Source organism: Cupressus sempervirens, chromosome 4 (genome assembly GCF_028749045.1).
Source record: "Cupressus sempervirens isolate cs-2001-9-10 chromosome 4, ASM2874904v1, whole genome shotgun sequence".
Classification (NCBI taxonomy): Eukaryota; Viridiplantae; Streptophyta; class Pinopsida; order Cupressales; family Cupressaceae; genus Cupressus; species Cupressus sempervirens.
In genome coordinates this window covers 479,424,117-479,712,474 of record NC_143121.1, presented here as the reverse complement: position 1 = coordinate 479,712,474, position 288,358 = coordinate 479,424,117, and the positions used below count along the sequence as shown (strand labels likewise).

At 36.8% G+C, this 288,358-nt stretch overlaps 2 protein-coding genes across 6 annotated transcripts; both read left to right on the top strand.

The window, feature by feature from the left end:
* The first annotated feature begins 51,200 nt into the window (after positions 1-51,200).
* ATH9 (ABC2 homolog 9) lies at positions 51,201-280,810 on the top strand. 5 transcript variants are annotated; one of them, XR_016363885.1, is made up of 13 exons: positions 51,204-51,628; positions 91,749-91,903; positions 130,354-130,479; positions 130,647-130,742; positions 130,987-131,087; positions 131,281-131,317; positions 131,757-131,975; positions 132,145-132,256; positions 175,450-175,541; positions 175,672-175,851; positions 277,946-278,059; positions 278,411-278,524; positions 280,171-280,810. XR_016363885.1 is itself a non-coding variant. In XM_089825591.1 (12 exons), the coding sequence occupies exons 1-12, from the start codon at positions 51,322-51,324 to the stop codon at positions 280,387-280,389; spliced, it is 1,749 nt and encodes a 582-aa protein (XP_089681717.1). In that variant the 5' UTR covers positions 51,206-51,321; the 3' UTR covers positions 280,390-280,810. The 5 variants fall into 5 exon arrangements, 3 of the variants coding, with proteins under 3 accessions (XP_089681717.1, XP_089681716.1, XP_089681718.1); XR_016363886.1 differs by lacking the exons at positions 277,946-278,059; positions 278,411-278,524; positions 280,171-280,810 and adding exons at positions 260,008-260,240; positions 260,356-260,584 and having other exon boundaries at positions 51,201-51,628; XM_089825591.1 differs by lacking the exon at positions 278,411-278,524 and having other exon boundaries at positions 51,206-51,628; positions 132,145-132,247.
* LOC149562043 (uncharacterized) lies at positions 64,444-66,171 on the top strand. Its single transcript, XM_089823856.1, has 4 exons — positions 64,444-64,578; positions 64,717-65,013; positions 65,136-65,534; positions 65,661-66,171. The coding sequence occupies exons 1-4, from the start codon at positions 64,444-64,446 to the stop codon at positions 66,045-66,047; spliced, it is 1,218 nt and encodes a 405-aa protein (XP_089679982.1). The 3' UTR covers positions 66,048-66,171.
* Positions 280,811-288,358: the final 7,548 nt, after the last annotated feature.

Sequence of the window (288,358 nt, the reverse complement as noted above, 5' to 3'; positions counted from 1 at the left end):
AAATGTCCAACAGAGTTCTCATATGGAGTGCAAGGATACAACTAGATTAAGAAAGATGAGCATATTACAACCATTGCTAATTAGAATATGTGAACTTTTACTATGCCATAGGAAATCAAGCTATCCTAAATGAATCTAGTGTTGAGATTAAGGATGCAACAATGAGATCAGAAGACTAGAAATTCTCCCCAAGTGCTCCAAGAAACCTGCAGCATGATATTATAGCTCAAAACAAGGTCGTTAGAGAGAGAGAAAGAGCTCTTTTAAAGGTAGATAGAGGGTTGAGATCAAGATTTAGAAGTAGATGATCAAGGGTGGGGGTTTACTTTTTTCATTATCCATGTGCAAGATCAAGTCAACCAATGAAAAGGAGTTGACTTTTCATATGGGACAAAAGCCTTTTTCTTTTAATTTCTAAATAGGAAAAAGACTTTATGTGTGCACATTGAGTGGGTTAGAAGAATTGGGTCTTTTATTTAATTGAAAAGGGACATGTTATTTTAATCAAATATAGACTTAGGATATTATAGTCAAACTAAAGGTTAAGATCAGATAAATTGATTTTTGGCAATTTGGTCTAGATAAATAATTAATTAATTTAGCCAAAATGATGAGAAGGGGCTAATAGTCTAGATGACCATTTTTAGGTGATTATAGCTAGGAGCCAACCTTGTTAAAGGCTTACATACACATTGTTAATGTGACTTGGTTAGATGATTTACACCAAAATATCATCTAGACCTTATCACTCCTTGATCGTGTTTAAAGAGTGACCTTTTCTAAAGGACTTATAAACTTTGTCAATCGATGTTACCATAAATGGTTTCATATACTTTTTAGGTCCACTTGATTAAGAGATTTTTCTACTAATATGGTAAGAAAGAATTAGTACAAATTGATTTGTTAGGTTTAGGACTACCTTGCTTGTTCAAATATATGTTCTTGGTTTTCTTCATTCTAATATTTTCTCTGATCTCTTTAGTGGCTGATTCACTAATTATCACTTTCACTTTTCTTTAACTCTTTTTGGATCTCCTCTCTTCTCTTTACTCAATTCATGTTTCTCTTCTTTCTTCTTTAACTTCATACAATTGCCAACTTAATAATAATGACCAACAGCCAAAAACTTGTTCCTACTCCTTAAATAGTAATCTTTGTGCTTCTAGATTCTTCCAAATTTTTCTACTTAATCACAATCATCAATCTCGTATTCAATGCATTTAGTCACTTAGAAAATAGACCTTTCATAGAACTTTTTTCTCATCCTTATCCTTCTGCAATTGCCATCATCATATCTTCATTTTATTTTTTCAATCGTAGATCTTATAACAAACTTTGACTCACACCTTTGGACTTCTTGAATGTTCTTTATTTCCACCAAAAGTGGGCCTCAAATTCCATATTTATAAAATTTTTCTTTTTGTTGTTACTTGGTGAACATTACATTTCACTCGAGTCATACATCACTTAATCAAGGAATTTACTCAGTTAATACCAAACTTTTAAGTTTGCTTTGCCAACTGCTCAATGAACATTGTCTTCATTCTTTAACCTTGTCACTCAATATAGCTTGTATAACTCATTACATTAAAACATTACATGATAGTAAAATAATCAAACCAACATTACATTATCACTACCCAACTCATTCAAGTGCTCATTGAATACCATTATTATCAACTCAATCATCAACATACTTTCTTCAAATCCCCTTCATCAATCAAATGATATTGCACTCTACTTAATTAGAAAAATTTATAATCAACTAATACTTGACATCAATGACAACATAAAAATTGGTATGACTCTTTTACATAAATGAATAGTATTCTTAGTTACAACATCAATTGGGGATAACAATAGCAAGGTTCTTCAATGTTTGAATTAGCAGATTGTCCAAAAAAATCTTGAGAATGTTATTGTTTGAGGGATAGGGAAGAATTAATTTTGGAAGGACCTAATTGAGAGATTTTATTTGCAATTAGTAGGTTGGAAGAGTAAATGGTTTACATTAGCAAGGTGGTTACTCATGTTGAAGATAGTGATTTCAGCAATGCTTATATTTTCAATATCATGCTTTATGATTCCTAGAAGGTTATTGAGCTGATATAGTAGAGGATACTCAAATATTTTTGGAATGGATTGGAGGAGTAGAAAAGAATACCCCTTATGACTTGAATAGAATATGTAAACCTAAAGCAGGGTGCGGGTTTAAGGGACTAAAAAAAATTGTGCCAACTTATTTTGGCAAATATATGAGGGGTGAAAGTGATAAGGGGAAAATATTTGGATAGCCTAAAGGATGAAAGAATTTTGAAAATTGCTAATCCCATGAGGGGATTGACCTTACAAAATTTTCTCACTAGTTGCAGAAGTTTCATAAAATATCACGTATCAATGCAAGTAGGCAATGGTCAAAAAGTAGATTTCTAGATTGACTAATGGGATGGCCTTGAATTCATGGAAGATTGAAAGATATCATAGACATTGATGCACAAAGAATAGATAGGGAGATAAGGTGGATGACTTCTTGACCCTGTATCTCAAACAAGGGGTAGAGTTTTGAAGTGAAAAGATCCCAAACTCCTGGATATTTTAGTCACAAATCAAATTGCGCTAATTTTTTTTTGAATAAAAAGAGTTGTCATTGGATATGAAGAGCCAAATTCCCTATTTTGATGTGGGTTTAAGAATGGAAAATACTCTGTGAAGGTGGGTTGAACTTTTCTGGAGAACTTCCATACAAAAGTGGAATGAGAAAGTAGACTATGTTGACACAACTCATATCTTCCCAAGGTATGTGCCTTTACATGGCTACTAGGAAATGGATGATTCCTCACTAGAGATAGGTTGATGTGACTAGGTTTCACAGGCTTTTTAAGGTGTTCTTTGTGTCATTAGGTAGAAGAATAGTCAAATCACATTGTTCTAAATTGTGAATTTTCTTAGAAGGCTTGAAATTTCATTTTCCAAAGCTAAATTGGCACATGCCCATGCAAGCCACTCTTAAAAGCTGATTGGAATCTTGGTTAATTCCAAAATGTTTCTCCACTTTTGCAATAATCTAGCACATTATTCCATCCACAAATTTATGGGAAATCTATAAGTAGTGCAGGAGCATCTTGCATCACAAAATAAAACGGGGTGTAATAATTTAAAAAAATAAAAACTAGAGGAGAGAGAAAGTGATGAAAATAGAATTAAAAATATATTTTTTAATTAAAATGGAAAATGGAGAGAAAGGCTTTTTCATTTACCGAGGTGCATGGGTGACATAAAAAGAAAATTAAGAAAAATGGTTGGCATTTCATTATCGAGGTGTGTAATGGCATCATAGAATTTTGTGGAAAGTTCCTTAAATCATGCATTTAATATTTGTTGTGATCCAAAAAAGCAATGTAATTTTCTAATTGGCCACATGGTGGTGCTTAGTTGTATTTGGGTGGGAATTAATTATTTGTTATAAGTTAGTTGCATTTACCTTTTTATCCCACATTGGTTGTGTTTGTAACATCTTGAGTGGTAGGTTCCTATTTAAGCAAGACATATGAGCATTTAGTAACAAGCTCTCAAGGTGTGATCTCTTCTTGTATAGAAGCTTGGAGAGAAGGATAAAGAAGAGGAGTGAAGTTTGAGAAGACCTAGTAGTTGTGGCATGGGAAACAAGGAGATTTTTTGGTGGCTTGTGAGCACAAGTTTAGATTTTCCTTGGAGGTTTCTACCAGAGTGTAGATCTAGACTAGCTAGGGTTTGGATTAGATCTTGAGGATGTTGAAGAAATATTACTTACTTTGTATTTGGCTATCACTAGGAAGGCCTTACAACCTGACACATTGCATGTAATTAGTTATTTAATGAATAAAGAGTCATGTTTGGCATCACATCTTATTTCTTGTGTTGTGTTTTCATTGTGTAGCTATTTTTTTGGGGCTAGGACATCTCCTTTGGGGATTCTTCTACCTTGTACTACATTAGATGGTATCAAAGCTCAAGTTCCTCAATGTGTGGACAAATCGTCAAACATGAGGTAGTTTGTACTAGGACTTGGGGGTGAAGATTATCAAAGTGAGGATTTGGTTGATCTTGTGGATTTGTTGCAGAGGGTTTGCATAGACCTTGGAAGATGGATCTGAGAAGATAAGACCCTGGGATGATCACAAACCTCTATGATGCGGTGGAAAAGAAGATTTCAAAGATTTCTACTCAATTAGAAGCTAGTTTGACCAATTGAGTTAAGGAAGGGATAGTTAAGTTTCGCAGAGATTTATGGAGTTAGAGTCTACCAATCTAAAAGAGAGTGGTTTGTCTAGTTAAGAAGATTGTGTAGAGAAGAAGATGGTTTGATGTTGAGGAAGAGATAAAGGATGACTTTGTTGAAGTTTAAGAGGTATGTATGGTTGATTTTTTTTATTAGTGTTTGGAATCTAATATGAAACTTGTAGAGAAACTTGCAATTGTTGTTGAGATACCTGAGCTTATAGAAGGAATTCCTAACCTTGTTGAGACTAGAAAGGAGTTTTTTTCATGATCAATTGGTTGGATGTGACCTAAAAATTGCAGAGCATCTTATTGTGGATGATGAGATTGAAGATTATGGGGATTTAAATATGGATGAGGATTTGCATATGGTTGTTGATATGGATCTGTATTCATATGTTGTTATTGAGATGATTGAGGATGTACAAGTTACTACTGATATGGTTGATATGGATGTTGTTGATGTGGTTGTGGATCTACATGATACTATGGATCTATATGTTCCTAATTTTCCTAATTTATAGGAATTGTTGGAAAAGCATTATGTTTAATTTGTTCCTGGGAATGAGCATGTTGATTGGGTTGTTGAGATTCATTTGATTTAGATGTTTATATGGATGAAGTTGAGATGGTTGGTGTACAAATTTGTTCTTTTGTCTAGGATGGATCATAAACCTTTGGTGAAGATGAAGTTGGTTGGAGAAATTTCTTTTGACATCAAAGTACGGGACATACTTTTCTATTTACCTAGGGAGTTTGATATAGGAGCATCTTGCATCACGAAATAAAAGGAGGTGTGATAAATTTCAAAAATAAAAAACAAAACTAGAGGAGAGAGAAAGTGACAAAAATAAAAGGAAAAATAAGTTTTAAAAATAAATTAAAATGGAAATAGAGAGAGGCTTTTTCATTTACCAAGGTGCATGGGTGTCATAAAAAGAAAAAGAAAATGGTTGTAATTTCTTTTATCAAGGTGTGTAGGTGGCATCATAGAATTTTGTGTAAAGTTCCTTAAATCATGCATTTAATATTTATTGCAATCCATAATGGCAATGTAATTTTCTAATTGGCCATATGGTGGTTCTTAGTTGTATATAGGTGGGAATTAAATATTTGTTGTAAGGTAGTTGCATTTACCTCTTATCCCAAATTTGTTGTGTTTGTAACATCTTGGGTAGTAGGTGCCTATTTAAGCAAGGCATATGAGCATTTGTAATCAAGCTCTCAAGATGTGATCCCTTCTTATATAGACTCCTAGAGAGAAGGATGAAGTAGAGGAATGAAGTTTGAGAAGACCGAGTACTCACGACTTGGGAAACAAGGAGATTGTTTGGTGGCTTGCAAGCACAAGTTTAGATTTTCCTTGGAGGTTTCTACTAGAGTGTGGATTTGGACTAGTAGGAGTTTGGATTGGATCTTGACGATCTTGCAAAAATATTACTTGCTTTGTATTTGACCATAATCAGGAAGGCTTTACAGTCTGACACATTGTATGTAATCAGTTAATTTATGAATAAAGAGTTGTGTTTGGTATCACATATTATTTCTTGCATTGTGTTTCTATTGTGTGGTTATTTGTTTGGGGCTAAGACATCTCCTTTGGGGATTCTCTTGCCTTGTATTGAATCAAGAAGGTACAAAACAAGAGAGTGTTCCAAGACAAGATAGAGGAGATACCAAGGTTCTTAATCTAATTGGAAATGACAGTCTCTAAACTAGTACCAAGTGTAGTATCCAAGGTGAACCCAAGTAAGGTGTCTTTTAGTCAGAACAATGTCTTGATTCAACAAAGTTTTCCAATGATGAAATTTAGGCCCATTAATAGGACTAAGAGGCATAATAATCTTGAGTCTATGGAAGAGATTGCAAAAGAGAGTTGGGTTCCGCTAGATCTAGGATGGATCAAGATTAATTGTGATGGAGCATCAAAGGGGAACCTAGTCCTATCAAGAATCAATATTGTAGCAAGGAACACAGAGGGAAATATTTTAGCAATTGGGGCAAAGGATGTGTTAGATGGAACCAATAATTAGGTGGAATGTTTAGTGGTAGTTGAAGCAGTCCTACTGGGCATAAAAATTAGGGTCTAACATCTCCAACTAGAAGGTTATTCGTAGATTGTGATTAGCAAGATTCTTAAAGGTAAATAGACCCATGGTATCTAAACAAATACATTCAAAAAATTCATCCCATTTTGGAAGAAGTGGATAATTTTAAAATTTATCATATTTTCAGAGAGTCCAATTTCTTGGATGATTTATGTCAAAAAATATCTAACCTCAGGAGTATCTCAAGTTCATCTTATTTTTTAGTCTTTCTAAAGATCAATACAAAACACACATTATGTTTAGTCATATCCTTAACAAACTGGTTTCCTTTAAACAAATAGAATCTAGTTGTGGTAGAAAGATTATCTTCAAGTTTCTCTATCAAGGGTAACAATAATTATTTCTTCTCATTAGCCCAAATAGTGTATTGATTCAATATATCATCATGCAAAGCTTTTTTATCATACTATCAAGGTCTTCCCAAAAGAATAAGACAACAATCCATAGGCATAATATTACACAAATCTTCATCATAGTAATTCCCAATCTTGAATTTCACAAGGTATTGTTCACTTACTAGTAACTTGTGTTCATCCTTGATCCAAGCATTATGATAAGGATTAGGATGTTTCAATCTCTGCAACTCCAACTTAGATATCAACTATTTAGATGAAAAATTATTAAACTGTCATTGTCAATGATCACTTTGCAACATTTTCCTTTAATCTTACATTTGGTTTTGAAAGATTTTTCCTTAAAATAGGTTCTCCATTCAATTGTTCATTCCACAAGGTTCTTATGATCATGGGGTTTTCCCCATTTTTGGGTTCATTAGGAGGATCAATATCTTCCTCTTGACTCAAAAAATTTCTTCTACTACTCCATGGCTTCTTTCCAAAAAAGGGTGCATTCAAAGGGTCTATGTCCTTCTTCTGCACATTTAAAACAGGTGCCCTTAAACCAAGATCTATACTCTCTTTTGCTAATATTATAATTCTGAGAATAAGCAAAAGAATTCTACCTCTAGTGTAGTCACCTCTTCCCTTGCCAACATTATCCTCTATCCATTCTATTTTTCATTTTTCATGAGATGTAGTGTCAAATATGCTACTCTCTCCATAAGATCTACCTCTCCTTCACTAAAATCATCCACCTCTTGTCCTTTGTCTATGTTCTTCTTTCTTTGCCAATATTTTTTCATCTCTCAAGGCATACAAATATGCTTCTTCCACACTTTCCATCTTCACAAAATTGATCTCATCTTGAATTGAAGTTCTCAAACCATTTAGGTGCCTAGCAACCTTTTCAACCTCATCATCAACAAGTCCAGATATGATGTCCAACTTGTAGAATTCCTTAACTTAATCTTTCACAATCATATATTTATCCCACAAATTTTGCATTCATCTCAACAAATTAACTTGATAATCAGTAGGAAGGAATTTCTTTTTTTACTTACCAACCATTTTTACTCAAGTCTTGATCTTTTCCTTTTCTCTTCTTTGTCAATTAGTTTTCAGGTGTTCCCACCAAAGAGAAGCATGTCATCTCAATTTAGTAGCTTCTATCTTCACTTTCCTATCCTTGGCGGTACTTTTACAATCAAATTATTTGTATATATTAGAGATGCATTCCATAGTAATTGGAAAGTTCAAAAGGTGGTCTTGAATTCACTCTACTCAAGGCTCCTAAGAGCCTTTCTTCATCTTGTTCCACTTTAGATTCAAGATTAGTTGCAACTACTTCTTTATCACTAACATCATCATGATGTACTCTTCTTTGGGATGTCTCAACAACTTCAAGTCTAGTTGCAATTTGCCTCAACGTGTCTATAATAACATCATCTACATTTCCTCTACCTCAAACCATTTTGATAATAGTTCCTGCAAGATTTGTAACCCTCTATAGGTTATAGGCCAGAAACTCAGTCTACCACCCTACAACCACCTCAAATAGGATTCTCTATGATCCCAAGACTCCACAAGGAAGGAAACCTTTTCTCTGATACCACCTAACACAAGGGATAATCATGAAAATGGATCCAAAGGAAGCATTCACCAACCACCTGTTAGAAATACAATAGGGAAAGTAAAATTTAAGGGGGGCAAGGGGGGATGAATCAGTCGTTCAAAACTTAACAATAAAATCATTCACTACACATCCATCTCATAATTTGCATATAAATTGAAATAGCTTGCTAAACATATTCATTAATAGCATGAAAGCAAATAACACTCAACACATATATGAAACAAGATATTTGGTTACCCAAAAACCCTCCAATGAGAAGGTAAAACTAGGGTGGGGATGACACCCAAAAATATTCATTACTACAATTGTAAATTGTGTCCAATGAAGGTTACAATGTTTAATCATAAACTATGATCTACCCTATGCAAGGTCTATCCTATTAAAGGCTTACAAGATTGTTAAATCTTACCCTGTTAAAGGATTTCAACACCTTGTTAGAAGTGTGGCTGATAAAAGGACTTAAACTTACAATGAAGTAAGCACCCTATTCAAGGATTTACAACAGCTTGTTAGGACTACTCTATTAAGAGATTTAATTGATTGACCTGTTAGAATTTCTCAGCAATGATCCTATGGTTAGCACTTTGCTGCTAGATAATAGATCATCTCTTTGCATGTATCCTTGATCCTCTCTAATTAGATGTGTCACTTCTTTCCTCTAACTTCTTTCCTCTGTTCTCCTTTAACTAATTTTTTAATGTATAACTCAATTCAAAACTCCTTAGCCACCATGAATGTTCTATTTGCACATACAAACTTCTCTTTCCACAAATACAATATTTAGGGTTTGCCTTCCTTAAGAAGACCTAGGTGACTTAGGGTTAGGTATGAATCAACAATCGTGATTCACCCATTTTTCCACTAATCCATCCCTTTTACTGATTGGTTGCATGTCCTGCATAACGATCCTTAATATAGATTTGTTCTTATCATTTAGAATCACAAAAAAATCCTTAAGTCTGCTCAAAAATGGTTTAAATAGAAGTTTGTGCCATTACAAACAATTATGTCCAAAATTGTTTACTCAGCACTTGAAGTCTCTGATGCTTGGCACCTACTACATCTTCAATGTTGTAACTCATCCTATGAATGACTCAGCATCAACTATCTGCCTGACACTTGAGTGACTCTGCACATACTATATATCTAACTTGTCATATACTATCTGACAACTTATGCTCGACATAAATTACTTGTTTGGCATGAACTGAGTTTTATCTAATAAATGACTCAAGTGTATTGTCACTCATATGTCAAAACCAATATGAGATTAACACCACCTTGCTAGAGTTAGACATAAAAGACAACACAAATATGAAATAAACACCAGTTTATATTGAATTTGATGTAGATATGCTAAGACAATCTTCTTATAATGTGTCAGATATAAGGCCTACATAGTTGTAGTGATATGCAACTAAATTACAATTATTTTGCTTAAAAGATCAAGCTTATAGAGCCAAACTTGTATTATCTTTCTTCTACTTGCTTACTTCTTACTCCAATCCTAGATCTCAAATATATAGCCATCAAGACCACAAGTCAACTCGATAGATATAATTATTATTAAATATAGCTTATGCCCAAAAGGGGAAGTCAACGACCACACAATTAAGAAAAATAACATTTGTGAGAACAATAATAGGTCCACACGCAATCCAAGAAGAAATCTCTAAGGACACAAAAATCCTTGATAGCACAAAATCTTTGTAGAAGCAAATAGCCACATGTTACTCAACATGGCAAGAAATGAACACACTTTGAGCAAAGAGAAAGGATAACTCTTTAGAAAGATCAAATGAAGTGTTGCAAATACATGAGAGTGATGCATGATAGGTCCATATTACGTAAATAAATAAAACAAAAAATAAGGGCTATTTCTTGAAAAATAGACTAGAACAATAACTAGGAAATATTTTTTTGGTTGATGCAAGATTGCCAAAGAACCTAAGACGCTTCTGTATCACTCTAATCTTGCTAACCTTATTGATTCCTATAAAATTGGGCAAAGACTGGTGAAAAGTGGGGCAATTGATGAGCCAATTTCTCCTTGCATACAATAGGCCAGATCTTATCGTTCAAAGGGCCAATCACTGTAAAAAGATTTGGTATTATTTTTTGAATTGATGATGATGCTTTTTGAGAGGTTATTCTTTAGATATTTGGGGATGAATACTTGATTCATGATTGGCATCCTCAATCCAATCTAGACATTTCATCTCTCTTTCTTGCATTATCCTCGATGATTGGTGGGGGGAAGAAGAAGTCATTTGTTGCAAGGGATTGCCTTGAACATGAATGGATTGTAGGTTTAAAAGATGTAGTGAACATAGTTGAGGTTGGTATTGGTTTGCACATGGGTTAAGGGTCATAGAAACTAATTGGCGGTGGTGGTGATCTCCATCCTTTTCTATTTTGGCCATCATCTACTCCAACAGAGGTGCACCTATCTGTGGCAGAGAATGGATGGTTTCTTGATGTAGGAGCATCTTGGATAAATGGGAAATCTTGCATCAACCATGTTGCCCCACTTTTCATCTTGTACCCATTTTTCAAAGTGGAAAACTGTGTGTCTTAGTTTGGTCTAGGTATGTCTAGGTCTAGTCTTTCTTTCTTAGGTATGAAGTTTCTCCATCGGATTATCCATTTTTCCCTTCTCCTGCATCACATGGTCGGGTGGGTTTTCATCGATGTTGTGAGTTTTTGGGTAGTCTAGAACCTAATTCGATGGAGATTTTTGCAATTCACAAAGTTATTTTCAATGATGGACTTGTTCGTCGCTTATCATGATTTACACTTGAAAAAAAATGAAGCTTGCAAAGAATTAAACATTGCCTTCTCCTCGATGGGTTTTCAACTCATGAAGGTGGTTTTCTGCAAAGGTTAACAAATGTGGCTTGCAAACTAAAGCAAGAAGGGAATGAGTTATTCTATGGATAAGCCTTATTTTCATCACAGTATTCCACCTTGGACAACATCTAGGATTCATCATGGTGCCTAGTATCACCTTAAGCAGAAAACTCTAAAATGACTTCTCCATGGTAGGCTTTTGACCCATGAAGTCAATTTTTCACTAAAGACATTTGTAAAAGAGAAAAACAAGTAAGTGGGCCCCCCTTCAACTTTCGCAATCCCTTTTGGATTTTCTAAAACTAAAAGGTATACTATCTTGAAGGATAAAGTGAAAGTAAAAGCATAGGTAGAAAAAAAAAATTGCCTTCTCTTTGGCGGGTTTTCAACCCATGAAGGTGGTTTTCCACATTCATGAAGAAATCAACTTTGTAAGAAAATTGGGCATGCAAATTGCATGAAAGACACCTTAAGATGATAATGGAAACAAGCTAATTGTAGTTGGAAAAGTGTAGTGAGCAGAATCTAGCTGGGTTGATATTTCCTTATAGAGTACTCCATTCTTAATTCTCTAAAATTAGGTGAAAAACAGGTAGGTAAGTATGAAATAAAGGAAAGTTACTATTAGGCCAATAGAAATAGTGAAAAGACATGGAAATGTCCATTAGAAACTCTCGCATTTACTAATCTAACAGATTTATCCTTTAATTCATTTGTGTGGCGCAGATCTTGAAGACTAACAGGTGAATTAGGATCTCTATATAGAGAGAAAAATAATAGTTTTTCAAATTACTGCTTTTTCTTGAACTGTTATGCTATTGAATTGCACAACATTTTCAAATCTCTTATACTTGCAAAATTTATACTCTGGGCTTCCTTCAAGTTCAAAGTTTCGATTCACTTCTACCTCAAATAAAATGGCAACTAGATTTGTTAGGTTTGATGGACTTAATGGGATCAAATGCACATTTTAGAGTTTCACAAATACCTTGCTCCATTTCTATGACATGCAAGATTTTCAAAGGAGGTTGAGGTCGGAGCCAATTCACCCTATAGCCGAGAAGCTTCAAGGAAGTGGGTTAGTGGAAGCAACTCAATTTTCGGTGGCAGTTCAAGCTCCTAAATTAATTATTGAATGTATAAATCACTACAACTTGGATACCAGACAAATTATGTTGCCTGATCATATAGTTCTAAACTCTATTGATAGGCCAACTGTAGTAAATTGCTTCTGAGTTCCAGAATGAGAGAAGTTTTCTAAGTTGATAGTAGGAGGAGCAATGTCTGAGTTCTCTTTGAAGAAAATGGTGTAGAGAAAAGAAATTATGAGGTCCTAGTTCCAAAAGTCGTGGGGCACCAAGAGTAAGGTTCCTAAAACTCTATTCGGCACTGATCTCAAGCTTAAGATTGTAGAAACAGATTGAAAGGTGAGGTAGAAGCACTTAATTTTGTTGAACAATATTTCTTTCCGGTACAAATTATCTATTCAAATACACAGTATGTTGATTGGACCTATGAGGTAAGTGAGCATCTGTACAAAGCCCTTAGCACCGCAACATTTTATAACACCTTTTACATGTCTTCTTTCCTAATTTATATGTTAGCTTCTCTATAATTGTGGCCAAGCCTTCTGAGAATAGAGAACTTTCCTGATGATGTGAAAAGCTATGAGTTCTATCCATGTTTGCAATTGCAAAATAGTTATACAAAATATGTCAAGGTTAATGACGCATTTACGATGAGAATTTGCAAGGAACTCCAAGGATGCCTGGAGAGGAGGTTCAACCCGAAGGCAATGGCTTCTATTAGTCAATTTGGTAGCTATTTTATCCAGTTCTCATCCTTCTCATATTTGTGTCTTGTAGCTTTTGATGGATTTCCTTTGAAGTTGCCCAGGTATCCGAGTGATATGATCGTGTTGATAGAGATCATGAGGCAAGCGATCTAGGTGAACGTGCTGAGTACAAGCCTAAAGAAGAAAGGGTATGAATTCCTTATGAAGGTTGGAGCTTACAATTGTGAGTCTCGCTCTCATGCAAAAAATATGCTCAAAGCATTCAAGACTAAATATCAATTAGAGGTATATGAGGTCATGAGACTTATGTTTGACCCAAATGGGTATGCAAGAGATGTGTTGCAAATTGGGAGCATGATCAAACATGTTACCACCATTGAAGACTATTGGGTGGACTATAGAGATGAGCTCAAAAGCAAAGATCATGCTTTCGCTAGGCTCAGAGTGGAGCAAATCAAAACATATGGTATCAACTTTGATGTAGAAGGCTTGGAAAACAATGGCCAAAATATGTATAGTAATACATATTTAACTAAGTTAAGGGGGATTCCTATCAATTTAGAGCCGTATGTAGATTTTTAGGAGAATTTTGATATCATGATGGCCAGGATCATCGAGAGAATGGGGAAATGGGTTGAACAGACAACCAAGAGGAGCCAGAGTAAAGGTGCAGCCACGTAAGCTTCTGCAACAACTACAACACCTTCCTCATCTCAGAGTGCTACACCAAGCATAAGAATAGCTTCCACTCAAGGGCTAGCTCAACCATCAAGTGGAGGTGATAAACCTACAGATAAGAATATCCCTATAGCTAAGACCTGTCATGATGGTTCCCTCCCAGTCATTGGAACCTAGACTGGTACTGAAGAAAAGAAGATGGAGGAACCAAAGGATACCACAACCACCTTAATTCCATCCCCCCATATCACACCAGTTCCATCACCTCATTTTTCTCCAATTCCTTCTCCCCATACTACTCTAGTTCCCTCTCCTCATCATATTTCTGTTCTACTACCAAGCACTACACTTGTGCAACCAAGTGGCTCTTCAATACAGATAGTAGACTTAGGGAATGGAAAGAGCAGTAGTAGTGAGTCTACTAAGTATGATGAATCGGCAAAGAAGACTCTAGAAGTAGATAAAGGTCAGAGTTCTTCTAAGCTTATCTCTTGAGATCCAAAGAATCCTTTTTCTTCAACTGTTGTGATAGCCACTCCAGCTAAGAGGAAGCTATTTAGTATAAAATCACTTAGGATGGCCTCCAAGGTGATAGGTACTGACTCTTGGTTGGAGGATACTCTAGAGAGAAACAGGAAAAGGAAAGATGAGAGCACTTCTGCTAAAGATACCATGTCTCTTGCAATCCACTCTAGATCTGCACTAACAAAAGTAAAGAAGCAGAAAACCTTGTTCATACTTGGTCAAGATCGAGAAACATGACACCTTATGATGGAGATTGTCAAGACCAACAAAGGAGGGAGGATTGAGGACATGATTGCTGATGATTTTACCTTGCACTATGTGGATCTTGGAGAAGCTAGGCATGACACCAAAGTTGACTTATGGAAGTCAACCAACGAGGTGATCGAGGGGCAGCTAGAAAGTCTAAAGTTGTCTAAGACCAAGATGAAGACTGAGATAGAAGAATTGAATAAGTTCATCAGATAGCTAGTCACTCCATTGGCAACCATCTCTGGAGTATCAGTGACCAAAAATCCTTATGCTGCTGAAGTTCAAGCCCTCATCTCTCAACTCCAAGAAGATAGGCATTTTGATCAAATTGGTAAAGAATGGATTGAGAAGCTCAAATCAGAAGGAGCCGCTATAGTGGAGCAGATTGGTAATGTTATCTTAAGGTTGGAAATAGAAAAAGATAACAACATATCAAATAGCAATACTCTGGCTAGAGAAAGAGTGAAGTGTGATGATTGCATCTCCCTCTTGAAGATGATCATCCAAATGAAGGCCAAGGAAGCGGTTGAAGCAAAAATCTTGCCAAAGGGAGATGAACCTCTATTTGAGTGGCTTCAAAGCATGCAGTTTAAGACTGAGATGATCTAGTCTGTAGAGAAAGGGCTTAAAGAAATAGAGGATAAAGTGAAGAAGACACAAGACAAAGGATTTGAACTTATGAAGGGACTACATACAGATTCTTAGACTAGTGGCCAAGGAAAAGCACTTATTGGGATCAATGTCATGAAGGAGAACTTTTCCAAATTTCTAGATAGTTTGTCTAATATATCTTCACGTAGTCAAAACAGGGTTGCTAAATTCTAGGCACTTAGTGGATGCATACATGTGGCCACAGAGGAACTACCAAATCAACTAAATATTATAAAGGAGCTAGCCAAAGAATATTCCAAATGGCTCTTAAGGTATACCAATATCCACGTGCCTAAGCCTGAAGAGCTCATCCCAATAATAGTTGCCACCAAGACCTACAAATAAAAAGTAGAAAAGGGGAAGAAGTTGAAGTGATTCACATTCTACCTTTTCTTTTGTTTTCTTTTGTAATTATTGAAATGTAACAAACTAGTGCCTTGCCATTTGTCAATCTTAAGAAGATGAACCGATTAAACTTCCATTGTAATAGTCATCTCGAAATTGTATATGTATGAGATTGAAAGATTAATGAAAGGTCAGTGAATTTTTGGTGTGAAGTACTTTATGTTGCAAAGACAATTGAATGGTATTTTACATCAATTATTTTCTATTCCAGTTCTATTAAATTTAGTCATATATTTTCTCTTTTCTTTGAATTGAAGAAAGGAAAGAACAGAGTTTCATTCCCTTGTTTCAAAACAATGAATGAATGTGATAAGTAGTGTCATTGTTCATTCAAAGAGAGATCCCTTAAGCACTCTTCATTTCTTAATTGTAGTTCAAGTTCATATTAACCTAGCTCTAACTTAGCTTCATACTAGTTATTACTAAGTTAAGCTTTGTGAATTCATAAGATGTGTGGATTCATAAACTTCTTTAGATATTCAGGAATTTTTATTTTCCTGATTTAGATTTTATTTAGGTCTAGCTTGGTTCTACCTCTTATGTTCTCAGGTTAAGAACATACCCTGAATTAGCTTAGGAGAAAAACATAATTCATTGCAAATCAATTCTAGGGCATTGTACCTACCAATTCAGAGAAAAGCCAATTCATCCATAAGTGGCTTTTCAACTATTTGTAAGTAGATATTGTTCCAAGTTGGGACACTTAGGAGTTATAATTTAAAAGAACAAATCTATTTACTAACAAATCAAAAATATTGCTTTATTTTTTGTACCATTTTTCTATTTGAGAAGTAGTCATTATTGCTTTTAGTTTCAAGTTGTGTGCAATTGACATCTTAATATGGACCCATTGTTGATCCTTCTCCCAAGTGCACAAAATCTAATGTTATTTGTGCATGGATTTGTGTGCCTCTTTCTTCACTCATTATTCATTGCTTGGTTCATCTAGCATAGTGTGGATTCTTTTAGCATAATTTTATGTGATGACATGGCACCTTATACAGTTAAGGATTTTTTGTTGGATCATGTGCAAACCTATCCTTAAGAGTGCATGTCCTCTTTTGGTTATTTGTGGGTTCTTTTTTTGTCTCCTTCAAGGCAAGACCTATTTTGTAATTAATAACCTAACAGGATGACATGTGATCTTGCTAACTAGATAAGGACATGGATTAGATTTAGGTGGGTAAGTTCAGAGGTAGAGAAGTAGAAGAAAATCTCATGACAACTAGGTTGATGCTCTAATGTTGTAATTCATCATACCAGTTGTAACACAGAAGGCCTTACAGTCATTCAAGTTGGATATATATTTTATCATGTGAGTTGTCTAATCAATGACTATCTATTCATGAGTAAATTGATTCTTTGTTGCTAGATCTATGTTGCTTCTATGTGTACACTTGGTGAGGAGTTAGAAGACTGGAATTGGTTCCTTCCTCCTACCTACCTTGTGTTAAGTGGTATCAGAGAAAGGTGTTTTTTTCCTTGTGGATTTGGGATTGTGGAGAACCTTAATTGGATGGGTTGTAGGGTGGTAGATCTAAGTTTTGACCTATAACTTGCAAAAGGTTATGATCTTGTAGGAACTATTATCAAGATGACTCAAGGTAGATGAAATGTAGATATTGGCATTATGGATATGTTGAGATAGTTTTTAGCAAGACTTGAAGCTATTGAGGATGTTAGTGATGATGAAGAAGTGGTACCTAATCCTAATCCTGAACTTGAAATAGAACAAGATGAGGAGAGACTTCTGAGAGTTTTTTCTAGGGTAAACTCTAACCCTACTATTGAAGTTTCTTGTTATGATGGAAGGCTTGAGACTAATTGAAATGTCCCTTTTCTGATTTTATATTATATTTCAAGCCTCTAATCAGATCTTTAAGATCAAACAACCAATATTACAAAGATCCACCAATTTCTCAATAAACCCCAAGTCGGGTATGTCCGAAATAGTGTCAAAAACTTCACAACTTCACAAATTATTAATAAATCTGAAAATGGACATTTTTACAGAAATTTCAGCAGCATAACGGCCTACAAAATGAAATTTCCAGATCTGTACAGCATTTACACAATAGCTAACAAATGTAGGACAAAAACTATGCTCATCGAGCTCTCGAAAACAACACAAAATAGATGAAAATACCACAAAAGCACTAATAATCTATCACAAAAGTATAATCATTACCAAATACATATATTCAGCTCTATTTTAACATCTAAAATTCTGAAATACAACAGCAACCCAAACTGATATGAAATACTCAACTGGAAACACCAAACTCTTACAGAAAACACACCCGAAAACTCACAAATCTGCACTGTTCAGCACAAAGGCAAACTCTGCATGAGCATGCACATGGAATGGCTTCAAACTCTCATCCTTAGCCTTCCTAGAAACTTATAAACTCCCATTCTTAGGTCTCCTTCTCCACAGGTTTGGCTGCCTCTGAAGAACAACAAAGCAATGCGCAAAAATCAAGTTCTGGAATCAGCCCAAAATGCCTCCAAACTCTTTAAAAGAAGGCATAACCCTAACTCACATCCAAGAGGGGTTAATAAAACATATTTTAATAATAATTTTTATTTATTAGTCCATTAGCTTCCAAATATTATCCCCTTTTTCCAAAACTGCACCTTTTTGGGTCTGCCTGCCTAGAAAAGATTATTATTTTTAATTATTTGAAAAGGGAACATGACAAGTCCTCCCCTTCCAAATATTGCTTGTCCTCAAGCAATGGCTGAACAATAAACCAATCAATCCACCTAGATCCCAAATGTAGTCATGAACTATACTATTGTCAATTAACACAGGCTCCTGCAATATCCTCTGCAATATAACCAAGAGGAATCCATAATCAAACTGACAATTATTGCTCAACCAAACTCCAAAGTCACAACTTCCACAGTCAGAAACCCACAAGACACAAACTCTTACAACATCAAAATTCAAGTAAAAAGGACAAATCAAACTACCAACATAGTAAATACCATCAACGCATTCCACTGGCTTATACGGAATGTACAATCCAACTCTGCAACAATGGTGAATGCTCCCAAATGAAACTGTACCAAGTATGGAGAATCCACACACTGTACAACTCCTGCAGTCAACACAACTCTTTAGATCATCGACCACTATCTCATAACCATAACTCCCATGCACCTATGATGGTGAAAAGCCATCACAAGATAAACAGCAAGAATTGGAACCCAAACCCAATTTGCCTGCCATCAACTCCTCAACACAAGGATCAAATGCTAACTAATGTATATACCTTGCAATATAATGTTGATAAAAAAAAACAACCTCAGTCAACAATTCACCATGAACAAGTGATACAACCCACTGTGACTGATCACCAATTAAGTCAGGAGATATCATAGCCAAAGGAGTAGAATCAATAACAACACCTGCTGAAGCATCACTCCGAAACTCCTGCTCTAAGTCACATATTATCAAGCTATCAACTGCAGAACCTATTGCCATGTCATGCCCATCACAACTCTCATCCTGAGGCATCAAACTATCCCATAACTGATGATAAGCACTAGGAACCAAAGTACATCTCTGTATCATCATCTCATCAACATGGTCATCAAAGGTAAATTGATGAGCATACCTCATAATGTAATGCTGATAGAATGCGCCAATCTCAGTCAGTGGCTCAGACTGCAATCCAGATGTAACTAACTTCAATCGATCACTAACCAAGTTGGAACTGACTACTACCTCTAAAGACATCGCCAAGGGAGTAGTATTACTAGTAGGAACCATGCCAACTATCGGCTCACCAACATCACACATGGTCTTTGATACAGCATCTCTAGTCTTCATGCCATTAGTGCTAGAGGTCACCACCATATCAGGCATATCACAACAATCTTCTATAGCACCCAACTCAACTAAACCTGACTCTAGTGGGGATGAACCTAATATCCCAATGTTAGTATCAAGGATGGATGCATCCTCATCTCCACTATCTTTGACAATCTCCACCATGGACATCCTCAGATCATCAGACACCACAGCTTGTGACTGTACAGAATCTAGTAAAGACTGTAGTTGCTCTAACTCCATGGTCACCTTAGCCAAATGAAACTGTGACTCCTTGAAAGCCAACTGTGTACTCTCAAGAATCTCATAAGTCACCTCAAGCTGCTCAGTAAGCTCACTCACCTCATCTTCCTTGGCCAACAATGCATCATATGTTGTACTGCCCCACTCCATAAGATAATCTATGTCGGCTACCAACTGTATTTAATCCTGTCTCAAAATCTGGATAGCCTCCCATAAAGAGTGGAACTCTATCAAGGAAAGATAATTGCCTCCCTGCTCATCACTAGTAGGAGAACCCCATCTATAAACTGCTAACAATTGACGAGCAGCATCGAAATGTTGGCAAGCAATAGCAATGTCTCGCTCACTAACTCTCAACTGATTAGAAACATGATGGCACTGGCTTGATTTTCTCCTACAAACCTCCTCTGATGCACTGTCTAAAGGAGTATCCTCAAAGTTACTAGTCTCTAGAGTATTACCATCCATATCCTGTAAATCAACTCTAAAGCTCATATCAACATACGGAGTATCAAAAACTGTAGCACTGTTGTCCAACTCCTTTGTACCCAAGGAAACTAAGTCTTCAAAACTGCCCGCTGCATCCTCCTTGATGTCATCAATGCCAATATGATCTTGGGACTCATCTATACACACTGCCAAATATGAAAGACCATCAACACATTCCAGAAAGTATGGTCAACTGGATATATGAACAAAGCCCAACCTAATACCAACATCGGACAAGCTGCTGGCACAAGAAAAGACAACACCGTGCAATCTGCTAATCAAATCCATGATAGCACCCAAACAAACACTGCTACCAAAAAGTGTTAAAGATCTCCAGTCAACTGAATCCCAAACGCCAATGTAACAATCTCGAGTCCATATCTGTAAACTAGAATCAGCTGGTAACTCAAGAAAACTCCTCACCTAAGTAATATGACCGATACCAACTAACTCCACATACCTATCATGATGAGATAATGAAGTCACAATACTGTCTTTGTTCACTTTCAGCCGGCTGGACAAATCATGTCAAGTACTACCAGCCTCAACCTCGTGTGTCGAAGCATCTAACTGTGCCTGGTACTCTTTCTCAGCAAAGTCATGAATGTTCAATGTCTACTCATCTCTACCAGGTATGTCACCATCATGCACAACAACATCCTCATAATCATCATCTGAACCCACTACGCTGTAGTCACTACCTTTTGTAACTATACCATCCTGAATACCTGTGATATCACCCTTTAACAACCTGTATACAATTGTCTCAATTTGAGTATCAAGTTGACCATTACTATCAATCTGCGTAATATCCTTTCTCGCTACCTCCTGTGGCAGAGTATAATCTGAGACCTCTGCTTGGCTATAAGCTAGTTTCTCAAACTCCTCATGCAAGTTCTTGGTAATTGTGTCATCTGCCCTATGAGAAAATCTGCCAAATAGAAATCCAGTCAACGTATCCACCTTAGTTGGGTCAGACAACATGTCATTCATTATATGGTGGTGCTCAACCAACTGTTCAGACATGTCATGGCTTATTTTCCTAAGTTTATCTCGAATGTCTAAATAACCATCCTTTCTACTATTCTGACTTTGGATATCAATTGTCCAAGATCGTGTCCTCTGAGACTCTATACTATACCTTTCCATTCTGGATAAAGTAGAGTGTAACCCCAATAGGTTATAACTTCTTCAAACACCAAGAACTAACATGCAATTTATTAGAAGTAGCATGCAACCATAGATTTTCACATGCAGCTGATTAGAAGCAACATGCAACCACCAAATTCACCAAGAACTAACATGCAAATGATTAGAAGTAGCATGCAACCATAGATTTTGACATGCAGCTGATTAGAAACAACATGCAACCACCAAATTCACCAAGAACTAACATGCAAATGATTAGAAGTAGCATGCAACGATAAATTTTGACATGCAAGATTTGGGTAGTTGTCAAAACTGACATGCAAACTTCTACAAACCCTCAGGCTGGCAAGATCATAGCTCTGATACCACTAAAATGTCCCTTTTCTGATTTTATATGATATTTCAAGCCTCTAATCAGATCTTTAAGATCAAACAACCAATATTACAAAGATCCACCGATTTCTCAATAAACCCCAAATCGAGTATGTCTGAAATAGTGCCAAAAACTTCACAACTTCACAAATTATTAATAAATCTGAAAATGGAAATTTTTACAAAAATTTCAGCAGCATAACGGCCTAAAAAATGACATTTCCATATCTTTATAGAATTTACACAACAGCTCACAAACGTAGGACAAAAACTATGCTCATCGGGCTCTCGAAAACAACACAAAATAGTCGAAAATATCACAAAAGCACTAATAATCTATCACAGAAGTATAATCATGACCAAATGCATATATTCAGCTCTATTTTAAAATCTAAAATTCTGAAATACAACAGCAACCCAAACTGATATGAAATACTCAACTGGAAACACCAAACTCTTACAAAAAACACACCTGAAAACCCACAAATCTGCACTATTCAACACAAAGGCAAACTCTGCATGAGCATGCACATGGAATGGCTTCAAACTCTCATCCTTAGCCTTCTTGGAAACTTACAAAATCCCATTCTTGGGTCTCCTTCTCCACAAGTTTGGCAGCCTCTGAAGAACAACAAAGCAATGCGCAAAAATCAAGTTCTGGAATCAACCCAAAATGCCTCCAAACTCCTTAAAAGAGGGTATAACCCTAACTCACGTCCAAGAGGGGTTAATAAAACATATTTTAATAATAATTTTTATTTATTAGTCCATTATCTTCCAAAGATTATCCCCTTTTTTTGAAACTTCACCTTTTTGGGCCTGCCTGCCTAGAAAAGATTATTATTTTTAATTATTTGAAAAGGGGACATGACACTAATGCACTATTAAATTGGATCTCTGAAATGGAAAAAATCTATGAGTATGAAAGCACCCCTGAGAATAGAAACGTAAAGGTATTAGTCACCAAGTTGAATGGTCATGCTTCACTTTGGTGGGATCATTTGTAGATTGAAAGGAATAAAAGAGGAAAAGAAAATATTAAGACATGGGCAAAGATGATTGGAAAGTTGAAGTTCCTTTTTGTGGACTACCAGGCTAATTAGTTGAGAAGAATCCAAAATTTGAGACAAAATTATATGACTGTGAAAGAATATATTGAGGAATTTTATAGATTGGACACCAAATCTAGACATATGGATGATGAGGTTGAAAAAGTGGATAGATACCTAAATGGTTTGAGGACATCAATTCAGGATGAGATTAGCTTTGTTAAGTTTGATAGAGTAGAAGAAGGATATCAGTATGCCCTAAAATCTAAGGAGATATTGGCAAAGAAACATAATTAAATTCAAAGAGGAAGAGGTCACTGATTTAAAAAAAAGTAGAGGTAGAAGCTATGGAGAAAGTAGAAAATATGAAAATACAACGCAAGACAAGGGTAAAACATAATGGGAAGAAGAACATGCTAGTAAGGGAGATAATTATAGTAGAGGTAGTTATACTAGATACTCTAGGAATAATAATAATGGTAAGAGAGAAGAGAGATCTTTCAAGTGTGGAGAAGGACATAGAGCCTTTGAGTGTACTAATTTTGGAAAGAAGATTGGAAGTAGTAGCAGAAATGCTTTAGCATGTGAAGAATTTGTTGGATTAGCTAATGAACCTGAGAATGGTGAGAACTTGATGATAAAAAAAATCCTTTGGAATGAGAAAACAAATGGAGAACCTATTTTGAGAAAAAAATTATTCAAAACTAAATGTAAGATTAAAAGAAAATGTTGTAAGGTTATCATTGACAGTGGTAGTTCAGACAATTTGGCATCTAAGGAGCTAGTTAACAAATTGTAGTTGTAGAGATTGAGACATCCTAAACCTTATCATGTTGCTTGGATCCAAAAGGAGCATAAGTTACTAGTAAGTGAACAATTCCTTGTTAAATTCAAGATTTAAAATTACTATGATGAAGTTTTGTGTGATATTATGCCTATGGATTGTTGTCATGCTTTGTTTGGTAAACCTTGGTAGTATGATAGACAAGCTTTGCATGATGATAGATTGAATCAATATACTATTTGTATTGATGGGAAGATAGAAATATTGTTTCCTTTGGTAGAGAAACTTGATGAGATTCATTATACAAATCAATTTGCTAAGGATATAAAAGAACACAATATTTGTTTTGCTTTGATTCCCAGGAAGACTAAGAAACAAGATGAACTTGAGCATGCAATGGAGATTGAATCTTTGTTGACTAAATTTTAAGATATTATTTATGATTATGTACTTGATGGTTTGCCTCCTATAAGAAGTATTAGTCATTTTATGGACTTGATGTTGGAAATATGAGGTAGACAAGGTTACTGAGAGGGGAGGGGTGAATCAAGAACCAATAAAACATAATCTTATTTCACCAATTAATCCTTCATATAATATTATGATCTAATTGCATGCATGAAAGAATGAAAGCAAATAAAAATTCATAGAAAATTGACACAAGATATGGTAACCTAGAAACCTTTCAAATAGAAAGTAATATTGGGGTGGGGATGATACCTACAAGCTTTAGTACTATAGTATAAATTTAACTTGTTAAGGCTTACAATTGACCACTTCTGGTGATCTACCCTGTTAGGAACAATAAGGACTATGAGGTCCACCTTGTAAAAGGATTTACAAAACATACAATGAAGTATGCACTTGATAAAGAGATTTTACATAAGACTATTAAGCCTATCTTGTTAAATGATTTAATTGATACACCTATTAGGATAAACCAGTGGCTAATATTTGATCTACAACTCTGATTTGTTGGTTGAGATTTCTTGAATTGCAATGATCACCTTGTTGTGATTAATAAATCTTTGTTGTCCCTTATATTGCTTGTAGCCTTATTAAATCACACTTTTTCTTATTCCATGCTCATGCGATACTCATTTGGATAATGATACAATGCTTTACATATATATACCAATCCAAATCATAACTTAACGGAGTTGGCTACAATACAAGTTTCACCAAAATCCACAAAGTCTACCCAACTGCTATAACTCAGGTTTCAAAAACAAACTTGATGATGTTCTAATACTTGGCAACCACTGTCAACACTCAACATCATCTAGCACTTGATTGACAAAGAGGCTCGATTTATAATAATCACTTCCAAGTAGCTTGAACTTGGTCAGCACCATGTGACTCGGTGAACACTGTGAAACTCGGCATATACTAAATCACTCAGTTGACACTCTATGGCCCAGTCAACACTAGATTCACATCACTAACATTGCAAGCTTGGTAGACATTGGAGAACATGGTTAACATTGTGTAACTTGGTTGACACTATGGAGCTTGGTTAACACTAGAGTTTCCATCACTTTTACTGAACAACTCAGTAGACATGGTTGCACTTGGCATGAATTGTACATAGCTTATAAAGCTCAGTAGCAACTAAGAAACTTGGTAGCAACTATATATTGACTACTTGGCTTGGGAGTAACTAGAGCACTTGGTTAACACTACAATCTGAAAGGTGAGCTCGATAGCAATGTAACAAATTGACTAAGTGTGAGTCACTAATAGACAAATTAACCTTAATGTTAACATTTGATACATGGAGCCAACTTGTTTATTAAAGCACCACATGGGTTAATACTTGCTAAAAATGAAAAATTGAATAGAAAAGTGCAAGAATTTCTTGATAAGGGTTGGATCAAAGAAATTTTGAGTCCTTGTGTTGTACCTATTATATTGGCACCTAAAAGGAATGGAGAATGGAAAATGTGCACTTTCTAGAGCTATAAACAAGATAACAATGAAGTGTAGATTTCCGTTACCTAGGATTGATGACATAATGAATTATTTAAGTGGAGAAAGATATTTCACAAAGATTGATTTGAAAAGTGGGTATCATCATGTCAAAGTTAGAGAAGAAGATGAATGGAAGACTACTTTCAAGAAAAATGAATGTTTGTATGAATGGTTGGTTATGCCTTTTGGTTTAACTAATGCACCTAGTACTTTCATAAGGTTGATGAATAATGTTTTGAAAAAATTCTTGGGTAGGTTTGTAATTTTATGTTTTCATGACATTATGACATTCAGTAAGACTATAGAAGAACATCTCAAGCATATTAGACAAGTGTTACAAAGATTGAAAGAAGAGAAGTTGATTAACTTGAAGAATTGTTCATTCATGAAGGAAGAAAGTATGTACCTTGGCTTTGTGATTTTTCTAGAAGGTCTGGAGATGGATCTTGAAAAGGTAAAAGCTATCCTTCATTGGGATATCTTTAAAATGTTAGGGAAGTTAGATAATTTCATGGATTCACAGATTTCTATAGGAAGTTTGTCAAAAATTTTAGTTTAGTATGTAATGCCATGACAGAGACTATGTGAGGAGATTAAAAGGATTTCAAATGGACACATGGAGCACATAAGAGTTTTGAAACATTGAAACAAAAGGTGGCAAAATTACCTATACTTAATTTACTTGATTTCACCAAGGCTTTCAAGTTGATTATAATGCTAATGGAAGTGCCATTGGATTTGTTTGGATTTGCTTTCTTTAGTGAAAAGTTAATTAATGCTAAGAAAAGGTATTATGTTTATGATCAAGAATCATATGCTATTGTCCAAGCTTTGAAGAAATGGAGACATTATTTAATGTCTAAGGATTTTCTATTGTAGACTGATCATAAGGCTTTATGGTATTTGGGAAGTCAAAATAAGATGAATCAGAGATACATGAAGTAGATAGAGTATTTGTATAACTTTTGTTTTATGTCAAAACATAGAAGTGGATAGTCAAACAAAGCAATTATTGCTTTGAGTAGAAGAAGAAATTTTTGAACTAAAAATAGAGTTGAGGTACTTAGTTTTAATTATTTAAAAAAATTGTATGAAACTAATCTTGATTTCGCACAAGTGAATATGACATGAGGACTAGTGATTTCAATTAGGAAGACATGTTCTTTAAGGGAATTCAGTTTTGCATACCTAGAGGATCTATGGGGGATAACATCATGAAGGAGAAACATAGTGGTGGACTTGTAGGACATTTTGGGATTAACAAAACAATAAAGTTGATCTCTGACAGATATTACTAGCCTTTGATATATAAAGATGATAGGAAGATGGTTAAGATTTGTAGAATTTGTCAAACAACAAAAGGAACTAGTTAGAATTTTGGTTTTATATCAGTATGGACTTTGTGCTTGGCTTACCTAGAATTCAGAGAGGTATTGATTTTATAGTTCTACATTTCATCCATGGAAAAATAGACAAACTGAAATTGTGAATAGGAGTTTGGGTAGCTTGTCGAGATGTTTAATTAGAGATAAGCCCTCTAATTGGGACTTCATTTCAGCAGAATCAGAGTTTGCATTTAATAATTTTATAAATAAGAGTACTAAGAGGACACCTTTTGAGATAATGAATGGAATGCATCCCAAGCGAATAACTAAGTTGAGGGATTTGAGTACTGAAATGAAGAGGAGTTTTAAAGAAGAAGAATTTGTGAATTTCATGACGAATTTGCATGAAGAAGTGAAGAAGAATCTAGAAATTAGTAATCAAGAGTATAAATAGAGGGCAGATAAAGGAAGAAGGCATAAATATTTTGAGGTTGGAGATGAAGTTATGGTTCACTTGAACAAGAATAGATTTCCACTTGGTTTAGTTGTTCAAGTGAACCATAACTTCATCTAAACCCTTCTATCCAAACAATTCCATGAGTTTGGAATGCTTGGATGCCAACTTAGAGCTCCTTATCCATGGAGTGCAAGAGAGTGTATTTCAAGTTCAAGGGCTCTCAGTCGAGCCTTAGGAATACTCTTCCTGCTAGTAAATCATGCAATGGGAGGTTCAAAGACAAGATGCAAGAATGCAAATGTCTCAAGGAGTTCCTCAAGAATGCAATGCAAGTATGGAAACTAAGCTAAGATGAGAATGCAAAAAGCAGCTATGCTAAAAAATGTATGAGAGTGTTACAATCCAAATATTAAGCTATGTGAGATAGATTATTGTAAAATAGAAGCTAAACTAACATGCAACATGAATCTAAGCTAAAATGCTATGGTATGAGAGAATGTAGACAAGAAATAGAAATTCTCCACAAAGCTCCAAAGAAACCTGTTAGAAAACCTGTAGCATAACAATACTCAAAAGATGGATGCTTTGAGGGGGAAATCTCTCTCCCTTTTAAAGTCGTACGGACGGTAGAGATCAAGATGAAGATGGTGGATGATCAATGGTGGAATTTGAAAAGAGGAGTGATCCATGTGCACACACAAGTCAACCAATAGAATATAAGTTGACTTGTCATATAAGACAAAAGTCACAAAGCCTTTTCTTTTAATTGCAAAATAGAAAAAGGACTTTATGTGTGCACTTTAAGTGGGTTAGAAGAATGGGGTCTTTTATTTAATTAAAAGGGGACATGTTCTTTTAATCAAATAATGAACTTAGGATAGCATAGTCAAACTCTAGGTTATAATCAAATTGATTGATTATTAGCAATTTGGTCTAGGTAAATGATTTAATTAATTTAGCCAAAATGTTGAGAAGGGAGCTAATAGTCTAGATGACCATTTTTAGGTGATTACAATAGTAAGCCAAAGATGAAGAAGTTTGGTCCTTGTAAGATCTTGAGGAAATTTGACAATGGAAATGTTTTTGAAGATGAATTACCAAAAGACATGGATATTTTGCCTCTTTGAGCATTTTGAATCAGAAGATTAATTAAAAGATAACGTAGATTATCCCAAGGACCTAGATTATCCCAAAAGGAAGACTGAAAGTGTTGAAAAGGTTTGAGATTCTAGAGTAAGTAAGAGCACCAGAGGAAAAGACTACTTGGAGTACCTTGTTCAATACACAAACAAACCAATTGAAGATAATTTATGGATAACACAAAATGAGTTTGATCTTTATGATTGAGGAAAAAGAATTAGGGTTTCATAATGTGGACATCAGTTCTCTATTTATCCCAAGTGTTTGATGCAGGAGTGTCTTGGGTAAATGAGAAATCTTACATCAATAAAAAATATTGCTTTTCTTTTTGTACTAGTGTGTTGTTCGAGGAGTAGTTGTTGTTGCTTATAGTTTCAAGTTGTGCACGATTAGCATCTTAATGTGAACCCATTGTCAATCCTTATCCTAAGTGCACAAAATATAATGTTCTTTGTGCATGGAGTTTTGTACATCTTTCTCTGCTCACTTTTTATTGCTTGGTTCATCCATTGTAGCATGGAGTTTCTTTCAGCATGATTTCCTATGATCACGTGGCACCTTGTGCAATTGAGGAATGTCCCTTGGATCATGTGTGGACCTATCTTTAAGAGCACAAATCCTATTTTGGTCATTTTTTAGTTCTTTTGTTGTCCTTCAAGGAAAAACCTGTTTTGTAATTAATTTCCTGATAGAACGACTTGTGGTCTTACTAGATATATAAGAACTTGGATTAGATTTAGGTGGGTAAGTTCTATTGGGTGGATATTTGGAAACTGATAGTTTTGTTAAAATCTAGCTGAAAATAGTATGACCAGCCACAATGTACGAGACAAAGTTTCTTGTACCTTAAAGGGAAGGCTACCCCTTGTCACCGTTCCTTGGATCAACTCAAGGAAATAAGTTGATAGATTTTTTAAGAATATTACCAATATTCTTTCCTCTTAGCTCTCAAGAAAGGATCCACCTACCCACGAAGCGAGTAATAGGCAAGATTAAATCTCTAAACTACACTTCTATCTAATAGCTAGAAATAACAATACTGATAAACAAACACCAACTCAAAGGTTGATTAAAAGTTTATTGGTTTGGCTCTAAGTCTTGTATCTTTGTGATTGAGGAAAAAGAATTAGGGTTTCCTTATGAGGACATTAGTTCTCTATTTATCCCAAGTGTTTGATGTGGGAGCATCTTGGGTAAATGAGAAATCTTGCATCGATAAAAAAAATATTGATAAAAAAATATTGCTTTTCTTTCTGTACTAGTGTGTTATTTGAGGAGTAGTCATTACTGCTTATAGTTTCAAGTTGTGCATGATTAGCATCTTAATGTGGACCCATTCTCAATCCTTATCCTAAGTGCACAAAATATAATATTCTTTGTGCATCTTTCTCTACTCACTTTTTACTCTTTGGTTCATCCATTGTAGCATGGAGTTTCTTTTAGCATGACCTTTTGTGATCATGTGGCACCTTGTGCAATTGGGGAATGTCTCTTGGATCTTGTGTGGATCTATCTTAAAGAGAAAAAATCCTCTTTTGGTCATTCGTTAGTTCTTTTGTTGTCTCCTCCAAGGAAAAACCTATTTTGTAATTAATTGCTTGATAGAACGACTTGTCATCTTACTAGATATATAAGGACTTGGATTAGATAGGCGGGTAAGTTCTATTGGGTGGATATTTGGAAACTGACAGTTTTGTTAAAATCCAATTGCAAAAATAGTATGACCAACCATAATGTATGAGATAAATTTTCTCCTACCTTAAAGGGAAGGCTACCCCTTGTCACTATTCCTTGGATCGGCTCAAGGTAAGAAATAAGTTGAGAGATTTTTAAAGGATGTTACCAATATTCTTTCCTCTTAACTCTTGGGAAAGAATCCACTTACCCGTAGAGTGAGTAATGGGCAAGATTAAATCTCTAAACTACACTCTATCTAATAGCTAGAAATGATGACACCGATAAACCAACACCAACTCAAAGGTTGATTAAAAGTGTATCGGTTTGGCTCTAAGTCTTGTTTGTCTAATTTATAAGAAAAATTACTACCATTATGGTGTAAAGACTTCTAGAAGTAGACAATTTCTATTCTATAACCTATTTTTAGGTTTAATCTACTCTATAAGAAAAACCTCTACTATTACTACTATTAGGATGCAAAGAATTCTAGAAGTAGGGGAATTCTAACTATTTTTCATGAATTTGAGATGGTAATACAAGTTGCAGTCAAAGCTTCTAGTCTATGTATCACCACAATTACTCCTAGTCAAAGCTTCAACTTCGGTTGCTTCTTAATTCACTATGCTATATTATTGAACACACAATAATAACATAAATCAAAGACAATAGGCACAAATTATAATCAAAGCTTTTAATTTTCTCTATCACAATTACTTCTAGTCAAAGCTTCAAATCCAATTGCTTCTTTTATTCACTTGTCTCCCAAATTTGTACTACATGATCAAAGTCATGCTTGCACAAACCTGGCAGAGATTTCTTGCATACAACAAAAGATTATTTTTATAGTGAGAGAGAACTCCTTTGTATAGAAAAAGGAGTTCAGAAAAAAAGTGGAGGAAAAAGTGGGAGCAACTCAACCAACTTTGACCCAGTTAAACTAGGTGAGAGAAATTATTGGATTACATGTCATACAGATATTGCAGTCGAATTGCATGTAATTACATATTTTTATGCAATTCATTATCTCCAACTACAAACATGAAAAGTAAAGAAGGAAGAAGACAAAAGAGATTTGAATCAATCCTAAGGATTTCTCTAAAAGGCCTTGTACTTCTTGATGCTTGTGAGATCAAGGATTTATGTATTTTGCACCACTACATCCTCTTTGATGAGTTTCTAGTTGTTATTTGAAAACTTGATGTGATCAAGATTTTTCTTGTTTCAGTTTACATTAATTTTTTTTGTAGATTGGCACATTTTGGAGTTTCTAACACTTTGAAAACCTTCTTGATGGTGTTCAAACATTAACTCGAAATAAATTTCCATTAGCCCCTTTAACTTCTTTTTTTAAGCGGTGCATTCCCACACGAACTCAAGTTCTAGGCTAGCCACTAGGAAAGTGGAGACCAAATGAATTACTACTTCTTTAGATTTGAAGCATATTTTCTTGACATGATGTCTTTGTTCTTTGAATAATTTTTGACATATTTGGAACAGTGTGTCGTAACATGAAGATGAAAACATCTTCCAATGAGATTGGATCCATGAAAATTTTTGGATTTGAGTTACAATGATGAATTCATGAAGGATGAGTGTTCGAAGTATGGATTAGATACTTATTAAACACATTAATGGATGGAAATGAACCGAAAAGCATAATGATTTGGTCAAAAAGGGCCAAAATCATACTCTCAAGGGTGGATTACATGTGGGAAAAGATGGGCTTTTGTGGTTAAGAATGCAAGTTGGGATGCATATGGATGTGTGCAAATGGTGACTTTGATGTTTAAAGAGTTACCTTCTACCAAAGATGGATTCTCCTGTTGTAATTACATGTAATAGTTGTTTTAAAGTGAACATGTAATTAGGTTTAGAGGATGGAAATTTATGTATGTGGGAATGAAGAATGAAATTGCATGTAAATGTGGATGGAAAATGAGATGCAAAGTGTTTTGACATGTGTTTATGAACATGGAATGAAGTGATGTACTTGCATGAAATAGAGGAAAATGAAATGGAGCAAAAATGCTCTCATGTTCTTAGGGAAGAACTTGAAACCTCTCCAAAAAGAAGGAAAACAAAACAACAAGCAAAAGAAAACTAAACTAAACAAAAAACAAAAATATACCTTTGGTTTTTTACTCAAACATGTCAAAAAAACAAGTTTCTCTCTTATGCAATTTTGAATTTTGAATTTGGAAAAATTTCAAACACTAAAAAATGAAAGTTCTTTGTTGGAAACTACAATTGGAACAATAGTTATGTTGTCATTGATGTCTATTGGTAAGATAGATTGTCAAACCTATTGGAGAGACATTTACTAATATATTATATTGTCATATCATTTAATTAATGAACAGGATTTGAAAAGAAGAGATAGCAAGGTGATCTAGTGGTGTTGATGAGTAATGAGAAGTTAAGTATCAAGAAAATACAATGGGAACTTGATAAGTTAGTCCTTGACAAGATAATGTATTGTTTAATCAATACATGAAGTAAAGAAGATAGTTGGATTAAGTGAAAAAGTCAAAAGGATAAGCTTGACCAAGTATCAGCATTGGTCAATCAATGAAGGAGCTCAAATGGAAGATTAAGGAGCTTAAATAGAAGTTAAGTGATAGTTATTGCTGAGAAAATGTATGAAGAAGTTTTAGTAGCGACCAAGTATAGTAATGACTCAGTGAGATAGTTCAGTGTATGTTGAGCTACACAGTGATGACCGAGCAGAAGAATACAATGATTGTCAAGTGACAACAAAAGTTAGAGTTTTAGAAAGAATTAAATTTGAGGCATATATAGTTGGAATTTTCAATTAGTCAAAGTGCATTGAAGATAAGGATTGATGAGCTGGTGTATTTAATGCATGAGGAGACTTTATTAAGTGATCAAAGGAAATAATTTGATCAAAAGTTTCTAAAAGAAGAAGGATAACAAGATAATAGAAGGATTCGATGAATTTGACCTAATCTTAAGATCAATGGTGATGTTTAAGTGGAAAAAAGATAAACATTACCTATTTAAGGAAGTGTACAAGATGTTTTCTAAGGTTGGTTCATTGTTGATTGGTGATCATAAGGAGAAGCTATGAGACCAGAATAAAAGAAGCAAAGTTTGAAGAGTTTTGTGAAGAGTGATCACTTGAGGAGATGCCAAGTAGATGAGTGATGGAGATGTGAATAGAGACTAGTCAATGAACCAGTGGATGAGTGAATGGAGATCTAAATTTGCGAAGTGAGGTGTATTCTACAAATCAAACCTATTGTTACATTCTAACCATTGTGATAGACAAAATCCTTTAATCAAGATTGACCGAACAATCATTTTGTAAATCTTTTAATGAAGGTGACATTCTAATGGAATGATCCAAAGTCCTATAACAAACTTCTAATAGGGTGCTTCAATCCTTTACTAAGGTCACATTTAACAATGTGTTGTATAATCTTTAACAAGGTTGGCTCTTAATCGAGCTCACTTCAAAATAGTGAAAAATTGCTAGCATGTTACTTGGTGGTTTTTCCCAAATTAGGTTTCCACATTAAATCCTGGTGTCAAAGTATTTTTTTTACTACCAGTCAACACACATAGGAAATAGAGAGTTAAGAAATTTTATGAAAGGTTGAATTGATGATGATATGTCATATAGAAAGAGTTGTTTTTGATATTTATCAAGTTGTTTGAAGTTAGTAAAAGTTGAATCGATACATTTGGACCTAAGGATAACTAATTCACCCCCCTCTCAGTTAATCTAAATGATTATAACAATTTGTATTAGAGCATTGGTGCTTGTAAGGAAAGTTTAAAGGGCTCTAGTTAAAGATCAAGATGTACAAGAGCAAGATGCTTAAGTTGAACAAGGAGAACTTCCCAGCATGAAAAAGACTTATGAGATTGCACTTATTTGGTATTGGAGACTCTACATCATACTACCTAGACAATGAATACATTGAGGTTCCTAGACCTATGATAGTTGAACAAATGAAAGAGAAGTAGGAACATAACCAAATGATGATTGAACTAGCAACAACCCTAAGTTATATTGAATTTGATGATGTGAAGGACAAAAATATATTGAGGAAAAAAGTAGAAAGCTTGAAAAGAAAATTTGATAACATCAGAATGAAAGAAGGTAAGATTGTTACATAGTATTATTGTTGAACCAAAGAAGTGGTGAATGTTATCAAATGAGATGGAGGAGACATATCTGATGATATTGTGATAAGTAAGGTGTTGAGGAATTTACTCCCTATTTAGATGCAATTAGAGTGTCTACAATTTAAGAACTTAGATGTAACCTTAGTAATGATCTGACCTTAGATAGTCTAATTGGTAGACTTATTGGATTTGAATTATCAAATTTTGATAATTATTCCCCTGCTAGTGTTGAATCTACATCCAAAGCACAAATAACCCTTGATGGTTCTAAGAAAAAGAAGGGAAAGTATGTAGAAAGTGATAGTGGATCTGATGATGAGCTTGAAGAATTGTTGACTAGAAGACTACCTAGAGGAAAAGGAAAATACAAAGATAAACTTCCTATTATCTATTTTACATGTAACAAAATTGGTCACATTGCTGCTAGATGTCCTGCAAAGATGACAAGGATGAAAGGAAAGACTTCAAGTACAAAGGAAGGAGAGATGATAGAGACAAAAAAAGGTAACTAAGACTACAAAGACTACAAGGATAAAGGTAAGAAAATTTGCTATATTGCTGAAGAAGATGGTTTTCGTGCAGCAATTCTAATGGTCATGGTGAAGAAGTTGTTTATGTTGCAATGAAAGATGATTCTGATGAAGATGAGAAAAATGCATTGATTTCACATGTGAGTAAATAATAGATGGATAATTGATATTGGTTTCTCACATCATATGACTTATGATACAAGTAAATTTGAGAAGCTGGAACATTATAATGGGAATAACATTAAGTTTGGTAATGATGCACCATGTTATGTGAAAGGTAAAGGATCAATTAAACTAAATGATATGATCAAGTGTGACAATGCATATTGGGTTGATGTTTTGGAATATAACTTGTCGAGTATGGCATAGTAGATAAATTCAAGCTACAAAGTTGATATCCAAAATAAGAAGGAAAAGATCTATGATGCTACTGGTGAATTAGTTGGAAATGTCTAGAGAAAACAAGAGGTCACTTGTTGTATCCAGATCTATATGAAGATACTTGTCTATTTGCATAATTTGAAGATGTTTGGCTATGGCATAAGAGGCCATGTCATGTAAATTTTGATAATTTGGTCAACATTAGTAAGATGAAAAGAGTTAGAGGATTACCAAGACTAAGAAAACTTGATAAAGTGATGTGCAAACAATGTCAAATGGGTAAAATGACAAAGTCTAGTTTCAAGAGCATAGCCTATTCTTCTGATGATATTTTGGAGTTGGTTCATATTGACTTATGTGGTCCTATTGGAGAGAAAAGCTATTATGGTGACAAATATTTTATTTTAATTGACTTTTCTAGAATGATGATTGTGATGTTTCTTAAAGAAAATTTTGATGCATTTCAAGTGTTTAAGTGGTATTAGGTTAGAGTTGAAACAGAAATAGGAAAGTGTTTGAAGTGCTTGACATCAGATAGAGGAGGTGAATTCATATCAGATGAGTTCAACATATTTTGTAATGATAAAAGAATTAAAAGATAAATAAGTGCACTAAGAACTCCACCACATAATGGTATAACTAAAAGAAGGAATATATCAATTATGGATTGTGCAAGAACTTTGATGATGGAGAAGGATATTTCACAGAAGTATTGGGGAGAAGCTGTAAGTATTGCAGTCTATACTCTGAATTGAGTTCTAGTGAAGGAAGGTACAAACAAAACACCTTTTGAACTTTGGTATGGATATGCACCAAATGTGAATGCTTTTAAAGTTTTTGGAAGCAAGTGTTACATATTGAAAGATGCAAGAAAATGGAAACTTGATGCAAAAAGTGATGAAGGTATATTTATAGGTTATTCCACTAAGAGAAAACTTATAAGTGTTTGAATTCTAACACTAACAAAATTGTGAAAAGTGTACATGTTAGAGTTGATGAATTTGCAAAAAAGAATGAAGAAGAATGCAAGAAAAAACCTAAAGACTATAGAAAGTTTGTATATATCTATGAAGGTGAACGTAGCACCTTACCTAAACCAGAGAAGGTAGCTACTGAGCATCAGCAACTAGATACTGTCGAGTTTCTATAATAGATTTCTATTGAGCATTAGTAGATTGTTGAGCATTAGGCTATAGGATTCGAGTCAAAGACAATAATTCTCAACCATTAGATAAAGGAAGTTGAGTTGAAACCAAAGACAATAGAAGAAGTTGAACATGATGAATTTAATGAACAATAGTAAGAAGAAAGAAGACTTGAAACTATATTGGAAAAATATGTGAGAAGACATCATGCACTAGATCAAATCATTGGAGATAAAGATTCAGGAGTCATGAAAAGAAGAAGATTGAAGAATGATGCATGCTTATTATGTGAGTTTAAGCCTAAATCTATCAAAGATGCTTTGGAGAATGAAGATTAGATAAGGGAAATGAATGAATAAATTGAACAAATAGAGAAAACCAAGACATGGACATCGGTTCCCATACCAAAAGATAAGGATGTGATTGGAACTGAGTGGGTTTTTAGAAACAACCTAAATGAGAAAGGTAAAGTCACAATGAACAAGGAAAGACTAGTTTGTAAGGGATATGCACAAGAAGGAGTTAACTATGGTGAAAATTTTTCCCTAGTTGCAAGGTTGAAAGGAGTGAGATTTTTTTTCTTGCATATGATATTTACAAAGGATTCAAAGTGTACCAAATGGATGTAAAATTTGTATTTCTAAATGGAATTTTGGAGGGAGAAGTCTACATTGAACAACCTAAAGAATTTCTTGATCCAAACAAAAATATTATGGTATGTAAGTTACACAAAGCTTTATATGGTTTGAAGCGAGCCCCTAGAACATGTTATGAAAGGCTACACAATTATTTGGTAAAAAATGGTTTGGCAAGAACAAATGACCATAGCAATTTGTATTTGAAAATAAGATATTGCTAGCTAAAATTTTTGTTGATGATATCATTTTTGGACGAAAAGATTCATTGAGAATGTCATTTTCTGATCAAATGAAAAAGGAATTTGAGATGTTAATGTTTGGAGAGATTAAATTCTTTGTTGGATTTCAAGTGTATCAGATAAATAAAGGCATTTACATTACTCAATCTAAGTATGTCAAAGAGATTTTGAAGACTTTTGGTATGGAAGACTCAAGACAAGTTGGAACACCTATGGTGACTGGACATAAGTTATCAAAGAATGATGATTCATTTGAGGTGAATCAAACATTGCACAGGTCAATGATTGGAAAACTACAATGTGTTGTACATGGCAGACCTTACATTGCATCAGCAGTTGGAATTGTTTCCAGATTCTCTATTAATCCTCGAGAAATTCATATAATGATAGTAAAGAGGATATTGAGATTCTTAAAGGGAACAAAAGACTATGTATTATGGTACAAGAAAAGTGACAAATTTGAGCTGAAGGTTTATACAAATGTTGATAGGATAGGAAATGTTGACAACAAAAAAGTACAAGTGAATGAGATTTATTTTTGTGAAAAAGATTGATTTCATGGGAAAGCAAGACACATAACTATATTTCACAATCTATAGTAGAAGTTGAATATTTTGTTATAGCAATGAATTACTAAAATATTGTGTGGATCAATCAATTGTTGAAAGGTATGAAGGAAGAAATAACCAAACCTGTTGTGATATATTGTGATAACACAAGTGTTATAAACATATCAAAGAACCCTATGATGCATAAAAAGACTAAGCATATTAAGATCAAGTATCATTACTTGAGAGATCTGGTACAAGATAAAGAAGTGAAATTAAAATTTGTGAACATAGAGGAACAATTAGCTAGCATATTAAAAAAGACACTACCTAAGAATTTTGTTGAGTATCTAAAAGGTAAGTTAGGGATCATTCCCCTACCAGAAGAAAACTAAGTAGAGATGTTGCATTGCATCAAATGTTTTAATCATAATATCATATATATTGATGTAGGAGGTCACACTTTAGGAGTTGTCTAAAGGTGTAAAAAGAAAGACACTTAACTATGAGTAAAGGAAGCTACAAATAGTGAATTATGGAGTGATATTTTTATATCAATCATAATAGTGACATGATGATGTATGTGAATGGTTGATGTCTTTGGCATTGTTGTTAAAGAGGGAGATATTACTATGATTGAGCTATCATACTAATATAGATACAAAGAGGGAGATGTATGGTAGTTACCATTCATACATTGAGAGAGTGATGCAAGAGCATCATGGGTTGCCTTGTAATCATACTCTTTTTTGTTCATTCTGACAGTGTTAACCGAGCTTCAATGTTAACCAAGTATTAACCTATCTTGTTAATCGAGTATTAACCTATCATGTTAATTGAGTTGCAGTGTTAACCGAGTATGAATCTAACGTGTTAACCAAGTTGTAGTGTGTTAGTTAACAGTCTGTTCTCCGATTAGATTTTATAACTTGGCTCTTTTAAATGCCCAATGTTTGGAGAAACAAAAGGATGTCACCAACAAATGGGTCAGTGTATGTGTTATATCACTACCCTCTAAATTACAAGGTACAACTCCCTTTGGACTTGCAATGATGTGCAATGAATATATCTTTCTTAGATCAAAATTTCATGAAAAAATAAGCTCTTAACTTGAGAGCAGTAAAGGCTAACCAAATTGCTTGTATACACAAACAACTTAGGCAAAATGGATTTGGATAACTCACAACCCCCAATGAATTATCTTGTAGCACTTCTATCTAGCTTCTAACTACAATCTATCTCTACTTATGCAATCATGATTGTTAACCCTAACAAAGCAAAACAATAAGAGGGAGAGAAGAAACATAACCATATATGGATAGTAAATGGAATTACTTATACTGCAAACACCATGATGAAATGGAATTCAAAAGGAGATAACAGAGCCACATACAATTGTCTTTCAAATCTGCATGCAAAAACTACTTTAAAACTAAATGGAACAACAAAATCTTAACATCAAATGTAGGTAGATGGAACTACAAGACCAATTCACCATCAAGTTTGTTGACCTTTTCATTATCATTAGAAAATACATTTATAGTTTTCTATCATTTCTAACTTTTGGCAGGGCAACAATCACACAATAGAAAGAAATTATGAATAAAACATGAAAATATCTAATCTGAAACATGGTATGGATGCATGGTAGCTTTTCTAGCAATGATCTTGATCTAGCAACTTTAGAAACTCTGTGAAAATCTTCATTTCCTTCATATTCTCTTGTTGGCACCAAATCCGTGTAATTAATATCTCAACGGTCACAACAAGTTTGAATTCTGGTCGTCGATCTTGAACTAACGATCATAATTAAAACCTAGCAATCCTCCTTATTTTTCCCTTTATGACATCCTTCATGGGTCCATCTGTGCACACATGTCCAATGCTCACATTCTTGCTTTGGTTATTTCTTGTGCAATTTTATAAAGTGAGAAAGCAATGTTACAAGCTAGAGTTGTTATTGTGCCAAAAGATCGACCTATCAATGCTCGATACAACCACTATACTTATAGAACATAGGAGGCAATTAAGCCATGTCATGAATCCTGAAGGGGAATGTTGGTAGCTAGTCCAACATTCCCCCCCCCCCCCCCCCCCCGCCTAGTGTTACCTCAGGAGATTCAAACTGGTGACCAAGCTCTGATACCACTTGTTACAAGCTAGAGTTGTTGTTGAACCAAAAGATCAACCTGTCAATGCTTGATTCAACCACTAGACTTATAGAACACAAGAGGTGGTTAAGCCATGTCATGAATCATGAAGGGGAAAGTTGGCGATTAGTCCAACAAGAAGAGGCGTTGATCTTTTAAGATCTGACAACTATGAATATGAATCATTTGACATCACTTGAAAACTAAAGAGGGACCCATCTTCATTCCTAACATGCGACAATACATGGTGCCTTTTAGGGATATTTTCTAAAATTAGTTTGTACTTGTAGGAAAACTTCCCAAAATGAAGAAGTGTCGTTGATCTTGTGCTTTATCAATGGCTGAGATTTATCCTTCATATCGATGCTTGTGGGTCCACCTTATGCTTTCTCGACATGTAACACCCTTTTTGCACCCTCGCAACCTTCTTTAAGAGTTAACATTAAAACCTTGTGACTCTGCAATGATTGTATGGAAGACTGCTTCACCACCTTTGATTGTCATTTTATACTCTTTGCTCCATAAAAACTTAAATTTTAAAGTTAGCTTTAACATCTACGACATTATGATGACCATTTTGAGTTTTTTATTACCTCACTCACAAGCTTGCAACTTAAAACTCTAACTCATCATTTAACCCTATGAAGCTAGGAATACATGCTTTCATTCTTTCACAACCCTAACCTTAGATTAGTCTTAACCATGTGCAACTATATGATCCTCAACTTTTCGTTTCCTTAACTCATGGTTTACTTTATTTTCTTGCGATGTTGTGAAAAATTTTGATCTAACCGTAGTGGTTATTCCTCGCATCATCACAACTTAAAATACTTAAGGGCATGACTTTTCTATCAATCAGTGGCATGTGTTCCTTTTGTTGATTGACTTTTCCAAAAAGCTATGTAGCTATTAAGATCACATCTATACCATTCATGTTCCATATCAATGATGCATGTTTTCTCACCTTTATATTTTAGTATATCTGAGGATTTTAACTGGGTTTTCTACTAAAATAATTAGTTTCCCTTTATTTGCGATCTCGATCACTGGTGATATCTTCCATTGAAATGCAAACCACTATGGATCTTGGTCCTTAGAATCCTTCTCAATATTTAGATGATGAATCATAGGTATTTGTAGACCTTCTTCTCATCAAGGAAACACTTATAACTAACCCACTAAACCCTAAATCACCTTTCCCTTGATTAGTGCAATGTTCACATGATTTCCTACATAGGTTAGCTTGAAAGGTGGTGATGAGAAGAAAGGTCATCCTAGGGGCATTCTAGACACAAACTCAAAACATTGACACATTGACTTGACTTCAACCTAAAGAAAAATGAGATGAACTAAAAATTGGGCAACACAATGTTAACTGAGTATTAACTTGTTGTGTTAATTGAGTTGCAGTGTTAACCGAGTTTGCACTGCTAACCAAGTTTGCAGTGTTAACCAAGTTTGTAGTATTAACTGAGTGTTCCTTCATGTACCATACGAGCCTGATAGTTTTTGATACTCAGAAATGATTTTTTGATGCTCAGCCATGTCTTGGTTCCATCTTTTCCTAATTTCTCTATGTTTAGTTTCTAGTGTGAGCCGACATTGGCATTTAATTTGGTTATATTTAATTTTTATTGTAAGCCAACTTGTGGCTTAAATGTGCATTTAATGCAAGGGTTTTTAATTTGTAACATACTAGGTCAACATGTGGCTTAGTTGGGTATAAGTAAGAGTTCTTGTGGAGTCTTTAGTCATAATCATCTAGCTTGGAGAAGAGGATGTGGAAGAGGAGTAAACTTTGAGAAGGGCTAGTAGCTTAGGCTTGGGAAACAAGGAGATTCCTTGGTGGGATTGTGAGCACAAGTTTAGATCTTCCTTGGAGGTTTCTACTAGAGTGTGGATCTAGACTAGCTAGGTTTTGGGTTGGATCTTGAGAGATCTTGCAGAACTATTTTTGTAATTTTTATTTTATTTGGCCAAAACCTAGAAGGCCTTATAGTCGGGCACATTGCATGTAAACAATTATTTTATGAATAAAGTGTTGTGAATTAGTATTAGATTGTGCATTATTTTTGTGTTTCCATTGTGTGGTTATTTGTTAGGGTCTAGGACATCTCCTTTGGGGATTCTCCTACCTTGCACTACATTAGATGTTATTAAAGTGAAGATTTTCTTGAGTGTGTAGATAGATCACTGAAGTTGAGGTAGTTTGCACCAGGACTTGGGGTGAAGATTATCTAATCGAAGGTTGGATCTGGTTGATTTGTTATGGAGGGTTTGCAAAAATCTTGGAAGATGCCTCTGAGACAATTGGACACTAGGATGATTGAAGAGCTCCGTGATATTATGGAAGCGAGGATCTCAGAGAAGGCTAAAATAGAATTCAAATATGAGATGGATTTAATGAAGAGTGATATGATCATTGAGATCATAAGTTCTATACGTGGTGTACCTTGGCATGTGAGTACTTAGGATGGTTATGAGGAAGTTGTTGAAGACTTTGAGGTTGTTGGATCAAGTGGTGAGGATAGAAGTGATCATGTGGAGAGACCTTTGGGAGATAGTGCTAGTCATTTTGCTAGATTTGGATCTCAGTTGAAGCTAAAGCATAAGACAAAGGTTTATAATTTCTTAGGTACTTTGAATTTTGAAGACCTGATTGATTGGATTTGCAAACTGGAAGACTACTTTGAGCTAGAGGATATGGGAGATCTGCTCAGAGTGTGGTTGGCATAGACTAAGCTAAAGCGACATGTTTCTCTTTGGTGGAAGGAATTATAGAGAGATAGAGAAGAGGAAGGTGAAATGAAGATCACTACATGGAGATTGATGGTGACTAACTGAAGGCTAAGTTCATTCTTGCTGATTATGAACTTGAGTTGTTTAAGAAGTTGCAAAATCCAAAGCAAAAAAAATGAATGTGAAAGATTATATAGAGTAGTTCTACAAGTTGACTATTTGGTTTGGGCACATAGAGTTGTCTAAAGAAAAGGTGGCTAGATATATTAATGGTTTGAGATTCAATATTCAGGATGAGGTTAGTATGCTGAATATTTATTCAGTTTTGAGGATGCTTATCAGTATGCCCTGAAGACAGAAGAAAAGTTGAAGAGGAAGAATCAAGGTAGCTCCCAAGGGAAGGAGAAGCATGACTACTTGGAAAAGGCTAAATTGAGTGCAGAAGATGAACCAAAACCTGTTGATCAGAAGAGAAGGATAGATAGAGGTGAGTTAAGAGTATTTTTTTTTAGATGTCATAAAGAAGGACATAGAGCTTAGGAATGTCCTAAGGTTGGTCACATAAGAGTTGTTGTTGTGAATAAGGCAAAAAACTATATCAGTGAACTTGAGCAAGGAGAGAATTTACTGGCTTGACAAATATTGGTTGGTTAGAGGACATTGGAATCTTTTCAGAGGAGTAATTTTTTTAGGACTCATTGTAAGTATAGTGGTAAAGTCTACAATGTGATGGTGGATAGTGATAGTATTGACAACCTTGTTGCTGAGGAGATGGTTTAGAAACTTGGTTTGAGAAGAGTAAGACATTCTTGTCCTTATAAGATTGGTTGGTTGCAAGATGAAAATGTTTTAGAAGTGAGGTAAAATGTCTTGTTGATTTTTAGATCAAGTGTTGTGTGATATTGTAGACATGATTAGTTGTCATATATTGCTTGGTAGACCTTGGCAAAGTGATTTCAAGGCTATGCATGATTGTTTCAAGAATGTGATTACTATTGAGAAAGGTGGCAGGAAGCATTCCCTAATTCCTTTGCAAAATGAAGAACTTAGTAGGAGGAACTTGAGTATTGGTAGCCGAGTTGTGTTGAAGGATTCTGAGAGGCTTAGAGATTAGTGTGGAAAGCAAATTTGTAGCACATTGAGGATGGATGTGAAGAAGAAAAAGTGGAACAAGGGAAAGAGTGTGCAAGTTGAAGATTTAGAGAATATGTATGTGAAGAACTAGTTTTGGATTTGTGTGGTGAATCCTAGAAGACATTCTTCTAGCTATTAAGAACATCTTTTCATACCTAGGGTGTCTGATGTAGGAGCATCTTGGGTTGTGTTGTAATCTTACTCTTTTTTTGTTCATTCCAGTAGTTTTAACTGAGTTTCAGTGTTAACCAAGTATTAACATGTTGTGTTAACCAAGTATTAACCTATCATGTTAACCGAGTTGCAGTATTAATTGAGTTCACAGTATTAACCAAGTGTTCCTTCACGTGTTGTGTGAACCTGATAGTTGTTGATACTCGGAAGTGGTTTTCTAATGCTCAGTCATGTCTTGGTTCTAGCTTTGCCCAAGTTGTTTGTGTTCAATTTCTAGTGTGATCCGACCTTGACATTTAATTTGGTTGTATTTAATTTCAGTTATGAGTTGAGTTGACTTGTGGCTTAAATGTGCATTTAATACAAGGATTTATTTAATTTGTAACAAACTAGGTCAACTTGTGGCTTAGTTGGGTATGAGTAAGAGGTCTTGTGGAGTCTTTAGTCATAATCGTCTAGCTTGGAGAAGACAATGTGGAAGAGGAACGAACTTTGTGAAGGGCTAGTAGCTGAGGCTTGGGAAATAAGAAAATTGCTTGGTGGGCTTGAAAGCACAAGTTTAGATCTTCCTTGGAGGTTTCTACCAAAGTGTGGATCTTGACTAGCTAAGTTTTGGGTTGGATCTTGAGGGATCTTGCAGAACTATTTTTGTAATTGCTATTATATTTGGCCAAAACTCAGAAGGGCTTACAACTGGGAACATTGCATGTAAACATTTATTTATGAATAAAGTGTTGTGAATTGATATTAGATTGTGTATTGTTGTTGTGTTTCCACTATGCGGTTATTTGTTGGGGGCTAGAACATTTCCTTTGGGGATTCTCCTACCTTGCACTACATCAGAGAGAGAGAGAGAGAGAGAGAGAGAGAGAGAGAGAGAGAGAGAGAGAGAGAGAGAGAGAGAGAGAGAGAGAGAGAGAGAGAGTAATTATTGTCAAAGAGGGAGATATGATAGAGAATGTGCTAAATTAATAGAGGGAGCATCCTGAGATTGCATGGATGAGAATCAGAATGACACTAAGAAAGAGAGAACAAAAACACAGAGGTAGTTGACAGTACAAGTATTGAAGATTTTGGATTACATGGTAATTAGTGCAATGTGTGAGGAGTTGCTATAAATGCGAAAGAGGGAGATTGTTGGAAACTATAATTGGAACAACTGTTATGTTGTCATTGATGTGAAACCTATTGGTAAGACAGTGTTTCAAACCTACTGAAGAGACATTTACTAACAATGTAGAGTGCCATATCATTTGATTGATGAAGAGGATTTGAAAAGAAGAGATAACAAGGTGAGTTAGTTGTGTTGTTGAGTAATGAGAAGTTAATTAGCATGAAAGTACAATGGGAACTTGATAAGCCAGTCCTTGACAAGATAACGTGATGTTCAATCAATACATGAAGTAAAGAAGACAATTGGATGAAGCTTAGAGTTGGAACAAGTTAAAAGGAGAGCTTGACTGAGTATATGTATTGGTCAGTCAATAAAGGAGCTAAAACATAAGCTTAAGGAAATTAAGTAGAAGCTGACTGATAGTTATTGTCGAGCAAATGTATGAAGAAGTGTTAGTGATGATCGAGCATAGTAAAGGCCAAGTGAGGCAGTACATTGTATGTTGAGCTACATAATGATGACCGAGCAGAAGAACACAATGATTGGTGAATGATAACAAAAGTTACAGTTTGAGAAACAATTGAGTTTGAGGCTGACACAGTTGGAATTTTGAATTAGTCAAAGTGTGTGGAAGATAAGGATTGATGAGTTGATGTATTTTATGCATGAGGATAGTTTGTTAAGCAATCAAAGGCAAGGATTTGATCAAAAGTTTCTAGAAGAAGAAGAAAGAAAATGAGATAATGGAAGGATTCAATGAATCTGACCTAACCCTAAGATTAAGCTCATGTTTAAGAGGAAAAAGATCAAAATTACCTATTTAAGGAGGTATAAGAGATGTTTTCTAAGGTTGGTTCATTGTTGATAGGTGATCATAAGGAGAAGTTGTGAGAACATAACAATACAAGCAAAGTGTGAAGAGTTTGGTGAAGAGTGATTGCTCAAGGAGATGCCAAGTGGATTAATGATGGAGATGTGAATGGAGGCTAGCCAATGAACCAACATATGAACAAATGGATATCTAAATTTTCAAAGTGAGTTGTATTCTATAGATCAAACCTACTGTTACATTCTAACCACTGTGACAAAAAAAATCCTTTAATCAAGGTTGATCTAATAATCCTTTAATCAAGGTGACATTCTAATGGAATGATCCAAAGCCCTCTAACAAGGCCACTCCTTATAGGGTAATTAAATCCTTTAATAGGGTCACATTTAATAGTGTGTTATATAACCTTTAACAGGGTTGGCTCTTAACCAAACTCACTTTAGAAGAGCCAAAATTTGGTAGCTTACTACTTGGTGGTTTTTTCTAGAATTGGGTTTCCATGTCAAATCCTTGTGTCAAAGTGTCATTTACATGTGTGGATGTTATTGTTATCCATGCTATATTTCTACGGTAGTTTGTTTCACTGGCAGTCAACACATAGAGGAAACAAAGAGTTAAGAAATTGCATGTAAAGTTAGATTGTTTATGATATGTTGTATATACAGATTTGTTTTATGAGATTGATTAAGTTGTTTAAAGTTAGTAAAAGTTGAATTGGTACATCTGGACTTGAGGATAATTGATTCACCCCCCCTAGTTATTCTAAATCATTATAACAATTCTCATCATGTTTAAAGAAAAATTGCACTTTACAAGACATATCTTTGGACAAGTGTACAAGGATGAATGAAAATATGCAATGAAATAGCAAAGGATTAAAAACTTCAACTTACTTGGTGATCAAGGAGTCAAAAGTGGAAGATTAATAGGTTTGAAGAATGTTTCTCCTCCAAATTTGAATCTTCAACCAACTATATTGAGCTATTCAACACTTGAAAATGATGGACATTAATGAGCAATCAATGGGACATTTTTGGATATTATTGCCAAAAACGTGCTCAATAACTTCAAAGTATGCAAATATTTTTTGTAAAATACCAAGTATTTTAACTCATTTTAGTTACCATGACATGATTCATTTTTGACATTGGAGGGCAAAAACATGATCACCAACAACAATAGAAAGGATCCAAACTTCAAAACAATTTCTCCTCGAGCAAAAACGTGATCAAAATACTCCAAATATGGGCAATTTGTGATGAAAATGTGGCTTCAAAAAACCATTAAATATGACACTTTTTTGCAAGGAATTCAACTCTTAATGCATGAGAATGCATGAAGATGCAAAACTGACCCTACTCTCATGAAATTTGAGCCATAAAATGTGCAGATTTGGAGATGTTTTTGGCAAAAATGTGTTCTTCAAGGGCAAGAACATGGATCTTTTGCTCTTGGAGGCCAAACTTGTATTCTTAAGTTGTAATGACATACTTAGGGAAGTCCAAACACACTCTTCGAAAGGATTTACATGTTTTGAAAAGCATGAGAATTGGTCCTTTATGCAAATCACACCCTGAGTGCCTTTGCATGTTTTAAAATTGTAAAAACAATGCAAGCAGTGCATAATCACACTCTCAAAAAAAATACATTTTCATGTCTCAAAGCCTTTAGATGCAAATCACACTCTTGGAGACCCAATGCATATTTTAAAATACATGCATTTACATGTTCTAAGTATTTCAAAATGTCTCTCTAGTGCAAAATCACATTCTCTCAAGGCATTTACATGTAAACATGTAAATAGTTTAGAAAACATGTATTTACATAACTTAAGTGATCAATTAAACATATGTCTAATTGATTTTTGAGGAAATATCACTTAATTGAATCAAAATAATATTTACACTATATAGTTTAATATATTATGTGCAAAAATGATTCAAAAAGTAATATTAACTTAGATGTTTTGAATTAAAACATAAAGTAACTCAAAAAAATAAAATCAAACTATGTAGTTAATAAAGTCACTCAAGTGAAAAATTTAAAAATCGACTCAATATAAAAATATAACATAAAGCTCTATAGTCACTTAAGTGATAAATTTAAGTGATAAAGTAACTTAAAAACATATGTTATATTTTTTCAAAAAGTGAATGTCAACATTAAAATATGACATTATATTTTAAATTATGCAATTGCAATTAGAGTCCACCTTTTGGGCACTAAAATGATCATATCTTTTGACTGCCAAGTTTGATCAAGCCCTAAGATACATTGAATCGAAGATAAAACAAAAAAGTAAGGGATTGAAAAAAACTAAAAGACCAAAACTAACAAACACACACTCAAAAATTTGAAAAAGGACGTTAACGGCTTCAAAATTCAAGCATAGGCTTATTAAAACAAAAAATAAAAAGGACTTGATGAAAACCTTCAGTAAAAGAATTCTTTATACCAATTGGGGTTGATTGATCGATCAATGTTAGCAAATTAAATAATGAACTAATCTCAGATTAATGCAAAACTAAGTTGAAAAAGTTCTATGTTGTTACCTACAAATTTGTGGTGATAAAATGCAAGACAACAAGTTCAGAGGTAGAGAAGTAGAAGAAACTCTCAAGACAACGATCTTGATGCTCTGATGTTGTAATTCATTATACTAGTTGTAACCCAAAAGACCTTATACCCAGGCATATTAGATGTATATTTTATCATGTAGGTTGTCTAATCAGTCAATATCTATTAATGAGTAAATTGGTTCTTTGTTGCTAGATTTACGTTGCTTTCGTATGTACTCTTGGCGAGGTTTTAAGAGACTAGAATTGGTTCCTTCCTCCTACATACCTTGCGTTATTTCTATTGTTGGAATGCCTACAGACACATGAGCATAATCAAATGGTAGGGGTGGATGGTAAATGGCAAAGGAAGACTACTTCAATCCATTTGTAGGCCCCAATTGATGTTGATGGGCATCTAATGGTGCATCAATAGTTGCCCCCAAAAAGAGGCCAAATGTAGAGTGATGCAGGTTCTTAATGTGGTGGCAGAGGTGGTGTGGGTGTGGGGATCAAAATTTCCTTTATTGTGGGTAGTGGTGATGGCTCTGGTGGTGGGGCTGACTCAAGGCATAGTGTTGTAGAGTAGAACACGTGGTGAGGCGAAGATCCCCAATTTTACCAAGGAATAGGCCATGAGTTGGTTTCATTGATGGTTTGGTTTCTGTACTATTGTGTTCATGGGCATGTTTTTGCATGGGGTATGGGTGTCACATTTTTTATCATTCCAATGGATGTCAGTGTATGTAAGGGATAAATAGTATGGTTTAGCAATCTTTTGAGAGTCCATTTTGGTCATTATGTGACTTCTCCATCTTTATGTAACCTTTTTCATGCTTAATAAAATACTTTTGTCACTAATCAAAAAAACATCCAAGATTTTTTTAATCTCTCATGTCAAAACTCACCACCTAATGGTGTATAAAGACCCGTACATGTTTTAAAATAATTTATACACATTTTTTATTGTATTAAAATTCTAATGAAGTACTCATTAATTCAACTAACATGACCATTGCATACAACTTTAACTACAATTTGCAATTGACATGACTATTGCATTTCATCTCCACACAAGTGATAATTGATTAGTAGGACACATTTCTCACAACGAGTCAAATTATGATATTGCTATTTGGATCAATTATGTAGTTTACGAGTCAGAGTTGTTGACTCAATTTTTCTATGGCTCATAAGAACCCATCTCCCATGAGAATAAATGGTACACTTAACACTCATACCTTTAATGTGGCACTCACAAATGTGAAGCATCGGGCCTTCCTAGGAGGTCACCCATCCTAGTACTACTCTATATCAAGTGCGATTAACCCTAAAGTATCCTCCAAGGTTAAGCCCACTTAGCTTTCTACCCCTTTTGTAAAACTTTCAACAAGTATTGTGCCTTAGTAACCATTTATTAAAGAGCCCTTTTAGCTCATCAATTAATAAGTTAGAGATATTTTTCACAAGTCCAATTATGATACTTCTATCAAGATTCAATTGTGTAGTTTTCAAGTTAGCTCAGCAACCCATTTTTCATGAGCAATTATTCATAATAATCCATCTCTTGTGAGAATGAATGATAGACTTAACATTAATAATCTGGGTGATCTCACAAGCTGAAGCATTGGGTCTTCTTAAGAGTCCCCCCATCCTAGTACTATTGTAAATTAAGTATGCTTAACCATGGAGTTTCCTCAAAGTTTAAGTCCACTTATCTTGCTACCCTCTTTACAAAACCTTTAGCAAGTGTTGTACCTTTTGAACCATTCATTATAGAGCCCCTTTTGCTCATCGATGTATAACTAAGAGAAATTTTCCACTGAAAATCAAATTATGATATTGTGACCAAGATTCAACTATGCAATTTCTAAGTCAAACTCATTGACCCATATTTAATGAGTAATGGTTCCAAAGAGCCCATCCATCATGCGATTGACTGGTACTATTGACTAATTATAATGTCTAGGCGATGCTCATAGAGGTGAACCATTGAGTCTTCTTGGGAGGTCACTCATCCTAGTACCACTACAAATAAATTAGACCTAACTATAAAGTTTCCTCCAAGATTAAACCCATTTAGATTACTTCCCCATTTGCAAATCTTCAATTAGTGTTCTATCTTATGACCTATTCATTGTAGAACCCTTCAATTCATCAATTCACGAGTAGAAACCATTTTTCACATCAAATCAAATTATGATATTGCTATCAAGATTCAATTGTTCAGTTTTCAACTTAGACTTATTGGCCCATGTTTTGTGCATAGTGACTCATAAGAACCCATCTCTCATGAGAGCGCATGGTTCACTTTTTTAACGCATACTACATTCATGTGATATTCATACATGAGAAGTGTTGGGCCTTCCTGAGAAGACACTCATTCCAATACTACTTCAGATTAGGTGTGCTAAATCATGACAATCTGTTCAAGTTAAGTCCACTTAGCTTACTATCCAATTTGTAAAATCTTCAACAAGTACCTTATGAACCATTCGTTATAGAGCCTCTTTATTCCATCAATTGATAAGTAAGAGAGAATTTCCACAAGAAGTCAAATTATGATGTTACTAAGTGTTTCATAAAGCTCAATCTCTTATGAGAATGAGTGATACATTTAGCACTCATTGTATTTAGGTAAGACTCACCAAGATGAAGCAGTGAGCCTTTTCAAAAAACCATCTATACTCATACTCCTCCAAATCAAGCTCACTTATAGAGTTTCCACTAAGATTATATCCACTTAATTTGATAACCCATTTCCAAAACTTTCACCAACTATTATACCTTCCTAACCATTCATTATAGAATTCCTTTTAACTCAATAATAGTTATTTATGTAAATTTACATAATTAAGGCAAGACACCAAGCCCATGGCGGTACTGGTATGGAAATTAAAGTCGAGGGGGTGAAGAGGGGGAGTTCGCAAAACATAATAAATGATTTTAATTGGAAAATAATTGGGACAAGCTAGATGTTTGTGTCCGTGTAGGGTACAGAGAGACATACATGGCACAGGGATGGAGATTAAGACGTCTATTGGGGCGATCTCAAAGTGAAAACAATGAATTGTGGTCGTCACAATCATCCCTGCCATCAACAGCTGCAAGGAGGCTTCTCCGGCGAGTGGGAGGCGTTGTTGGGCTGGGACTGGGCCTAGGCTTAGGCCTGGGATGGATGGGCTTCAGCCCCAGCAACATCAGCAGCAAGAGCGCCAGTGGTGAGGAATACGATGTTCGGCGAAAGTTGCAAATTGCGGGTACAGTGCCCGTCCGCCTCTCTCGCAATGCTCTCACAGCCGCCATCATTGCCTTTGGTATTCCACCTTCATTATCATTTTCCTCTCATTCTAATTTTCTATTGCCTAATGAATCACGAAGAAGAAGAGATAAATTGAATTTCTGTTACAACGAGAAATCTGTAAGGTGAAAGTAATAATTGTCTCCAAGTTGCGGGGATGAGGCGCAAGCATGGTTTGAAAGGAAACTATTGTTTTCTTCATATTTTGAGATGGTTATTAAAATATTTTAAAAAAACATATATTTAAAACTTTAAAATTTAAATAAATAAAACCAATTGATATTTCCATAAAAGAAAGTTGACACCTTTGGAAGTATATACATTGCGCAGAATTTGCATGATATTCTATTGATTTAATAATCCATCATATAATCATTGAGTATGACATAACATGATTTTTATTTATTTTTTTCTTAAATTTTATTAATAAAAACTACGAAGTTCCAATGACAAACATTAAAATAGTAAATTCACAATGTTCAAAAAAGGATGCACATAGCTGGTTTGAGTAAGAAGTCTATAAAATTGGAGTCATCTCATCATTGAAAATCTCCAAAATATGCTAATTGCTGGAATTACAGGACTCAATTGGCATTCAATGTGACCCCAACCAATCCCGTGTGATAACTCTACTAAAATCCTTTGACAAACTTGTAATATTTCTGAATTTTCACTAGACATTTCGTCAAACACTTGGTAGGAAACTGTACGTGGAGGGTATTTTAACAAATGTTTAAGCTGTTTTGAAATGAAATGCACAAGACATGATAGATCAAAATAATACTAATTGATGCGACCAATTGGAGTAGTACATTCAACGATTTTTTATTTTTATTTTTTGGCCAAAATATCATGAAATATATTGTTCAATCTACTGTTCATTTACATAAGTCTGAATATTTATCTTTTGGGATTTCTTGTTACAAAATGAATATGAGTAGTCCTTCACCAGTTTCAGACCTGAAAGTGCCTGTTGGCAGTAATTGGAGATGATTCCGAGCTCCATAGATTGTGAACAACAATAACTCTAGGACAGTTATGAGCAAACAATTTCAGAACTCTATTGGCAGCAATTTCCTTTCACTCTTAGATGCTAGATCAGATATAAATGTCTGTTTATATTACTGGGACAGAACTTTAGATTTTCTTGCTTTGAGTTTGATGGAGCCCAAATTCTTTGCAAAATTTAGAGTCTCCATTAGAAAAATAATGTTGAAAGTTCATATTCAGGGTTGATTGGTGATATTGGTACTCTACAGACATGACTTGTTGCAACCAAATTATGAAACACATGAAAGAGAATGAAGATCCAGTCACTTCAGTGTTGGGACATAAGCAAGTGTGGACTCAGTTTTTGTACACTCAGATAGAGTGGAGTCTGGCACAAAGTGTGAAGGAATGATGGCGTTAATAGCATCATTATTATGTGCATGGGTTGGAAGTGGTACACTTACATGGTCAAGCAGAGGAGCTATAATGTTGTTGTTACACTCTTCATACTGCCTTACTAATGAAGATTGGTTGCAGCATGTTCTTCCTTATGTCATTGTAATGCTTTCTGATCCAGCTACTATTGTGTGGTGTGCTGCTTTGCAAAATGTCTGTGATGTACTTCTATTGGTCAATGAGATATGAAAAAGAGAAGATATCTGGAAAGGGAACAGTATGCAGGTCATAAAACTCAATACTGGTGTGTCAAGCTTAGTATGGATAATACAGACTATTGTGCAGAGAAATCAAATCAGAGTTGGTGCAGAACAAAGATAAACAAAGTTTGAGAATGTTATCTCGAATTTGACGTCTTCTGAAGCATACTTCGTATCTTAACCGAGACTTTAGCATGCTTTATATTGACCAAAGCATTGTCATATCAGAAATTGAATTGTTTCATATCTGTATACATTAAGTCACAGAATTGCATTTAATGCAGAGATGAAATTATCTTTCATTTGTTATATAACCGAGTTGATGCTCCTTCCGATTGAGTGGAATCAAAGGAAAATTCTTGTAAAAGAATAAGTAATTGTTGTGGAGTACGTACTGGATAAGCACACCAGAAGTATTGTAGACCATCTTGTGAAGGAAGAATTAACAGCAAGGAAGCATCAGTAACAGTCAATAGCGATGAATAGAGGATGATTCTAGTGAAGGTATATATAGTTACAGATCTGTAAAAAGCCTGGGATATGAAAAAACCAGTGAGTAGGAGGAAGACGACTTTGCAAATATAATCATTATTTGTACCAACACACTTGATGAATGAAACATTGAAAGTATGGAAATGTTGTATTTGGAGATTCCTCCTGCAAGAATAGAGTGCCCAAGTCAGCCGAGGTCAAGCATGTGCAGTATCAAGCGAATGAGACAAACATAACCTCCGTCCAATATAGAATCATCACTACATATATTGAGTTCCAACCACAAAATTTTAAAGGGATTGGAGCAAAGCTACGTCTATTGATGATATGTGGCAGAAATTCCTTTTACACATCAATGCACAATTTCTTCATAAACGGCAAGGCATCTATTGTTACAAGCAACATCGTCTGTAGTATGAAGTCGGTATTTGGCAGCAATATGATGTGTCATTCACACAATATCAGGTGCATACGAAGGAATACCGAAACTTGGGGATGCTGTGAAGTTTGATAGAATTAAGGTATTTCTTTTAAGAATGGTACGGTGTCATCCATTAACTCTAGTGTAATAACCCTGGCAGGCTCACACTACGGATTATATGAAGAACATCCCACTCACTTGAAATTAATCTTGCAATTTTGCAATTCCTTCAGATTATAATATAATTCATAGTTTGTAGTTTGCAAAAATGCCAATGAATAGCAAATGTAGAAATCACAGATGAGAGTTTCTAGCAAATAACTCAAATCAGAAATTTATTATTAATGCTGATAGGCATTCTACAATGGCAGAATGGGTGGAGTGGGATGGTGTGAGCGTGTTAATGTTAACTTTTATTCTTCTAGGTTAAATTTGACAACCATTTACATGTCAAAAGTTTAAATTTTATTATAAATAGAATATACTTTAAAAAATAATTTAATAAATACCACATCAATTTTTTGTTTAAATTATAATATTTGGAGATATAAATCATCCATTTTTTAAGAAATTGAAATAAAAAGTTCAATTTAGTTAAAAACTAAATAAATGGAGATAAAGAAAATATAAATATTTTTAGATGTAGCAAATTTAATTATAATTATTTTGTAGTGGATATCTATCGGCATTTTTTTAGATAGATTAATTTCAGATATCTATACTAGTTAATTCCCACTTACATATTAGTGACATACATGATGCAAATATAATTCAAATGCCAGTCTACTGGGAAATTCAGACATCTAAAATGCAGATTACAGACACCAATTTGCAGACCCAAACACCACTTAGTAGTAGAGGAAACTCACGCCCAACAGATGTAGAAAAATGGCTTTGCCGCAACATTGGAATATAGATGTCTATATGCAGAATTTCAAATCTCCTTGTGACAAATAAATCCACCATAAATTCACAACATGCAGTAACCTCCGAGCCACAATTAATACAGTAGGAAGAATGTTCAATTCGATACTATCATACTCAGATTCAAATCTGTTATACCTCAGAAGCAGATGAGATGCACAACTCAGAAATTCAAAACCCTCCTAGGAAATATCAAGCATTAAACAATATCTCCCAACCACAGTATATACAGCAAGATATTTTAATAATAATTTCAAAACTTTAATCCACAATACCTCAGCTATGAATTAAAGGCACAACCTAGCTTCGAAACCCTTATACTTCAGTAAGGGCAACAAAATTTAGAACCTCAGAAAAAGCTACAAAAGCATCAAAAGAAAATAAAATATCCAAGCTTGCTTTTCTCAACAAATGGGCTTGTATTTATAACCTCCAGATGCCCCTTTTTGTTGCCAAAATGTAACTTCATTCAAGAAGCTTCACCACACAACATTAATTAGAAGTTTCCATTAGATACTTTCACTTGACTTGGCTTACCTAATTAATAAATGACTCTTTCCAATGATAATTCAACTCTCAACTTAATTGAAATTAAAACTTTATAATAAGTCATTTAATAATTCATAATAATTGGGTCACTAAAAATATAATAACTCTCAAAATACTCATCATTTAAATATGCTGTTTGAAATAGAGTCATACCTATTATTTCTCCATGTGACCAAATGCACTTTCCAAAAATAAAAAGGGGCCATCTCAATCAACAATCAACACCCAATTTGCCAAAAATAGTAAGTACAGAAAACTAAGCCCAAACGAAGTCCAATCCAAGTCAAACAAAGACCAACCTGTAGCTTACTAAATTGTGGAGAAGACAAGATCCTCCCAAGCCAAGCCATTGCCTCAAAAGACCCTCTATCCAAAATAACTAGCCTACGAGGATCACAATAATAGGCTAATCCATGAAACTCTGATGTTGGCAAAAATGGGGACATTACATTTAGCTTTGATCAAAACCGTCAGGAATGCATATGGAACTGACGATGATGGTCAATCGTTGAGAGTTGAACTTTCGTATATTCCACGTCAAAACTATTGATGATACTGGTCCACTGCAATTAACTCGATACAAATCTAAGACAAATTTTCATTTTTCACAATACTTGAAACGAGATTGTTTGTCGAGGGAGAATTCTGCGCAACAAAAATAAATAAATTTGCCCTATTGATATGAATTATAATGTCTTTGTTCATTAGCTTTATCTATTAAAAATTTAAAAATAATAAATAAATAAAAAAGAATAGGTGAAGATGCACGATTAGCTAACAAAAAAAGGGTGTGATTTATTTTGAAGAGAAATGCCTTTTGAAATCGAAAGGTCACATTCCCTTGGTATAAATAAGGAGAGATATTCATTTGTAAACAAGAAAACATTCGAAGATAAGAAGTATTTATATTTATTTGTATGTTTGTACGGAAGAATAAGGAGCTTAAATATGACTTTGTAATATGAATTCAAATATTTTATTTTAATAATAAAATAAAAGGCCGTTTGTTTATTTTTATAAAGGTATGGAGATTTAAACTTCCGTTGATTCATCCTTTATAATCATTTTTTAATTCTATGAACAATTTTGGTTAGACAAGTGGATGAGGTCATATGTGACATTTTAAAACTCGATCATGTTGAGTAACATGGATCTTTTTTGCAAATGTACTAACATTGCCAATGTGATTGATATCTTCCAAATGCAGATTTGAAGACTCATAAATATGAGAAGAGACATGTCTCATGAAGAGACATGTCTCTATAGTTAATCATCATTAGTTAATATATTAATAATATAAAGAGCCATATGTATAACTCATCTTTAAGCATATATGTAATATGTTATTATATTATTATATAATAATATATAATATATTTATTATATTATTATATAATAATATATAACGTATAATATATATTATATTACATATAATATATATTATATATATAAGATATTTATCGTAAAGATGATTTACCATCAACAAGGTATCTCATGATAAAATCAATCCAATAGAAGCTACAACCTTAACAGAAGATGATAATGTGAAATGTTTAATTATTTTTTAATCTATGTCTAGTTTGTCTCCCCGACCTTGGGAGTTAAAGTGCAATCTAGACTAGTTGAGATTTGCATATATATATTTGATCCTTCACGTCTTGATTATTTATCTTTTTATAGTTTATGTGCATAGATCATTATAAAGGTGTACGTTATAATCTTCATTGTAGTTGACTTTGTTGCCCGAATAAGCCAAAGCATTGGTCTTTTGTCATTGAAGTATTGGATTTATATATGAAGTCAAAACATCTACAACTTCCTTCTTATAAACCTCAAATCCATTGTTAAAACCTTATACAATTCATTCAATTCAAACACTTAGCATTTAGTTTCATTTTGATTGAGTTTGAGGACCTTGCCAACCGAAGAAGTCACAAAGCTTAAATTCACTATAGAAAAGCCTTGAACTAGGTAGTCAACATTTGAGGTGAGGGTCTACCCGCCTGGGTGTAGCGGAGCCTAAAGTGCAAGGGAATCAAGGTGATTCTCATTCGTTGGCTAGAATTGATTGTGGAATCCTGTTGGAGAATCGGCAAGCTCTTGGATTTCCAATCTGCGGTTTTGGGAACCAACCGAGTTCTCACAAACAATAAATGTTTGAATCTTTCTAGTGACTACCTCAAGACTGTACTTTCTTCACTCGCCAAATCCTCCAGTTGGCATAAAAAACACATGCAACTCTTACAACAATACAGAAATCTAAATGTGAAAAAGTCTGAAACTGAATTTGATTATCTACACCTTCAACTGGAAAGTTCTTAGTAATCATTCCTATTCATGCTGCACTTAGCAATGAAATTTCCAATAACCCATATAACGAGCAGCTAGGATTTGGCATATAAATCTTTCAAGAAATGACTGCAACTCCAACTCCTTTTGAAAACCTAGAAATCTTCAGTGCAAGTCTGCACACCTTCCTCTATGGCTGCAATAAGCTAACAATGGTGATAAGTACTGCAGCGCCATTGTAGCCTGGTAGGAACATTGCAGTGGCTACTGTAGCTTGCGACCCTTGTGCCTGTTTTCTCCAAATACCCTCTATAGATTGAAGGAAATCATCAATCTGGAAATAAAAATGCAAGCTTGGAAATATCATTTCAACACAACTCTCCACAAAAACATAGGGCACAAATCTTCAAACTCAAACATTCAACTCCAATGTGAATCTTGCTTGATCCACTTGTACTGGCTAAGGAGGATTTTTCACCCCTGAAAACTAATCTTTGCTGTAAGGTTTCGTCCTAGGGCTGTATAGCAAAAAACCTCTACAATCGGTGTCTTGAGAAAAATATCAAATTCAAAGAATGAATCAAATGCGTTTCTTTCTGCCTCTTTTATCACACTCCATGGCACTGTCTGGAAACTATATTTTAAAATCACTTTTAAGTAATATGTGATGTCCCCTTTTGGTTCAAGATTTACTGATAAATAATAATAATTAAAGTATAAAAAATAAATAAGAACAAAGAAAAATATAATTATAAATTTAAAAATATAATATATTTATAATTTTATACAATATAATATAGTTATAATATACAAATTTAGTTTTGTCTAGTGAATGGTCAAAGGACATGAAAAAAAGAGTTATGACTATTGGAGAATTAAAGGTACAAAAGGAGTGAATCATCAACTTAGGGGGATAGGGAAGAAAATATAAGTGATCCGAGGAAATATAAAAAAAAAAATTACTTTAAATTTTAAAACACAGCAATTAAGGATGAATAGTTGTGACTTCATTCATATGGCAAGATAAAAAAGGGACAGGAATTCATTTGAAATGGACATCAAAAGTTGATCAAGGAAATAAAAGTAAAATAAGTGTTTGTTACGTAATCAGAAAAAGGAGGGATCAGAAGCACAGATCTGATTAAAATAAGAAGTGCAGATCTGATTGTGAAAGGTGTGTCCCTCTCAAAGGGCATAAATAATAGAGTTACACTCTTTCAAGGGTGCTAATGGTGAAAGATTGCATCTCTCACCATATGACATTTATGATAAAAAGGTGTGAGCTCTTCCTTAAATTGGGAAATATAAAGGGAAAATGGTTTATTTGAGGAAAGGGGCAGATGAGGATTAAAGAAGAAATGGAATACATGGCAGATTGAAATACACACATTGTGGTCTTAGAATATATGCATAACTGGAATTCAGATTTATATGATAGTCATGCTTAATTTCACATTTATAGATACTCAATTGTAATACATGAAAGACCAATATCATTAATGGCCTAGTTCTTAGTCTTTTGCTAATGCCTTCATAAGGATAGGAGGTTTTTGTAGGTGAAATGTCCCTTTACTGATTTTGTATGATATTTCAAGCCTCAAATCAGATCCTGAAGATCAAACAACCAATATTACAAAGATCCACCAATTTCTCAATAAAACCCAAATCGGATATGTCCGAAATAGTGCCAAAAAAACTTCACAACTTCACAAATTATTAATAAATTTGAGAATGGACATTTTTTACAGAAATTTCAGCAGCATAATAGCCTACGAAATGACATTTCCAGATCTGTACAGCCTTTACACAACAGTTCACAAATGTAGGACAAAAACTATGCTCATCGGGCTTCCGAAATTAACACAAAAATGTCCGGAAACACCACAAAAACACTAATAATCTATCTCAGAAGTTTAATCACGTCCCAATACATATATTCAGCTCTATTTTAACATCTTAAAGTTTGAAATACAGCAGCAACCCAACCTGATATGAAATACTCAATTGAAAACACCAAACTCATACAAAAAACACACCCGAAAAATTCACAAATCTGCATTGTTCAGCACAAAGGCAAACTCTGTATGAGCATGCACATGGAATGGCGTCAAACTCCCTTCCTTAGCCTTCTTGGAAACCTGCAAACTCCCGTTCTTGGGTCTCCTTCTCCACAGGTTTGGCAGCCTCTGAAGAACAACAAAGAAATGAGCAAAAAATCAAGTTCTGGAATTAGCCCAAAATGCTTCCAAACCCCTTAAAAGAGGGCATAACCCTAACTCACGTCCAAGAGGGGTTAATAAAACATATTTTAATAATAATCTTCATTTATTAGTCCATTAGCTTCCAAAGATTATCCCCCTTTTCCAAAACTTCACCTTTTTGGGCCTGCCTGCCTTAGCAAAGATTATTATTTTTAATTATTTGAAAAAGGGACATGACAAGTCCTCCCCTCCCAAATATTGCTTGTCCTCAAGCAATGGCTGAACAATAAACCAATCAATCCACTTGGATCCCAAATGTAGTCATGAACTATACTATTGCCAATTAACACAAGCTCCTGCAATATCCTCTGCAATATGACCAAGAGGAATCCATAATCAAATTGACAATTACAGCTCAACGAAACTCCAAAATCACCATTGCCACAGTCAGAAACCCATGAGACACAAACTCTTAGAACATCAAAACCCAAGTAAAGTGGACAAATCAAACTACCAACACAGTAAATACCATCAACGCATTCCACTGGCCTATACGGAATGTACAATCCAACTCTGCAACAATGGTGAATGCTCTCGAATGAAACTGTACCAAGTATGGAGAATCCACACACTATACAACTCCTGCAGTCAACACAACTCTGTAGATCACCGACCACTGTCTCATAACCATAACTCCCATGCACCCTTGATGGTGAAAAGCCATCACAAGATAAACAACAAGAATTGGAACCCAAACCAAATTTGCCTGCCATCAACTCCTCAACACAAGGATCAAATGGTAACTGATGTACATACCTTGCAATATAATGTTGATAAAAAAAACCAACCTCAGTCAACAACTCACCATGAACAAGTGATACAACCCACTGTGACTGATCACCAGCTAAGTCAGGAGATGTCATAGCCAAAGGAGTAGAATCAATAACAACACCCGCTAAAGCATCACTTCGAAACTCCTGCTCTAAGTCATGTATTATCAAGCTGTCAACTACAAAACCTATCGCCATGTCGTGCCCATCATAACTCTCATCCTGAGGCGTTAAACTATCCCATAACTGATGATAAGCACTAGGAACCAAAGTACATCTCTGTATCATCATCTCATCAACATGGTCATCAAAGGTAAATTGATGAGCATACCTCACAATGTAATGCTGATAGAATGCGCCAATCTCAGTCAGTGGCTCAGACTGCAATCCAGATGTAACTAACTGCAATTGATCACTAACCAAGTTGGAACTGACTACTACCTCTAAAGACATCGCCAAGGGAGTAGTATTACTAGCAGGAACCATGCCAACTATCGGCTCACCAACATCACACATGGTCTTTGATACAGCATCTCTAGTCTTCGTGCCATTAGTGCTAGAGGTCACCACCATGTCAGGCATACCACAACAATCTGCTGCAGCACCCAACTCAACTGAACCTGACTCTAGTGGGGATGAACCCAATATGCCAATGTTAGTATCAAGGATGGATGCATCCCCATCTCCACTATCTTTGACAATCTCGACCATGGATATCCTCGGATCATCAGACACCACAGCTTGTGACTGTACAGAATCTAGTAAAGATTGTAGTTGCTCTAACTCCATGGTCACCTTAGCCAAATGAAACCGTGACTCCTTGAAAGCCAACTGTGTACTCTCAAGAATCTCTGAAGTCACCTCAAGCTGCTCAGTAAGCTCACTCACCTCATCTTCCTTGCCCAACAATGTATCATATGCTGTATTGCCCACTCCATAAGATAATCTCTGTTGGCTACCAACTGCATATAATCCTGTCTCAAAATTTGGATAGCCTCCCATAAAGAGTGGAACTTTGTTAAGGAAAGATAACTGCCTCCTTGCTCATCACTAGTAGGAGAACCCCATCCATAAATTGCTAACAATTGACGAGCAGCATCGAAATGTTGGCAAGCGATAGCAATGTCTCGCTCACTAACTCTCAACTGATTAGACACATGATGGCACTGGCTTGACTGTCTCCTACAAACCTCCTTTGATGCACTGTCTAAAGGAGTATCCTCAAAGTTACTAGTCTCTAGATTATTACCATCCATATCCTGTGAATCAACTCTAAAGCTCATATCAACAAACGGAGTATCAAAAACTGTAGCACTGCTATCCAACTCCTTTGTACCCAAGGAAACTAAGTCTTCAAAACTGCCCACTGCATCCTCCTGGATGTCATCAATGCCAATATGATCCTGGGACTCATCTGTACACATTGCCAAATACGAAAGATCATCAACACATTCCAGCAAGTATGGTCGACTGGATATATGAACAAAGCCCAACACCGGTGTATAAAAACTAATACCAACATCGGACAAGCTGCTAGCACAAGAAAAGACAACACCGTGCAATCTGCTAATCAAATCCATGATAGCACCCAAACAAACACTGCTACCAAAAAGTGTTAAAGATCTCCAGTCAACTGAATCCCAAATGCCAATATAACAATCTCGAGTCCATATCCATAAACTATAATCAGCTGGTAACTCAAGCAAACTCCTCACCTGAGTAATATGACCAATACCAACTAATTCCACATACCTGTCTGACATTGTCCCTATATCCTGGATGTGAATACAAGATGAACTCGCAACATTATCAATTTCCACATATGATCTACCGTTCACAAAAAGCTGAGTATTAGGAGTGCAAGATGAAACTAAACTCAATCTAAGTTACCGGATTCGCACCCTGGAGCTCGGGTCCGGGTCCGGATTCATTCGGGTCCGGATCCGAGCCCGGGTCCGCGACCGGTCCGGGCAGGGTCCGCATTTTGGCCTGCGGGTCCTCTCGGGTCCGTGGGGACCCGGGAGGACCCGCAGGCCAAAATGCGGACCCTGCCCGGACCGGTCGCGGACCCGGGTGAATCCGGGCGGACCCGCGGCAGGTGGGGCCAAAAAGTGGCCCAAAAAAGCAATAAAATTATATTTTTTTATTATTTTTTTTGCCAACCCTAAAGTAAGGCCTATTAGATGCATTTCATTCATCTAATCTCTCATTTGCTTTGTCATTTTGCTCTCTCATTTTGGTGTGGCCATTTTGCAAGTTTGAAGAGAAGGTTGTAGAGATTGTTTGTGGAGTCTCAAATCCTTCAAATAATCAGTGTTGAATGTTCCAGGTATGCATTTGATCCTTCCTTTTGCTTTTTTCATAGTTTGTTTTTAGTTTTTTAAATTTTTTATATTTATTGTTCTAAATTTTTATAAAGTTTTGTATAAGTTTTGAAATATTTTTTTAAATTTGTTTTTATAGATTGCAAGAATCCAAGAATGAGCAGTCAGGGTTCAGTGGGTGGGGTGGGATCCCAAAGATTTAAAATTGATAAAGGCTCTCCTTTGTGGAAGTATACAACAAGAATTGAGCAATGTGCTAGTGGGGGATGGTATATATGGAAATGCAATTTTTGCCAAAACCAATATAGAAGCTCCTATTTTCGGGTTAAACATCATTTGATAGGTCCACCAGGTCAAGGGATTTCCATGTGTGAGGGGCCCCCAAAAGGAGATAAAAAAGGGTTGTCGGCTCCTCAAATAGCAGGCATGTTAAAAAAACAAGAAGAGGCTGATAGGTTAGTGTCAAAGGCAAAAAAAGATAAGTGAAAGCAAATACCACCAACACCACCCTCTCAAACAATTAGTAAACCACATCCCTTCCTACCTACCCCATCTATGGATGAAGATGAAATAGAAACACCCGCATCCCGCAAGAGAGGCCCATTAGATACGGCATTTGAAAATGACAAGAGAGAAATTGCTGACATAAAGGTTGGGCGTTGCCTCATTACAAATGGTGTTTCATTCAATCTAGTGAGATCCCCTTATTGGAGAGAGATGGTGAAAGCAATAAATGATGCACCTCATGGTTACCAATCCCTTGGATATGAAAAGTTGAGAACCACCATATTGCATAAGGAGAGAAAGAATGTAGAAAACCTCCTCAAGCCAATAAGAGATTCTTGGATCCAAACGGGGGTGAGCATTGTCTCTGATGGATGGAAAGATTGTAAAAATTGTCCATTAATAAATGTGATTGCTGTTTGCCCCAAGGGGGCAATGTTTTTGAAGGCGGTTGATTGTGAAGGGCAAGTAAAGGATGCAAATTTTATTGCCCAACTTCTCATTGAATCCATAGAGTCCATGGGAGTTGACAATGTTGTCCAAGTAATAACGGACAATGCTAAAGTTTGTAAGGCTGCAGGTGCTTTGGTAGAAGCATGATATGAGCATATCTTTTGGACACCATGCACTGTCCACACCTTGAACTTGGTGATGAAAACAATGGGCAGCCAAATTCAATGGATGAAAAATGTGTATGAGGAGGGTGAGCAGATCCAAATGTTTGTGACAAACCACCATATGTCACAAGCAATTTTCAGAACTTTCTCCCGCTTGGAATTATTGAAGGTAAATTTTAAACTTTATTTAGCTTCATTTATCATATTAATTTTTGTGTCATACTTTACAAAATTTAATACATATTCTTAAATTTTTGTGTTATCAACTTATCATATTAACTTACAATTTGAATTAACATGGTAATAGGTTGCTGAAACAAGGTTTGCTTCACACACAATCGTCCTTAGACGACTTGTGAGGGTGAAAGAGGCATTGGATCAAATGGTTATTAGCAACAAATGGGGTGGATGGAAGCAAGTTGATACAGAAAAAGCCAAAACTGTAAAGGATTTGATCTTGAGTGATAATTTTTGGAATAGGGTGGAATATGCATTAGAACTCACCGAACCCATCATGTCTATGCTTTGGTATGCTGACACGGATGAGCCTTGCTTGGGGAACATATATGATGCCATGGACTCTATGCTAGAAAGAGTGAAATCAGTAAGTTTAAATTTTTATACAATACTTTATCCTTGTTTATTGAGAGATTTTGGTTTTTGATTTTAATTAAGTTATTAACACTACATCAAGATAACTTACATGTACATCATTTGACATCCCAGGTCATTCAGAGGAGAGAGCAGGATCCTGATACCTTGTACACTAAGGTGGAGAAAATTGTTCTACATCGTTGGAACAAGATGACTACACCTTTACACCTCTTGGCATATGCACTTTCTCCTAGATATTATAGCAGTGAGATACTTGCTATTCCTGGTAGAGTGGCACCATATAGAGATCCTGAAGTTGCTGCTGGGTATAAGAGGGCACTTAACAGGCTCTTTAGTGATCCTGATGTGGCATCAAATGTTAGGAGAGAGTTTGTTGATTTTGTCTCAAGCAAAAATGTAGAGCCTGATGCAATCAATGACCAAAGTAAATTGGATGCCATTGGATGGTGGTACTTACATGGGGAAAGTTACATGTACCTCCAACCTCTTGCCATTAAGATCTTGTCACAAGTATGTATTTAAGTTTTTTTTCCTTTTCTTATGACCACTTAGCTTGTCGAATTAACACTCTTAAATTCCTATTGTATTGTAAAATTACTTAGCTAATTTTTTAAAATTTGTTGGTTGTCTCTCTAGGTTGCAAGCTCTTCTGCTGCTGAGCGGAATTGGAGTACATACTCCTTTATCCACTCAGTGAAGCGTAACCGGTTGGGTTCAAAGAAAGCAGAGGACTTGGTATTTATTCACAACAACTGGCGCCTCTTATCACGCAAGGATCCAGGATATAAGAAGGGACCAGAGAAGTTGTGGAATGTACTACTTGAGACTTCTAACTTGGATATGACTGTCCAAGATATATCTAGAATTGCCTTGCTAGATGTTGAGGAGGACGAGGAGGAGGATGTGGCTGCATCTGGGGCTAGTGGAACCGGTTTGGGTTCCAATGATGTGGAAAATGTCAATGATATAGATGAGGATAAAGCCATTGATCCCTCATATTTTGATGACCCATTTGACCCTTGAAGGGCATTTGCATCTTTGATAAACTATGTTTAAACATTTGTCATTGACTCATTGAGTCATTTATGATTTATCACTATGTTTCACAGTTTCAAACTTTATTAAGTCATAATTTATTATCTATCAATCTGATGAAGTAGTCTATGTTTTGAAATTCCATTTTGCATTTTAGTAATTCAATGTATGATTTTATTTACAACATTAGCATAGATTAATGAGTGAGTATTTAATGTTTATCTTTGACATTTGACATTGATCAATAATCAAATAACATTGATATATTCATACTATGGAATAACTTAGTTTTACTTTTACAACTATATGAGTTTATAATTTTTTTTGCATATATATATACTAACGAACCCACCCACGAACCCAAATGGGGAAAAAAAAATTGCCCGAACCCACGAACCGAACCCCGAACCCGAACCCGTCCCCGAACCCGAATTGGCAACTTAGAACTCAATTCCATGCCATGCTTATCCCCATGTCTCTCCCAGTCTTGTAATGCCAATGGAGTATTCACCAAAGAAGCTCGAGTGTCCTCAAGCTCGTAAGAAAGCCAGTCAACTTCCTCCTCCTTCCTCCTCAAGGCATCTGAATAGTCTTCGACAAGGCTAAGAAGATGGTCACGATCTGATAGAAGATGTAAATAACTCAACTTCCTGGTTCCCATTCCTTCCCTAATCGCTTGTAAGTCCACACAAGGAGACTTTGCCTAAACTCCCTTATGTCTACCTTGTAACTGAATCATCTGAATGTGATCCTCTATCATATTCCGCATCCTATCATGATGAGATAATGAAGTCACAATACTATCTTTGTTCACCTTCAGCTGGCTGGACAAATCATGTGAAGTACTACCTGCCTCAACCTCGTGTGATGAAGCATCTAATTGTGCCTGGTACTCTTTCTCAACAAAGTCATGAATGCTCAATGTCTGCACATCTCTACCAGGTATCTCACCATCATGCACAACAACATCCTCATAATCATCATCTAAACCCACTACCTCCTGTGGCAGAGTAGAATCTGAGACCTCTGCCTGGCTATAAGCTAGTTTCTCAAACTCCTCATGTAAGTTCTTGGTAATTGTGTCATCTGCCTTGTGAGAAAATCTGCCAAATAGAAATCCAGTCAACTTATCCACCTTAGCTGGGTAGGATAACATGTCATTCATCATACGGTGGTGCTCAACCAACTGTTCAGACATGTCATGGCTTATTTTCATAAGTTTATCTCGAATGTCTAAATAACCATCCTTTCTATTGTTCTGACTCTGGATATCAATTGTCCAAGATCGTGTTCTCTGAGACTCTGTACTATACTTGTTCATTCTGAATAAAGTAGAGTGTAACCCCAATAGGTTATAACTTCTTCAAACACCAAGAACTAACATGCAATTGATTAGAAGTAGCATGCAACCATAGATTTTGACATGTAGCTGATTAGAAGCAACATGCAACCACCAAATTCACCAAGAACTAACATGCAAATGATTAGAAGTAGCATGGAATCATAGATTTTGACATGCAGCTGATTAGAAGCAACATGCAACCATAAATTATGACATGCAAGATCTGGGTAGTTGTCAAAACTGACATGCAAACTTCTACAAACCCTCATGCTGGCAAGATCATAGCTCTGATACCACTGAAATGTCCCTTTACTGATTTTGTATGATATTTCAAGCCTCAAATCAGATCTTTAAAATCAAACAACCAATATTACAAAGATCCACCAATTTCTCAATAAAACCCAAATCGGGTATGTCCGAAATAGTACCAAAAAAATTTCACAACTTCACAAATTATTAATAAATCTGAAAATGGACATTTCTTATAGAAATTTCAGCAGCATAACGGCCTACGAAATGACATTTCCAGATCTGTATAGCCTTTACACAACAGTTCACAAATGTAGGACAAAAACTATGCTCATCGGGCTCCCGAAATTAACACAAAAATGCCTGGAAACACCACAAAAACACTAATAATCTATCTCAGAAGTTTAATCACGTCCCAATACATATATTCAGCTCTATTTTAACATCTTAAAGTCTGAAATACAGCAGCAACCCAAATTGATATGAAATACTCAACTGAAAACACCAAACTCATACAAAGAACACACCCGAAAAACCCACAAATCTGCACTGTTCAGCACAAAGGCAAACTCTGCATGAGCATGCACATGAAATGGCTTCAAACTCCCGTCCTTAGCCTTCTTGGAAACCTGCAAACTCCCGTTCTTGGGTCTCCTTCTCCACAGGTTTGGCAGCCTCTGAAGAACAACAAAGAAATGAGCAAAAAATCAAGTTCTGGAATTAGCCCAAAATGCCTCCAAACCCCTTAAAAGAGGGCATGACCCTAACTCACGTCCAAGAGGGGTTAATAAAACATATTTTAATAATAATCTTCATTTATTAGTCCATTAGCTTCCAAAGATTATCCCCCTTTTCCAAAACTTCACCTTTTTGGGCCTGCTTGCCTTAGCAAAGATTATTATTTTTAATTATTTGAAAAGGGGACATGACAGTAGGGAGAGCCAGAGTAATTCCTCACAAGATGGGTTAGTCCCAAGATGGGGCAAAGACATGTATGTATGAAGCCTTTAGGGAGAAGTCTCAAAATGGGTATGCACATGTGCTCTTGAAACCTTGAGAGAGCTTTCTTTTAGGTGGTTTCCAAGTGCCCTAACCTACTCTATCCACCATTCTTCATCAGGGTTAGGGAAGTGGTCTAATGTATATATTAGTAGCATTTTATATTATTTAATAATAGTGAAATTAGAATTATATTAGTTATTTCTGACATCCACAAATTCGTAGTACATGAGATTTTTAGTATACTCAATGTACCATCTTAAATTGGAAGTGCCTCAATTTAATGATGGTTTAGCACTCATTTAATGCGATTCTTTCACTCATTTGCATTCCTCACCCTTCTTCCCCTTTCTCTTAGGCGGAATCAAGGTAGGACCTAATAGATCCTTTTTAAAGCTCCTATTTTCATGGCATAAAGCTCGTAGAAGGATCGAACCACCTAGGTCCTCCCTTTCCTTCATCCAATCACTTAGAATTTGTTTTCTGCACCATGACAACTATATCTCAAGTTTTGCACCTGATTCCTGGGATTTGGGACCTGCTTCGGGACCCCGAGGGAATCTCGAAGGTTTTGTGTCCTAGTTGGCATGGATGTAGAGCGTTCCTGCCCAATCAGGGCCATAGAGGGATGTAGTGTGTCCCTGCTTGGGCCCATTTTGGGTACGTTTCCTGGGTCCTGTGTTTGGATTGTTCCGTGGTGTTAACTTTTAGGTGGGTCGGCCTACGGGAGAAAGTTGATTCCAAGCCCTTTATAGACCCATCCATTTGCTCCATTTTGCATATCTCATCTCATATACAAGCGTTCATGCACTCTAGTGTTTAAGCTCTCAAGTTTTCAAGCATCCTTCAAGCATCCAAGGTATTCAAGCAATTTCTCCATTGAAGATCAAGGATTCATGCGTTCAAGCTATTGAAGGAGGTTATGCAAGATCTAGCATTTTCAACACTCAACAACTGCCTTCATACATTTAAGATCCTTTTTTTCATCTTCTACATTCATCTTCTCAAGATCTACATTCATCTATATTCATTCCTAAGGCGGATTTCAAGCACATTCATTCATGAAGGTTTTGGTTTCACTTTGATTTCCTTTCCTAAGGTTTTTGAAGTCGAGTCAAGGCTATTGCATCTATATACTTGATTACATTATAATTCAAGAGCATGTTTAGAGATTTACATTGCTTCTTCTTAGTTTTATCATTGTTACTTGCTAGCATTCCATTTCTATTTCAATTCAATGTTAATTCCTAAACTAGGGTTTGACTGAGGCAAACCCTCCCCAAATAACAAGTAAAACCCATTATTTTGCAGGTTCCGAATCTTGGATAGGTGAACAAATTGTAGTTTTGGATACCCTTTTTGTCATCGTAATTGCAAAATTGGAATCAAGATCAGACAATTGATCAGGGATGTACTTTTCCCCTGCTTTAGGAGAAAGTTGACATCACGCAAAAGTTGACCTTGCTAGATTGCTGAACGATTTTTAGGTTTTGTCCACCTTATTATTTTTAGCTTAGATTTTGGGATTCAACTCTTTTGGAGGTCTTTTAGTAGTCCATTTTCAGGTTTGTATCTTGTAAGGCATAACATCTTTACTTTATCATCTTCTTTTTCAGCCGTATATTGTATATTTACTTGCTTAAAACCCTCTTAAGGTGGAGGTGAGAGGTAAGTGAATACAAGTGATTCATCCTTTTGCATTAGGTTATGCATTGACACTTTCTTTTGTGTTAATTGAATCTATCTTAAGAGGTGGATGTTGGTTTCCCCCCTTTATTAGGTGTTAGGGTGGATTGGTTCCATTTTCCCCCTATACATAATTAGTGAACTTGACTTGTGCCCTTTTCTTATTAGAGTTAAATTCTTTGCATTGGGTGTTCACCATAATTGGTGAACACAACTTTCTACATTTTTTTTTTGATATTGGAGTTTGATTATTGTGAGCTCTTGGTTAGCTTACATCTTGCATGATGAAGCTCTTATGGTTTATGGCTATCTTTCTCAATATTCTCTTTCTTGTATCTCTTTATAGTACTTATGAGGCATATGAAAGTTTCATGCATTTCATAGTGTTTATGTCTCTTCGTGCTCTTCTTGCTTATGCTATTATGAGAATAACAAATAAATATTTTCTTTCTTTCAAGTTCATGGTTAAGTCATTATGTGTTTGGCTTATTTCTTCTTTGGATAATGTGAGAATCTTAATTGATGATCCTCTAATCATCCTCCTGACCCTCCTAATCCTTTGCATAACCCTCCTATTCCTATTTCTCCTTCTTTATCTCCTAGCACTTGTCAAACATATGTTCAACCTCAATCTTAGCTCATGATGAGGATGTTAAAGAGTTCGTTGATGAACCTTCTCGTCCTCTTCCTACTCATGATGATATTAAGGGGAAATGCAAAGCTCCTTTTATTTCTCCTCTTATTATTATACCTTACACAACCATTGCTCATGAGTCCAGTGAAAAGTCTCCTCCTATTGAAGATTTGAAGAATAATTATACTAGAGGACATTACATGATTACTAAACAAGGTTACAAGGGCTTAGGACTTGGTATTAATGAACATGATCTTAAAAACCCTCTTTATATCCATGCTAAGGACTATAAACATGGTATAGGATATTCTCCTTCTAAGAAAGTAGTGCATCCTCCTAAGCGATCTCCTCTTCATCTTCCATTACCTACTCTTGATCTTGATTATCCGGATACTCATCAAGATGTGGCTTTAAAGGTCTATATTCAAGAAGTTGTTGCTCAATCATTTTTTTAGCATTTCTCTTGAAGAGACTCTTTTCAAAATTTTATGCCCTTTTCACTATGATGATCCTCACATGCTTGCTGATTGTATCATTTTCCGTTTGTATGTAAAGGAGAAAGCCTCTTTAGGAATTATCCCTTATATGTGGGAGGTGTTACAATTTCTTCTTAATTTCACTTAGTCCTCCCCTATTGGGTTGGATTCCTTGGTATTTTACATAATGAGCATTTGCAATCTCCCAATAGGTTTCCTCTCCTTGTTCCTTGATTAGGGGGCAAGGCTTCCTCCTTTCTTTCCTTGTAGGGGTCTCTTCCTCCTCCTATGCATAGGTATTTTTTATGAAATCTTATGTGGGAGAAAGAGTATGTTGTCCCTCCATTTCCATCTTTTTGGAACCCATTTCCTCTCTTGGGAATTGTCTCTCCGGCTGTCTTCTTACTATTTGGTGTTCTTTCTAGCATGTTGCTTGATAGTATTTCCTCATTGCATGATGATGTTCTTCTTTCCTTCTTTGGATACATTATCTCTATAGGTTACGTCTTTTGTACTACATGGGTATTGATTTCTTTCTTCACTATGTTGTTTATGTTTGTAAGATGTTCTTTAGATGTTATAGTAGCATCCTTTCATCTGCTTATTTCATTTCTCTATAGATTTGTACTGTTTTATGGAACATTCTTATTTATGGGTATGTATTGCTTTGTTACATGGATGATCGTGTGTTTTTGCCTAGCAAAATGCCTTGGATTTTAATGCTTCTCATTTAAGGATCATCAATAGCATACTTCATATGTGGTATCTTTTCTAGCATCTTACATTGTTTGGAATTGATTTTCCTATGATGTTTCTTGCTTTAATTTTCTCCATGGTGTCACATTCTTATGATACTTCTTATTAGATATGGGGTGCTTGCGTCTTGTGCATGGCTATCCGTTTTTTCTTACGACACATCCTTATATCTTTCAAGATTTTGTTATATAGTCCACCATAGATTTTCTTTTTCTTGTCGGCAAGAAGCTTTGTATATTCTTTATCTCTTTTTCTAAGGATCTACTTTCCTTGGGCATAAGTGGAACTTGTTTATTATGTGGCATTCTTTTTTTTTATGTAGGATTGTGTCTTCACTATGGATTCTCTCTTTTGCAAGAAGTGTATGTCCTATATCATCACCTCTTCTTAATTAAGTAAAGCTATGTCCATTATATATACTTTCCCTTGCTTTGGTTTAAATTTTGTCATCCTTCAACCAAGGATCCCTATTCCACCTATTTACAACGGGCTGAATAGGTGTGTTCTTGTTCTGTTTCCCTTTTTTTTCTTAGAGATGCTATCTCAATCGAGCACTCCTCTTAGGTAGATGTCTTGTCATTAAGATTTCTCCCTTTTGAGGATCCTCTTTGTATAAGCAATATATTCTTTTCATGATTGATTATGTTCTTAGGTTGTAATAGTTAAGGTCTTTCACTATGAATATAGTCCACATTGCTGCTTTAAGGATATCTCCTTGTTGCGTGAAGTAGGTATCCTCTTTCTCTTCCTTCTCATGTCTATTATGTAGACATTATAATGAGGGAAGCATACATAGACCCTCCTTGTACATAGTTTCTGTGAACAACCATGGGGTGGCAAACACGGATTTTGAGCATGGCTTAGAGTACCTTAGCCTTGGACGCTTGTAATGCTTTTTAAGTTCAAATCTGTGCATTGTTACTTCATCTCTTTTGCACAAACACATATGCTAAATCTCATACATGGGTAACATAGACAAACTTGCTAAATCTCATATATGGGTAACACATCTAGATATATGCTAATCTCGTATATGTGTAGCGCATGCAAGCTTGCCAAGCCCCATACATAGGTAACACATTCCAGACATATATGCTAAATTGTATATATGGGTAACATGTACAAGCTTGCAAAATCTCATATATAGGTAACGCATTCAAGTACAACATGCTAAGTTCCATACATGGGTAACACATTTTTATAGGGCCATGTCATGGTGATACAAAGGACGTTGATCTATGGATGGAACTTTGGTGGGTTGACTAGCGGGTTACCACCCCGTTAGACTATTCCATGCCATCTTTTACAAGAAACACTTCCTGTAATTCATAGTAGGGTGGCCACTTTATTGGGCGAGGTAATCACTTCTCTCTCCCTTCTCTCTTTTGCTTTCATGCTAGTAGAGATAGATCCTAAAGCTATGTTGTTAATGATGTTGCTCTTGCATTTCTGATGTCATCACTTATGCTCTTGTAATGGTTTTCCAAATATGATATTAGTGGGCGAGGTCTCTTTCATTGGTTGATTTTGGTTTGTTTTACTACTAACCCCTTGTTGTGTCTTTATCCTTTTGGTTTTGTTTCTTTTTGCTTTTCTTTTTCACTCTTTTACATGGATGTGGAGTTAGAATCTTTGGTCTTGGGGGCTTATTTCCTCTGACTAAGTGATGTTCTATCTCGTTGCAATTGAGTGGATTCTTCTCTTCTTCTTCTCTCTACCTTACCGTGAGTGTGGATTGATCCACACTCTCGCTAAAATTGGGGCTAAATGCACCGTCTTAAATTGGAAGCACCTCAATTTAATGATGATTTATTAGCAGCGATCATTACCTGTTAGTAATACAGTGGCAATGGTCAAGCAACCAAAAGGCAACTAAGAAGTGTAATAAGGATAAAAGCAGTGATGAAGTCAAGGTTCAGTCAGCAGAGATAAAGTAAGAAATGAGCAGTAATTACATTGTGCCAGCTATGACTAAAGGAATAATAATTATTAGTGCAATTTATTAAGGTTGTGGTAAAAAATGAAACAACATGATTAAAAATGAAGAAGTACGATTTATTAATGAATATGATTTGCAAAGAATGAGTTGACATATTCCTTTGAGTGGTGCATTTTGTTTAATGAAGCAGCAGGTTTGAAATGTCTATTCCCAAATGATATGAAACTTTATATGTATCATGAAATTAATAAAAAGGACATTGATTCTCATAAACCAATCAAGACAAATTCTTCAAAGATAAGATTGGCTCTTGGGTGAGAAGTGGTGATTTAATACAGCAGCGATCATGATAATGTGGCGGTATATTTTGAAGAGAGCCAAAATGATTCATGACATGGCAATAATAAGTATTTTTGGAATCTCCAATTCTAATAAGAGTGTACGAAGTAATGAAAAGAGAGTAAAGTATTGTTCACAGACTTGTTAGGACAATAACAGTGAATATGCAAAGAAGTGTAGGATGTCTCGCCTTATGAATGACTATATAAGCATGCTTGCTTGTGATTGCTTGAGGACAAGCAATCTTGGGCATAATGAACTGTAATGTCCCCTTTTTAGAATATAATTTATTAATAAATAATAATAAAAAACTAAAATATAAAAAAATAATAAAAATAAAATATAATATAACTATAAAAATAAATTTAATTAAGTTTAATGAATGGTCGAAGGGCATGCAATAAAGAGTTATGACTACTGGAGAATTAAAGGTATACAGGATTGAATCAATCAACTTAGTGGAGTAGGGAGGAAACAATAAGTGACTTGAGGAAATTTAAATAAATAATTATTTTTAAAAGACAGCAAATTAGGATGAGTGGTTGTGACACTTTCAAAGGGTAAAGTAATGAAAAGGCATGACTACTCCCTCATATGAGAAGATATAAAAGGGTCAAGAATTCTTAAGAAAAGGGCATCCAAAGAGAATCAAGGAACTATAGGGAAAGAAGTGTTTGTTTCGTAGTAAAAAAAGAGGAATCAGAAGTACAAACCTGATATAAATAAGAAGTGTAGATCTGATTGTGAAAGTTTGTGTCCCTTTCAAAGGCCATAAATATTAAAGTCACACTCTTTCAAGATTGCTAATGGTGAAAGGTTGTGTTTCTTACCAAAGGGCATATATGATAATAAAAAGGTGTTACCTCTCACTCATATTGCGAGATATAAAGGGCAGAATGTTCATTTGAGAAAAGGGGTATATGAGAATTAAATAGGAAATGGAATACACAATAGGCTCAAATACATAAATTGTGGTCTTGGAATATATACATCATAGTTTGCAAACTTTCCGAGTACTCCCTGAGTTACCAAGTGCTCTCTGTTTCTTTTTTTGGGTGAGTATTCACAAGTGTAACTCTCAAGCTATTATAGATGCAGTGAAAACATGGGTAAAAATGTCAACCTAGGTAAATTTTTGATTAAAACTTGTTTTTCACATGTTCTTTTTGCTACAAAACCTTTTATTTTCTCTTTCAAGGTGTCAATTTTTTGTTTAATACATTTTGTAATTGAACTTTACCAAAACAAATATTTCTGTGAGAGGTTTCAGTTTTTAGTACATTCTAAGTTGCTGAGTTTCCCTGAGCTTTTGTTGAGTTTTCCTCAAGCTTTTGTTGAGTTGAAAATGTTGGGCTTGCCGAGTACCCTATGAGTCTGAGTCTGCAAGCTATGATATGCATAATACTGGAATTTAGATTTATATGACAGTCATACTTAACTCCACTTATATGCACATATATTTGTAATACATGAGAGACCAGTATAATTAATGGCGCAGTTCTTAGTCTTCTGCTAATGCCTTTCTAAGCTTAGGAGATTTTTTACTATTAGATATAAGAGAATCAAAACTGAATCAAGAGTCACCAGAGTTTCATCACGGGAGTACAAAAGGAGGCAAAGCCTCACTACGACGGAACAGTATCAGCTGTACATAAAAAGAGAGGCAAGAAGGAACAACAATCTAGCTGAGAACATCATAGTGAATGTCGACCCAGGCAGTCCAGCCTAAGGGACCCTCCGTCCAAACAATACTTTTGTGCTCTTGTATCTGTGTTAGCATAAAAAGTTCATCTTTTCTGGCAATCCCAGGGGGAGTAATTCCTCACAAGATGGGGTAAGGAAATGTATTTCTCAAGCCTTGAGGGAGAAATCTCGAGATGGTTATGAATACGTGTTCTTGAAATCTTGAGGGAGCTTGCTTGTAGATTGTTTGCAAGTGCCCTAGCACAATAAGTCTACCATCCTCTGTTAGGGTTAGGGAAGTGGTCTAATATATATGCTGTAGCATTGATATTTGTTAATAATAGTAAAATCAAAATTATATCAGTTATACACGCACGCACGAGATATTGGTATACTCTGCCCAATCCTTAATCATTTGCTACTGCCCCTTAAGAGGATAGGTTGGTTTTGTTATGGAGAGGTGGAATAATTCCTTACAAGGCAGGTGAATCCCAAGGTGGAATTGACAGGGTCCTGAAGCCTTGAGGGAGCCTACTTGTAGATTGGTTGAAAAGCCCTACGAAAAGTAATTACCTGTCCTCTTTAGGGTTGATTATTATGAGAGACATAAGGAATTGGAGCTTAAGTATGTTGTCAAATGTATTATGAATTATCAATTGTTTCTTAATTTGATTTGATTTTACTGCATAGTGATGTATGTTAGTCATTGGATTGGCAGGCAGTAATAGGGGCCATTACAAAGACTAAGTTGAATTTTCATTTTTAATGACAATTCAAACTGTAGTAGGGAATTTTTGAGTAAATCAAGTAAAGTCCCAATAGGGGACATTACATGATAATTTATTTTTCCATTAAATGACTTAATGTTATTTTTATACTTTTCTGACACTTAAGTCATGAAATTCATCTTATTGAATAATTAATGTTGGTTGTCTTTTAATTTTTATTTATCTACAACTTAATGCTTAATTATTTAATTACTAAAATATTTACCACACATCCACCCAAAGATGCAAAGAATACAAAGATAGTTTGTAAGTAAATTCTGAATGCACCAATACACTCATGAACTAGTGATCCAACATAATCAAAATTGATACCTTCCAAAAATAGAATATTCCTCCAAGAAGTTTGGAACACACCTAGAATGACAAAGCTGGCCCTAGACATCATTAATGTATTCATTTTAATCCCTTGTATGCAACATCATCAAGTGAATTCCATTCTGAAAAGGCTGGTGCTCTCCAAGGAAGATTAAGCTTTTAGAGATGTTGGAATGACTGAAAATTGGGACATTATAGTTTGCCCTCTCCAAAGCTTGCTTATTTTTAGCAATGCCTACTCAATAATTGATTGATCTTGGATAAACCTCAATACGATTCCAGGATCATTGTAATGCCCCCTTTTGGATTTACCGTAGAATTTGAAAGATCATGACTAGGTGTCTACTGTCAATGCCGGTGTTGTTCATTGAAATCAAATGCTGGTGTTTTTATCAGAAAGGTATTTTGACAGTGAATTAGGAGATTGTTATTTGGTTTTTGTTAAACTCTGATTCTTTTGATGTTTTGGAGAATTTCTGAAAATTTTCTGGTATTTTTCCTTAATATTGATTGCAAAGAGTACAAATTACAAACTTTAAATAAAGAAAATACTGGAAAACTCTATGACAAATAATGAAGTATGTGATGTTGATTGAATGGAATAGCAGATCAAATTTTATCTTTTAGTTCTAGACTATACATCTAAATTGTATCAGACAATGAAGCAATGTAGGAGTGCTGAGAAAATTAATATTTCTTGGCAGCTGGATCTGAGGCTGGAAAAACTGAATTTTCTATGCACGAAATGAGACCTGAACTGCTTGATTTATTCCTCCAAATTTTAGCTAGCAATTAGAACAATGAAGTATGATTGCTATTTGAATTGAAGCCTTCCAAATTAATCGTGAGCTGATTCTGTATAGTTTTGGGCATGTGAGGGTGATGGACCTGCCAAACTGGACCACCATAATTGATGTCAGGGTCTGAGAGGATGCTAAGCAATTTCCTATTCAATTGGGTATTGTATGCCAAAAATGTGACACACTTCTATAAACTATTATACTTGAGAGAACCCATGAAGAGGAATTCTCAAGAGGCGGCTTATAGCTTCCTATCTATGATGTGCAAGAATCTGAAAGAGTATGCATGGTGGCTCTCAAATGAACCTCAAAAGGAGACCCTTGCAAGGTGCACCTAAGAATGAAGGATTCAAAGATAAGAGCAAGAATAGTAGTATCCAAGAACTTCAAGTGAATGCCAATGCAAGCTAGAATGAGAGTGCAAAACTACACTATGATGCAATGCAAGAACAAGGAAAGTAAGCTAATCTAATAAGATCAAGATTACAATACCTCCTAACTAAGTTATGTGTTCTAAGCTAATTGCAATAAAGGAATTGCTAATCTCAGATGCCAGTAAAGTAAAGTAATATGCAAGTAAACAAAGTGCAAGTGAGTGCTCAAGTGCTCAAGAATGCAAGTAATCAAAATAGCAGCATAACAATAGCATGAACATGAGATATGAGAGAGTGAGGAGAGAGCCTCCTTTTAAAGAGCAATAGACGGTTAGAGATTAAGAGACAAAATCTACGGTGGAGGATAATCCTCATTTTGACTTTGGTGGGCAAGATTCTCAAGAGACAAAATCAATGGATGTGGTTAAGAGGCAAAATATGTGTGGAGGAGAATAAGAAGCAAAAGAGATTCCATTGCCTTGGAAAGTGTACGTTCAACGTGTATACAATTTTTTTTTCTTTTAAAGTAGGAAATTCTTTTTTCATGTGCACACATGGGATAAAGGGATTTTATTTAATTAAAAGGGAGGATGCCTGTCTAATTAAATAAAGACTTTGGATAAGGTGGTCAAACCATACGATATAATTGAATAAATAATTAGATGATGATTTGATCAAAGATAAATGATTAATTAATTATGCAAAATTGATCGAACATAAGAGATAGTCTAGCATAGCGATTAAAAATCCTGGAAAGGGGGCTTATAGTTTACTAGATCATTTTTGGCTGATTACATTTGCCCCTATTTGACTAATGTGTGAGCAATATGAGAACACATTAAGTCAAAGAATAATGATGTCAAGATAATTGATAGAGATTTGACTCCGAACTTTATCAAACAAAGTATAGAGAGATAACTAACCCCGAACTTGATCGAATGTCTACTAGCAAAGATAGCAAGATTCCAATGCTTACTTTGAAGCAAAAACTGAACACAAAACAAAGATTGAAAGATAAGACAATATCAAAACTGATATGATGCGATGAGAACTGATATGCCCAAGAGCAAATAGATTAGATCAAGAGTTTGACCCAAGCAAAGCAGAAAGTAGATAGATATAGCAGAATCAATTTGCAGATAGGTTATCCTTCCCCCCTCATAATTGAAATTGAAATGATGTAAAGGAGATGCAGAAACCGGATAGATTTGATCAAATCGAGAAAAGGTAAGGTCCATCATGATAGATAAGAGATTCAAAGAGATAAAACCAAGTTTCATTGCCAAGCACTCAGAATGTGCCCCAGGTTGACTGAAATGATGAGACATGAGAATAATGTAAAAAATAGAATAAATGCGATGAAATAGTAAAGAGGAGAAGATGAAGAGGTAGAAATGATGAAAATGAAGTTAACCTCAAAAGGCGTAAAAGCTTTGCCTTGAAAGGGTTTGCCATTTGCGCAGAGAATAAAATAAATATAAAACACAAATTTGGTGGTCAAGATGAAATCGGATTTCGATCCCGAAAATGGATCCAGGACAATGAATTTAGGTTAGGGTGCAATTTTTGCAAAAAATACGAAACTTTGAAAAATTAGGTCAAAATGCTATATAAGGGGTCCAAAAGGGATAGCTTAGATAGGATGATGCTATGACTCCTTGATGAAAGGATAGAAGAAAAGAGATGAAATACTAAGAGATGATGAAGATATGATCGAGGGATAGAAGAAAAGATGAACGAGTGCAGTTGATGACGCGTCCAAAAAGTGGACTCTCTCCTAGCTCGAAATGTATTCTAGAATGAAACTCTAAAATGCAAACTATCATGAAATGCAAAGTGCAAGTTGCCATAATCAATTAGGGAGGTCCTAGTTTTTATCATTGAGCCTTATTAAGGGACATCTGTAGATCATATAACCACCACTATTGCAAACTATGAGGATATGAATATGATTTATATCAGATAGGATGTGGGAATCTAACTTATGCATCAAAGACATAGAGGTCAAAATGACGATTCAGTTAGGTTCCCTAGGTTTAATATAGAAAGATTATGCTTGCATCAAGACACAAAATGTCAAGATGGCCATAAGCACGGTCTTGCAAAGCAAATACAATGTAACAGACAAGGACATAGCTTCGATTCTCCTAAGTGGCCAAGGGGTCAAAGTAAGAGACACTGAAGATCATTGAATCTACACTTGCATATAGAAGTCAAAGGAAACATGCCCCATGCCCCTAGTCCTCTAGTCCAAGCGACATCTTGGAGAGACTAAGGAGGGAACACTCAACGAAAATCATCAACACACGAAGAAAAAATAAGTCGTAACATGTCTCAATCGTTTTAGTTTAAGCGTTGTGTAAAAAGGAAAAGATAATCACTGACTCGCTAGGACTCATGCTTATAGGTGAGAAATATTGCACAATCCTAGGCTATTGACAAAGTTTATACTCAAGACACTAGGTGTCAAGGAAAGTGTTGAGAAACACTGTTTGAGGTGATGCCAAGAAACACCAGCGCAACGTAGAGACTAAAGATGATACAGTTTGTGCCCCCTAGGCCTAGACAAAGACTAATTCCAAACCAAGGAGACAAGTATGATGGAAATCAAGTGGTTACAGGACAAAAGATGTGCGGAGGAGAATAAAAGGCAAAAGAGATTCCATTACCTTGGAAAGTGCGCATTCAATGCGGAGACAAAAAGTTTTATCCTTTAAATTAGAAAATTCTTTTCTCATGTGCACACATAGGATAAAGGGGATTTTATTTAATTAAAAGGGGGCATGTCCTTCTAATTAAATAAAGACTTAGGATAAGGTGGTCAACCATAAGATTTAATTGAATAAATAATTTGACGATTTGATCAAAGATAAATGATTAAAATAATTATGCAAAATTGATCAAGCATAAGATATAATCTAGCATAGAGATTAAAAATGCTGGAAAGGGGACTTATAGTTCACTAGACCATTTTTGGGTGATTATAGGTAGTGTCTGAATCCACCGATCCACTTTTATCTTGTAATTGGCCCTGTTGGCTGACTATGCTGTAGAAGTAATACTGTTTTTCTTGTCTTTTTGAAAGTTTGTGATTTTTTGGATTGTATGCAATGGCAATCCTCACTCTTTTTTATAATTTTGTAAATATATACAATGAATTGCAGCTGTGTGAAATGCACATTTATTAAATATCTGAAATGCAAGGAACCTGGCAAAGAGAAGAAGCATGTAAGTCCTTGATTGTGGCAGAGATGTAATTGATAGTTGATGCAGAAGTAATAAACGCTGCTTCCAGATTGCTGTTCGCAGCCCTCTAAATGTCCAACACCCCCTTAATGACTGATTGCATCTGTGAGTAGAAGCCTCACTGCCTTTACTTTGGGGCCACCTTTGTATAGAATGAAATGAAACCACAAAATCGGCCTGTGATAGCAGATTATCGCCCTGCTCTATGTAGTGGCCTCTAAACACCAATTGCCAACAATAATATAATCTCAACCCTCATTAAAACACCTTACAGATTCTCAGAATCGATTTTCAGCAATGACCAGTTAACAAACTGTAATGATCCCTTCTTTTAGCTCTCACGTTCTCCAAAGTCTAAGTGGAGGATAAGAAGAAATTAAGTTAATTTCTTATAAAGTCATTCAATTAAAAATTAAAATGTGACTTTGTATTTAATTAATTTAATTATTAATTACAAGGGAGTAGCTTCTAGGGTATGTATTAATTATTGGAAGGACAGTGATTTAATTAATTATTGCCAGGGAGGAATTTCTAGAGAATGCATTAATTATTGGAAGGAGGAAGCTTCTAGCTCTTGCAATTAATTAATTTTTTAGTTCCTTCCAAAAGGATGAAGAAAATGATAAATAGGGCTGAAAGTTTCATTGCTGATCATCGGATTATGGTACCAGATGATTATAACTTGCATTTGATAAGAGCTTGGATGTGTGAATCACACTCCTTTTTGGGCAATAGAGGATGTTCATTCTCTGTTGTAACATTCTAGACGTCATTCCCTTAGGGTTTGGCCTTTGGAATACATCTCTTTGTAATTGATTGTAGCATTCGCAGCATTAATATAATTTCAGCTTTGGTTCAGCTTTTGGGCATTCTTGGGTGTCCATCATAGTGGTATCAGAGCTTGCTTACAAAGTGTTTCACGAAGTTATAACTAGTAGGTGCCCATTATAGTGGTATCAGAGCTATTAGTCCTGCCATCCTGTGGAGTTCTTATAGGGAATTTGGAACAACGAGATAAAGGGAAAAGAGTTTAACAAAATGTATACCAGTCTAGATCAAGAAAATGCAATGCTTAGGTTACTGAGTTCATTAGAGGAGCATAACAGGCGAATGAATAGACAAATGGATATGATGTTGCAGCTTATGGCTAGACAAACGGGCATCAATATTGACAATATGTATGTTGCTCCAGTGCAGAAAGAAGTTGTTTCCTTAGGTGGGATCGAGACACATATAGAGCCACCTAGCTATGATGCTGGTGATATGGAGTCCATCGATGTGGTATTAGAAGAATGCAAGGATACTATCATATCAGCAACCACTTATGTGTCAGTTGAACTATCCAATAAGGAGTTTAATAGTATAAATGTAGTGGTTGATGTATTTTCTAATGAAGCCACACATGTTGATGATTATGAGTTTTCATCAACTACAAATTCAGTTCAGTTTTCTGTTGCAGCAGTTAATGTTGTTCCTATGTCCATATATTTCGATGCGGCAACACCTATTGTTGACTCAGTTAGCATGAGTACATATGGTTCACCTGCAGCTACATCTTTTTCAATGCATGATGGTGATAATATGCATTCCAGTCCAATATATATTATGTGGATGGATACAGGGAAGAAGACGTTTCATAGATCTTCTATGGAGTTGCCTTATGGCGACATTTTGACTTCATCAGCACAAGTTTTGAATGCTAGGCTACAGGGGTTGGTCCTGATGATGCGGGTTTGCAATTGGTTTAACTTCCATATGGATATCACATATTACTTCAATTGGGATCCAGGTGGAGGTTGGAGTTCATTATGTTACTTAATTGCTTGAGGACAAGCAATTTCAAGGAGGGCGGATTTGTAATGATCCCATCTTTTGGCCTTCACGTTCTCCAAAGTCTAAGTGGAGAATAAGAAGAAATTAAATTAATTTCTTATAAAGTCATTCAATTAATAATTAAAGGTGACTTTGTATTTAATTAATTTAATTATTTACAAGGGAGTAGCTTCTAGGGTATGTGTTAATTATTGGAAGGACGGAAGCCTCTTGTGATTTAATTAATTATTGCCAGGGAGGAATTTCTAGAGAACGCATTAATTATTGGAAGGAGGAAGCTTCTAGCTCTTGCAATTAATTAATGTTTTAGTTCCTTCCAGAAGGATGAAGAAAAGGATAAATAGGGCTGAAAGTCTCATTGCTCATTATCGGATTATTTTAACGGATGATTATGACTTGCATTTGATAAGAGCTTGGATGTGTGAATCACACTCCTTTTTGGGCAATAGAGGATGTTCATTCTCCGTTGTAACATTCTAGATGTCATTCCCTTAGAGTTTGGCCTTTGGAATACATCTCTTTGTAATTGATTGCAGCATTCTTAGCATTAATATAATTTCAGCCTTGGTTCAGCTTTTGGGCATTCCTGGGTGTCCATTGCACAAACACTATTCATTGGCATAAGATCCAACTCAAAGTGCTGAAAGACATTGAAGAAAACTCACCATTTTCTATAAGTCAACGACAAATCCTTGGAATTCATACTTCATCAAATAAACAATACATAATGGAATAGTTCGATCCTTGTAAGGCAATTTTATTTATAAGTTTTTAACTCCAAAATTTTCACCTTCACACTCAATGCCCATGAGTCTTCTTGAATACAATTTTTATTTAAATGCCCTTTGCTTTATACTTAGGCACATATTTGAATAATTTAATTTATTAATTCCCTTTGGCTCCAAAAATGACCTTTTCATCAATATCATTATATTTTGACACACACGGTCATTGTTTCTTGTGCCCAAGATTTAAAACTTTTCAACCCAGTTCCAACGAGCTATGACACTAAGGTGACAAGTATACAATACCAACAAAAATAGCAACCTTAGTGTATTTAATTAAATAATAATCATAATTCATTCGTCTTGCGAAAATGACTGAAGAAGCATCAAAATCGAAATCTGATAGCACATGAGTGATCTTGACGATGAATGACGATGAATGAACTTGACAGGGTGCCTTAACAAAAATAGACGCTCCCTCCAAGATTATTGAAGCCCAAACTAGAAGCCAAAAATAAAAAATGAGAGCATCATTCAACTCCTCTAACTCATTTAAGTTCATTAGAACCATCAACTTACTACAAATAGTAAGTCCCACCAAACGGAGCCATATCCCTTGATAGGGTCATGTAATATCACCATTATTAGCCTACAAGGACCAAATAATAGGATAAATCCATCCACTTCATGGTCATGCTAAAAAGGGGACACTACACATCTTTAGTAAAATGTGTTGATGTTAGTAGCTGCAGGAGATATCCTAATTATTTGCATGGTGCTCTTTCATACACTCGCATTTGGATATATGAAGAGGCATGCGTCTTAGAGTATGAAGAGACACATTTGGAAAATGAAGAGACTTTTGGTTATGATATGAAGAGTCTCTCAATTTCAGATATATATCATTGCTTTGTGTGATGAGTATTGTATTTAGTTTGAAGCATTCTACTCGGAGCTCTATTACATAATAAAATAGATATATTTTTGGGTGTGGATGGGTTTTTCCCCTCAAGTTGGAGGGTTTTCCTAAGATAAATCGTTGCATCTTTCTATATCTTAGTCATCTTTATTTTTGTTTATTTTTGTTTATCTTTATTTTTTGGCATAATATTAACATGGTATTAGAGTAAGATGGATAGCAACAAATAAGGGAGTTTCTTTTGTCCATTTTTGGACCTGGTTTGATAGCTTCATATTCTTTGTGATGATTTGTTGTGTTTGAATTGTGAAAGTATTTCTGCCCATTGCTCTTCTTATTCTATTTTTTGGCAAAGTTTATCATCATTTTAGTGAAAATGAATTGTCAACGGTTTATTTATTGGAGTTGTCATTTCATTATTGGCTGCTGTTGACTTATTTATATCATTGGCTCTATTAGAGTGGTGGTTGTTGCACCAAAAGATTGACCTTTTAATGCTCGATACAACCACTAGACTCATAGAGGACATAGGAGGTTGTTAAACCATGTCATGAATCCTGAAGGGAGACGTTGGCGATTAGTCAAACAGGGTCTTCAATATGGTTAGTTCTTTGATTATGTTCTTTTTGACAACTGCTGTTGTCATTTTCTTTTTATCAACCTATTGATTACTCTTTAGTGTTGGCATTTTTGTGTTATAGAATGATGGACTCTCAATATCACTGCGTGGTTTTTCAAAACCGGGTTGTAGTTGAGATCATTTGATGGGAAGAAAGTTTAGGGGAGTTAGGCATATGTTTTTGTGTCTTTGTTTTCTTGATATTCTCTTGTTCTGAGAATATAAGTTTTGAGAGATAATTGCAATTTTTGGCATTATCAATTTAGATGATCTGTGCATAATCATCAAGTTGTGTTATTTACAATCAGTTTTCTTTATATGAGATGGTTAGATTCTTGTAAAAAATTAGTAGGCTTATTGATCGATTAGCCTTAAAGACTTCAATCATAAGGAGTTGTATTTGTTATAAAGATATCTATTAACATGAGTATGTTGGCATTTGATTTGCCGTCAGTTTTGTTGTATTGTAATGCTTGTGTCCCTTTGTGTGACTGGGAAAAAGTCTATTGACATGATGTTTTAGCATCAATTGGAGAGCCCTGTGGGTGTTGGTGATTCTTTAGGCATAATACTATGGGATTATTGTGCACTAACAAAATGTAGTGTTGAGAGCTTTGCATTTGAAATCATCTGTGTTGTAGGAAGTATAGGCATGATGGTGATCATTCAAAAGTGTTCTTGCAAAGTCTTGTGGCCTGCGTTCGTGTTACAATTGATGGAATGTGAGAGAATCTATTGAGCAGATGTTTTAGCATCGATTGGAGAGTCCCATGAGTGTTTGTGATTCTTTTGGCAAAATATTATGGGATTATTGTGCACCGACAAAATGTAGTGTTGAGAACTCTGCATTTGAAAATCACTTGTGTTGTGTGAAGTATATGCATGATGATGATCATTCAAAAGTGTTCTTGCAAAGTCTTGTGGCCTACGTTTGGATTAGAAAATTAAAGAGACAAGTATTTAATGTTCATGAATTTTTATGTGATTATTCACTCATGCATTATAATAGTGAATTATGTATGCTTCTAGCATTGGTATTTCTCTTCGTGTTAGGTTGATTCTATGAACTATTACTAATCTCTCTAAATGTTTGCAAGATGGATCATGGAGCACATTGAGAGATTGTAGAGGAGGGAAAGAATTTGATGCATTCTCTAAAGAAGTCCTATTGAGAGGGAGTCTCAAACATTCACATGATCTTTTATGTGCTTTAATGAGTTCTTTTCTGTGAGGCTAAGTTTGAGGTGCAATCCCTTGTTAATGAGTTATTCTTTGTGAGAGAGAAGTTCAAGGCGCAATCCCTTGTTGATTAGTTCTTCTATGTGGGGAGATCTTTGAGGTGCAATCCTTTGTAAATGCATTCTTCTCTACAAGAGAAGTTTGAAGTGAAAGCCCTTGCTCCACCCTTTGGGAGTAACCATGGTGAATCGACTCTCGTTGAGTAGCCATGGTGGATTCACTCTCTGGGAGTAGCAATGGTAGAAGTCATGTGTGAGACTGCATGAATTAGTTTTTTGGTTCTTCAACCTTTGGTAGTAGCCATGGTGGATCCACTCTCTAAGAGTAGCCATGGTTGAAGTCACGTGTGCGACTCCATGACTTAGTTTTCAGGTTCTTCACCTTCTAGGAGTAACCAAGGTGAATGTCATGTTGAGCAAAAATTGAGATAAAGTTTTGTTGTTCACACACATGGTGCAGCGATTGTGTTTGTCATGATGGCTTGAAATCTGCAAATGTTATCTCCTTTGCTAAAAGGGAATGTTGATGTTTGTAGCTGCAGGAGATATCTTGATTATCTGCATGGTGCTCTTTCATATACTCACATTTGGAAATATGAAGGGAAACGTTTGAGAGTACAAAGACACTTGTGTTTGGAAATATGAAGAGACACATTTGGAAAAGGAAGAGACTTTCGTTTATGATATGAAGTCTCTCAATTTTAGATATTTATCATTGCTTTGTGTGATGAGTATTGTTTTCAGTTAGAAGCATTGTACTCAGACCTCTATTACTTAATAAAAGAGATATTTTTTTGGTGTAGCTGGGTTTTTCCCCGAAAGTTGGAGGGTTTTCTTAGGATAAATCATTGCGTCTTTCTGTTCTTTATTTTTGTTTATTGCTGTTTATCTTAAGTTCTGGGCATAACATTAACAAAATGTGCACTAACCCTGATTCAAGTGCTTCTCCCTTATAAAATTTTTTGCCGCCACTTCCACTGTAAGGCATGTGATCAGCTTGGAGTTGCCAACAGTGTATTACCTCCCCTCAAAACAACCCCAAATTTACGTTCCTCATCTCTGGTTACTGCTTCAGGCGCTAATTTGATAAGAGGCATTGAAATGATAAAGTTGGATCAGAATTCCTTTCTTGGGCTGGTTTGAACACTTGCTGAAAGAGAAGGGATTTGCATCCCACTCATAGAATCTGAGAATGAGCGTTCTCAAACCTCTGAACCTCTGCAAAAGTTGTCTGCAGCATTTGGCCCTATCATTGAATAGCAGTTCATATTATACACTTTTCCATCAGCCCTTTTCTTGCTTCCTCACAGCCTCATATCCTTCTGAATCATTTATACAAGGGTCAACACGTTTTCTAGGTTGGTGAAGGAAATGAGCCTTCACTCTCGTGTAAGTACCTTGCCATGCCATTGGACAAAGTTTGCATTTGATCACGGCTGTTCCACTTGAAACTCGTGGCCCTTGAAAATGGTCAACAGACTTCCACAAGGGGTTCACGTCTTGTCCTTCCCCACCTGACATTCTGTACAATTTTTTTAATAAAAAAACATATTAGCAGCATGTCTGATAATTTTCAGTTTTCTGCTATGGCAGATGACAGGTAACACCAAAATGTCTCTTATTTTAATCTATAGACTGAATGGTATGTTTGTTCTTGCCATTTTATTATGAACACAATTCTAGACTGATGTTGTCTTTTACAGCAATTCTACTCAATAAATTAATGAATATATTAATGGCAATATAGCCTGTGAATGGGCATTGAACGTAAAAATTCCAAATTCAAATGTGCTCCAAAATCTCTTCTTTACAATTTGAAGTATCAAATGTTATAGCAAACAGTTGCCCTTATTTTGAGTATATGATTTCTGATTTTACATGGGAATGGTATTTGTTTGGCAGGTTTATATGGTAAAGTTCTTTGCATGATTACTCATAACTTTTTAGTTCTTAGCTTTTACAAATTATTAATGCCATTTTTTAATGCATAATTTCAAATTGTTTAAGAAGATTCAAACTGCTTGGGATGAATACTAAGGGCAAACGAATTGGTAGTTTTTTTGCGTATCTCATATTTGAAATAGTTTTGATTTGAGGGATTGAATAATGTATCTCACTAGCTGGGTAGATTGTGGATGTCAATTAAAATTTAAAACTGTAAAAGAAAGTAGGATTTAATCTAGAATGTAAAATCTCTCTGCCTACCTTGACTGATCCTATGTGTCAGGTTTTTTTTGTTTTTCTTGCATTGTGTTTTTCCATCACCATAGCCATGTCTTCCTTTCATCAATGCTGCATGTTTCTGTCACTTGTCATTGGCAAAAGACATTACATTTTTTAGGTATTTTTGTGTTTTAATGTTTTTAAAGCCAGAAATGTTGATTTTTTCAAGGGCAGACTTCAGGAGAGGTCGAGAGATGTTGTCCCCCATACTCTACGCTTGCTGCATAGGGGACACATAATAGGGGTCTGGATAAACGTCTCTTGGCAACCTTGCAAAACATTTATAAATGATAGGGTGCCCAAAGCGACTCTCTACCCTGGGACCAAGAGTGGATATACCATCCCTCATGGCTTCATTGGGCTTTCCGCCATCCATCCTTCATGAAGTGGTGTGCCTAGTGAGGACACTTGCATCTTCTCCCCTCACTAGTGCCACCTTATTTACCATCAATGAGGACACTAGTGCCACCTTATTCACCATCAATAATTGAGATCCAATTGAATTCATTCCAATAATCATTGCAACCATTGTTGAGGTTGGTGGGTAAAACCCAATGGGTTGTCCACAGCATCCTTCTCTTCTAAGCCAAGGTTCACTCTTTATGCCTCCTTGGCTTCAGGGGACTGTCCGTCACCACTATGAGGTGGTGTGCTTAGAAGAGGACCTCCTAACTGTTTCTCTTTCCTTGCTCTCCTTCCTGACCTCACCATTGGTTGCAGCAAATTGACAGACAGATTGGGAGTCTAGTCATCCCACATAATTGCTGATATCAATTTACTAAGGATAATTCTTCAAATACATTATTCCACATAAATTACAGCCCATAAATAACACATATTTATGCATACCACACTTGATTTTCTGATCTGATTGCATATATATATATATATATATATATATATATATATATATATATATATATATATATATATGTATGTATGTATGTATATGTATATATGCTTTTATAGGTGCCACTGCTTTGATTTATTATTGCTGCTGCTGCTGCTGTCTTGTTGACTCACTTCTTTAGGGCTTATCCCTGCTTATGTCTTCTGTGTGTTTTTGTTTTTCCATATTCGTTCAACTCCTCCCTTTTTACACCCTTTCATGCTTCTTAACATAGCGACTCCTCTAAGAGAGGCGTCTCCTCAAGAGGTTGGCCACTTCCTCAAACAGATTTAATTTAATTTAGTGTCTCGTTGGCTAATTGGCCCTCTAAAAATATATGTTATTAACATTTTAATTTCTTCCAATCTAGTTGGCCCTCTTCATTTATATGTTACTTACAGGCTTAACTCCTATTTATGACTGCGTTTTAGTTTGGGCACATGAAAATAGCGTGTGTACTTGTAGTTTCGTCCACAGTCTAGGGCCTATGGTTTGGTTAGTTCTGGGGGAGTTTCTTCGAATTTAAGGAGAGGTTCACCTTATATATTATTTTGTTTTGGGCTGTACTTATAATGAAATGTACAAATTAAAAAGCTAACACAGTTTTATGATCCTTGAATATATATTTTTTTTCACCAGTTTCCGTTACCAATTGCTTGTTTTTTGGGGGAAGCTCCTTTGTTTGCATTGACAATTCTCATCCCTCCACCTACTCATTCACTGGTCTGACCTTATCACTGACATTTTACTGTGCAATCTCCCTGGATGCCACGGTTGTCACCTACGTATTAACTCCCTTGGACTTTGCCTGGTACTCTGCATCACCTATGCCTTCCACAACCCTGATCTGATTTACCAAGGTACTGCAGCATGAATAAATTGGGTGAATAAATAAACAGTTTTAGGATAGTTAAATACGTAATTATGGGATCTCAGATTATCTAAAGATTACTTTAGAGCATTGCTCCATTCACATGCTAGTCTAGCTTCCTCTCAAATCCAAGAATACAAAATGTTATCAAGACTCAATATCAAAATTACCATTTAAATTTTAAACATTTAATCCTAAAACGCAATTCATCATCCAAATGTTTTAATCTCCAAAATCAAATTGATAATTAAAGATGGCTTCTTCATGTATATTTCTCTAACTAGGCTCTCGGATGTTGGTAGGAATCTTTGTGGTGTTACAATCTAAGACTAACTCATCAAGACCTGCCCTTAATAAAGAAGGCATATTATGACAAAATCCACAATTGGTAAGAAAAACTGCAGCTGGATTACTCTCTTTAAGGATTTGTCATGATAGAAGGAAATTGAACTAGGAAACTTAAAGAGCAATCATCATCCAGAATACTATATAAGCACCAATATTGACTAGAAATTTCGACTGTTGCACCAATAACATTCTGCGAATCTTGTTCGACAACAAAGGGTGCCTACAGAGGCAGCAAGCTTCAGTCCGACATTTGAAGCTGCTGCTTCTGCTTTATTTGTTGTCTCCACTAAATCCTTTTACAGAAAACTATATTTTTTAACTGTTTAAAACTATTATTTGGATTATGAATGACTACTCTTTGAGTTTATTTTCTGATTTCTGTTGAAATTACTCTTCAGATTATGAGTATTCATTATGGGGATTGCCTGAAGGAAGTGTTGAGAGAACAAAAGCAAAACATGAAGTTCACCTTAGAAGTGCAAATAGACTTCAGGAGCTATGTTTCCAAAACGGAGGAATCTATATTAAGCTTGGTCAACATATTGGGCAGTTGGTAAGAGTTGATGTAGATTTCAAGCTACATTTTTATCAGGCTTCCTTTTCTAGTGCCATTCCCAAAGATGGTTCTATAAATTTTTAACTAAATGTATTTGTTTACAAATTTTGTATTTTATTACTAATAAAGGATTCAACAATTAGGAACCTTTTTATGAACAATTTCAAGGAACTTATCCAATAAAACTGAAAGAGAATCATATTGTTCTTATACATTGTCAGGCATTTGAATTCAGTTTTGGGTTTGTTTAGGAATGCATTGAAAATGATTCAAGGATTGATAACATTCTTCTATCCTCTACTCTTCTAGATATTAATGGAATACTTTGTCTCGTATGATAAATTCATTTTGCAAAATATCTTTATTCTTTGGCAACATGGTAGGATTTATTGCAAGTCTATAAATGACATATCCAGGGTTTCTTATTGTGGCCTCACCTGAAGATAGAACTGCATAGAAATAAATGAACAATACGCTAAAGTATACCATGATTTATGAACTATAACCATGAACAGTATGCTAAACCAAGACTTATCAACTATAAGTAGAGAAAAGGCCCAATAAAGGCTAGATACATAACTCCCTAACAACCACTTTGAAAATGGTTCACAGGCCAAAAAGAGATGACAAAAGACAAGAACACAAAGAAACACTGACTTACATCTCAATCCATTATTCATGTCCATGAACCACATCCTCATTTGAGCAAGTCTTCAATCTGCAATATCAGACCAACCCAATCCACCAGTTTGTTGAATAGAGAAGCTCCTTACTGCATCAGAAAATGGAAACCCAATTGCACATTTTTCCCGCATCTTGCTCTATGGAAAGACAAACCACACCACACATTAATGGAAAATCATTGTTAACTTCTGTGATGCCATTCCAATGGATGTTGTTCATGGAGATTAGAACCTTTTCCATATCATAGTAGAAGGTCCAAAGAACTCCAGCTTCCCTCATTAGCTTCTATGCATCTTCCTGCCTACAACATTTGGCTGTTCTCGAGCTCAATATTCCTTTGGCCTCATCCTTGCAGCTTCTTTCCTCATATTGACCTGTAGATTGTTGGACTGTTCCTTCTACTGTGACCGAACCAAGTAGTATCAGAGTGAGCTTTCGTTCCTATGTTGGCAAATCCTTGTTCTTGAGCATGCGAAGCCCTAGATATATTTGTTGTGTGGTGGAAGAGTATGGATTTGACCTGCAATTGTAGAGGACTTGCACAAAAATCGCTCAAAGAGAAAATGCTAGAGGTTTTGGACTGAGAGGAGATGCAAATGTGTTGGATATGTTGAGACAGATTGCAGCTGTTAAAATGGCCTAGAGAAGAGGTTGACATGTTGATGATGTGAGTGACAAAGAAGAAGAAATCATGGAAGAAGAACTCAAACTTGAACACAGAGATGTTAGACTCCTAAGATCCCTAGCTAGGGTAAATACCAAGCCACATTTCAATCTACCTGACTATGCTGACAAGTTGGATTCATATGAATTGCTTGATTGGATCAGAAAGATGGAAAAGTACTTGGTCTTTGAGGGTACACATGAGGATAAGAAGGAAAAGTATACACATGAGGATAAGAAGGAAAACTATGCTTACACAAAGTTGAGAAAACATGCATCATAATGATTGGAATATTTGTAGACAGATCGACAAAGAAGAGGCAAGGATAAAATCAAATCATTGGATAGGATGATAAATAAGTCGAAGGCAAAGTTCTTACCTGTTGATTATCATGCGAGCTTGTTTAGGAAGTTGCAAAACTTAAAACAAAGGAAACTAGTGTGAAGGAGTATATAGAGGAATTCTATAAGTCGAACTTCAAATCTGACCATCTTGAGGATGATGTTGAGAGATTTACAAAGTATCTCAAGGGTTTGATGGTGTTGATAACATGAGATCAGTTTGATCAAGTTTTAGAGTGTGGAAGAGGCTTACCAATATGCCCTAAAGGCTTGAAGAGAAGTTGAACATAAGGGAGGAGCAAAGACAGAGCAGGAGGTAGAAGATTTTAGAGAGGCAGATCCTTTGCTAGAGAAGGAAGATTTCAGATAAATCAGAACCAGGCTAAGACAAAAAGCAAAGAAGAAAGCTCACACTGAAGGGATAATAGGAACTTCTACAGAAATGGAGGACATAATGGGTATATGAGAGATGATCGAAGATTGTTTAGAGTAACTTGTTTCAAATGTGGTAGAGGACTTCGGGCATTTGAATGTAATCAAGGAAATTCAAACAAGAGGTTAGATACTAGGGGAAGGAATGCGTTTGCTTAAAAGGAGCCTATTGAATCTCTAAACCAACTTGAAGATGGAGAATCTTTGATGGTAAGGAGAGCCCTATGTCAGAATGAAATGAATCAAGAACCATTGCAGAGAAGAAGTTTGTGTTAGAAATAAGGAATGATGGGGGGTGGGGCGAGGGGGGTGGTGGTGATTCAGTATTCCAACACTTTTTGTCCAATTGTGGTTATCAGAAATAAACCATAAGCATGCATAAGCTAGCAGACTGAAAAGCAATAAAGAACATCCCACAAAGAAATTCCTAACACCATATTTTGTTAACTAGGGAAACCTTGGCAAGGAAAAATCCCGATGGGGATGGTACCCACAAAATGATCCACTAATCAAAACTACCTTGTAAAAGGTTTCGGCCCTGTTAGGAGTCGATTACATACATATGGTGTATTTGTCCTTGTTAGAGGCCTTAACCTTGTTAAGAGTTGCATTGCAAAATGAGCTTACAATATACAACATTAAAAGTAGTATAGAGAAACACCAAAAGATTACTGATCTGATACCTCAAATATCTAATTAGTCCTTTGTTGTTCCTTGCATATGATCATGCCCATATGCCTTTCCTATGATCATGAAAACATTTGCATAACATCACAAACAAAGATTGCATATCATAAACATAGCATAGCATAACCATTGGTGTCTTCGCATATCCAAAATGTCTTCCTTTAACCTTTTTCCTTAAATCTTTGTTCAGTTGGCCTGAATTACCAGGTAACATGTTACCAACACATGCTATCACAATCTGCTAAGTAAGGGTTACCATCTAGGATGTTGTCCCTATATCTCCAACTCCTTGAGTTAACAAGTCAATTCTATGCCTTAGCCAAAATATCCATTCAGTCTCGTGTACTCTGCCTCTGCAATAACAAACTGCCATCTGATTATCCATCTAAAACATGTGCCATCTAACATACTAACATTAGCGAACTTAAGTATATCATATATGCTCTCCATTCTGCTGTATAGCTTTCCATCTACTTCCAGTGAAGCTCGTTAACAAAAACAATTTGATTGTTACTTATTTTCCCCTGTTATACTTAGTCAATTACTTGATACTAAGATTAATGACAACATTTTATTTCTTACCTTAGCTAACTTGCCAACAATCTCCCCCTTTCGCATTGATGGCAACACTTAGTGAAAAATTGGCAAGTGTTCAAAAGCTTCAGAATTTTAAAATCGTCAAAGTTGTGGTCATCATATAATATCCTTTCTCCCCCCTTGTACATACATTAACTACTGTTCCCACTTCTTATATATTTTTTACAGTCTATTACTCCCTTTTTGACATCAGTGGCAAAGGTGAGTTACTTATGTACAAATTAAAATTGTATCGCCAGAACATGCTTTAGTCCACATACCTTAGGATGTCTGCAAAGTTCTCCTTAAAGAGTCTAACATTCTGCATCCCATGATTTCTTGACTGATACTGCTACATGAATAACTGCACAAATAGCATATGCTTCTATCTCTGCTCCATTTAGGTCCATAGGAGTAACTGATTCATATGATTTTCTTGAGGCTTCCAAAGTCTCAAGCTCCTTCTGTAGTATATATAATTTAGGGGTCAAGTGGTTCCTTAATAGGGTGAATCTCCCCAAAACTCTATTCCTCTCATGCTCCAAATTGTGAATGACATCAAGAATTTTTTTGCCTACCTTCTTGTCCATTTCAACCACACTTACTCTTTTGCTCAAGATCTTTTGCTAGCTGCTCTAGCTTATCATCTTCTTTTATGCACCTTGTGACATCTTCTACATAGTGGTATGATCTTGTGCAAGCCATATACATCTTCCTACCTTCAGCAATACATCCTATGATGTTTTTAATGCATTCATCAATAACTAAAATATCATTGACAATGTTTGTACACACTCTATGGAATTGTGCAGTTTCAAACTCTTGTTGTGCTCAAACCTTTTCTGTCTCAGTCAATGTAGCAAAATGACTATCAAATTCCTCAATTACCATACTCAAATTCTCTGCAATATTTGTACCTGGTTATGCTGTAGGTGTAGGCAAAGTCTTTTGCAATCCATCCAATGCTTTCTCAAGTATCTTTGCATGCATTTCAAACTTATTCTCTGATTTCTCCTCAGCTTTAGCAAATGCAAATAATGAGATTTGCATAGAACCATCTTCATCCATATCATTTTTAACTAACTTTTGATGTCCTCATCAAAACTGCTACTTGCCAACAATGATTTAATTGATGTGTTAGGTGAAGAAGGTGTGGTTATGTCCTTATCTTTCTCAATTGACCTCTGATCTACTATAGTGGACTGAGTATCCACCTTTGCTTTCTCTGATATCCTCTGTTCTGCCATTGTTGTCTGTGTATCCTCTTTATTAGCATCATCTGCTATGGGAAATGAAGATTTATTGTCATTTTCCATAGATGACAATTCAGTCTTATCCATTTCCATGTCTTGTTGACCTTGATCTGCTTCTACATTCCGATCATTCTGTTGATCTTTTTCTTTGTCACTGTCACTGATTTGACCAGCCGTGTCTACTGCTTCTGACATTATATTACCAATATCACCTGTGTTATCCAAGTTATCTTCTTGCTTGTTCTGTTCTTCCTGTTTAGGTGAGGCATCCAAAGTGATAGGTACTCCATTGATACAGAATCAAGTTGTTTGATAGTACTAATGAATTGGCTTGTGTCATCATCATTTGTAGACTTAATAGTAGGCTCATTAACTGTTATTCCAACTGACCCTGTTTTTGGCTTTGACTTTTTGAGTCTAGGATCATTTAATTCTTCAATTAGTGTTTTTTCTGTTTCAATTCCTACCTCATCATACATTCCTGTCATGAGCTTAACAAGTCTCATTTTTGTTCTTAGCTTTGCTTTCACTTGATTAAGAACTTCATGCATATCATCAAAGCTGATAAGAGTACATAGCTCACCTACTTTGTCTTCTCTCATCTTCTTGTCTTCTTCTAAATCCCTCAACCTTTTTTCCTCAATCTTGTTAAATAAGTGATCAAGAATACTTCCTTTAAGCTCTACCAAGTTCCTCTTGAAATTTAACGAGTGTTTTATGACTGAATTCTCTACCATACTTTGTTGCTGCTTATCATAACTCCAGTAAAACTTTTGAAATCTGTTCTAGTTTACCATCATGTTCTACTCTTTCTGTAATTCTCTTTACTTCTGGCTTCCATTTTCTTCAAAGGCTTCAGGAGATTGGGATTTCAGATATGTTACTAACGGCTATCATGAGATTTTATGAAATTGTTGTTGGTTTCTCAATCTCAATCCATAGCACCGTTGGAGTTAAGCAAGGCTGCCTTCTATCTCCCACTTTGTTCGGTTTGTACATTGATGAGCTTGAGGACTTCCTTTCGAAGTCTTCGCTCCCAAGTGACGGTTGCTACTTACACTAGGTTTTGATCTCCATTCTTCTTTTCACGGATGATGTGCTTCTTCTTGCTTCTTCTCTAGAGAGTTTATAGAAGCTTCTGGATGGTTTGGCTTCCTTTTGTGTTTAGAGGCAGCTTGCAGTTAACTTGGGTAAGACTCGGGTTATGATCTTTAATTGCTTAAAGACTTCTCATCTTCATTTCTTTTTTTAGGGGCAAAAGATTGAGATCACTTCTTCTTATATGTATCTGAGAGTTAAGTTTTCTGGGCCTCGCTTTAGTATGAGACTGACGATACAATCCAGAGTTAGTAAGGGTATGGGTTCTCTTGCTATGCTTGAGAAACAATGTTTCAGACACCATTTCTAGGATACTTCGTTGGACTTCCTTGTTCAGCCAACTGTTCTTTATGGCTCAATGGTTTGGGGGCCTTCTCTCTTTAGTTCTAACTGGGCCTCGATTGAGCGGGCTCAAACATTGCTTCTACAACACATCATTCGATGTCACAGATTTACTCCTCACAATATCATTCTTGCTAAGTTTGGTGCTCATCCCTTCAGTTTTGTGGCTATATTTGATCTAATTTGGTTCCTTCATCGTCTGCGTGGTTTTGTGGATTCGGTTGGTGAGCATGATAGATATTCCTACTTGCCATATTGTTCTTCTGTTGCTATTGCACATTCCGATACTAGCTCTCGTGCTCGTTGTTGGTATGCACAGGCTGCTTCTTTGTTGAGCTCAATTGGAATTGACATTGATCGTCTCCCTCCGTATCAGTTCTCTCTGAATGCCCCTGCTCCCATCTAAACAAGAGTTAAATGAGCATGTTAGACTTGATATGTATAGACAATATATTATTACTACTTGGACTAACCCTCATGGTGGCTTACATCTGAGGATAGCCTTCTATGTGGAGCACATTTTGGAGATCAGTGATGGGATTATTGTTCGTCCTAGTTACCTTTCTCGATGGTGGAGTCATGCTCTTTGTATCTCTCTAGGGTCTTTCAAAGTTGGTTCTCATCGTCTTCGTGCTCAGACTGACCATCATATTGATAGAGGAGAATAGATTTGTAAGCTGTGTACTTTAGTTGAGGTTGAGATAGAGACTCACTTTATTTTTCGATGCCGTATCTTTTATGAGATCAGAGGGAGATTTTATTGTTTGTTTCAAGACTGCTTTTAGCACTCTATCTTTAGGAGGCCACTTTGCTACATGATGGTACTCTACAGTCACTACTTCCTCATTGGGATAGCTCTGATCAGCCTATTGCTACTTTTTTTGCACCCTTATCTCCTTTATAGGGTGTGAAAAGGCCGGCTAGTTCTATCAGTGATCATTCCAAATCTGTCAGATCTCGCACTGGTTTCTTGCGTCAGCGACACTCCTCCATGAGTTCACAGAGACAGTTCAAGGCTCCCGTCCATTCACAGTCTTATCCTTCTATGACTGATTTCTTTTTGCCAAGGAAGGACTCCTAGTCTTTTTCTTGTCCTCTCTCTTCTTATTTCTTTTGATTCGTGTTGTTCGTTTTCCTCGGACATCATTTGGTGCTCCTACTATTGTCAACTGTCTGGTTGTAAACTCTCAGTGCCATACACCTTTTGTGGCCTTTTGTTGGACATTAATAATTTTATCTTATCTTGTCTCATCTCTCAACTTCAATATCAATCTCAGGTTCTTTTGGTACTTCTACAACATTAGGTTGTGCTTCAGCCTTATCATCTTTCTTTGTTTTCTTGCTCTTCGGGGCTTTCTCTTGTTAGCAACCTTAGATCTTTTCACACTAGAGCCTTGGGCCTTTGCCTTCTTCCTTGGAATCCTCTTGGGCTCACTGTTTAGCTGCTCCCCTATCTTCACCAAAGGTGTAGACCTTGTAGATCTTCTCGGAGTACTGCAAGGTTTAGGTTTAACCTCTACCTTTGTGATTTCAACCTCTTCTGAATCTTGAGTGTCTGCAGCCTCTGAGATAGTTTCTTTAACCTGTTCAATGCTTGTGCCTTGAAGCTTGGTTCTTGAGTAAACTTCACTTGATTTCTTTTTAATTGCTTGCCACTCTTCTTTTGTTATACCTCCTTCCATAGTAATTTTCTCTACCATTTTTTCTCAACTTTTTCTTGTGCCTTTGTACAACTGCTCTGACTGAATTGAATTTCTCTGCATATCCTCCATCTTTCACAACTTGTGTCCTTGGGTAATGCAAGCATCACTTCTGCATATCCAACTAAAGTTGCTTCATCTACGTCATAACCGATAGGATGAATAAAGATTTTTTTGGGTTCTATTGCTTCCATTTGTGTTGTCAGTTTCTACCACAAGCAAATGGTCTTAACATATTTTTCAACTACTGACATAGGGATTCTATATCTTTGTTTCATTTTTTTTTGAAATCCCTTTAGCATCCCAAATAGATCAGCTGTAATGTTTCCTTTGTACTGCATGTTATAGTGCTCTGTAATAAGGTCCATAGTACATATTTTTATGCTTGCACTAGGGCATCCAATGAAATCACTGTAAATGCTTACAAATCTCTTTGTAATCACACTCTAAGCTCCATTCTCTGTCAATTTGCTTGAATGGTGAACAATAACTTGAGTTTTGCCCTTAAATCCATGTGAAAACAATTTAGCAATAAATGCACATTATGAAAGCACAAAAAGCTGATGAACTCCACTGAATACACCAAATTTCATAGTGATCTTCCAATTCTTCATATAAACTTCTGCGAACTGAGATATATCATCTAGAATGTCTAAAATATGTCACTAACTTCGCATACCTTAATTCCTTGATTTCAGGGTTCAATAATTTACCGATAAAGTGCTCCACTTGTAGGTATGATAGCTATTTAGGCTGAAGTAGAAGGTTTAGTGCTAGGTACTGCATCTACCTTGTTTTTTGTGCAATCCTGCACCTTTTCCTTACACACCTTTGTGTTTGCAACACTTCTCTTACAAATGTCTTGTCAATGCCCTCATACTGTTATCTGTTAACATTTTCATTCCTTCTTCCACCAAAGTTGTTCCTTCTCACATTAGGTATTCTCATAGCATTCATGAATCCATTAAATCTACAGAATCTAACTGTATGTCCTAAATTGTTGCAAATATGACATGCAATAACTGCATTTCCAAAGCTTGGTCTAAATTGTTTGACCTGCAATCTGCAACCTCTGGTACTGTGTCCAAAGTTGTTGCATTTGTAGCACACAACTCCATTGTTGATAACATTGTTCATTCTCAAAGGATTTCTTGCTGCCATGTTAGGTCTTTCATTTGTTCTCGCACTAGATCTCTGATTAGGCTTCTTGCATTCATGTGATTTGTGTCCATAAAGAAAGCAATTGAAACAGTATCCAGTAAAGGGTTAAGTATCCGTGTTACCTCAGCAATCCTTCTTTATGTATACATACTTGTTGCATGCATAACATCTACCTTTGAATGATTTTCTTGGTTGTTCAGTCTGATCTCCTGGATGGTTGTTCTGATTTTATGACTGATTATGTTCTTGTTCATGCTTAACTGTATCTCTGATTCTTTTGATGATTCTCATTCAATATAGCCACTGCCTGTCATATCACCTTTAGGTTTTTGTACCATTAACTGCTCATCAAGTATATCTGTGCTTGAATAAACCTCTCAAGATATAGCTTGGTTTGTACAAGTTCTCCTTTTACAATACTGTTCTATTTCTCAAGTTTTGTGAATTTCAACTTTGTATCTTCAAGTGCAGATTTTACCTTAGTAAGTTGTGACTTCATATTTGTGACCTCAACTTTCACATTTGCTTCTACTTTTCGCTCACCTAACATCATACTCATCTTTAGTGTTGTGATCTCAAGTTCGTGCTTTAGTATTTCATTCTCCTTTCTTAGCTTTACAATTGAATCTGAGTCCTTGACCTGATCTATTAGCTCTTTCCTCTTAGATTTTGAATTTTCAATCTGATATTTCAGCTTTTTAATGAAATCCTGTGCATCTTTAAGTTTGGTCTTCAACCTATCTCTTTCATCATTAGCTTGATCCAATTCCTGAAGAGTTGCTTCGTAGTTTCTTTGTAAATCTTCTGAATCCATACTGATCTTCCTCGAGCTATTAGACTTATTTGTAATTGAGCACTGATACCAATTGTTAGAAATAGGGAATATTAAGGGGGGGGGGGTGGTGGTGGTTGAATCAGTATTCCAACACTTTTTTCTCAATTATGGATATTATAAATAAACCATAAACATTCATAAGCTAGAAAACTAAAAAGTATTAAAGAACATCCTACATAGAAACTCATAACAGTATACTTTGTTAACTAGGGAAACCCTAGCCAAGGGAAAACCCTGGTAGGGATGGTACCCACAAAATAATCCACTAATCAAAAGTACCTTGTAAATTTTTTTGACCTTGTTGGGAGTCTATTACATACATATATTGTATTTGTCCTTGTTAGAGGCCTCAATCCTGTTAGGAGTTGTATTACGAAATGAACTCACAACTCTACAACAATATACAACTTTACAAGTAGTATAGCAAAATACCAAAAGATGACTATACATATACCTCAAATATCTGATTAGTCCTTTGCTGTTCCTTGCATCTGATCGTACCCATATACCTCTTCTCTGCTCTGATCATCATAACATTTGCATAACATCACAAACAAAGCTCGCATATGATAAACATAGCGTAGCATGCCCAAAACTCTTCCTTTATACCCTTTTCCTTAATTCTCTATTTAGTCGGTCCGAATAACTAACACGTTACCAAAACATGTTATCACAATCTGCTAAGTAAGGGTTAACATCTAGGATGTTGTCCCTATATTGCCAAGTCCTCGAATTGACAAGTCAATTCAATGCCTTAGCCAAGATATCCATTCTCTCTCATGTACTCTGCCTTTGTGATAACAAAATGTCATTTGATTATCTATCCACAACATGTGCCATTTAACATAGTAACATTAGCGAACTTAAGTATATCATAGATATTCTCCATTATGTCATATCCAAAAATAATATCCTTCTATTTGTTTCCCATGAAGCTCATTGGCAAAAACGATTTGACTGTTGCCTATTTTCCCTTCTTATACTTAGTCAATTTCTTCATATTAAGATATCTAAACCATATCTTCAGCATAAGCGGCTGTAACCATACATAGTGTTGCCATTAATGATCACATTCCACTACTTAGCCAACTTGCCAACAGACAAGATGCACAATTCAAGGTAATGTTGCAAGGTGATCATTGATGATGGTATTTTTGATAACCTAACATCAGAGGAATTCGTGAACAAGTTGAAGTTGTAGAGATTGAAGCACCCTAAGCCCTATCATATAGCATGGATTCAAGATGGTCATAAGGTACTGGTAAGAGAACAATGTTTGGTGAAATTTAAGATTGGATCTTATCATGGTGAAGTTCAATGTGATATTATGTTTATGGATGTGTGTCATATCTTGTTGGGTAGACCATGACATTTTGATAAATAAGCATTGCATGATCATTGAAATAATAGATATATTATTGTGGCAAATGAAACGAAACAAGTGTTGTTATCCTCGGAAGAAACACCTGCAGTGAGATTTGTACTAGTGTTAGCGGTTGCTTGGTTGAAGGTGGGAAATTCTTGAATGGCTTGAGATATGAGAATGTATGTTATGATTTGATTCCTAACAAGTCTGACCTAGGATTAGAAGGACAAATTGAGGAGACAAAAGAGTTGCTGAAAGAATATGAGGATATAATATTTGATAATGTACCTAATGGTTTACCACTTGTGAGGAGTATCAATCATTGTATGGATTTGATTCCTAGAACTAGTTTGCCAAGAAAAACAAAACATAGATGACACTTGCAGAGATTGAGGAGTTGACTAAACAAGTGCAAGAATTGTTGAAGAAGGGTTTGATCAAAGAAAGTTTGAGTCCTTGTGCACTACTTGCAGTATTAGCACCTAAGAAGAATGGAGAGTGCAGGATGTTTAATGATTCTAGAGCCACAAACATAATCATAGTGAATTATAGTTTTCCCTCATCTAGGTTGGATGACATAATGGATTTTTAGTAAGGTATTGAAGAAATTCTTGGGAAAGTTTGTGATTGTATATTTGGATGACATTCTGATTTTTAGTAAGGTAGGAGAGGATCATTTGGTGCATTTGAGACAAGTGTTGTAGAGGTTGAGAGAAGAGGTGGTGTTGATAAACATCAAGAAGTGTAGTTTCATGATGGAAGAGATAATATACTTGGGGGTTTGTGATATCTATAGAAGGACTGAAGATGGATCTTTAGAAGGTTGTAAAAATTGTCAAGTGGCTTACACCTGAAAGTGTTGGAGAAGTAAGATCATTTCATTGATTGGCTAGTTTCTACTGAAAGTTCATTAGGAATTTTAGTTCAGTTTGTAGTCCTCTGAATGAGACAATAAGGGAAGATAGGAAAGAATTCAAGTGGACAAATGGAGCACACAAAAGCTTTGAATTTTTGAAGCAAAAGTTGATGGAACAACCTATGTTAGCCCTACTTGATTTCACTAAGGTATTTCAAGTTGATTGTGATGCAAGTCAGAATGGAATTGGAGCAGCATTGGCTCGAGAAGGAAAACTTGCTTCTTATTTCAGTAAGAAGTTGAATGATGCAAAGGGAAGATACTCAATGTATGATCAATAATTCTATGCCATAGTTCAAGCCTTAAAGAAGCAAAGACATTATTTGTTGCCTAAGGGGTTTGTGTTATACAACGATCACCAAGCATTGTAGTATTTGAATAGTCAAGGTAGGTTGAATCAAAGACACATGAGATGAGTTGAATTCTTACAGATATATACTTTAGTATTGATGAAGCATTGGAGTGGTAAGTTAAACCAAGGTTGCTGATGCTTTGAGGAGAAGGAATTTGTTGACAAAGATCAGAGTTGAGGTGTTAGAATATGCTGAATACAAGATCTTGTGCGAGGATGACCCTAATTTTGCTAGACCTTGGAAAACTTGTAAACAACCTGTTGCAGTGGACAGAAGCAATTGGCTGGAATATTTCATTTAGGATGGGATGTTTAAGGGAACTTAATTGTGTATACCTAGGAGTTCAATGAGAGACAATCTGATTAAAGAAAAACATTGCGAAGGATTAGCTGGACACTATGATATTGACTAAACAATAGTTTTGGTAAGTGAGAATTATTTTTCGCCTTAAATTTAAAGGATGTAACAAAATTTTATCATAGTTGTGGAATTTGCCAAGTTGGAGAAGGAAGTAATCAGAATGTGGGATTGTGAGATTAGGGTGGGGCATGTGAGATTGCTTTTGAGCATTGACTTGTGTCGTCTTAGCTGCTTCAATGTGCATTAAAAAAATAAAGAAGCTGATTAGAAATGGGAATCTGGAACAACCAAATGTCAAAAGGAGAAGTATTGTTTTAAATTAAAGGCACCTGTATCTAAAATGTACTTTAGAAAATCAAAATACACACTGGACAGATTGCAGTCATAAATGGGGAAAATCGGAGTAAAAATACCATGGACACCAACCAATGTACAAGTTTCTTGTTGGAATGTCAAGATCTTTAGTTTGATTGTAACTAGAGGGTTGGCCCACCGATGACTCTTCTAGGTCTTTATAAGGAAGATATGATCTTAGTGTTTGATAACATCATGGAAGGTGCATATAGACAATCAATCTACAATGCAATTCCATCTTGGAATAGAGATGCAACTATTTCTTGCTTTGACTTGAGTGACAACATTTGGACAGCTAGGACTTGATCACCAAGGAGAGGGATGATTACGAGTCACAAATACTATTTGTAAATTACAACTCATCAAATTTTTGTTTTGTGTGGCAACATAGTTTTGTTCCACAAAAGTTGGAATCATTTGTAGATGGTGCAAAGAAGAAAGTTGAGGGTTATCCTTGTGGATGTTTGTATTAAGAGCAGTAGACGTTCAAAACCACTATTAAACATGAAAATCCTAATTTTTCCTTTAGCATGTATTGTGTCATGCCCCTTGATGGAGCCCAAATCTTTATCATTAATGGTGTCAAGTGTTGTCAGGAAAACGGGTAGTTAGAGGGTTGGTCTATTTGAGGAAGTTAGACGGATGTGACGGTTTGCCTCACATCCCCTCAGACACTATATGTATGCACTTCTCTCCTAGAATGAGATACGTTGGTATGGAGAAAATTTGTATGTAGCAATTAGTTGATGAATACAATGTTGTTATATTCTATTTATATCCATTGTTGAGTACTTATGTGAGCAATTAATCTTTGTTAACCAACGAGGGAAATCATTTGGCACCGTTGCCCATTGAATCTGGGAAATAACAAAACGACTGGATAAATGGGATTACCATTTGAGGAGAATCGGAATGCGAGGACCAATGCTGAAGGCATTACAAAACTCTTTGAAGGGGAGCGTGCTCTAACAATTGAATTCCTTGTTTCACTTTACACAGTAATCGAAACTTTCGTACGAAGGGAAGCCATATGAGGAGAAATTGATGAAAACCGTGTGTGGGACATGCTCAACATCAGCCTTGCGGTGAATAGGTTGTTGCATTTATTGAAGATTGTAGCTATGATAAAGATTTATCACTAGAAATATGGATGTTATTATCATTACGGTCACCTTCAGCTCAATAGAACACTTACAATTAAATTGTAATATTAATTACAATGACATGTGCCATTCAACATGCGTTGTTCTTTTAGAAAACTCAAGAGACCTTCGGTGGTTATACAAAGAGTCTCTCCTATTGTTATATATTTTGCATCAGCGAATAATATTGTACACTGAACTTTTATGATCAATAAAATGATATTTTTGTTGTGTGGCTGGGTTTTTCCCTTCAATCTAGAAGGGTTTTCCCAGGATATTTCTTGTGTTTATTGTTTCAGTTTTGGCTCGGTTCTTATTGCTGTTAATCATCATTGATTTCTGGGCTCTAGTTCTAACATGGTATCAGAGCCATTGTTTTGATAACAATAAAATTGTTCGTCTTAATTACTTGGCGTGTGTATCTATTCAGAGGATTGATTATCTTTATCATCTATATTTCAAAATGTTTTTATTTTGATTGAGTGAGCTTTCTTGGGAAAATCTGAAGGCATTGATTGCCTGCAAATTCTAGATATCGGAACCATTAGATGACCAAAGCTAGTATATGTTCCAATCTGTGGAAGTAAAGCTTTTCATTAGTAGCAAATCAAACCCATTGCACCTGGCTGTGAAATTTGCGGACCTGAAACCACATCGATAATCTGATGAACCTAATGAGTGAGAATCAAAGATCAGTTCAATTTTTGATCGAGCTTTTACAGGGGGTGGTTATCAAGAAGCATGTATCACTTCATTCTTTTAGCTATTTGAATCTTGATGAGAAAGAGAGACTATTTTACATCATTATGAAACAAACATGCTACGATCACGACAGTTAGTCGTGATATTGTGCGTTACTTAACATAGGTAAGTCTTTGTTCCGATAGGGTGTAGCCTCATCTTTAATAGATTTGGCAGAGAAATAGGAATCGTCACTCTTTTATTAAAATTTAGATATGCTTATGTTATTATTTGTATGCATATCATAGGTAACTTTGCTATTCTCTCATCCGCTCATTTACATATCGTATTCATTGTGACATGTTTGCATGAGCATCGAGCAGCAACACCCTTTTGTAATGCACCATAAACTCTATGCATGAGTTTCAGTCGACCCTTAGTATAAAAGAGTTATATATTTCCGTGTGTGATTAGTATTATCATGGATGTCTATTTGAGAGTTAATGCTAATGATTCCTGTCTTCAACTGCGTAGAGTAGTTCAACCTTCAAATTCGATGGGAGGCAAATAATATACTAGCTCTACAGTCTTGATGATTTCTTTGCACGTCAATACAATTATCAAGAGATAGAAAGTTCTGTTTCGCTTGTTTATTGTGATCGGAGATCATTCTTGTGTCACATGGATGCAAAGTTGGAATTTATCATTTTTTTTCTATCATCGGTGGATCCTCTCAGTCTCTCGTCCATTCTGACATGCCAAAAGTTAGACAATGGAGTGTCTCAACCTCAACTCAAGCAATGAATCAGTAACGGTAATTGTAGTAAATTCATGTGCCACGATAGTGAGTATATGTAACACATGGTGGAATATTTTTGGAGGGACCAAAATTTGTAAATCGTGCTACACCTATTATCTAGGTCCTTCATGTAGATAGTCAATGCCCTGGTGAGGCTGATGTGATATCGAAGGAAGAAGATCAGTTAGTAGCAACCGAAGAGATAGTAAAATAGTCCACTTGATTCATGATTCTACAATAAGGGCTTCTGCGGTGCCATTCTTTGATGATAGGCATAACAGGAGGAAAAGAGGACGGGACAACTTTACCATCAGGTTTTTGAGAAGGATCTCATTCCAAACCCTCAAGGAGAATCCTCTGTTTGGTCCATCTTCATCAATTTAGGAGAAAATGGGAGCTCTTGTGTGGAATAGAGTGGTCAAACAGCACCAAGGATGGCGCCCTATCACATGTATTTGGATGCATGTTGGGGTTGTTCATTTGCTTGCCAACATGTTGAATCTCTTGTTCATAGGGGTTCGCCTTGAGTAGGAGTTTGGATTTGGATGCATGAACATGAGAATGTTTTTATAAAATCATGGCGAGATATTTTTTATTTTTTTCTTCAAAAGGAATTTGTGATTTAGAGGGATATTATCAGCTTTAGAGGTAGGTTGGCTCAGAGGGAGTGTTCTTGATTGAGAGGGAGTTCTCTTAAAAACCCTCTTTTTTTTTCTTTTTCCTTTGCATGCTTTTGTATAGTAGATTTTTGAGACTCGTATTGGAAAAGAGTTTCAATTATGATTTTATGAGTTATTATTCATGTGAAATCAACAATAAGATTGTAAGATCAGCTGTGATAACTCTTTCACTATGCGATAGTGAACATCATGTTGAGAGAGTCCATGATGTCATCATCTTGAGAGATTCCATGATTGGAGTTGGATGTCATGTGGAGAGATTCCATGACAGTTCACATTGAGAGAGTTTGTGATTAAAGGCTTAGCTATGAGTCTTACAAATCTGTCATGTTGAGTGATACCATGATGATTAACAATGAGTAATTGTTACAGGTTTTCATGTTGAATGATTCCATGATGATTAACAATGAGTAATTGTTATAGGTTTTTATGATTGAGTGATTCCATAATGATTAACAATGAGTAATTGTTATAGGTTTTCATGTTGAATGATTCCATGATGATTAACAAGGAGTAATTGTTAGAAGTTTTCATGATTGAGTGATTCCATGACTATTAACAATAAGTAATTGTTACAAGTTTTCATGATTGAGTGATTCCATGAAATTTCGGTTGTAGTCTTGTGTGATTGTTCAGCTAAAGATCTTTCTTTGGCTAAGAGGGAGTGTTGAAGATTGTAGCTGTGATAAAGATCTTTATCACTAGAAATATGGACGTTATTACTGTTACGTTCACCTTTAGTTGAAGAGGACATTTCTGATTAAATTGTAATATTAATTATAATGACATGGTCATTCAACATGCGTTGAGGTGTGGAAATACATAGAGTTGTATTTTAAGGAATTATTCTTTTAGAAAACTCAAGAGACTTTCGATGGTTATACGAAGTCTCCTATTGTTATTTATCTTGCATCAACGAATAATATTGTACAGTGAACTTTTATGATCAATAAAATGATATTTTTATTGTGTGGTTGGGTTTTTGCCTTCATTCTGGAAGGGTTTTCCCAAGATATTTCTCGTGTTTATTGTTTCAGTTTTGGCTCGGTTCTTATTGCTGTTAATCATCATTGATGTCTGGGCTCTAGTTTTAAAAGCATCAACCACCTCGTCTGTTGGTGCAGACAACCATAACTCAAAGGAAGTAGAGCGCGAACAATGCCAACAACAAGTCCTCCGGGACTTTGCCGAACGTGAACGTAACCGTTGCGAGGAGAAAGAGCGTGATGACACTCAACAAAGAACAAACCCATGAGCTTTAAGCTTTGCAGAGAAGAATAAAGAACACTGAAAAATTCATAATAACGAGATCGTAAAGTTGATCTATTGTACAAAAATATGAATCAAAAAAAGTGTTATACATTTTGTTTTATGATGATTATAATGTTTGATTAGATTGATGCCAAATCAATTAAACAAAGATAAGAATAAGAAGCAACAACTAAATGCCTTAGAAGCCACACATGATGCTTTCATTTTTGCCTAGCAAGTAGAATGTTGACGAAGGTTTAGGCAACTCGCCGAAGGACAGCCAACCAACGGGTTAACCAAAGGTGCCAAAGGTAACTGTGGGGGTGTTACGGGAGAGGCAATAACTGAAGGCGAAGACTACTATTCGCTGGAACCTAGGAGAGTGACAAGTAGGGAGGAGTCACTTGTGGAAGTGAGGCAAAAAGGCTAAATTTGATTGAAAAAATGCAGGAACAATTTCTCAACTTGTCCATCATGCCACGAGTAGAGGAAACAAGGAGCAGAAGGGAAGAAGGAACTGGCGTAGTTAAAGGTGTTGAGGCGGCATAGGCACGTGACAACCAAGATATCTTGTTCAGTCCTTACTAGGACACTCAGTTCAAATTTGGTACACCAAACATGGGAAGGCAGTTTTGTAGTAGAAATTTGGGATTTGTCCCTGAACAATATAGGCAACGCGGGCAGCTAGACACAAACCCCACCAAGGGTACAACCCATACAACAGCCACTCGTACAACAACCAGTGATGATGGCCACAATTAAGCAAAAATTGTCCAAATTCACGGGTCAGGCAAATGAAGATCTTGTCCAGCATTGCTAGACCTGTGAAACCATATGGACGACCAACAGTCATTGATGAGGATGAGTGGGTCAAGCAATTCCCTGCCACATTGAGAGGAGCCATTGATTGGTACTTCGATATAGACAAAAATCACATGGTAACATGGGCAGATGTAAAGAAAGAATTTCAAACAGAATTCAAATTATTGATAGATGATGATAATGACATCCTTTTCAAAATCTATAGGAGGAAGCAAGTAAAGAATGAATTTGTTATGGCCTATAGGCGACGATTGAAGGAGTTGATCGAAAAGATGGCATCTGTCCCAACCGACAAACTGAAGAAGCGGTACAAATTATTGAGAGATAATGACATCCTTTCCGAAATCTATAGGACGAAGCAAGCAAAGAATGAATCTGTTATGGCCTATGGGCGATGATTGAAGGAGTTAATCAGAAAGATGGCATCTGCTCGAACCGAAAAACTGAAGAAGCTGTGGTTCGTCGAAGGACTAAAGGCCTGCATCTAGAAGAAGATGAAGATCGTACCTCCGACATCATATGATAATGCGTATAACTGTGCAATGGACCTAGAAAGTCCATGCTTTACAAAATGATCTCCAGAGAATGATGAGGGAACTTAAGACATCGAAGGGAGGACCAAGTAAAGCTGAGGACGAGATGTGGTGTACGGATTGTAAGGAAGCCGAGCACATAAAGGGTTTGTGTTAGAATAAATCCTTTTGCGACATTTGCCAGATTGCAGGACATTCCATGAAAGAATGCCCCTATAATTTGAGAGTGAGGAATCAACAAGCGTTCATTCAAGAACAAGCTTCCACATCTAGAATGGGTGGCCAACAAAACAATAAAAATACTATGTCATCCGATGGCTACAAAAATAATTGACGAGGAGATAGAGGAAACAATAATAACAACAACTTCCCTTGGATCCAGTATGATTAGAGGCTTTTGATTCAATGTAGGTGTTGCAACCAGTGGGGATACTTTGCCTGGGACTGCTAGAATGAGGAGACTCCGCAATTGTGTAGGTGGCACGGACCAGGAGACCATGAGGAGGCCACCTGTCCAAAGCCTGGTTGCAACCTCCTTGATGAGGAGAAAGGAGACATTGAGGAGGACATTTTGGCGATTACAAGGGCACAAGCGAAAAAGGGCATCTATCTTGACCCTTTTACCGAAAAGAAAAGACTACTCGAGGCGAAGGCCAAGATTGAGAAAAAACTACATGCTCGAAGGGACCTAGGAGATACCTCTAACACTTGTACTTGAGCCATAGCGGAGCAAAACATTTTAAGGTAAATGCTGTAGTTAGAAGTGCCTGTGGAGTTCAAGGATCTCGTGGAAATGATGCCACATTTAAAAACAGCCTTGTTCAGTAGCCCAATGGTTCCAACAAGTACAATGTAACGAACGAAGGATCCTAGCGGCTTTGCAATAGACTCGATGAAATTGGCTATAAATAGTGTACACAATCCTGCAGTAATGGATATGGGTATCCTCGGCCACCATCCTAACTGACATGGTTATGGATGGTGGGTCAGGGGTGAATGTTCTACCCAAGGACACTTGGAAAAGTTTGGGGAAGCCGATGTTGTGGCCGTCGACCTTCAACTTACTCGAGGTTGATCAACATGGCATCAAACCCCTGAGAACCTTGATGCCGCAAAAGGTAACCATCGGTACACAACCATTCATTTTGGACTTCATGGTGATTCCTCTCAAGCAGAAAGGATATGACCCCTTTTGGTTCCCAAAACCGTAGATTGGAATCCTACGAGCCTTGCCTGCTCGATGCTGGGATATCCAACTGGTTAAGGCCAACTTGACGGGATCAATCAATTGTGATCTAAATCCCCTAAAACAGCGAGCATTTTAATCTTATATGCTTTAGCAATATCAAGACCAATGACTAACACCTCATACTCAGCAATATTATTAGTGCATTCAAAATTCAGTAAGAAAGAAAATTTAAAAGTTTTACCTGATGGTGAAACAAAAATAACGCTAGCCCCATTTCCTTCCTTACTACATGCGCCATCAAAAACCATTTGCCAAACATCATTACAATTTTCTCTTACATAGATTGAAATTGGATCAACAATCTTAGAAGTGGGCTTGGTTATACTTACTTGGAAGTTGTCCATGTCCGAATGGCAAAAGTTAACTTCAGGATCCAAAATGTAGTCTTCGACCAAATAGTACGATTGGGGTTCCCTTTCGATTCGTATTTCCTCTCGATTCGTATTTCCTTGCCTCCGACAGGAATAGTAGCATAAGACATATCTAACTGCACATGACCTCCAACCAAATTCGACCATTGCCTAGATAACAACATACCATAACTTGCTGATATTTCTACTACTGTGATGTCAGTTCTATATGATATATGCGGAAATGATGGAAAACGAAATTCAACATTTTTAATTATTCCAACTACAGGTACAGATCTGTTATCCATGGCATAACACTTTCCATAAGGGGTATCAACTTTTAGTCCTATTTCCTTCATTACATCAGCAGACATAATGTTGACTGCTGCGCTAGAATCAATCATACAATTTTAAACTAATTTATTGTTTATCAACAATGTTAAATAGAACGGGTCTACTTGATTTGCCCTTTTATTTAATGTTGTTCCTAGATATACAATGGGCGTTTCTTCATTACTTTTATCATCATCCTTATTGTTAATATCTTGCACACTAGACAATATCTTCACCGTTTCATGCTTGTAATCAGCAAATTTCATCATATCCATTAGTGGCACAGTAATCTTTAATTGAGATAAAGCATGACTCATAAAACTATGACAATCGGATATTTTCTTACCATGAGTCTGCACAATTGGTTGCTTGGTCATTCTATAAGTTTGGTTACCCTCCTTCTGTTTGGTTTGAGCTTGATTTTCAGGCTTCTTAGATGCGTCAATATGCTGCTGATTCCTTACAAATATACCAGCAGGAGTTCCTTGATCAGTATTATTATCTTTGTTCCTTCTTTGGTATGTATGTTTAGCGTGCTCAACTGCGGCAATAGTATAAGCTCTTCTTTCTTCTGGTGTTAACCTACAAAGAGTAGGATTATCTTCTTCATCTGAAAAGACTTGTTGAGTACATCGCTGCTGGTTAGAGCCTCTGTAATAATAATCAGCATTCTGATCTTCATCCCCAGAATCATCCTCATCTCTTCCCCATATTGGTTCAGACGATATTGTGTTGATCACGGGTTGTTCTTCACTTTCCTGATTTCCTTCTTCAGAAATAGCTTGCGCAACAGTACAATGATTAGGATCGTGGGGCAGCCTACACGCATCACACCATGGGCCATCATCAACAATATTCACTTTCTTCAAGGGATCAGGTGTATCTTTAGATGAGTTGGTCTCTCTGGTTTTCCATCCTTCCAGTTTGTGTTATAAGGCATATCATGTAATCTTACTCTGTTATTTTTATTAATGGGTGGCTTCTCATTTTTGACTTTTATCTCTTTTAACATATCCATTATTTCTTTAAATTCGTCCTTCTTAGGGTTTTTTGGGTTATACAATTTTGAATCATCCCTCTTATTAACTCTTCCTGCGGCCTTCCTATCATTTTCAATAGTCATGGCAACCTTGAAAGCTTGGGGTAGCGAGGAAGGTTTATGAGATCTAATTTCGTAGTGAGTTTTGCTATCAAAGGCACTTAAATAAAAATCAATCAAGAATGAATCTACGAGTCTAGTTTCTCTTGGAATTCTGTTAAGGACTTTATTAAATCTTTTGTTGAACTCTGATACTGATTCATTTGAGTTCTTCTTAATGCTAGTCAACTCATGTGATGCGAAAGATGTATCAGTGTGATCCCCAAACTGCTCAATAAATTGATTTGCGAAATTACACCAACCAGAAATTGATCTGTCTGGCAAGCTTCTAGACCATTCCGTAGCGTCATCAGTTAATGATTGAACAAACAATTTCATGAATACATCTTCATGTTCTTCTTCAAAATCTTCAATCACATTTTTCAGGTTGATAACATGTCTTTTAGCTGATTCTGTTCCATTTCCTGAAAATTTTGGGATGGCATTCCTCAAATCATTTGAAATAGGATTCGGATATCCTTGAATCCCAATGAAGTCAAGCTGCCTATAGTGTTCGATTGCCATAGGTTGCCGCATTACTTGGTTTCTATTGCCTTGATTTTGAGCCACATATTCGTGACGGTTTTGATTATTGTTATTTTGATTTGCACCACAAGGCTGTCTGGTATTCTCACTATTTTGCTGAATTCCCTTATTATTTTGTTCATTGTTCCATATTCGCTGATTATTATATCTATTAAAATTGTTATCTTGATTTCTTTCTCTTCTATTCTCAAATAGCGGATTATCATGATTAGTAGCATATTGTGTCTCCAAATTTTTTCTGTGAGGCGGATTATACCTAGGCGGAGTATTTTGATCTGATTTTTCTTCCCTCCACTTATCTGACCTTTGTTCATTAGGAGTTTTAGGTGGAGAAGTAATAAGGTCTTTAGACATTCCTATTTTTGCTAGGATATCATCCGGCTGCATTTTTAACGCTTTTGCCAATATAGCACTATTTCCATTCGTAGTTTCAGCCATTTTCCTTATTATCATGCCCCATTGCATTATTTGTTCTTGTTCATCATCTTCTTCTATACGAGTTACTTTACATTGAGGCTCTTCATCAATTCTATGAATATGAAAGAACGGGTTTTCTTCTTCATTTTCTGGGCTATTATGGCTTGATTCACAAACTTCAGGTTGTTTATTAGCTCTTTCCTGAAAATTTCTATGTCCTGTATAAAACATTTTTGCCTTTTGATGATTGCCTTTCTTACTCTTTGACTTCTTTTCAAAAGTGAGTTGCACAAGTCTTTTAGGTTGGGGGTTTACTGATCTTCTACCCCACATACACTTGCAAAATTAAACAATAGAGTCGCCAATTTCTATAAAGAAATGAAAATTTGGGTTCTATATCCAGCAGAGCTTTATGCCAATAACTTGAAAAACAATTTGCTGAAAGTAAGGAAAGAAATCAAATAAAATGAAAATTTTAGCCAAAACTTCAAGACTTTTGAGCACAACTTTGAAATTTTAGAAAAGATTTGTAGATTTTATCACAATGATAATTAAAAGTTTGAATGTTGGAATCTGAAAATTATAAACGACAAATGGAAATAAAAGAAAACTTATTAATGTATCTATATCTAAGTGAAAGAAGACGAAATCAGAAATCTCACCTCTAGGCTTTTGCCTAAATGAAACTCTAAACTGGTCCTGGAGTAAGTAAATCTTACTTGCGACTTCTCCAGTAGAGTCGCCAATCTGTTGGTTCCCAAAACCGTAGGTTGGAATCCTACGAGCCTTGCCTGCTCGATGCTGGGATATCCAACTGGTTAAGGCCAACTTGACGGAACTAGATAATACAGTCCAAGTTCCCTGCACTTCTGGCTCTGCAAAACCGAGGCGGGTGCGCCTAATCTTGGACGAAACACTTAGATCCAAGACACTTAAAACAGATCAATTAGAATGCGAACACAATAACATTTTCCAAATGGCAAGAAATATAGAAAAACGTTAAACTTGCGATATATGAATTGAGAACAAAAATAAATGATTGAAATAATGTTTTAAATAAAGTATGAATATAGATTAATGCATCATATGAATATATTACTTTCTCAAAGGCAAGAAATTAAACAATTGCCAGCATATGGATTATGAATCAGGAGTAAAGACCAGTGCCTAATTAAATGGGCAATAGAATCAAAATTATCAATTAAAACGTACAACTTTATAAAATCCAATATATTTGAATTATAAACAATTTTAATAATCAGATGCGATGGGTCGATTATTTAAATACAATTTTAAATAAGTCTAAAATGCACTTTAACTCTTACTGAGACAAGTTAGACATAAATACGGAAACAATAAATCATTTCACAATATTTATGATTATCAAATTTAAAATGCAATAATGATCCCGTCCACTATTCTGAATATTAAAATATTTATAAAATATAAATAAAAGACATTTATAAAGGACACAATTTAATAATGAGTTAAACTCTAATGTAGATAAAATAAATGTGCTTACAGATTATGCCTGAAAAATTAAAAGTAGAGACACTCCCTAAGGATGATCTATCCACAGCAAATATATCAGGATCGAATGAGATTGACTCAAAAATCCACCATCCACAAGCTTGGTTCAATAGGTCACTCCGTTGCCGATGAGAAGGTATAACATATCATAAAACAGGCTAAGAAAAAGTTTCAAATATGAAAATTGAATGTTGTTGTATCTTCCTTGGTTCTACTTTACATATATTTATAAATGTCCAAAGGGCATCAGTTGCGTTCGAAGCCTTGCGTCTCTTCATAAATAAAACTAACGGATACTGAAAACTTATGTGTTTTAAATTTATCAAAATATAATTAAACGCCTTTGCTTTATATCTCCCACTGGCATTAATGCAGAGTCTTTTGCATCCGATCAAATAAAATAACCCCTCCAACATAACTTTGCGTGAATCAACCCCATTATACAATGACTTCAGACACTCTCAATGCTCCTCCCGCTCGATCTGAGATACCATCTTTTCTATCACTTATTCGTCATTATCGGAAGTACTGCTGGTGCGTCTTTTGGCTGGTGGTGCATCCTAGCATCATATTATAGATTATATGTTTACAAAAACCGCTTCAGGACCCCTCTCCATGCACTCATTCATGCGATAATAATTTGGTATTCACGCCTTTGCACAGCGATTAATTTGCCATAGACGATGTGCACTCTCGTGACCGGTATTTGCTATAGTTGGAAAACATTATTATGGAATTCTGGCGGCTCTCCTGCGATTTCTTATTGCGTGATTCCAACGGTGATGACGTGATTCCTTCAATCCCGCGGACATTTGAATGGGAGAATACACAGATGGGGTGAATTGTGCGGAACTCCTCCTTGTGCTTGGGTTGCAAATAGTCTTTCTCGTTTCATACGCTCGCCGCCTAGATACGCTTAATTCGATACCTCCTTTTCCTCAGCATATATTCTCTAGACCTGCACAAGAATACAAAATCAAAATAAGTTTATCAATGATTAGCAATATTTAACACAAAAAACCATGATTCAACGGTTCTCTGAAACATAATCATTAGGCCTTCAAATAACTCCCGTAGCTTCACGCATATACAGTAATACGATGATAACTACTTGGCGGATTGTGAAAACATAACTTCCAGATCTTAACCAATTTGACATGAGGATACTGCACACTTCAATGTAATGTGAGACGGGAACTTCATTTCATCGGTGGACTCGAAATCTTGTTCTCATCAAGCCTGCATGATAATAATATTACCGTCTGCACTTATGTTCTCTGACTGGGATCACTGCACCATATGTATAGCAGAGACACAATTGTGGGCAAGATTTGACTTCCTGCAACTTTGTTTGGAGCATTATCTAGATAGAAGCTTTGACAGGAGATTGGCATGATTATTATCTGCATTTCTGAACTATGTGCAGACATTTTATACTCTTTTGGTTTCTGAATCAATACAAACTGTTCATAAAGTTCGCTGCTAATGGAATCCAATACTTCAAAAGATAAATTTATTATCAGGATCATGACTTCACTGCACTATTTTGGCAAATATTGCAACTATGCATCATTTATTGCATTCATGCTGTATATCTCACATATACGCTTGCTATCTAGTGAAAAACCTCTTCATATGTATTTCTGAATACAAACTCTCAATTATCAACCTCACAGAGAATCACTAAAATACCTACAAAATTTGATGAACATTCTGATTACAGTATTACCCAGTCTACAACCAGAGGTGGTTATATGTATCTTCTGATTCCAAGGATTAAAAGTCTTGCTTTCATAGTACATCATCAGCAATACAAGAAAGTGTACAGGCTATATCAGACATGATCCTTGACCTATCCTTTAGCTGTTGGCATACCGTGATGATAATTTCTCCTATAACTGTAGGATTCATCCTTTTCACTATTATAAAACATGCTAAGCACCACGACATCTTCCAGAAAATTGTGTGAAAACATGGGTCTCTGATGGCAGCCAATTCAATACATTTCTATCAAGCTCTGAACATTGGTAATGACATTTCTCATATATAGCCTTGCTTATCATTTTCTGCTCTATATAAAAAAAAACTCTCTTCAAGACTATTATTGTTTAAATTGATTTGAAATTTTTTTGGGTTCCATCAACCCCATCCGAGGAAGAGGCTGGTTGGTGACCGCCAAGGCAAACCATAATTGGAAAAAGAATACCCTTATCATTCGAGAAGGGGGGAAGAAAATTTGTAATGGATCTTAGAACCCAGATGGTTGACAAAGAAATGGCATCCTCATCAGATTTTGAATCTGACAATGGGGGAGACAAAGGGAAGAGGAGCATGGAGCCTAAGGATGAAGGGGTACTGGAGTTGGAAGATGACACAGATTCCATGGATGGCTTATTCCATTGGAAAAATGAATGACTATAAACTATTCCTTTTGTCCTGTAATGTGCTTGAAATCGAAGAAGATCCCAATGAGTTCCCTTAGGAATACAGAGAGTACAAGGAAGGTGAAGCACAGGTCGAGGACAGTCTTGCCCACGAATTCCCTAAGGATGAGCGGATTCAATACAAGGAGGCAAAGCTGAAGGAAATAAACCTCGAAGATGAGGAGAACCCAAAGACCATGGGATTATTGGGACCTGTTGTTAAAAATTACAACATTCAAAATCTTTATGGAGTATAAGGATGTCTTTGCTTGGACATATAAGGACCTGAAGGGTGTACCTCCCGAGCTATGTGTTCACTGAATTCCCCTAGTTCCAAGAGCCCAACCTATACGGAAAAGGCTGTATAGGATGAACAAGAACTATACCGCAAGAGTAGAAGTTGAGATTGAACAAATGTTGGAGGTGGGTATTATCTTTTGGGTGGACACGAGTGAATGGGTCTCACCCATCGTGATCTCCTTGAAGAAGGAAGCAAACCAGATCTGCATTTGTGTGGATTTTCAATGTCTTAACATAGTAACCATTAAAGATCCGTTTCCCATTCCGTTCATGGACAACATATTGGAGGAGGTAGCCGGCTACAAAATTTACTCATTCATGGATGGGTTCTCTGAATGCAACCAGATACCTATTGCGGAGGAAGACAAACTGAAAACCACCTTCATAGTGGAGGATGGTGTATACGCTTACAATCGAATGCTCTTCGGCCTTTGCAATGCACCAGTGAGCTTCCAGTAGATTATCTTACACATCTTTGATAAGATTTCAATGGGGAACTTTAAAGCATTCTTGGACGACTGTCCATATTCAACGGACATGACAAGCACATTATGGCCTTGGGGGAGTGCATGGAAAGGTGTTGGCGAGCTTGTCTAGCACTTAACCCCAAGAAGTGTCGGTTTATGGTGCCACAAGGGAAGTTGCTTGGGCACATAGTGTGCAAAGAACTAAAAACAGATCCTGATAAGGTACGAGTGATAGTAGAGATGGAGGCTCCTACAGACGTAACTGGCATCAAATCTTTCCTCGGCACAAATTTCATATCCAATGGATAGGCTCACAAGGAAGGTTGAAACCATATGCTTGGAAGGGAGAACAAGAGAAAGCCTTCGAGGATTTGAAAACAAGGTTGTTGGCAGCCCCTATTCTTGCATTTCCAAATTGGGACAAGGAATTCCATGTGCATGTCGACGCATCCAATTATGCCATTAGAGCCACCTTGGTTTAGGAAGGGGCACATGGACTTGATCACCCAATATACTTCACAAGTAGGCTACTGTTGAATGCCGAGAAGAACTATAACACCACGTAATGGGAGGCCCTCAGAATGGTTTATTCGGTCTAGAAATTCAGGCACTATTTACTGGCAACTCCATTCACCTTCTATGTGGACCACCAAGCCCTTATGTACCTGGTTAACAAACTAGATTATTCAAGGGAGGGTGAGCCAATGACTCCTCTTACCCTAGGAGTTTATGTTCAAGATTTTTGTGCGGCCAGGCCGTAGCCATGTTATTGTAGACCAATTGTCACTAATTAAGTCTGGTGAACCATTCGTTGGGGTAAATGACAACTTTCCAGATTCCTATTTGTTTCATATTGCCATACTCCCAAAATGGTATACAAGTGTAGGGGAGTACTTGTCTACAACTTAGTTTCCTCTGGACATGCCCCCTAGTGAGCGAAGGAAGTTGGTCCTCAGCAGCAAGACCTTCCAACTAATTAATGGACTGTTGTATAAAAAATGGGCCTAGACCAAGTCTTGAGGCGATGTGTGATTGAGGAGGAAGTTCTGAGTGTGCTTCGGGAAGCCCACGAAGGACCTGTAGGAGGACACATGGGTCCAATACAATGACAAGAAAAGTGCTCTTAATAGGCCTATGGTGGCCAACTTTGTACAATGATGCTAGAGAATGGGTGGTTGGATGTGATACATGTCAACGGGTTGGGAAATCCCTCAAACGAGATTTTATACCCCTCAATGCTTCCCACTCCAAGGAGATATTTGAGAGATGGGGACTTGACTTCATCAGACTTTTAAAGGCTAGTCGTGCTCAACAATGTCGGTATATTGTAGGTACCACATAATACTTAATGAAATGGGTCAAAGCACACACGTTGACGAATAACTCATCATTGAGTACTACAAAGTTCATTTACGAACAGATCATAACAAGATATGGCATCCCAATTCAATTAACAAGCGATAGATGTGGTCATTTCGTGAATCATGTCATTAAGCTATTGACCACAAAATTAAAAAAATTTCACACATTGTCGAGCCCAAATTATTCTCAAGTGAACGGTCAGGCAGAGATAGCTAATAAAATCATAGCGGGCATCATCTATAAGTCTTGCAGGGTCGAAGGTGAAGACTAGGAAGAGAGATTACCTTTGGTGTTGTGGGCCTACTAGACTTCTTACAAGGTGACCACAGGATAGACACGCTTTCAATTGATGTACGGACAAGAGGCAGTGGTTCCTGCGGAATTCATGGTCCCCAGCCTATGGATCACCATTGATAACAAGCTTGGCGACATGGATACTCTGAGGGAAAGACTTTATAACTTGAATAAGCTAGACGAGAAAACAGCCATGGTGCAATGGGCGACGAATGTAGCACAATAGAGGAGGAAAGTGTGGCATGACAAGCACCTTTGTCAAATGCAGTTCACACTTAGATAGTTAGTGTTGAAATTTAATGGGTGAAATGAAATAAAGCCTGGGAAATTTAAAGTGAAATAGCTCGGTTTGTATAAAGTGTGAGAAGTGGCAGCTAATGGATCAGTAAAGTTGTGGACACTTGATGGTAGAGAGATTTTGAATGCCGTCAACGGATTGAAGCTAAAGGTCTACCACCAGAGGCAAGGAAGCCATCACACGAAAGGGTAAAGTAGAAAAAAAAAAGTTGGACGACATGTCCCACGAACACCATGTGTTCTGCAAGCAACATGTGTCCCGCGGCGTGGGACTCACGAAGAAGCACCTTGCGGATGCATAGAAGGGAATTGACAGAAACCGCAAACATGTAGAAGGGAATTGATGGACACCACAGGCACACCATATATATTGTACTATAGCCAAGTTTGCCACCAATTCAAGGACAAGTAGCAGGCATTGCGGTGAACAACACGGAACCAAACAACAATCAAGGGAAGCACCTGCGGAGAGGCAATGACACATAAGTAAGCTTTGAGGGAAAGACAAAGTGTGACGGTCGTGGTCATCTGAGGAAGGCATAACCGGATTGCATCCGCAGGGCAACCCTAACCGACAAAACAAGAAACTATTAAATAGTTTAAAGTATGTAGTTAGCAGGAAAGAGGCGAAAGTGGAAGGACCAATTGGAAGCAGAGGGTTTTGGTATGGACAAAAATGCACAAGTTTTGGCCTCGAAATCCGTGTTGCAGGACCAGGACTAGGAGCCCCGTCCAATAACAAGAAACAAAAGGTGCATTCGAAAGTGCAACAAACTGGTCAAAATGTAGATATTCCCACTGTACAGTTCAGCTTGAAGGCTTAAATGGTAGTGAGTGTAGGTGATGGTGGTAGGAGACGCCAGATACCGACCTCATCAAACAAATACTGATGTGTGTGCAGGTGCATTGGACCATTCAAATTCCAGTATTTTTCATATGGTTGTTTAAGCCGTTATTGAGAACTATGATTGAATCATATAATAGACATAGCAAGATGAGCTCATTTGAATACAAAAAACATCCTATCACGATTTCGTTCAAAGCCCGTGATTTTATTAGTCCTTGGTATTCTTGGCGAAGGAGGCCGCAAGGTGGTAACCACAAATCACAAACTTCCACAGGATCAGAAGGAGTACTAGGTGACGCTGGTGGGTCGAGACCTCATGATGGATGAATTCAATTCTGTTGTAAAGTGTAACAAGAGGAGAGGATTAAAACGTGACTTTATTAGAGAATGACATTGGCTGTGTATCGTGGATGTAATAAAGAGCTGACTAACAGGGACGAGTAGGGCTTCAAATATTGCCTTGCCATAGATTGTTTTCATGAATAGCTTCATGAACGGGATGGTATATGGTTGGGCATTTGTCCTCGTCAATTGCATGGAGGAATTTATAACTCTGCAACACCTTACATTTTACATGCTTCACCATGCCATTGAGCTATTTTTAGAAGTCGCACTTCATCAAATTCTGGCTGATGTATTCAAGGTTCCGTCGAAAAGAAAATTAGCGCAGGGTGAACCTCCAGTATTCTATTGGCGACACTTGGACACCGAGGGCACAATAGTTGGTTAGAAGAGAGTGATGCAAGTATTGAGCATGGGTGACACTGATAGTGGTCGTGAAGACAAAGATTGAGTAGACTACTTCAGAGAGCGACAGCTCTCAAGCCAAGGACAAGGCAGAGGTGACCCAAACAGTGTCTCCGCCTAAGTCATTGTTCGCATTGCCTTTGTTACTTGTGACAACTTACTTGACACCCACAATTGTCACTCCTTCCATTCCATCGTTCGGCCAAAGGAGGCCACAAATTGTTATGACACCTACTCTGATGCCGACCACAGATTGTTATGATACCTACTCCGGTGCCGACTACAGAGATTGAGCAGGTGATGGGGACAAAGATAGTTGAAGTGTCTTCCCAGGTGGCTGAGAGTAACCGACATTGTCCCTGACTAGATGAGCCTAGATTAGTAGAAGGTGCGATGGAAATACACTAGGTAGAGACAGATGAGAGCGGCTTTCCTAAGCCCTAGGTCAAATTAGAGGTCATTGGCACCAAGGCAGTTGTGACCATTGCTTCTACCCTATTGGCAGAACCAGAGAGCGTGGTGTAGTCGGCCCAACCGGAGATGGAAGATGTCTAGGTGATGAGCCAAGCTAGCATGTTCTTGAGACGTTAGTTCCGATTCACTTCTGCTGACGTTGGTCCTCCCTTCAGTCCCCACGATGGGAAGAGGGTTTGAGCAAAACACCAGGAGTAGCACCGCAGGAGGAGAGTCCACTATCCGAGGATGAGCTCGACGAGGAGGTTGCACTGGAAGTGGAAGTTGCCGCCATAGTAGGTATGGAGGTTGAGTCAGATTAGCAGATTGGGTAGGAGGACGAGGAGAGCTTTTCCTATGGGTTGGATGAGGAGAGATCTAGGGCATACATTAGAGCTTTGGAGAATGTGCTAGAAAGAGGTAGGGTGATTGGACAACATGCCTTGACCAGAAGAAGAGAATTGCAGTTGATCCGGGCCTACATAAGGAAAACATGCCCTGAGCGGTTTCACTCTTGCTTTGAGGCAAGAGGGTGGCAAGTAGTGGAGACACTGGAGATGCTAGTAGATTGGGCTATAGAACTCGAGTTGGGACCAGTCACCAACATCATGGAGAGGCTTGCACATGAGATAGTAGCCACGTATAAAGACGCCTACTATGCTCAGCGGTGTGCAGAGGTAGACAAAGTGGTGGCTGAGAGGTCTAGAGAGGCCGAGGTGAAGGCTTGGGAGGAGCTAGCTACTCATTTAGCTAGCCAGCAGGCAGCTTGGGTGATAGAGCATGCAACTCTCTTACAAGATAAGGAGCAGGCGGAAGAGGGGCTAGAAGAGGCTAAAGTAGCCTGCACATAGAGGGAAGCTTAGGCTGTGGAAGCTGCACTCTTATTGAAAGACTAAGTCACAAGGTTCGAGTTCGAGTTTGAATTCAGGAACTATAAAATTCGGATGAAGTTCGACAAGGTAAAAAGTTTGAAAAAAATTCGACATTAAATTCGCCTTTGTATAATTTATTTATTTTAAAATATAAGTAATATATTTACTAAATTATCAAATAATTTAATATAGCTAAATAGATTAGAAATCATTAAATGTAGACAAGAATATAAATATAAACCACAAAGCACACAAGAAATTGCAATCACAAATATTTATTAAAAGTATATTTAAAATTAATCATAATTTTGAATAAATTAAAACTACTAAAGTAAATTTGATTTTAAAATTAAATAAACTAAACAAATTTTAAAATATTTATAAATTGACTAGATTAGTATTTTTATTTTAATTCAAATTTTGTTAATTTCATATATTACTAACTAATATATAGAAAAATAACAAAATATTAAAATTTAATAATGAAATGTTTATATTGAACATTAATACAAAATAAATAAAATATTATTTTATATCATTATAAACTTAGAATAAAAATGTCCTCTTACATATTTTTATAAAACAACCCTAAAAATTAAACTCTACAAAAAATTTAATTTAAAATTAAGGTGCGTCCGCAACATTTGAAGTCGAAAACTGACAAAACAGGAGTAGAAGCCACATATGTAGAGGTGGGTGTACCAGTTTTCAATCTTGTTGAAAAAAGAACAACTTTTAAGCCTCTATCGGGTAGTTTTATTTGCATAAGGGTCAACGATAGAACCAAAGCCACTAACAGCAGATTGAGTTGTTGCAATGACCAATTTGTAGTGATTGGAGCTTGAAAGTTAGCTATTACCTATCAAATCAGAGAAGACATGGCCAACTTTCTTGGTGAGCTGCATCTTTGAGTGCAACATAAACGAGTTCCACAATGAAGCCTGCGATTCCTTTTTAATCTGAAAAATACACAGTAGAGAACGTTTTCTGAAATATATTTTGAATAAAAAAACCTAACCCAAAATTTCCGTACGAATTTATGGCGAATGAAAACGAATCTTTTGGGGTTTTTAAAAATTTGCAGGATTTCGAATTTCATTCATGAAATTTGCTGAACCTTGTGACATAGCTGAAAGAGATCGTAGAGGTCAACACGAGGACTCGGATTTGTGCATCCGCATGGATCAGGTCTACGAGTTGCGCTAGTTGTTGAACGCTCCAGGGACACAACTTCCCCCTTAGTCTCTGTTTTCTTGATATATTTGTATAGTCGTCTCCTATTTTGTAAGTATTGAGTACCCAGGGCAACTTTCTTTTGGGGGGGGATGATGATGTCGGGAAAACGTGTAGTTAGACGGTTGGTCTGTCCGAGGAAGTTGGATGCGATGGTTTGGCTCACATCCCTTCAGACACTATATGTATGCACTTCTCTCTTGGAATGAGAGATGCTGGTATGGAGAAAACTTGTATGTAGCAATCAGTTGATGAATACAATGCTGTTATATTCTCTTTATATCCATTGTTTAGTACTTTATTTATGTGTGCAATTAATCTTTGTTAACCCATGAGGGGAAACATCAAGAATTCATTGTTTTTAATCCTTATAGTGATTATGTGATTAAGTGAGTGAAGTTTGAAGCAGCCATTTGAAATGAATAGAACTTAAAGACATTGAATTAGAAGAATAGGGCACATTGACGTTACATTTTTGAGACTTTGTTGTCATTTTCAGAAGATTACAGTGGTTGCCTGATGACTCATTTCTAGTTGTTCTAGTAGTTTGCACCCTTCATACAGAAAATTGAGATGATCTATTCAAACTTCCATATCATGTTGCAACTTTGGAAAATAGACATAGACATGTCTGTCAGAGATGAAGAAGCTGTAAGATAAAGGGATAATATAAAACGACAGCATGAGGAAGACTCACTTTATATGTTTGATCCTGATACCTATACATTATTTTAGGTAAACATTAGTGACCACCATTTAGACTTGTAATCATTTGTTTTACATGCAATGATGCGCAATAGCATATGTGTAAAACACTCAATATGTTTGAAATATTCTCCTACAAAGTCAAAAAAGATTGGCATGGTGTTATCCTATTCGGATATATTCATAAGTAAACAAATGCGAACAGTGAGAAGGGGCGAACACCATTATGGAGTCATCTATTTGAGTTGCAGCTCAAAGCCATGAAAATGGGAAGTACGTTTGAAGTTACATCTTCAACAAATATACGGTTGTAATAGAACAATTGTGGTCCAAGAATTTATGAGTGACTAACATGGATTCTCACTTGAAAACAAATTAGAGCCTTGGAATAAGCATGGGTATATTGAAATAGATTAAAGACAAAACAAATTTTTAGGTTGGATATATCATTAAAATAAACTTAGAATTTGATGGAATGATGGAACGGAGAAGGAATGATGCATAATCTGGGACCACTTTTAGCGAGATGGAAGTGTATCTGCACAACAAAGAAGGATGTGGGTGCCTCTTTTGAATTGTTTTGAGAAGGTGATAAAGCCCCAAACAATTATCCACTGTGGAGGCTTGAAGAATGCCCGTAATCAATTCTTAATGGATATTATAAGAATCTCAATATGAGAGAAGTTACAGAAACAATCGACAAGTCACTTACATCAATGAAATGCAGAGACAAAACAAAGTTATTTGTCTTGTATGGCATCAACGATTAAGGAAGCAACGCGACAGTCAACGCGACGGTCAAATGAAATAATAATAACGAACCTTCTGAAAATGTTGAGTGCAATTATATTTAGACAGACTTCAAAGGAAAGAGAAACACATTTGAAAGAGGTGACGGTAACACATTCACACATCGTGGCATATGGCTAGGAGTACAGTAGATATACAATTTTGGCAATCCACGTCAGAATTGGAAGTATTCACAACATTTGGAAAACACACAATTGACCATTGTGGGTGCGGCTAGTATTATCAAACATTCTCATTGAAAGAAGACACAAATAAATCTATGCCAGGTCATCAAACAGTCAAGGCATCATAATCCAAAATAAATTTAGTTCATGAAAGGATGCGATTAAGTCATAATAATATTTATCATATGTAAATTCTTTATCGTAGCTTATGAAGAGGCGCGATTAAGGAAATAGTTATTTTTGTTGATAAACCGAGAAGTATGACTTTTCATATGCTAGAAATGTCTTTTCATGAAATTTGAAGATATAAAATGGAATGAGAAGTTCCATGGGAAATTGGAAATAAAATAAAGACATTCGACAAAGCATTTGAAGAAGAAATTTTTTATTTTTACTTGTAAGGAGGAATAAAGAGTGAAAAGATGATTTTTTTAATGTAGTTTTTAAAATTATATTGTAATGGTAAATAAAAGCCTTTTGCTTTTTGATTATTCAAAAGGTATGGAGATTTAAACTGCAATTGATTCGTCCATTCTGTAAACAATTTTAAATGTCAAATAAGTGGACACTGTCATTTAGCATTTTAAATATGATCATCATAAATATAGTGAAATATCAAATTGTTTCTGTATTTGTGTCTAGTTTGTCTCCCTACGCTAGGAGTTAAAGTTCAAGCTGGACTAATTTAAGATTGCATATATATTTGATTTGTTGCATCTTGATTATTAAATTGTTGATAGTATAAGTGTGTAGAATTCAATAAAGTTGTACGTAAAAAGCTTCATTGTAGTTAATTCTATTGCTCGAATAAACAAAGGCATTGGTCTTTTGAATAATTGAAGTATGATTATTGGGTTTATATTTGAAGTCATAAAATCTATATCTTCCTCCTTACAAGCATCAAACCAATTGTTAAGAACCATATACAAAACATTTAATTAATTCAATCATTCAACATTCAACCAATTTAAGCACTCAACATTCAATTTCATTTTGATTCAGTTTGAGGACCTTGCCAAGTAAATTCACTCTATAAAAGCCTTGAATATGGTGGTTAGGTTCGAGTTGAACGTCTACCTGCCTAGGTGTAGCGGAGCTTGAAGTGCAGGTGTATCAAGTTCATTTCCGTTCATTGGCCAGAACTGTTTGTGGAATCCTATTGGAGAATTGACAAGCTCTTGGATTTCCAATCTGTGGTTTTGGGAACCAACACCCCTCTCCCCTAATTATTTTTATTAAAAGAAGTCCCTTAGTAACCCTTATTAAGCTTCATGCAGGGGAATTATTGGCTTTTGCATTTTAAGCCAAATGCTTGATGTGTTTCTCAGGATGGGGCCATTTTTATTTCAATTTCTAGGGCTCATTTGTATTTTTTTTTGGGTGGGAACATGCTTGTGAGTCTCTTATATATGCAGCTTGTGGAGGAGCTTAATCATTATGGAGATGTTTACTTTTTATGCAATCCATGAATTGGAGTTGGTTTCATATTTGCAGTTTTGGGGGTTAACAGCCTCTCTAGTCTGCATCATTGAGCCAATCATGTAAAGTCTCCTCGGTGAGACAATATTGTTTTAGACAGTGAAGAGTTAGTTTGTTCCAGAGTTGAAAATTAATAATGCCAATCAGTAGGTAGTCCAAAATCCAGAGTTAACATATAAATCCAAACTACTTCTTGGCTGCAAACTTCAGTGATCTCTGTAACAGTACGAAGCATACATCCTACTGAATATAGTGATATCAAGATCAAACTCTAACACACAGATCGAGTTGTCATGGGAGAGTTGTTTGATGCCAACCATCAAGTTTGTATCTTGTCCTGTGCCTGATATATATTGACTCTGGTACTGAGGTATTCAGCGCCTACATTGCCATCTGCAAATTGCACTATTTCCAGTATATGGCACCAGCTTAGATACTATCTCAGAAACAGCCATTGAGCCTCTGTAAATTCATCATCAGCAGTAGAGAGGGAGTTTAATCTTGCAGTAACAGAGTGATACCATCAAGCACAACTGTAAATCTAGTCAGAATAACAGCGGTTTCCTACACTGCCAATAAGTAAAGCAGTTCTGAATCCATACGAGCTTCCTTCAATCCAACTATCTGTCATTTTTCTGCCCTTCCCAATATGGAATATCATTTGCAGACCAAGGGCACACATATTTTCAGTTGTAATCAATTTCAAGTCTGATTAGGATTCTTCGATTATGGCAATTTTTTTGTTTGAGCGTATTGTGGTTTCATATGTTTTTCTTGTTATTGCATACTTGGGATATCTCATTCTGGAAAATACTAAAAACCATCTATTTCTATGTAAGAAGATTTGTAAATCCAGTGTTTCTCTAGGATCATTTCCCATCACATTCTTTTTCGCTGCTGAACATTGTTCTAACTACCAATATATTATTTTTCAACATGAAATGCATATTCTGGCACTGCAAAATGTATCGTAGTTCTCTTTATTTGTTAATAAGAGAGAATAAAAAGATGATTGAACATCAAGTTTTACATTTTGAAATATTAACCTATTCTGATGATTAGAGAATTTTTAGCTGGAATTCTTTTGTTGGTTGCATAATTGCACGTCCTTTTGGAACCTTCATGCTCTTTCTTCGAATTAAGTTCCCTCAAGACTTAATGCAAAAATATGGTGGTAATGGACATTATAATGAATTTTGTGCATGTTGAATATTGGAGTTGAACTTTGAAGTTGTGGAATCATTCTTTGACTATCAATTGACTCAAGAGAGACCAACCATAACCAAAGTAATATATAAATTCCATGTGATCTTTAAGTTCCAAAACCCATAATCTTGATCCATTCAATTTTAAAAGAATATATTTTATTAAGTCTTCTAATATATGGTTGCCATTTTTCAGGAATACTTGATACCTCAGGAGTATGTAGAAGTGATGAGGACTTCAATGTTGAACAAGTGTCCCACATCTTCATATTCACAAGTCTGTGATGTGTTCACAGAAGAGCTTGGCAAGCTTCCCCACGAAGTATGTTTTGATTTTTCTCCTCTTTGAATGACGATTCATTTAGTGTGGCAAGGTATATGAAAGGAGCTGAGAAGGTTTACCCAATGCTTATGTTGATGATGTATGTTGAGGGAATGCATGCGACTTTGGTAAATGATAAAGTATGGTATTGTATGTTTCTTGTGAAGGTGTTTTCAGAGTTCAATCCCATCCCATTGGCAAGTGCTTCACTTGCTCAAGTACATGCTGCTCGCACATTTGATGGCAAGAAAGTTGCTGTCAAGGTAATCTTGAATGCAAATCATTTTCAAGAGTGCCTGAGTCAAATGTGTTTTTTCTTATCCTATGTTTCTTGTGTTGCACCTAGGTTTACATCTGCTTTGTTATTTTCTTCTGTGCTCGTGTAGAATCTGTTTCTATACCTTAGGTATAATTATTTATACATGCCTTTAAAGTTTATATGGTCTACAGTTTCATATTATTCTTTTGATACTAAAATTTTGTTCTGGTGAGATGATCTTTGTTTAGGTTCAGCACACACATTTGACCAACACAGCAGCTATTGATACTGCAACTGTGGAGCTGGTTACCAATATTCTACACTGGATTTTTCCTGCATTTGATTATAGGTATTTACCTGTTAACAATTTTTGTTTCAGTAATTCTACTTTAAGGCAAATGAATTAAAACATCTGCCCCAGTGAAAAGTTTATTGCTATTAGATTTGCGGAAGGTAAAGTTTCGATAGTTGCAGATAAATGCAGTTTATTAGGAGTTTGTAGGACATTTGCTCACCCTGATAAAAGTTTACTTAATTTGTAGGTGGTTGATTGATGAAGTGCGTGAGAGTCTTCCAAAGGTAAGTATTTTCTATTAGCACATGTAGAAGTGATATTAATCAGAATATCATCTTTAAAGCTTACTGATTTCTTTCCATTGAGTTGTATCATCATGTTTTCTTTGCTAATATGAAGACCCTAGTGAACGAAAATATAGTTCTTACTAGATATTTTTTGGTTGGAGAGTAAGGCTTGGGCAGCTGAAATGCTCAATAAGCTGATCTCTATTGAGAATTATAAAGTAGAAGTTATTTATTGAGTATATGATCCCTAGATATTACATTTGTGCCATATAATGAATACATCCTTTTCTAACATAACTAGAAATATACCTTTTGTTAACAATTTATTCTTTTTTATCATACATGGACAATTATATGCTTCAGGTTGTGTTAGCCATTTTCATCTCGGAGAATGATTTCTCTTGTCTAATAATTTGATATGTTGTTTCAACTCCAGGAGCTTGATTTCATAAATGAGGCAAAGAATAGTGAACGCTGTATTTATAATTTCAAAAGATTATCTCCTCATCTTGCCCCGTATATTTATATTCCCAATGTAAACTGGAGCTTGAGCACACCAAGATTACTGACAATGGAGTTTATGGAAGGAGTTGGAGTCACTGATGTGGATGCCATCAAGGCACTTGGGATTCGGCCAAGTGATGTTGCGAAAATTGTAAGCCCTCTAATCAATATTTATAAATTCTGATATCAAATCCCTCTATAATATTACTTTTCATACTAGAAAAACTTTTCAATATTTTATGGGAGTGAAAAAAAAAAGGCACTTGTTTTCATTTGTTTACATCTATTGGGCTAAACCAAAGTCCTCATTTATTTTGCAGATTAGCCAGGCGTTTGCAGAGATGATTTTTAAACATGGATTTGTACATTGTGATCCACATGCAGCAAACCTGATGGTTCGGGTTGCCCCGTATAGTAAAATTGGTATTCTAGGTGGAATCTTTCTCCAGTATCTCTCTGAATCTCATTGTTGGTCTGTCTTAACATTGAATTTATTTTCCTTTTTAATAATTTTATTCTTCCTTGTGTCCAATTTCATGTAGTAAGCAAGTGGTTTTTAGATCACAATGAAGTCAGTTCATTCATAACGAGTGTTTAGATTGGGCTGATTACAATCCTAATTTGACTGTGTTGGCTGACTGAAAGTGAATAGAGTACTGTATTAATATTCTTATGTTTTATTGAACTGAATTATTCTCTCTGTTTGTGATGATTTATTCATTTTAATTTTAATTTTTTTTTTGTGAGTGAAGCTTGCAAGAAAAGTGTTCTTTGGCAATGTAGAATGAAAGTGTCATGGTGCTACTGCTACAAAGCATCTCCATACCTGGTTAATCTGCAAAGACAGTTTTCCTCATTTTCTTAGTTTTCTGTTGCTATTTTTTTCCAGTTGGAGCTCGTACTAATGGGGGGAAATAAGATCTCGAGGGATGGGGTATTCTCTTACCTTTGATGAGTTAGGGATGGGGTCCTTAGTGTTGTCACTGACTCACCACTATTTAGGGACAGGGTCCTTGAATTTATAAGATTTGCAAAGTATTTCTGAAGAATTCACAACTTAATCAACTTGGGGTATTGTGTTATGTTTTATTGAACTGTGTATATATATAGTGTGTGTATATGTACACACACACACAGACACCTATATATAGAGAGATAGATAGATATAGATATACATACACACTCGTATCTGTATGTACATAAAATTTTGCAATCTTTCATAAAGCTATTCTTATATTTTGAGTAGACATAATTGTTTTAGACAATATCCCAAAAAGGGACATTACAGCCTAGTGTCCCTGTTATTTGTCTTACTACTATGGTTTTGTTACATCATTGACAATGACACAGGGGAATAAAACATATTCTTGTTCTTAACTCTCTAAAAGACCTTGTTGCATCTTTATCATCTTAGTTTCTAAGACAATCATTTAGGCAACAAGGACTATAATATTTTCATTTAGGCAACAAGGACTATAATATTTTCTTTGCTACTTTTGGAATAAAACCTTCATTGATGGCCAGGAAGTAATGTGATTTTAGCAAAGTATTGTGGTCTTCTACTTATGGTAAAACTCTATAATTGGCACCCCTCCCCCCCCCAGCCCCCGCCCCCCCCATGTCATTTATAATGCTGAAGCAACAATAACTATGTAATGAGCCTTGTTTAAATTATGTATAATTCTGACTTCTCCTGATTTATAAGGGATTGCAATTTGCAACAGAGTTTAAAATGAACACGACATACCATAGGGGGAAAAACTGATATTTTTTATATTTATTCTCAAACAGTAGTGCCAAAATGTTTAATACGATAACCAGCAGAGAGAGTACAGAAATTAACCAAGTGTTAAACTACTGCAGTATGGAGACCCTTTATTATAAATCAAAAGCTTACAAACACCATAGCATCGAGTGGTGACTGAATTCATTTGCAAGACACAACTGCAAGCTGGATGGATTGAGTTTACCATACCCGTAGCAAACCTTTGATGGAAATCTGAAAGGTGACCAAGACTCACTAGAAAGCACACCCGATAGACATCTCCCAAAACTTCTTGGAGCATGCGATTTGAACGTGGTTACTACGGAGCACAAAGAACATGCACAACACCATTCTAATCAGGAAAACGCATCCACGCTCTCCTCTATCCCACATGCCCATAATGATCAACTTGAATGCCTATCTTGTAATATCCCTATCATAAAATAGATTATTAATCAAACTATTGTTAATGGGCCAATTGATTTAATTTATCTCGGACCCATTTTTGTTTTGTTTCCATAGTTTGTGTTGCCGTTGGCTATCTTTGTACATCCTCGCAATGTTTTTCTCGACGGGTATTTAGCACAGCTTGTAGGTAGTCTTTAGGTATGCATTTTGATTTATTTCTTCATATTGCGAATTCTTGTTGGAGTTTTGGATTGTTTGCCATTTTGGAAGTGAAAGATCTTCCTTGTTTGGCTCGCGCGGTTTGGTGGGATTCAACCCTCACCCTATTTCATTATTGCATGTAATACTTCGCTCAGATTTGGCAAATCGGAGCACCATCTTTTGGCAAATACTGAAGGTTACTTGTGTTCTAATTTCCATTATTGTTTGATTCTATCTAATAAATTTGGATCTCTAAGTTTAGATTGCATTATTGAGTTTTCCCTCCATTTGTACACCATTCATCTTTCTGTACTCTAGGAGAATAGTCAAACAAGAATAATACACCACTGTACGACATCCTTGTGTTCCGTACAACCTTCTTATTGCACAGTATAATTGACCATACGACCCTCCTATTGCATGGTATCTTTGATCGTACGGCCTTCTTGTTACACATCCATCCATTCATGTCGTACTTCCTCTCCAACACCTCCACCGTACAACAAATTGATCCACTGTACCACCCTGCCATTTACCATCATACGACCTTGCCATTTACTACCCTACGGACTGTTCTAGCTGCCACCGTACGACTTGTCCTGGCCACTGTACGGCCTATTCTGGCCACCGTACATGTTGGTTATCAAAACCGTAGATAAGAATCCTACGAGCCTTGCCTACTCAATGTTGGGATGTCTAATTGGTTGTGGCCAACTTGATAGGATTAATTGATTTGATTTAGATGCTCTGCACTTTTGGCTTTGCAAAACCAAGGCTTGTACACTTGATCCTGTACAACAAAACTTGGATCCAAGATGTTTTATAGCGAATAGATATAATGCAAAGACAATCTCCTTAAATGGCAAGATTCTAAGGAAAACTTCTAGATTGCGAATGGTAAATATTGATCTTTGAATTTTGATTACTTTAGTAAAGTTGTGAATTGCTGAAAGAAATTTTTAAAAATAATTACTAAAACAAATAAATATCAAACCCTTTAAAGAAAAATATTAGAAAATTGCCAGCATATAGATTGAGAAATATGAACAGTTTTAATGATCAGTGCTGAAACTTAAATGGGCAATAGAGTCAAAAGTATATGTTCTCACATACAACTTTATGATATTAGGTATATTGTATCTATAAACAATGCAGTTATCACGATGCGTTGAATTGTTTTGTTTTATGCATATTTAAACCAGTCTATGACGTTTTAACCTTTATGCGGACAAAATAGATACAAATAAAGAAAACAATAATATTTCAAGATATTTGTATTTGTCAGATTTAAATAGCAGCAAACAATTCGATCTACTTATCGTGATAATGAATTGTAAATAAATAAAGAATAAAATGATCGCAAAGGACAGACTATATAATATTTAACTCTAGAGCAAATGGAATTCTTATTGATTATACTGCAAAAAATTCATGTTGAAGACACCCAAATGTTGATGCTCCACTCAGCACAATTTCTTACAGTATTTGAAATGTATGTCCAATAATCTCAATATCCAGGAGTTTAGTTCAACTTTAATCCTCTCAGAAGAGAAATTTAATAATTTATGCTTTAGGAATGTCAAGAGCTTTTTGAAAGTATATTGAATGGTAATTTGTTTGATTTTCATGTCATGTATTTATAGAGCACTAGGAGACGTCAATTGTTCAACCAAACATTGCAACCTTTCATAAAGAAAAACTAATCAATATTAAATATGATTTAAAAGACTATTTGAAAATAATTGACACTTGTATCCTTCTTGCGGCTTATAACATTTGCCGCATTCTCTCACGCCTGTGGTAGCCTTTTTTGTGCGATTCTTATCCATTGAGTATCAACCGCGAGCCATATTCCGCAAGACCTTTTCATTTGCGTGAATCCCTCCTTTATCGCACACCTGTTAACACTCTTGACAAGGCCATCTGTTCTCTAGACCGCTTTGACTATCTTTGCCTCATTCTATATCTTAGGATCATAATATTGTCGTATGCGTGAGACGTCACATAGAGATTATGCCGCATATTCGAGTATCTCCATTGGAATGATTTGAAGCACCATGATACTTTCCTAACTTTAGACGACTCCTTCATCCAAGCGCACACCTACCATAAATATTCAAAATGCTATAAATAAACAACATCAACAATAATTTTATCAGAAATATTTATCAGAAAGCCCTGTGAAAAAAATCTGACAATGAAGAACAAGTTCGATCTTATGGATTGCGGATATTTTCTTTGCCGCGAAGAATTTTTATGCTCAACCTTCATGGGCTAAGGGCAATCTCTAACATCTTTTCTGAAAACTGTAATGAACATTAGACAGCGGCAGATGATAGCTGCAGAGAATTTCATGAATATGACGCACCATGCATCATTGGCATACAAATATACTTCATTCATATGATCATGGTTGTGGGAGTAGCTTTGTTCAATATCGAAATCCAGTACACAAAACTGCATAGACAGAGGCAGAAGGAAATGCTTCACATTGGTACAAACAAATTTGCTACATGGGTGTGAGACTCTCAATTTATCAATCTTGAATATATGTAAGGTGGATATTTCTCTTTTACTATTGTGTAATAAACTGATATTTGTAGCACACACCCAAAATCTAGAATACTGTCTCTGCATTAATCATTTATGTCAATCTGAACAGGATATGTCTAAAACAAGATTTACAAGTAACAACATATTCTTTTGTCAGATCTTAGTACAATACACATACGCCTTTGCCAATTACATGAAATCGGATTATCATGCAACCTCCCAATATATTCTTATTCGAGACAAATCTAGATTTAGTAATTGTCACAATATATCATTCAAGATCACTTAGAATGGCTAGTTTTGTTCCCTGTACTGTTGGATGTGCAAAGATTTTGAATTAAATTGAAACAGATAATACTGCTATTGGTTGAATTTGTGTTGTCTTTACTGTAGTCGTCATACCTAGTGCCAACTCCTTCTAGTTGATGCCTTATCCTGTACACTTTGCTGTAAAAAGATTCATAGTTACAACTGTATAATCAATATTATAATCAACATCATCATATTCTTCTCTGGACCAAATAGTCTTTTGCAGTTTGGCTCCTTCTATGGATAGCCCAAGTCATCACTTCAAAGTCTATTCAAATATACATAAATATCCAAACCCTTTCATTGTCTAGATTTATATTTGTTCATTCTTCAAGATCGAAGAATGGAGACTATAATTTTGAGCTCCATCACTACGGACCACTCTTACTCCCATCGTATAGCTTAACACTAACCCTACACTTCCATTTCCTGTTTGTACACCTTCCACTTCCTCTCTCCCCACCGTACGACCCCTTTCATCATCTTGGCACAGTGAAATTAGTGGTCATTGAAGGAAAAAAGAAATCACTTCACCTCCTATTGGGAAGAGGATTGTTACAGTGGTATCAGAGCTTCAATCCTGCTAGCCTGTGGACAGTGAATGAGATTTTATAGCTGGAAGAGAAGAAGAACCCATTTCGTTGATATAATGGCTATCGAACTGGAAACCACAACTACCGAACTCGTGGCACTACTGAGAGAACTTGCGAGGAATCAGGCATAGATCAATGATACTCAACGACTCATGGAAGAGACTCTAAAGAAGTTGGCTGACAGTAAAATATCCGGATAACAAAATAGTCATAGCGCGGACTTGGTGTCGGGTAAAGAGAACCCTCATCCAACATGCTCTCGACCTTCCATGCCATCTTTTCCCGCACAGACGGAGACACCACTTGGAGGGAAGCAACCGACCTTTGAAAAAATGCAAGAGCAATTGAGAGAAGATTGGAAGAATGCGGATTTGGAGGAAGATATATCCTACAAAGATTATGCAGATCTGATAATGAGATATTCAAGAGGCGAAAACAGAGGATATTTTAATGATGATCTCAAGAGGAAGTTGAGTAAAGTAAATCTGTCACCATTTGATAGATTTGGATCCATATCTGTGCAAGTGTGGGTAATGAAGTCACATACGTACTTCCAGCTTAATCCCATGCCAGAAGAAGAAGCAATTAAATTTGCGGCCTTACACTTGGAGGGAGTTGCGCATGAATGGTGGCATCACGACACCATCACATTGGGGCATGATCAAATAAATACCTATGTGGAATTCATTGAGAGATTGATAGATCAATTTGACGGTAAAGATCCAAAATTCAATTTTAAAGATTTGGCACAACTGAGGCAAACTGGGTCGATTGACCAGTATATTGTAGAATTTCAAAAACTCTCTGTTTGGTCATTGACATTTCTGAAAGAAGACGAATAGTACTCTTCATGGACGGATTGACAGAACCATTGAAGGGGTTGGGTAAAAGGGTTTAATCCTACCACCTTGTCGGAGGCCATTAAGAAGGCAAGGAGTATGGCATCATCAACAACATTATCCTCACGAAGTTACTCACATTCCAAACCGTTTGTGTTTTCAAGGGATAAAGATAACAAACCTCCACTAAGTAAGCCTTTGCTGGACGAAGCTACCAGACAGGAGCTCTGAAGGAAAAAACTATGTTTCAACTGCAAAGGACCATGGGAACATGGGCATAGGTGCCTCGGGAAAGGAAAAATCCACTACATTGAGGTTGTGTCCGATGATGAGGACGAACAGGAAGATATACCCTCCGAAGACAACCAACCCCACGAAGACACCAAAATGGTTAGCTTGAAATGTATGGAAAGAATTGCAACATTGGTGCGGCGCGGAGGAACTATTGCCTTTGCTAGTAGCCCAAGGTGCATGGTATTTTGTGTACGGGGAACCCTTCAAGGACAAAGGGTTATGGTGATGCTTGATAGCGGAGCCACTCTAAATTTCATAAACTCATCTCTGTTGAAACGAAGAGGTCTTCCTATGAAGACGCACGCAGGATTCTAGGTCAAGGTTGCCGAAGGGACTCTTCTGCCCTGCACACAACTTGTTCCTTAGCTAAGTATCACAATGGCGAATCACACGGTGACTGAGGATTTCGTCATAGTTGACCTTGATGACATGGAGGTTATTTTGGGCATATAATGGATGTAGACACTTGATGAATATACTCAGAGCTTCAAGTGGATGGATTTCACTTTTTTTGTCGATGGAGAGAAGGTTGTTCTCCGCGGAATGAAAAATGAGGGTCCGAAGGAAGTTTTTGCACATCGGATGGAGGCAATTTTTCGGCGTGATGATGTTGCTTGGGGTACACACTGTTTTGTCTCGGCAGAACTTATAAAAGGGCAACAGACACCTTCCCAGAATGATGATCTCCAAAATATCTTGAGCGATCATGATAAAGTTTTTATAGACATTCCTCCTAGCATATCGCCTCATCGGGGGTTCGAACATACTATTGAGTTGGAAGCAGGAGCCAGGCCTATCATAACCACACCCTACTGTCATCCCAAGAAATTCAAAGATGAGATCAAAAAGACAATTCAAGAACTGCTAGAGAAAGGATGGGTCCGTCCCAGTTCTAGCCCTTTTGTGTCATCGGTGGTATTGGTAAAAAAGGACAAGACGATGCGTGCGTGTGGACTACTGTGCGTTGAACAATAAAACAATAAAGAATAGATATCCCATTCCAAGGATAGATGAGTTGCTAGATGAATTACATGGTGGAGTCTATTTTTTGAAAATAGATCTCTATTTGAATACCATTAGATCTGCATGAGGGAGGAAAACGTGGAAAAGACGGCTTTTCGTTTTCACTACAGGCATTATGAGTTCCTGGTCATGCCGTTCGGATTAATGAATGCACTTGCTACATTCCAATCATGCATGAATCGCATCTTCAACCAACAATTATGTAAGTACTTAGTGGTATTTTTTATGACCTTATTTATAGCAGGACATGGGAAGAGCACCTGAAGCATCTAGATGAAGTCGTAAGGAACATGAAGGATCAGTCTTTGTTTGCCAAGCAATCCAAGTGTGAATTCGGTATGACAGAAATATTGTACCTGGGACATGTCAGTAAATATGGCGTTCAAGTTCATTAGGAGAAGATTCAAGCTATCCTTGATTGGCCTCCCCCAAAATCACTCACGGAGTTGGGATGACTTTTTGGATTGTGCAGTTATTACCGAAGGTTTGCAAAAGGGTTCTCTCCGCACAATACACCACTGACAAATCTAACAAGAAAGGGGTCCTTCTAGTGGAATGAAAAGGCACAACTCACTTTTGATAAGTTGAAAGAAGCAATGAGCACTTGTCCCATGCTTGCTTTACCTGATTTCACTCGACTGTTCATTATGGAGTGCGACACATCCGAAGAAGGCATTGATGCAGTACTGATGCAAGATAGACACCCCATAGCCTATGAGAGCAGGAAGCTTACACAAACAAAACGCTTATATTCCATCTACGACAAAAAGATGTTGGCCATCGTACATGCACTAACCAAGTTCTAGCAGTATTTGGTGGGTGCCAAGTTTGCCATTTGTACGGATCACAATAGTTTGAGATACTTTCTGGAGCAACGGGACTTGAACGAGAGGCAATAAAAATGGGTAAAGAAGGTTCAATCTTTTGATTTTGAGATTGAATATGTGAAAGGAAAGAACAATGTGGTTGCAGATGCTTTGTCTAGGAAACTCGCCATCTTCTTACTAACCCAGATTTTAGCTGACTGGAAAGCACATTTGTTGGTAGAGTATTCCAAAAAGACATTTTCCTGTGAGCTAATGGATGACAACACCCAGGATGATTAGTACGAAGTGGTGGATGACATCATTTACTATAAGAATCAGATATTTTTAGTACTGGAATTCAAATTGAAGTAGAAAATCTTGAAGGAGGTACACGACTCACCTTTGGTAGGACACTCAGGCTTCCTCAAAATGTAAAGAATCTTAGGGAGAGGTTTTTATGGAAAGGACTTAAAGGAGACATATTGCAATATGTAAGAGTGTGTGCGATCTGCGAGCAGAACAAATCCGAACATACTCTACCTGTCAAGTTACTGCAACCTCTACCAATTTCAGAACATAAGTGGGAAAGTATCTCGATGTATTTCATAACTGGACTTTCCAAGGTGAACGGAAAGGATTGTATCTTCATGGTGGTTGACAGATTGACAAAGTACAAATTGACAAAGTACGCACATTTCTTGACCATCCCCTTAGATTTTTAGGCCACACAAATTGCCGATCTGTTTTTTAGAGTCTTTCGTCTGCATAGGTTACCTCGAAACATTATCCATGATTAGGATGGGCGATTCATCAGTATCTTCTGGACAAAACTGTTTCAGTTTGCAAGGACAGAATTGTCACCAAGTACTAGTTATCACCCTTAGAGGGACGAACAAACGAAGATTGTGAACAAGTGGCTCGAAGGTTACCTTCGGAACTACGTTTCGGCACAACAAGCGTGGTTCAAATGGATATGCCTAGGGGAATATTGTACAATACTATGTACCACATGTCCATCGGGATGACACCATTCAAAGCTCTATGCAAGTACGAACCCCTCTCCTTCATTGACATAGTTTTGGGAGACAGTCGCACACCAAGGGCGAGAGATCGGCTTTAGGAGGGACAAGACATCCTAAGATACTTGAAGGAAAGCTTATAATGGACATAGAATCAACAAAAGATGTACGTCGACAAACACTGAATAGAGAGGAGTTTCAAAGTAGGAGACTTGGTGTACCTTAGGCTCCAACCATACTGATAATCCTCATTGAAAGGAAAGGGAAAAGAAAAATTGAAGCCACGATTTTATGACCCCTATCGTGTAGTGCGCTACATCGGTGAAGTCGCCTACAAGCTGGAACTTCCAGAAGGAAGCCGTATTCATAATGTTTTTCACCTTTCCTGCTTGAAGAAAGCTTTGGGATAGAACATCATGTAGCTACAGACCTTCCGCCGCTCAATGAAGAAGGAAAGCTCATATTGGAACCAATAGAGATTATTGAAGTACATGAGAAGACCCTACGGAACCGAACGATGAAGGAATATTTTGTATGCTGGAAACACTTGCCGCTGGATGGCGCAGGTGAGCACATTCTACAGCATCCGACATTGCGTTTGCTTGAGGACAAACAAATTTTGGGATGAGAGGACTGTAATATCCCCGTCATAAAATAGATTATTAATCAAACTATTGTTAATGGGCCGATTGATTTAATTTATCTCAGACCCATTTTTTTCCCCGTAGTTTGTGTTGCCGTCGGCCATCTTTGTACACCCTCGGAAAGTTTTCTTTGATCGGTATTTAAGCACGACTTGTAGGTAGTCTTTAGGTATGCATTTTGATTTATTTCTTCGTACTACAAATTCTTGTTGGAGTTCTGGATTGTTCGCCATTTCAGAAGTGAAAGATCTTCTCTATTTGGCGTACACGGTTTTGGTGGGATTCAACCCTCACCCTATTCTGTTATTGCATGTCATACTTTGCTCAGATCTGGCAAATCAGAGCACCATCTTTTGGCAAATACTAATTGAAGGTTACTTGGTTCTAATTTCCATTATTGTTGGATTCTATCTGATAAATTTGGATCTCTAAGTTTAGATTGCATTATTGAGTTTTCCCTCCATCCACACACCATTCATCTTTCCGTACTCCAGGAGAATAGTCAAACAAGAACAATACACCACTGTACGACATCCTTGTGTTTCGTATGACCTTCCTATTGCATAGTATAATTGAATGTATGACCCTCCTTTTGCATGGTATCTTTGACCATATGACCTTGTTGCACATCCATCCATTCACGCCGTACTTCCTCTCCACCACCTCCACCGTACAACAAATTGATCCACCGTACGACCCTGCTATTTACCATCGTACGAACTATTCTAGTTGCTACTGTACGACTTGTCCTAGCTGTTGTACGACCTATCCTGGCCATTGTACGACCTGTCCTGGCCACCGTATGGACCACTCTTACTCCCATCGTACAGTTGAACACTAACCCTACACTTCCATTTCCTGTCCGTACACCTTCCATTTCCTCTCTCCCCACCGTACGACCCCTTTCATCAACTTGGCATAGTGAAAATTAGTGGTCATTGAAGGAAAAAAGGAATCACTTTACCTCCTACCGAGAAGAGGATTATTACATATCTTTGCAATCTTGGCATGATACTAGTAACTAAGGGTGCGACGTAGATTGTGATCGATTCCCAAACACTCACCAACCTATAGAAACACTACCAACAATTACACGAGAAGAATACGCTTGAAGTATTGAGGAGAGAAGGATAGGTGTTGCGTCCTATTCCCAGCATGGTAAGGGATTTCGTCCTTCCATGAGAAAACCAGATAACCTTGCAGGAGGAAAAAACTCTAAATCATTTGCATCACACTCCTTGCCAAACATCCCCCATAACACTAGCCTCACCGCGGAGCAAAGATGCATTACATCTTCCAAATGAGCATTACACCATCCATGGTGGAAGTTGGTAATGTAGCTACCAGCATGCGAAAACATCAATTGACTAAGGTCACGCAAGCAAAGACTACCACTTGGACATGGGGAAGGAATGAAGTGCAATGAGGTGGACTTAGAATATTCTAAAGTTGTAAGCTTTGCAATCAAAAGACCTCTCCGAATATAAGGTTGCTACCTGTGAGGCTGTCTAGTCGGTTGCCACCAAAAAGAAATGTGCATATTTGGTCAGTCTGTCTACTACCACAAAAATGCTGTCTTTACCTTAAAGCTTTGGAAGACCTGTGATGAAGTCCATGGATATGCTCTCCCACTTGTGCTCCGAAATTGGTAAGGGTTGCAGTATACTAGCCAGGTGTACATGTTCAGATATTTTTGTTGGCAAAGTACTCCCTAACATGACAAAGGACATCGTCTTTAAGACCCTTCCATGTAAACCTCTCACGTATCTGCTTGTAGGTCTTAAAGTACCTATGATGTCTTGTTGTAGGGCTATCGTGAACTACATGCATAATTTGTTCCTTCAATTTGGATTTAGAGACCAAATAAATCCTATTTTTGGAATAAATAATATCATCTATCACCGTGTACCTGTCATCTTGAATATGTCCTTCCATAACCTTGCAAGCGAAGGTATTTTTGGAATACTCAACTAATAGGTGAGATTTCCAATTAGTTGAAATCTATGATATGGAACAACAAGTGAAATTGGCTGGTCTCCTAGATAAGGCATTTGCAACTACATTGTTCTTCCCTTTGATATACTCAATGTCAAAGTCATAAGCTTGGATCTTGCTGATCCACTTTTGTTGCCTCTCATTTAGCTCCCTTTGGGCCAAGAAAAAACACAAACTATCATGATTTGTACTTACCATGAAATGTTCACCCACCAAGTCTTGTCTGAATTTGGCTAGGGCATGCATAATAGCAAACATCTTTTTGTCATAGGTGGAGTATAATTTCTCACAACCTTTCAGTTTCTTGCTCTCATAAGCAATAGGACGTCTATCTTGCATTAGTACTGCCCTGATCCCATCACTTGATACATCACACTCCAAAATGAATGGTCTAGAGAAATTACTAAAATTGGGCACATGCTCATTACCCTCTTGACTTTATCAAATATCACTTCCAAATCTGTAGACCACCTGAAAGCCCTTGCCTTTGTGAGATCAGTAAAAGGTGTTGCAATTTGTGGGAATCCCTTCACAAAACTCCTATAGTAAGAACAGAGCCCAAGGAAACCTCTCAAATCTGACACATTCTTTGGTGGTGGCCAATTTAGAATAGCCTGAATCTTTTCCTGATGCACCTTAAAACTCCATTTGCACCAAATATGTGCCCTAAGTACACAATCTCTATCAATCCGAACTCGCATTTGGACTCTTTAGCAAATAATGAGTGTTGCTCCATAATTCCTAGTACCTCCTCCAAATGTTGCAAGTGTTCCTCCTAGGTCTTGGTAAAAATTAGAATATCATCAAAGAATACTAAAACAAACTTATGCAATTACCTCTTGAATATGTGATTCATGCATGACTGGAATGTAGCAGGAGCGTTTGTGAGCTTGAACGAAAAATTCATAGTGGTCATAATGACACCTAAATATCGTCTTATGTACATCCTCCTCATAAACCTTAATATGATAGTAACCTGAACGAAGGTCAATTTTCGAGAAGTAGACAACTCCATGTAGCTCATCCAAAAGCTCATCAATACGGGGTATAGGATACCTGTTGTTAATAGTCCTCGTGTTCAAATTTTGTAATCTATGCACATACACAAAGACCCATCCTTCTTCTTGACCAAAACTATGGATGAAGCAAATGGTCTAGAGCTTGGCCTTATGTGTCTCATGTTAAGTAACTCCCAAATAGTCTACTCTATCTCCTCCTTTCCTTCGATGACCATTTAGTGTCATAATAACTGGCTTGGCTCCTTCCTCCAAGTCTATCACATGCTCAAACCCATGATCAGGAGGTATACTAGGAGGAATGTCACCAAAAAATCCCTTGTGTTTATTGAACATAGCTTGAATATCAATGTGATGCTGCTGTCCCAAGTTTGAATGAGACTTGGTGGTCTGAATCAGACTTGGTGGAGATAAAACAATGTGCTGCCCACTCAATACCCTCATGTCTCAAAATGGATTCCATCCTATGAGTTGAAACGATCTTGAGACCCCTGTTAGTCATAGCTCTGAGGATGACCTATTCCTCACCTTCCATAAACTCGATCTGTAACAACCCCCTTTTTCAGGTCTTAACTAACAACCCCCTTTTTCGGGTCTTAACTAACAACTAGTATATCATAGAAATAGAGTTACTACTTCATATTCATGAGAAGACAGTTATTACAATTATGTACATGTGAATGAGATTAATGGTTACAATCAGTTTAACGGAAATTTTATAATTAACAATTGATAGCATCATCAATAAATCTAAATAAAGAATTAAAGTTGTACATACCCTAAATTTCGAATACCGGAATCCACCTAGGGTAACATCTACAAAACCTAGGTTAATCCACATATACCACTTAGGGCACGAATAGTTATACCACTATATCGTAAAGACAAATACCATTTAGGACATCAAATACCACTATATCATCCCTTTTCTTTATGTTGCTAACTATGGCAATGACATATAGTTAGAAGATATGTTCATAATCATTATTCACATGAATGAAAGACAAAAATAACAACCATCAGATAAGCCTATCTAATGCATACAGATATATTTCATGTTCAAATGGAAGATCAACTAATCTAATTGGATACCAAATTACATTGACGAGAAAAGTTGATTTCATTGTAGGGAATAACTGATATCAACGATATAATTCAATTTAACATATCTTCAACTTGTAATTTCAAATATCATAAAAGTAAAATACATGTTACCAACAAATGTTTGAATGCATAACTTATCTTTGTCTTGTGCATGTCTTGGCATCTGGTGGAGAAGGGAAACATTGTCACTGGCTTAACCTCCCAACCGCAGACCCTTTAAATATTAAAATATCATCATAATAGTTAACTAACATGCCAACTTCATATGAAATTATAACGATTAACCATTGTACCATTTCACATGATCATAACTAATTTTATTTGTCAACTGACTTCACAGGAAAACTCAACGACTTTATGAACAATTTTAAATTGAGCCAAAAATTGAGATGTAACACAATTTATCTTTGATCATGATTAGTGTTGTACCTACCAAGAGTTTGGAGCCATTTCAAACCCAAAATGGCATCCATTCCACCTAACTCAATCATATAAAAATCTGATACGAGATTATAACTCACCCTTAACTTCAAGCAATGAAACCATTCCTGAACACTTAAGAAGACCACCCCCAACAACCTTGAGATCGAAATATGGAGCTGTATTCACCTGCAATTTTCTCTTTGCCTCTATAGAAGTGCTGATGAAGTTATGTAGCTCCTGTATCCACCAAGCAAACCATTCACTGCCCTTTGACTACTCCCTTAAGATGAATAAGACTACTTGTAAGATCTCCAGAGAGGGTAGCAACTGTAGATGGCTGATCTGGAACCTGTTTATCTACCTTTCCCGACTAGGGCTGCTCATGAACATCATCCTCACTGTCATCAGATTTGTCATGACCATTTTTTTCATCTGAGACTACTTCAATAAAGGGAACCTTGCCTTTCCCTCTGCATCTATGATCCGGTGACCAAGCTTCCTTGCATGTAATACATAAATTTCTCCTCCTTGGCTTGTTTCTTGTCTCAAAATCAGTTTTAGGTGGGTCACCTTTATTCTGATTTGATGATTTCAGATTGGTTTTGGATCCGTTGATAGGCTTTTTGGAAGGTTGAACCGCTAAAGATGAGCTATCCAAATCAAGTGCCATCTTGATTGCATCCTATAAAGTACTTGGTTTCAACACCTTGACGAATCCCTTGAATTTTTCACTCAATCCCTCCATGAACAACATTACCTTTCTGTTTTCAGTCATGTCTGGGACCAGGACAGATATCCTCTAAAATTCATCAATTTAGGTATCCAAGGATCCACTGTGCTTGAGCTGAGCTAATTCCTTGTAGTAAACCTCTATGTCCTTCCTATCAAATCTGCTAATTAGTTTATTGCTAACTCCTCATATTAACTAATCATATTATGATCTTGGGTTACCAATCCATGGTGCCACCAATCATAAGTTGATCCCTCTAAATGCATGATAGCAAACTTGATTGTGTCGGTTTCAAACATGGGTTCAAGTTTGAGAAAAGTATCCAATTTTTTTACCCAAACCTTGGCTGTAGTTTTCTCGCTACCATGGAATATTGGTAATGAGAGCTTTTTCATAGCATGTTTTAAATCTCTATAAGGGGTCCTTGGCCTCCTATCTTGTCTAGCTTTCATCATCTCCCTTCATTGATTCATATATTGGATGAAACTTAAAGCCGCCTTAGCGTTGTCTAGAAACATGCCCCATTCAACATATATAGCCATGACATCTTCAGGTATGTCTCCTACCACTCTTGTATTAACAACCTCACCATGTTCAACGAAAATCGGCATTAGATGCCTATTTGCAGTTCAAGTGAATGTCTCTCTGCCTCGTGGTGATCCAACTACACCCCCACCCACATTGCGATGACTTTGGGGTCTTCTAGGCCTAGTATTCATCTGCTGTATGGCTTGTGTGAGTTGCTGCAAGACGGTAGCAACTTGATTTTGTCCATCTCCCAGAGCCCTTAGGGCGTCTGTTGCTTCTCTATCCGCCTCCTCTCTTGCATTTGGAACCCTTCCAGCCATGGAATGTACTCCAATGACCTCTGAAACTGTTTTGCCTTCAGGAATTGATGGAGGTTTCTGAATTCCACACGGTTCTTTGTTGTATTGTCGCAGTCAAGAAGAAAATCCACAAGGCAGTAGGATTACTGCTTTGATACCACTGTAATGAGCCTTGTTCAAATTATGTATAATCCTGACGTCTCCTAATTTGTAAGGGATGCAATTTGCAACAAAGTTCAAAATTAACACAACATACCATAGAGGTTAAAATTGATATTATTTATATTTATCTTCAAACAGTAGTGCCAATATGATTAATACGATAACCAATAGAGAGTACAAAAAGTAACTAAGTGTCAAACTACTGTAGTATGGAGACCCTTTATTATAAATAAAAAACTTACAAACACCATAGTGTCCAGTGATGACTGAATTCATTTACAAGACACAACTAAAGCTGGATGGATTGAGTTTATCAGACCTGTAGCAAAGCTCTGATGGAAATCCAAAAAGTGACCAAGACTCATTGGAAAGCACACCCGATAGACATCTCCCAAACACTGCTAGAGCACGTGATTTGAATGTGGTTACCACGGAGCACAAAGAGCATGCACAACACCATTCTAATAAGGAAAACACATCCATGCTCTCCTCTACCACGTGCTTGCAATGATCAACCCGAATGCTTATCGCTGCAATCTTGGCACGATACCAGTAACTAAGGGTGCTACACAAATTGTGATTGATTCCCACACACTCACCAACCTACAAAAACACTACCAACAATTACACGAGAGGAATAAGCTTGAAGTACTAAGGAAAGAAGAATAGAGGCTACGTCCTATTACCAACATGGTAAGGGATTTTTTCCTTCCATGAGATAACCAAATTACCTTGCAGGAGGAAACAACTTTGAATCGTTCGCATCCAACTCCTTGCCAAACATCCCCCATAACAATAGCCTCGTCGTGGAGCAAAGATGCGTTACACCTTCCAAACCAGTGATATAGCAACCATGGCAGAAGTTGGTGACATAGCTGCCAGCACAAAAAAACATCAATTGACCAAGGCTACGCGAGTAGGGACCACCACTTGAACACGTGGAAGGAATGAAGTGCAATGAGGCAGACTTAGAATATTCTAAAGTTGTTATTTACTTCCACACTCGAGTCACCCCCTTATAATAAAAGACTTAGGTCTATCTGGGCGTGGGATAGGCTAAGTGTCGCCCAAGGCAAATCAATTGGAATAAACTTTCTCAATCCTCTTCTCCAAAGAAACTGTTAATATTGCGAATAAACTAGGGATACCTATTTTGACAATACTTTCCAGAGAAGTACAATACATTAGTTTTGCTTGTGTAGTGATATCTTCTAGAAGACATATAATGTTTCTCTATTGCATTCGAGACATTAGAATCTGCTTACTTTAAAGGATGCTATGGAGCTTAATAAACCCTATATATTCACAACCTCCTATGGAAAATCAATTTGAGATCAATGGAGTGTCCCTTTTTGGGATATTCCTAATTTTTACCCTAAAATAGCAATTCCAACATAAGTTGAGAAATGTGATATATTTATAAATATAACAATGATAACACTATCAATTGGAAAGCCATTTATGGGATAATCTTGGTTTAAATCCTGCTGAAAAATTCTCTAAAAACTCTTTTCAATTGCAAGTGCTTGTGAACCAAAATGCCAAGTGAGTTACTTGCCCAAAGATTCTTCTTCGAGTTTTTGAAAAAAACAGTGATTTTAAACCATAAACTCCCAAGTAAATGCAAAAAAAAGTTGTTATTTTTGTATAAAAAGTCCTCCAAATCCATATAGTTTATTAGTTACTAACATTTTGACCATATACTTCTTGACAACACTTTAAATCTAAAAGCTTCATCGTAAATGGAGATATAGATATTTTTAATCCTTTTTGATACCTAGTTGGCTATGTGGATAATGGTTGATTTGGTTTCTTCCCTATTTAGAATCAACAAAGCTTGGATGGCATCTGTTAGCAAAAGTTCGAGCTCCTTAGACAACTTTCATTCACAATATTTCTTCGTTTGGGAGGCCTTTGTTTCAGATCCACTGTATATTATCGTTCTCCCTTATGTGTTTTTTGTTGGTATTTAGGAGTACCAGGGGGTGTCAGTACTAATAGGTAGTCCACTAATTTAACCACTAGTCCAATGAACCTTAACAACTTCCAAAACTTGAAACAAATAACTGATGCAATGCAGTAAAAGAAAACAACATCAATTATCCACAAAATCATCACACATGACACAATGATTTTTGTATGTGGAAACCCTCGGCTAGAGAGACAAAACCACTGTGGGGATGACACCCACAAGTCCTTCACTGCAGTAAATAGGTTTGTCCTGTTAGGAGCTATAAATACCCTTTTTGAGGGTTCACCTTGTTAAGAGTGATCTGTACACTGTTAGGAGTACAATTAGATCTATTAGGATCTACATTGCGTGAGGATTTTAGAACACCTTTTGAGTGTCCACCATGTTGAGAGATTTATACAAATAGACTGGTTAAGGTCCACCCACTTAAGGGATTTCCCTTCCTGCGACTATTTGGAAACAAAAAGTTAAGTGATCTGGATGTAGCACTCCTTGCCTGTCAGACATAATCTGTTCACTACACTCTAACTCTGCTCTCTGTTTCCACCTCAACCCTAGTGTCATGTCCCTATATTTATAAGATTTTATAATAAATAAATAATAGTCAAATATATAATAATAAATTATATTATAATTTATTACTATATATTATAAACATAATAAGAAACTAATAACATATAATATATATCACATAATTATAATGCAATTAATATAATTATAAAAATATATAGATAAAATATATTATAAATATAAATCAAACAATTATAATAAATATATTATTTAATGAACCGAAGGTTGCAACCTAATCAGAATGGTCAAAATCTCACATCAAATGAGCTATATAAGGAAGATCATAGGAAATAGAAAAGATATACCTGAGAAATCACATAACAGATAGAAAAGGCAGTTGGAGGGGGAGAAAACTTATACAAGCCACAATATTATATGGAATCAACGGGAGTGCTAAGAGAAAGAAGATGCCCAGTCAGCAATCTAAGATACACAATTATAAGTTTAATTAATAAGAGATACTTGAAGATAGCCGACAGATATGACTAAGGGTGGATCCATTCCAATGTTGCCAAAAATCAATGAAAGAAAATAGAAACCCATTGAACAACAAATTTTCACCAGCGAACAATGACCAAAGGAGAAATATGGAGAACATTGTGCAGAAAGGTGAAGCTTTCCATATACATATATATACATACGCTGACAGAGAACCATAGATGATCTATAGTATAGAGACAACCAGCGAATGGAAGGGAAGAATGACATTTATTAGTAAGATGCATATTCTGAGTTTGCCAGTTCTCATCTACAAAGCACCAACAAATTACTTAGGAAGTCCATATAAGTGCAGTCAGCATTCAGGCAATGAATGATTAACAACAGTTCCAACTTCCAAGTATTACATCAACATCAGATATGAGATCCAACTGGACATTTGGCTCAGCGGGAGACAACACACATTAGATATTTTTTATATTACTACTATATCCTTCACGGGTTCCTCGTTGAGAGCAGCATATAAAATACATTCGATATTAACGAACAAGAAGAATATACAACGGCAATATGGAAGAACGATAATCACAGAACAAACGGATATGATAGGAGAAATTTCAGATTGCAGGGAAAAAACTCTTCTTGACATCTTAACCACCAAGTCCAAATTAGCATATATTACTAAGTTGGCCATTGGAATGTAAGGAAGTAAGAAATAAAAGATGTATCAGTACATTCAATAGGGAATCAGAACATCTAGAAGAACAAATAAATAGGAGTATCAATATTCCAAGTCTCCCATCAGATTATTCCGTTTGCAACTTGGCATCCAGTTTGAGAATTTACACAATATTCAGAAGTCATAAAGAGATCTTGTATCGTCACAGATCACACAGTGATAACTAATAAAGGAAGGTTCTGAAGTGAAGACAGGGAAATAAGGAATTAGCAAAATATTAGTATCTCTCTGCATCAAAGGTTGCATATAGCCACTGGGAACATATAGCTATTCAGAAAGGGAAAAGGAGACGTCAATGTAGTCTTAGTAGATTATTATATTCAAACCCAACACCATTATCCCAGTCAGTAGCAAGCATTCTAATATCCATTGAACTCAATAGTAAAGGAAATGTAATTGTTTGGAAACCGATTAGCGTCTATCTTGTAAGTTCAAAAAGTACAAGGAGGGAATGATTAATAATTATGCATGATAAGAAAGCACTAATGAGAATGTGTGATTAGTATTAAGTATTATGAAAGGACATAGCTGTCCATCATGAAAAATGTAAATAAGAGAATAAGAGAGACATTCATAACAAGGGAAGGGGTATTAAAAATATTGAATTACTATTATGATTGACAACCATTAGCAAGGAAATATATTTAGATAAGGAAGATGTTCGAATAGCATGAATCAAACTCTGACAAAAGACAAGAAGAGTATTTATGATATTCTTGTAAAGAAAGATTGTGTATAACAATAATCAGGCTTGTGTAGAGAAAGAATTCAAGTAATTGTCTCAAAACTTAACGCAATCATAATGGGGACATTACACCTAGTGTTAAAACTTGAGCCCAAAAATCCATGAAGATAACCAGCAATAAAAGAGACGAAACTGAAACAAAGAACACCAGAAATATCCTGGGAAACCCCTTCAAGAATAAAGGGAAAAATCCAGCCACACAACAGAAAATATATCTTTATTGATTAAAAAATGTTCAAGTGTACAATATCCTTTGCTTGATGCAAATATATAACAGTAGGAGAGACTGATCACATTATAACTGAAAGGTCGCTTGAGATTCCCAGAACTCCTATAATTAATAATAACTCTTCGAATATTCATGCCTCAATTCGTGAGAATGGCACATGCCATTTACATTTAATATTATAAATTAAACTTAAGTGTCCTTTTCAGCTGAAGATGATAATAATGGTAATAACGTCCAAATTTTCTCCCTCTTAGCAAGGGAGAGATCTTTAGTTGAACAGTCACACAAAGTTGCAACCAAAAAATGTCAATGATAAATTCTGATCATACGAATTCAAAACATAATTCATGGAGTTACTCAACATGAAAACCTATAACAATTACTCATATTCATGGAATCACTCAACATGAAAAGATTTGTAAGACTCATAGCTAAGCCATTAATCATGGACTCTTTCAACGTGAACTGTCATGGAATCTCTCAACATGACATCCAACTCTCATCACGGATTTTCTCAACGTGATGACATCATGGACTCTCTCAACATGATGTTCACTATTGTATAGTGAAAGAGTTATTATAGCTGATCTTACAATCTCATTTATTCACACAAGAATAAAATAGGGAATAATAGACTAAGACTTGTTTCCTTTTAAGTCTCAAATTTTATAAATACTACAAGCATTACAAGCATATATGAGAATGAAGGGGATTTCATAAGCACTCCCTCTTAATTATGATGAAGCCTCCCCTGAAGCTCAAAATCTCCTTCTAAAGGAACATTCTCATTCAAATTGTGTAATCTTAGGTGCACAATCTCATTGCGTCCTGCAACCAATAGATTAAGATAAATCAATCATAGACACCAACATACATTAATTCCAAAATATGCATTAGTTTCCATGACAACAAACAATTAAATAAAGCTTATCTCAAGATTATCTTTTCAAGATTTTGATCTTCATAAAATGACAAGATACTATGTCATTGCTCAATATTTCAACTTTGCATGTTGGGCATGAACCTGCACCCTAAATATCAACATGCTCTTTCTCAACTGAACCAACAAGGTCTATTTTCCTTGCAGTTTTGTAATTTGAATATTGGTTGTAGTGTTCCAACTATGCATCGTACTTAACCTAAAATTATCCTATAATCGAATGCCAAAAAATAAAAAAAAACATATATTCCTTTGAAAGAACATAAAGTAAAACACTAGGTTACTTAGATTCTTCTCCACAAAAACTTGCCACTCAAATTGGTCATTCAGTCAGAAAGCCAAGGATTCCAAAACTTGAAAATGATATGTGATAAATAAAAAAACTTCACTTTCCATGCGGTGGTTCAAGAGCACCCAAGCAACTGCATGGACAGGTCTGTGATCCAGAAATCTGATCTTAATCTCTCACCTTTTTTGAATGATGTGAGCAGCGATATGGACCAAAACACACCAATGACATGGAGTAACGAGAGAAGTGCCATGAATTTTTTTTTCTCAGTATAAGAAGCAATAACATCCTCCAAAATGAAAGCAGAACAATTTGAGTTAGCCAACAAAATACCGTTTAAGAAGAAGAAATACCGAGACCCGCATTATAAAAGCTCCATAACATCGACAAAAATGTACGAAAAAGGTTAAAAGTGTACACATGCCCATGATACAACAAATCAGATTACTACCTGACACCCAAAAAAAAAACTTATTAACATTTTCCTAATCCACATGATATCTCTTCTTTTTTCTGAATGGAGAACAGGGTACAATCTTACCAATAGAACAGCAAAAGGTTCGTGTTGTGCTTGAGGTCGAGAATCTGTTGTGGGAGGGATGTTCCTATCACTTGTGAAATATTGGACATTTATAACAAGGGAGAGCGATAATCATCTTCATCACTGCTACCCCTGAATTCTACCCTAAACTAAAATTATTGTTTTTGTATGTTTGGAATCGCCACGCCTAAACCCTCCTTCAATGAAATCATGAATAATAAAGAGAGGAACATTTCTTCATCGATGAATAAGGAAGATGAATGATGTGTCATTACACATGATATCACTGGACGCATGAACGTTGCCAAGACATTAAAAGAAATATTAAAAGCAAACATGGGTGTTACATCTATCTGCATGACATATGGAGTCTCAAAACCAACGAAAAGATAGAGACAACACGTCAAAGAAAAAAATAAAAAATAAAAAATGATGGAAGTACTATCATAAATAGAGACGTTGGTTACAAACAATATCAAAACTGCCTTTCTCAAAGACAACGAAAGTCTCATGCTCCTCCATTTGACTTATAGAGACGATGTTGATCCAAAGCTGACAGTACAAGCCACGATATCTACCAATGGTTATAAGCATTGTTATAAGGATGCAGAGATGCTCCAAAAATACATATTATCACATGCATAATAAATATCAAACTTCCAACCGTAGAATCACTCAATTGAGATAAGATAAAACTAGGACATCACTCCACAAGATTACAAGGAGGATACACTGATAAGAATGTAAACTTTATCATGAGCTTGATGAAGCTTACAAAATAAGACATGCAAACAAAAACTTGCAGTTTGCTTGATCTTGTTAAAAATATATGTTGCAGGTTTCTTGCAGGTTTCTTGAAGCAAAACTAAGAATAATCAATGATAACAAATAGATGCCAAAACAAACATCATTTGATAGACAAAAAATGATGCAAAAGTAGGCAAACGGACTCAACATTTTTTTCTTATTGCTGATATCAACCTGGCTCTGATACCATGTTAAAATTTGAGCCCAAAAAATCCATGAAGATAACCAGCAATAAAAGAGACAAAACTGAAACAAAGAACACTAGAAATATTCTAGGAAAACCTTCAAGAATAAAGGGAAAAACCCAGCCACACAACAAAAAATATATCTTTATTGATAAAAAAATGTTCAAGTGTACAATATCCTTTGCTTGATGCAAATATCTAACAACAGAAGACTCTTCACATTATAATTGAAAGGTCTCTTGAGATTCCCATAACTGCTATAATTAATAATAACTCTTTGAATATTCATGCCTCAATGCATGAGAATGACACATGTCATTTACATTTAATATTACAAATTAAACTTAAGTGTCCTTTTCAGCTGAAGATGATAATAATGGTAATAATGTCCAGATTTTGAGACATAAAGATCTCTATTGCAGCTACAAACTTAAACACCTAGCACATTGAAATCTCTTCACTATTCATCCAACAACATCACAACGTCATACTAAGAACAATCCTTATAGCAACATCACTTTTTCCTCTTAATCGTCACCATTCATTTAAATTCCATCCTTGGCACTCATTTATCACATTCCTTCCACATAGCTTAATGCCATAATATGTTTTCCTTGACCACATCAATTTGTAATAGGGTGTACATGAGATTTCCTCAAGAACAGTCAAAATGTGTTTGACCAATTCTAGACTTCTTCTGAAATTTTCTCCTCCTATTCATTTCGATCATCATCTGCCACCTCAACATATCCTCATCCACTATGACATGTCCCAATACCATCTGATCTCACCATACTGCTCATATTGATCACCGATCATCGATCCGAGATCGGTAGCTCAAGAATATGAGTTGTTCATTCTGTAACTTCACTTGCTTCTAAGATCCTCAGTCACCTGTCATCATCTTGGGTTGTGATTCTAACCATAATTCCTTCTGATCATATACATGTTGTACCTATGATCGCACCCTTGATTCTTACTGCACACCTATTACCGCCACAATAGCTTTATGCTCTAAGTCTTCTTGTCTACTGGTCACTGGACTTGGCTGTTTTCCCTTCTGTCAGTTAGGTTTATTGCTTACCGATCATTCACACATCTTATGATCCCTCCACTCAATTGCTATGATTGGGTTGCCATCAATGACTACCAAATATATCAGTGCAACAGTGCAACTGACCCACTAATCTGATCACTGCTCATCATCACAATGCCAACATTTTAATCTTGGGTCAGCATTTTCTATGCATGGATTTAATCATTAATGTTGCAATCAAATTGCATATGATAAAGTTAGGAATAAGATATCATAATATATATTAAATATTTCACTACTTTAGTATTAAAATATTATTACAAGGTATAAACTATTTATCTATCTATCTATCTATCTATCTATCTATCTATATATAGAGCAATTTATATTCATTTACTTATTTTTATATTTTAGTGTTTTTAGTTATTGATTATTTTATTATTAATTACTATTTAATATATTCATTTGTTAATATATGACATATAAATGCCTTATATTGTTATGTAATATTACTATATCTATTGATTTATTAAAATGTGATATTGTTTAATATCATTTAATATGTTTTATTCTTTCATTATAATATATTATAAATAATTTATTTTTTTGCTATGTTATTGGATTCACACCTTGCAGCCTCAAACTGGGTTTGGCTGTGTCTGCGTCTGCGTGTTGGGTGTGCCAGGGTGCTTAAGGGCAGGATTTTTTATATAAGACAAAACATCCAAGTGACATTATTTTCCTTTCTTATACTTTTAGTTATTATTTATATAAATATTGTCAGGATGTTTGAGAGTGGTTTCAGATTCATAAGAGTTGTAATGGAGATAACAGATATTGAGAGATTCTTAAAAGCTACAAGCTCAACCAAATTTCAGGAATAAGCACGCCTCCATCAATGTTACATCATATAAGCCTTTTTTGACTTTACAAGATAAACCTGATATTGGAACAAGGCTTTTCATTACAAATCTCTTGACTCCACATCTGTAATAACCCCCCTAATAATGAAATTTAAACATAATAACCAGAATATAAATCTATAAACAGTTTGAAATCAGAAGAAACAATATTTATGACAAATTGATTGATTAAGAGACTGATAATTATAAGATAATTATGTATTAATAGTACCTGATATTGTTTAAATAAATTTGCAATATTATTAAATATATACGAAAATACACATTATATATTTAAGATCAATATTTAAAGAATTATATGAACCTAAACATTTATAATATATATTCATATTAAATACATTAATAACAAATTGAATTATAATACAAACTTGATTAATTAGTCACTAAAGGCTGTGACTGCTGAATCTATAGAATCAACAATATATAAGAAAGGAGAAAATATATTGATTGGCTATCAGGGAAGGGAAAACGAATATCAGAACACAAATAGGGAGAGGACGATACAGAATGGAAGGGAAGCAGAAAAAGATGGATTACTCCCTCTGCTTGATACAGCAACACTAGAAGCTCAGTAAAAAACAAAGCTGAAGAAGATAGTTAATGATGGAGTGATACATGATTTGACCTCAAGGAAATAATATGCACTATCCCCTCATACATGACACAACAGTCACAGTCGATGCCACAGTCAAATATAAGTTGCGGGTAAGAAAAGAGATTTCACAGGAAGGAGATCATCAACATGGGCTGAAGAAGGGGGATAGCAAATAGAGACTCAGTCATAAAAACAACACCTCTACTCGTGCCTGGTAGAACGACCAAGTCAACCTGTACAATCAAGCGAATATGATTTTATAGTGTACAGGCATCAAGTGTATTCAGAGAATCTACGTGGAAGGACCAAACCAGTATAATCTACTTACACCGATGACTAAGGAGTGCAGTTAAACTCAGAAGCTAATTAATATCAATGAAAAATAAATAGTGGGTCATCACCGATTAATTCACAACTCCATTTGTATACAAACCCATTTAGGATTGTGTTCCTTGAAACAACTACTTCCTCCGCTATGAGTCAATGACATACAATTTGATAGTAAGAGACAAGTTGTATACATTTACTAAGCCCAAGCATAATTGCTGTAAACAATAGTGGGAAATATATTTCACTGATCAGGAGAGCCAACAATCTTGGATATATACGTATACCCATGCCGTAATTCACATATAGTGGATAAATAAGTGGAACAGCATATTCTGGTAAATTGTTATATACAGGTAGATCTATGCCACAGCATACAAATTCTTTAAGAATCAAAAGAAAAATCAGAATCTGCATATGCAGTCCAGCATACAGAGGTACCGGTTGACATTTTGAAAAAGGAAGAGCAATATCCACTCAAAAGATAGCAGGCCCGATCAGATAAGTTAAACAGCCCCTCATTCCAAAGTTACAGAGAGAAAGAGATGGTCTATCTGCAAACAAAATAATAGAAATAAGAGCCACCCATCTTCAGCTACATATGCACGGAAGATACAGACTTATAGAAGTAGAGAAGACAAATGATAAATAATTCAGAACACAATAGTCACACCAACAGAGATATAGGACACCAATAGCAATAAAGAGGGAGTAGAGAAAAACAGAGGATATGGGTAGGACATCCATAAAAATTCAGTGCTAAGACAAAAGTAAAACAACAGGTGATTGGTCTGAGGCAGTAATAAATTAAGCAGCAGTATAAGAGGCCCCAGTTTATAGCATTAGTGATCTCTAAGGAAATATTTTGTCTTGTATAACTTGTGCAACAAAGAATATATATATATATATATCAATGAAGGGAATACGAAGTCATTGATGATTATCACAGAGATATAGTACAATCTTACAAAAACTCTTGATATATGGAGGCAGTAAATAGAGCGATATTGCTAAGGAGGGATACCAAGTCAAAGGACTAGAGATATATTTTAATTGATTATATTTTAGCAACAAATGAGAATTTTTAAAAAGAGGATAGTATCGATGCAAGTTTGAGATGAGAACTATATAGTTCTCATAGAAACCAAGTAAGATCTTGGTAGAGGGCATTCATTGTGACTGTCGAGTTTTTCCTTAAGAGAACTCAGAGACTGGAGGGCATTCTTGATTGAATGTTGAGATTCCAAATGGGAATCCAGAGAGAGAGATTTGTAGAGGATCTCTTAGGGACTATATATATATACTGTAGTGGTCAGTCATATGCATATGTTAGAGATAAGAGACTTGGTTAGAGGTGGGATCTCTACCAAGTAGTGTTAATAAGAGCATACTTAGAGATCCCAAGAGGCCTTGTATGATGATCACCTAATCGAGAAGTAATTCTCATATGAGGGTTAGATGATTTGAGAAGAGTATATTCCGTAGGACTAGGAAGGGTTAGTGGGGTAGTATTAAGAAAAGGATTTAATTAGTTCAACATTTCTATCACATTTTTGGATTTTAATATATATTTCCTATGTTTTAGTAATGATTTGTTGTAGATTCTGACACTCACTCCTTAAACTAGATGAGGGGACATCAAAGCCTTGACTAGCTTGGCCGAACTCACTCATATCGCTAATTGACTTGACTATGCTCAAACTTGTCTCTCAGACTCAGAGACTTGAAAATTACCATTGAGGCAAGACTACTTGGGACAACTACTCACTTGAACTTAGAAATGTGCTACTCTTAGGGGTATTGAGCATTCAAATTTCTATTTAGTAATTTGATATTTGAAACTTAATGTTAATTATTCAATTTTAAATTATTTAGTATTTGACATTTGCAATGGTAAGTACCATACTATAAAATGATCTAGTTTTACAATTGTACATATTTCTCTTACACACAAAGACACACACATACACACATTCACACCCACACACACACGCACCCACACAAACACCCATGCGTGCATCCACGTGTGCACACCCACACGTACGCATGCACGCACACACACAGATGCACACAGACATAGAGACACAAACACAAAGAGAGATACAAATGCACGCACACACATGCAGCCACACACGCACACACATCCACACACACACACGCACAAACGAACACGCATGCACGCACGCACGCGTGCACACACCCACCCACATGCAAACACACACACTCACCTAGAGAGAGAGAGAGAGAGAGAGAGAGAGAGAGCACATACCCATATGCATCCAATCCCCTAAAAACAATAAAAACAATTACACAACAATGTACCCGGTTTGCATACCCTTGTTCCCTAACCCAAACCAACAACTTAGATTTTTTTCCATTAAGTTTATTTATTATTTTATATTAAACCGTATTCTAGAAAGGAGAGATTACAAGGTTGGATGGATTTTTTGGTTAAGGATAAATGGTAGATATAATTTGATCATAGGAGATGGATTTTGAGTTATATCCACACTCATGAATCCTATGTATTCAAATGATATTTCAGATTGTTTAATGTTGCACTAGTTCCTTCACAACATTGGTGTTGACCTCAATCATGGAGTGGTTTGATTTTGTTGACTTTAGTGCAGTTAGTTGTGGGACATCCCTTGGGCACAACTCAATTATTCTCCACTTCCAGTTGGGCAACTTGAGTTACTGTGGTCACTTCATAGCATTATTATGCATGCTATAAGATGATGATGGGCTAATTGTAATGAGTTTGGATTGTTGGGATACTTGGATTTGGAGGTTCACGACCAGTGTCATGATTTTAGTACTTGACCATAGAGGTAATTCCTAGTTAGTTGATGTCAAGGTTTGTTATGTTAACTTCTATTCTTGTCCCTCGACAATTTCGATCAAATTGTTGTCTAGGATTTCATTAGAGGAGATATTGAGATTCTTACTTTTCTTTGAATCTAATATTCTTTCAATTGCCTAGGATCGTGATTGGTAGGGAGTTTGTTAATGTGGTCTTTTGAGAGTTGTCTTGGTGGGATATATTATCTAGCATTAATTTCAGCTCTCTTAGAGTTTTCAAACCAATTTGAGTTGTTCAAGTTTACAACAATGGCTCAGAATGGGTTAATAATAAATATGATTTCCTGTTTTCCTATGTTGGGTGTTTTTCACTTCTAAGGAAGATCATTTGGAGTTGGAGAGTTGTTCGGTGTTGATAGCATTTTGAGATATTACCACCTCTTCGTATTTGATAGTTGTAATAGCGCGGTGATTTGGGATCTTAGCAGTGGTATGTTTGGTACATTATTTCAGTGGGATTTTGATGAGTGGCATCACAATTCTGAGTATGCTAATGTTTACATTAGATTAGTGTAACGAATTGGTGGAGCAACATTCCTGAGGTTGGTATGGGATCCAGGCATTTGGTTACACCATGCAAGTGCAGATTGCTCAAGGGAAAGCAATCTCCAAGAAAAGAGGATTGTAATGTCCCCTTTTTAGGACGTTAGAAGTCAATTAAATAATTAAGATTGAGTTGTCAAATTATATCAAATTTAATGACAGCTTAATCTAACTATCTAATAAAGTAATAAAAAGACTTTAATGGAGCTTAGTGAAAATTAATAGTCATTTTACTTTGAAGGGGGTTAATAAAGAGACATAGAGAAGGAATTCCAAGAGACGGTCGGGGGGAAAACAAAGAGTCACAAAGATGTGCTACTAAATAACATTGACAAACTCATTCTCAACATGCTTGGTTTATTTTTTTTCTTTTGGGGATTTTGGGAGCTTCTAGCTTTCAGTTCTAAAACTCAAAACCTTTAGGATTTCTTAATGGATTTTACGGAAACCCAATTCATTTCTTTGGTGGCTTTGTGACAGAGTTCATAGTTTGACAAATTTGTAAAGATTCCATCTTAAGACAACATGCAATAATAGAGGTATTTTATATCTGTTTGGAAAATAAGGTTTTCGATGACATTTTCAATATAATCAATTAGATTAATGGGAAACAGTTTGCATGCAAGTTGTTTAATTTATTGTAGAAGATTTGGTAAAATCTGGAGCAATATTCCTTGGGGGATATCTCATTTTTTTGTCTGCTTCATTTGAATTCTCAATTCGTCTCTAATGTTACGATATGGTTCTACAATTTATATGATGACTCTCATATATAAATTATTGATGTTTTCTATATTCTTAAACTTTTGACTGTTTATTTATATTTTTACCTCTTAGAAAAAGGATTTACATCCTTTGTGTCTCGAAAATGCATCTTGCCCATCCTCATCTGGCAAGATCCATGGAACATAGGCATGAATGATGGGAAAGAAAATGGGTGACAAAAAACCATTTATTCACTTAGGGAAACAATAATATCTGTTGACAAGTTGTAAATTTTATTGAAGTGACAAGTTAGACTAGCAAGCAGTATCTAGAACAGCACAAGAAAGATGTTGCTGTTGTAAGTAGTGCAGGCCGGAATAGAAAATAAATCTGTCCCTCAAAGTGATCATTAAAGATTTCCAACATTAGCTATTTGAATTTTGCAGCATGTAGCTTTTGTTGTATATCCTCTTGAACAAACTCTTCATACTATAGCTCTCTTTCATAAATTGGGTCCTCTTTATAGGTTGCTTCAGCACATTCTATTGTAAGTTCATTGAAGTTCTTTGTCTTTTAAGTACATAGTCCTCATTAATCACAACTCATATCTTTTTAACACCTATACATGTTGAAACTATTGAGGCTTGCAATGCTTTAAAAGAAACATTATCATTTGGAAGTTCTTGTAGTTGTTGAAGGAAGATCTCAATCTCGGATATTTGACATTTCAAATCTAGAATTGGTGTTGGCTATGATTCTCATGTAGGTGACACTTCTACAATTTCATCATTTGCCTGAACAATTTCATGAGTTGAATCTTGGTCTATCAAACCCTCGAGGTTTGACTCTTCTTCAAGTAATGGATTATCATTCAAGTGAACATGCCGATTAAAAAAGTCATTTTTTAACAGCATACTTTGCAAATTTTTTCCCAGAAAATGAGTGAGTGTTCGGAGAACTAGTCTTCTTTAGTCTTATCATGGTAATTTACTTCAATGAACAGATCAAACAGAGGAAGAAAATAGTATTATCTTTAATTGCATGATTATTTATTTTGATACAAGAGGGAGAGCAGGAACACCATCCACTAATATTTTTGTTCTGTTTTTATACTCTGAGAAAGCATAATATATTGGTGTGAAACTGCTTGTATTTGATAGCATTTCTTCCTTCTCGATCAAGAAATCTGCTTCCCTACTAGGAACTCTCATAGCTTTATTGATAATTTCTGAATGTTTGACAATTGCCTCTTAATTGATCTCCATAGAAACTATTGAGGATTAGGATAAGTGAAACTTACAGTGTATATTCTTTCGGTCTTTCATTCAAGACCCACTCTCAATATATTTCAGGAAACTGTCAAGGTCTAGTAAAAGTTGTCTGCATATACTTCTGATTTGATGTGTGCCTCTAGAGCTGTGTTATCTTGAAGAAAAATAAATTTTTTGTTTATTGTACTGGGTAAAGAAATCAATGCATACAGACAATGGATCAGAATAGCAGAACTTCTTATATTATTCGCATACGCCAAAGATATTACATTATGCTTATGATATGATTATTCTGATGATTACAATGATCCCGAAGAGGGTATATATACATCTCGAGGAACCTTCTCGAAGGTGTCCATTGGCTACATACAACATGTCGGCTACAGAATAAGAACCTTTCCGATACCGACGAGAACCTTCCTGTTACAACCTTCCCGATACTGACGAGAACCTTCCCGATACCGATGACATAGGTCCTAACACGAACCTTACCGATATTGACGACATACATCCTGACACGAACCTTCCTGATACCGACGACATACACCCTGACACGAACCTTCCCAATACTGATGACATACATCCTAACACGAACCTTCCCAATACTGACGAAATCCATCCTAACACACACCCTGTTGGCTATACAATGTTTATCGATGACATCATCCCCCCCAAAAAGAAAAGTCGTCTTTGGACGACAACACAACAAAACTCAAAAACTAACTACATTTATTCATAAAACAACATAGACTTAGACATCATGAACGAGAAGGTTGTGTCTCAGACTATGAAGACCGGCTGCATCGAAGCTGATACACTTGATTTGTCTGGACCTTCAAATCAGCTCTGATCTGAGACTTCTCCTTCACAACTTCTTTCAGCATCAATGCAAACTCCTGACACTCAACTTCTTTCTGATCATGAGCCCTCTTCACCGAGTCCTTCTCTTGAAGAGCTTCTACCAAGTGCTGCTCTGCTGCTACCTAATTGCTATTTTGCCTGCTGCCTCCCTCGTGCACTTTCCTTGAGTTGCACTAACAAGGCTGTCCGCTCTGCTTCCCATGCAATCTGTTGGGTGGCAAGTCGGTCGGCCATCTCCTCCCAAGCCTTCTCCACTGTCTCTCGAGCTTCCTGCCTAGCCTCTGCCCGTCTTCTCTCTGTGAGCACCAACTCTGCCAGGGACTTGTTGTGCTCTGCGATGACCACAAGGCATGAACGAACATCCTTATCCTTCTCTTCCGCTAGCTGTAGAGGGTCTGCCACCTATACCCCTCCATCTACTTTCTCCGTTGTTGTTGCTGTTGCACTTTGATCCTCCACCCCCGGTACACAAATACTACATGTCTACAGCAGGTCTAGGTCTCATCAACTAGTCACACTTCCCACGACTGATAACCGCACCGATTGGGGGTCTAGGGTGCATCGCCCCCAGTGGGGTCGAGGGGCAGTGCCCCTCGCCACCAAGACCAAATTAGTACTCCGAAACCCACACAAAATTGTATGGAACACACTATTTCTGTCATTTTTCTTCGATTCCACACTCTTTCTGGCAATTGCCTATGTCTACCCTTCCCTTTGGCATCATGCATTACTCATTCCGAACTATTTCAATCTGTTGTCTTTTTTTTTTTCTTCCTCTTTTGACTGCTTCCTTCTGCCCTTCTCTTCTGATTGCTTCGAACATACGGTGCCCAAAAAATTGCAATTCCCGTACTGCTGGTATATATTTTAAACCCTTTTGAAAGCTCTCCATAATCTGTACGGTATCAACTAGAAGACTTAACAATCTGAAAATGCCGTACAGTGTTTTGACTCAAACTTGCAAATCCTCTAGATCCGTATGGAAGCTGTACGCCAGCAAAACATGAAAGTAAATAAGAAAACCTTCTTCTAAAATCCGTACACCAAGCCAAATCTGGACGCCAAGCTAGGTCTTGAAATCTGTACGGCAACTTGCTCTTGAATTTCGTACGCCAAAAGCATGGAAGTGATCCTCTGTACAGTGTCAGAGAAATGTCTCCAAAATTCGTACGTCCAGATCAATTACAGAATTTGTATGAAAGAACTTAATATGAAATCCATATGACAACTTGCTCCTGAATTCCGTACGCCAAATCTAAAAAGCAAATCCCTATGTCTAGCAAGTTGAACAAATCCTTCAATCCGTATGACAACAGTAACCCATTAAACTTTCAATTGAAATCCGTACGAATTCAATGAGCAAATTAAACTTCCAACGCTTCAGCTTATACCCAAAATCGGTACCTTCTTAGAGCTTAATAAGAATTTTGTACGGTTTACAAGTAGGAAGATAGAAGTCCGTACAATAACAATTTGGAACTTAGTTTTAAATCCATACGCTGCACTATATCCTTCCTCGAAATCTGCCATATAGTGCTTGCAAGTAAAATCTGCCAAAAAGTCGTATGGTGAATGAGGCTTTTAAAAACTGTACGGTGACATTTTTTTCACTCCGTTTTTTTTTGATTGACTCTGTCCTTACTTATCTTACATATGTACAATATTTACATATATATCGTATTTACAGTTGTTCTTTTCTCAATTGTTTGTCCACGAAGGTGCGTTATTTCTTTCATGGTAGACATTCAACTTCGACCACTTCCTTTTCATCTAGCATCCATAGTTTTATTGCTCTGTTATCACCCACTTTCTGAATCTGGTAAGGCTCAACCCATTTCACTTGAAACTTTCTTGGTTTGATCTCGTTTCGTCTGTCATACATCAACACCAACTGTCTTGGTTGGAACTTGTTCAATTTCAAGTGTCTATCATGCCATGCTTTGCGCCTATTCTGTGTCACCTCTATGGCCCCTTGTGTTTGTAATCGTCGCTCATCAAGTTTATTTAAGGTACACGATCTCTCCATCCGGTTTTCCATATCGCCCAATTTGTTCCCGAAGCTCGGTACCATGGACTCCGTCAACTGTCCCTTCTTGTTGTCAATAACACCTCCACTTCGTACTGCTGCAACTTTTATTAAACCCTTCCTCTTTGTTTCGTGTGCAGACCGTATGATGTGTCTTCCATACTGCCGGCACCTTTCTGTTATATCTGTGGTTCGATGTAACATTTTCTTTTTGCACAGTCATACGATGGGATCTTTTCTTTTTCTGGGTTCGTACTGTATGTTCTTCCCCTCAGCTGCAGCTGTAACCATGTTTCCTTCTTCTGCTTCTCTGTATTCCTTCGAACATTCATTTTCCTCTTCTTTCTCACCTTCGTCCACCCTTAACATATTACAACTCGGAAAGAGTTCGTAGTCCTCTATCTGCCAGTGGTAAAGACCGTTGACAGAATCTAGATTGTCGTCCGTTGAACCTCCTTCCGATTGCAGGACTCATGATTTGGTTCCATACGTTGCCTCCCTTCATCCTCTTCTTTAGAGTCTGATGACAGAGCTTCTTCCCCTACCATTTGCGTTTGTAGATCAATAATGAATTTCCTCCCTTTGCTTTCCAGTGATAATGTATTTTTCTTCCAGTCATGCTTGGCCTTCGCTTGCACAAGCCATCCATGGCCTAGAATAGCATTGTATCCTCTCCTCTTCAGCGGGATGACGACGGAGTTGAGCAGGAATAGCTATGTTCCAATTGTCACTGGTTGTGCCCTGAGGACTCCCAACGGTTTGATCCTGTGCTGGTCCGCCGTTAATAATTGGAACATAGGTGGCTACAACGTTGGCTGTCCCAACCTTTTCCAGGCGTCCTCTAGTAACACATTGACAGTGGATCCTCTGTCCATAATCGTATTCGTTAGAACAGTCTCGAGAATTCCCATTTCGACGACTGCCGGATGTCGTCTGGATGAAAGGGCTAACAGCATTGGGTCTTCTGTACTTGCGCCTCCTTTTTTCCTTCCTTGTTCTACTGGTAACTTAGCAATTGGAGCTATGTTCGTGAGTGCCATATGAAGTTGAGGCATAGTAAGCAACAAATCATTTATTTTGATAGGTACCTTAGTTTGTAATATTTGCTGTACAATGTTCTGTTCTGCGCAGTTCCATGTAGAGGTACCAGTAGTGTCCTTCAGGTGTGCTTTCTTTGCCTGCGTTGCTTTCTGGATCTCTACCCGCGCTTCCTCCAGTCTCTTCTTTTCTTTTGTCGGGTCGTGGTACACTTTCGCTTGCTTCCATGTAATGGCCAAAACCTCCTCTTCGTCTGTCTTGACGGTGATCAAATTAACTGCTGACTTCGGGCACTTAGCATCTTCATGATCGTCAGGTCCGCACCATCTGCATAACAATTTCGGCGTGTTTGCCATTGTACAGTCTTCGGCGATGTGGCCCCACAAAATGCATGCACGGCATTGAACTATCGGTCGGCCATTTGCATCGTATTGAATTCGACTCCTGCTGCCATTATTGTTGTTGCCATTGTTGTTTCGACCTCGCTGATTATTTCTGTATCCTCCCGGCGTGGCACCCTCCGTATTGGTGTTCCTACTTCCTCCTGATGCGGAAGCCTCCTGTGTGAGGAACACTTGCTGTGGTGTTCTTGTTTTCAGATTGAAAGGGCATTCCTTTGTCGAATGTCCCATGATTTGGCAAATCTCGCAAAATTGGTCTTTCGGGCAAGATCCCTTCATATGGCCTTCTTTTTTGCATTCGGTGCATCACAACTCATTTCCCTTGGTCTCCTTCTGCATGTTCTTGAATTCTTTCATCATTCGAATCATATCCTTCTAGAGGACGCGAACCTTCTTGCTGCTTTTTTCGTCATCGCTGCTCTCCTCTTCTGAAGATGTGTCATCATCTAAATCAGATGAACTACTCTTCTTCTTCTTCGTCTTCTGCTCACTTTCTAGGTTCATTTCCCAGTTGTACGCTTTAGTGTATGACGATGGCAACACGATCTTCATCTTCTTTTGCAACTTCGAGTGTAGGCCTTTAATGAACCATCTTTTCTGTAACCTATCAGCCGGCTTATTCTCCATTTTATTGATCAAGTCCTTCAACTTCCTGGCGTAGACTCAGATTGTTTCATTTTTCCCCTTGTTTTGTGTTGTATATCTCCACTACAATTTCATTGTGATCGCGCAATAGTTGAAATTCCATAATAAACTCCTTTTTGATGTTGTCCCAACTGTTTAACTTCTGAGGATTTGTATCGGCGAACCAATCAATTGCAACACCTCGTAGGGTGGCCGGAAAGTGCCTGACCCATTCGTTTGTATCCGTTATGCCATTCGCCCTCCAAATTGTTTCCCATGTTTTACAATGTCGGATCGGATCGGCTGCTCCATCACCATCAAATTTAGGCAACTTTTCCTTGGGTCCTGTCGATACCAACACTTTGTATCCCGACACCAACGGTTTGCACTCCGGCACCAAGGCTTTGTTTCTCGACACCAACGCTTTGTATCCTGGCAGCTGTGCTTTTTGGTGAAGAAGGATGTCCATTAAGCGAATCTGTCTGTTCTAGAAGTGTATTGCGGATGAAGAGTTCACTCCACGCTCTTGCTCCCTCGACACTTCGAGCCGTACCAGTCGATTCTCTTCCGTCTGGATTCTCTTCCCTCGGCGAATACAAATTCAAAAACTCCTCCCTTGCTTCTTCCACCAACTCCACCCGCTGTCGAGTCTCCTCCAACAAGTCCTCCGCGCTTCTTTATCTGTCGGCAATCTTCTGAAACCTCTTTCTGCGTTCGGCTTGCTGTGCCAAGATTAAATTTTCTTGCGCAATACTTATTCCATCTTTTCCTTTTACCTTATTTCAATCTTTGTTAAGTTGATTTGGCATTAATCTCCATTCCTCCCTCCTTCCAGGTTCATCGGGCAATGGTGCCAAATGTTTACCGTACTTGGTAAAGAAATCAATGCATACAGACAATGGATCAGAATAGTAGAACTTCTTATATTATTTGTATACGCCAAAGATATTACATTATGCTTATGATATGATTATTCTGATGATTACAATGATCCCGAGAGGGTATATATACATCTTGAGGAACCTTCTCGAAGGTGTCCGTCGGCTACATACAACATGTCGGCTACAGAATAAGAACCTTCTCGATACCGATGAGAACCTTCTTGATACCGACAAGAACCTTCCCGATACTGACGACATACATCCTAACACGAACCTTCCCGATACCGATGACATACATCCTGACACGAACCTTCCCGATACCAATGACATATATTGTGATACGAACCTTCCCGATATCGACGACATACATCCCGACACACACCTTGTCACATCAGGAAGAGAAATATAACCTTTAGTGCCCAAGTTTTTCTTTTATCCCTAGTTGAGATGTGAATCGGAGATTGAAGTTTGGTATTATTATTACCCATCAATTCCATTGGGGTTGAAGCTTCCTTATAAAGAAAAATATCTTGGCCATCTGGTTATGGAGTTAGGTGTTGAGAAAAATTACCAGATTATTTAATGAGGCTTTTTGCTTCTTTATTAGAGACCTCCTTTGGTTTTTGTACAAGATTTTGAGCAACTGTTTGAATGATGAAAATAAGCATCTTGATTCATCATCTTCTCTCCTTATACTCGCTAAAAAGAATTGGAATGCAACTTGATTTTTTAGGTTCTTGTGTGACTCACTTTCCTTAGAGAACATGTGGTATACATGAATAACACTAATCTCTTCTTCCAACAACAATCCTTCCTTAGCCTCAAAGTATTAAAGTAAGAAAAATATTTTTTCTTGTTGGTATTGTTGTTGCCTTTGTTGCTTTTGATTATGTGAAAATATGGTAGTATAAATTTAAGAGTATGCGAATGATTATTTGCCTTCTCAGAATCAAGTTTTAATCAGTTATACTATCGCTTGGTAGCTATCAGGCTCATTTGATAGATGTTGCGGACCACCTGAAGATCCTTGATTAGCTTTTGAGGCTGTTAGTATCTATTTGAACCTTTGCATTTTTGAACAATTTCTTTCATCACGTTTATTTTTTCCTTGAAATGTGGAGTATGTGTGACATGAAGAAGATGCTTTTGCTCCTAGCTTTGCTGAAGTAGTATGTAGACGAGGATGAGTGTTGGTTCAATTGCTGAAATAACTGTTCTTTTTTAAGGTAGTCAATACTACTAAAGTAGTTGAGCATTGAAGGGTAGTCATTTCTTAATAGTTGTCACATTGTTTGCCACTCTTTGCAATAATGAATAAAAGGTCAGCTGATCTTGGTATTAGTGGCTTGAGTGAATCTTTCAGATTTTTACCTCCAATTTGATTGATTTTTCTTGAGCATCCTTCAATTCAATAGCATGACATATCTTGAGAAAGAATGCAACATTTGGTGATAAGAGCATATACGAAGCAACCCAAAATAATCTTAGGAGATGGTTTTAGAGTGTTAGTGATTTGGATGACTTCATGGTTGAATCCCATAACAAACTCTCTCATGGATTCACAATTGTCTTTCTTGGCACTCAGAACTTTAGTAAACAAAATTTGACTATCTTCACCTGGCTCAAAGTGGTCAAGAAACTTTTCATGCGTAATGATCCCATTGGCGATGGAACTAATCTGCAGCTACACTTGGCAAGGATTTACAAAACAATTGAATTGCGACATACTGATGATCAACACCCAGAATTGCACTTTCTGTTGTAAGTATTGATTGTGTTTGGTTGGATATTGGCCAACATCATTGAAAAGGTCTGGGAAACCGTTTTGTGATCCACAAAGAATTTCACAATGTTCTACTAAAGCTAACAGACATATGTTCTCCCCAAGGAAAGGGAGGAGGCAATGGATCATTGTTAGTTTTGCTATCCTAATCCACCATGGTTCTAAAAGCTTCTTCTTAAGCTGAAAATATCAATATAAGCTAGTACAAAAAGCAGAGAAGCATATTTGTCTCCTAAAGGTGAGCAATTTAGATATTTAAATTCAAATTCCCTATGACTGCTTTATTTTGAACTTCTTTTAAAGTCCTTTGTGCTAGACTTGAATGATGAGATTAATAAGATGGTAGACTTATGTTGCTTTCCAACAAAGTTGCTAAGAATTGTTCACTTGTGTGCAAAGTGAACTTATTACACCATTTTCTCTACAATTACTAAACTCTAAATCAATAAATTTTGAAATATATTTTTTGTTAGTATTGGCTAAAATTATATATCTCGAAATATCTTATTCAGAAAGTGTTACTAAGCATAGACTTACTGGAATGTACTTATTTTCTTGAAATTGATGATGGGTAAAATAGTGAGGCATAGATACTTATAACTAAAATATTTTTTTCTCAGTTGGCTTTGGATGATGTTTCTGAAGTTCTCCTGTTCTGTCCATAGTAGATCCTTTGAAGCATTTTGAATTTCTTACAACCAATCCTGGTGCTTTGAATCTTCCCTCTCCTTACTTTGTTGATTCTCTAGCGATTCCTAACTACAGTTATGAAGACCATCACCAAAGTGATGGATTTGTCATAATTTACATTCTAGCAGACTGGAAGAATATCAATGGTTGTATATTTGATGGTGCAAAACCCAAACCCCAGACATCCTTAAAGACTGAAAAAATGCTACTTTATAATGATATTTTCCTCAGTATCGTTTCTGATCTCACTTGCAGCACTTTTGAAGAAATGATTCCAAGGATATGGATGAATATAAGATCTGGAATACTACAAATCTCGGAACTGCAAAAGACCTGAATTTCGGAAGATGAAACAGTGCACTAGGAAGACATTTGGCTAGACTTCTGTTTGTTGAAAGCCCTGTCCACATGAGAAAGATTACTGCTGATCTTTTGTTGCTGGATGAATGAAATGATTGTCTGTTTCAAACAAACATATCATTGCATATTCTTGGCTCTGATAATTTCACTTCTGTGCTTAGATCAAGACTGTTTGCATCTTTTAGAACTGTAAACTGTCCTCTCTGTATGGTGGAACCATAGGATGCAATGTTTTTTTCAAATTATTTAAATCTGCTACTCAGTAAGGCACGTGACATATTACATGTGTTCTTATTTCTTATGTTAAAACGTATTTCGTCTTCATGATAGTAAATGCCTTTATGGATACTTCTAGACTCAAATTTCTGTGTCTACATGCTGTGGTGTGCACAAGTTTACCATTCTTGCAATATTTTTTTACCAAAACTTTTGTGCTTTTATGGACCATGACAGATTTTAGGTTTATAATTTCATGTCTTCATTATCGTTGGCATGTGTCTAGAAACATGTATCCAAAGTTGCAAAAATCTCAAAACTTTGTTTCCCAACTTGTGAGGTATGTGCCCTCTAACTGCCCTTTGATTTTGTGTTTCCAAATATAGATGTTTGTGTGTTAAAATGCACATGTGCATGTTCTGTAAAATTCGAAGTTACACCCTTTATTCTGTGTTTTGTGCCTATGGAAAGCCTTGCACACTTTCTCATTTTAGAAAATTTGTTTCAGTTTGAAAGGGAACATGGGGATGAAGGTACTAATAGATTATTAACGTGAAAGTTGAACCCTGCCCCCTCTAGCATAAATGGCAAGTGAATTGATATTGAAAAATTGCAATTCTGTATGGATGGTGCGAGCCAAGGCATCTGTTTGCTTGATTTTATTTCATGAAATTTGCTCCACAGTTAAAGGACATATGCCTGACCGTTGTTTTGCATCATTTGTGAAATTTCAAGACTATCCTGCTGACACATGATACACATGCGGCTATGTGATTGCAGGTTTTGAATGAATTTCTGCTTGCCCCTCCAATGTCATGCACCTCTGTGCTAATGCCTGCAAGATTTTGACTTGAAAACAAAAGTATGTTCTTCATAATTGTGAGCGCTTAACTATTATCTGTGAGCACTCAGCTATCATCATGCAGATTCCACGAATTAAAAATCCATATTTCCACCTTGGATGATGAGCCGTGATGATAAAAGTTTGCTGCTGCTTCATTGTGTGAACTCTGTTTCTTTGCCTTAGCAGCTGTGTTTGAGAGCTCAATTTGTTGAGCATGCAGAGAGACAGACAAGAGACAACAAAGGCATGACACTTGACTTGAGGAGAAGACAAAGTTTAAGGTTGAATTGTACCTGATACAAAATTTCTTTTGTATGAAAAAATGCATATGGGTACAATAGAAGACAAAAATTATAGGGCTCCTGTATGCTCTTCTTGTCAATTCAATTTCAATCCCATTAATGCTCTCCAGCCTTTAGAGTGTCACTCCATGGTATCCCTAGGAGGATGGATCCAATTGCTCTTTAAAGGAATTGAATAGCTGAGCAAAATCAGTTTATTAAGGAAATTCATATGCTTGGGAGTCAAAATTACACTTGAGAATTCTCATCTTGGTTACTCATTCTGGCTGCATTATATTAACCCTCTCCTCCACTTTTTAAACATGTTCAAGGTGCACATACAAGGGCAGTTGGGCAACATATCTGCTTAATTTAACTAGGACTTGGGGGATATTACAATGCATCTTGCATTCACATGTTGCATGGGTAACATTTTCCTCATCGTAGGGCAGATAGCTCAGCCCATCCGGAAAGGATGCGCTTGATGTAGTCATTTGAATTAAGTTGGCCCATCCTCTGGTCTCCTCTCAAGCCAAGGGGCAGTGCACATCAGAGCTTTCAATTGCTTGGAGTATTTGTCTCAGATCCTGGGAATATTTTTTGTTTTGAAACTTAAATAGAAATCTGCAATGCACATAGAGTCAATGTGAAGGTGACAATGGGTGTACACAGAAATGGCTCTGTAATCTAGAGGGCCATAGAGGAGAAATATTAAAGCACTGTTGTGTTTCTGCCTGAATATCTCAAACACCATTGCTATGTCCAGTGGTCATTTTAGAACTTAGAGTGTTCAGTGCTATTGCAGAGTGGCTATTTATTGCCTTAAGAAACCATTAAGGGGGAGTCCAAGGAAATGCTAGTGAGAGCCTTGGAATGAGAAAAAGAGGTAAGTCAGCAGAAGGAAACGGCTTAATTAAATAAAAGGGGCATTTACTCTTGCAAGGAACTGTCATAACTATGCAACTCTGTTTCGGTGCTCTTTTATATGTATAATCTTATAGATTAACTATTTATTGACTTAGCTTGTACTGTACGTCTAAATGTTCAAACTTATGAAACCTGACACCTGTAATTGCTGGCTAAATAATTTAATTTTTGCAGTGTGAGATTTAGTACCATGTTTTCATTCTACAGAGATAATTAGGATGAATTTGTGGCTGTGTGATCAACGCCATTTTTATTCACCATGCAGGTAAGAGAAAGCCACAATTGATATTGCTTGACCATGGTTTATATAGGGTACTTGATCGCTCAATGCGGGAGCACTATGCTAAACTTTGGAAGGTCTTTATTTCTATTTCTGAACTCTAATTATCTTGACAAGTGAGATTGACTATAATTGCTCTATGGTATCTAAAATTTGAAATCTTATCCTTTTTCTTTGTTTGAATTATGCTTGTATGTTTCCTTGCAGGCCCTTGTGTTTGCAGATGTCAATGGGATAAAGTACCATAGTGTGAAATTAGGTGCTGGAGAGGATCTCTATATTCTTTTTGCTGGCATTCTAACAATGAGGCCATGGAACAAGGTGATTGATCCAGCAATAAACCATTTACGCTTGAATGGGACAAATGAGGATCGGTCAGAACTTCAGGTAATGGTTTCTGTTTGCTTGTGTTGATATGGTCTTTACCTTGTTAACAATATGCACATTTAGTTTTGGTGATTGTTGAACAACAGTGATAAGTTTACACATAATTGGCTGTACTTCAGGTTAAAATTGAACATTTGTATGAGACAGACAGTTAATGATATCAGAACACATTTATTCTTGTTGGATTGCATGGGATATGAGCACATAAAGCAGCAAAATTCTGACATAATTTGATTTTTACCTGTGTGTTCCTAAACTCCATGGATAAATCTTTCACAAAAAAATAGGATCATTGGTGCAGGAGGGCCTTGAACCAAGAGGCAAACCAGAAGACTCATAGTATGCCATGAGTATAAATTGTGTAAATAGGTGTGATAGATGTCATAAGGTCGTATGGACCAATTTGCATTGTAACAAGGTCCAATTGTGAGACCATTAACATGTTTGGCATACATAAGCCAACATGGTCAAATCTGGTCGACGGGTCCATATTTGTGTAAGGAGGGTGGATTTAGGTCCTTAGGATTGTTTTTGATCAGTATGAATCTCAATTGATCAAGGTTTGAAAGCAATTTGAGGGCAAATACATAAATTGTTGCAAGATTGTCAAGCTGGTAAAAAAAATGTTGTTTGACAACATTTTGCAACTTTTCAAATCTTGCTTAACAACTACACCCAACAGTCATGTTGTTTTGAATTTTGGTTGGGGGAGTTTGTTTAGGCTTATTTAAGGCCCTTTTGGTCGAACCCACATACGTTGTTGATGTTTTTGGAGTAGAAGCAATAAGATTCTCAGGTTTTCCTGCAAAATTCGCCATTTTCTTGCTTTGTGCATGGTTGTACAGATTGGTGGAAGGTCAAATTTGATATGAATGTGTAGATATATCAAGTAGCTTTCTATTGCATTTGGTTCGAGTGGCATTGGTGGAGTTTGAAGCATTTTAGAAGCAAACTGGTGACATCAGGTCTGAAACCCTCACAAGCCTAGGGTTTGATAAAAAATGCCCTTTATCTTGACTTTTCACCGTGGGGATTTCATGACCATTGGTGAAAAGTAAGTAGGGGCAATGTATTTTAAGAACCCAAAAGCCCTTTGCAGGAAAGGTGCAGGAGCAAGGAGAACTTTCATGCCCTAGTCGGGCATCTTCATGTGACTGACTTGTGTTAGACTGCAAAGGAGTGTACTGAAGGCTTCAAGGGGTGGGTCAATGCATTCTGATAGTGGAATTGAAGTTGTTAGGGTTGGATTGACATGTTACAACCTTTAGCAGATTGGGAACAATCCATTTCTAAGCACTTACTTTATAAACTGTCCTAATTAGCCCTAGTAGGCCTGTTCACCCCAATAGCATTTATGTAATATATCTAACATGATATATGCTTTGAAACCCTTGATGGTAATGCAAGAATTTTAAACAAATAATTTAATGCAATGACTTTCAGATTTTTCCCGCAAAACTCCACTAAACAACAAGATAAAGCTGTCCCAAAATATTATTGCATTAAATCTCCAGTAGAAAGGACATATATCACATTGAAGCTCTTAAATAAAATAAGCTAGAAATCTGTAATGTCCCCATTTGCTGCCAGCATCAGAATTTCAGGAATTAACCTAATATTGGATCCTCATAGGCTAATAAGGATGGTTTTTCAGAATTGATTCGTCTCCAACATTCAGGGATTTATGGATTTGGCCTTCGTTCATTATCTTTTGGTCTCCATTGCCATACTTACCATGTATAGTAAGTCAAGAGTAATAGAGATCGACCCTTTCTAGTTTTAGAAAGTGTATTTGGTCACATAGGGAATAATGAGGAGAGATTCCTATTTCAGACGGCGTGGCAAAAACACAAAGTATTTCAAGAGATATTAAAGTTCAAGTGACTTAAGTGATTTATTTAAATAATTTAATGTTATTATAAAGTTATAAAGTCACTTTATGACAAAATGACTTAGGTGACTAAAAGACGAAATAGTCTTTTATCTCACATTGCTAAGTTGTTCGTACCTCTCCTCATTTTGAAGTTATAAAGGAAGCCATTTGCATTGGGATTGTTATAACGAATGAATAAATGTTATTACACTATCCTAATTGGTTGCTTAAATGTGACCATGTCTTCTTGAGGACAAAACCCCTTAAGAGGTTTAAGGAACTAGATGTAGCCCCAGTATTCCTTGCGAAAACTTCATCAGGTTCAGAAATCAGTGGACAGTATAGGGCAATGTCATCAACATCAGATTACTTGTGCTTGCCGTGGATCATATGGGCTGAGTGGTTGTTCTTTACCAAGGTGGAATCATAGAATCAAGCATCACGTGAGTAAGTTGAAGGAAGATTACAGGTAACAAACGTGACTCCACATTTCTCTCCTTACCATACATTCGGCAGTGTAGAAAAGTGAAGACTCAGGTTACAGGAAGAAGTTATTAATATTGCTGCGACAGTCATCAAGGAAATATTGTTTTAAGAGGTGGAATACAGGTCTCTCTTGAAGTCGAGGAATCAGTCTAACTGGAGCAGTCTGTTATAGCAGCGTTAAGAAATCTGAATCCTCCACCAAAGAGTTTGAAAGAGGTCTGTGTGTTGGTTGTTCATCTTTATGCAAGGAGTTGTACCTATTGGATTTAAGGGAGGTGACGTAGGAGAGCAGGGATACCACGGGTTGAAACCATAACACTAAGGCATACTCCAGTAACCGATATGAACAGCAGGATAATTGGGCGTGAGCAGTTTCAGGACGGAGTCCAGTGGAGAACAAGAAATATAGGAGCAGTCTCAATTATTAGCAGCGACAGTACCCAGGTTTCATTACGACCCTTGTTTGTGATTGCAATATCTGGTGATTGTGATTTAAAACATAATAAATATGTATGAAGTTATTCAGAAATTATTTCTCAACAATCCAAGTTAGAAAAACGTTGTTCAGAATCTTGTGTACTTGAAGGGGGATATAAATGCAATACTGTTATTGTCTGAGTTTGTCACATTGTATACAAATTTTTGTAGTCCTATTGCTATATATATTTTGGAGTCGGATTATTAACAGCAGCATCAGAGTTCAATGCCAAGGTTTTGTGGGAACTGTTTGACGAAATACCTTAAGTCCAGACTTGAACTTTTGATCAGTACTAGCAGAGATCATTACAAAATCCAATTGTAGATACAAAAGCTACAACAAGATTGGATGATAGAAAACTAAACCTCAAATACAATGTAAAACACTTACTCGATGTCTCCAATTGACAATGGGGTTGCATCCATTGTCTTCCAACATGAGGGTTTCCATCCATAGGCTGGATGAAAGCTAAAGCTTTCCAAACAACTCTATAAGAGAGACTGAAATATGAATCATAAATCAAGCATGTTCAAATGAAACCATCTCTCCTTTTATTGTCCAATGCCATGATTCTTTAGCTTCCTCTACCCTGTCTCCTTGACATCTTTTCATTTTGTCTCTCAATAGCCCCTTTTTAATATTAAATTAACCCTTTTATAAATATGCATTAAGCTCCCATAAGCCAAATTAAACATTTCATAAATTCGACTATAGAATTCTTAATGTCCCAAAAAGGGGACATTACAAGTCCTTCCTTCTTGAGATTGCTTCACAATATAATACCAGGGTCCTATATCAATCTCAAGGAAATTGCTCCACCAAGTCATTGCACCACTCAGTACAAATAACATGTCTTAAGTTGTGAAGTTGCTCATCAATTTTCCACCACAATGCACTTGTCATACTACTATCAGGATCATGGATAACTCCATGTGCATAATCTATCCAATCAACATGCCTAGTGTTGCTATCATATGTCAGAAAATCCTCGATCCAATTGAGAACCTCACTCCAACTGAGAGCACAAGCACTACTATAGTCAAATGAAGGTGGGAACTCAACATTATGCCAGCCAGCTCCTTGAAAAATTGCTACCCATGTGACTAATCTTCCGGGTTCCCACCAACAAAAAGGCCATCCACCTTCCCAACTATATGGAATAACCTGGCACCCCATACTAAAAGAAAATAGATTTGGCCAAAATATCTAGTTGCCACAACAGTGTTCCTCTAACATAGCCTGAAATTGTAACCTTCCCGAAGAAGCAACTAGATATGGCTTCCCCCTTCATGAAAGGAAGCATAACAAACTAAGTGCTCTCATCATACTCAAGATCTATGACAGTAAAGTAATCACAGGCACTAGATAAATTAAAAGGAGAATCAATCAATGAATACCTATCAGTATTGTCCTCTCTCCTTGTATGCTTCTTGGCCATACTATTAGCTACGTTACTATCCAAGGCTGATTTGTAATCAGCATTATTCCCATCTGTCAAATGTGTAATAACCCTTAGCTGGTTATAACTTGACAAACGCCAAATTTCTTTATTAATCAGTAATCAGGCATTTTGTCAAACACTCGACACACAACTCTTATACCACTCTGATTTATATTGTGATCTTGTGGACTTTACAAATGAACCTTTAGATATATGCAATGAATTATAAATGCTAGGAAATAACAAGAACACTCTGAATTTATTATATACTAATTGAATTGACAATATAAGATAACATTTGCAAGAAAAATTAATATAATTCCATCCAGCAAATAGGAACCTAGTATGAGAAATGTAAAATGCCCTTGCAATGACAATTTGCTTACATGTATGGCTGCCGCCTAGCTTGATATCAATGCCATTGTTTGAAAAATCTCTTTTCAAAATTTGAACATAAACCCTCACTAGAAAATTCTCCTTAGATACAGTTAAAACAGTAGGTGAAATTAGCAAATAGTTTTACCTCAGCAACTATTTGCAACACAATCTAGAATAAAATCTCAGATTCGAATCTACAATACTTCAGCTGTAGATCCAATGAAACAACTTAGAATTTAGACCCTTATACTTAAGCAAGGGCACAAAAATATGAGTATTTTGGGAGTTATTATATTTTTAGTGGTCAAATTATTATTATATTATTAAATGACTTATAATAAATTTATAATTTAACTTTATAATTTCACTTAAGTTGAGGATTGAATTATCATTGGAAAGAGTCATTTATTATTTAGTTAAGTCAAGTCAAGTGAAAGAATCTAATGGAAGCTATCTGAAATTCTTTTGGAGTTGTATCTCTACTTCACTGAGAAAACCACAAACTGGTCTTGAGTTTTATCAGCTGAATCCTACCCTTGTATCTTACAATGCCCAAATAAAAGTCTTAAATAACAGATTTGAAAAGACACCAGAGTGTATTGTAACTACAGACTAGATATTCATGTAGCTACAAAATAAAACAAACTCCCCTCCGTATGCACAACAGTTACATTGACCCCCAGAAATCATAATTGTTGTCAGATGGCATTTATAAATCATTGTTGTTGTTTGTTTGGTTTTGGACATTTTAGCAACAATTTACCTGCAAATTTGACCGGCACATTCTGTATGTTTTCAGAATTCTGTTGGACTTTTGGATACAAGTTGAAATGGTTTCCAATGCTCAGAATTGAATAAACATTTCAGTTAAGGATTGAACTGCCAAGAATTATGCAGATTTTGTAATGAAAAACTCTTTTTTATGCACGGGAATCCTTAATTCGTGAAAATGAAACAGACTCATTTATGCCATAAATATTAAAGAGAAGATGCAATTCATTAACCAGTTTAACAGAGATTTTGCAACTCTGCAATGATAAAGGTTCAGACTTGATGCCTGTGCATGCTTAGTCAGGAGGTCGTTCACATACCGATATTGTTGTCAATAGCGCAGTCAAACTCATGCCTTTGGCTGTCCACAAGCTTCACACATTGACAAAGAAGGATAGACAGAAGGTCTGAAGAGTGTAGGTGCCATGTAGTAACTCCAGAGTCCACAGCAAGCCCATGGGCTGGTCCAAGATACTTATGTATAGTTTTAAGGTCTATCTTAAACTTGAACCAAACAAGTCGATGCACCCGTAATATTTCCTTTATGCCAAGCAAAGATGGAGTTACGTAATTCCAATCTTGTAATCTATGGTTTTAGCTGACAGGCCACAACTCATTCATAGCAACCAAAAATCATGTGCAGGGAAAGCTATGCGCATTTAACAATTTCCAAACAAGTTGTGCTTGCTCGAGGATCTTCTAGTTGTTTTGAAGGACAAAGTTTCCTCATTCGATCAACTTCCTTCAACACTTGAAAACTCACCACCGCAGAAGAAATCGTAAGGCAGAATAGAGAAATAGAAACAACATAAAACCATACTTGATGCTAGGAAATGAAACACCATTCAGAAACTATTTGCAAAACTGACAATCACCCCTGTAGCTGCATTTAATCTTTCCTAGAATTGTCGTGTCACCTCCCCGACAACATCAATCATTGACTATCTTTTCTTAGCTCAGATTTGTCGTTCCTTTTGCTACATTAATCCAAAATGCCTACTACAAAAGATAAATGACTTATAACTGATAGATTCCAAAGTTGCTACAGACAAACGTCAATGTTTCAATGCGTAACACTCTGTGACAAACAAATCGAAGGAAGGATCAAGCAATATTTCTTCCTGTAGGCCAATAAAATCGCATATCGTGCAATACTTACTCAGACTATAGTGTTGCAAATCACTGTTTCTCTTGCTTAGAGCACAATTGCTCCCATGTTTGAGGGAATAAAATGTATTCACAGTACTCTTGGTGCTCGGCTTAGTTGCCACTGGAAAAATTAAATTCTCACAAAATTGTAATTACTTACCACTATCTGATGGCTCCAGAAAGACATTATTACCATAGTAATTTCAACCAATGAGACGGTTCATGAAGATTTACAGTTGACGATCAAACTTCGATTGCTATTATATAATATTTCCAAGAAAATGAGCTTCACTTGCCAATATTAGATATGTTTCAGAACATATAAACTGCCTCCGTCATAAAGATTAAAAACTGCCACTGTCATGTAGGATCTATCAAGGGAGTTTAAGGAATATAAACTGTTGCCCATCCTGGTAAAATTAAGAAAATGAGAATTGAAATAGTTGTGCGCTCCTCCCTGTTCAATATTCCAATTCTATTCCACTAATTACCACTTCCTGTGCAATCTTCTCAATTCTTGCAATTTGAAGAGACTACTTGTCACAATAACCAACTTCACGACACTCTTTTGCGTTCAAGAATGTTAAAGCTTCTTGCGATAGAGTCAACCCCCTCTGCCATGTTCAAACTCTCGACTCTCTGTTGTTGCCTTATACGACTGTGAACACGTAGGTCCTCCAAACATGGGTTGAGATACTGGGCCCCGCATTGCTTTCAACTGACTAGTAGATGGTTTCTAGCTATGTTGCCCTTAGAATCTTTGAACGCACTACTGAAGTGTATTCACCATGCAATCAAGTATGCAAAAATTTGATGCGAGTTTGATGTCAAAATAACTGGAAATCTATGAAAATCCAGCATAGACTTCAATTGTGAATATTAGAGGTCCTGCGATTACTACTGCAACTTGATTTCACTCCATTCGTATACATGTAGAACTACACTATCTCCTATGTTGCCCGTAGTAGATGTGGGAGGACTCCTAGTGAGATGAGTGCTTACTAGAAAACACCGTCGGCAATGAGACTCAGTGGTGGATATTATTGCCTCATAGAAACATATTTCTCATTCTTAATTGTTTATAAGAATGCCAGATTATTTGTCACAGACAACCACACAAAGGCTGCTTATATTTTTTAGCACTTGAGCATGTAGCTTCAGTTAAATAAAACTGTTTCAATATATGCCCTAGTACAATGTTTCAATTTAATATAACTCTGAACCGGAAAATATTTATCCTTCTAAATCTTGGTGCTTTAATAGTTGCAAGGTTTAACTCAATATTATTCCTGAAATTCACTTAACACACGATGTGTGTGTATATATATATATATTTCCTTCGTGAAAAATATTGATTTTCAATATTTGATAAAACTTCAATGCTCTCAAACTGAAATGTAAACCCTTTAGGCTGGCAGGATACACTGCTCTGATACCATTGTAATAGCTCTAACAGGTTATTTGCTTCAAAACCCTTAATGGAAACTCGGGAATTTTAAACAAATATTTCAATGCAATGACTTTCAGAATTTTCCAGCAAAACTCCAATAAACAACAACATAAAGAAGTTCCAAAATACTATTGCATTAAATCTCCAGTAGAAAATACATATTTCTCATTGAAGTTCTTAAATAAAATAAGCCAGAAATCCAATTGTAGATACAGAAGCTACAACAAGATTGGATGATAGAAAGCTGAACCGGAAATACAATGTGAAATACCTGCACAATGTCTCCAATTGACAATGGGGTTGCGTCCATTGTCTTTTGTCATGAGGGTTTCTGTCCTCAAGATGGATGAAAGCTCAAGCTTTCCAAATAACTCTCCAACAGAGAAATTAAAATCTGAATCATAAACCAAGCATGTTCAAATGAAACCATCTCTCCTTTTATTGTCCAATGCCATGACTCTTCAGCTTCCTCTACTCTGTCTCCTTGACATCTTTCCATTTTTCATCTCGTATTAATTCCCCTTTTTAATATTAAATTGACCCTTTTATAAATCTGCATTGAGCTCTCATAAGTCAAATTAAATATTTCATAAATTTGACTATAGAACTCTTAATGTCCCAAAAAGGGGACATTACAATTTAACCCATTGATTGGAGGAATCAAGACGCACAATTGTAGTATTTTGTGAAGCTTCCAAAAGGGTATCGGAATATCTAATTTGTTTTGGTGGTTCTTTGGGAATTGGAGATCTAAGGAGGCAAACCTCACTGGTAGGGCTAGTAGAGAACTAGGCCTTTTAGCTCCTATCATTGCCAAATTGACATTGGGTCATCCTTGTGGATCCAATAAGCAATTGTTGTGTTGTAAATGAGGAAGATGGGTATGTCAAACATATCTGATCCATTTCATTTCATGCCAATTTGTGGAGTTTTGAACTAAATTGAGACGATTACTGATTAGGTGTATACATTTGATGTGAGAAGCTGTATACCAAGGCTCTCATAAATGAAAGTGATTGATCATATGTTGGTAAAACATTGAAGAAGGATCTAAGAACCAAATGGTTGGCTTCTTGATAAGTTAAATTGGGCTAGTTTGTGGGCAGTGACCTAGGAAAGCCAACTTTCCCTGTTTGGCTCTGCACCATTCATATTCAATGACATTTTCTCCTGGCAGAGTTCTTTTTAACACAATCTTTAATTTTTTATTTGACAAGCACTCCAGATGATGTTACATAAATCAAGCATCCTGGCTTCTGGTCAAAATACAGTGTCAATCACCAAATATTAAAATAGTTTTATGTTTTAAATATTTGTGAGATTTGATCCTTTTCTTTTCTAGTTCTCTTTAAGATGACTTCAGCAGCACGCAAGGGATGCCGAGAAATAGGAACTGAAAATAAAAAAATCTCTCCAAACCAGAAAATTCTTTGGTTTTATAGAATCCTTGAAAATCTGAAGCATGCACGTAAGCTGCATTTGGCTCATTTGATGAAGACATATTCCATTGTCACTCTTTTCCATCAGATATATTTCTTGGGTGCTAGTAACTTCCAATTTCTTTGGACTCCTCAAAAGTAAAAACTATTACAACTGACACATCTGCAACAGAATTGTCTACAAGTATACAAATTCCTCAGTCCTGTGTCCTGTGTGTAGAATGGTGATACCCACTATACAACTTCTTATGTTGTTCTTTCCAGGATTATTTTTTGAATTTAGATCTGCAACATAATAATGATATGCAACTTGTACCTTTCTCACATCAGAGTGCAACCTTCAATGATGCATCTTCATTTATCTCTCCATGTTTTCATTTGCCTTTCATATTCTTCAAGAAAATTGAAATATCTACATTTGTGTACTAACAATGTAAAACCTTGTATGCTGACTTGACTTGATTATGCAAATGGTAAGTGGGTTGGATGAATTACAACAAAGGCACAAACATATGAAAAAACAAGGGAGAATACGGAAATTGTAGATCAATTAATATTTACAAAACAATCCTACATCCTATGGGCCACAAAATTGTATGCTACCTATTGATGCTTAGATTTGTCGTTCAGCACACCTAAGGATATCAAGCATAGAATGTTGACACATGAATTTGTGAGACGATTTCTGGAATTTAATGCCTGGTCCCATTTGATGTGATTTTTCTTCCACTACAACATATAAAATTGAATACTTAATATTCCAAGATGAAATACCATATTTCCAACTCTCTCTTGACTAAGGATGCTCATATGCTAAACAATATATCCAGATATTGTGATCAAATGAGACAACCTCGAGGTTCCTTCTTAATTGTGGGTTTTTACCCAATCTTAATGACATGATGCTGGTTATCACAAAGGGATTCACGCTACTCAATGGATATCAACACATGACTTCAACTTCAATCACTTCCAACTAAATAACTTGCACAATAAATTCAATCTAACTTGAAGAATGCAAGACAATGTTGAGGATGGGTTGAACTTCTAACCATTCCTTGCTTCGTTATGTCAACTAGGCACAGGAGGGTGCTAGCTTCCAAGGATGCAGGAATGATTTTCACATTGTCAATATTCATCCAAATACCCTATGAAGGTGCAATCTAAACGAACATCTTCAATAGAATTTAAACACTTGCAATTTAGGCCCAGATTAACTTTGCACTGTTACTTACACTCAACAAGTACCAAAAGGTATGGACACTAGCTTCACCATAAATGACCATTCAATAATATCTTTTATCCATCTAATTCTACTTCTCCCTAACATGAAATAAAATTTTAAATGAGAAATTGAAAAAATTATGCAATTAAAGCAACATTAACTGATCCGCCATGAAGACCAACAATGAATCATCAATTACTTTGATAGCATTATAGCAACTATTTGATCAAGTCTTAAAAGGTCAAAGATTTGGCCACTTAGAAAAGGAAAAGGAAACTGGGAAATGGCAGCAAAATTCGATTTTGGGATGATTGTTGGTTGCTGGACAAACCCTTGGCTGATCACCCTACCTATGCCCAACTGGTAAAGTTGTGCAAGATCAAGTTTGGCATTTGGGTTGCTAATTACTGGAGAAACAATGGTTGGGCTAATTTGTCTGCTATTGACCTTGCCCTCAACTTAATCCAAGCCTCTCTCAATGCTTGGTTCATCTGGAAGGATGCAACTGACTATATTATCTAGGATGGTACCCCAAATGGCAAGTAATATGTCTCCTTTGCCTTTTCTACTTTTCATAAAAGTAATGACTCTCCCCTCTTCTAGGCTAATTTATGGGTGAACCTCTAATACCTAAAATCAACATTTTTTACTGGTTATTTCTTCAAAATAAGGTGCTTACTACTGACAATCTCTGTAAGAGGGCTTTTTGCCTTCCTAACAGATGTTACTTGTGTTTGGAAGCTGAAGAGTTCGCTCATCATCTCCTTTGTCATTGCCCTTTTGTTCGAGAAGTATGGTCTAGAGTCCTTCAGAGTTGGAACACTTGCTTAATTTTTTCTTGAAACTTACAAGACTTCTCTCAATGGAAATACTTTGTTCATAACCCTGAAGCCAATACCTGCTGGTCCCTTGTTGCTCCTCACATTAAATGGAGCCTATGGAAAGAATGCAATAACAAGATTTTTAGGGACAAGGCTTCTACTCCCTAGGTGGTTGCTGTAAAAACCCTTAGCTGGCTATATCCTTAACAAACATCGATTTACTTTGCTAATCAAGAGTTTGACATTTCATCAACCATTTGGCATACAAACTGTTAACACTTTATAAAAAATGTTGTAAATCTTAGTCACCATATCAAAAGATGCATAACCACTCACGAATTTTAGTTGATTTTGGCCCTTCACATTTTGCCATAATAAATACCAAACAACAGTATGCAGTTCTGAAATGATCAGCTTGTGATTGAAACTATTTCACACCAGCAATTGTAATTCTGAAAAGTGATAGAAACTTTATTGAATGAAAGATTCATACAATTTGATAAAGTAAATTCACATGTAAGTGTGTTTGGTAACCTGGGGCTTGGATGCACAAGTCCAATTTGATCGCACCCTCCACTAAAATCCAACGCAGGCCTTCCAATAGCTCACACAGCCCTTCCCAAATGCAAGCAAAGGCATCCCGAATACAAACGCAAACCCTTCTTAACTGATCACAGGCTATCTACAATGGCCGCTAGCTTCTTCAATGAAATCACATATATTTTTATAGCCCCCACGCTGCTTGTAATGACTCACACAGCTCTTCAAACTTGTCTGCAAACCAATTGCTGATCGCTGGTTCTAGGTCCTTGTACGCAATGTAATTCAGTCTTCAATTATGCTCTTCCACAATGTAGACAATCTTCAACAAGCCAATCTCCGAGCACAGTAGAAACAGTAGGAGATTCTTGCAACTCGTTATACCACAGCAACGAATTGCATCCAAATCTGACTTAGACAATTCTCAGAAAATATTTACCAAACCCTTAGCCAGATGAGATAATAAAGTCAAGATTATTCTCCTTAGCCACAGATTTACAGTAGGAGATGTTGGCCAATTGTATACTTCAGCACAATTGCCAAGAACTTCTCAAAATCAAACCCTTATACCTCAGCAAAGGATTTGAAAATCAAAACCTTAAAAAAGCCCCAAAAGCCCCAAAAGCAAATAAATATTCAATCATGCTTTTCGCAATGAAATGAGCTCTTATTTATAAGCTTTAGTTGACCAAAGTTTTCTTAAAACTCCACTTCAAAAATTGTGGAAGTTTTCCAAGAAAAACTCAACATTAGAAACTTTCCAACTTGCTTTTTAAGAAATATCTCTTAAAGTCATTATTATAATAATATAAACATTATTATAATAATGCAACTCAATGATTAACAAATAAATAAGAACTTATGTAATTTATTACTTTATTAACTGCAAGTGACAACCAACTGCTGAAGCCACCCATTGCATTGCCAAAAATAGCAACTGCCGAAAATAGACTTACTAAAAATAGTAAGCCCAGAACTGAGAACCCCCAAAACACCTTATCAGCTCATGAGGGTCGCTATGATAAGCTAACTCCATCAACTACGTAGACTTGCCAAAATCGGGGACATTACAGTCCTCCCTCCCCAAGATTGCTTGTCCTCGAGCAATCCAACATCATACAAAAACCTCCATCGAGATCCCATAAGAAACAAGTGATGTCCCTGTCCTCACTAAACCAACAGAATGCCAAAACCATCAATGGAACACATGACCTACAACACAGCACCAAGTACTTATGCAGGTGATGTGAAGGTCGAAACATCACTAACAGACAAATCCCTAGGAGATCTCAACACACTCTCCTTCATCAAGCCTACCCAATCATCTTGTAGCAATTCTAGCAGATGCTCAGCCCAAATTTTTACTTGGTGCAAATCCTAAACATGTGAGTCAAATACCATCCTATAAATACTCATCACAATATAAACTCTATCACTAGTATGATCATCTTCATCGTCATCCTCATGCTGCTGTGATGACTCATCCTCAATCTCATCAGTGTAAACACACATACCACGATTCACTGCTCCCTTCGGCCTTAACGCGTAAACATGACCTTTAGTGAAAGGCCCCTTGTACCAAAAGCAAAGTTGATGCCTCCTCAAATCCTCTCTCAAAGTGACATCAGATCTCTCCACTGACTTGCCCTTGTTCTCAATAACTGGTGGGGACTCATCATGAGGCGGAAGAGCAGAAGATTTCAAAGAACCTTGCTTTGAGAAGAAGACTCCAAGTCTCATGCCTTCCTCATCGCTACTTGGAGAGAAGATGTGTTCCATGACTTCACCCATCCATAGAGTGGCTTAGTCCCTCCATAAATAACATCATTCCTCTGTGCTCCGAAATATCATAAACCATGACTGAAAGCCTTTGGAACTCACTAATGTAACTCTCCAATCCACTAGACTGCTTCAACTGAGCCAACTCATGGAAGTATACCTCCGGATCCTTCCTATCAAATCTCTCGATCAAGCAATCCACGAACTCTTGATAGGAAGTGATTTGACCATGTTGCAAAGAAACTAACCCATGGTACCACCAGTCGTGGGTAGCTCCATCCAGATGCAGCAGTTCAAATCTGATAGCGTCCACCTCCGACATAGGATGCAAAGCCAAATATGTGTCGAGCTTATGAATCCAAGCTCGAGCTCTAACTCTCCTAGTACCATCAAATTGCTACAACGTCATCTTATTGGCAACTTGTTGTAACTCAATTTATCGAGGTCATTGTCTCTTGGGTGTCGACCTCGCTATGGAATGCTCCCATTTTTGAGTCAAGAACCTATCAAAATTTAGATGATCTTTAATAGCTTGTGGTAAAGCATCCCACTCCATACAGTGTGCCAGCACCTCATCAGTGAAAGGAGTGGCCTCAGACTCAATACTAACCTCATCCACCTTAGGTCTCAAAAACATGGGTCTCTGCAACCTATCATGAGTGCTAGTGAGTATGTCAGCTCTGTCAGCTAATCCACCATTAACTTGAACCCGATCTCCATCTTTGTACCTAATGTAGGTTCCCAAAATCGCAAATTGGAAATTGAAGAGCCTACCACTTCTCTGATAGGATTCCACAATCAGTTCTAGCCAACGAATGGGAATACTTCTCGATTCCCTTGCACTTCAGGCTCCGCTACACCCACGTGGGTAAACCCTCACCTCAAACACTGACTGCCTGGTTCAAGGCTTTTCTATAGCAAATTTAAGCTTTAGAGTTCTTCGATTGGCAAAGTCCTTAAACTCGATCAAAATAGGATTGAATGTTAAGTGTTTGAATTATATAATATTTGTAAATAATGGAATTGATGCTTGTAGGAAGGAAGTTATAGATTTTCTGACTTCAATAATAAAAGACCAGTGTCTCTGCTCATTCGGGCAATATAGTCAACTTTAGTGAATTATCACGTACAACTTTATAATGTTTTACACACTTTACTGCCAACAATTAAATAATCAAGATGCGACAGATCAAATATATACGCAATCTTAAATTAGTCCAAATTGAATTTTAACTCCTTTGGTAGGGAGACAAACTGGACACAAATATGAAAACAACTTAATATTCACAATATCTGTGATGATCAAATTTAAAATGCTAAATGACCATGTCCAATTATTCAACATTTAAATTGTATACAGATTCCAAAAAATAATTACAATGGACAATTCATCTATAGTTTAAATCTCCACGCTATTAATAATAAACAAAAAACATTTTATTTTATTATATAAATAAAATAATGGAATTTATATTACAAAATCATAATGTTGCTCCTTATCCCTCCATATAAAATTTAATAAAATACCTCTTGCGAATGTGAATGTTCGAATATGTCTTCTCTTTTTTGTAATTGCCTATATATATGTGGACAAAGGGTTAAAAGAATAGCCTCTCAACCGATATGTCCCTTTACAATAGAAAATAATAATCTAATTCTAATATCTGGAATCGATTAAAATGTAAACTAAACACAAATATTATTTGACTGTTGTATTAACATATTATCATCAGGGAGGCTCAAGAATAGTCTTCCTCATCACCGTCTTTGAACATGTTTTGCATTATAAACAAGATAAAAGCTATGTCTTTTAATCTCTATGACTTGTGCGTAGAAGAGTCTGAACACATCACTCAACATGGTTTTGTCCGCCACACAATCACTTGCTTCCATTCCTCTATTGTCATATATTCTCACTGGCTGGGATGGTAATTTGTTGTTTATTTTTTTATTTAATTCATTAAGCCCTCCTTCATGGCACATGCTCAATTTTGTAAACGGTGATATGAAAATTCTTCTAAATATATATATTTGCTTTTATTCCTTCCTATCACTAGATTTTTTTCATTCAATTCATGAATTGTTCTTCATTGCTTGTATCTCTAGAGGCGACAACATCTCTAGGCTAGTATGTCAAAGACATATCATTTCAAAAATACATTGCTCCCGATATCACGTGCATCCACTCAATATGTTTGACGGCATCTGTTTGATTTGAATATTTGATTTGCGCTGAGCAATCCAGTAGTGGACTATCATAGAACTCATGGCATAGGGATGATTTCTGAGGATATATTTATTGCATCATTTATCACTCCCTTCTCTCCAAATTTGAATTATGCAGTTTTATGTTTGAAATGTCTTCATACACATAGCTCCCCAATATTTGTTTGATTACTGTTGTTTGGCAAAGTGTAGGCATAAGCTATAACTCTTACGCATGGAAGAATAATATGCTCAGCAATTGCTGGGTGGCTGGTACCAACCTTACGAGATGAAAATTATAAATGTAATACAAGTCTGCTTCTCGAAGTTCATCTAAACTGAGCAGGTCTTTGAAAGCAATTGCAATTTCTCTTGTACACAAGCAATATTGAACAGCAGTATTCCAGACAATACATTAGTTAATTCTGCAACTGCATTTGCATCATCTTTTGAGAAAGGACAGAGCACAAATTTTGCCTCAGCAGCTATCTATGTTATGCTCCCTGCATTTAACACTCACCATATTTGATTGACTCTGTTTTAAAAGATCCATCACTATTTGACCCAGTTCTGCCTCTAATCTACTTTCCTGAGCTGTCTTAATGAGTAGTTTGACTTCGTTCCTTGTTTTTGAAATTGTTTCATTTATGAATTCCATCAATTATGTCTCTTATATTGAACCTTTATTGCAAGAACCAAGCCATTTGTGAAACTTATAAACAATATTGGAACCAATTTCTTCCTATAGGCAGTGTATTAGATTTCTTTAGGAAACCCCAAGAGTAACATACATAACTTCCTCTTTCACACCTCTAATAAGAAAATGACATCAATGAAAATACTTAATCTAAGTCTCCAACATTATTTCATAAATGGAGGCCATAAAATTCGCAAAAAATTGGGCTCCATCAGCTAACACCATCTTGGGTTCTACCCTCGACTCGGAATCTATGAGAACCAATAGAAACATCTTGAGCTCTCTCCCTACTTCGTCCTCGAGGAAGCGCCATCTCCTGCAGAGTATTATACAACTGTTTCAAAACATCTGTCATCTGCTGTTGCCCGGCTGCAACATTCCTAAATCCTTGCAGGCCATCTCTTTGAACCTCGGCTTCTGTAGGTCGTAGTCCAGTGCCATCAAAACCACCTGGACTACCAGCCGAACCAAACTCAGTCTCTCCTTCTGTAGGAGGAGAATTATGTCCTCTTCAGGTATTGTGCATACCCGGTACAAATCTCCTATCGTTAGTCATGATAGAAAATAATGGATCACATACTGACCACTAACAACTGATTTGGAGCCCAGTTCTTGCAGGCTGGTAGGAAACTGCTTTGATACCACTATAAAAGTCCTTAGCCGACTATATCCTTAACAAATATCAATTTACTTTGCTAATCAAGAGTTTGACATTTCATCAAACATTTGGCATACAAACTGTTAACGCTCTATAAAAAATGTTGTAAATCTTAGTCACCATATTAGAAGATGCATAACCACTCACGAATTTTAGTTGATTTTGGCCCTTTACATTTTTCTATAATAAATACCAAACAATAGTATGCATTTCTGAAATAATGATCAGCTTGCAATTGAATCTATTTCACACCAGCTATTGTAATTTTGAAAAGTGATAGAAACTTTATTGAATGAAAGATTCATACAATTTGATAAAGGAAATTCACAAGTGTGTGTATTTGGTAACTTGGGGCTTGGATGCACAAACCCAATTTGATCTCAGCCTCCACTAAAATCCAACGCATGCCTTCCAATAGCTCACACAGCCCTTCCCAAATGCAAACAAAGGCATCCCAAATACAAATGCAAACTCTTCTTAACTGATCGCAGGCTGTCTACAATGGCCACTAGCTTCTTCAATGAAATCACAGATATTTTTATAGCCTCCCACTGCTTATAATGACTCACACAACTCTTCAAACTTGTTTGCAAACCAATTGCTGATCGCTGGTAATGTCCAGGTCCTTGTACGCAATGTAATTCAGTCTTCAATTATCCTTTTCCGCAATGCAAACAATCTTCAACAAACCAATCTCCGAGCACAATAGAAACAGTAGGAGATTCTTGCAACTCATTATACCACAACAATGAATTGCCCCGAATCTGACTCAGACAATTCTCAGAAGATATTTACCAAACCCTCAGCTAGATGAGATAATAAAGTTAAGATTATTCTTCTTAGCCACAAATTTACAGTAGGAGATGTTGGCCAATTGTATACTTCAACACAATTGCCAAGAACTTCTTAGAATCAAACCCATATACCTCAGCAAGGGATTTGAAAATTAGAACCTTAGAAAAGCCATAAAGGCAACAAAAGCAAATAAATATTCAAGCATGATTTTCCCAATGAAATGAGCTCTTATTTATAAGCTTTCATTGGCCAAAGTTTCCCTAAAACTCCACTTCAAAAATTGTGGAAGTTTCCCAAAAAAACTCAACAGTAGAAACTTTCCAAATTGCTTTTTAAGAAATATCTCTTGAAGTCATTATAATAATAGTATAAACATTATTATAATAATGCAACTCAATGATTAATAAATATATAAGACCTCATACAATTTATTCTTTATTAACTACAGGTGACAACCAACTGCTGAAGCCACCCACTGCACTGCCAAAACTAGAAACTGCCTAAAATAGACTTACTAAAAATAGTAAGTCCACAACTAAGACTCCAAAACACCTTGTTAACTCACGAGGGTCACTATGATGAGCTAACTCCCTCAACTGTGTAGACCTGCCAAAATCGGGAACGTTACAGTTACAATTAAAGCCTTGAGAGCTATGCATGAAACCTTCTCTTTATTCATTAAGAATCCTAGTGATGGGATCATTAAGGGATTTAACTTTGTTCGACTTCCCCGAGAAGGATAAAACTGACAATAGAAGGGATGGCTTGGTGTGGATGTCTCCCCCAAAAGGATGGATCAAAGCTAACTTTGTTGGTGTTGCTAAGGGCAACCAGGGACTAGTTGGATCTAGTGGGCTTGTCAGGGACAAGTATGGAAATTGTTTATGCGTGGTGGCTTACCCCTTGGAGTTCATTCTAATCATGTGGTTGAAGCTATGGGTGCATCAAAAGCTTTAAAGTTGGCTAAAGGATTAAATAGTAAAAATGTTTGGTTAGAGGGTGACTCTAACAACATAATTAAATCTCCCAAAGGTGATCATAAGGCTTCATGGCTAATAGATCACATCATTAATGAAGCCATATCTATATCCAAATATTTTAAAAATCTATATGTTGCACATGCCTATTGTGAAATTAATTGTGTCTAATGGACTAGCCAACTTGGGAGTCCAACTCAAAGATATGATTACCTTGTCCAATGAGGAGAATGTCGAAAATGCCATTTTATCCCTCAGAAGATATGATAAGATCCATTGTAAAATGGGCACTATTGCTAATAATGATGGAGGTGACACTTAAGTATCTCATAATCAGGGAAATTGTAAAGGATCATTTGGAAGGACATGAAGGCTTAATTAGTAATTACTTCCCACATGTTTTGTGGGTATTTTGAAAGCTTGTCTTTTGCTGTTTCAACTTGAAGCTGTTACGAAAGGCACTTTGAGGAGTTGGCTCTCTGATTATTACAATATGGGCGACGAATGGAAAAGGGAGGAACCTGCAACTTGTAGACTGGAAGGCTGATAAGAAACTTTGGAGTAAGCTTTCCTAAGGGAGGTGTTACCCCATATATGGAGAGGTTGCATGGTTATGATAAGAAGGTAACTAAAATCTTTGTAGATATGGAGTAATGATACAATTATGCTTTGTGGCAAAACCATCTCCCTTGACGAGAAGCTCACTACGAAGGTCACAAGGCTTCCATTAATAGCTATGAGGGTTTTTAAGAAGCAAAAAATTTGTAACAAACTTGTTAATCTTTTTTCCAAAATGAAGAAAGGAAATACTTGTTAAGACCTTTGGATTTTACAGGACCGAACCAATTAAGCCTCTATGGCATAAGGTTGTCATGGTTATCATCGAGTACTTCATTTTTGATGGTTGGCTTACTAGAGTTCACAACTACCATTTTGTGTTATTAAAAGTTTATACCATTTTAGGCACAATGTCCTCATATCTTTCCCCTATTTTCTCCTTTTCTCTCGCAAGCAGAGCATTAAGGACAATACAAAGAACCCTAAGAAGCTAGTTGTCCACGAGGGTATGAACCTTCCCATTCACGACCATTTTCAAGAGATGACCCCTATTTCTTCTTTTAAGCCTAGCCAGTCTAAGGCCGCGGGCAAGCGGAAGTTAATTAGCCTGGGTAGCGGTGACATTGAGAAGCCTACCCCTTCTCCCTCTATTGGGAAGGAACCAAAAAATGAGGGTCAAAATTTTGATGAGAAGGGTATGTAGACAAAAATGACGAGAAAGACAGTGCATCTACTGAGCCTGAGACATGGAAGGTAAGGGTTTGGACACGAAGGGTGATTGGCTTCTAAGGGCTCTTGGAATTCCAATCATAAGAAAGTGGTGCATATCCTTAATATTAGTGATATTGGTCCTAACGAGTAGGAAGAAGAAATCGACAAAATCCCCGTTCTGGTGGTCTATGCAAGCTTGGTTGAGCAGGTATGCCTAATTCCCTTGCTGGTTGTGATGAGCAAGTGTCTGATTCTAAGGGGTGGTATGGCATTTAAAAAGAAGTGTTTGAAAAGAGGCCTCCATTCAGCTTAACCTTGATGACTTTCATGACAAATGAGAACCTAGTTTGGGAGTTTTGCAAACTGCTAAAGCTAAGGCCATTTATTCCTCCAAGACAGATAAATGGATCTTTCATGAATTTAAAGCCTTTATCTTAGGTGATGTGTGATTACTGCCAAAGTTGAGGAGATGCAACAAAATGTAGGGGATGGAGGTAAGGACTCTTTGAATGCTAGTGATAATCTTTGGTCTCTCAATGACAGGAGGATGGTGTTGGAAGAGTTTGCAGCTGCGAAGAATAGTAGCAAAGTCATAGAAGAGAAGTTTGAGGAGGTGAATAAAAAGGGGAATAAGACCGAAAACATGTTGACGAAGATTCTTTAGCACAACCAGGGGAATATGAAAGTTACTGCCTCCAACCTGAGGGCTCTTGTGGCTAAATTGGAAGCCTCTTACTAGGAGAAACCTATTGTAATGGTGGATCTAGACATTGATACTGTTGCTGGTGAGATGGAAGGGTTGGGGAAAAGAACAAGTAAGCCTCTAGAAGAAATCTACCATGGTGCCCGTGGATATTCAAGAACTGAAAGCTTCAATGCAGAGGATGACTACCTTGGATGAGGAGGTTGCTGAGACCCTCAAAGACTTATCCTAGTTTTGTCCTACTACGAGCTCTTTTCTTTTGTTGTTGGTTTGCTAGATATTGGCTGTCATTGGTTTTATGCTTAGTTACTAGTTTGGGTTCGGTTTGAAATATGAGTTCGAAGAACTGGTTTGCCGGTACGACAAAATTTTGGAAAGGGTTTTGGGTTCATTTGGGTTCGTCCATACAAAAAACATGTAAAAATTATAAAAAATTATATATATACGTATTGATGAAACCTAGAAGCCTAGAGTATCGTAAAATCATATGATGTAAACTGAGTTAATCATTTAAACAACAAAAACACCATAGGCATAAACTTTAAACACGTAAGTTGTAATCACAACATCATGAATAAAGATCATACTATCATATATTTCAATTTTCAAGTTCAACATCAGAGATTCAAAACATTAAAACTTGAAAGTAAATCATTATCCATGAATCATAACAGCAAGTTCAAGTATCATTGTTTCAACTTCAAGTCAAGTAATCATAATTTATAAAATTTTAATATTCATCTTCTTCATTTTCTTCTTCTTCTTCTTCTTCTTCTTCTCGTAGTCCTTTCGAATTAGTTATCTCAGCAATAGAGTTAAGAGTAAGACCAATGGGATTAGGACCAACAACAGTAGTATGGGCATCAAAATCTTCAAAGTCTTCAATTGTAAGCCGAGAAGAAGAAATATCCAAGTCCGCCAACTTTGCATCTACATCCCACCTCTTTGTCTCCCCTTCTTTGTATTCTTTAGTCTTGTGTGAGAGGAGATGCAAGCTGTATTTGCACATACACCAAGTTTTCCGCTCTTTTTTATTGCAACCTATTGTGCTTCATTGAATGGATGAAAGAATATGTGCTCCAATTTCTCTCTGAAGCAGATGAACTAGCAACCTATGAAGACATGACATGTAAACAATTAAAATAAAATTTAAATTATGTAACTTGAATCTTAGAATTTCTAACCATTTTTTATATCACTTTGATTGCAAGGGCCTCCAACCTTTGAAATCTTTGGCCATGGAGGTACCACCAACTATGAGCATCCTTCCTAAACCGATGACGAAGAGCATCATTACTTAAAATTTTTGCTTCCACAAACTGTATGAACTCATCTGTAATCAAATCTCACACTTAATCATCAAGAAAGAGTCTTTCAAATGCTACCTTGTATTCCATCAAACACTTCTATGTCTCTATAGGGTGATAGCCTAGATTAGTATATTGGGTGCTATAGTATTTTGGCGTCAATGCATAGGCAGGAAAATGTAGAGGAGTGGTCATTTTGTTCCATCCTTTTATAACAATTGCTCGCAATTGTTTGAAGAAAGTCTCTTGAGGATCTTGTTCCTTTTCATTTGCAATTTGCTTGATCTTGTCAAGCATTGAGTCTATGCCATCATAGATCTCTCCAAAGAAAGGCCTATCCATGTCTGCGTACCTAAGCATGATCATAATGGGTGCGATGAGATTAATGAAATATTCCACACATTCCCACCAATTTTCATCCAATATCCTCCTTATTGTGTCTACCCTCTTAGTATTGCTTTGCCGCCATATAGCCCAATTGTTGCTGGCTACCATATTGGTAAGTGCCTCTTTCACTTGCATAAGTCATCTCAAGACGATTACATTTGATGCAAAATGTGTTTCAGCAACCTTTAACATAAAATAGAGCAAAAACAATACACGAGACATACTTGATAAAAGAATATACATCATTACATAATCAAAAAATCAGAAATTGTAAGATACTATCTTTAAAAAAATTAACTAACTTGAGTTCAAGTTTACTTACCTTCAGCAACTCCAAACATGAGAACATTTTGAATATCCCTTGAGTCATGTGGTGGTTTGTGATGAACATTTGGATGTCCTCAACTTTTGCATACATCTCCTTGATCGACTGAATACTCTTCCCAATCTTTTGTAGCATAAGATTGAGTGAATGAACTGCACAAGATGTCCAAAAAATATGGTGGTATCTCCCTTCAACCAACAAACCAATAGCTCTACAATTCTTTGCATTGTCCGTTATGACTTGGACAACGTTTCTTGCACCCATTTGTTCAATGGCCTCAATTAGAATATTAGCAATGAATGACCCATCTTTTACATGCCCTTCACAATCCACTGCTTTCAAAAACATTGCCCCTTTAGGGGACATTGCCAAATCATTGATCAGTGGACGATTTCTAGCATCTTTCTACCCGTCTGAAACAATTGTTACCCCTCTCTCAATCCACGAATCCTTGATGGGCTTCAATTGCTCATCAATCAACTTGACCTCGTCATCCAACAAGTTGGTTCATACTTTCTCAAAACTAGGACCTGAAAACTCTGTAGGTGCTTTATTAGCACTTCTCAACATGTGCTTGAAATATGGAGAGCAGACAAGATTAAAAGATGACCCATTTCCATACAAGCATCTTGCCTCATCAATGTCAGCAATTTACCTACTCTGATTTTGAAATGCAGTTTCAAGTGGTCCCTTTCTTTTGTGTTGAATGGGTGCTTCATTTTGAGAATTAGGGGTAGTTGAAGTAGTATAGAAGCGGTGATTTTCTATCACAACATCTAAGGTGGATTTTATTCCTTTTCTTCTTTTCTTATTCTTATTGCCATCAATGGCATTTTGTCTAAGTTCCTCTCTCTCTTCAACTCGCTCATGCTCTTCAATATATTTTAATACTACTGAGTTTGGCACAGGTGCACTTTTTTTTCCTAAACACTTCTTCATTCCTTTGCCAAGGTATCCGCACAAATGACCCACCACACAATAATATGAACTATTTCTTTCTACATCACAACCCAAACATTTCCAATGGAAGTCACTACCTCTTGGAAGAGGTTCTAGAATATCCACATTCTTCCACAAAGGATAATCAGATGGGGATTCTTTTCTTTGTGGGATATTGGCATTTCCTACTGAGGAAGATGTAGATCCCTTTGAAGCTCCTTTTCCTATGATAAGAAATTGTGTACATATTGACATGTTGATATTATTATTGAGAATAAATTTTAAAACTCTAGCCTTTAATATTTATGAAACATTGAAACAAAAGCAAAATAGAACAAGAACTTACCTCATCCTAGCATTGCAAGCTTGCAAAGATGTAGCAATGAGACAAAAACACTTCAATATAGCTAACAAACTTCTTTTGCTCAATCAGCTAGTTGCTCACAAAATCACCTATCTGCACACTACAAATGATGTTAGAAGCCAAAATAACCTACTTAAATCCACTTTTTAGGGCAACCAGACCTCAAAACATATTAAATTTGTTGTAAAAAATGACTTGAAAGTCACCCATCAGCGGAAATTCGTCCCGAATTTGTCACGGTTTCGATTTGGGCAGCCCAAATTTGCTTGGGTTTGAATTCTAGGTTGCGGGTTCGAACCAGCCCAGGGAAATTTGAACCCTGAGAACCGAGAGAAATTCAAACCTTAGTCGAACCGGACCCGAATTTCAAACTGATTCGAACCCAGGCAGGGTTCTTGGGCCAATATGGCGAACCCGGGTAACTAAGGTTTTTTGTTCTGGTTCCAACAACATTTTGTTTTTGGGGTCTTAAATTTTTAATCTATTGTAGCCTTTTCTACAAGGTTTCAGGTCCCTTAAAAGCCTATTTTTGCAATTAATCCAAAACAATTTGATCATGTCTCCTCTCCTACTCTACTAATACTAGATAACTTCTCTATTGTCTAACTTCTAACCAAAAAAACCTCCTTACAAATGAGAAGGCCTTGGCCTTTTTGTAATGTCCTCTTTTTCCTGAACATTAAAGCTTGTTTAGTTTAGCCTATCATTGGCCCTCTTAGGCTAAGTCAGAGGAATAGAGGGTCTTAGGTGGCAGGAAAAAGAGTGAATTCTTACTCCAGCAAACACAGGTGTTTAGGATTGCTCTTTGTTTGGATTAGTTTACTGTTTGACACACTATTTACAATGTCTATTTCATAGAAATTAGGGTCTCTATCTATGGCAAGGCATCTAAACAACTTGGCGGCATTGAGATTTGGTATCGTTGATAGGAGCAATTATTTAGAGATTTCATAAAAATAGGGTCTCTATCTTTGGCAAGGCATCTAAACAACTTGGTGGCAGTGTTGAGATTTGGTATCGTTGGTAGCAGCAATTATTTAGAGACTTACTATTTATAGTAAGTCAATGTTTAGGAGTTTCTATATTTGGAAAGGGCAACTAGACTCATGGTATGCCTAGTGATTGACTTATTCGTCAATTGGCTCAGTTTGAGGGACTTACTATTAGTATTTATAGTAAGTCAATTATGCCCATCAGTTGATTTAAGTGCAATAAGATTATCTAGTCAAGTTCAAGGTATTATTTATTTACAAAGGATTCTTTGTTAATAATTAATTTGTATGAAGTTATGATATAATGTTATTATTTAAGTGGGGCCAATTGACTTAAAAGTATATTAAATAAATGTCATGACGAGGGGGGCTATTTATTTGTTGTTTCCCATTGTTTCCCTCAGTCAATTTGGGACATTAAGAAGGCATCATTAATGTTTATTAATTATATTATGAGAATCGGCACCAAAGTTGAAGAAGTTAATTATTTATTTTGAAGTCAACTTTGCATCAAAATCAAATGTCTTTTAAGTAATTAATGAATCTTATTCATGAAGCCTCATGTATCGATTTGCTATAAAGGAATTTTAAAAGCTTAAAAGGGAAAATTGATTCATATTATGGATTGGTTAATTTGCTTGTTTTCTTTGAGAAGTCTCTGATTTTCGCCAAGGGTTTCAGCATTGTTGGAGAATGTGGAATTCACAATTTTAGCACTTCAGGTTGTTGATATACCCAATGATATTATGCAATTGAGAAACGGTTTCAGCCAGGAGCCATTAATGGGCTTGAATTCTAAGTAGATTGGTGGATTTTCAGACTAGTTCAAATGATATTTGCAGGTTTCAATTGCCTAAGGTGGTAGAATTAAGGATCGCAGCTTTTACATCATATATTGGAGCTTTTACAAGGCTGCTGTACAGGTATTTCAGATTCACATGGGAATTCCCAGTGAAGGTGTGAGGGTTTTTTTTGGTAAAACGCTTAGCAATAATGCCACCGTTCTGTTGTACATTGGACGTCTGCTGACATTGATGTATGCAATCAGGAATTGAAGAAGATTGGCATAATACGTTGGGTGCAATTCATCACTGGGTTCTCATTTATTTTGAAATAGCATTTTTCATATCCAAATTTGCAATCAGAATGCATTGTGAATATTTTAGTAAATAAAATATTTGCAATTTATGCCTTGGAATATTAGTTTAGTTCTTTGCTATTTGCAAGTGTGGTGTTGGTGCTATTTATCATATGGTGAAAACTCAAAAAAAATCATTTTTTTTATCATATCTTCAAATAGATATTGTCTTTGCATAGAAAATTAGTGGTTTGGCAAAGTTAGAACTCGTCGGGGTTCTTATAGTGGTATGGAAGCAGTTTCTTGCCATCTTGTTGGGGGTTGTAAATAAAATTCATAGAATTCACACAGTTAATATTTGAGTAGCTAGCACTCTAGCTTTGTTTTAGTTATGGGAAAAACCAGTGATAAGATAAGATAAGACAAATAGTATTAATGTCCAACAAAAGACCACAAATCGTCTATGGGACTTAGAGTTTACAATAGGACAATGGATAACAGTAGGAACACCAAACAGTGTCCGAGAAAAACAAACAACAAGAATAACAAGAGAAAAGAGAAAAGAAGAGAAGCGGCAAAAAGTGAAGGCAAAGACAAGGAATCCTTTGTTGCCAAAAAGAAATCAGTCACAGAAGGTTAAGACTGTGGGGGAACATAAGCCCTGATCTGTCACTATGAACTCCTGGATGAGTGTTGTTGACATAAGAAACTGCTACGAGGTCTGACAGATCTGGAATGACCAGTAGAATTGGACGACCTTTTCACACCCTGTAATGTGGATAAGGTTGAGAAAAAGGTAGTAATGAGCTGATTAGAGGAAGGCTGGGAGGGAATAAGTGACTGTAAAGTGCTATCCTGAAGCAGGGTGGCCTCCTGAAGATAAAGCCTGAGACACCGCTGATCATTATAGCTGAAGAAAGAGGAAAGAGAGAAACAATGCTGGAACACAATGAAATTTTCCTCTGATCTCATAAAAGATAGGGCAATGAAAAATAAATTGCCTTTGTCTCGACCTGCGCTAAAGTATACAACTAACAAATCCGATCACCACTATCAGTATGATGGTCGGTTTGAGCCCGAAGGCGGTGAGAAACAACTCTGAAAGACCCTAGAGAAATACACAGAGCATGACACCATTGTTGATGCAGGTAGCTAGGACGAACAATAACCCCATCACAAATCTTCATAAAATGCTCAGCATAGAAGGCCATCCTTGGACGTAATCCACTAGGAGGGTTATTCTAGGTGGTGATAATGTATTGTCTGTAGATCTCCAATCTAACATGCTAATTTAACTCCTGATAGGAGGGGAGGAGATGAGCAAGGGCATTCAATGAAAATTGGTATGGACGGAGATGGTCAATATCAATCCTGATCGAGCTTAGCAGAGAGGATGCCTATGCATACCAGTAATGAGCATGAGAACTAGCACCAAATCTTGCAGTTGCAGCTGAGGAGTAGTACACCAGGTATGAATATCTATCCTAATCATTAGTGGAGTCCGCAAAACCATGAAGGCAATGAAGGAACCAAAATAGGTATAAAATGGTTGCAAGTTTGAAAGGATGAGCACCAAACTCAGCAAGAATGATACTATGAGAAATGAACATATGACATCTAATGATATGTTGTAGAAGCAATGTCTATACCCGTTTGATCGAGGCCCAATCAGAGACGAGGAGAGAAGGCCCCAAAACCACTAAGCCATAAAGAACCGTCGATCGAACAAGAGTCTAAGAGGGATAACTTGGATGGGGTATCCTGGAAATGGTTTCTGAAACACTGCTTCTCAAACATAGCTAGAGATTACAAACCCTTACTAACTTTGGACTAGATTACAGGTCTCATACTGAAGTGGGGTCTAGAAAACTTCACTCCCAAATACATATACGAAGAAATAATCTCAATCTCCTGTCCCTTAAAGAAGAAATGAAGATGAGAGGTCTTTAAACAATTAAAAACCATAACTCGAGTCTTACCCAGGTCAACAACAAGCTGTCATTGAACACAAAAGAAAGCCAAACCTTCAAGAAGCCTCTGTAAATTCTCAGGAGAAGAGGCAAGAAGCGCCACATCATCTGCAAAAAAAAAGAATAGAGATCAAGACTTGATGTAAGTAACATCCATCCCCACGAAGACAGAACTTCAAAAGAAAGTCCTCAAGCTCATCAATAGACAAACCAAACAAAGTAGGGGAGAGAGGGCAGCCTTGTTTAACCCAAATGGTACTATGGATCGAAACAGAGAAACCCTTAGGAGTCTTGAATCTACCCAACACAATTTCATATAATCTCATGATCGCGGTAAGTAGCATCTCCAAAATCCCAATCATAGGAAGCCTCTGAAATAGAGCCATCCTAGGAACAAAATCAAAAGCCTTGTGGAAAACAACAAAGCAACAATATAATTTCTCTGATCTAGCCTCCTCAATAATAGCCCGTAAAGTAAAAATGTGATCTATGGTCTGGTAATCAGCTCGGAAACCAGCCTGGCCTCTAGCTCTTCAACCTCTCTAGTCAAGCTCTTTGGATAACATAGCGTTCAGGGCTATAGCATAAAGTTTGGCAAACGTGTGTCCGATCATAATGGTCCTGTAGTTACCAGGGTCAAAAACAGGTCCTGAGACCAAGAAACAGGAAAACCAATACAAACTACTCTATCAAAGAGTATAGAGAGATAGGGGCCAAGAACCAGAGCACCAAACTTGAAGAATTCAGCCTGAAACCCCTCCTCATCCGCCACTCTGCTGCATCGCATAGATCTGATGGCCTTGTAAATGTTAGAAGGGGTGAACAAGTGACAATAAGGAGGCGGAATGGGATGGGTTGGATAGAAGGTTGCCCAAAAATGTCATAAAGAGCAGTGCTATGAGAGGTTAGGGAGCGAAAGTCAAGGGTGGTAGGGAACAACGGGGAAACAACATATGTCAGAAAAATTGGGGGTTGCAGGTAAGCGCAGAGCAAAGGGATTTGAACTGATACGCGATAAAGGATCGTTTCTTAGAGCGAAGGAAACGAAGGTACAAAGAATGCAGGTGAGAAAAAGCGAGGGAATAACCCTCAAAAGCGAGACACACAAAGCGATGGAAAGCTTTGCAGTCAATGTCAAACCATAGGTTCATGGAACATGTATTACGACATTTGCTTCTAAGGGGAGTGGTAGACATCCAAATGACCGCAACAAGCAAATCAAACACGGAGGCCTCACAAGAATTACTAAAACAAGCAAGATTAAGGAGCTTGAAAGATGAGATGAAAAGAGCTCACTATTGCCATCAAGGAAGTTGAAAATCGGGGGGCGAGTAGCGAGAGGCAAGAGGTGAGAAGGCTGGAGAGGAGGTGACAAGTGAGGAGAAATATGAATATTGAGGAGAGCATAATCTGCAAGAGGAAGGTGTAAGATGACAAAGCTATGAATGAAGGGAATGAAGGAGGGAGAGGTGAGGGCATAGTCAACAACACTAGCACCCCCACAATGAGGCCAACAGGTAAACGGGTTAGAGCCTAGGAAGCATGAGAGACCTTTCAAGATCACAAGTCTAGAGAACTCACAAAGCTGTAGAAGATGGCGACCATAACAGGAAATCAGCCCAAGAGCATCATCAAAAACATTCTGAAGTCTCAAAGTCGTCGGATCAATCCCACTGGTACAGATAGAATCAGAGCATCGGTCATAAAGCGGAGGCTAGAGTTCTTTGGTCTGCGCATTGAAATCACCAAGGATAATGATATCCCCCAAAGCAACAAACTGAGAGACACTATCATTAAGGTCTACATATGGGTTTCTGTCCTTGGTACCATGTATAGCACAAGGAGAGGAAGCTGGCGGGAAATAGCAAACAACAATAAAAATATCTCTCTGGCAGTGACTCTTACGATCTATACAGACCCACATAATTTTGGCATACATATTGGACTGAACAATAGAATTAAAGTTGAAAATATCATCTCTAATTAGACAAGCAATGCCACTGGACCCATGGACTCCACCAGAAGCACAAACCTCTCTACAAACATATAACCACTGATAACCTATAAATCCCGAAAGAAGATGTAAGGGACCCTTGCGAGTCTCAATGACGACAAGTATGTTAGCAGACCCCACTGCATCATGAAAGAGACCGGGTAATGACCATAGAGAACCATTACCACTCCAACAATTAGCAAGAACAGGCCACATGGAAATCTCCCTCTTGTTGGACTGCTGGTGAGACCATCATTTGGTCTTGTGGGCCTGTCTTGCCTCCCATCCAATGGAGAGGGGGAATCCCGAATAACTGCTTTGAGATTTCTATTTAACTACCCATTTCCCAGCCTATCTAGCCTCTGCAATAATACCACAAGCATGTTTCAGCTCTATAACCTGAGCCTTCGTGAGATATTCATCTAAAAAAATTTTAGAAGGGAGAGAGAACAACGTCCTCTTAGCCGTGTTGAGACTCTTAATTTTGGCAAAATTTAGAGCTCAAAATACCATGATAAAGGGAGGATCTTCATGAGTAATGTGTAAATCTTCATTGTTAAAAATGATCCCACCATTCTGAATTCCAAAGGCCTTCAATTTGATGAGGAATGAGTTGAAAAGTTGACAGCAGATTTTGTTAGAATTGATAATATACACGAATATGCAGTTGCATGGGATTATAAACTTCATAGGCATGTCCACTATAGATCCAGTGTGCTGTATAATCAGAAAAGAATGGTAGATAATGTGGCTAAAACATATGATGTCAATTTATCGAATGAAATATAGACCACATTATTATGTTTCTATGAAATGATGGGTAGTGACAAGTGGAAAATCAATTGATAAGCCTACGGCAAAATTCATATGTGACCTCCTATATGAAAAAGCTTTTGTTCTATACTACTTTGCAGGGTTGCATTCTAAAATAAAATAGCCTTGACCATAAGTTGACAGAATACAACAAGAAGCTGTGAGCTCATTTACGAGCCAATGTAATGAATTATGCTTACTCAGGATATGGAGCCTCTTCTAGAAAGGCAACTGAATTTAATACATATGCTGACATAGAAGCAATATACTATTGATTGAAGAGAGACTGTGGAATAAGACATGAAGACTTGATGTTGTATGGCTAGTCCGTTGGAAGTGGACCAACATTACATTTGGCCTCCCGTCTACTGAACTTGAGGGCTGTTCTATCGGACATCATTGCATTCATAATAAGGATTAGATTGAGAATGTATTCGTGAGGACATAATTAACAGTCTAGAGAACCAGAGGATGCCTGAGAAAGTCATTTCAATGGGTGTCTCACATTATATACCAGAGATGATTGTACTTCCATCTGTTTCAGTATTCCTTCAGTGTTCTGAAAATCATTAACAGTATTGATTCTTTCCAGCCATCACCTTTAGTTTGGGGAATTGCATATTGATTATATTATATCAGGATTGGTTAATCGTTCCAAGATATTGATTGGATGGAGAAAAGTATGTTTATAATGAAGTTGTCAGAGGTCATACAATGACAAATTTAAACAGGATTTAGACACCCAGTGCGTGCCTTCAATGGAGCAGCAACAGTTATATACTGTGACAATTGGCAATGAATTTTGCTCATGCAGATTCTAGTTTTTATGATTCCTGTATATATATATTCGTAGCAAAGGGAATAACAACCATAAACTTTATATGTATATGAATTGCCGCCCAGAAAGGGCTATATCCAGCAATCAATCAATACAATCTATGCATCCAGTCTTTGCGAGTATTCAGTCAAGCACTGGAGGTGACTGAACAATGAAATGGGTGTTTGTAAATTGTTAGTGATGGTTAATAAGATGGATGAACCTTCTGTCCAGTGGTCTAAAGTGAGGTTTGATGAGATAGTAGAGAAGACAGTTCCATTACTCAAGGAGCGTGGTTATAATGTAAAGAAAGATATGCAGTTTCTCCCAGTTTCTGGCCTTTGTGAAGTAATTTGAGAGATGTGCCCAAGAAGAGCTTATGCCCTTGGTGGGATGGACCTTGTCTTTTTGAAGCTTTGGGTGCTGTTGAATTGCCTCATTGAGACCAGAAGAGTCCATTCAGGTGGCCAATAATGGATAAGTTCAAGGACATGGGAACTGTAGTAATGGGAAAAGTCGAGTCAGATAGCAGTAATGGCAATGCTAACTTTGGTTGGTGAGGACTCTGATAGCGCTTCCGAATTTGTTGACAGTGAAAATATGAAGAACAATGCAGAAGACCTTGGAAACAATAAGGATCATGCACAATATATGGTTCGGATTAGCCAGGCTGGAGTGAAGGCCAGAGGAGAAAGTCTTATAAATTCTATCGATCAGCAAACTGAAAGGGTGGAAGCGTGTATAGTTGTCAATGGTCAACGTGCAATCAAGAAGTCTAGTTATACCTGAACAATGAAGAAAGTAAATAGAATAAACAAAGAATATCTATGAAGAAGTGGGGGTGCTTGACGTGAGATGCATGTGTGTTGAATAGAGGCGTTCAATGGCACTTCACACGAAGTTACCTGAGAGCCTGACCCACTTCCGATGGGTCTTGTTGGAGAGAGGGCATTAAAACGTTATTTCCTACCAATCCTTGCACAGATCATCTCTAACTTTCTCTTCTATTTCATTGCAGGAAATACGGATATGCGTATTTGAGGGATGTTTGTGTGAGTAAGAGTTATGGAGATTTGAAGCGTAGGAAGGAGGATTTCAAACGTATGAAGTGCGCATCCAGGCTATGGATGCAAAGAATGTAAACACACGCCAATGGAGAGAAATAAAGTAGAAATAATAAAACCGTCGGTTGTGTTAGAAGCTAATTAAAAATATATTAAGTACTTAAGAATGATCGGTTATTTTTTATCAGAGGGTGCGATGATTGAAATATACCCTTCCATCTTTATTATAAAGAGGAGATGTAAAAGTCAAGGGACACAATATTCATTCTTATTTTTAAATTTTTTTACCTATCCTATGCCCATGGTGTATTATATTTTTTTAATTGGTGGAGAAATGAATTTTTGAACTAACCCTGTGGATGGTGGATTTTCGATTGATTTCTTGTGCAAGTCTGGAGTCGAGTTGTATTGGATGGATCATCTGTAGGAGTGTCTCCAGTACGATTTTATTTCCGGATCAGTAAGAAGTATTTATTTAATTTATTTGCATTAGAGTTTTAATTTTTTATTAAGTTGTGTCCTTTATAAATATTTTTTATTATTTTCTATAAATATTTTAATATTCGGATAAGCGGACTGGATCATTATTGCATTTTAAATTTGATAAGCATAGATATTGTGAAATATTTTATTGTTTCCGTATTTATGTCTAATTTGTCTTCGCAGGAGTTAAAGTGCATTTTAGACTAATTTAAATTGCGTTCATATAATTGATCCGTTGCGTTTGAATTATTAAAATTATTTATAGTTTAATATATTGAACTTTATAAAGTTGTACGTTTCAACTAATAATATTGACTCTATTGCCCATTTAATTAAGCACTGGTCTTTTATTCTTAATTCATAATCCATATGAGGGCAAATGTTTCATTTCTTGCCTTTGAGGAATTAATATATTCATCTGTTGCATTAATCTATATTTATTCTTTATTTAAACATTATTTCAATCATTTACTTTTGTTCTCAGTTCATAAATTGCAAGTTTAAAGTTTTCCTATAATTCTTGCCATTTGGAAAACTTTTATTGTATTCGTGTTTTGATCGATCTGCTTTAAGCATCTTGGATTTAAGTGTTTCGTCCAAGATCAGGTACACCCGCCTCGGTCTTGCAGAGCCGGAAGCGCAGGGGATTTAGATCACATTGATTGATCGCGTCAAGTTGGCCTTAACCGGTTGGATATCCTAGCATCGAGCAGGCAAGGCTTGTAGGATTCCAATTTGCAGTTTTAGGAACCAACAAGCCCTAAGGGCACGGAGCCTATCCGAGAAGGTGATAAACTGGATGAAAAGGATGTCACCATGACCAGACCAACACTTGTTCAGTATGATGTCGAAGATACCAAGCTGACCACTAAGGAAAGAACGTCCAGCGGAGAGAGGGTTTGAAGTGAGAGGGAGACCACGTAATCGCAAGTTGAGCTCACGAGCTCGTCTCACACGTTCATCCTCAATTTTCCCTTGAACGATCTTCTTCAGATTTGATAAAGGAGTAGAAACAATTGAGGTATTATAGATAGAGGCCCATGACTTCACTTTCTATTTAGTTTTCAAAATTAGAGAGGAGTGTTTTTCTGCAATTTCTTATTGTTGTTCTTTGATAGTATCTAATCCCTCTAGCTGCTCTCGATAATGAATTCCAAATGGGATTTTAAGCTTGCAATTTTAGAAGTAAAAGTATCAAAGAAGACTTTGATCTAAGAGGTATTTGAGCCAATGGCCTATTTGAGTTTTGCAATTGTCTCGGTCAATGATAGAACTTTCTCTCTGAGCGTTTGATTATCCATTTCCGGTGTGGTAACCCGATCACAGAACCTCTGGAAGGTTAGAGGTTGTGATTGTGATGAGCCTACATCTCTAGTTGCAGTCATCCTTGATTAAAACCTGAATTGAGGCACACTAGACACCAAAAGAGCTAGAACACCCTAGAGTGAGTTGAACAGTAATTCGAGTAGTAGCTAAAGTCACCAAAATCAAGCAACAAAGGCTTAAGAAACAATCCACAAACCTTATGTGAGAAAGCCGGAGCAAAGAAGCAAGCAGAGAACAATTGCACTGCGTGAGATGGCAGCTAGTAATGCCAGATTCAACTCCCCCATGAACAAGCTACTACATGCAATGATAGATACAACTCTCGCATAAACAAACAGACTCGACAATGTTTGGAATAACTCATATAAACACAACAAAATCCAGTCACCAATAAATCCCGAAAATGGAAGACTTCAGGAACAACAGGTCATGAATCTTGAGCTCGAAATAATCAAATAAAATGGCCGAAACTAGACCTCGCATGAGAAGAGACGAAGTAGAGGAGGAGTGGAGGAGAAGAAGAGCCACACAAAAGAAAAAATGAAACCCCATATCATGCACGAAGTAGAAGGAAGCACACCAAAAAACAATGACGACCACACAATTGCAGATCACTGAAGCCATGAGAGATCATGGATAACAGACACACACAAAGAAAGATCGTGTCACGAAAGATGGTCATTGCAAGAGGTTTTCGTGTTGCGGGAAGTTATTGTGTGGGAGGTAATCGCACAGGGGGTCATTAGGAGTGTAGAAAGTTTAGAAGAGAAGAAATTGAATCGAAGCTGATATAATTTTTAAAGAATACCAGATCATGCCAAATAAGTTTACAAGTTTAGATGGTTTTGATGGTTTCTTGGATTCAAGGGAAGTATTGGGTAAAATAGTACAAGGTACATTTGACAGTCCTTAAGGGAAACAAATTGAATCAGTTTGCCATAGTAAACAAAGGTGTGAACTCTAGGAGTACTTGATATATCCAAAGAGGTTTGAGGGTGACAACTAAATTCATTTTTCACAACAACTTAAGCACTTTGCATTATCACAAGGTAGCAGCCATTTCACTTAAGGAACATGCTTCTTGTTCATTTCCACGTGAAGGTACTCAAGATTAGGGTGCTAATAATGAGACTGGTGATGTAGATTCATGCCATGATAAATTTGATTTTTCTAATCAGATCTTGGAAGATAAATCAGAAAACCCATTGGTTGGTAAGAGGTCCAAGGATTGGATTTTGGATGGACATGCAATTACCTTGGAAGAACTATGGGAAGAGATATTGTTGTATCAACAACTTCTACCTTGCTAGTTGAGCCATCCATTGAGGTGCTTAGCAGTAGTATTCGAGATGTTGATGTGTGTATTGATGATAGCACATGTGTTGTTGATCATGAGGTGAGCGTTGCAGATACAACCTTATACTGCATTGCAATTTTGATTCAGAGAACTTGTAAGGGAGTCATGTATTTCAAAGACATCATTTGGTTGGGCAACTTAAGGTCAATGATAGCATGATTGCACAACCATAGATGACTTTGATGTTTCTCGTCAGATGTTGACTACATTTGGTCGGGGTATTCTTATGTTAGATGAGCACAGAGATAGTGGCCCTTCCCTGGTAGAGTTCCATGCACTTCAAGAAGCCATTGGAATAATGAAACATAACTATTTACACTTACGAGGTGATAGAGATTATCTTCTCAAGTGGGATTGCACTTGCTATGATGCATTGAAGGGAAATGAAGAGGAGGTAGATGATCTCAATCATGAGTTAGGAGTGACTATGGATTCATTAGAGAGAGCACAGTTGGCCCTTAATGATTCTAAGACACGAATGAGGAGCTTTTTATAGAGTTGAGGCTGACATAGACTTCACCAACTACAGGTACAACATAGCCCTCTACAATAATGGTTGACGACCTTATATCCATGGGTTTTGGTTACATCCATTATAGATTCATGTGCAATAGTCATAATTGGGATGAGTATATTGGGTGAGGGCAGTAGAAAGCCATTGGTTGTATTATATTCTCATGAGGTCAATATTTTGATAGACGATGCAGGTTAGATTATTGATAGCTCTTGTTTGGCTGTGGTGGTCCTATGTAGAGTTGTGTGTTAGTACATGATGCTACTTCATCATCTACATATGGGACATGCAAAGTGTCATCTAGTTGAGACTATGGCTCTCATTGTTGATTTGTTTCTCTTTTGGATGCAAATGCTTTACTTCATCTTTCATATCTAATGGTGAGAGACAACTTGTTGTCTCGTAGAGTCAGGGTGATTAATCGAGGCTTGCAGGAGAACATGATGATTCTATCTCATATTCTTTTTTATTGCACAAATTCGTTTATTGAGTACCTACTTGAGAGTCTAGAGTTTTAGGAGGGATCGTTTGGAGTCACTGAGAATACTCTTGTCTGAGGATCTCACATGATTCAACATTTGGTGGGAATGGTTGTAGATACTATGACTACAATGCTTCCTCATAGAGTTTTTGTGATTGGGTTTGTAGATAACGTTATCAATGGCCCTTCCTAATAAGTTATTGGGGGCTAGATATTTGAGTCATCTTCTGATTTCCAAGTTGTTAGTGATGAGTCATTGCCTATGATTGTAGCTTTTTATTGAAAGTACACAGTGAGAATTGCTCATCATTTTTCATTTGATCCACATGTGGAGGACTTGATGATGTGTTGATGTCGATTGGCACTAAGATTATATCATCCTCTATGTGATGGATATTGCCATCTTTAGTAGATGGAGTTAGTCATTGCTAGTTGGTGGGGGACTACTTGTAGTCAACACATCTAGGGAGGATTGATAGAGTGTAGTAAGGGATTTGGTGTAGTAGATGCTTCCAGATGTTCTTATCTCCACAATACGGATAAATGTGAGTCTCAATAGCATTAGATCCAGGTGGTGGTAGGTTTAGCGCTGCAAGTTGGATAGGTCCCAATGGATTGCTTCATCATTATCAACATGGTGACATGGTGATCACGTTTACGCAACAGAAGTCTGAGCTCATTCTTCTTAGCAGGATTTTATTTAGGATTGCTTCTTAGAGATAGTGGCCTTTCTCTAGTAGAGTTCCATGCACTTTGAGAAGCCATTTGGAATAATAGAATGTAGCTATTTTTCAATTACTAGCTGATAGAAGTTATCTTATCAAGTGGGATTGCACTTTCTATGATGCACTAAAGGGAAAGGAATAGGAGGTAGATGAGCACACTCATGAGTTGGGAGTGACTATAGATTCAGTGGAGAGAGTGTTGTTGGCCATTCATGAGTCTCAAACATGATGGAGGAGTTTTTCTTGGAGTTGAAGTTGGCACAAGCTTCACTAGCTACAAACACAACACAACTCTTTGCAGTAACAGTTGGTTGTGGTGATGGAAATGGCTACATCCATTACAGATTTGGGTTCAATAGTCATAGTTGGGATGCATATATTGGGTGAGAGCAATAAAGAGGCATAGGTTACATCAGGTTGTCCTAAGCTAAGTATTTATGATAGATGATGCAAGTCAGATTATTGATAACTCGAGTGGTAGTGGTGGATCTTCTAGAGAGTTATGCGTTAGTATACAATGCTACTCCATCATATACACAAGGGATATTCAAAGTGTCATCTAGTTAGTAGTATGGCTGTTACTTATCTCATGCAGCTGATATTGATAGACAACTTGTGTCGCAACTGAGGGTTGCAAGAGAACAAGATGATTCTACTTCATATTCTTTGTACTACACAAATTCATTATCTAGTACCTACTTGAGAGTCCAGAGTTTCAAGGGGGACCCTTTGGAGTCATTGAGGATACTCTTATCCAAGGTTCTTGTGGGGATTGAGCATTTGGTGGGTGGTTGTAGATACTTCAACTATAATGCTTCCTCATATAGATTTTGTGATTGGGCTTGGAAAGAGGGTTGTTGAAGACTCTATCCAATCAGTTGTTTGGGCTTAAAGATTAGAGCCATCTTTTGATTCTTGAGTTAGTGATGAGTGATTAAGATTGGAGTTTTTTACAATAACTACACATTGAGGATTGATCATTTTTTTCGTTTGATCCACATGTGGAGGACTTGGTGATGCATCGATGTGGATAGGCTCTAGAATTACACCATCCTTTATGGGACAAGTCTTCACCACCTTTAGTAGATGGAGTTAGTCACTGCAAGTTGGCAGGGGACAACTTAAAGAGTTAAGGAGGATTGACATAGTGTAGTAACGGATTCAGTGTAGCAAATGCTTCCAAATGATCTCCACAATACAGATGGATGTGATTCACAATTGTATTGAGACCTAGGTGGTGGTAGGTTTAGCACTATAGGTTGGATGGATCCCATTGGATTGCTTGATCATTGTTAGAATGGTGACATTGTTATCAGATTTGCACAACCAAAGTTTGAGGTTATTCTTAGCAAGCTTCTATTTAGGATATGGGATCTAGGTATATTTGATTGGACACTCTTCAATTTGTTGTGGGGTCCTCCGTGCACATTGGGGTTCTAGTGTGGTTTCACTAGGAGTATTTTATTGTGTACATGATGTGGACTACAAGTAGTTTCACCTTCGATCTTCATGTTCATGATTTGTTTTAGATGTAGATTTTTAGTGTGCAAAGTTTGGACAAATGTAGTTTCCCCACTAACTAGGACAAGAATACCTACAAAACCAATGTTAGAATTTATACAATAATAAATCAACTTTCACTATTCTACCCTCTATCCTAACCCAACCTAAAAACATCTCCACATTGGGATCAATAACCCTCTTGAGGATCCTTAGGTCCCCGGTTACTTTTCCGTCTTCGTTGAAGTGCTCCCTTTAAGGTCCTTCCTAAAAGAGACATTCTCCATCTGGGGCCCTTGTCACATATGCATATGTTAACATCTACGGAATATTCTGGCCTTATAACCATATTAAGACCAATCTCTTCCCAAAGGGACTCTCTTGATTTTAAGCTATTAACCATATTAAGATTACTCTCTTCCCTAAAAAGGGACTCTCCTGATCTTAAACCATTAACCATTAAGTCATGTGTGTTATCTGTTTTGAATTCCATCTTTTACATATACATATGCATATGCATAAATTATCCACAAGTATAATTCATTAATATAAATAAATTCATAAACATAATAAAAACAAATATAATCCATAAACATACTTTTCTTACCTTCCTCTTTGCTTGGTCCATGTGACTCTATCCTTAGTCGGCCCTTCAATGAATTATTCCTTCTAAATTATCTCTAACTTTATATTTACTTTCTAAAATTCTTCCTTTCTAATTATAAGGAAAGGATAAATTTATTTATTTATTTTTTCCTTTCCAAGAGTCGCAAACTTTCATAATACAAATCTTTTGAAAAGTCACAAAACTTCATAGTTATAATTATTTCGAAAAGTTAGAACATTTCATAACTAAAATCCTTTGGAAAAGTCCCAATACTTTATAATTACAATATTTTTGAAGAGTCGTAACTATTCATAATTATGACCCTTTCGAAGGTTCACATCCTTTGAATATCATTGATATCTTTTCAAAATGTCACTTCCTCATTTTCTTCATATTACTTTCCTCTACCATTTTTCTTTTTTGAAGTCCTATCTTCTCCTCTTCATTTTCTCTCTCTAAAATAAACTCTCCTCCTTTTTATATCTTAAGTTTTGTTGATATATAGCATCTGTAGAAGTAATAATGCTCATTAGGCATGTGCAAATCTATATCAGGTTTATCTGATAACAGTCATTGATGTTATATATATATATATATATGTTTTAATCGTCTTAACTTCTATTAAATGATTGATAATATCATTGGTAGGCAATATCATGTTTAGATTATTGGCGGACATCTTATGCCATCAGGAGTCTTGTATTACTACCAATTATGTTGGTTTGGTTTAACTAACATTAGTTAGTTGTGCCTCCGTAGAGGCATGACCCTGTGTGACCGAAGGCCACGTAGAGTCATGACTCTATAGGTCATGACCCTTCTCTTACCTATATAAACAAAGTGCAGACCGATGGGAATGTCATCAATCTTAGGCATCACAAACCCAGTGATCTGCATATTAATCTTGCATAATATATTCTCAGCATTCTCCACTGCAATCTGATTTGGAAGACTATCAGCATTTGCATTCTACAGTCTGTGTTATCAGCGATATACATTAAGGATATCCTGCATCTCACATATTCAAGATCATCATTATTTGAAGAACAACTCTGCACTACAGTTATTCAAGTAACAGTATCTATTGTTATTCATATCTATTGTAATAGCTTTATCTATTAGAGATCACTAAAATCTAACAATTTTAAGGAGTCATGTCTATATGTTAAATATCTCTTGATTTTTCATTAGATTTAGTTAATATATATTATTCTATGCTATATTATTTATTTACTTACTTATTTGTGTTTATTATTATTTTAAATTCTATTTAGAAAGTTAACATACTTTCTACAATAGCGTCTCTTGTATATAATTTTATTTCTTTATTTATTCATTTTTAAATTATTTAAAATATCATTCTAAATATTATTTCATTGATAATATAGATTAAATAATTATAATTTCCTATTTTTATATTTTAGTATTAGTTTTAATATAACGTTATCATCATTATTTATTTAATAACAGTGTATTATCTAATTATTATTAAAATTCTATCCTAAAATGGGGATATAACAACAAATGGGTGGTTGTTCGTTTTTAGGCAGCTGTGGTTATGATCGTGTTGCAGCTGTGTTTCAGTGTGAGGCATTTCTCAATCTTTCTTTTGACTTCCAATATAGTGGAGTTTCTTTGTAGATGTGATTTCTTGGGGACAAGTAATCTTAGGAATGGCAGATTGTAAAGTCCCCTTTTTCGCGAGCATAAATATTTGTTTAGTTTAGCCAATCCTTGTCCCTTGTAGGCTAAGTCAGAGGGATAAAGGGTCTTGGTAGAACCATAGGTAAATTGGCACTCTAGAGGACATAGATATTCACGATTGCTCTTCATTTGGATCAATTTATCACACTTAATATTTTAGAAAAGTCAGGGTTTCTATCTTTCTAGTAGGGCACTAGAACAACTTGGTAGCACTATTGATATTCAGTACCATTGACCAAAGCAATTATTTAGATACTTACTTTTTATAGGAAGTCAGTTTGGAGGAGTCACTACATCTAGCAAGCGCAATTGGACTCATGGTATGCACAATGATTGACTTATTCATCACTTGGTTCGGTTTGAGGGACTTACAATTTATCAAGGTCACTGAGAGATGGGGAGACTTGGAGGTCTCTGGTACTGGTATCGATTAGACAATTTTTCAAAAATAAGAGACGAAGGTACTTTGAGACGACAATTTTTTATAAATAGTTTAAAGAGTAATACTAAATACAAAATATTAATACTATAAAGCTAAAAGACTAAAGTAAATAATAATAGTAATGTCACATTAATATAGAGTCAAATATTTCAAAACTCACATAATCACATTATTATATCTCATAGTCATACTTGTTTTCCGAATATCGTATGTGATCATCATTGTATCGGATTGATAATTGCTGAGATTATCATTACATATTCAAATTTTAAACTCATAAAAGTATAGTTTGATACTAAATTGCCGATATGCAAACAAAAATGAACAAACTTAGTATAGTAAACAAAAACCATAAATCTATCTAGTACTAGTATGTTGATGGTACTATTATCTACTCCACAAAGTTGTGATCTTCCATCTCAAGGTCATTAGCTATCATGTTCTCCAAGAAAAGTTCCTTTGATTGTAGTACAACTAGGAGCAATTCATGAAGGAGACTTGGGGAGACTTCGCTTTTTGGATCCGAAGACCTCAAAAAAGGCTGGAGATATTTTTAATCAATAGAAAGGCCCATATATTTTATTAATTTTTGAAAGACTATACAAACTTTGTTCAATGCAGGCACCAGTAGGAAAGAACAGAGTAAAGAAAACCTCTAGTCTCCCTCGGGACTTGTTCTGTCCTGAATACAGATTACAAGTCTTTGCAGCCCATTTTGGCATAACAGGCTAAGAATATGACAAATTTTAAGTTTGTCATTTACATGTCCAAGTTTTAGAATATTACAAAGTTGTGAATTACAATATTTCCTTTTAGTAGGAAAGATAGAAAATTGCAAAGGCACTGGGTTGAAAAACAGTTAAAACCTAAATTCTAAGCTAATGATGGTATCATACTTGCAAGTTCGCATCCCTTATTCGAGCTGCTCATAGAACCTGTTTTCATATTGCTAGAATACATCTCACAACAATGCTTAGTTCCATATAAGATATTAGTTATGAAAATAGTTCACGTATAATAAATAAAATATGCATAATAGAATATCTCATCGGGCCTCGAAGCTTTCTGTCTCACAGTGTCCAAATCATTAGAAAAATATAATATAATGTGTTCAATAAGCCTAGCATAACCAAGTGCCATTACCGAACACCATAAGATCATAGTTTTATGAAAAAGCTTTGAAATGCAGGAATGTCGTTTAAGCCTATTTAAACGAATTCCTACTAGGTAATGCCAAATCTAGTTAATGACAAACTAATTGCACAGAGGAACTTAAAACTAGGCTTAATAAAATAGAAGATGAACTTAATTTCCCATTGCATTGTCAATTAAATCTAATAAATAGGAGCCTTTTTGAAGAATCCAGTCATTGAGAAGCCAAAGATAAAATACAAAAACCATCATATTTCCAAATCCTCAAATATTAACATTGCGTCCTCAGATTTCTTAAACTGGGGAGGAGTATCAATACCCATGATTTGAAAGCAAACAATTTGCTAAAAAAAAACTATCAAATGGTAAAGATTAGTCCAACTATAAATCCATAATGTCTGTAATATGCAATTTATCATAGTTAAGAGTAGAAAGTTTAGTTGCTAAATTCACCGGTCATAGTAGCCTAGTGGCTTTTATTGCTAAATAAAAGTCTAGATTCATCGAGCAATTGTCCAAGGAAACCTATTACTATAGAAAGCAACATATAGTAATTGCTAAAGAAACCCTTATCATTTTAAGTTTTACTGAGAGAAATATGAAAAGCTTGGCTAGTAATGAGACCACAATAGTAACAATTAAGTACAAAAACCAAAAAAAGACAAAATTGAAACTATACTGGGATGCTACTTAGTTAGCCAGTAATGCAGACTGCTTCCCTTAAGTCTGCAATTGCATTAGCATAAACGTCTTGAGTGAGGCCTTCAACCTTAAAGTAATTGTCCAAACCAATTTTCATTAGACAGATCCTTAATCTCAGATTGTCATAGTAAATTTCATGTTTCTCTCTATGACATCTTGTTGGGCCCAAAGGCCTTTTAAATCCTTCAAAAAAAGGATTTGGTAAGTGGGGACAAAGTGATTCCTTAGCATGAGAATCCCATAGTTACTTGACTTAGGCATTGAGAGATCATTTCTAATATTTACCAGAACCCTATCAAGGTCAAGATTTATATCATGTATGAAAATTTCTCTACAGAGCCCTACAATAGTATCTTTGTTATTAAAGATATGCATAGCTATCACAACAAAGATAGTAGGGGTATCTAGGTTAGCTCAGAAGCAGTCTCTGCAGTTAACAAATTGATCCCCAAGGCTTTTCAAAACGACTCTCCAGATAACCTTATTTTGCACAGTAATGATTTAGCAAATTCAGTTCAGAGTTACTTACGTATCAAAGGCCATTTGCCTATTTCGGTTACCAAGGTTAATGGGAGTTTCCATACTCAAAGGCATAAAGTAAGAAGTAAGATAACTAGAGAGCTTCAAGGAAGACTTCAAATATTAGAAACTACTGTAATTTTCATGACAACTTTTTCAAATCACCTCACACGTCAGAAATAATAAGGTATGCAAGCCAACCACCCTATCGTCATTATATTGACAGGGAATAAAGTAGATAATTAGTATGTAAAAATCGAGGGAAGGATGGTCGAAAAGACCACAAGGTACAAGATAATAAATGCTTAGAGCAAGAGTGATATAGTCGATAAAACTCTTAAAGATAATTGATTGTTAATATCCATGAGAATGTAATCACCATGATTCAAGTGAATTGTCATGAAGATATATGATGGAATGAGAGGATAAAGCTCACCTCCTAGATACCCTTGCGAAGAGTACACATAGAAGCCACCAAATAGGAGAAACCACAAGAAATTATGGAGGAATCCATGCAGCTGTGCTGAGACAATCTTCATTCAACATGCCATGCATAAGGCCTACCTCGTTGCAGCCATATACATTCAAATTACAATCAACGAGCTTAAGAGCTTGGGCTTATAGAGCCAAATCTTAGTATTTTCCTTTTATCTAACTTCATTGTATTTTTCCTAATCCAAGCACTCTTTTTTTATAGCCACCAAGACCACAAGTCGTCCTGTCAGGCAAATTATTACAAAATATAGGTTCTGGCCCAAAGGAGAAATCAAGGACCTTACAAACAAGCAAATAAACTTCTGTGGGGACAAGGATAGGTCCACACATGATCCAAGAAGAGGTTCCTATTACTATACTTCCACACATGTCAAAATTCAGTTCTAAAACAGTGAACAAGTGAAAGTAAGGCACACATTTCTTGTATATTTGCATTCGGTATTTATTGCAAATAATATTTCATTTTGAACAAAAGAAAATACCAAAAATGTCCTTTGTATTTATCACCAAAAGATATGTACAAATGATAAATGAAATAAAATGCTGAAAGTAAATGCCTCTCACACAATTGGCTGTGAGAGTAGCCTCTAATCTACTGATATGTGCCTCTATTCTACAAAAGTGCATAAACATGAAAGAACGGGAACATAGGATAAGAGGGTCACAAGGAACTAGTCATTGCATGTAATGACTCTTTATGTTGTCTTTCTCCAGTCCCGCTTGTGTGCAGCCCCGAGCCATATTTCCTCGAAGTGTCTGAGTCCTGCATACATATGAGAATGTATTAGATCTAATGGATCTAAGCAATGATGGAAACACCTCACCTCATGCATAAACATTCTATGCTATCATCATGTCATGCACTTGCATAAAACAAAAACATATACCAAAAAGAGAGGCAATCATGATCACATCAAGTTTTTATTGCTAACATGTTTGTTTCCTGTGCAAGATTTTATCTCTTATAAGTACATGGATATAACTGCAGGCTCCCACAAGGGTTATTGAGCTTGGCATGCCTATGAGAGATAGGATCGTAGAAGCTGATCAAAAGGTACAATAGGAGTATTAAAGGGACATATTCATTTATGAAACCTTTTAGTTTTTCAATAGAGTTATGCTGCAAATTCAATATGAGAGGAAGAAGACATTAAAGGGACAAGTTATTTTAGCTTGAAACCTTTTTGTTTTAGATCAAACACTCAGAGACAGTGAATGCAAAAAGACCAGGTGCATATCAGCAAGTGTATAACAGCAAGGAGAAAGAATAGCACTTCAATGCTGAACCAAAAGTGAAGGATAATTTGAGCAGATATTCATTCATAAAACCTTCAGCAAACACATTACAAGGAGCAAGTGCAGAAAATTGTGTCTTCTCATCAAAGCTTTTCATGATAGCATCTGATCAGTCGCATTATGTCAGTAACAATAAATGCACATCAGAAAAGTATTATGGATGATCAAGCATGCTAACATAGAGAAAGAAATGTACAGAAAGCATAATGTTGGGAACAGAGATAAGATGCAAATTTAGTAATGTTATTGTTACAGGGTTCAATATGCAAAAGAGGAGAGTCAGTAATAAGAGGAGCAAGTAGTGCAGCTGAAAATATACACAGTCAGGGTATCAAGAATAATGAGCTAAAGAAGGAATATACAAAAAACATTAAAAGCATGATTTATACTTTTCCAAATGACAGTTCATGTTGCAACATTTATGAAAGTTGATTACATAAAGTTTATAACAGCTTGCGGATTGCTTCTGCATGTGATGTGCCATGTGTTATTTGAAATTGCACATAAATGTGTGTTGTACCTCAATACAAGTGCAATATGATATGACATATGAGACGAGTATGAAGCTAAGTGAAGAATGCGAAAAGTTACAAAAGCAAACAACGAAATAATAATCAATGAAGCTGAATCAAATATGGTTGCCAACACTGGAGTGAAAGATGCAATGCAAATACCCACCTTCAGAATAGCAAAATAGGGGTTAAAAAAGGCCATGCTGATTATGATGCAAACCCGTGAAACCCACAAGGGTTTTTGAGAAAAACAAGCTAAACATTAGCATCTTGAGATGCTATAGGAAGAAGGTATTTTTTTTGCAGCAACGCAAATGATATTTTGGACTGTAAGAACATCATCAAAATGGCAAAGCAAGCAACCGACATATTCCAGTTTAAAGTTCATAACAGTTGATGCAAGGCAAGGTAAAGAAAGAAAGTGTATACCCCTTATAAATGAATCCAGTTTCAAGCTACAGATGTATTATTTTCCACGGAAGATAACAGCCAGCAAAATCTGTATGCATTGATATTTTTTCTAAAATGGGTTGCAAACGATGGCAAAGATTCTCAACATAAAAACAATGAGGAGAATTATATACATTTTCTATGCGGCAAAGAAAAGAAAGAAAGCGTATGCAAAAATGTGGAGAATTTCTTTGATAGTTGGTGGCCCAATGTTTTGCAGAAGAACCAAGTCAATCAATAAAATAGCTTACGGCTGTATGATGGAGATCAATTTATTAGTAGCAAAGAAGACTCTAAGTGGTGTTAAGATGCCATGAAATCAAGCCACATTTGCTCTAGAAATCAGGTGTTGGAAACTATAAGAGAGGCTGAAGTAATTCTCAGCCAAAATCCACGCTAAACAAAAGACAAGAAGCTCTGGAAACTGCCACAAAAAGCCTGATGTAACCCCAGAAAACTCCATAATAATGGCAAAAAGACCAAATCCGAGCACTAACGATCCGTGACACCTAGCTGGAGTCTAGAATCTAGGAAGATGAAGTGCCAAATGAAGCTGAAACTCCAGATTTCTTCCTTGGTGGCAGCTAGGGTTTTAATGCCAAGCATTCTCCTTGTTTTCTTCGAATTTCCAAATGCCATTTGAATGATCCAAAAGACTTGTGTCTTTACCTTTTATCTATCCCTATATCATATTGAAATATCGTTTCAGTCTTCGGGTCCACCTTGAAGTTGAATTAGGAACAAGTTTATTTGTTGGGATGGTAATACATGACTTTGGATTATTTAAAGTTATATATTATCATTATAATAAATAAGTTATTATTTTTGTTCTATTTATCTCTAAGTTGCACGGGTACCTCCCCCCCCCCCCCTCCGGACCACGTACCGGTTCGAACCGGTTCGACCTAGGTTCGTTTTTGGAGGCCTGGTTCGATCTGGTTCGAACCAGGGTTCGAACCCAAGAGAACCACATATAAAATTTCGGACCAGGGTTCGAACCCAGGAGAACCACATAAATTTTCCACATTACAGCATGTTTTAATTTAATTTATGTTGATACATCTTGGGTCTGGGTTGGTAGGCATTACAATGCCACAGTTTTTTAGTGTTGAGTAATCCCTAGCTGTAAAACACTTTCTATTTGAATCAAAATGCTACTAAATTTGAGACACCCACAAGAGAAGATGCTCAACATGTGGCGACCACCATGACCAATTTCGAGGAATTTCAGGGCCTATTTGAGTAGCAATATGAATTTTTCAATCACTAAACAATAAACAATGTTTTATTGGGAAATGTTGCCCTGCAGAAGAAAGTTACGGTCACATGAATATGGTCAGGTGGGGCAGCTACTTACCACATTGTCTATCACTATTTGGCTGATTATTTCTCCTCTAGGTATATTAAAAATTGTATTAAATAATATTGAATCTGGGACGTCAAACTGTGTTATCCAGAGGCCTCCATGAACGGTCTTTTTCCAGTTTACTGTTGTTGATCATTGCTTGGGAGATTGTGCCTAAAGAGATTGAAGAATATTCAGCTGGTCAAAGGGATTTACCTTCTACAAGCTAGATCTAATTAGTTTTTAACCACGTTCAATCGATTATGTTAATCATAATAAGAGTTTGGTAAATAAATTTATGAAAAGAAGAAATTTTTATTAAAACTTACTGTTGATCTGCATAAACTAATCAGATACAGTTATGAATTTTTTAAATGAAAGGGAAGAGATCTAGTTGCAAGGGGTTCCAATGATCGCTGTGGTTTGCTACTATATTGTTTATGCTGTTTTAAAGGTTTTTTGTTGTTCAAATGTGTTTATGCTACTATGCTACATTCTAATTCTAACTCATGCTTCGTATATATATATATATATATATATATATATATATATATATATATATATATATATATATATATATATATATATATATATATATTTTAAAAATATATATATTTTTACATGTTTTTGTACTAACGAACCCAAATGAACCCAAACCCCTTTTCAAAATTTTGTCGAACCAGCGAACCGGTTCTCGAACCCGAACCCGGAACCGAACCGCGAACCGGCAACTTAGATTTATTTGAAATGTAATTATTATTATTTAATTGGTGCTTTATAAACCAATTATTTAATATTAAATTTTGATGAATGGTTTAAGAGGGAGATTTGAATTTTGAATTCAAAATAGTGGTAATAAAGTTATTTGTTGACTAAGAGTTTCAAGGAATAGGTGGCGTTCCTAATTGCCAAGATTTGAGGGTTGGAGTTTGTTTCAAAATAGCAAGTTGGAGATTCCTAAATGATTTACTAGTGGTGGCATATGGTAGTCGCGATGTGTCCTAAAGGTTATCTTAGACTTGGAGTCTTAGGTGATGACTTTTGAGTCATTTTAGGAGTGATTTTTGGAGTTCTATTGGAGTTTTCATCATGGATACTTGGTGGAGGAAGAGTTTCAGGTTATTGGGACACATTTTTGGAGTTCGTAGAGTCCTATTTGGAGCAATTTTCTCTGATATCCGACCTCCACTCCCGGATTTTTAGGGATATTATTAAGTTTGATTATTGATATATACTTCTCATTTTAATGAGTAGGGGTTCCGCTTTTTAGAGAGCAGATATATGCATGTGGCAGAGATTTTTCTTCATTTTCTGGATTGTTCATGTGATGATCTATTGTTCTTTTGGCCTTTGAGCATAATACAAATTCTTGGACACATTTACGGAGAGATATCTGGTTGTATACTTGGTGATTGATGATACTTGATGTGTTTTGTTCAAAAAACCTTTTGGTAATGTCTCATTTCTGCATCTTCTGCAGTTAATCTATGTTATTCATAGGTCATGAGTTGTGCACTTAGGTGATATGTTTGAATGTGATTAATTTCCTTTCATAATATCCATTTTGAGCCTCCTCATTGAAATACTTATATGCATAATGGTTTCTTCAAGAGTGTGCGTAATAACCCTTGTCGGTTATGGCTTTAACAAACATCGACTTCCCTTACTAATTAGAGATTTGGCATTTAGTCAAACACTTAGCAAACAATATTAAGGAACTCCAAATGTTTGTCTGTTTGCAATTTTCTCAATTCCAAAGAACCACACCCAAAATATAAAAAATAGAGGCAATTTTCTAGATAACAATGATGAAGGACAAGCCAATTTACCAAATTCACGAATTTGTGCCTATCCAAAATGCTGATGCAATTGAACAATGTTTATTTATTTATTTTTTTGAAAATCAAAATGATTGCTTATTTAATTGCATAAAATACTGATAGCAAAAAATGCAGCACTTAGATCCTGGTTGTAACACAATTTGATCTTTTGAACTGACAAACAAATCCCTATCCAAACTTCCAAGCAGATCTCCTAAAGATCAAATACAATTTTATCCAGTCACCTCTTGCACACATTAATGGAGGAAATGCAATTGAAGCCCAATCGCAGGTGTGAATGCTTGGACGTTGAACTGAATATGTTCATGTGTTTCCACATGTGCAGATTGCAGCTACAAATGGTGGACACCTGGCTTGCTGAGTTGTGTGTGGCTGATAGGGCAGTTTCACCACGGCTTGTAATTAACTGCAGACCCAATATACAATGCCGTCCAGTCCAAGAAGGAAGAAAATTGGCTCCAAACTCACCCTGATTTCACATCAACAAGAAACGCTGCCTTCCAGATTGAGTTCGACTGTCAATTCTGCCCCCAATTCAGATCTCCACCAAACTCAGATTTTGACAATTCGAAACTAATTGAAATCTCTCCACAAACCCCTAAACTCTTCAACAACTAGTCTCCTTAGACATAGAGTGTACAGTTGGAGTAAAGAAGCAAATTGTTATAAATCAGCAACAATTTGCACAACACTTGGATTAAATCTCAGATTTGAATCTACAATACTCCAGTTATAGATCCAATGGAACAACTCAAAATTCAGACACTTATACTTCAGCAAGGGTACAAAAATCAGAACTTAGGAAAAGCCACAAAGGCATCAAAAGAAAATAAAATATTCAAGCATGCTTTTCCCAATGAAATGAGCTCCTATTTATAATCCTTTGTTGGTCAAAGTTTCCTAAAAAAGTCCACTACAGAAATTGTGGAAGTTTCGTAAAAGAACTTTTTAGGTGTTGCATGCCATGTAGTCAAAGCTTGTCCTAACTTGACAGATGAATAGAGATTAGAATACCAAAGATTGCACTTAGAAGCTGAAATAGAGGGACAAAATTTGACAATGACATCACCATCGATTCAATCACAATCATCTAGGCATATGTCATCCGCCATTGGTACTAGTGGCAGCCCTACTGAGTCTAGAGGGAAGAGAAAGATGAGTAGTGGTGAGAAGGGCTCGGCGGAAAGTATGTTTAATGCACATGCAAAGGAAAAGTGTGAGGCATTCATTGGTGGATTCTTTGTTGCTAATGGTATCCCATATCATGCAACCCGTTCCACTTATTTTAAACAAATGGTGAAAGGTATAGTGAATATGAATCCCTCATTTGTACCCCCTAGTGAGCATAAGCTATGGATCACTATCCTAGATGAAGAGTACTCTAGGGTTGCTTTGTTGTTTGACGATATGAAACCTACTTGGGCTAGGACGGGTTGCTCTATTGTGATGGATGGGTGGATTGATATTGATACTAACGCTTCTAGTTTGGGAGAGATATATGAGACAATTGACAACATGTTGGGGAAGATGAAGAGAATTATTGCAGCAAAGAATCCTACATTGGGGTTTTATGAGGAGCATAGTAGGCCTATTATAACGCAGAGGTGGAACATGATGAATACCTCGCTTCATATGACACTCTTTGCTTTAAATCCCAAATGGTATGCACACTTGGGTGGAAGGTGCTTCCCATGTGATGATCCCAAGGTATTAGATGGCTTCACAAGAGCCATTGATAAGATGTATTCAGCTCAAGAGTCCTCTAGTCTTCGTGCATAGTTCCTTGACTTCACCAACCTTCGTGGCCCAAACTTGGGTAAGCCACAAGCAAGGTTGGATAGAGTGGTTTTGGCACATAGAGATCCTATTGGATGGTGGACCTGGCATGGGAGAGATACACTTGAGTTAAAAGCACTTGCCACTCACCTCCTTGCACAGGTTGCTAGTTCCTCAGTTGCAGAGAGGAATTGGTCAACATATTCATTTATCCACTCCATCAAGAGGAACAAACTTACCTCTAAACGAGCGGAGAAGCTAGTGACGGTGCATCATGCTCTTTGACTTGCAGATCGTTAGACTCCAGAGTATAGGCAAACACCAGCTTTGTAGTGGGATGTTAAGCCTAAGGATGTGGCCCAGATAGATGAGGATGACACAACACTAGGATTGGTTGGGGTTCCATTAGATTGAATTATGCTTCCTCTGGAGGATGATAGCGAGGACTCTGATTTTGATGCTATGGTGACAAAGGCAAAATAGGAGCAGTAGTTTGCTTCATTTTTCTATATTTTGTTTTCTATGTTGAACTTGAACATGATGATGATTCATTGATACTTTATGGTAGCACTCTAGCCTTTCGGCATATTTAAATTTTCAGATTTTTACGATATTGTTCACTGCTAAACTTATATTTAAATATTTTTGTTCACATATTGATATGCATATTGACAATTTTGTGTAATGTTCCCGTTATAAAATAAATCATTAATCAAACTATTGTTAATGGGCTGATTGATTTAATATATCTCGGGCTCATTTTTGTTTTGTTTCCATAGTTTGTGTTGCCATTGGCTATCTTTGTACACCCTCGGAAAGTTCTCCCCGACTTGTATTTAAACACGGCTTGTAGGTAGTCATTAGTTATGCAATTTGGATTATTTTCTCTGTACTGGAAATTCCTGTTGGAGTTCTCTATTGTTCGCCATTTCAGAAGTGAAAGACCTTCCCTATTTGGTTTGTCAAGTTTCGGTGGGATTAAACCCTCATCCTATTTCGTTGCCTGTAACACTTTGCTCGGATCTGACAAAGCAAAGCACCATCATATTGGGAATCATAGTTCAACTTCTCATTCTCGGCCACTTCTCGGTGAGGCCAAAAATAAATTTCTCGAAAAATATCGGAGAGAAATTGGCAACTTCTCGAGAAAATATCGGGAATTTAAAAAATGACTTTAATTTAATTAAAAATGTTTTTTTTCGCAAAATTCAATAAGTAGATGCATGTATTGAGTCAGTAAATGAGTAAACAAACCAAACAAGCTGATCTAGATATATATAAATGCAATAAGTAACAAAATTGCATCCTTATGTGGAATGCTGATGTAGTCACAGCCTACAGACTTTGAACTCTGAAACAAGCTGCAAATAGTAAATACCGAATTGTCTTTGTCAAAATATAAGCAAAAATTCAAAACTAAGCATGTCTTATTGATTGCAAAAAGTAGAGTTTTCTTGAAATCAATATTCCAAGATGCACTGCAATTCCTAGGTTGGCCAATGGGTGTAGACATCCCTTAACCATCACATCATCATGCCACTTTCTTTAATTAAAATCATAGTTAGGCTCTGTTAAAAAATAATTCAGAAATATCTGCATATGTCTGATTCCTTTTTTGAATCTTTGTCTCTCTATTTAGCTTTAATTGTCCCTCTTTAGATGTCTCCCTCTATTTTCTTTCTTTTTCCTTCCATCTCTTTGGGTTTTCTCCTCTCTATTTCAAATCAACTGGTTAATTGTCTTCTTTATAGCAGTGTTTAAATGTGATAAACCTTCACTTCAAAGCTTGACTTCAGCCTATTAAAGGATGCTCTCTATATGCCAACATGGTTTGTTACCTTCAAAATCATTGCTTCAGTGGTTAGTGGAAAATCTCCTTTAACTACAATGCATTGAAATTGCTGAAATTGAACCAGCTTTATGTTTAAACCAAAACAGTACTAATCTGCAAAAAAATGTGAGAAGACAGTTAATGATTGCGATAAGTTGGCGATATATCGCTATTTTCTCGCCAAATTCTCGCCGCGAGAAGTTCAACTTCTCGGTGCCCTAGAGTGGCGATAAAACCTTGAATTTTCTTGCCGTGAAAAACTTCTCGTGAGAAGTAGACTTATCGGCGATAAGTCTATGAGATTTTGAACTATGTTGGGAATTATCCTTGTATCTAATTGGATCTACTCTCTTGTCCTGTGTAATTCCATCTATTATTTATTTGCATTAAATCTCGTTGTTTGTTCATACTATCTATTGGTCTGCAATCACTCTCCGTAATCGTACAGACTCTTGCCTTCCATTTCAAGCCACTACCGTACACCGTACGGCCTTCAAGTTCAACGCAAAGCCCACCGTGCGGCTCGTACAACTTAGTGTGCAACCGTACAACCTCCATTACTCCACCGTATGGCCTCCCTTATTCTACCGAATGATTTTTTTGAAACACTGCCACCATATGGCCACCCACACCTCCCATCCGTACAGCCTTGTTGCTCCCCTCCCATCGTACGGTTCCACTGCTCCCATCACCGTACGAACATCACCCCATGCATCCTTCAAGATCGTACGACCGTTCCTAATTGATCGTACAATAGTATTTTGGCCTATAAACACCACTGTACAGATATCTTGGCAAACTACCGATATTGGTTCATTACAGTGGTATCAGAGCTTCAATCTTGCCAACCTGTGGATAGTGAATGAGAGTTTATAGCAGGAAGAGAAGAACCCATTCCATTGATAGAATGGCTACCGAACTGCAACCCAAAGCTGTCAAACTCTTGTCGTGACAAGAGAGCTTGCAAGGAATTAGGCACAGATCAATGATACTTAGTGACTTATGGAAGAGACTCTCAAGAAGTTAGCAAACAATAAAATACCCAAAGAACAAAATGGTTATAGTACAGACTCGGTGTCGGGTAAAGAAAATCCTCATCCAACATGCTCTCGACCTTCCATGTCGTTTTTTTCCCTATAGACGAAGGCACCACCTAGAGGGAAGCAACCAACCTTTGAAGAAATGCAAAAACAACTGAGAGAAGACTAGAAGAATGTGAATTTGGAGGAAGATTTATCCTACAAAGATTATGCAGATCTGAGAATGAGATATGTGGGAGGCGGAAATAAAGGATATTTTAATGATGATCTCAGGAGAAAGTTGAGTAAAGTAAGTCTGTCATCATTTGACGGATCCATATCCATATCTACACAAGCATGGGTAATGAAGGCTGACACTTCTAGCTTAATCCTATGCCAGAAGAAGAAGCAATTAAATTTTTGGCATTACACTTGGAGGGAGTTGTGCATGAATGGTGGCATCACGACACCGTCACACTGGGGCATGATCAAATAAACACCTATGTGGAATTCCCTGAGAGATTGATAGATCGATTTGATGGTAAAGATTCGGAACTCAATTTCAAAGATTTGGCACAACTGAGGCAAATTGGATCGCTCGACCAATACATTGCAGAATTCCAAAAACTCCATTTTGGTTACGAACATTTCTAAAAGAAGCGGATAGTACTTGTCATGGATGGGCTGACAGAACCAGTAAAAGGTTGGGTTCAAGGGTTCAATTCTGCCACCTTGTCGAAGGCCATTAAGAAGGCATAGAGTATGGCATCATCGTTGACATCATCCTCTCGGGGTTACACTCCAAACTGCCGATGTTCCGAGGGACAAAGATAACAAACCTCCACTAAGAAAGTCGTTGTTGGATGAAGCTACTAGACAGGAGCTCTGAAGAAAGAAATTATGTTTCAACTACAAAGGACCATGGGAACCTGAGCACAGATGCCTCGAGAAAGGAAAAATCAACTACAATGAGGTCTTGTCTGATGATGAGGATGAACAAGAAGATATACCCTCCGAAGATAGCCAACCCCACAAGGACACCAAAATGGTTGGTTTGAACCGTATGGAAAGAATTGCAGCATTGGTACGATGTGGAGGAACTATCGCCCTAGCTGATAGCCAAGGTGCACAGTTTTTCGTGTAAGGGGAACCCTTCAAGGATAAAGGGTTATGGTGATGCTCAATGGCAAAGCCACTCTAAATTTCATAAACTCATCTTTGGTGAAGCGAAGAGGTCTACCTATGGAGACACATGCAGGATTCCAGGTCAAGGTTGCCAGAGGGACTCTTCTACCCTGCACACACCTTGTTCCTTAGCTAAGTATCACAATGGCAAATCACACGGTGACTAAGGATTTCTTTATAGTGGACCTTGCTGACATGGAGGTTATTTTGGGCATACAGTGGATGGAGACACTTGATGAATACACTCAAAGCTTCAAACGGATGGACTTCACTTTTGTTGTCAATGGAAAGAAGGTTGTTCTCCGCAGAATGACAAATGAGGGTTCGAAGGAAGTTTCTACACATCAGATGGAGGCAGTTTTTCGGCATGATGATATTGCTTAGGTTGCACATTGTTTTTTCTCAGCAAAACATATAAAAGGGCAAGAGACACCTCCCCAGGATGATGATCTCCAGAATACTTTGAGTGTTCATGACAGAGTTTTTATAGACATTCCTCCTGGCATACCACCTCATCGAGGGTTTGAACACACTATCGAGTTAGAAGTAGGAGCCAAGTTAGTCATAACCATACCCTACCGCCATCCCAAGAAATTAAAAAATGAAATAGAAAGAACAATTTAGGAATTACTAGAGAAAGGATGGATCTGTCCTAGCTCTAGTGCTTTCGCGTCATCAGTCGTATTGGTCAAAAAGGATGGGACGATGCGCATGTGTGTGGCTTATCGTGCGTTGAACAAAAAACAATAAAAAATAGATAGCCCATTCCAAAGATAGATGAGTTGTTGAATGAATTACATGGCGCGGTCTATTTTTCAAAAATAGATCTTCATTCCGGATACCACCAGATCTACATGAGGGAAGAAGATGTGGAAAAGACAGCCTTTTGTTGTCACTATGGGCATTATGAGTTCCTAGTCATACCGTTCGGATTAACAAATGCACCTTGCTACATTCCAATCATGCATGAATCGCATCTTCAACAAACAATTGCGTAAGTACTTACTAGTATTTTTTGATGATATTCTTATTTATAGCAGGACATGGGAAGAGCACCTAAAGCATTGAGATGAAGTCCTAAGGATCATGAAGGATCAGTCCTTGTTTGCAAAGCGATCCAAGTGTGAATTTGGTATGACATAAATATTGTACTTGGGGCATGTTGTCAGTAAATATGGAGTTCAAGTTCATCAGGAGAAGATTCAAGCTATCCTTGATTGGCCTCCTCCAAAATCACTCACAGAATTGCGAGGATTTTTTAGATTGTGCAGTTATTATTGGAGGTTCATTAAAGGATTCTCTTAGCGCAGCGCACCCTTAACAGATCTGATAAGGGTTTTTTCCAGTGGAATGAAAAGGCGTAACTCACTTTTGATAAATTGAAAGAGGCAATGAGCACTTGTCCCGTACTTGCATTACCTAATTTCACTTGACCTTTCATTCTGGAGTGCGATGCATCCGGATAAGGCATTGGCGTGGTACTGATGCAAGATAGACCTTCCATAGCCTATGAAAGCATAAATCTTACACAAACAAAACACTTATATTCCATTTATGACAAAGAGATGTTGGCCATCGTACATGCAGTAACCAAGTTTTGGCAGTATCTGGTGGGTGCCAAGTTTGTCATTCGTACGGATCACAATAGTTTGAGATATTTTCTGGAGTAGCGAGACTTGAACGAGAGGCAACAAATTCAAGTAAGCAAGGTTCAGGCTTTTGATTTTGACAGTGAATATGTGAAAGGAAAGAACAATGTGGTTGCAGATGGTTTGTCTAGGAAACCCACCATCTACTTACTAACCCAAATTTTAGTTGAATAGAAAGCACATTTATTGGTAGAATACTCCAAAAACACATTTGCCTGTGCACTATGGCAACACCCAGGATGATCAGTACAAAGTGGTAGATGACATCATCTATTATAAGAATCAGATATTTTTAGTGCCGAAATCCAAATTGAAGCAAAAAATCTTGGAGGTACATGACTCACCCTTGGCAGGACACTTGGGCTTCCTCAAAACTTACAGACGTCTTAGGGGGAGGTTTTCATGGAAAGCTCTTAAAGGTGACATATTGCAATATGTAAGAGAGTGCGTTTTGCCAACAAAACAAATCCGAACATACTCTATCTGCAGGGTTACTGCAACCTTTGCCAATTCTAGAATAGAAGTGGGAAAGTATCTCAATGGATTTCATTATTGGACTTCCCAAGGTGAATGGAAAAGATTGTAGTTTCGTGATGGTTGATAGACTGATGAAGTATGCACATTTCTTCGCCATTCCCTTAGACTTTCAAGCCATACAGGTAATCGATCTATTTTTCAAAGAGGTTTTTCATCTACACGGGTTACTTTGAAACATTGTTAGTGATTGAGATGGACACTTTATCAATATCTTCTGGACATAACTGTTTTGACTAGCAGGGACAGAATTGTCACCAAGTACTAGTTACCACTTTTAGACATATGGACAAACAGAGATTATGAATAAGTGGCTTGAAGGTTACCTTCGGAACTATGTTTTGGCACAACAATGGGTGTGGGTCAAATGGATACACTTAGGGGTATATTGTTATAATACCACGTACCACATGTCCATCGAGATGGCACCATTCAAAGCTCTATATGGGTACAAACCCCTTTCCTTCGTTGACACAATTCTAGGTGATAGTCGCGCACCAAGGGCGAGGGACTGGCTTTAGGAGGGACAAGACATCCTAAGATGCCTGAAGGAAAACTTACAATGGGCACATAATGAACAGAAGATGTACGCCGACAGACACCGAATAAAGAGGAGTTTCGAAGTAGGAGACTTGGTCTATCTCAGGCACCAACCTTATCGAAAATCCTCATTGAAGGAAAAGGGAAAAGAAAAACTAAAACTACAATTTTATGGCCTCTATCATGTAGTTCATCACATTGGTGAAGTCGCCTATGAGTTGGAACTTTTGGAGGGGAGCTGTATTCATAACGTCTTTCATGTTTCATGCTTGAAGAAACTCGTGGGACAAAACGTCACGGTAGCAATAGACCTTCCGTTGCTCAATGAAGAAAGAAAGCTCATATTGGTACTAGTTGAGATCATTGAAGTACATGAAGTCCTTGGGGAACTGCATGGTGAAGGAATATTTTGTATGTTGGAGACACTTGCCGTTGGATGATGTGATGTGGGAGAGCGAGCACATTCTTCAGCATCCAGCATTGTATTTGCTTGAGGACAAGCAAAATTTGGGACGGGAGGACTATAATGTTCCCGTTGTAAAATAAATCATTAATCAAACTATTGTTAATGGGCCAATTGATTTAATATATCTTGGACCCATTTTTTTGTTTCCATAGTTTGTGTTGTCGTCGGCTATCTTTTTACACCCTCAGACAGTTTTCCCCGACGGGTATTTAAGCACAGCTTCTAGGTAGTCATTAGGTATGCAATTTGGATTATTTTCTCTGTATTGCAAATTTCTATTGGAGTTCTCTGTTGTTCGCCATTTTAGAACTGAAAGACCTTCCCTATTTGGTTTGTCTAGTTTCGGTGGGATTCAACCCTCACCCCATTTCGTTGCTTGTAACACTTCGCTCGGATTTGGCAAATCGGAGCACCATCATATTGCGAATTATCCTTATGTTTGATTGGATCTACTCTCTTGTCATGTGTAATTCCATCTATTGTTTATCTGCATTAAATCTCGTTGTTTGTTCATACTATCTATTGGTCTATAATCACTCTTTGTAAATGTACGAACTCCTTCCTTCCATTTCAAGCGACTACCATACACCATATGACCTCCAAGTTCAACCCAAAGCTCACCGTATGGCTCACACAACTCAGTCTGCAATCGTACATCTTTGATTACTCCATCGTACAACCTCTCTTATTTTACAGTACGACTGTTTTGAAACACTCCCACGGTACGACCACCCACACCTCCCATTCGTATGGCCTTGTTGCTCCCCTCCCACCGTACGGCTCCATTGCTCCCATCATTGTATAGACATCACCCCGTACATCCTTCAAGATTGTACGACCATTCCTAATTGACCGTACAACAATATTTTGGTCTATAAACACCACCCTACGGATATCTTGGCAAACAAATGATATTTGTTCATTACATTGAGTACTAAAATCGATTATTATTTTCTAGATGGCATTCAAATGGTGTATGTTAAAGTTCTATAATGTTTAAATGACATGCTTTGTCTTCATATGAATGACATGTATATTTGCAAATTTGATTGTATATTTTAAAATTTTCCTATGTGTATATATACACATAGTTGTCCCCTTTTGCCGTCCCCCTCCGTTCCCAAAATCACCAAAAAAATTTGCCATCCTGGAAACCTGTCCTACCGCCTCCATCCCCATCCCGCAAACTCAGGGGAACATAGCTCAGAAGTCTTATGTCTCCTCTTATTTGCTCTTCTTTATATCCTTGATTACTGTCATGTAAATTACTTCACTTCTTCAGGCAAATTCTTCATAAAAGTCCACAAGTTCTTCAACCTCTGCACTATTCTTCGCTTCAATATCCAATTTTTTTAATTCAGTAGTTCCTCTAGGATTCATGCTGTTTACAATCTCAAAAGGATATATGCAAACTCAAATTGTGCCAAAATCAATTCCCAATTAGAAGGTCTATCTCCAATCAAACATCTCAAAAAATTACCCAAAATTCTGTTCACAACTTCAATTTTGTCAATTGGTCTGTGGATGAAATGTAGAACTAAACTTAAGATCAGTATTCAGCTTCTTCCAAAGTGTTCTCCAAAAGTAACTAGAAAACTTAGTGTCTCTATCTGAAACAATAGTCTTAGGTTATCCATGAAGTCTCACAATTTCTTTGAAAAATAAGTCTACTATGTGCACTACATCTGATGCCTTTTTACAAGGTATGAAATGTGCCATTTTAGAAAGTTTGTCAACCACTACAAAGAGAGAATAATTACCTCTCTGAGTTCTAGGTAATCCCAGAACAAAATCCATATTGATATCTTCCCAACATTTGCAGGGAATAGGCAAAGGTGTGTACAACCCAACATTGTAACTACTTCCTTTAGCAACTTGACATAATTTGCAACTCTTTACCATCTCCTGAACATCCTTATGTGCCTACAATTAAAAGTATCTCTCTACAATCATCTTTAGTGTCTTATCAATCCCAAAATGTCCTGCAAATCCACCACTATTTTTCTCTTTAATGATAATCTCCCTCATAGATCCTCTAGGTACGCATAATTGAATTCATTTAAACTTGTCTTCTTGAATGAAATAATCAACTCACTTATCTTGTTCATCTGTCACAAGGCTCTTGCAAGCTTTCCAAGGTTTTGCAAAGTCTGGGACAATTTCATACAAGTTCTTCAAATTCTCAAATTCAAGCACTTCAACTCTCATCTATGTTAACACACTTCTTCTACTCAATGCATCTGCTACCTTATTAGACTGTCCACTCTTCTCAAAAGAAAAGTTTTGCATGTACTCAACCCACTTCATATGTCTCTGATTCAACTTATTCTGACTTCCCAAATACTGTAATGCTTTATGATTATTGTACAATACAAATTGTATAGGCATTAAATAGTGGCTTCATTTCTTCAAAGCTTGAATAATGGCATAGAGTTCTTGATCAAATACTGAATATTTCTTACTAGCATAATTCAATTTCTCACTATAGAAAGCTATAGACTTACCTTCTTGACTCAAAACAGCGCCAATGACATTCTCACTAGCATCACAATCAACTTGATTTTTTTTTTGTTAAAATAAGTAAAACAAGAACAGGTAATTCTGTGACCTTTTCCTTCATTATTTCAAAGCTTCTATTTGCTCCATTTGTCCATTTGAAATCCTTTTTATCACCTCTCGTAATCTCTATCATAGCATTACAAATTGAACTGAAATTTCTGATAAACTTTTTGTAAAAATTTGTCAATCTATGAAATGATCTAACTTCTCCAACATTTTCAAGTGTAGGCCAATCAAGAATAGCTTTTACCTTTTCAGGATCCATTACAAGCTCCTCCTTATAAAAGAACATTTCTTTAGATTTATCAACAACTTTTCCTCTTTCAGCCTCTACAAAACTTGTCTTATATGCTCAAGGTGTTCCTCTTTAGTCTTATTGTAGATTAGTATAATATCAAGCTATACTATCACAAACTTAAAAATTTCTTCAAAACTTCATTCATTAGGCTCATAAAAGTACTAGGTGCATTAGTTAAATCAAAAGGCATAACCATCCACTCATACAAACCTTCATGAGTCTTAAAAGCAGTCTTCTATTCATCTCCTCCTCTAATCCTAATCTAATGATTGCCACTTTTCAAATCAATTAAATATTTTTCTCCCCTCAATTGGTCCATAATGTTATACATCCTAAGAAAAGGAAACCTATACTTCACTATTATTTTGTTTATAGCTCTAGAATCAATGGCATTCTCCATTTTCCATTCTTTTAGGTGCTAATACATCAAATGCTGAACAAGGACTCAAACTTTGTTTGATCAAACTTTGTTTGATCAAACTTTGTTTGATCAAATCTTTCTCAAGCAATTCTTGCTCTTGTCTATTTAGTTCTTCATTCTCTACAGGTGTTAGTCTATGTGCTGCTTTGTTAGGAAAACTAGCTTTAGGTATCAAATCCATACACTGACTTATACTTCTCACATTGGGTAATCCATCAGGGACTTTTTTAGAAATAATATCTGGAAGTTTAGCCAACAAAGATCTCATCTCAGGTGCATATTCAAGTTCATCTTGTTTCTCATTCTTTTTAGGAATCAAAGCAAGGCAAACATTTCTTCATGCCTTCCCAAATAGTATACTGATTCGATCTACCATCTTGCAAAACTTTCTTATCACACTGCCAAGGTCTTCCCAAAAGATTATGACAATAATCCATAGGCATAATATCACACAAAACTTCATCAAAGTAATTCCCAATCTTGAATTTCACAAGGCATTGTTCACTTTCCAGCAATTTATGTTCATCCATGATCCAAGCAATGTGATAAGTGTTAGGGTGCTCTAATCTCTTCAATTTCAGCTTAGTTACCAATTCTTTAGATGCCAAATTTTCATAACTGTCATTGCCAATAATCAGCATGTAACATTTATCTTCAATCTTACTTTTGGTCTTAAATAGATTTTTCCTCAAAACGGTTTCATTATGCAACCGTTCATTCCCAGGGTTGTTCTCATCATTAGGTTCTCTCTATTCTCAAGTTCATTAGGCGCATTAATAGCTTCTTCCTGAATCAATACATTTGTCCTTCACGACACATAAAAAGTCCTCAAACCATTCAAGTATCTAGCAACTTTCTCAACTTCATCATAAACATGTCCAGATCTAATGTCCAACTCATAAAATTCTTCAGTATAATCTTTCACAATCATGTCTTTTTGCCTTAGATTTTTCATTCTTCTCAACAAATTAACTTGATAATTAGCAGGATTGAATTTCATTTTCAACTTATCAACCATCTTTACCCAAGTCATGATCTTTTCTTTTCATTTTCTTTATCTATCAGTTTGTAAGTGTTCCCACCAAAGAGATGCATGTCTTTTCAACTTTGTAGCTGCTATCCTTACCATCTTATCCTCAAGAATACCTTCATAATCAAAATATCTCAATTTCAAAGATCCAATCCAACAAAGCATCAATATAAAGTCTTTCATTGTAAGTAGAAAGTTCAAAAATGGGTTTGGAACTCACTCTATCCAAAGCTCTCAGAAAAGTCTCTTCATCTTGTTCCACTTCAAGTTCAAGAATCGGCGTTATTGCTTCTTCTTCATCACTAACATCTTCAAGATGTACTCATCTTCTTTGTGCTGTTTCAACAGCTTTAAGTCTAGCTGCAACCCGTGAAAAATACAAGAAACAAGGTCTACAAGGAAAATCTAGTGAAGTGGTTGAATACGCCTGAAGCTAAGGCCACGTGGATTGCTACAATTGATTCCAAGAAGCATGGCATCAGCAAGGACTTCCTCTCTCCAATAGTACCTTAGTTTTTTCTTGCCGAGGGAGAATGGTACAAAAGCACCTAGGGGTAAAGGCGAAACCCTAATGCATTCTTTGTGTTGTTTCAACAACTTTAAGTCTAGCTGCAACCCGTCTCAACAAGTTCATAATAGCATTGTCTGCATTTCCTCTACCTTGAACCATTTTGTGTAGTGTCCCCAATTTTAATAAAATGCTTTAAATAATTAACAGTCCCAAAATTTAAATAATACTATTTGGACCTTTAATTATTTAATTAAGGGGCCCAATTTTTGTTAATTATTTGTAGGTGTTTACCGCGTCAACATTCTTTGGTAAACCCTTAGGAGTTTTCTCCGAAGGACTCTTTATGTGCGGCATATAGGAAGTTGTTAGTATTTGATTTGGATAATTTGTTTGTACTGCGAATTCTAGTTGGAGCTTAGTATTATCTGCCATTTCGGAAGTGGAAGATCTTCCCTACTTGGCTATTCCAGTTTCAGTGGGATTCAACCCTCACCCTATATTGCCTTTGTATTACTTTGCTTTGGATTTGGCAAATCTATAGTGCCATCTTTGTCTGCAAATATAATTGGTGAATATCTATGTTCATCTTTTCTTGTCTGGCATATATCTTGCTCAATTGGTGTTGGTGTTCTAATATCATCTTCTCTGGCACACAAAATTGGAATTCACTCATTCATAAACAACACCAACTACATGACTTACAAATTTGATAACTTTCTGAAGAGCTGATTCAAACCAAGTACGGACACAGACAATAATCTACCAACACCCTTGTACGACATCCCTGTTGCACCATATCCCTTTCAGATCGAGTTCTCCTTCAAGTCAAGTTTCCTTTCAAATTGAGTTCTCTTGCGGGTCGAAATACCCCTTCGGATCGAGGTCTCCTGCGGATAGATCTTTCCTTCAAATTGAGATCTCCTTTGGATTGAGTTTCCCTTTGGATCGACATTCCCCTTCAGGTTGAGATCCCCTTCAGATCAAGATTCCCTTCAGATTAAGATTCCCTTCGGATTGAGATCCCCTTCGGATTGAGATTGCCTTCGGACAGAGATCACCTACCGCCAAAATCACTCGGGAACATTATAGTGGTATCAAAGCTAGTGATCTTGCCAGCCTGTCAGGTATTGAGTTCAAATCATGGTGCGAGTGATGGGTGGGTTGATGCGCTGAGAGAGCTAAGAAGAAGTCAACATAGGCTCCATAAATGGGCAAAAGATACACTCAACCTCTTGACATGCACAAGGCCATCGATGAGAACATTCATTTCTAGGGTGAAGCAGTGAAAAACATGAACTCCCAAGTTGGTTGAGATGCTGAAGAAAATCAAGCAAGATTGAGTGATTGGTGGGGAAAGAGACATATCTCTGAAGAATTATATAGAATTGTGAATGAAGTATCCGTCATCTCAACACAATAAACTCTTCAACAATGGTCTTAAGTGGGAGATTGATAAGTGGCTATAGGATGAAGTCATACAAGCACAAAAGGAAATTGAAGAGTCACATGAGGATTTGCAAGAATCTGTTGCTATGCCTACAATTGGAGAGTACCACAAACTTCAAGATGATGAAAATGGTGAAGATGCTTGCAGTTATTTCATCAAACCAACACTCGTCGATCAACATGATGGAAATTCTCTACCAGCAGTTGTGTGACTACATGAAGATGCTACGAATGATTCCTTGTAGGAGCAAACGCAATTGGTCGACTACAGTGTTTATTCTTTAGTTGTGCCTAAGTCGTACATGAATGCAATTTCTTTGTGTAAAGGGCCTCATAAAAACAATTGGACCTACACAGGCTGTGAGATTCCTAAGGAGGTAGATGATTACATGAGATTATGGATCTAGATATCGATGTAGTTTATGATTGACTTATTTGGGATCTTGGCGACTCTGGACATGACAATGTAGCACATCAGAATTTTGACAGGAATGTTGATATTAGAATGGAGCAACAAAAGCTAGAGTCACTCTTCAGTGGTATAATGTTAGTGCCGACAAATATGGATACAATGATGGTGATGGAGTGCGATGTGCTTGGGTCTATGTTGATGCAAGATCGTCCTCACGGAACTGGCAAGATTCACCCAACTGATGAGACCCCAGAGGAAATTGGTGTGCGTGATACCATGAAGGTTTTAGATTGGAGACTCCATGTGTTTTATGATTAGCTTCCATGGGATCTTGATGGTTTTAGACATAACATTGTTTATATCAGAGTGGTGCAACGGAGGCCTGTTGGTGGTCTACTCATCTCAATTGAATTCAATTATGTTCATGTTATCCTGAAGAAGCATCGAGTTTCTAACAGATTTAGTTATCCGCATCCACGCATGGTTTGGGACCTTGGAGTTTGCAGATTACTTGAGGACAAGCAATCTTTGGGCAGCGAGGATTTGTAATGCCCCCAATTTTAATATACTTTAAATAATTAACGGTGCCAAAATGTAAATATTATTATTTGGACCTTTAATTATTTAATAAAGGAGCCCAATTTTTATTAAATATTCGTAGGTGTTTGTTGTATCAACATTCATTGGTAAACCTTAGGGAGTTTCTCTGAAGGGGTATTTATGTGCAGCACGTAGGAAGTTGTTAGTATGTGATTTGGATTTTTTTTTGTATTGCAAATTCCAATTGGAGTTCAATATTATTTTCCATTTTGGAAGTGGAAGATCTTTCCTACTTGGCTATTTCGGTTTCGGTGGGACTCAACCCTCACCCTATTTCGTCTTTGTATTACTTTGCTTCGAATCTAGCACATCTGGAGTGACATCTTTTTCTGCAAATATAATTGGTGAATATTTATGTTCGGCATATTTTCGTGTCTGGCATATATCTTGCGCATTTGGTGTTCTAATATCATCTTATCTAGCACACAACATTGGAATTCGCTCATTCATAAACAACACTAACTACACAACTTACAAATTTGATAATGTTCTAAAGAGCTGTTTCAAACCAAGTACAAACACGGACGACAATCTACCAACATCTTTGTATGGCATCCTTGCTGCACCATATCCCCTTTCGATTGAGTTCTCCTTCAGGTCAAGTTTCCCTTCGGATCAAGATCTCCTTCGGACCAAGTTTCCCTTCGGATTAAAATTCCCTTTCAAATCGAGTTCTCCTTTGGGTCGAGATCCCCTTCGGATTGAGTTTCCCTTCAGATCAGATTCCCTTTGGATCGAATTCCCTCTTGGATCGAGTTCTCCTTCAAGTCGAGTTTCCCTTCGGATTGCATTTCCCTTCAGATCGAGTTTCCCTTTGGATCAAGATGCCCCTTCGGATCGAGGTCTCCTTTGAACCGAGTTTCTGTTCAGATTGAGATTTCAATCGGACCAGATTCCCTTTGGATCAAGTTCTCCTTCGGGTCAAGCTTTCCTTCAGAGCGAGATCTCCTTCAGATTGAGTTTCCCTTTTGATTGAATTTCCCCTTCAGATAGAGTTCTCCTTCGGGTCGAGATCTCCTTCGGATCAAGATTGCCTTTGCACTGAGATTGCCTTTGGACGGAGATCGCCTATGGCCAAGATCATCTTGGGAGCATTACATCTTGACAATAGTTCCTACAAGAATCGTAACCTTCTACAAGTTATAGGTCAAAACTAGTTTTGCCACCCTACAACCAATCTTCAACAAGATTCTACACAACCCAAAATTCTCAAGAAAGAAACCTTTACTCTAATACCACCTGATGCAAGGCAAAAGGGGATAAAGGTCACCTCCCAACTACCCTCGCTAAGAATTGCATATGAAAGCCACCAAATAGGAGAAGCCACAAGAAATTATAGAGAAATCAATGCAGCAGTGATGAGACAATCTTCATTCAACATGCTAGGCATAAGGCCTATCTAGTTATAGCCATATACATTCAAATTATAATCAGTGAGGTTAAGAGCTAGGGCTTAGAGAGCCAAATCTTAGTATATTTCTTCTATCTACCCTTATTGTACTTTTTCTATTCCTAGATCTCTACTTTTATAGCTAACAAGACCACAATGTTGGTCTGTCATGTAGAATATTACAAAATATAGGTTCTGCCCCAAAGGAGAGTTCAGCAACCTTACTAAGAAGAAAATAAACTTTTGTAGGGACAAGGATAGGTCCACACATGATCCAAGAAGAGGTTTCCAAGTGTACAAAACGTCATGATGTCAAACAAAACCTCGCTAAAGCCAAACTTGCATGTTACTCAAGCTGCTAGGAAAAGCAACACGTCTCGGACTAAGAGAAGGATAACTCCTGCAAATGATGAAATTAGATTTTGCGAGCTTAGGCAAAGGATCCATGATAAGTCAACACTTAGGAGTTAACTGCACGGAAAGGGAAAACACGAATGACAATGGCCATTCTCCAAACAAGAAACAAGAATAATGAAAGGAAATCTTTTTAGTTGATGCAAGATTGCCAAGGTACCCAAGATGCTCTTGTATCAACAAAACTAATTATTGAGGATCATTAATATTTAGTTTACAAGATCATTATTATATTTAATTGTTAATAGACTCGTTTATTGGCTAATTCATCAACCCTTTTATTGCCTTCTAGAAAGATATAATTACTAGGCGTTTTGTAAAAGGTTTTGATTATATGAATAGCTCGGGCTAGCTTAGCTTCCAATTTCCAATTTGGCATAGTTTCTTTCCTTAGAGCATTGATAATGATTGCTAAAACCTCTTCAATATATAGGTTTTCTATACCTAGGTGAGAACAAAGTAATGACCCTTCTAATAAAGTTGTTAATTCTGCTTTATTGTTAGTTGTCTTTCCGATGGGTTTTGCCAAACATGCAACTACTATGCCATTGTTATCATGGATAGAGGAACCAATCCCTGCTACTCCAGTGTTTCCACTAGAATTTCCATTGAAATTTAGTTTAAATCATCCAAGTTCAATAGATTTCCAATTACATTCTATTCGACTTTGCTTACTCTTGTCTCCACTTTGCCCATATTAGGGGAGGCGGGGGGTGGGCTTCACACCTAGCCAATTATTCCTCATCTTACCATCCCATGGAGTCATATAATTTTTTAGAGGGATTTTGCTATTAAGGGTCTCAATTATTATAGCTTCTATTTTAATAGATTGTTCGAACCCAACTTTTCTTTCGTTAAATTTATTTTCCGTTTCTGTCTTTCCATAATTCCCATATTACTATTCTTCACTGGCCAATGTTGGAACATGCTCAAATTTGTCTTTGGTAGGGTCAGTCTAATTCCATGCTTGTTGAGAAGCCAATACCAACATTGATTAGAATAATCATAGCCGAGGTCTTCCTCTACATTTTCACATTAGGGTCACCTATTGGGTCCCTAATAACCCATCCTCCTAAATGTGTCAAAGGTCAGAATACAATTTTGAAGAGCCAACCATGAAAAGGGCCCTACTTTTGGAATGCATAGATTATCCCAACTTAACTGCAGGGGAATATTAGTTCCAGTTCTAATCATTTTCTTACAAAGATACTTATGTCTATCTTTTGTGTTATATTCCCAGTTCTTAACCCATGCCATAGTAACAAATCTAAACTAAGATTGAAGGTGATATGCCTGCCTTTGAGGATATTTTCAAGGGCCTTCCTTTCCTTATACGGGATTTTAGTGTTAGATAACGATTTCCACTACCAACTTTGTGACAATTCATTATCTAATAATGCAATGTAGTCAATTATATGAATTCCCCATTGGGCTTCCAAGAGTGGTTGAGTTTTACCAAAGTGGGCCATATCACAAATAGCTTTATGGTCACCCCAGGAGTTTGTCCAAAAGATGGTTTTTTGACCATTCCCTAAGTTCCAAGTTAATTTTTCTTGAATATTATTTCTACAATCTAACATAAAATTCTAGATTCTAGATCCACTAGGAGGGTTTTTGATTCTAAGAACACTAGTTGGGTCAAGTTTTTTTGAATACTTTTGTTTAAGAATTTTGACCTGTTTTAAGTGAGGAAGCAAAATCATGTTAACATCAAACTCAGAATGGATTTTCTCACACTCAAGATTAAGTATCTCTATCTTCTTGCAATCCAAAATAAACTTGTCCCTGTAACTCAATATAAATCTACTCAAAATTGGGAAAATAGCTAGTTTAAAAATATATGATAGGCCCAGATTTAAGCTATCTTTCACCCTTATTTCTAATTTCTGGGAATAAAACTACCTTATGTGCTCAAATTCGCTGCCTTTTGGAGTTGCCACATGGTTGATAAAGGATGCCATGGGTGCTTCACAATATGTCTTCTATCACCCCAAGGAAATTCACTCTCCCCTAAAGATGATTCACTACTAGTTAGAGATAATTGGCTACCTTAAGAAGGAAATAGTTCACTGCTCAGTAGAAGGGGCAAAATTATCTTGATTTAATGTTCAAATGAACTGATATCATCCTCCTTATATAGGTGTTTTGAGATTTGAGGAGGCATGTTCCTACAAGAGGCCAACTTGATGATTTAATCCAATTAAAACATTTCATTTACTTCTTTTTCTTTTTCTAAGGTCGATATATTAAAGAGGGATCGAAGGCACGTTTCTCTCTATCAAATCACCACTCCTTATTCTACACGGAGATTAGACATTGTAGAGGATTATCAATCCTTGGTCGATGGTAGAATTCATCATCCCTCTAGGAATTTTCTTTTATTTCTTGGTCAAATTTGCTCTTCATGCTGTTTTTATGTTTGGTTTTTTCACTCTTTTGAACTCGGATACTTGTTGCATATTTCAAACCATGTGAATGTAAGGCCAAAAATCAGGGGGGCTGGAGGATTTTGATTCCATTCTTCATCCAAATTCCAGCCTCAAGCTTTAAATTGTTATGTTTATCATCGTCATTGTTTTCATCCATCATTTCATGTGAATTTAATAACAAAGACAAACCTTGGGCTTCATTCTTCTAAGCAGAATTTGATGGCATTAGAGGATTTTGGAATCCTTTGGGGGTGGCGGAATCCGCCACTTAAAGTTTTTTCTCATCTCATTATTCACTTTAAAACTCGCCTCAGTCCTTACGGCCTTAGCTGCATCATCCAAATTGATTTTTAACCTCTTGCTAATCATTTATCACTCCATTAAAGGGTTCATAGAGTTTTCACAGCCACCCAAGCAAGGTGGAAATCAAGTAGTTGGGAGGAATTTTGCAATCTCATCTTTTCTTACATCAAATTCATGCCTCTTCATCTTTGTTTTATGTAATCTTCCAAGTTTAGTCCATGCTCTCATTGTTACCTATACAAGGCAGACATCATACTTATGAGAGGGAAGATTTCTCTTGGGTGGAATCTGCTACCCATAGAGGAATTTTACTCGAGCCAACTCAGTTTCTGCCATTATCCATTTCAGTTTTTGACTTGCCCAATCACTTCAATCTCTCATTTTCTTGATCACCTTGCATCTTAGAGAGTAATGCCATTGAATTGCCCTTTACTCAAGTCCACGTGTCTCCAACCTGCCTCTTATCCACTCAAGGTAGGGGTGGAATTTCGGGTCTAGAGAGGAATTTTCCTCAAGGCATGGCAGAATCTGCGAGCCTTTGAGGAATTTTCCTTATACATCATTCCATCCTTAATACTCAACTAAATCACCTCTACCCTCCTTTGTTTTCACAATAATAATGCAAGTTTGGGGGTATCGTGCTTGTGTTTGGCCACTCTAGTCTGGGCAGAAATTGTAGGAGGGAGAGGAATTTTTGCAAAGGCATGGCAGAGTGCACCAGCCTTGGAGGACTTTTCCTCTTGTTCCAATCAGTCATCTTCTACTTATCTTGGTTACCACCTCACGCTCTCACTTCATCTCTCGAACTTGTGGCTTCTTCCTCCCACTACTTATGTTTGCTTGGTGAATTTGATGCCCTCAAAGATCCAAGGTGGAAATATTGTGAGAGGAATATTGAATCCCTATGGGCAAGCAAATTCCACCCTGCCTAGAGGATTTTTTCCCATGTAGCATTATGTCCCCAAACTTAGTAAATTTTAGCTTTTCTCCTAAACTTTCTTAAGGTAAACTTGCAAGGGAGGTTTGTGTATTGGTTGAGTTCCAAAGGCTTCATCTATCCACCCTAATCATGCATTCGCTTAAACTCAAACTTAGGTACTTGACTGATTTTGATCCTTAACTAGCTTTACTCAACTTGCTCAAAGGCTTGAAGACTTGAAATTGCCACCAAGACCACCTAAGACCACTACTCCTGCCACTAAAGCAAAATGTGGGATCCCCATTTGCAATGGGGTGATGATGTGAAAACCTCACAACAATCCCCTATCTATTCTAGCATTAAGTCTAATTTTAACAAAGGAAAATGGAAGAAATGGTGAGAGAAATAATTGAAAATCAAAAGGTGATGCACGGAAAAAGATATCTCATTTAAAACCTTTTGAGGCATTTCCAACATGCTAAGTATAGTCAATAGAAACAGTGAAAGTATGACCCTAAAGATCTATTAGATAATTTATGAATAGACAACTTTCAGAAATAGGACAACAGGTTTATAAATTTCTTATATTGATACTTCAGAATGTGTTTCATAGATACATAAAAAGTGAAAAGCCAGAGGTTCCTCTAGAGGGTAAGAATGAATAAATTGAGAAATAGAAATGTATAAAGGGCTAAATCTACATACAAAATGAATGCATTACTCCTTATTAGTAAAATTTTCCCACCTGACCAACATAAATTCTCTCCAAATAGTTAAGGCCTCTGAAGAAAGTGGTTCAAAGAGAAGAAATCAAATAGACCAGAAAATTAGTTTATAGGTGCATCCAAAGATTAATTCTCAATAACTTGGACATAGGACAAGTAGGAGCCTCAAGTTTCAGATTGTGGATGTTCTATGCCATGAGGACCATATAACAATGGAATATTACTAGTGAGAGTTTGCATAAATAGTTGACGGAGTTTTAATAGTTTAATGAATTTAGGACATCATATTTTATCTACCTAATGAATCACAAAGGCACTTCCTTAGGATTGAATATGAGCTCATATCAACATATACTCACATATTGGAATTTCCACAATCGGAGTAGATTGAATCTTCCAAGCATAATAAGAAGGTGAATGATGCCTTACTTATGCATTTTGTATGCGAGATGGAAGATCAAACACACACTTGGATTTTCGAAAAGGCAAGGGTTATCATTTTGAATTTGGTAGACTGGTACATTCAATTCCTTGTTGTTTCAACAAATAATGCATAACTAGGAGATGGCTAGCCGCCCCTTTCTAATTTCCAAGCATTTTTTGTTAAGTTTATAACCTGATAATCACCAGGTCTGTAAGTGCAGATCGCACTATCTCTTAATAAGTTCTAAGATATCTAAGAATGGCTTTGTATTTATACTGATAAGTTTCTCCTCTAGGCGGCAACTTTCCAGAGTTGTTAATGTTAACAAAGAAACTAACACAATGTGTTAGTTATTATTATTTAATGTTGATTTATCTAGCAAATTGCCAGTTTCTTATGAGGAGTTACAAAGCCGACCAAGTGAAGGGATATGCCCTTTGAGGGTGACGTCCTTTGGTCTGGATATTTAGAGGATTGTGATGCAGTTTGAGGGACACACAAATATTATCAAGTCTGCTCCTTCAAGCATTTACATTCAGCGAATTCTAAATCAGAGATATTCTTATTAAATCAAGATCGAATATAGAGTATTGGATCTGCATTTAAGATAAGAGTTAACGTCCTCAACAATCTGAATATTCATAATATTTAGAAGATCATTCTCAGCAATTTAAGACTGAAGTAAAGTGTGATCAAAAGAACAAAGAATTAACAGAAACTTCACATTTGTGATGACTCAAATATCTTGAACATAAAATCAAATATCATCACTTGTATCTAGTCACAATCCTCAAACATGTAGAGCAATAGATGTGTTGAATTACATATTGCATCAATACTCATAGTATACTTAGTAGGTTAACAAATTAATGATTATTATGTCAGAAAATAATAATGTTAATCGTGTCCAATATTGTTGTTACTATTACATTGTTGGGTGTGTTTGTCTGGATTGATTGTGTGGGGGAAGGCTGATGAGGAGATAACAAAAACAAAGCCTATAATAGGCTCAATATTGGATGGAAAGAAGAAACTGAAAAAAACTACAGGGAAAACACCAAATATGAACAACACCTTACAGGTTACATGTGTTCATTCATGGCAAGCACATAGGGATACTGCCTTACTAAACACATGTTTCTTCAAACTGTCTCCCATTCCTACAAATGGCCATGAAGAAAGTAATGTACATTCCTCCTACCCGCACTCCACCACACTCAAGCCACTTTACATGGTGATTATGCGAGCAAGAGGCATTATTGCCCAATTTAATTTCCAGAGATTCTAGTGTGAGTTTGGCTTCTTGCAACAATAACTTCTACAAAAAGAAAACAATGCTACTACTACTATTTTATTCAAAAAACAATAGATATGATATGCATCCCTAATCAATTTGCAGTGTGAACAACAATAAAAACCAAGTAGCAAGAAAGCACTACAATATTATTTATTTCATCTGTTCAGGGCCGGGTAATAATCTTCACAATATCTCCGTCCTTCTTCACACAGAAAAGAAAATTAAAAATTAGTCCTCTCCTCCACAATCAATTTGGAGAGAACATATAAACAAAGATAAACAGTTAAGACTGTTTTTGGCAACCACCAATTCCGTACATGTTTTGTTCAATTCTTTAACAAAACATCAAACTATGCCTTAAAATATTAAAATGTGCCCTAAACATCAATTATTTCCTAAGTGATAGAAACTATTAATTATACCCTAAAATGATAAAATATACCCTAAAACATATAAGTACCCCCCATAAACAATATAGAAATATTATTTATATAGTTGCTCCTGCAACATACTCCCAGGGGTGAATTTTGTCTCAAGTCCTCTTGGAGACCAACTATTGTATATCCCCACCTTGCCTTAGAATTTCTGTTTTTGGCAACCAAGTAGCTTCAGAATCTAGAAGGCCCTTCCACTGAACCAAATACTCCATATGTACTTTGTGTCTTGTCCTCATTGCTTCCTTGCTGTTGATGATACTTTCCATCTGGGGTGTCTCTTTAGAAGGCAATTTTTGAATCGAGTCATTTGATTCATGTGTTGTTGCTTCTGTACCAACTTCTTTGTTTGAACCTTTATACAATGTGAGATCCGAGACATTAAATATAGGTGAAATAGCTACATCTAGAGGCAATGCCACTTTGTAAGCATTTTCTCCATACTTTTCTAAAATTTCACACAGTCCAATCTTCTTCATCATCAACTTTGTATGGCTGCCCCGAGGTAACCGATCTTTGTTCAAGTGAACCATAACCATGTTTCCAACTTGGAACTGTACATTACTTCTTTTCAAATCTGCTTTAGCCTTCACCTTTAGGTTATTCTGTTGTAGAGTTTTCCTCACGTGCTTATGCACTTCCACCTTTGCTTCAGCAAAGTCTTCTGCATGTCCACTCCTTTTCTCCAAACCATCCATATTTCTGAGTTCCAAAACTCCCCTTGGATGTCTCCCATAAACAACTTCAAAAGGACTCATGCCTGTGCTACGATTCACTAAGTCATTGTATGCAAACTCTGCCTGAGGTATGATGACATCCTAGCTACCTCCATGTTCCCGTATCAAACATCTCAAAAGGTTTCCCAAAGATCTATTAACCACCTCAGTTTGCCCATCCGTTTGAGGATGATAGGCTGAACTAAAAGATAAATTTGTGCCCAACTTCTTCCATAGGGTTCTCCAAAAGTGACCAACAAACTTGCTATCCCTGTCAGATACAATGCTCAATAGAAAACCATGAATACGAACTATTTCTTTAAAGAATAGTCCTGCAATATAACTGGTATCATTAGTGGTTCTACATGGAATAAAGTGAGCCATTTTACTGAATCTATCAACAACCACAAATATGTTGTCATAACCTGTCTTTGTCCTTGGTAATCCCATTACAAAATCCATACTCAAACACTCCCAAGGTCTGTTCGGTATGGGTAAAGGTTGATAGAGTCCAACATTTGTTGATACTCCCTTTGCCCTTTGACATACCAGACAACCTTCCACAAACTTCCTAATGTCTATTTGCATCTTAGGCCAATAATAAAATCTTTGTACCAATTCTAATGTCTTGTTGAGTCCAAAATGACCACTAAGACCTCCACAATGTTTTTCTTTAATAACATTTTCCCGCATAGAGCATTTGGGAATACATAGTTGGCTGCCCTTAAACAACAGTCCATCTTGCACAATAAATTCAGAAAAATTAGAATGAAAACTATCTTCCAATTTAGTGCAAAGCTCATATGCTTCGCTGAAATCTCTATCTTCCGCATACATTCCCTTCAATGCATCTACACCCATGCTTTGGATTTGTACTTCTTGCACTCTTCTACTAAGTGCATCAGCCACCTTATTGGCTTGTCCTTTCTTATGCTTGATTGTGAAAGTATAAGCCTGCAAACTCTCAACCCATTTCAGAGCCTATGGTTGAGTTTTTCCTGTCCATTCAAGAAACTAAAAGCATGGTTGTTAGTATATACAATAAACTCTTTAGGTAGCAAATAGTGCCTCCATTTTTTTTAATGCTTGGACCATGGCATACAATTCCAAATCATAAGAAGAATATTTCTTCTTTGCCTCATTTAGCTTCTCACTAAAAAATGTAACAGGCCTGCCTTCTTGACTAAGAACAACCCCTATTGCAAAGCCACTAGCATCACATTCTACTGTAAAAACTTTATTAAAATCTGGTAAAACAAGAACAAGATACTTGGCTACCTTTTGTTTGAGTTCCTCAAAACTCTTATTTGCTGCATTATTCCATTTAAATTTTGTGTTACCTCCTCCTTTGATGGTGTCTAAAATTGGTGCACAAATGTTGCTAAAGTTCCTTATGAACTTCCTGTAAAATGTGGCCAAACCATGAAAACTTTGAACCTCTCCAACAGCCCTTGGTGTTGGCCAATTAATGATGGCCTCCACTTTAGACAGATCCATTTTCAATTCTCCCTTGGATATCACAAATCCAAGATACACCAACTCTTGTTTCAAAAAGTCACACTTCTCCAAGTTTATCTTCAACTTTTGCTCCTGTAGCGTTTGCAAAACCATCTTCAAACATTGCAAATGCTCTTCCTTATTCCTGCTATACACCAAAATGCCATCAAGGTAGACAACAACAAACTTCCCAATGAAGTCGTGGAAAACTTCATTCAGTAGTCGCATAAATGTACTAGGAGCATTAGATAAACCAAATGGCATAACCAGCCATTCATATAAACCTTCATTAGTTTTAAAGGCTATCTTCCATTCATCCCCCTCTCGTATCCTTATTTGATGATACCCACTTTTGAGATCTATTTTAGAAAAATATGAAGCTCCCCCCAAACAATCCAACAAATCTTCTATTCTAGGAATAGGAAATCTATATCTTATAGTTATCCTATTAATGGCCCTAGAATCAGCACACAACCGCCACTTACCATCCTTCTTTGGAGCAAGAACTGTCATGTCCCCATTTTGGAGGCAATTTGATTTAATTAATTTAATTAATTAGGTTGTCCAAAATAATGAATATTTTATGAGGATGACTAATTAATTATTTTAATTAAATAAATAAGTGGTATTAAGTTAATTATTTATAAAGTTATCAAATAAATAAATATTAAAAGGTAACTTTATATTTAATTAATTTAATAAAGTGACTTGAATTATAAAATATTTTTTATAAAGTCACTTAATAGATAAAATAAAATAATGTTCTAGAAGTTTTTGGAGAAAGTGGAGAAAAAGAATAAATAGGCACCCCGGGCTTCATTCTAATCATCCAGTTGTTTATTTCTCTCTTGACATCAAATTGTGATTCAATCACATAGTCTATTGTGGAGCCAAGTGGTTCCAGATAGTCAGTTGATCTTTGGGAACGAAAACTCCCTTGGATTTGCATAATTGAGGAAGTGAAATATCTTCTGAAGGGTTGCACATTTGAAAGTGATACTTCAGTCACTTCAGCTAGGCCATCATTGGGCCTAAGGCCATTTTTCAGCGTTTCAACATTTCAGGAGGCATTTTTAGCAGGGCCGAAATTATTGGAGGTCATTTCTAGCAAGTTTGAAATTATAGGAAGCCATTTTAAAGCAGAACCGAAAAAGCAGGCCGAAAAAGCAGTCCAAAAAAGCAGGCCGAAAAAGCAGTCCGAAAAAGCAGGCCAAAAAAACAGTTCGAAAAAGCATAACGAAAAAAGCAAATCCGGAAAAAGCAAGTGGAAAAAAGCATAACGGAAAAAAGCAAAGTAGAAGGGGCAGCATAGAAGAAAATTATTACAGCCATCTACAATCAGGTTCTTCACTTCTCATTTGGCATATTTACTGAGAAATGTAGGTTTTCAGTTGAGTACCAAATATAGCTTCAGCACTTCACTATTTCACATTGTACTTGTCTTTGTTTGCCATTTGGCATTATTGGTATCAAAGGAAGGCTAGGATTTTGCAATTGAAAGAGCACTATAATTTTTAGACTATCTATATTGCAAACCTAGAGTTGATGATCAGCTTATTAGTTTGCATTCCAATTGTTTGACAAAATATCAATTGGCTGTAAGTTCTCTTTTTGGCATAAATAATGTTATAATTTTGCATACTAAGTGTTTATATTAATGACACTTGGTTGTAAGTGCATTAATGCCATCTTAGGTTGCATCCAAAGTATTTTTCATAATTACTAGTTGCTGTAGCTGCATATTGCAAGTAGTTAAGTCACATATTTCTATTGAATATTGTCAAAATTAGTTGCACATTCATGTTAGATCATTGTTTAGACAATTTGGAGTCTTTTTTGTAAGCACTCTCTTTGATGCAAATCGAAACAAGAGTCATTGCAGCAATCTGAAAAGTTATATCAGTCATATGACCCCTTGTATGCAAAGTGTTTGACAAAATTCTTCGAGCCTTCAATCAGCATTTTAAGGTCAGAATTGAGCAGGATTATTACAGTGGTATCAGAGCTTGCTTGCAAAGTGTTTGATGAAATGTCAAACAACTGAAGTATAAGGATTTTTGGTGTTTGAAGAAGTTATAACTTATTGGGGTTATTACAAGAACTAAGGGTACGACACATGGGTTAAGACTTTTCCTTATCAACCCCTTGTCAAGCAACTCTTGTATTTGCCTAGCAATCTCTTCATTTTGTTGTGGTGTCATCTTATATGCTGCCTTGTCAAGCAACTCTTGTATTTGCCTAGCAATCTCTTCATTTTGTTGTGGTGTCATCTTATATGCTGCCTTGTTGGGTAGCACTGCTCCAGGAATAAGATCAATCTGGTGACTTATGTCTCTTATTGGTGGCAGAGACTCAGGCATTACCTCAGCAATGATTTTCTTGTACTGGTTCAACAACTCTTCAACTTCTTTCGGGCCTGTTGTCCTACACTCCTTCCTATCTTCCTTAGGCTTCAGCACCAATGTGAAGCCTATTCCATATTCCCCTATACTAAACTCTACCCAAGCTTGCTCATTCACAACTTCCTATTGCCCTTTGTTCAACCAACTGACCTTGTATGGACAAGAATGTGGAAGTCTCTCTGACTCCAATTTGTTTACAGCTTCAAGTGAGATGATGTTATCTGTGGAACTTGAATCAATTATTACTTTGCACAACTTACCTTTCACCTTGCATTGAACTCGAAAAAGAGCCCTCCTTTGAGTGGTATCTTCTTTTAGCGGTTCCTTAAGAAGTGTCCTCCTTAACATGAGACTTTCTCCCTGAGCCTCTGTCATCAACTGAACTTTTGATGAGTTCGTACTCACATTATCTTCTTGCACATAAGTGACTCTCCTTTCACCATTTTGAGAAGTAGATGCCCTTTGTGGACACTTATATTTTGGGTGCCCCATCTGACCACAACTATAGCACTTCATTCTTGAGAACTTAGATCCTCTGCCTAATCCACCTGACCTTCCTCCATTAGATCCCCTTCCATCGTAGCCTCCTCTGCTACTTGAGTCACCCGCTTTCTCCTTAGGGTTAGACTCACCTTGGGACCTCTGGCCTTGTCCTCCATTGTTGAAGTTTCCTCTGCCTCGGTCATTCCTTCCACTTCTCCCTCCTTGTTGCTGATCACTCTTCCTCTTCAACTTCTCTTCAACTTTAAGAGCAAGTTGAAAACACTTCCCTAATGTATCTGGGGCCAAGAGGCTAATCTCCTCTTGTATGTTCTTTCTCAGACCATTTAAATATTTGGCCACTCTTTCTGGTTCCTCCTCTTGTTTCTTTGCCCTAAGAGTTAACCTATGGAACTCCTCTGTATAGGTATTCACGTCCATCTCTCGAGGCCTCAAGCTTTGCAACTTCTTAAACAATTGCACCTCATAATCTGCAGGCAAAAATTGTGCCTTGATTTTTCCCTTCATCACTTCCCATGAAGAGATCATATTTTTGTTATTTTGTATCCTTTCTCCTTGAATATAATTCCACCATGAGAGAGCAGATCCTTTCAACTTTCCTTTTGCAATCCTTACCCTATCATTCTTTGGAACTTCATTCAACTCGAAGTAATTCGTGATTGCTTCAATCCATTCAATCACTTCCTCACTATTGAGACTACCTCCATATGTAGGTAGCTTATTAGTAATATCTCCTTTTATTGACTTTAAGGCATCAACGAATGCCTTTTGATCTGCACCCAATTCTGTTGGTGGATCCTGGTGTTGTTCTTCTTCTTCATCTCCATTGGTACCTTCTTCCATCTCATTCTCCTTATCCTTGTTACTGGACTCCTTGAACTCCTTCAACCTCTCTTATAGAAGTTCCTCCATCATCTTTTTGATGGCATCTAGTGTCACACTTTTCGGAGGCATGGTGTGAGCCTCAGCTTCAACCTGTGATTCTTCTGCAGACATACAGTTCCCAGCAAGATCTTGTCTCGCTCTAATACCAATATGATGAGGAGATAACAAAAACAAAGCCTATAATAGGCTCAATATTGGATGGAAACAAGAAACTGAAAAAAGCTACAAGGAAAACACCAAGTATGAACAACACCTTACAGGTTACATGTGTTCATTCATGGCAAGCACATATGGATACTGCCTTACCAAACACATGTTTCTTCAAACTGTCACCCATTCCTGCAAATGGCCGTGAAGAAAGTAATGTACATTCCTCCTACCCTCTCTCCACCACACTCAAGCCACTTCACATGGTGATTATGTGAGCTAGAGGCATTACTGCCCAATTTAATTTCCAAAGATTCTAGTGTGAGTCTGGCTTTCTACAACAATAACTTCTACAAAAAGAAAACAATGCTACTACTACTATTTTATTCAAAAAGCAATAGATATGATATGCATCCCCAATCAATTTGCAGTGTGAACAACAATAAAAACCAAGTAGCAAGAAAGCACTACAATATTATTTATTTCATCTGTTCAGGGCCGGGTAATAATCTTCACAATATCTCCGTCCTTCACACAGAAAAGAAACTTAAAAATTAATCCTCTCCTCCACGATCAATTTGGAGAGAACATATAAACAAAGATAAACAATTAAGATTGTTTTTGGCAACCACCAATCCCGTACATGTTTTGTTCAATTCTTTAACAAAACATCAAACTATGCCTTAAAATATTAAAATGTGCCCTAAACATCAATTATTTCCTAAGTGATAGAAACTATTAATTATACCCTAAAATGATAAAATATACCCTAAAACATATAAATACCCCCATAAACAATATAGAAATATTATTTATATAGTTGCTCCTGCAACAAAGGCTTTCCCATATTATAGTTGTAAGGTGTTTGTTGGAAATAAGCATTTTTAAAGCCAATGCAATCAATATAAAGAATCTATCCTAATCAAATCAATCTAATATAATTTTCTATTTTCATTGTAGTGATATCATTGTGTAATTTTAATTCTTCAAGTAATTTCCATTTTCAATGTTGTTGCTATCTATGCATTCAATATGTTTGGTCTTACTGTATTTTAATGTCTTGTGATGACCTTTTCACACCATTGCCCCATTGCAAATGGGGACCCCCTCTTTTCACTCATAGTTGTAAGGTATTGGCAGTTGAAGTGACAATTTAGGCCTCAAAAGTTAAGGAGTGGTGAAGTAATGAGATCATTAAGATTGCAGGTACTAATAATGGTGTCAGGGTTTAGGATCACTATGATAAAGTTGCAATAATTTGATGTAAAATGTCAAAGTGTATAAATATTTTGGCTAGTCAAATCATAGTTCCAAAAATCGCCATGAAATCGCCGAAATCGCCAAAATCGCGATAAGATTCATGGCTCCCGATTTTTTTGGAATCGGAAATTGCTGGTGGCGATTTTTTCGCGTGAATCGCCTGAATCGCCAAAATCGGCGATTCATGGCAAAAATCGCCAAAATCGCCATCGTGAATCTCCAGAAATCGGCCGCGGCAGCAAGGATAGAAAGTTCAATTTTTTAAAAAAAACACATGTTTTATTTGCTTTCTAAGTTGACTTTCCTCTTTGTTATAACCCTAAAGAGCCTTCTATTTGCTTAGTATGAGTAGAAGAGAGGAAGAGTGAGAGAGAAGAAGAGAAAAGAGAATCCATAGGTTTCCAACCGGCAAGAAGGAAGAGCACCAAAGAGATCAGAAGTCCATTTGGGGAGGCCATAAATTGCATTGGGAGCATTAAGGAGTCAATATCAACACTCCTCAACTCATTTGCAAGAGGTAAGTGTTGGTTTTTTTTTTGCATGTTAGTGTAGTATGCATTTTTTGTTAAATTTTTTTAGTGTTCATTTGCAAATCTTGAATGTTTTTTATTTTTAGTTTTACTAAATTGCAAACTAGGGTTTGTTGTTTTGTAGTTTTTGTTTATTAGTTGCAAACTTTGATTTTTTACATGAATTTTTTTATTGCAGCAGCCCTTTGCTTTCATTTTCCAATTTCCACAATGGGTAAAAAAGATGAATGCTGGAAATATAATGAAGAGTTTCCTGGGAGAACCAAATATCAAACAAAATGTATATTTTGCAAAGAAAAAATAAATTCGGGAGGTATCTATAGATTGAAATACCACATTGCTGGCATACCTGGCCATGATGTCACAGTTTGCACTCAACAAACCGCTGAGGCAAAACGCTCTTGTTTAGTGGCATTAGAAAAAATTGAACAAGACAAGTTGACTAAGAAAATGCAACTTGAAGGGTTAAGAGGTATTGGCTCCCGTGCTCCCACATCCGCAACCGCATCTACATCTGCAAGTGCATCTGCATCAGCTTCCGCATCCGTAGGTTGTGTTGGGGAGGGTTCTTCTAGGCCTCCTTTTCATCCTAGTGCTAGTGCTCATGTGAGTGTTAGTGGTAGTCGGTCTCATACTGAGACAGAGTCCAACACCAACCTATTGCGGCCTAGAGTGCGGAAAAGCAGAATGGATAGTTACTTTGTGCCCCGCACTACTCCTGGCTCCCAACCCACGCTTGAGGGCATGGGTTTGAACAAGGAGATTCATGATGCTGCCAGAAAAGAGATTTGCAAATTCTGGTACTTTTGCAACATTCCATTTATTGCAGCCAGGTAATTGTTTCTTTTTTCTTTGTTATCTTCAAAGTTAAAGTTAAAAGTAAAAGTAAAACTTTAATTATATCTACTTGTTTTATGATTTTAGTTTTTGACATCTAAATTTCTAATCAATATCATTATCTATTTGTGACAGGACTCCTTATTGGTAGAACATGATAGATGCAGTTGCTATTTGTGGTCCGGGGTTTAAAGCCCCAACTGAGGCTGAGTTGAGTGGATACCTCCTGGAGGAAATGGTTGAGGATATGAGGCATGAGCTTGAGGACAACCGAAAGGAGTGGATCGAAAAGGGTTGCACCATCATGACTGATGGTTGGACAGATAGAAGGGGAAGAACACTCCTCAATTTTCTTGTATCCTGTGGAGGTGATTGATCATTCTACTTTCCTACATACATAATTTTGAATCGTGATTGACTATTTCAAATTTTGATTTGTTGATTGCTAATAGTAATTATAATTCGTTGTTTTGTTACTTGTAGGATATACCATGTTCCTCAAATCCATTGATGCTTCTGCTCATGTAAAAAACGCCACATACTTATGTGAGGTTATTGAGGAAGTTATAGCAGAGGTGGGGGAACAACATGTGGTGCAAGTGGTGACGGATAATGCAGCAAGTTATGTTGCTGCAGGTAAACTTTTAACTTTTTAAGTTTTGAAAATAAATTTATTTGAATTTTGAACTTTTTCTAATTCTAACTTAGAATTTCTAAGTTTCCTAAGTTCTAAATTCTAACATGTTTGAAATTTGAATTTCTAATTATCTTAAAATTGTTGTAGGCAAACTTTTGATGGAGAGGCACCCCACCATATTTTGGTCCCCTTGTGCAGCACACTGCCTTGACCTCATGTTGGAGGAAATTGGCAAACTTGAGTGGGTCAAGTCATGTGTGGAAAGGGCAAAAAACATATGTAAGTTTATTTATAATCATTCATTTGTCCTTAGCACAATGAGGAAGTACACAGGAGACAAAGAGTTAGCTCGTCCAGGGATCACGAGGTTTGCCTCGAATTTCATCACCTTGCAGTCCTTGTTGACATCAAGGGATGATTTGAGGAGCATGTTTGTTGGGCGGGAGTGGATTTCATCTTCCTATGCTACGACCACTGCAGGGATAGATGTGGTGGATTGCATATTTGATGATGATGGTTTTTGGAAACCTGCTAGAGAAATACTTAAGGTAATTTTATTGCAATTTAACATTTAATATTTTACAGTTTACTATGCTAATTGTTTAATGATTTAGTTTTACCTTATATTATTGAATTATTCTATGTTTAAGTTTTGACTCAAATTTTTGTTTTACTTTATATGTAGGCCACTGAGCCTCTTGTATCTCTCCTACGAACTGCTGATGGGGAGAAGCCCTCTATGGGCTACATATATGAGGGCATGGATAGGGCCAAGGAGGCCATTAGAGCTCAGTATGCAGGAGTGCAGGAGAAGTATGCCCCTATTTGGGACATCATTGATAGGAGATGGCAGAATCAACTCCACAGACCCATCCATGCAGCAGCTTACTTTTTGAATTCGGCATTTCGTTTCCGTCCTGACTTCAAGGCGGATGAGGAGGTTCTCACCGGATTATATACAGTGATCCAGAGGTTGAGTACTGATGAGGATAGCAGTGCTGCAATTATTGAGCTTGATAAGTTCAATAATAAAGAAGGGCCACTTTTCTCTAGCAGGGTAGCCATAGATGCTCGGGAAACAATACAGCCAGGTAAAAATTAAATAATATATTCAATGTTCATGAATCTAGATTCTAAACTTAAAGTTGATTATGTAATTTTAGAGTTAACTTGTAATTTGTAATTTGTAAATGAGACTAATTATTTTTATTTTCCCTTATTTCAGATAGATGGTGGCAAATGTTTGGGGCCACAACCCCAAAACTTCAAAAAATTGCCATTCGTATTCTGAGTCAGCCAAGCAGCGCTTTTGGATGTGAGCGCAGTTGGTCCATGTTCGAGCACATCCACTCGAAGAGGAGAAACAAGTTGACAGTGCAGAGGTTGAATGATCTTGTCTTCGTTCATTACAACCTCCATCTTAGGATCAGACAGATTTTGGGCACTGACTCCTCTCCGATCATTCTGGAGGAGATTGATCCAGAATCAGAGTGGCTCACAGAGGTTGTAGATCCAGTCTTCACTGAGGAAGACCGTGCGTGGATTGACCAGGTGGATATAGAGGCTGAGGCAGCTAGAGCACGTTCTTCAGGCATTGGTAGACGCACACGTGCACGCACAGACACAGGCCCTAGCGACATTCGTGAGCCCAGCTTATATGTGGGAGATATGGCTCGACAGTCCTCTAGGACCTACATTAGACGCCTTGCTACTAGGCAGACTGGATACTCAGAGGCTGAGGCTGAGGCTGTAGCCGAGCTTGAGGATGATGTTGAGGATGATGATGACTATGAGCCTGAGGCTTGAGCTGGAGCCTTGTTTTTATATTTTGTTTACAGATATTGATACTGAATCATTGATAGACATATGTTTCAAAGTTTCAAACTTTCATGGATCTTCATCTTAGATTCTTACATAAATTTATGATTTGATGTCTTATGGATCATCTTACATACATTCTATGATTTAAATCATTATGATCATTTGATTTCTATTTACTTCAGCTAGCCTACAATTTACATTTTAGAATCTTAGATAACATAGTTACGTATGTGATGGATTTTATGTTTCATGTTTATGTATGTTAAGTTTTAACTTCTATTTGATGATGTTATAGTGTGCTTAAGTTATATTCAATAAAGGGTGCATGAAATAAGTTTTAAATTGTTAAAATCTTTAAATTTAAAGGGTTTTTTCAAATTTGCCGATTCATCGCCGATTCATTGCCGATTCATTGCCGATTCACGATTTGATTCGGCCTTGCCGATTCCGATCCGATTCCGATTCACGTTTCTTTGAGTCAAATAGTCCAAATTAAGCTATTATGAAATAATTCATTTATTAATTTGGGCTCAAGCAACTAAGGCATACATAAGAGCGTCAAAATCCCCACAGAAATTGATTTTCTACTCTTAAGAGTATGCAAAATCCTTATGATAATCATTTTCCCCCTTAAAATTTACATTATGTTCTTGTGAAAATAGAATTTCCGAATGGAAATTGCACTTGTCCCTGTGAAAATAGAATTCCTGCCCCAAAATGATCAAAATCTCTATGAAATGTGACTTTTCATTGCAAAAATAATCAATTCCTTATGAAAGGTGAATTTCCATTGAAGAAATCATAAAGGTAAGGGTCGTTTTTCCACTTCTGGGGATATTTACAAGTGAAATAACTAAGTGTCCAGCCTACTAATCTCTAAGGGAGTCAAATTTTCCCTCGAGGACATAAGAAACAAGGACAATTTGTATGGAGTCCCTATGCAAATTGATTTCCCTTGAACTCAACACTTGGAAAAATTTGAGGAAGATGTAGGGTGGAAAGTTCTTGTGAACACGGATTTTTTGTTCGTCCTTGTGAGGTTGGTTTTTCCTCTAGGCCGATACCAAAATTTCCTTACTGCTCTGTGTAATGTTTTCAATATCTCCAAGTGGTTGCTCCACCTCTGTTGCAAATAGTTAAAGAGCCATCTTGTGATATTGTTGTTTTGCCAAATCCGTATTGTAGTATCCTCTAGGATGTAAGTCCACATATCAATCAAAGATAGTTCTCTCTAACATATATAGGGAGAGTGTCATATTCCTCAAATATGGTGAGCACTTCTTCCCTTTTTTCTGGTTGTACTCTGGCAAGATCCTTCATGAACTTTCCAATGCTAGGTTTCTTTCCAAAAATGATCCAACTTCTTGTCCACAACCAAAACTCAAGCCAAACTCAAATGGCAACAACTTCCCTTGACCCTATAGGCTGGGAAGGTAATGCTGTGTGATACCATTGAAAGATGCCAATTGGGGTCTTTATTGTAAATGCTAGGTTTGACGTGCAAATAAGACTGTGGCCATCAAAATGAATGTCTTTGGGTTTTCTCTGTTTTTTGTTTGGTTTTGTAGTATTTTCTCTTTTTTGGAATATTTGAAGATTGGGGATAGTAGTAGATACAATGAAAATTTAACTAATCTGAAACGAATAATAATAAACTACAAAATTCACAAATCTGAAAGCAATTATGAATTTATTTACTAACAACCAGTGTTCAACTTTGAACTGTACAGGCATGCTAATGTCATAAAATTGAATTATGATGATTCTCTTACACTCCACACCTCTAATTGCAGATGGAGATGGAAGATATGTAAACACTAACTTTTGATCTACTCCTAAATCTAAGTGTTCTAGCTGTAGATGGTTGCACAGGGTTGTAAGGAATCTGTGCTGGGCTGGGGGCATGGCGTGGCTCTTCTATAATGTTGATTTGGCTGTTTCAAAGTAATTTTTTAATTCTCAACTGACTATGCAATTCTGTTCCAGACCTGTAGCTAATTTCCCATACAATTTTAGTCATAACCAACACCAAAAGTCTCCCCTATAGATGATGTCAACCTCTGTTGGAATGGTACTGTTGGGATGGTACAGTTGGCTGGAAAGGTGACAACACTCAATACACCTAAGTATGCACAGAAAACTATTCTTAGCTACCTGCAATATATTCAGAATTCTACTTCTGCCCAGATTCTCCAAACAATGAAACACCACTCTCTAAATTGGATCACTGGTACTGCTTGTAGATGTACAGTAGTGCTGAAATGTCAAATGGTGCCTAGAAAATTCTGCACTATGTTTAATCTGCAATTTCTGCCCTTTTCATCCAATAACCAAAAAATTATATACAGATCTAATGCCAAATCGCTGCAGCTAGCTGGAAAAGCCCATTAAACAACATTTCTTCAACACTGGAGGAACATCCAGGCTGATTGGTTATGAAACAAGAACATTCAGCAGTGTTCTAATTCTTTTGGCAGTCCAACCATCTTTCATGATGGTGGAACCTTTCCTCCTCCATACCTTACTGCTTGTCAATTGTGGCTTTTTGACATCAGCCACCTTTTAATTCAAACTCGCAACTCTTGTCTCATTGCGGGGGGCTTTTGACCATGTGCCACAAACAGTAATGGCACCTATATCTGGCCAACAAGGAAGCTTAATTCACATTAAATAAACAAAATGAGTGAAGTTTTAGCTTTAAATATTAAAATCTGATATATTGAGCAAAAACATCACTAGACAGAGATCAAACTATTTATTTTAGAACAAAAATAATAGAGTACCTAGCATTATGAAATGGAATAGTGTTTTAGAGCCAAAAGTTTCTAATTGCACTTTTGCAGTGTCATGCCTTTCCTTTTTCCAACCCATACTCTCAAGTGATGGTTGGGAACCTGGAGTTGTGCATGGAACAAAATATGAATCTAATTGTGGGAGAAATTGAAGAAACCTTTCCACTGATGTTTTCCATTTCTTCCTTTTGCTTTCTTTCAATTATTTTTTCTCTTCAAAAGCCTTTAGCTGATATTCTACTTCATGTACAACATTGAGGGCTGCTAGTTTGCATGGTTTTGCATCATGACATGGTATGTGTGCAAGGTTATATGGTGCAGGAGCACCTAGGTATGCTAGTTTGTACCTAGTGCTTCTTTCTTGTCATCTTGGCTTGTAGTGATGCTAGCCACATCACTAGTGGTTTAATAAGACCTATTTGGTCCTTAGGTAAGGTTAACTTAGTTGCTAAGTGGGTTTTTGCTCCTAAGTTGTTGTTATGCCTAAAAGTTGCTCAACTGGGGTTACATTGACCAAAGTGGTAAAAAATCTGACCAAGGGTCAAAACCCATCTTGGAATGTTTAAATCAACCTAATAGGACCCCTTACTGAGTTTGGTGAACTCGTTTATTAAGAATTTTTAGTTATAGCAAAAATTGCTCAAAATTGCAAAAGTTGCAATTTTGCAACTTTTTTTTCCAAAGTTGAAAATGAGTGCAAAGAGTTAGTTAGGGGTTTGAGCACGACCAAAGGAGGTTGGAAACACCTATATAAGTCTATTTTTTATCAGTTTCAGGGGTTGGCAAGTTTAGTGGCTGTACATGTACGGATTTTGTTTGCATTTTTTTATTGCAGCCACTTGGTAAATGAGCATTTTGGTGTTGAAGATGGTTTGAAGTCTGGTTTTTCTTGTTTGAAACAGTTAGATGCATTAGTTTTAGTCTTTTTCACTTGCTCAAGTTGATAGCACAAGCTTTGTTTATATTGTACATAAGTTTTTGAAGTTTTTGCTAGTTTTCTAGTTTATAGCAGCAGTTTGAATTAAATGGACTCTTTTTCCATTTTCCACCGTTGAAACCTCATGATGCTATGGGATTTGGAGGAAGACACAATGTACATTATATTCCAAAAAGAAGGGCTCTTAAATATGAAGGCAAACAATCGTTTTTTGATGCCCTGGGCAAGAAAAGTGTCTTGGCTAGTGGAAATATGGCTGTAACCAGCAACATATCACATGTTGGGTGATTGAAAACATGAAACCAAGTATGGGAAGTGGTAGGGAATGTTCCTACAGTACTCTTGGTGCAATTGGAGGTGATGGTGTGCTTTAGAAAGAAAGTTATGCAAGATTTTGCAAAACTGGGTTCAAAAACCCCTTCTAGCTTTGGTTTAAGGCATTTTTGTGTTTTGAGTGTTCGGTATATGGTGGAGGCCTAAAAGTGATGGAATCATCTCTGTTTTTGAAAAGGGTATTCATAGCCCTAATTTGTTTTAGGCTTTTTATGTGGGTTTTGTGAGCAGCACACAGTTTCAAGTGTTAAAAGTTGAAACCCTCTTTTCTTGGTTGTATGACAGCAGCATTTGTAAAGGTCTTTGTGTGAACTTGTAAGATCTTCTATTGAAAGTTGTTTCTTGGCTTGATAATGTCTATATGAACATGTTAAGGCAGTAGAAAGGTCTTCAAGAACCGAAGGAAGTTGGAAAAACACAAGGGCTATGTTCTAGCCTTCTTTTGGCAACATTATAGCAGCACTTTGCCAACTTGTTTGTAAAGTTGGAAAATCTTTGTAAAGTGTTCTCTTTTGGTTTGAACATGATTAGAAAAGCTTGATGAAGCATGGGAGGACCACCAAGAACCTCAAGAAAGGTTGGAGAGCATAATGCGGTCAGTTACCCAAGAAGCAACCGGCAAGCCATGTGGTGAATGAAAATTTCAGCCACCTATGAAGTTGTATTTTGTTTCAAATTGTGTCACAAGGTGAATGGGTAATCACCATCAAGGTCAGAGGAATGACCTATAAGCCCTAGGAAAGGACTAGGAAGCAAGAGCAAACCTTGTGGTTACACTAGAGTGGTATCAAAGTGAGTTAAAGATTTGGGAAAAGGTAGTGGATGTCTAAAGCTACAGAATCAGTAGGTGAATCCATGATGGTGACTAATGTTGAATTAGCCAAAGAGGTTAATGAACAAAAGGAAAGAAACTGGCTTCTTGAAGAAGCACTGGAAGAGGTGAAGCAAAAATTGGATGTAGTTGCAGAGGAAGCCAGGAAAAGAGATGAAGAAGATGGGAAGGGTAAAAAGGTAGCAAAGGAAGACATTGTACTTGAACTTGATCATATCTTGCAAGAAGAGCCCTTTTTAAAAACCATCAAAGCACTAGGTGGAAAAGCTTTGGAAGGAATACCTTTGTTTAAAGGAAAGATGGACTTAGATGCTGTCTTGGATTGGATTGAAGGCATGGAGAACCATTTTGAGTGTGAAGGGGTAACCGAGGTTCAGAAGGTGAAGGTGGCAACCTCTAGACTTAGAGGATCAGCACTCACTTAGTGGAAATGTCCAAGGTGAGAGAGTTATGTAGGATAAAGCACCCATAGCCAACTAGAAAGCTATGGTAATAAAGATTCAAGAAAACTTTCTTCCGGAGGATTTTGAAATCCAACTCCATCAAAGAAGGCAAGGACTGAAACAAAAAGATATGGACGTGGCTTCCTACATAGAAGAATTCCAAAGATCGTGTTTGAGATCCAAGAAACAGGAAGCAGGGCCTATTGAAGTTGCAAGGTACCTAAGTGGCCTAAAATGGAGTATTCAAGAAGAGCTTAGTTTGTGGACACCTACAACAGTCCAAAAATGCCATCAACTTGCTATAAGGGTGGAGGAGAAGCACAAAAAGAAAGGTGATTCAAGTTTTAGAGTAAAAGGAAGGAACCAAAGAGGACAAAGAGGAGGCTACCAAGGTAGACGTGGTGAACCAAGAAATCAGACTGAAAATAAAACTAATGAGCAGCCAAGTGACACTTCACAAAGAGGAGGTCATAATAGAGGAAGAGGCAATCCTAGCAGCTCTCAAAGAGGAAGAGGAATAGGGAGAACAAACTCCTATTTTGCAAGCATGAAATGCTACAATTGTGGTCAGCTTGGACATCCTGCTTATAGGTGTCCTAAAATGCCTTCTTCTTCCAACCAAAGCAAGAGAGTTACATTTGTACAAGAGGATTGTTCAAACAACAAGGATGCTGATGTAGATCATCTTGAGTCTGAAAAAGGAGAGAGTTTGATGTATAGGAGGGTACTAATCAAATAGCCTGCTCCTAATGAACCCAAACAAAGAAGGGCATTGTTTAGAATCAAGTGCAAGATTCTAGGCAAAGTATGCAAGGTGGTAGTGGAGTCAGGATCCACTAATAATGTCATCTCTGAAGAGGTTGTTACTAAACAAAAATTAACAAGGATACCTCATGAGAATCCCTACAAGGTCACTTGGTTAAATAAGGGGCAAATTATCTTGGTTAATGAGCAAGCTTGGGTGGAGTTCTCCATAGCTAGCTACAAGGACAAGTTGTTGCGTGATATATTGCCCATGGATGCATGTCATCTTTTGCTTGGTAGATCATGGCAATTTGATAGAGAGATGAAGTATGATGGTAGAGAAAACTCCATTTCATTCAAGAGAGGAGGTAAGACTTTCAAAATTCAGTCTTTACAAGAAGAAGAGGGAACACAAGAAAAGGTTCCTAAAGTGTTGTTGTGTGGTGAGGAGTTCTTAAGGGAACTTAAACAAGTGGAAAATCAGGGTTTTGCTGTCATACTAAAGTCTGAAAATGAAGAAAAATCAGACAAAGAACCTTTGCCTTTTGAAGTGCAAACTTTTCTTGACAAGTACAAGGAAATTGTGAATGATGGTACACCATCTACTTTGCCTCCAAGGAGAGTTATTAGCCATCAAATTGACTTTGTTCCTGGTGCCTCTCTACCTAATAAAGCAGCCTACAAACTCACCCCGGATCAGAATTTGGAAGTTGCAAGACAAGTTCAAGAATTGTTGGATTAGGGCCTAATCAAGAAGAGCATCAGCCCATGTGGTGTTCCAGTTGTGTTAGCAGCCAAGAAGGGTGGAAAATGAAGGCTCTGTATTGATTCAAGGGCTATAAATCAGATCACAATCAGGTATAGCTCTCCCATACCTCGGATTGAAGACTTGATGGATTGTCTAGGTGGTGCCATGTTCTTCACTAAGCTGGATTTGAAGAGTGGTTATCACCAAATCAGAATCAAGGAAGGGGATGAATGGAAGACAACATTTAAGACAAATGATGGCCTTTATGAGTGGCTTGTAATACCATTTGGTCTTTCCAATGCTCCTAGCACATTCACGAGACTCATGAATGAAGTGCTCAAAGATTTCACAGATAGATTCATGGTGGCGTACTTAGATAATATTCTCATCTATAGTAAGACAAAAGAGGACCATTTGAAGTATGCGGAGGCAGTCCTAAAGAGGCTTCATGAAGAGAAGTGAGCTATTAATCTTGAGAAGTGTGAAATTATCAAGCAAGAGCTGGTGTATTTGGGTTTTTTCATATCCACAGGTTCTTTGAAGATGGATAAAGAGAAAGTCGCTGCTATCTTGAGTTGGCCAACACCTACTACAGCCACCGAGGTAACAAGTTTTCATGGTTTGTCACAATTCTATAGGAAGTTCATTAGAAACTTTAGTGGGATTTGTGCACCTTTGCTGGATACTATCAAAGGAGGGGTCAAAACCAAGTTTAAGTGGACCCTAGAGGCTGAAAAATCCTTTGAGTTGTTAAAGAAACAAGTAGCTACCCAGCCTATATTGCAAGTACCTAGCTTTGAGAAGGTGTTCACCTTAGAATGTGATGCAAGTGGTTTAGCCATAGGCGGTGTTTTGAGTCAAGAGGGCAGGCCCATAGCTATTTATAGCGAAAAACTTAATGAAGCCAAAAAGAGGTATTCATCTTGTGACTTGGAGTTGTATGCCTTAGTACAATGTCTTAGGAAATGGAGGCATTATTTGTTACCTAAGGAGTTTGTGGTGTTTACTGATAACCAAGCCCTTAGTTACATCAACACCCAAGAAAAATTAAACAATAGGCATTTGAAATGGATGGAGTATTTGCAAGCTTTCACTTTCACCATCAAGCACAAGAAAGGGCAGCTTAATATGGTGGCTGATGCTTTGAGTAAGAGGGCTATGATAGTCCAAGAAGTGCAGTTCCATAGCATGGGCATAGAGGCATTCAAACACCGCTACAAAGATGATGAAGATTTGGATGAAGCATACAAGCTATGTACAGATTATGAGAACCATTTTAAAGGAAATCAAAGTTGGAAGCGAAAAAGGTTTTAGAAACAAGACCCAAAAAGGCTACCAGGCACAAGGTGTATTTTGAACACCTCGTCAAGTGGAAGCGTAAACCTAATTCAGAGGCTACTCGGGTGGCTGAAGCTGATTTCAAGAAGCTAAAAATTCCATTGGACCTTCAAACTGAAAATACTAGACCTACCTGGAGGGGGGGAGCATGGTGCAGGAGCACCTAGGTAGGCTAGTTTGTACCTATTGCTTCTTTCTTGTCATTTTGGCTTGTAGTGATGCTAGCCTCATAACAAGTGGTTTAATAAGACCTATTAGGTCCTTAGGTAAGGTTAACTTGGTTGCTAAGTGGGTTTTTTCTCTTAAGTTGCTATTATGCCTAAAAGTTGCTCAACTAGGGTTAGGTTGACCAAAGTGTTAGAAAAGTTGACCAAGAGTAAAAAAACATCTTGGAATGTCTAAATCAACCTAATAGGACCCCTTACCGAGTTTGGTGAACTCATTTATTAAGAATTTTTAGTTATAGCAAAAATTGTTCAAAATTGTGCTCAAAATTACAAAAGTTGCAAAGTTGCAATTTTGCAACTTTTGCAACTTTTTCTTGCAAAGTTGAAAATGAGTGCAAATAGTTAGTTAGGGGTTTGAGCACAACCCAAAGAGGTTGGAAACACCTATATAAGTCCATTCTTGATCAGTTTCAAGGGTTGGTAAGTTTAGTAGCTGTACATGTACGGATTTTGTGTGCATTTTTTTATTGCAGCCACTTGGTAAATGGGCATTTTGGTGTTGAAGATGGTGAAGTCTGGTTTTTCTTGTTTGGATCAGTTAGATGCATTAGTATTAGTCTTTTTCACGTGCTCAAGTTGATAGTACAAGCTTTGTTAATACTGTACATAAGTTTTTGAAGTTTTTGCTAGTTTTCTAGTTTATAGCAGCAGTTTGAATTAAATGGACTCTTTCTCCATTTTCCACTGTTGAAACCTCATGATGCTGTGGGATTTGGAGGAAGACACAATGTACATTATGTTCCAAAAAGAAGGGCTCTTAAATATGAATGCAAACAATTGTTTGTTGATGCCCTAGGCGAGAAAAGTGTCTTGGCTAGTGGAAATATGGCTGTAACCAGCAACATATCACGTGTTGGGTGATTGAAAACGTGAAACCAAGTATGGGAAGTGGTAGGAAATGTTCTTACAATACTCTTGGTGCAATTGGAGGTGATGGTGTGCTCTAGAAAGAAAGTTATGCAAGATTTTGCAAAACTGGGTTCAAAAACCCCTTCTAGCTTTGGTTTTTAGCATTTTTGTGTATTGGGTGTTCAGTATATGGTGGAGGCCTAAAAGTGATGGAATCATCTCTATTTGAAAAGGGTATTCATATCCCTAATTTGTTTTAGGCTTTTTATGTGGGTTTTGTGAGCAGCACACAATTTCAAGTGTTGAAACCCTCTTTTCTTGGTTGTATGACAGCAGCATTTGTAAAGGTCTTTGTGTGAACTTGTAAGATCTTCTATTGAAAGTTGTTTCTTGGCTTGATAATGTCTATATGAACATGTTAAGGCAGTAGAAAAGTCATCAAGAACCGAAGGAAGTTGGAAAAACACGGGCTATGTTCTAGCCTTCTTTTGGCAACATTATAGTAGCACTTTGCCAGCTCGTTTGTAAAGTTGGAAAATCTTTGTAAAGTGTTTTCTTTTGGTTTGAACATGATTAAATAAGTTTGATAAAGCATGGGAAAACCACCAAGAACCTCAAGAAAGGTTGGAGAGCATATTGTAGCTAGTTACCTAGGAAGCAATTGGCAAGCCATGTGGTGAATGAAAATTTCAGCCACCTATGAAGTTGTACTTTGTTTCAATTGGTGTCACAAGGTGAATAGAGTGGATCTTGGATTGATCCAAGGTTGGTGAGTGGGTAATCACCATCAAGGTTAGAGGAATGACCTATAAGCTCTAGGAAAGGACTAGGAAGCAAGAGCAAACCTTGTGGTTACACCATTATACTCCAATTAATACCTCCCCCACTGCATTTGATTTTGTAGTGAACACATTATTTCACCTTTTTTTTAATACAGAGATATCATTTTAATAAGAAGCATCCTTTCTAAGAGGGTTTGGAGTAGACATTATGCTTAAAATTTTAGATCAATTTGTAATTGAATGACAAGATACAATAAATTATAAATGAACAATTAGCATTTACCCTTTCTAATTGAATTTTAAAAAAACAAGAACAAATAGGGTATGCAGCTAAAGAATTAAGGAAAAAACAGTTAGGATTTGATTATTGGATGCCTAGGGTTTCTTGTTTTTTCCACTGACATAAAATGAAAATCTGAAAGAAACCAAAAAACAACAAAAATTCTAACTTACCTTCAATTAGTATAGGCCTCCTCCAAATCCTTCTTAAACTTCTCTAATTGCATGAATTCAAGCTACTAACTTTACTAATGATCCTCATTCACTATCTTCTCTTCAATGCCACACTATTTTTGTTCAAAAGGCTCTTCTTCTCGCCTTGTGCTTGAAAAAAATGACAATATGTTTTTAGGGTTAAGAAGGTGCATATGATGACCTTTTGGTCAAATCAAAAGTGTCCTAATTTTTTTTCTCACCTTTAATTTGTTGCTGGCATAATAGATTCTAGGGATCAAGACTTATTGAGTCTTGCAAGTTTTGTAAACTTAACAAGTTTGCCCAGATTTAGCCAGGCTTGGTGGGCCCATCTCTTGGACTTAGGAGACTCGGGACAGCTTGCCCAGTCCTGGACTCTGCAAGTTCATGGGAGTCATCAATTTTTGGTTCAGGTTGCTACTATATTCCAGAGATTTAGTATGCAGTTATGTAGAACTGTTAATATTTCTATCTCGGTCAGTTTAAATTTTTTTTTTAAGATCAATGTCCCGAAGTGCAAGATATACAAATTTTTTATGTTCCTTATGCAAGTGTTATGAGAAGTGTAACGTATACTATGCAATTTATTAGACCAGACATTAACTTTGTAGTGGGAATTTTGAGAGGATATATGTGAAACCCACTTGTCATCTTCTAATGTTTGTGTGGGACTTCAAATTATGCAATTTTCGACCAATGATGACCAAATATGAATAGACTAGTAGAGGCACAAGGTTTTGTAGATCTTGGTCTCGATTGAGCTAGATATGTTGATTGATGAAGATTTACAAGTGGCCATGTGCTTACCTTGTTTGGTGGAGTAGTTCATTCAATGAGCAATACACAAGTAATTTTTGCACTTCTAACCATAGTTCAAAATATTGCAATATATCTGCAATAAGTCTACTTATCGTGATATTTTTTTGGCTCCTGAGAAGCAACGTCAAGTCATTGCAGAGAAGTTTCAAAATATTGCAGAGTACTTGGTAAAATATTGTGGTTATTTCTTTGTTTTATCGTGATAAATAGCAAACTTATTGCCCGTGGATTGGTCTAGAAAAGGGCAACACATTTTTTTTTAATTGGAAAAAACAGGTTTGGAGAGGAGAGGAAGGGCAAAGAGAAGGAAGATTCCATCAAGATTGGAGAAATAGATTTTTGATTGGAAAAACAGATTTTTATTTTGATAAATGATTTTCTATTGATTTTTGAAAAGGTTACATTTCATTCCATTTAGGCCTAGAAGCCTTGATTTTCAGATTCCCCCTTTACAATGCAACCATGTGCAGGCCTTCATGCCTGGGTTTTCAGATCCCACCCTTGACAAAAAACCAAAATGACTTCTTGAAACCCCAACAGACAAGGGCATTAACACCCAAACAACAACTTGACATCAGCAAAGACCCAACCCAAAAACATAGGGAGACCAAAGGATTTGTAGAGAAAGCAACACTAAATCAACCACCAAGAAATATGCCTTACTATGAAAAATGGGCAGCTGAGTGTGAACCAGGGGTTGGTTCACCCATCACTCCTCGAGCGCACCATTCACCCATCACTCCTCGAGCGCACCATCATGTCCCCCCTTGACTTAGTGAGCATCACTCCTCCCACTATTGGCATCTTTCCTAATTTCTGAAAAAGCACAGGTGGTGGAAGCTCTCTTGCCATATTCCTAGTGTCCCTTTCCTTGACCTAGTTTGGTGTGAACTTTTATTTCTGTCTCCCCTCCTTAGCCATGCGGCTTTGGTCCACCTCGCAACTTGCCAAATACTGGAGCAAATTCATCTAGGTTGCCCAAGCCTAACCCGTCGTCTTATAGATTGCAACCGAAGTACTAAAAATGAGGAATGGTTGCACACCTTCCTCTAGTCCCTCCACCCAACACCAAACACCCTCAACAGTTTAGAAACCAAGATCCACTTCCACCATGTCAAGCTACCTCTGGTACCCTTGGCACCACTCTAGTTCAACACACATTTCCATTATCCCTGCAACCTCCTTGTTTTGGGCCAAGAGGAGAGCTTGCACATAGAATAGGGGGGACAAAATGTCCAAATTTGTTCATGTGCAAAACTCGTTGCCCATGAATTCCTTGCCAAGCAGTCAGGCGATGATGTGGACAAATTCATCCTCATCAATGTGAAACACGTCACCTAGGTGGTGTAGTGAGATCTCACTGCTAAATCCTAGTGTTTGTTTCTTCTTAGGAGTCAACAAGTAGAAATTTGCCTCCATTTGCACTTTATCCTGAGCCTTTGCTCATTGTGGAAAGACGACATCTAGAAAGAGGTAAAATTTAACCTTTTCTAAAATTTGGAAAGTTTGGCAAGCACCTACGTCACCTTAATTGCTGCCTTCTCAATGTGACTTTTGCACATATTCTCCATAGCCTCTACATGCACCAAAGCTAACATCTTCAACCACCAACATACCTCCTCTTATTGCCATTATTACTGGTGTCTAAAATATCACTTAATCAATTAAGGGGATTAGTTTTTGGATAAAGCAACGTTTGTGAAGTCCTCTATCATCTCTTGGTGTTCACCTAAACTAACACCAATGTTAACCATTTTGTCTACCAACTCATTCCCTCCCCTTCTAGTTTGAGAAACTCGAAATCCTTCAAAGCCATCTAGCAACCTTCGAATCCTTTTGATATACTTGTCAAGAGTTCAAGTCTCCATTTTGCCTTTGATTATTCCATTGATCACTATTTGTGAGTCACCAACTAGATGGACCTTCTTACCTCCATGTTTCTTAGCAACAATGAGAACGAAGATTGCTGCTTGACATTCAGCCACATTATTCATCCCATCCATTAAAGACTTTGCTCCTAAGACCATAATATTATTGTTTGTATCTAAGATGGCACATCCAGCCCCACAACGTCCCAGGTTGTCTTTAGAGGCACCATCAAAATGCACTCTAATCTATCCTTCCTCCATCTGCAACCTATTCTCTTTTAGATCCACCTTTGGGGGTGAAGGATTAGCCCTTGGAAGCCTATTAACAGGCTGGATTGGAAAAACAGATTGTATGTTCATGATATTTTTTGAGAAATTTCCCACTTGTCTCCAATATTTCCTGATATCTTTTTGTTTTTGCCCTTGGCAATATGTTGCTCATAACGATATTTTGAACTACGCTTCCAACTATGCAATTTGAGTACATTGCAGCCACTTATGTGTGCACAAAAAATCTGTATGGCTTAGAGGTGGTGTTTAGGTGTTGGATTCTTACAGAAAGTTGTAAGCATATATTGTGAGAGCAAAGTACACTTGGTTTAGCAAAGAATCCTACTTTTCATACTTTGACATGGTTGGAGACAAAAAGATGTTAGAAAAATTCAATACCTTCGCACATTTGTTTACTCGTTGCATAGATTAGCAAATGTTTTTATTTTATTTTAAGACATTAATGGGCATCTTTTGCAACTTATTTATGTATGGATGAATGCCTTTGCTAATTATTGAACAAATGAGAGATTTGTTGGATATGTGCTGTATACCTTGCATATTATACACAGCTTAATGATTTGTATGCCCTGCTGAAATTAGTGGGATCTGGGGCAGCATCTTAGCCGGGGACTATGAGGGGCCAGCAGCCCCACATATAGGGGTTTGTGGCAGATTATTGAAATAGTTTTTGGGGTCCTTATTGGTAGCTTTTTTCTGTCCATGGCTTTATACAATTGATTTTTATTGATGTGCCTATAACTACTAATAATGGGCTACAGTTAAACACATTTGCAAAATATCTTACTGTATAGTGAATGGTTGAGCTGATACAGTGACTCAGTGCTGTTTTAGCTGGGTCTCTTCCCAAAATAGTTTTGTAGGGTAGAATATCTTGTTATATTGCAGATATGCTATCATTTTCCTTCTGCTACATCTAAGATTGTATTAGCCTAGCTGTCTTTGCAAGTTTTATCGGTATAACTTCTTTTCATAACCAATGCATTTATTTGTTCTATTTGTTATTATACTGTGATATCCAGTCGTAACACATTGAAAATTCTATTTTGTGCTGATCTTTTTATTATCATGCTTGGCAAGAAGAGATGATGTTATTGCTTTACTTGAATATCTCATCAAATGCTTTTCATAATAGCATAAAGTGGTAGTGAATTTCCATGTTGTGGCCATAGTCCTTGATTTTTTGGTTCTCTTCGAAGCGGCATTGTGTGTTGGTTGTTTTTGCGCCATCTAAGAGATAAAACCTAGACTTGTGTCTTTTTGCAGTATTTTCAGATAGGGAGAATTCTAGTAGATCCCTTAAAATAAGGCAGCTTTAAGATTTGCAAGGGAAAATATTACTAGTACTGCACATCTTTTTATTGGGACAACATGGTGGACTTTCCATGGGCATGAAAGTAATATGCATTGGTATAAGGCTGTTGGATGACAGCATAAGTGTAACACATTGCTCCCCTCTGGGGAATGAACCTTTGATGGAATAATATTATAATTGGAAGAATGTAAATGTAGCTAGTCATTCCAATGATTAGACAAATACCCAATCCTATTTGCTATACTTTCCACATGCAAGAGACTACAATAAGGACCTCTCATAACATCTTTACTACAAATTGGGAAATGACGAATCTTGTCATGGGATCTTCTGCAGTCCTTTCCCCAGTTGATGTTTTATATTGTCTTAGAAAATTGCCTCTACCCTCAGTTGTGACAATTTCATCCTTCCAATCCATTACTCAAATTTGATACAACCTAGAAGCTCACCTCATGTTCAACTAGAAAAAAATTGTCTTGTGTTGTCCTAGAAAATTGGCACTGTACTTCAGTTCTGGCAGTTTCATCCTTCCATTAGAGTTCAATTCCTCACATCTGATAAAACCTAGTGGTACACCTCAAATTAAGCTAGAAAAACAATTGATAGATGACTTGTGTGATTTACATAATTTTTGAATCTATTTTTCTTTTGTGTGATAAGATTCTAACACACATGAATAGAAATGTTTTATGCTTTTCCTTTTCATCTACCTAGTACAAAGCCTTAAGAACTTAGGAATTTAATGTGTCAGTAGATGTTAATCTTTGATATGGTGAATAGTTCCACAAGGCTGATTGCTGTTTCTGTTGTTGATAATTGGCAGATGTATGCATCACAATATTTTGTGCAGATTTCAGAGCTTTTGAAGAGGCTTCCTCGTGTGATTCTTTTGCTTTTGAAGACAAATGACTGCTTACGTTCTGTAGATCATGCCTTGGTATTTCTTCTCTCTATTTGTAAACAAAATAAAATTACACTCAATTTGTAGGCACATAGGAGTGTTTTTCTATGCAATCATCTACATATACTGCTTATGTTATCTGATTTCTGAGCAATTTGAAAGGTAATGAAGAATTAGAGATTAAAAGATTAATATAGAATTTGACATGTTTAAAAATTTACCAGCCTCTTTTTTGACCAAGGGATCAATCAAAGATCTCGAGTTGCAGATTTCAAAAAGAAAAATTAGATTTGCTGTGAAATACAACAATCATGTATGACTATCCTTTTTTTTAAGAATCTTTTTCTTCTTTGGTTGCTGGGTTCCTTCGGCCCTACTATTCTAAAGGGCCTATGCAGGGGTGCACATTAGCCAGGGGAAGGATCAGATTAGGGGTTAAGAATCCGGATGGCCGGTACCGCTCGCCAAATAATATAAGAAGGGGGCCTTTCTCTTTAACCGGTAAACAGCATCCCCCACCCCCAACCTGGTTTAAAACTATATTTTAGTTACGATAAATTGTGCATTAAATAGTTTGCCGGATTGTACAGAATTGAACATGTTTGAACGTTAAAAGGTTTTTTCAAAGTGACAGGAGAGATGTTAAGGTGCAACTTTTAAAAAGGATAACATGACTGCTCTGTGAATATAGAAATCTTGGACAATTTCCTAAAACAAATTGGTCTTAGAATCTGATGCAAGAGACAGCCTCTCCTGCCTACCATCCTCAAACACAAAAACACTTTGCAGAGGTGATCTGCTTTGAAATTAACTTATAAATGGCAACAATATAATAAAATTTAATTCTTTTAAAATCAGAAAACACATCCTTTATACTGGGCCTATCTATGGCTTCTCATCCTTTTTGTGAATTTCTACACAATTTCTCTGTTCTCAGCTGAAACTTTCCTTTAGTCAATCCCAAATTCTCTTCATTTGCCTCTTGTGACCTCTAGTCTTCTCTTCAACCTGCACAGCCCACTTCTCTACCTCCCTTTAACCTCCTTCCAAACTACTGCTCCTTGTGCCAGAGTCCTTTTTCATGCAGCCTCTCTATCCTCAAGGCTCCCTTTGGTACAAACTGCACTCTATGCAGCCTCTTGTCTTTGTATACCCTCACACACTTCTGCTTTCTCTGCTTCTCAGAGCATTTTAAGACAAAACATGTGAATGGTTGCCTTTCTGTGTTCCCATGACCTTGAATGCCATCTAAGATTTGTTTTACTACAACTGCTGCTTCTTCCTTTTCCTTTCATTTAGTGGATGGCTCTCTGCATTCCCCAATCACCTCTATGACCTCTTCTTATCTACTTCCACCTTGTTTCTTTTTCAGTTGCATGGAATTGGAGTGTTATTTGTCTCTGCCATTGCCTTTTAAAGCTCGATGCAACAGTCTGTGGGGTGCTTCTATATTCTGTATGCATGTATCCAGGGCAGCCACAACTACAAAATTTGACAGGAATTCTATATTTTAATGGATGTTCATGCTCTGTTCTAAACTTCCCGTCGCATTCAGGTTTAGAGGAAGCTGACAAAGGTGGCAGCATTGGCTTTTCCCAACTGATTACATTTGCTTGAAAATCCATTTTGCTCATATCCTACAATTTCTGTTATTCATGAGATCAGAATTTGTTATGGCATTCTGTCAAACAGTTTGACGTGATTCCACATTTTGCACACGTAATTATGAGGACCACTAACAACTCTTTAACATCCAAATGTTATGTGGGGGCTAATCACATTTGCACAGAAAAAGAAGAGATACCAAACTAAACCAAAGCAAGCATAAACTTCAAGCAAACAAATGGGAAAATATTCTTGCATCAGAATCTTTAGTTTTTTAGTTTGAAAGTGTATTTAAATTTCAGAAAATGTGTGACAAGGAGTTATGGCTTTTGAACTCCATAAGTAGATTATCAGTTTATTTAAATTTTGGAAAATGTGTGACAAGGACTTACGACATTTGAACACTGAGAAGATTATTAGGTACTTGCCCAATTAAAAGGAAAACTTCCTAACTTAAAAAATGTTTAGCTTTTAGTTGTTTATCTTCTAATTGATCGATTTTTTTCCATAGAGGCTGTTAATGTTTGCTTTTGGACATGCAGGGAGCATCTGTGAACACATATACCATCATTGGGAGGGTGTCATCAAAAGCAGCTGCAGAGATGGATCTACTACAAGATGCTTCCATTCTATCAAAAGTGAACTTTTATTTAATGATGCTGGAAGTGGAAGTTCGCCTTCTGTTTCTACAAGTTGCTTCTTGGCTAGTCAATATTGAAAGATTTTTCAGGTCAAGATCCAGGAGAACAAGTGTTGTATAACAATTTATAGTAATTTCTTTTATTTGTGAGGGCTTGATTATTTGAATTTCCATTGGCCTACACAGATCATTTTTTCTGTAGGAATCTGAGTTGTACCACCAATTCCTTGACTCTTTATTGCCATTCTTTTGACAATTCCCAAAATTTTCTGACCTGAGGAGCATGCTTATGCTCCAAAGTATCCAACATTGAAATATCATACCCAGACAAGTTATTTTGCATTATTTATGTACCCATAAATTCTGGGTTTAGATTAGCTAGGTATTAAGGCCTAGCTAGGCCTTTAACCATGCACAAGCTCCTATCTCTCATAAAACATTGAAAATTCAACATTTGTGATTGTACAAGCCTGACGGACATTTCTTTGTTGAAATTGTAATCATTTGGATTATAATGCACGTGTACCCAATTGCAAAGGAAAGTTCTGTTATGAATAGATGCCATGTGTGGGTTTGGCCTTCAACAAGTATTAATGTATAAAAAAATCTTGTATTCTGGATGAGCTTACTTAGTTTTCTCTAAAGTAGTATGCGAGACTAACTAGAGATTGATAAGGAAATCAGTCAAGTATATTTATATTTCATTTTTTTATTAAAAAAAAAGAACAAATATTTTTAGAAAAATCACAAGGATTTTAAAGATGATGTTGCAGAGCTTCAGTATTAAATATCAGTCCCATAACAGTTGAATGAAATGATGAAATTGACAAAAGATTGATGTTGTAGAGAACAAGGGAAAAAAAAATAGACTCGTAAGAACATCTGGTGACAACAAAAATAATATTAAGATGACAAAGAATGTTAGGAGCTCAAAAAATGAACCGAATCACTGAAATTTTGAACAAAATGAGGGTTATAGAAAGAGGTGATTGTAATGTCCCCATTTTTAGCAGGTTCTTGCAGTTGGCCAAGTCAGTTCAGCATCGCGACCCTTGTGAGCTGACAATAGGATTTGAGGGTCTTAGTTGTGTGGTTATAGGCTTTCTAGCAGCCTATGGTGTGTTTTGGCTCCATTTGAGGGACTTACTATTTATGGTAAGTCAATCTGTTGGTTCTGATGAGCTTAGTTAAGTCGGAGGAGTTGGAAGATACTCTCAATTTTTATTTCGAGCTTCCAATTTGGGCTCCAGGACTCTTGGAGGGAGCGTCTATTTATAGTAAGTCACCCTATTAGGTTCATTCATCGTCTTTCATCATCAGAATCACTTTGGTGTGGTTAGATTTTGATTATGATGCTTCTTCAGTTGTTTTCGCAATATGGGTGAATTATTATTATTATTCATTTAAATATGTTGAGGTTGCTATTTTTGTTAGTGGTAGTGGTTGGTCACCTCAGTATCATAGCTTGTTGGAACCGGGACAAAAAGTTTTAAATCATGGAAACAATAAACAGTGGCCTTACATGTTAGAGTTTGAAGGTATGGTGGAAAATGTCATTTTCGGAGCCAAAAGCAATTAATAAATTAGTTTATAATGGCACTTTATTGTGTTTTGATGTGTGTGGGAAGCTTCTTTAGTGAAGCTCATTTGAGAAACTTTGTGTCATTTGGAGATTATAAATATGAGCCCATTTGATATTAAAGCATCCGATTGATTATTTTCTTTTGTTCCTTGCGAAGGGTTTTTGAGTTTGCCGATTTCTTTACCCTTGTTGAAGTATAAGGGTTTGGAATTTATAAGTGTTGGTAATTCACAGCTGAGATATTGTGAATTAATTCTAAGAATTGTTTTAATTAAATAATAGTATTTATCAACTATTATGTGTTGTACCTAAGAATTTCATTGTGGCCGGAGAATTTGTGATTTAGAACACCATTATTGTCTACTGTTTGGCATGGTTAAAGAGGAATGTATTGTGGTTGTCGTCCCTTTATTTAGCATTGACTTCAGACTTTGTGGAAAGCTGCAATCAATTATTGGGAGGCAGCAATTAAGTTTTTGAGCCCCTGTGATTATAAGCGAGGAGCATACATTTCTGAATCTACGAGTAAATTATATATTTTTTTAGAGCTGCAATCCATATTTCATCTTTTAGAAGTCAATTTCCAAGTTCATTATTGCATTCTTGTAAATTTCTAGAAGTCGATTTTTAAATTGGATGTTAGTAGCATTGCCATAAATTATCGAATTACTTCTTAATTGTTTAGTGGTGTTCATTTGTCCAAATTGATAAAGACTTAATCAATTAAAATTGTGAGCTGTTGGCTGTGAATTTAAAGAATTATTTTTTGAGTAATAATAATTTGATTGTCAAATGTTTGACAAAATATCAAATTGTTGATTAGCAAAAGCAAATTGATGTTTGTTAAGGATATAGTTTGTTGAAGGTTTTTACAGTGGTATCAGAGCGATTTCCTACCAACCTGCAGGAATTGGACTCAGTTTTTGTTTTTGTTTAGTGCTGACTGAGAAGGTTTTCAGCTCTGATTTTTAGAGTGGATCAACACTTTATTTTCTCCAGCTATGGACAGACATAGGATTGGCAGTTCTAGAAGTCAGTGGAGTAATGAAGAAGTTAACGTAAAAATGAATGCCTTCCAGGAGAGTTTGGAGAAACTGAAGCTTCATCAACAGAGGTTAGCAGAGAGCTTGTCAGATCTCGTGATAGTATAGAGGGTAGTGAGGTATATGGTTTCCACTTTTAGAAGGCCAACATTGAGGTTGCAGGGAAGGAAGCTTGAGTTTTTTTCGACAGGTGTCCATGATGTTGATGTACCTATATTTAGTATGGCACCTGCTAGCCCCATCCACAGTGTTGATGATGGACTCATTTCACAGAGATCTGTAGATGTGTCAGTACCCTTGGTGGATAGCGGCATTGAGCTTCAACAGGTTGAGGCTCCTAGAGTTGTTGTAGCTAGTGCAAAGATAGTTGATGCAGTTGTTACTACTAACACTTCTAGCTCTCTCGAGGAGGGGGATTATTATTGGAGATTTCTATGTGAGTTATCCTAGTGTTGCTTTAGTACAAAAGGCAGTTGCTTCCTCATGTGGGACCAATGCATGTTTGGAGTCACCCAGTTGTGATGTTGGTGATTTGTATGTTATAGTGGAGTTAGTAGATGGAGATGCAGATAGTATGGACACATCTGACGATACATTTGATGATGCTATGAGTTGCATTGGGTACGATATCCCTTGTCAGGTATTAGCTGATGACCTCGAGAAGGTTTTGGATGGGTCCCAGGATCAGTGTTTACAAGATCTATCCTTTGAGGTGGAAGCTGAGACATGTGGGGATATTGATATTGTGAGGGCTTCCATTCCTTTAGATGAGGAGTTGATTGAGGTACATAGTAGTTGTACCTCAGATGGAGAGTTGTTCCAAGGTCGATAGCACACATGTAATGAGTGATCTTGTGGTGGTCAATTTTGATTCAATTTTCTATCACAGTGCAATTAGTGAGACAGAGAACTTGCATAGGAGGCATGGGTTATAGAGGCATCATGTCACTTGTCAACTGAAGGTGAGTGATAGTGACATTTCTTCAACTCTTGAGCCTTATGATGCTAGCTACATCTGGTTTGGGTGCTCTTGTTTTAGATGAGCACGATGATAGTAGGTTTTTCCTAGCAGAGGTTCATATGCTTTGAGAGGCTGTCAAGATCTTGAAGCATAGTTACTCTTAGTTGCTGACAAGAATTACCTTTTGGATTGGGGTAGCACCTATTATGAGACATTGTTAGGGAAAGAGGAGGAGATAGTTGAGCTTACCCAAGAGCTTGAAGTGACTGTGGACTCTCTTTTGTATACTCAGTTGGCTCTTCAAGAGTCACAGTCGTAGTTGGATGAGGTTACCATGGAGTTAAGGCAGATATCAACCCCGGACCCTATTCAGTTACATATTGTGGTTGGTGGTGAGTTTGCTTCCACGGTTGGGGATGAGGGACGTGATGGTGTGGCTGATATATCTATCCAACATATGGGTGTAGTAGGTACAAAAGAGGTGACAACATCAGAGGAAACGGGCTCTCATGGTGATTTGCTTCCTTCTACTAGAAGCAGATCTATTTCTTCATTTCATACAACTAGTACCATTGGACAGATGGTGATGCCACATTTTCAAAGGGATTAGTTGTGGATCGCAGGGGAGCAGGTTGATGCTTCCATATATAATTTCTACTGCATAGAGTCCTTCATGGAGTATCTATTGGAGAGTTTAAATGGGAGGGATGATTCATATAGAGTGTCTGAGGGTACAGGTAAAGAAAATGAACGCATACAGACAATAGAACACGAACAGCAAAATAATATTCGCAATAGTAGATCAATGATGATTTACAATGATCCCAGACGGGATATAAATACTATTGCCGAACCTTCCCGAAGAAGTCCGTCGGCCACAATTATTCTATCCGTTACAAACTATTTACCGCCGGACCGTCGGCTACAAAAACATCGTCGGATCGTCGGCTACAGAAACACCGTCGGACCGTCGGCTACAGAAACATCGCCAGACCGTCGGCTACAGAATACAAAATACCGCCGGAACCATCCAGTCGGCTAACACCATCTCCCCCAAAAAGAAAAGTCGTCTCTTGACGACTGACAAAATATCTGAGACAAATTAACAAACAAAATACATTAATAGAGTGACTACAACAAGAGAAATCTGCTTCTGTCATATCACTTCCACATTCATCCCGTTACATCTGTAGCCTCTGCTAACACAATACTGTCTCCTCAAGCTGACCTTGATAGCCACCTGTGCTGCTTTGTCTGTTTTCAATTCCTCGATACCCTAAGCCAAGTGTTGCTGCACTGCCTCCAACCGGATGATCAGCTCCTCCCGAGCTCTCTACGCATCCACCAAGACAGCCTCACAGCCAACACCTGCTCCCACTGCCTTTGGTACACAGAAAGTCCATGCCTGCAGCAACTTCAACTCTTCTCAACTAGTCAGACTCCCACGACTGATATCCGCCACGACTGGGGCTCCAGGGGGCAACGCCCCCGGCAGGGTCGAGGGGCAGCGCCCCTGGCCGCCAAGACCAAATTAACACTTCGCAACCCACACAGGAATGCACAGATCACACCATTTCTGTCATTATCTGTCGATTATGCACTCTTTCTGGCAACCACGGATGCGTCCCCTTCCCTTTGGCATCATCTGTCACTCATTCTGAACAACTTGATTTTGTCGACACTTTTTTTTCTTTTTTCTTTTTTTAGTACTGAACCTCTGACTGGCGCCCGCGTCGTACTCCATGGCCTTTCTGTCCTCACTTGCGGCCTTCTTGGCATCGCCCACGGCCTTCCTGTTCTCCCTGCGGATTCCTGCGTCACCCGCGGCCTTCATGTTCTCCCTGCGGCCTTTTTGTTCTCCCCGCGGCCTGTTCTTCTCCTACCTGCGGTCTTTGTTTCCTTACCTGCGGACTATTCTTTCACTGGCGGTTAACGGCGAGGATTTTATAAAATATAATGCCCGCGGGGGCTCTCTCTTCTTTTTTTCTGCCGGAGGAACTTATGCTGTCAGTCCTCCTCCTTTCTCTGCCGGAGTAAAGTTATCCCACGAGGCTTTACCCTTCGCGGGAGTCTCTTGCCCGCGGACCCGCGGGACTTTCAGTCCGCGGGACTTCCAGTCCGCGGGACTTCCCGGCACCTACCTTCTTTTTTTTTCTTTTTTTTTTTTCAATTTTTCTTTTTTTTATTTTTTAATTTTTTTTTATTTTTTTATTTTTTCTTCATTTTTTTTTTTTTTTGTTTTTTTTTTTAAAAGAAATCAAATAAGAGAGGTACCTCCATTTTGCCTCCAAGCGTCGCCATTCTGCAACGACGACGGAGTCAGCTGGCCATCTTGTGACAACGATGGAGTCTTCCTAGCACCATATATTTTGAATTTGGATCTGTTGACTGCTGGAGGTACCTTCTGCCCATCCAAAGTTGATAATCTGATCGCTCCATTGTCGCCGACCTTCCGAATTTGATATGGTCCAACCCATCTGCCCTTAAACTTTTTCACTTTGGTTTCATTCTGGTTGTCGTACACCTTACGTTTGTTCTGTGCCACCCCCGTTGCCCACTGTGCCTGCGGTCGTCGCGCAACTGGATTATTTACTTGTTGTCGGTGCCCTTCCACTAATTTTATGTTGCGATGTAACCTTTTCTTTCCGCGCGGTCTATTCACCATGTACCGGAGAATGGGATTTTTCATTTTTCTGTGTTCAGACTGTATGTTGTTCCCCTCAGCTTCAGCCATGGCAGCTTTTCCCTCTTCCAGTTCCCTGCATTCCTCCAGACATTCGTTTTCCTCCTTTTTCTCATCTTCGTCGACCCCTAGCATATTACAACTCGGAAAGAGTTTGTATTCTTCTATCTGCCAGTGGTAACGGCCATTCACCGAGTCCAGGTCGTCGTCATTCGATCCTCCGTCAAGTCTCAATACTCCTTCATCCGGTTCCATTCTCCTCTTTCCTTCATCATCACTCTCACCTTCACTGTCAAAATCTGACAATGTTGCCTCCTCGCCAACCATTTGCGTGTGCAAGTCAATTATGAATCTTTTGCCTCCGCGCTCCATTGATAGGGTATTGCGTTTCCAATCATGTTTTACTTTTGCTTGCACCAACCAATCCCGTCCCAGAATAGCATCATAGCCTTTTCTTCTTAATGGAATGACCACAAAATCCAATAAAAATGGTTGCGTACCAATTGTTACCGGTTACGCTTTCAGAATTCGCAACAGTTTGATTCCATGTTGGTCTGCTGTGAACAACTGAAATGCAAGTGGCCACAGCGTCGGCTTTCCCAACTTCTTCCAAGTATCTTCCGGTAAGACATTCACGCCAGACCCTCCGTCAACAATTGTCTCTGTCAAAACATTTCCCAAAATCCCCATCTCAACGATCGCCGGATGCCGTCCGGAGGTGAGTGCCAACAGCATTGGGTCTGTTGTCATCACTTCCCTACTATTCCTTCTTGTGTCCTTTGGTGCTTTCGAAAATGGTGTATGATTCAGAATAGCCGTCCGTAACTGGGGCATTGTGAGAAGGAGGTCACTTATCTTGACTGGTATCTCCGTTTGTAAGATCTGTCGTACAATGCTTTGTTCTGCGAAGTTCTTTGCCAAGGTGCCGGTGATGTCCTTCAACTGAGATGTTTTCGCCGACGATGCCTTTGCAATGTCCACCTGCACTTCCCCCACTTTTCTCTTTTCCTCTGCTTGCCTCCGTGTAATTGCCAGAACCTCCTCTACATCCGTGCCGACAGTGATCAAATTTACTTTAGCCTTTGGACACTTGGAATCTTCGTGATCGTCGGGTCCACACCATCTGCATAATAATTTCGGTGTGTTTGCCACTGTACAATCTCGCGCAAAATGACCCCACATTACACGCTTGACATTGAACGATCAACCGTCCATTTGCATCATACTGAGTTCGACTTTGGCTCCCATTATTATTGTTATTATTTTGCCCTCTGTTATTATTCTTGTATCCTCCGGATGTAGCACCGACGGTATTCGTGTTTCCGCTACTACCCGATGGGGAAGCCTCCTGTGTGAGAAACACCTGCGGAGATCCTCTAGTCTTCATGTTAAAGGGACAGTCTTTTGACGAATGGCCCATGATCTGATAGATGTCACAGAATTGGTTCTTCGGACACGATCCCTTAGTATGACCGTCGGTCTTACATTCCGTGCATCACAGTTCACTACCTTTTGGCTCCTCCTGCATATTTTTAAACTCCTTCATCATTCAAACCATATCCTTCTGTAAGGCACGAACCTTTTTGCTACTACCTTTGTTGTCGCTACTATCATCTCCGTCAGGCTTGTCGTCATCCGAATCAGAGGAGCTAGTTTTCTTCTTCTTTGTCTTCTGCTCACTTTCAAAGTCCAGTGCTCTGTTATACGCGTCCACATATGATGATGGCGGCACAATTTTCATTTTCCTTCGCAACTTCAAGCGTAGGCCGTCGACGAACCATCTTTTCTGCAATCCGTCCGTTGGCTTGCTTTCCATTTTGT

Excerpts from the sequence above, each read along its gene's own strand:
- ATH9 (XM_089825590.1), top strand. The coding sequence starts at position 51,322 with ATGGCACAGGGATGGAGATTAAGACGTCTATTGGGGCGATCTCAAAGT. Across the intron at positions 131,088-131,280 it reads TTTCCTGCATTTGATTATAG|GTGGTTGATTGATGAAGTGC; the intron begins GTATTTACCTGT and ends CTTAATTTGTAG. Across the intron at positions 175,542-175,671 it reads ACTATGCTAAACTTTGGAAG|GCCCTTGTGTTTGCAGATGT; the intron begins GTCTTTATTTCT and ends GTTTCCTTGCAG.
- LOC149562043 (XM_089823856.1), top strand. The coding sequence starts at position 64,444 with ATGAAAACAATGGGCAGCCAAATTCAATGGATGAAAAATGTGTATGAG. Across the intron at positions 64,579-64,716 it reads CCCGCTTGGAATTATTGAAG|GTTGCTGAAACAAGGTTTGC; the intron begins GTAAATTTTAAA and ends ACATGGTAATAG. Across the intron at positions 65,535-65,660 it reads CCATTAAGATCTTGTCACAA|GTTGCAAGCTCTTCTGCTGC; the intron begins GTATGTATTTAA and ends TTGTCTCTCTAG.